Raw genomic sequence first — 255,622 nt, 5'->3', positions numbered from 1 at the left:
ACTGTAACAATATCCCCTTGTTACTGTGTCCTAGGAAACAGTGTGAGGTTTACTTATGCTTTTTTTCCCCAAACAAAGCTAGTCTGCTGACTTAATTATTTAACTTTTTACACCTAGTTACTTATTTGGTTTGGTTTATTTACTTATTCAATTTGTTTTGGGTTCTCCTGAACACTTCATTTTTCACACACACTGGATGTGAATTTGTTAGCTAGCAGGTTACTGTCCAAAACTGTGCTCGTCATGAGAAGACTCCAGGTAGCAGAAGTACTATTTCAATGAGTTGGTCAAATAGGGAGAGAATGGGTGGTCCATTGCTGTTATCTGTTAACATTTAAGTGACACAGCAGCTGATACTGTAGGAGAGTTCCCCATGGGTACATTGTGTAATTCTTAATTCCCAGCATGCAATGCAGTTTAAGCACAAATGAAAAAGCAGTAGCAGTGGATTATCATCTTAAAGGAGCTCAAAGGTGCTCACTGCACAAGGGCAGCAAAGAAGCAACACTGCATATATTTCAATCCAACACTTGCCAGTTGCTTGTGAGGATCAGGTAAAGATTTCCACAGCATGCGTCAAAATGTGCTCAAAAGTAAGTATAGCGCTTCAAAAATCTTAGTATGCCACTCTAACAGATTTTCCCAAAACAGAAGTGTGCAAGGTGAGCGCTATAGACCAAGTGCTGAGTAGTTTTTTAGAGCTACCTCTGCAAATGTAATGCCAAAAAACACAAAGGGCAATTTCACACTGAAGACTTACAGTAGAGACTGAAGACTTTACTGTAGAGATGTATCAGAGCAATATACACCATCAACTACACCATCCCCTTTGAATACTTATAATGTGATAGTACTAGTGATATAAAATATATTACATGTATAATGTGATAGTACCAGCAAAACAATAGCTTGAAATTCTACCCTGTTTTCCATTACATTTAACTGGATAGTGAGAATATTTTCATATAGAGCTTGTCGATTTGTAATCATCCTAAGTACAGACAGTGCAGATCGATGGGTATGTCATGTAATAACTAGGAAGCATGTATGTATGAAACCTTACTTCCTTACTGAAATGTCTGAGAGCTATGCCTCCAGTGGTGTTTTTTTTCTGTGGTGGGCATATTGACAGAAATCCAGCATACTGTTTTTGAAAGCTTGTACTTTCAGTCAAATGAAAGAATGATATTACTGTTATGTCTCTGTTTTCAATTTGCTTTGCAGCAGAACCTCTGAGTTCTGAACACCTGGGGAATGGAGACTGCTTGTGTTTCCCATAATCCTTTAACAGAGTTCTTCATCATGTATTATGCATAAACCTAAGTTGGTAACAAACTAACTATGCTGTGAAATATTTCATTGATTTCTTTAGTAACAAACACAAGTAAGACAATATATACTATATTCTATATATATTACCTGCACCATATATATTTATATATATATATACCTGCCTAATATGCTGTTGGTCCTCCGTCTGCCACCAAAAGAGCGCCAACCCGCCAAGGCATGTCTCAATTCAGTCTGAAGACATACTTATACATATTTATACCCTGTCAAATACTCTGTTCCTTATTGTACCCCTGTAAGGCATCGTTCAGCCCGTGGTGGCTTTGCATAAAACAATAAATACCATATATCAGTATATCTGTACGACTGTAAAAAGGCTTTTTTTTGTTGTTGTGCTGAGGATCAGAGCAGACAGAACGGTGGTGAGCAGTTTCTCTGCTGAGAGCTAGGATTGTTTAAAGCCAAGAACTACAGCCCAGCAGAACTGGCGGAGTATCTAATCTAAATAGATTCCAAATCAGCAGTCTGCACAGCAGGGAATAACTCCAGCATAACATATGTGAGCTGTGGGTTTATCCCATTTACTCTTTGCTTTTGAGTTTTGCAGACAGACAAGCAGATACACCGCCTTAGAAATCCCCATGAACAGATATGGAATGGGACCTGCTCCAAACGGTTCTACCATTATAAGCGCAACGTTGTCCATAATGCAATGTGATAATGTAGGCTTTCAATGACAGCTTTTCACAGGACCTAAAATTTTCATGTAAATGAGCAAGTAAGTGCTATGTTTTTTTGAGAAATTGTTGAGTAAGCTTGGCCCAGAGTCTAGAATCCAGTTTCCATGGTGTGAATCTGACATCGTACACAATATTAAACTGCGAGTGTATTTGTTTACAGTGACACCGGCATTCAGTATACCAAAGAAATAACCCTGCAACCCATTCTCATCTGTGGAAACCCGGGAGAAAGTGAATACCTTACAGGGTAGTTTCAAAAGAGATTCATAACCCCATGAATGGCTCCTGGAAAGATGAAAAAGTGCAGCAGTGATGATCTGAGACTTGTATATATTGTGTATACATCCATTAAGACAGCAAGCACACAAACCCCTTTGTGTTTCTTTAATAAACAGTCGGATATGTTTTTTCTGTATATTTTGGAACAGTGCTTCTTTTGTTGAGAATGTGTTTTGGCAATTTAGAACTTCTGTTATGCATGTTCCACTGCTGTATACAGTTCATAATTGTAACAAATCTTAAAATGTTTGACATGTTTGTCTGTTGTAAATTCGTGCTCATAATATTAGTCACTGTCACCTTTAATCAAGTATGTGTGGAACAAGTCAGTTAAATGAACATGTATTAAACTGCAATAATTGATTATATTTCTCTTGTCAATGTTTTTGATTGCATTAATGATGCAAAATGCATAAATGATACTGTCACAAAATGTATTAAATTTCCTTAAGATCTGACCAGCTATGAAATGCTGGTAGCAATCTCCATATTGATGCCCATGGTTTTGGAATGGGATGTCTAATAAGCTCATATACAGTAGGTGTGATGGTCCGGTGTCCACATACTTTTGGCCATATAGCGTATTTGGTTCAGGGAATGCACATAACAGGGATTGTTAAAAGCAGAATGAACTGTAGTGGAGATCACAAAGAGTAAAAAATTTAATTTGAAACTCAATTACATTTAAATTGTCTGTTAGTAAAACTGCAGTGGTATGGTCCTGAGTGAGAGTTGTAGTTAAATGATGCAGTGAGAGGAAAGCCGAGACTGTATTTTAATACCGTTGAAAATGGTGTCTGGCTGCAATACTTTATGCTTCCACCAGGGGCTGCTTGTACTCCTTACTCATAATATGGTTGTGTGACTGTATTGTCCCTTGCCTGTGAACAAATTATGTTCTCCACTGCCATTGTATGCTGGACTAACTCCTGAGTTTTCCTTACTTACTGTCATGAGTTAGTGATTGAATTGGTGAATTTGTATTACTTATCGGTGTCACTTGTCTTTTATATGCTGGTTTTGCTTTCTCTCAAGACACAGTTGTGTATTAAGAATATTCTCAATATAGTTTCATGGCAGCACAAAGTTGAAATCAAACAATGTACAACATTGCTGAATGGAATAAAGAGCTCTGCTATAACCTGATTCAAGAATTACAATTTTGGGCTGATTTTTTTCCCATTTTATTGAATATAGAAATTAATCAATTCATGGTAATTATCATTTATAACAATGTGTAACAGGGCATATGTGTCCTTAACACTGCTCACCACTAGCTGACTGTACATGTGTTTTTATTAACGGCTGTAGCTTTACAGACACAAAAAAATAAATAAATTAATACTGTGTAATAAATTAAATATTTAATAAATGAAATAAATACTGTGTACTAGCTTATATACAGACAATTCAAATAATTTTTCCTCAGGGTTAGTACTGGCATGTAGACAAGTCAGTATACAGAGCTGATAGTGTGTTTTTATATATTATACTTGTTTTCTCATCACATTTTTTAGTTTGCAATGGGACAGGTCACTCATGTTATTGATTTGCAAATACAGTAGCAAAACCATCAGCATAGATCCAATCTTGAGTGTTTTTGTTGGCATCGTTGCATCACAAAAGGATTAGAAAGGTGTATGGAAATCTGGCAGAATCAGACAAAAAGGCTAGCAAAAGTAGCTAGCTTGCCCATAGCAACACATCTTTTGTCATTCAACAGTACGTATAGCTCCTCTTGGATAGATAACTAGGTAGCTGTCAAGACATGTTTTATGATAAGTTCACTGCTTGTCAATGCTGTAGTGTACATTCGGATGGATAGTTCTGGATAGCTACCTGCTAACTATCTGTAATGTGACAGAATGTATAGGTAGAATTTCCTTTAAAAGCTGTACTTCCTGGCATCCACAGATCAACCCTTAGGTTGCAACTAAATGTGAACACATAGTGGAGACATATAAGTTTCAATAATACACATCACACTTTAATATGTACATGTTTTTACTATATATATATATATATATATATATATATATATATATATATATATATAAATATGTAGTGTGTGTGTGTGTGTACACCATATTTAATGCAAAACAAAAATAGTTTTATATAAACCCAATACTTCAATGTTTAAGTGACCTCTGTACCTTCAACAGTAAATTGCTGGCCCAGCATATAGTGTACTTAAATATGCAAGACCTCTGAAATGTCAGAGTAAGAACCGGTTACAGAGGCGAGGCCTGCCTCTGTCCTACGGCAGGGGTATTAGAGAAATGTCAGCGATGATGTGTGGGGTGAAGGTGACGTCTGCAATGGACGCAACACGTGTGAAAGACGACATATATTGGAGAGGCTGCTGCAGGTCTGGAGGCGTGTGGGATAGGATCAAAGCTGTGACGTTGTTCGGCAAACGACCACTTGGCTTTTGAGATGCCAGTGAAATCAAAGGGGCTTTTTAATGTAAAAAGCATGATGTGAGGACAATCCAATAGGTATTTGAAGGGGACTGGCGCTGTGAAATAGTCAGCACACTTCAAAACGCAGGACACCTTTTATGTTTTCAGCCACTTGGGGTTCCAGCGCCATCATGGAGTATTTCACAAAGGGAGAACGCATGACATCTGACACAAGACATCAGACTTATGGGGCAAGTACCGGCTTTGTGAACAGCCCAGTAAATGCTACGCTGTCTCCCCACTATGTCTATGCCATATAAAAGAAGAAAAACTAGTGTGCAGTCAAGGAGTTTTATGAATAATTTAACAAAACAATTTACATCAACATGAAACACATGCTGTACACAACTGCTCTTTGGACAGACTCCTGAGTTCTGGAACACCAGGAAATACATTTTTAGAAAACGTGGCTGGGTCCCAAAGAACACTCTGTCAAACTGCACAAAGATCATTTTCCCAGAACTTGTGATATTTATAGCGTTTCTTGCAGCCAGATGATCATGATGGGCCACACTGTGTCTTTCCCTCCTTATCCCCTTGCTGCCTTTTTTTTCTGGTTTGCACATCAGAAAAACAGAAACAGAAAGTACAACAACAACAAAGCACCCAAAAAAAAAAAAGAAAGTGCTGTCAAGGCAACCGTATTCAAAGGGTGTTTTTGAGAGGTAGCAGGCAATGAGGGAGAGGTAGGTCGAAGCAGAAGCTTCAGAGGGGCACAGTTTGGCTCAGGCCATGAGAAGTCTTGCATCTGTTTCCTCTGTCTGGCAGCATGCCCGCGACAAAGAGGGAAGCCAGGCAGGAAGGTTGGAGGGTGGGGGGTGAGTTTGCACAGCTGCAGGTGAAGGATTTGCACTGACGTTCCATGAAAGGAAAGGAGTGGGGGGGAGGCACAGTTGGACTCCTGTTCGCTTAGCTTCACAAAATAATATTTCCATGTATTTTTTTTCCCCTCTTCTGAGCTGATTTGTACTGTAATGACCCAATAACATTTCAGAGGCTATGCACTCCGAAGGTATGCATGTTCAGTGAAAAGCGGGCAGACCAATGATATTGCTGCTATCTGCCCATAGTAAGCGTGCATATGACTTTGACAGCCATTATCTTTACCTGGGGGGTTGATTCCTCGGGAGGAGGGCGCAATTTCAGCAAATGTGCAGCAGCTATATCCTCAGCTTTACATTCTTACCAGTCTGCCATTGCCATTGGGCCCGTTGTCAGCTGGAGCTCCATATACTACGCTGCACTGTATTTGTTCACTTGCAGACACATGAATGAGGAAGGACACTGCCCGTGTTTATTAGGAAATGAGCTCTCTTTCTCATTGGAGATGGCAGTGAGAGCTGTGCTACAGCAAGGCCTTGGTTATACTAATGCATGAGCTGTGTCCTCGGCCAGCTCCTTTTTTGCTGCCATTGACGACAGATGCAATGAATTAATTCATTCACGACAGCACCAGTGAATCTTTACTCTTGCAAATAGGGCGCATTACCTTGGGCCCTTCTGTGGCTCAATTCTAAGATGTAGGTTGCTGTAGCAGGTAAACTGTAGAGATTTCGCATATAAAACAGGCTGGGTTTTTTCGTGTTTTGTGTGTGCTATCATATCACTTGCATAGTTGTTCCTGCTGCAAATACAACCAGCAGTCAACTGCTATCCCTGGTCACACACATGCATCAGCACGTAAGCTGGACTTACAGCGATTGCTGCTCTTTGCTTCCAGCAGGACCAACAACTGTAGTTGTCATTCATGCTTGCAGTCAGACTGTGTACAAACCTGACCGTAGTACGCGAATAAAGGGGGTCTTGCAATTGTATTTAGTTGCTGTGTGGACACCAGAGCACCTGTAGTGACCATTAATCTTAAAACCAACTGGAGCAAGCATTTCACCTCTCCTTCACTACAAAGAGAAAGCTCCGCAGCAATGAGTGAAAGGGAGCACAACAGTCAGCTACGTGTCCCATGTCTGGATTAGTCAGGCTGGCCCTGCGGTCTTTTGATGAACCCCTAAAAAAAGAAAGAAAAATATGACCAAGAGATGTTTTATTTTTTATCATCATCTTTATTTCAATCCAATTCTTGGGTAATCAAGCAGGAAAGGTATAGGTGTACTTTTCTCAGTAATTCAGCTATCATACATGCTTGCCTTGTGGATAACATTGTGGATATAATTTCCTTTCACTTACTGAGCAATGGGAAATGATTGTCTGCAAAGTTTCATTTAAGAGAAATGACCATCATAAGGTCTGATGGGAACAGGACCCAGTCAGAGGGAAAAGGGAAAAAACATAATTTTACTTCATCCCTTTTCCATCTCTAAGCTGGAAGATTTTTTTAGTAGACCAAATGTACCAACCTACTTCAGAAACCAGAATAAAATCAATAAATGCAAGGCTGTTTACTGGTAACTCAGATGTTGTGTTATATCAAATAATTCATTACATCATGTGTTTTTCAAATGTTCTCATTAATCCTTATTGTGCCAACACTAAGCTGAGATCCTATTTATTTTCTTTCTGCCCCCAACATTAGAGTTCTCTTCAGATTTGTGCAGGTCAGTTGACTCTATAAATGAATAGTAACTGAAAAGAAAATCCTAAATATCAGAAGTAGAAGATTAGTCTTCCAATGGCAGCTAATCCTCCTTGGAGGAAATTGCAAAAATAAATAATTCGACCAGAAGATAAATAAGTAGGAAAACATTATAATTCATTCAGAAAGGAGAAGCAATGACAAAACCTCAAGTGGTTGCCTGGAAAAAAATACTGAGAAATGCATAGATTTTTAAAGTCATTTCTACAAAGAACTCAGAAATTCTTTTTTTGTCTTTTTTGATATTATCATGGCATGCTTTCAGCTTTGATGCTGTTAATGTATTTTCGGTGTCTGGATGGTTTCTGGTCTGATCCAGTCTCATAATTGCACTCTTCATTCTAGCTGCACCCAGGTATACTAGCTATGAATATGGATGTTGATGGATTGTCTGAAAATAAAAGAAAAAAGTATATTCTTTGAAGACACAACTGGGTTATTTTAATTAATCTGCTTCACAGGTATAAATATTCTCTATAATGAATGTTTTACAGTAAATGTTTTGAAATATCAAGCAACACAATTACCATCATGGTATACTGAGCCATCTGTCCCCTCCATTGCTATAGGTGTACTGGTATGGAGTGTACATTCCAGCCTGTTTGGTCCCTTGTGACAGTTTTTCAGTGATACAGATTGTTGATTCTTGTGTTTGAAATCTGCCATTTTTTCGTCATTTATCATGTTTCCATTAACCATGCAAACTTCATTTACTCAGTGTATGTCTGTTGTATTTTTATCTCTTTTTCTCAGTTATATAGTAACTTCAGTTTACAATATGCTGCATAAGCTTGTGTTTGTCCTACCCACTGGCTGACGTGGTCAAGTTGCATTCCCTTGGGAGGCATACTCCATAACGAGGGAATATCTGGCTACATCCCCTGAGGATGAACTCAGTGTTACCATTCATTTCATGCCAGGTTTGAATGTTAAGATTCAGGTGCTAAAGTGGTTACATTTTTCTATAATTATAGCTGTTTTAGTTTCTCTTTAATATATAATTATGGTTGAATCCTTTTGTACTGTTTATGGCCTTATTTTTGTTAATTGTACAGTACGCTTTCTCAATTTACCTGTTGTCTGAGGGCTCATGAATGAGCCAGGTTTTGGAAGGGAAATTTCTCTTTTACAGCTGGTGAGGTTCAGTTTGACGGGAGTCACAGCATAGAACAGATGTTGGCCTAGTGTCAGAAGTTTAAGAAATCCTCTTGATCACATGTTAAATGGTGCTGTGTTATTTTAATTTCTTTTTGTCTGGGTTTATTCAGTACTCATTTTCCTTCAACATTTCTTGTAACTACCCTTTTTCATCACTGTATCACAGAGCACAGCATCTTCAGAGATTTTTGTCTAATAAAACCCCTTGTTGTATGCTGAAGTCCCCCCTCTTCTTCTACATGTGTTCCCTACCATCTGCCTGTATCTGTGAAAAGTCCCTTAGCAGATACAATGAGCAGTGATATGGGGACAGACAGGAAACCAATCACACCGAATGGCAGCATTAAAAACAGTGAGCTATAAATTACATTTAAACAATGCTGATCTGTCAGCAAAGAGATATCCTGATGCAATACATCTGCATTCAAATGAATATTTTGCATGTCTGCACAGATTTCAGATGTTTCATGTGTCTGAATTCTACGAGTATCTTCAGTTTTAAGACATGTTAGCCACTTGCCAACACCCAGCTCTGCAAGTGAAACATACTGCACTTGTGTTATCTCTATAGTTATTTCTGCTATGAAAGTGGACTTCGAGTCAGCAAAAAGTTAAACAATGGTGGAATATATAAAAAAGAAACAAGTATTAGAGATATTAGTATTCTGATTGAGCTGTGAGTTGTGATATTGTGAGCAAATGCAGCTGCACTTGGAGGTCAAGTATTTTAATAGGTTCTGTCAAAACAGAATGTGATTTTTTCTCTTGGAAGAAATAACGGCTCTTGATGACCAGCTACACTGGTATAGACATAGAGGTGCCCTTCTCTGAGGAAAAAGGCAATAACAGCAGAATCTAGTTTTCATAATTACAGATTTAAAAGTAAATGTATTCATACAGAATATTTGGACTGAGCTGGAGGAAGGGGACTATTTTATGCCATGCCATCCCCAAGCATTTTCTGTGAGTAAACATCCTCAAGCTGCATTTTCATTTTAAGACAACATATTATTGAAAATTATCAACCTATCACATTGGTGACAGTCATTTAATCTTAACTGCAATGCGATGTAATTCTTAAGTTTCAGGCAGGTCTAGACTTGGTTACAGAATTCGCCCAAGGGTGAGTGTTACAAGTGGTTATGTTTGTGGTTCGGTTATCAGGGCAATTTAGTATTGGAGCAACCCAGATACAGTCTGTAAAAGTAAGCATTCGGGAGGTAATGCACAGAAGAGATGTACTTTGTCAGAGGATGTGACAAAGTGCATCCTTCTCTCTCTCTCCGTGTCACACACTCAAACACACACACACACACACACATATACGCACACACTGAAACCTTGAAGATCAGTAGACAAAATAAAATGAAAACATATAAAAGGATTCCCAAATAATTGCTGTAATATATAGAGTGTACACATAAATGGGTCGACGCCACTACCTTCTATTCACTCTCTAAAGTCATGGCCTTAATTATGGGTTGCAAAAATTATGCCTCCTGTGAATGACTCCTTTTGAACATACATCCACTCTTGACCTTTGTACATGAAATACCTATTGTTAATTTGTGCAATTACCATTAGACTTTGACAATTTGCATCCAGTCAGCTAATTAGCTACATAAATGTTTGCCCTGCTGCCACTACTTGAACAGAAGCCCTGGCTGACAGAAACAGTTGTGCCTTCTGCAGCACTGTTGCTAAGCCTGCTCAGACATTACTGAATACAAATTTAGTTGGTCTCTGTTGTGCTGTGCATTTTTTATCATTGCTACTAGTTACCCATGATAGTTAGAATCACTGGCTGCGTGTACAGGAGGATAAAAACAGATAAAACAGAACAGGCCACACATGTGAATTAGTGTGTTCTGTGTACATGCCAGCAGGAGTTCAGCCTCACAACATACCTCCTATTCCCCTGCAATGAAAGTAAAGGATAAATTAATCAAACATTATAACTGGTAGCTAACGTTATGAAACCAGTATTGGGACCTTAACCCCAAGACTGTATGGTGTATGTAAGAAAAGTCAAAATCAAAAACTTGCACTTCATTTTTCTGGAGAAAGGCACCCCAATGATGCTATCAGCTAAGTCCTGAACCACAGTGCTAAGCCAATCATGCTCTGCAACTGAGATAGTTTGGCTCAAACACATCTTCTGAATAAAACATTACCTCTGTATTACCTCGGGGTTGCAAACAAGGACAATTGCAGCAGCTGGAAAGTACTTTCTACTTAAGAAAAAACAGCAAGATATTACAATGTACTACTGTATTACTGAATGTTGGGGCATCTTGTATTTGCTCTTACAATTCTGTATCAATTGCAAGAGCTTTAAAACCCTAGAGGATGTCAAAGGGCTATGGAAATCATATAGAAAACTAGATTAAATATTTATTGTTTAAGGATAATATCTGATTTTACAGTGCTCTGGAATTATTTAGGCCACAGGCCAACATGGGAGTAAAGGGGGGCAGAACGACAGTATTCCTAAACGCCTTACTGTGGGCAGATATTCAGTTCTGCATTCATCATTTGCAGAGCTGCAGAAACCAAGATTGGCTACAGCTGGTTAGTTTTGGATGGGAAGCATTAAACACCATGCCATTAAGGAGCCATTAAAAATCTCATGGATTAAAAAAACCTTTCCCCTCTCTGCAATTTGATTGTTGGTTCTATCCCAAAGTTTTATTTGCAATGTCATGCTTGCCTCTCTACATTACCCGACGCGTGGTGAACTGGCAAAAAAACTGGCCTCATAGCACTGTTTGGTGCTACAAAACGATGGTGGATAAAGTGCGCTATCAGTGCTATGTGTATCATCTTAACTGTACCGCACCTTGGATCAAATGTGCCTTACAAACACATTCGGTTAATTCATTATTGTATTAACAGTTACTGAAAAGCTTCTCACCTATGCAGGTGTTGTTTATATGTAGAAGTCTATCATTCATCTAAATGTATGTGACACATTCGTCTGAGTGCTGTATGCCTGATGTTTTTGTATTTACAACAGTTGGGTAAAGTATTGTCACAATGAAGCCAGCTGTAGATGGGGAATCAGAATGCTGCTAATGCACTGTAAATGTAAGTTCTAGTAATGATTTACTGGTCAAAATGCATTGATAAAAACCAATTCATATGTGATTTTGGCACGGTTGCACTATCGTGTCTCGATTTAACCGACTCTATATTTTACATGGGATGCGCACTCAAGGCAAATTTGAATGTATAACCCATACAAGGCAGCAACCCCCCTGCCCTGGTGTTTGACCTGAAACCAACACCATTGTCCATGGATTAGCAGTGTCAAGTGAAATCAATGAAAAGACAGTAGCCCGAAGCACGTTCCAGGCATCCTGTCTGAAACATTGCTTTGCTACCGTGAGATCTGCTGAAACGCAACCTTTTTCTCCCTCTCTATCCCTGCTGAAAAAGAACACGACTTTGGCGAATGCGATAAAACTGTAACGCTAACGCTTCCTGTCACAAATGCTCTGCTGTGTTTCACACACTTCAAGCGCACCCCGATGAACCCCATCATCCACGACTCCCCACCCCTCCCACGCACGCACAACCTCTCTCCAGCATTCCCTCTTCCTTCCTACTCCAGAACACCCTCACATTTATCTAAACAAAGCTGATCCCCTGGCGTTAGATAGTGGTTTTAGACAGTAAAAGTACCAAAAAAAATAAAGAAATTAGAAAAATTAGAAAAAGTTGCACATAATAAGCCAATTTAAAATAGTAGATAGACAAAGATCATAAAAATGCAAAACAATTGAGCCATTTCCAATATACAGCAGAAAAATACCTTACAAACTTCATAACAACACTATTAAGCAATAGTTTACCACTGCTCCAAATAGGACCTGATTCCAGTATTTTGTGTGGAGGGTGGAAGACAAGTTACTTCAGGTGGTGCTAAAGGCTAAGAAAGCACTACTTGTTGTGTTCAACCACCAGTAGAACTGGTTTGCCAGGTTGCTTGCTCCCCTAGTTTCAATATTTGAAAAGCGCCTAGAGTGGTTCTCTGAATAACATAAAAACTGAACATGGTTGGAAAGACCGAGCATTTCATCAAGCACCATAATACACCATACACGTTGTGTGTGCCTGGAACATCCAACCCAGCACTTCCTGTGAGTTAAATCTCCACATACCCTGTGGCACAGAGAGCCTTGATTGACGTTAAACACTAATGGGATACATTATATATTGTTTTGTGTATTTTTTTTACTACCAAACAGCAGTATAACTGGCTTTTCCACGATATGGCAAGACACATCATTTTCTTACATTATACTTGGCATAATAGACTAAATTGTTGAAATGGATGCTTAAAACATCATGGCAGCAGTATCACAGAGAATCTATTACGGTCCATACACAAAAGCCAGAGAACTTCAGAACTTCTGGAAATTACAATCTCCAGAGTCTCTGGCCTCTTCTGCTGAGGGGTTTCCAGCACACCTTTAACAAAGCTCAGCCTCTCCTCATGTACATGGGGAACAATGTAGAAAAAAATGTTGTGACACCAGTCAGCCATGTTTGTTGTGAATTCCTTCACCGACCACCTGGATCGCTTCCACATCTAATTGCCTTTTACATTCAGCTACAGCTTATTACATGAGCAATTATGAGAGTACATTCCTCTTTAATAATAACAGAAGGGTGGTGAGGAGCAGCCCATGGCATGGGCAACAGACTGACAAAAATGTTCAGATCTTTTATTCATTTTTATCTTAACTATTGCAGACTGAGGAGAGGATAACATTCTATCATTGGGTCTGACAATAAATAAATAATTTAAAAATGGAGCAAACCAATTCTTTACCCCTCCCAGTGTAAACATATACAGTAGGTTCACATGTGCATGAAGATGAATCACACCATGCTCTATTTCAGATGATTCAAGAGGCACGAGATGTTTTTCTTACTAGCAATGAAAAGGGTGTATTTGTCAAAAGTTGTTCATTCTCTAAAGAAGTAATTGTCAAAATAAATAATTGTTTTGTTGTTTTGTTTTGTTGCTTTTCACATTAAATTCTTTTTTTTCCATTTTATTGTGAAATCATCGCACCCAGTCCTTGAAGAGTATACAGGAGAGAAAGAAGGTTTGAGACATTTGATGTAATGGAATTGTAACCTTCGTATGTTCAGCTTCTTTCTATCAGTTACTGGAGTTTTGTAGTTTCTTTTGAACCCTGTCTCAAATACCAATAGAAAAGAGAAGAAAGTCTCATCAGAGTCGTGTTCAAAGGCTGTGAAGTGGCTGTCTTTTTCAATCCAACCCAAATCTGAGAGTCTGAATTCCAGAGCTCTCTACAGTCTTAATAGCTAGTTACTACAGCAGCTGATGCATTCAGCTCAATAGACTCCACACCTGCTGCCGCAGATTACAAACAGCAGGGTGTTTCCTCTTCTGAGGAACTCGCTGAATTAAAAATCATTAGATGAAAAACACATTTTTTTAAAGCGCTGGATGGCTCTGCAGTCCCTCCTCACCTCAGACAAGGTGAAACATCAAAGCCCAACATGTAATCAAGGGAATATGCTTTGTAAAATCTTTCAACCCGGGGACATTTAATCCTACCTTTTATAAATGTTTTAAATCAGACAATGCTAATGGAGTATATGACTTTATTATTTGCTTTTTGATAAAAAAAAAACAAACATTGCACATCTCTTTTCAGTGCACAGTACAATACTCAGTATTGAGTGTTCAAAAACAGGCTATTATCTTTATATTTTTAACATTTCAATGGCATTACATTATACACTTTAATGTGTATATCTATTGTATCAAGCATAAAACAAACACCAATATGACAGTTTGTGTCTTAGGCTTTCACATTTGTCAATGAAGAAAATGTTTAACTTTCTCACATCCTCTACTTCTAGCCTGGAGCCAAACTATACATACAGCTGCATACCTTTAAAACATGCAACGTTTGAATTGCAGTTTGTTCTATCACTACAATTAAATGTAAAAAAAAACTCCCTACAATCTACTCGGCTGCTTGGCACCCTTTAAAATGCTGCACTACAACTCCCCCCAAAATAAATTCATTACTTCCTTGATTTCTTGCTAACTTGTAACATATAATTTAAAGTTTGATAAAAAAAAAAGTGCCAATGAGATATGAACATAACAAAAGGCATATTTCCAGAAATCTGTGTGGTATTTATTGTATTATTTATACAATGGCAGCTAAGGGACTAAGGGAGTATTTGTACTGTATATGAAAGAGGAAGGCCAGAGAGATTTAAAAGGACTATGTGGTGAAACTTATATATTTTCCTCAGAATTAAACCAGACAATAGTGGGAATAGATTACTGCTCTGCTACCTTTTATTGGTTCAAAAATATATAAAGCATAAAACACTTTTTGTACATAAGTATACAAGAGACTATGGTTTTTATATCTTTTAAAACCATTACGTCTTGATAAACAGCAATTATTAATTAAAATAATATATCAGTTTTCACATATATAAACAGTGAATGGAGTTCAAAAATAAAAACCTGAAAAAGAACCACCGACAGCGAGCCTTGTAGAAAACCAAACATATATTGCAGCTAAAACTCAAACACCCTTGAACTTATGAACTTGACAAGTTTCCAGTGGCTGCATTCTCTTTGGAAAATAAATTGACGTTGAGGATAAAGGGGTAGAAAGTTTTAAACATGTCTCATTCTTTCCTCTTTTTCTTTTGTTCTTGAATTTCCTACAGCTGCATCGTGTTAGGGGAAATCTGGGATGACTGATTGTGGCTTTATTTATGCCCTTCAAGATTAATGCAAAGGGGTCTGTTTTTCTGAGCGATCTGCTGAACTGCTGACGTTCCTGTAACTGAGCCAAGGGTCCAGCCACTCCCCATATAACATTGCTGGGTGACATTGTTAGTTCTGTATCTTGTCCTTATTATATAATGCCACCTATATAACACTGCAGGCTTCTTGATAGGCATACTTGATGCATATTTATCCTAACACAATTTAGCCAAGAACAGAAATGACACTGTGAAATGTACAAAAACTCCAAGACTATTATGCACAAAAGCAAAATGACATTTGGAGGTTTATGTGTCGCCATGGTGAGTTTTTAATCTGCTCGTGTTTTTTTTTTTTTTTGCTTGTTAATTGGTGAGTGGGAGTGTGTGTGAGGCTGAGTGCAGAATGTGGGAGAGTAATGAATGAGTTGCAAGGTTTATGAAAAGAATGATTGAACACAAATATTTTATTTTTCGCAATAAAATCAATCAAACAGTTTGTTGAACAACTTGAATTTGGTTTGAAGGTTTTAGTGAACAAAAATATAAATTGTGTGTGCGTGTGCATGCGCGTGTGCGTGTGTGTTTGGCCCCCAAACCTTTCAAACTGAGTCATATTCTTCAGTTTCTGATTTCTTTGGAAGAATATCAAGCAGGCATATTTTCTACTCCGGAATATTTAGATTGAAAATATGATCCTTTTCTTTCACACTGACACTATTGGTCAGCAAATTACATTCATACATAATTTAAATTTATTGCCTGGAATGCATTAACGGAGTATGAACATTAACCTGCTAGACTCAGACATCTGCTCATATGAAAAACACATTCGTGCATGTGTAGTTGCGGACATGCAATACAGAAAGGAATTATATCCTCGCAATCCCCCCCTTTTAGGACAATTGACTCTTCAGAGCGCGTGAAGCGTGAGAGCAGCTAAGCCTAAAATATCCAGAAGACTAACAGACTGTTTTTAGAGGTTACTGTCTGACTAAATACTTCACTGTGGATGTCAATTTGCACTGAAAATACTAACACAGTATCTGCAGCCCATCTCAAACAAAGCGCTTGGAAATTTCAACTGCTTCTTTGCCTATTACAACTGTGCAGCTCTGTGTGGGGGAGTTTAATACATTACACATTATTACATTAAAGAGTTTCATTAGAGTAATATTTTCATACCCCTCCTTGTTCACCTTATCTGTTGTTCCTCTAGATTCATCCAGCTTCAGCGAACAGATGTCTCAGATGGTTGCTCTTTCTAGAATGGGAGGTGTCATATTACTGTTATGTAATAAATATGGATGGCGAAGAGCCTCCATGTGTATCTGACCGCACAAGCAAGGTAGACATGATATACAGTATGCGTGGTGTGCATGATCTGAGATGAATAAACAGATTGTTATAGATACACTGGCTTGTATGCGATAGATGTAAGACTACAGGCAAATGCATTTTAGGTTTAATCTGTCTGTTTGCACCTACGACAGAAATGGTGCTCCTTGCCAAAAAGGGTAACATTTGTTTCTGGGGGACTATAACTAGCCAATAGCAGCACATGCATCACAGAGAGTACAGACATTGCTGTGTGCATACGTAAGTTTTTCAAGCCAAATCTTTATCAGTAGCAAGTTAGCATTCATAGCCATAATAATGGCAACTTTATAAAAATGGCTGCATGTATCACACGTTAAACAATGGTTTTGCATGTGTATTAAAGGTATGCTAACTAATTTCCAATGTCTTTGTTCACTGTTTTTCAATGAAGAAAAACACGTGACTCAAAATTTAAAAAGTCAAAAGTACCTGGCAGCCCATTCCAAGCACCATCATTTCATTTCATACAAGGCTGGTGTGCATCTTTTTGCAGGTCCTAGATCTTGTTAATCGGTACCACTAAATGTAGAACAAAACTGTGTCATACAGAATGAAAAAGCATTAAAAACTGTGCCATGATAATTGTAGTAATTATTCAATGGCAGCATCTGTGGCTATTGGAGAACACTGATTAGCCAGCTATAAAAGATGATGATAATGATGATGATGATAATGAAGATGATGACAATGATGAGGCCATGAATGCTTTGACATATTCCTTTGACCTTTTGAATCAAAATGTTCACTGTTCCATTTACTCAGGTATCAATGAGGAGTGCTCTTATGAACATGTTTATTTATATTTAGAGTTAAATTTCAACCCTCTAAGCATTGAAAAATATAGATTTCTGTGTGTCAGGGTCAGGTTAAATTGGGGTGGGGTGATAGTGAGAAACCATCAGACAAAGAAATATTGTAAGACATACTGAAATTTACAAATAGTTTCATATTTGCTTTAATCAAATATTGACCAGAAAAAATGTGAAGTATCCACTTCAAAAGAGAAAACATAGAGGTAAAAGGTTGTGGGTACTTATACTATAATAATTCTGAGCCGGTGCTTTATTTGGCATAACTGCAAAATCAGTAAACTGCAGCAGGGCCTCCTTCAACCTGATGGAAATTTCTGATCTTTTTGAAACCTTATTCCTTGTTTACTTTGTTAGCTGGAGTTTAAGTTAGGTTCATTCCTTTCCATGTAAGTGCACCAAAATAACCAGCCTGAAACTGTAGATGGTACTCAGGGAGGCTTAGTTTACACATTGCAAACCAATTTCCTTTTGAAAATCTCTGAGGAAAATACAGATGGAAAACGATCTATTGACACTTCTGTTTGAAAGCTACATGGTAAACAGTGGTGTGGTGCACCTCCTTTACTAACAATAAATACAGGTGTCAGAGTTGCTACAGGGAGAATATCTCTGTGCTCAGGTGCTGTGTGGAGTGCGGTGTCGGGGTGGGTCGGGGGACGGCCCCTGTGGAGAAGCTGTGCAGAGAAGCAGTGGAGGGCGTCGAGGCACAGTCACGCTGACCCGCCCGCGCTGTGCGAGGAGCGCACTTCCCGTGACTCACCGCGCGCTCGCAGGGCGTGCGGCGAGGGGAACGCCTCGGCTGTGTCAAGACTCAGCGTGCGCCGTCAGGTCAACGGGCCGGCCAGCCCCGGATGAGAGGAATCGTATGCTCACAGAGCTGGTTGCCGCTGATGAGTTGTGAATGGGTGTGAGTGTGTCAGACGACTCAATGCTGTACATACTGCCAAGCCGCGGCAAAGTGTCAACAGGAGAATTTGAACATGGAGGAAGCTCGAGAGAGAGAGAGACAGAGAGACCATGATGCAAAGTTGCAGGATGGGTGGGTCCAATTTACAGCTTGGGTGTAGTGGGTTTATGCCGCAATCTTAATGTTGGGGGACAAATATTCAAACAGTAAGAAACAAAAAAGATGCTTTATTTGTATTTCCTGAGAAAACCTGAGTCCAATCAGCCACTAAGACTGTTTCTTCCACATCTCTCGTTTCAGTCACTTGCATCTAAAGCCAACATAAAGTACTGTCGGAATCACTAACTGTACCAAACCTTTGGCTGTCCTCCCCCACATCCCGCCCCCCTGGCCACACCCTTTACGTACAGTAGTTGTGGAGCACCCAAGAACTGCATTAAAAATTTATCAGGGCAGAGAGGAGAGCATCATTTCTGTTTGGAAAGCAGCAGTAGATATTAAGAGAGCTGGGAGCAACAGAAAAAAGGCACAGAGACAAAAAAGCTTCCACTCAACATCCCACACAATCACATGCCAGGCTCTTTTTTCAGTTCCGCGCAATCAGATGACAAAACCTTCATTATTTCACTTCTTTTGCTTTCTACAGGGTGTCTAGACATTGTTTGCATCGAATGAATGCGTTGGCTCACCGAGCCACACACTCAGTCACCTCAGAAGCACTTCTGTTCCTTGCGAGCCTTCAACTCAGACCAATATAGAACAAAAAAAAGGTGAGAAAACATATCATCCAAAAAACTCACTCTTCCCCCCTGCACCCCCCCCCCACCCCTTTCTGCCTCTGTGTCCCAGCCTCATTGTCTGTGTGTCTCTTTCAATTCGGTTCACATCAGTTCAATTCCAATTTCCCTTTGAAAATACTTTTGCTCGTGTGAATTACACTTTGGCATTGGCAAAGCTTTAAAGCCACTCCCTCTCCCGCACGCCTTCCACCCTGCCTGGCCCGGCGGCCTCTTCTGGATATAATCTCTCCCTCGCTCCTGCCATCTCTCTGTCCCCGATTATTCCCTCTCCGCCCTCCCTGTCCCTCTCAGCCACTTGCGGGGACAGACTGCGTGGGGCTTCACAGGGCCCCGTCTCAGTCCGAAATAAACAAGCGAGCCACATAACGCCGTTCGCCAAAAAACATCCACCAAAACAGAGGAGCGTCTGTCTGGAGCAGAAGAAAAACAAGAAAATCACATTATTCCCATCAGCTGCCTGTCCCGACACAAGGAGGTTCTGAGCCCTCGTCCAACTCAATTACGTCTGGGTGCTGGGAGGGTCAGAGGAGAAGAGGAGGGGGGTGGAAGGGAGGTTCAGGACATGGCATGACCAGGTTCAGAGTGGGACACAAGGTCTCTGCAGAGACCTTTGATAATGCTGAAAGTGAACTACATGCACTCTGATCTTAACTGACGGTTCATGTGCTACCCAGTGTCCTGCCATCACAGTTTTCACATATGCTATATGTAAGTAAATATACATACATAATAAAAAAAACTATAGCGTCTATTTTAGGTATACAGAATATTTTCACTCAGAAATCTCTGGAAATACCCAAAATAAACAAAGTATTCATGCTTACATGTAATTTTGAAAGATTTTGAAGTATTTCAACCAAAGAGATTAGAGCTTGATGACCACCCAATATACTTCAGATCAGCAGGTGTGCAGATACTAACTCAAAGGGACAGGTGAACATATCCACCTTTTGAGGGGAAAACAGTTGAGCCAATCAAGAACTGATGTAACACAGTACTCCAATACATTTTGATCAAGACCATCAAACACTAATGTTCAACAAAGGTTTGTTGCATATATTAAGCCTTTCAATATTTTATGCAATAAGCAGTGAATCATTACTTACATTACGTTTCATTACAATTCAATTTAATTAGGACATTCCACATACCTGTACACTTCCAGAGTTATTTTGCCACCAAGGGAGGCTTGAGAGGTATAACAGTGGAACTGTCAAAATGCCACATTCTTGCACATGTGTGGTGGTTTAGAATGACTGGCTCCATCACTGCTGTTATTTCACCCACTGCAGTAGCTGTGGAAAGACCCCTTCATTCCCAATGGCTTTGTTTTTGTTTTCACACAAATGTAGTAGTGACTTGTTAGATCAGACAGCTCATTTATTAAGACATCTTGACTGTGGCTGTTTTGGATCATTAGTTCAATTCCCTTGTAATGCACACCAGGCTGATCTTTCTGGAAACTCTTGGTTTGCAAATGGATGTTGTAATTAATGATTAACAATAATTAATTAATGGTGTTGACTTGGTATCACCTAGGTTATTATTAATTTATTCATTTATTTGTTTGTTGGGAGTGGAATTGAAGAATGTCTTTTGCAAGAACAAACAAATTGAATGATCTGATAGCAGTAGCTTTCACTTAATGTGAAAAGTGATGTATTTTAGTAATATGTGATATTCTCTGCACCACAGTATGCCTGTAAACTGCAACACATCAAAACCCTAAAAACCTTAGTGCTGTACACACATAAAGACATTCACATTCTAGCTCTGACTGGAGTGGTTACTGTCTAGACTGCTGATTATATTGTAAAATGAAAAGCAAAGAGAGGTGGGGGTGGGGGAGAGAGGAGAGAAAGCAATTCAAATGTATCAAACATTTTAAGTTTCTCAAAATGGCCCAGTGCTACACTGAAATCAGTCATGGAAGCTTTTGTTAACATGACTCACCCAACATCTAATTTAGTAAAAATGAGTAATTATCCCTAAAGCAAGGTTCAAAGCCTCTGGTTGTCTTAGTCTGACTACAAAGACAGGGGGAAGAAGAGTTTTTCAGTCATTTATTTGGACAGTGTTTTCACTGCTTGGTGAGTGATGGTGGAGCAGCCAGGGCCAATGTTTCAGAGATGGGATTTGGGGGTCTTCACTTATTTTTAACATCGCACTCATCTTCTCTCCCCCATGTTTCTTCCCTTTGTTCCAATAATAATTTTTTTTTTCCACTGAACCTTTTTGTTTTTTTTTTTTTTCCTTTTTTTGCGCTTTTGCTGTATTTTTACTGTTTTTACATTCACGGCACAGAACCCAAGGACTATCCTCCGTTTATAAGGATTTCTCAGTTCTTTACGAGAGATTGGCCAAGTCAGTGATGATGGAGGAACATAGTATATTTGCAATGTTTAACTGCATATTCATTGCTTCCTTCATGCTATGTGCTTTTTCCCCCCTCTGTTCAATGCACTGCAAAGATGGAAGAGTAAATTATTTAATCAGTTGTGCACTTCTTCGGTTAGTCTCCTCATTGAGCACAGTCTGAAAAGGCACATCAGGTCAGTATGGAATTGACTGAGCCCATTATGAAAGCCAACAATACATTCACTTCATACCTCTTTTAAAAAGTATGCTGTCTTATTTATAGATGTGTGTGAGGCTTTAATCAGATCTGGATTAAGTAGTTTGATTTCGATAATGTTCAGACAATGTCAACTTGAAATGTCAGGACAGAAATGGATTGTGGCCTAATCTTTCCCCAAACACTGTCGCTTAAGCTTAAAGGGTATCTCTCTTATCAGACTTTTTGAAAAATGAATTTAAAATGGATGTTGTTTATTCAGAAAATCCATCCAGTATATTGTTTTCCAGAGCAACCAAAGGGAAGGGACAGTTTCAGAGATTGTGGGAATCCATAGTATAGATTACTGACATTATACTGATAGCAGAAGCAACATATTTATCTGTTTGACAATTCAGGAAGCCATGTCCTCTTAAAAATTCTACACTACATTATAAATTGCTTTCAATGCAGTCTGCACAGTGGGCGTATGGGAAGGTGAATTTAAGTGTAGCAAATCTGTAAATGAGCTACTGTATGGTTGAATTGCTTGGAAGTCTGCTGTAGTCTGAGTGGTAGGGAAACAGCTGTGATCAGAAAATTCTCAAAGAATTTGAGCCCTCAGTTTTGAGGCCATGTAGAGCGAGTCAAAAATTGCACTTTGACCGATCATTCTCTCCAACTGAATACCACCCCTGGAAGAAATTTAAGTGCTTGTATACCTACAGATTTTATGTTCCTCAGTGTGGGGTTCCCACTACTGCCCCCTGCTGGCATGTCAGGTGTCATGTCCTCTGAGTGGAGGCTGACGAGCCTACTGAGCTGTCAGCAGTTATCCAGAAGCTGGGGAACATTCCTGATTGTCTGGTTCAAAATCTCATGGTGAATTAGCATGTTGATTATGAAGCAATTAAGTGGAAAGAGTTGGTGCTGAGAGGGATTTGCATATTCATGAAATAAAGTGGCACAACCTCAGTCCTATCGAGGCTGGCGACTCTGGGGGGAAATAGAGCAGTTAAACCCGCGCTTCAAAAGTGAAGGATATTGCATTTCTTGGATTTCTGCAAATTTGTTTCTTTTTTTTTTGGAGGATCCAGTGGCAAAGAATTACACTGGGTTTGATTTTTAATTGGTTACAACGAGCACAGTCACAGTGAGTTCCTTACATCACTCTCAGGCTGCGCCTTCTGGAATAAAGACAAGTTCCAAATACAATTTAGCAGCAGCAACAGCACTAATAATAACATACAACAAGAGAACAAGAACAAGAGAACATGCAAGTTCACCTCAGGGCAGTCTTGGTTCCTTGGTTCTCTTGAGTTTTGAGTGTATGTGCTCATCCCAACAGGGGTTGGGGGTTCAGTTTACTTACTGTCAAATATTTTAAAATGCTGCCCAATGCTTCTCTGGGGTATTAGATGAAATGAACTGGAGGCAAGGAGTGTCCTGCAATATGCTGATAATGTACAACAAGCAGCTTTACACCACAGAATAGGGAAAAGGTACAAGCCTATGGCCCACCCTGGTAAAGGCAAGGCATATTTACTTTTTTTTTTTTTTTACTATATACACATGGCTATTCAGTCAATATCTCCAGTTCAGAGTCAACAGAATGTGACAATAATATAGTGTACGTGAGGCCTTTCAACGGTACCCGTGTTAAGCAGTCCATGCACAACTTCATATTTCAGTGTCACATTGCTGTATGGAAACTAGCCTCTGGTCAGGAGACTCCATCACTGATAGCAGTTACAGTAGTTCTACCGAGTAAGACAAAGGCTGAGGCTACATATCACTCCAGATGAGCTTAGAACAAGGTCTTGAAATGTTATGGCAGGAACCCCTTCACGAATCACAGACATTTCCTCATTTCAGCCTGGCCTGACGTGACACAAAGCGTCACAAAGGTCACATTGGTGTGCATCAGTGGCATGGCACAGAGATGAGAACAGGGCTGTCGACACACCATCAGATAAAATACGCCCAAGCAGCTCAAGCACTTCACCACAACAAAACAAAATAATCTGCCTATTTACATTATAACTGCAGTAAAGGCCACTGCAGAGCAGCACTGTGATACAAATAGCCCTAGAATTAATGTTAATGTGTCAAAATTAATACTTTGTATGCCATTTTATTCATAGTTTAATAAAAGTATTTTAGGGGATATGTACTTTTACATACTATTTTGCAATATACACTGCACATTACAGCACATGCATATAATTGTGTTCATGAAAGTGGTTGCAACCTGAGACATGTTTGGCCTATGTTTATGCACACCTTTATTTTGATATGTCATGCTTTAACCGCACTTACATTCTGTAAGTGTATGAAAATTGATGGGTGACAGCTTTCTCAGGTGACCTCACTGATCAGGAATTTCACATCGTCCCAGCATCAAACCTCCTTCAGCGTGCCTGGAACAGACGGAAGGACAAAGTGTGAGTTCACGTCAGTTCTTCACTGTCTGTTACACAAGCGGCTGCACCCTGAAGCAACGATAATAAAATCAGCTAAGTGCAAAAAAGTTCAATACCAAGCATTATGTTCAGTGTGCCAACTTCCACTGCAGACTCACGGTACGTTTATCTCATTCAGAGCCGCCTTTGCATTTTTTTTTTTTTTATAAAACAGCTGAATGCTGGTGCCTTTTTAACACCTTTAGGGAGCATTTTCCCGATAAAACTTTTTTTATGGAACAGCAATAATAACGAGAATGTCACAAAGGCCTAAAGCAGACACAGATTTACTGGCCTTCAGTGCCAGTAAATGCACAGCGACACATAACATATTTTTATAGGTTTTGCTGTTTCAGATGTTGTAACATGCACCCATTTCATGTTGATGTTAATGTTAGCATTGATGTCAATTCAATTCGTGCAATGATTTTTTTGGACAATCTTTTTCTAATTAGTCGACAAAAATAACTAATGTATTTGTAATGTATTGGTAATTTTAAGTTTAATCTGAATCATCTATATATACTGCATTACCTTTTTCTCTTACTTTGTATTTGTAGCACATGAGTCAAGAAGAGCTAAGATAATGAGGAGCTCCAGGTTATGGGCTATCATTTCTGTACATTTTGTTTAGCCCTACAGGTGTTTGCAGGAATTAGCGAACGTGCACAAAGACCGGGGGAATATTCATCTCTGCTGACAAAACCGTAGCCGTTTAGCCAGCAAAAAGGAGCCGGGGAGAAGACGGTTCATCCTGGGACTGCAGTGCTTTGCATTGTGCAAAGAGGGTTGCAGGGCGGATGGGGGGGATTTCACATTGGGGAGGGAAAGGCAGAGACAAACCCAAGGGGTAGAGACAGAGAGAGGAAGTTCTGTTGAGCTCAAGCTGTCACAGCAAAATCAGATTAAGATGATTACCCTTTCCCATTAAATTATCAAAACGCACAAGAAGATATAACTGGCAGCCTGGAATTATTATTCTTTGTTGTTGTGTTGCTAGGGATTAAAAAGTGTTTTATATGTGTGTGTGTGTGTGTGCGTGTGGGTATGGTATAAGTATGCCATTTCATTCTGTCTAAGGAGAGACTGTTTCCGTCACATGGCAAGCTCCTGCAGAATTTGTCTATCTTTTGTCAGGTCCAAGGTTATTTTTGTAGCCAAGCTGGAGGTGGTGCACACAGGATTTGGCCGATCTTGATGCACGTCACCGTGTCTGGCTTTTTGATCCGCGGCTTGTGAATTGAACCGAGGTGCCCACTGCACCCAGCTCCTCAGTTCCCCGGTTAAGGTGATTTACATCTACATCTATTCATTTAGCAGACGCTTTTATCCAAAGCGATGTACATAGATTATAGTTCTTTACAATGTTATCCATTTATACAGCTGGATATTTACTGAGGCAATTGTGGGTTAAATACTTCGCTCAAGGGTACAGCAGCAGCATCCCAGCGGGGATCAAACCGGCAACCTTTCGGTTACGAGTCTTGCTCCTTAACCACTATGCTACACTGCCGCCCACAGGTGATGCAGATACAAGCAACGCCAGACCACTTTATGGGGACTGGGCTTTAACTTGTGCTCTTTTTGAAATTAGTTTTGCATGAATTTCTCGGTTTGTCCTCTCCCTCAGGATCTGTCTGCATTTGCAGCTCTGAGACTGGCACCCCTCTGTTGTCTTGAAATAACCTACAGTATCTGTTGCTTGTTCAGCAGCAACCAATATAGCCTTAATCTGCAAACCAATGTAAATCATAAAGCAGAGGCAAGGTTAAGCAAAAGGTGTAAGGGCATTATGTTTAACTTAAATCTACAAAAATGTATAAAATCTATGCTTAACTAAAAAACAAAAACTACATCACCACATGGGTATATCAGCAGACTGTGTGGCCTCCCCGTTCCCCATCATTCTATACGATGAGACGATATTTGAAGCAAATACCATTGAAAGTGATCAAGAGTACGCTCCACATCACGTAAAATTTATTGCTGTTTATCACCTTCAGAGATGACGGGTCTAATTAGTTATTAATGAGAACAGTCAGTAACCATTCATTACTGAATCAGAATCAGAATCAGTAATTCTGAAAACATTCTGACCTGTCACTTATCTGTGTAAATAAAGACATCATTCCTCAAAAAAAAAAACATCTTAAGATAAGAGTGCGCAAAGGAAAGTGGATGCTATTCTCACTCATTGGGCTCAAAAGCACCCACCTGCTCTGAGGTATGCAGCAAAAAAGCCAGAGGGTGGGGGGGAGGGACAAAGGAAAAGACAGGCGGAGGGGAGACAAAAAAAAGGCAAAAAGTATGGCTTAGAACCGTCAAGAAGAAGAAAAAAAAATTGCTGATATTTTTTCTCGATCAAAGTCAGAAGAGAAGTCTCTGGGAGACTGGGATGAAGGGGGGGGGGAGAGGGGAGAGCGATGTGTTATTATTCTTGCAGGGTGTGCTAGACTGGCTCTGCAGTTTGGCGTCAAATCCAGACGTTACCTCATGCCTGCAGAGGAAGGCAATGGCACACCACTCCCGGTGCCCGGTCACGACGGTACCACTGCTGATCTCTGTCACACTTCCCTGTTTTACAACCATCTGCTCGCCTTGCCTTTTTTCCATTTACAATACACAAGATACAGGACAGATGTGATCTATGTTTGTTTTGTTTGCATGATTGCATTCATGTCTGTGAGCATTTAATTGCATTAAAAGAAAATAAATAGGCAGACAGAAGCAAAAGTATATATTTATAGATATATATTTCTATATCTACATAGGAAAATTGTATTTTTTATATATATCATAATACCCACAAGGGAACATTGACAAGTGCCATTACTGATGACATTAATATTCTATGTTCATTTTATCAAGGACAGACACTCGTATAATTTGTGTAGGGAAAAAAAAAGCGAGCAAAAGGAAATGCTAATTAAAGGAAGTCAGAGAGGATGGAGCAAGAGGAAGAAGAAATTGGGTCAGGATGAACGTTCATAGAAAGTTAGGGAATGGTGGGATGACTCATTGTCTGCTTCCACAGCTGTTACAGTCAGCATTACATCGCTTGGTTGCATGACAGATGCCTTATCTGATGCAACTTATATAGCTTACATTGGACACCTTACACGTTTGCATGGTGGGATATTTGTTGAAGTGATTCAGGTGAATTGCCCGGCAGAAGGGTACAACAGCAGTGTCACGCCAGAGATTCAAGCCTTCAACCAGCTGGCTGTGAGTCTAGCTTCTTGGCCGAGATGCCGCACCAAGCCATGCTGATCCAGTTTTTAACACACTGGTGCAGGTAGGCTGACTTAAGTGGTGTTTAAGCCTGTATTGAGACTGACACTATTGTGTCAGTTTTGTATCATTTTATACATGTGTTTTATAGCATATTTGTTTTTGCATCAAATAATATCAATAACAGTTATGCAAATATAATATGAAAAAGGCAGTAGTACAGCTTTTAAAAATATGTATTAAGATTAAAAATTTGATTTTCATATAGACATATATAAACATATGATATATAGATAAAGCATTCTGTGGGAAAAACTCTTATATTACATTTGAACATGGTGCTTAGCCCAAAGCTAAAGTCAACAAAACGTACTTCACATAATCAAATATCCTTGTAATAAGAGTCTGGAGACAGTTCACTTTCAACTGCACACAGGAGCCCCCTTTTTAAACATTTATTATTTTCATTTATTAATTGCCTTCAAAGACAGAATGTAACTCTACTGAAAATAATTACAGATTCAATAACATCATTTTAAAAAGCCATCTGTTGCACAGCTTCAAACCTTCATTTGTGGTGAAAGGCACAGCAGTTGATATCCTTCCTTTCAGAGGAGATCCCAGCATTTGACAGTTAGGTCATTTTCCACCACACAAATTCAGATATACCACAATGTGGATGGGGTTTCTGTCATATTTATATTACCACTAGATACACTATGACCTGATCTAGAACTGCTCTCTCAGAACACCTTATGATATGATCTAGCTTTGCCAAAGCGATGTAAAAAATTAGAAGAGACTTTAAAATTCACCAGCAATACTCTCCCACACTGTATTAGTAGGTTGTGTGGACACAGGGACTCTACCTTCAGTGCTAGTATGACACTACTGAGGACACTAAATCAAGGCCGAAAGTATTGTATACCTTATTCTCTCAATGTCACCCCGTCAGGTAGACTGCAGAATGAACTAAGACAGGTCTGATAAAATACAATTACAAGAACTTGTGTTACAATGTGAGGATATGCTCTTATTTCTTACCAGTCTGCAAGTTTCTTTGTCAATGATGCTAGGTATAGCTTTAGCTCTCTCCAAAATACCTGTACCACAAAGTCACAATATACGACAGACAGAACTGAAGACCTTGTAGAGTCAGTTTCTTTTTTACATTGACAACTGATGAAGTCAAACATATAGAACTACACATTTTCTAATAAAGTGCTATTGTTTGACTGTGTATGTCGCTACAGAGTTTAAACTTTTATCATATCTCTGGCCAGATGGCCAGGTTCAATTAGCGGCCTCATTATAAGAAGTGTATTTTAATATGTCTACGTACATGTTCTTCAGTGTACTTTCTAGCTTTGAATACATTATAAATCTTTTTAATACAAAGGGACGCATGTGAATGATATCTAATGTAGGTTTCAGGTTTTAAGAAGACTTTTATCTTCTGTCACAGCAAACCATTGGTTACAGCATCTATTTTTGTTAAACTGTAGCTTGTCGTCAATGGGACCCAAAAACTTTTTTTTTTTGTATTTACATTTATGGAGAAAATCGGAGGCAATGTGATTTGTAAAATTATACTCTGTGTACCCAAAATTGTGTCAGCCACTACATTTTTGTTACCATTTAAGTAAGCTTAATGTTAATCTGTCCGCTCAAATAAGGAACATGGTAAATCTCTGCAAATCCTCAATGAAATTGGATTGGTTCAATCATAAGACTCCACATCGTTATGTCTGTAATGGAGAGATTAGAGCGGAACGCACCTGGGCTTCCTACAGCATGTTTCAGCAATTAAAGCCGTGTGTAGAATGCACTGCTCTCTGCTCTAATGCACTCTCCATAGCATCGACTTACATGGCTTAGACCTTCCAGGTGCAGGGTGCAAAAGGGGAGAATGACTTAATTGCCGAGTGTTTGCGTATAACACTGCTGACAGTTTCGACATTGCTGGAGTTTAATTAAGTCAAACTAGATTTAGGCTAAGGGGCATTCAAGTCCAATAGATCTCGACTTCAACACACAGAGTACCAGTTTACCAGGTTTGTACTTCAACACAAAACAACTGCATCAGCTGCTTTCCAAAGGAAAAACCGTGACAGTGCAAATTTAACAACAAGCTCTGAGTCAATACAGTCAGCTCACAATGAATACAACAGATGTCTTTAAAAATGTTTCGGTAAGTGTGCTTTACAATCTGTATCAGCTAAAGGTAGAAAAACACCTATGATCAATTAGCATGAATGAAGCTTTTCCTACTAAACCCATTTTTGTAATCGAGAATTTATCCAGTTATAGTCACCTTCAAGCCTACGTCAAAGTATCTCTAATGGTTCTGCTTTTTTCTTCTTCCAAGGTTCTTGTATTAAACTTGTGAATCACTCAGTGACACAATGCTTGAACAGACAGCACTGATTACAAATGAGCATGAATGTACTTTAATGATCGGCCTGACTGAATATTTGTCTTTTTTTTATTCGATGATAAGGTGCCAAGGCTGGGCCCCACAGAGTTTCAGTGAGTAATATCGATCCTGTGTCTGGTGTTTTGTCACTTTTCAAAAATACTTGCATGAGCCAAAGACCTCCCACAACCAAGAAGTTACACACACACACACACACACACACACATACACTGCATAGCCCGAAGTCAGGGCTGACATCACTCACAAGATTAGCCATTATCCACTGCAGCTCTCCCACTCCGTGCCCAAACCCATTCTTTTCTGTGTGTCTGTCTCTCTCTGCTCCTCCCTCTCCCACAGTGCAATTTTAGTGAGTGCTCCACTTACATGCAAAGATAATTACAGATTTACCTTTATTCCAGTGTGGTAAACCATTTGCTTCTGGGAAGCTTGACTGGGATGTGTTTCACAATGATAACCTACCCTGCAAGTTTAATAGTGCAAATTACACCACACTTGGGAGGAGGCACAGTGTATGAGGTGTTTAAAATGTCTAGACATGGGACTATGTTCTGCTGTTTATAAACAAATATATCATCCTACATTTTAAAGATTATGTAAACCCCGCTATTTGACATTAGATGTTAACTGTGGGAAGTGGCCTTTGTCCAACAAATATGGAATTATGGTGAATTTACCAGATGCATAAAAGTCCTCAGTGAAAATGTAAGTGGACAAAAGATATGCCATTTTGAACAATGCAAACATGTTGAAAATATGCGGTGAAGCAGAGGACATCACAATCCAAGATACAGCAAAGGTACTGATGTTTTTATTTGACTCTCCCAATTGCAATTGTGGAGAGTCAAATAAAACTCTTTTTTAAATCCCTGAAGTGAACAGACATCAGTGGAGAGTTGGTGGTATGACCAGATAAAGAGATTTTGAGATGGAGCAGCAGAGTAAAGAAAATGGGTGAAAGAAATTGAACAGAGGCAGGGTACAGCTAAAAACGAGCATCTCCCTCATATACAAATCTTCCTCTGTCAAAATGAAATAAAGAGAGTAGAAATGCATTTCCATATTTATATATACACAGAATTTTTCTAGACAGAATTTGGAACAAGGCAAGTTTTAAACTCAACAAAAAAGAGCTTATTGTAATCTCTTAAAACTCCACCTCTGTCTGACCGCGATAGTGTTTTGCAATGTCTGACTCGAGGCACTTCATGATTACTGATATTTGTCTGGAAATAAAGTCAGGGAGCGAGACAGACAGAAAAACTAAGCACATCCATCTCCCTCTTCCTCCCTCTCACACTCCTTTTTAACCTTTTCTTTCTTTCTCACTAAGCCATGGAGGGATAACTGCTTGCATGCAGAATAATAAAATTTTGCAAGGTCACTCTTGGCAATAACTCTTTGAATATTTCATATGATTTACTGAAAAAATAAATGAATAAAATCAATCCCTAGACTTTAGAGGATAGTTTCTCTTTTAATTCAGTGTAAATGCATCTGTATACATTGGGTATTATGAGATCACAACCTATTTTTCAAAACAGAAAGTATAAAAGGTATGATCTCCCTGCTTAGTTCTGCAGCATTTTATTCAGGTTCAAGGCTTAACTAAGAGATCACGCAGAAAAAAAGATATACTACTTTGTAAATTGCTATTTCGAAGAGTTTAGCTGTAAGCTTTGACTGTTTGCAAAGTTGGTTTACTTAGGTATGAGTAAAGAACAGCTCACTACCTTGCTTCTTCCAATTATAGCAGAGTTTTTGCAATCATGCCAGCGCATTTATTTGTACTGACAAACCAAAAGGTGACTTTGATCAGTGCAAACCCAAGATTTCATCTGCTACCATCCACCGAAACACACAAATGTATTTTTCTTATGCCAAGGGGCTCGGATTTCACTGAGCATCATAACTGAGATACCCACCAGACACGAGCGCCACCAGAATTGCTTGTTGACACTTTTTTGTTTTTGCTGGTTTCCGGCCAGGAGCAGAGTTCATAGCCAGGTGTCTGAACCAACTGTCTCAGCCACTCAGGATCTTAGGAGAGCACTGCTCAGGGCTGAGAAAGAGTAAATCAACCTGCCCCTTTACCCTCAGACACCAAGTTGTTGTGATGGGGGAGTATGAGCCGAGAGCAAGGAAACAACTGCTCACCAGCATTGTACTTTTATTTTTAACAACGAGGAGAGCTTACTGTCTACGGAAATTTTGCATGCTTTTGTTTTAGTTTATTCTTTCTGTCTTTCTACTGTATTGATCTAATAAACTGATTCCAGCCAACATCGGTTATGACTCCTTATTATTCCACAGGAGCTCTGTCCTTTTCTATCTTAGTTCTCAGTTCTTTAATGCTGCTCCTTTGCAGCATTTTTCAAGCAATTCTATGAACTGAGACTACATCTGCAAGTTTCAGAAAGAATCTGTTTGGTAAGTTATATTTGTCGTGTGCTTGATGAAATGGCATTTTTGCGAGGACCTTGAAAAATGTATCAATTTAGAGATCCAAACTGATTTTTGATCAAGCAAATCTAAATCTAACAGCCGTAATAAAATGTAGTGGGCATTAGAATTCTGAGCTCCCGCAATGATAATTTCTGCTGAGAAGAGAGATGGCAACATGTGAAAATGCGTTTGGCTGCGTACTCAATTAGCATACTTACTATGTCTGGGATTTAGTTACACATGCAAAAACATATCATTTTATAACTCCTAAACATGTCTGATCCAGATGCACATTGTTTCAACAAAACTTTAAGTCATTACAACAGAACGCTTTATTTCCAAAACCCCCTCCTACTGCAATAAGAAGTGTTCAGCGTTTAAAGTTGTGGAATTCACAAAATAAGCACCTGAAGAGTAAAATGGGAATTTCCTCCAATCACGAAGAAAGCTTGCACCAAATACTATGAAAATATCTCATTATACAAAACTCAGCCCAGAGCTGAAAAATGCTTGGTCATGGTCTATGGAAGAAAATGAAAATATAAACTGTCCTTGTGCTGAAAGAAGTTTAAGGGAAGAAAAAAAATGCTTGTTCAAAATTTTTCAAACAAGAGCTAGAAAAAAAAAAAGATTAAACACTAAGCTAGCTTCAGGGTGAATATAATAAGAACACTTTACATTGCCTGTCTGATGCAGTGCCTATCCTCTCCAAATTAATTCTGCTTTAGCTCCCATTTAGGTCATTGTTGACATATGCACATTTGCTTCTGAGGGAAATTTGGTGGGTCTCTTGTCTTCAAACTCTGTGACATATGCGAACAACCACCATTTGCTTCAAAGACTTGGAAGGGTAATTTGCTTCAATGCAATGTGTGGGTTACACTTCAATTGCAGACTTGTTAAGCGCCCCCCCCGCCCCCAACTGTCTCCTGTGCAAAGAATTGGCTAATATTGTTTTATTTCAGCGTTACAATACATTTGTCTCCACCACTAACAAACATAAAATCTCTACAAAATCTACTTTGGCCTGGTGAGCATCACATTGAGCTGTGTGATCTACTGTGTCGTAAATTATCTAAATGATAGACAGATCACCACTCATTATAGTGATCAGTTTTTCCTTCCAACTGATTTACTCATTTCCTGTTCACCTTCTGGACCCGAGACAGAGTTCACAAAGTTTATGCCCTTTTCATCGAGGCATGAATGGTGTGTATGGAGGATACATTAAGGGCACTGGGCATGATTTTATATGTCAGATAATTCAAAGGTAAAACTCTAACCTCAAAGCTACCTCCTCAGAGTTTGATTGAAACTTGTACATATGGATAGATCCTCACATGCTGAGATGCTGGGTTCGTGATACAAACTGAATTGTCACAGAATCCTTTGAAAATTTACTGCTGCATGGCATCTCGAAAATCATTTTAAAGCTTGTTTATTAACTTCAGGGAAAGTAACTTTAACATCGAACTGGAATCAGTCAAAGCCTGGCCAGGTAAGTGGGGCTTTCTGACAGAATCATACAAAGAGGTGAGTGTGGAGCATGAGAGCTCATTCACTGCAGACCTCCCTATTCTTAGAGGAACAATGTGGAATGCACTGTAGAAAATCACAGTATTCTTCAGTCAGCGTTATTATCATGATTGAGCTCTATAGATAGATATTCCAAACCATTCAAGTTCATTGCTTCCAGGTTATTGCCCCTCACTAAAACTGAGAATTTACACAAACGCAAGCATCCACACAGCTGCATGAACAATTGACCTTTTCACAAAATGAAATTAAAGAGTTGACTGGATGAAAAGAGACTTTTTTCAGTTCTTTGTCAGATCATTTTTGGACCAAATTAAATGTATTTAAATGAATAAATAAATACAAATATTAAAAACAGTTGAAATACTTGAACTTGGTCATTTCACATACACTTTTAATGATATTAGGCAGGTAAATATTCCAGTGTTCCTTTTTAAATCTTAGTCGACCTGTATGTCATCACTCAGCTGTCAAATTATAGCTTTTTGTAGTTGTAGCTTGAGACACAATATTTGAGTCCAGTCTTGCAATTCTGCAGTTGTCCATTGGGGGGCAGCTGTCAATCTGTAAGAGTCTGGTAGAGATACTATACGGTCTCATTTTTCTGACTAAGGACTCTAAGAAACAAAATTTAATTGGTTCTTGTGCAAGCATTCCTGGCTTTTCATTGGCCTGCATTGTGATGAGGAGGGATTCAAAATCTATCTTTAGATATTGAATAATCTCCATGTACAGTATGTGGAGGGAGTGTACATCTTGGTTAAAGCCTTTGGGCCTTGAGACACCAGACCAATGCGGCCTGTCAAATTGGTCCCGACAGCAACTGTCAAAAGCAGGTGTGACCCACCACTTCTGAACAGAGGCTCATCGGGTCGCATTTTGGCCACTTTCAAAGTTTCAGATTATACAGTGTTGTTTGCAACTAAGCTGCATGAGAGCATGTCCATGAGATGACCCTCAGCGTTCATTAACTTTTCAAATTCAAAAGTGAGCTTTTAAAATGATATGCAAACATGACATAATTGTGGATGGTGCAACTTGATTTGACACAAATGCTAGACAAAATGAGCTTGCTTATTGTCTAAGGTCCCTGAGATACCGGTAACATGGGAAAGGATTAAACAGTGTATACAAATATGGAACTTTTAATGTGTATCTACTCTTCTGTGCTTTTAATGGTACCATACCCCCAGTATCTGTGTTCATTGGAATAGTCCCCTGTGATAAATTATTTAAATTAAATGGAAACTAAGTAAATAATGTCACCCTATCTCTGTCACCTACTGCCACCTAAGAGCTCCCTCTTAAAAATAAACATTTCCTTTATGAAAAATATCTACACAGGAAGGAGTAACCAGCATCACTTAAATATTTGCTGCAGCTGGTTGAGGCCAAGTTTCTGGCTTTAGCTGGTGGAGTTCTCTCTGTTTGTTTTACCCAGTACTGTATAATAATGCACGTTTAAAACACTGACCAGGAACTTCATCAAAGAGGTTCTCCTCATGCAAAATATGTTTTTACACATGTAGACATCAGTTAGTCAGTGGCAATATTGTCCTTACACAAGAGCCAGTCACCACTAATTAGAGCCAAACACCAAAGGTGCTGAAACCCTATGGATTTTGTTCTGATTTTTCTTTCTTCTGCCATAATTATGGCTATAAATCCCAGATGGTGTACCAAAAACTAACCAAAATTTGTAGGACAAGTAGAGGCTGATGCTAAGACCCCAGCCCAAGGGGGCTCAGACACTTGGTGGTACTATGACTGTACCTTGAAATTACAATTTTCAAAGATTTGTGAAAATTTGTGCTTGCGTTATTGCTTCAGAGGTACTTTTGCTCACAAGGAGTAATTCCACCACGCCTACACTGTTTGCAGTTTACATGGGACTTTGACTAATTTGTTCTTTGGATGTTTGTGACTAATTTGTTCTCTGCATCTTCCTCTTCAAAAGTTAGCCACAGATTTTTTTAATGTGTCAAAGACATTAGCAAGCATAAAACAATGGAATTGTGGAGTTATTGCATAATCTGCAAATTAGGTCTGAAATCATAACTGTCAGGCAGTTTGAGACACGTGCACTGTGCCACACATGGAAACATGTCTCCATATTTCATAGTGATATTTTTGGAATAGTTTTATACTTCTGGCATTCCATAGATTGGGAGTTTGAAAGTAAGGCCATAGTCTACAATAAAAATAAGTTATATGTCACATACTTCAAAGCGAATTAAAATACAGCTATGGTAATTGTAAAAATGCTGTACAGAAGATGACTTCCTGGTGAAGTACAGTGTTACTGGGAAGTTACGTAAACATGCTCCGTAATAATTTATTTCACATCTCCCTTTTCACACCCTTCGTCTGTGTCATACAGTGATTGTGATTTCAGAACAGTGCTTTGTCATGCTTAATATCAGATAAGGCACAGTGAGTCTAAATTGAAATAGTCTGATTTCAAGACTCTCCAATACACTTTTATTATTATTATTATTATTATTATTATTATTATTAAATTCTCTTCTCCCTTCTGTCTCATCACCTGTATCCAAGCTAGTATCTCAAATCGACCATTACCACTTCTCATTGACTATATTTGCAGACATACTGAGGACAGACAGACAGGCAAGCAGGCAGGCAGGAAGACAGATAGATAGATAGATAGATAGATAGATAGATAGATAGATAGATAGATAGATAGATAGATAGATAGATAGAGTATCATCACTTACTTTCAAACTAAGACTCGCGATTGAACGAACCCGAACAGGCAGCCTTTCTTTGTCGTTTTTAATCAAAAGCAGTACAGTCGGCTGGGAATTTCGCTGCGATTGGTCATCCCGTCTGTCACTCCTGGCAGCCCAAGTCTGGCGTTGACGTAATCCTGTCTGCCTGGAAGCCCCGCCCTACAGGATCTGAGCCGACTTGGACTTGAATGAGGCGAGCGCAGAAGCCCGTCAGACAGACGGATACAAAGTAGCACAAGCTGTCTGGTAATAAACATCGGGGATACTGGAGTACAGAGGGCAGGCAGCGGCCCGGGGTTGGGGGGGACGAAGGCAACTGAGACCCGTGATAGACCCCTGACTACCACCCGCAGAAGCGTACCGAAGGAGGAAAGAAAAAAAACATCGTTGCATATGTTTTATTATATTGCAGTCTCAGCGAGAAAAATACCAGGGAAGCTGGAGCGATCGTTGAGCCGTTTCCTCATAAATTTCCACATTTAAATGTTAAACTTCATGGGTCTAATGAACGGTACTTCGGCCATCCAGACCAATGTATCCTGTACATGTAACTGCAAACGCTCGACTTCATTCCAAAGTATGGAGATCAGTAAGTACTTTTTTTCCCTTTCTGTCGTAGCAAGGCTGGCTTTCTACCATAATTTTCCCTAGAAGCTAGCCAGCTAACTTGAGTGCGATTTCCAACTGCGCTTTTTATTTGCTTGCTCTCAAACTATCAAGTTAGTGGTTTTGTTGTTTGAGCTGAGCTAGTTAGTTAGTCAGTTTTGTTAAAATGACCGGTCGAATAACACTTTTCATTGTTGTTATTTAACAGTTTCCGAGTTAGTGTGTTTAGCCCGTTAGCGACTTTCATGTTATTTTTTTATTATCATTATTTATTGAAACATTTAAAGAAACATGTAACTGCTTGTCGATTGTCGTTTTGGTACGTAATGTGAAGTGTCGTCATGATAAAGATGACTCTTAGTAGGAGTTAGACGGCGTGTTAGATAGAAGATTAGGGTATCTCCATCCAAGTCAGCTTGAGATAGACTTCTAAGAAAGTAGGTGGCTAACGTTAGCTATTCAGTCCGAGAAGTAGGACGCCGAATGTACAACATTATTGCCTTACATGTAGTTTGCTACAAGTCACTATAGTTTGTAACTATCGTAGGTGGTTTCGGAAAGTTTCACGACGAACTCCAAACCCCGCAGAGTTTACTTTTTAATTTGATTTTGATTTCATAAAAATGAAAATGTTATAGTTACTTAAATTAATCTCATTGTTTATATTATGTTATTAACGCTCATCTTCCGAACATGTCTGTCGTTATTACATTTTTATGAACGTTAATCGTAGAGCTCATCGTATGTTTAAAATGGTACGAACCTTCAGACGCCAGCTTAAAAGTTAGTCACTGATTATTAACGCCACTAAATCCGTTTTTGTCTGGTTAGAAGCGATATTACTGGGTCAACCCTCTTGCCGTACATCATGCCAAGTAATTCATTATGGAGTCTGACAGTACAATCGTAAACAGTTTCTTTATGTGTTTTCTCACCGCTAACATTATGTATATAGTAGGGTATACACCTGTTTGCTCATTCACACAGATTGTTTGAAGATGGTGGCAATAAGACCTAGTTTAAAAAATGTTAAAACCTAGAATATTTTCACCACACAAATAACCATTGTAATGATCATTATTTCTTGACAATATTTGCATTGAATAAGTCAAAAATGAGGTGTTATGTTAAGTTACACTTTAGGAAAGAGCACTTGTCTGGTACTGTAACAGATTACATGTCAGTAAACTCAGGTGAATAGTTTTAGTGCTGAGAAGGAATTTATCTTGCTATTCTTATATTAGATCATACCTTTAACATACCTTTTGGTCAGTCATGGTGAACTAAAGACAGACAGGTTCTTCAATTATACAGTGGTGTTGAATTGATTAAATATAGTATAAAACCATTTGTTTTCCCAATGAAATGAAAGCATGCAGATGACAAGGAAAGACAGAGGAGCAAAAAATGGAATTATCTAGAAACTGTTTAGCGCGGATGTCTGCCTGCATGTGTGTTTAGTCTGCTGTAAGATTGCTGTTTTGGCAAGAAGAAGTGGAACAAATATATTATCTTTGGTGACTAACTTATTGTTCTGACAGCAGCCCCCTCTAGTCAAGAAAACTCATTTAGGACTAAAGAGGAATTTCCTTTATAGGGCAGCGCAATCTTTTTAATCTCAGCCTGCAAAAGCTGGTCTATGTTTTGTCTGTTGCTGGTGGGGATATAAAAAGATGCTCTCTTGGTTGATGAGAGAGATATCCCACAGGAGACGCTGACACTGAATATCTTGGAAAAAGATCTGGACATCTGAAATTCCACAAAGCGGCGGACTGTATGCTTCCCGCTTTTCCTGGCTCCCTGTGGGTGCAGTTTCCTCTATATTCAGAGCTTAAAACAGAATGCCCTTCAATGAAATAGTCAAATATTCTAGACAGAGGGCTTGAAAATGAACAGGGAGTATAGCGTTTAGGCTACTGTGGACGTGGTCTGCCCTAGAGTAGCCACGGCCTCTTTCTCACCTTTCATGAATGGTGCCCCCTCCGAACTCCCCCCCCCCCCCCCCTTTTTTATATCCTACCCCCTTTGTGGTACATTGTCCTCTGTGTGTGTGTGTGTGTGTGTGTGTGTGTGAGAGAGAGTGTGAGACAGAGTGTTGGTGGGTGGGTGGTGATGGTTGGGAGGTGGTTGAGTATGATTTCATTTAGGGCAATCGTATTTTTATATATAATAAGAGTGGTTTATTATGTCGGCCAGTGTGCATGTGCGTGTGTAGGATTAAAAATATTATGAAGGTCTGGTTTCTTCCCAGTTTAAAGAATGGCCTCTTCATGAAATGGGTTGCGACTTCCTTTCCTACGTTGCTGTCTGACACAGGTGTTCATTTGGGAACATTATGTCATTAGAAGCCTAATCTCTCTATCTCTCTCTCTCTCTCTCCCCCTCTCCCTCTCTCTCTCTCTGTGCTTTTATTTTTTTAAGATGATGAAATTTGTGACAGCCATGTTATCTGTCAGTGTGGGTGGTAATAGACAGCTTGCCTAATCTTTTGCTTTGATTTGCTGGTGTGTAGAGGAATATTGTAGAACCACAGATATTTTTTCCTTTTTTTAGGAACAATATTAAGAAACATGGTTGATGACACAAATGCTGTGTGGCTATGGTGAAGTCACTGCTTTTCCAGTGTGCTCTGTGGTGTAGCCAGTATGTCACTCTGTGCTGTTATGTACGTGTGGCGCTGCTGTTTCAGAATACACGTTAGGCGATTAAAACACTTAATATACGGCTGAATGTGTGTAATATTCTTGGAGTTAACATGAATGCTTCTCTGTCAGAAAATAAGTTTAGTGGTGTCTGAATGTGAGGATCATTTACAAAGCCTGACATATTTTGACAAATGAAAAATATGCTAAAATAATGACCTTAGCTCTTCTGGTCAGCTTGTTATCCAGAGAGTAGCGCAAGTCAACATTTCTTGCATTTCTTGATTCGATAGGAAAAAAAGGGAGCATGACAATTGGGAGAAAATGCGTGACAAATTCCTGTTTGAAATAATTTAATTCTGCAGCCGCTTTGATTTCTATTCTGTAAGGCTTTGAAGACAGTCAAAAATAAATCAGAGGCAGCTCTATGGTTACTGCGTGAGAAAGTATTTGCGATATTGCACTGCGACGCTCTTTGTTACAGAAAACAAGAAGGGGGCAAGTGTTCAAGTTCTCTCTCTCTCTCTCTCTCTCTCTCTCTCTCTCCCTCTCTCTCTCTATCTTGTTTTTATTATCACGTTCACTCAGACGTGGAGAACTCCTCTCTGCAGGAGTGTGAATTTGCAGACAGCTGTGTTTCAGTGAGGGGCTAGACCAGTGTGTGGCTGCACCGGCTCGACCTGGATTCTGCAGTAAATCTGCTCTCCTGTCCCTCGGTCTGGTCTGCTGTGGGAGCTGCAGTGTCTGTGCTCCCTGTTGTTGTGTGTGTGTGTGTGTGTGTGTGTGTGTGTGTGTGTGTGCGCGCTTGACAGAAATCTGTGGAATTTTGGTTAATGCACTGATGGTCAGACGCATTCCCGTCTTAAAGACACACGCTAGACGCGCACTGTGTGCACTGTAAATGATTGAGGCGGGGATACATAGCGGATTAATTTAACAACATGGCGGTCCAGTACTTATGAAGGTGTAAATGGTGGTGAATCTGTGGAGCAACATTGCGGAATTTAGTGTGGCAAGTGGAAGTGGGATCCAGTTTGAAGGTGTCCAGGGTTGGAATTGAGACAGACTTATATAGTCAGCGCAGTCTGCATTCAAAAATGCTTTTTATCATGTAATATAAGATTTTATATTAGATTAAATAGAGTTTAGGTGTTAGATTAAATATGCAGTGCCTGTCTGTGCGTGTGTGTGTTTGGGACTCTCTCAGAGTAATCTGGCTTCTCTGCTGAAGCAGACGGCCAGCTCGGGAGGCCATTGTTGTGTTTTATCAGGGGGGGAAAAAAAGACACAGGGAGTGCAGGCCTCGTGGCTGGCTGAGGCTCTTGATGAAAGTTCCTTTTTTCCTGCATGGCTCATTGGAGCGCAGGCGTTGTGGGGGGGGGGGGGGCTGTGACACAGACAGTGCACACCACAGCACACCTGGGTGCCAGGGCCTGGTGTCTGGCAGGAGAGATCCGCATCTGATTCAGTAACTGGGGGGGGGGGGGGGGGGAGGCAGCTACACACGCTGGCAAGTAGATCCAACCACAGACCACAAACCAGATGTGACCCAATACACTGTTCATCCTCTTTCTGTCTGTCTTGGCAGGTTTTTTTTTTTTTTTTTTTTTTTTTGAACTCTGTAGAACAATACACATTGAAGTGCTGGCACAAAAAAAAGCTTGGCATGGACTTTGTCATGTCTTTGACTTTGTTTTAGTTGGGGAGCAGAGGTGCCCTTTGCTTGGGTTTGTGCAGATCTGAACTTGAAACGACTCTCAATAAACACTCCACATGTGTTGGCTGGCAAGCTGAATTATTGTGGCAGCACACATGGGCTTTGACAACATATATACAATCAGGCAAGCAATTATCCTAAAGACATGTTTACAGTGAGATTGTATGCATTATTCTCACATATCCAAATATAGAATATATTTATATATTATACTGGCGGTGGTATCAAATTTGTCTATAGGGCTCAAGTGTTCACAGTAGGGCTCTCGTTTTTGACAGAAAAATACATATTTATACATGCACATATATAGTATTATATTCTACATTATTCTTCATTTTGTTCCCAGTGACACAGCACTGATGCAATGAAGGGGTTAGGGGAAGCATCTGGAAACAAAGCCTTTCGCTGTTACGCTCTTTTGGCTTTGGCAGTATTTGCCAGTGTATTTCAGTCCTGCATTATGTCTTGTACAGGAAGTATCTCCCCTGCGTTCCTCTGTGGGAGAGACCCCAGCCTGTGGCTCCCACACATGGCTTTAAATCCATCGCCCTCTTTTTTTTTTTTCCTCTGCCCTGGAAGGTATCGACTTGTGTTTATTGGAACAGCACTTCCTATTTACTTTTTAAGAACCCAAATGATTGGTTGCGTTATGGTCTAGGCTGGCACATGGCTGACTGAGGCAGTGACAGGCCAGACCACCCAGAGGAGCACAGCTCATGTTGACTACCCCCCCCCCCCCCCCCCACACACACCCACTCCCACACCACCCTCTCCAAAAAAAGACGGAAATCAAATGTGCTCCTAATTAAAGGGAGAGGTGGGGAGTACACCCCCGCGCTGGATGCACATCTGGGGGAGAGTTCACTCCTGCTACACCTGTTTGCCTCTCCACCCTCCAGTGTTCACTCTCCACTTTTGCCCCCCCCCCCCCCCCCCCCCCCGCATGACAGCACTGTTAGCCATGACCTCAACTTCAGCACCTTACAACTGTGGCACTTGTCACCCTTAAAACTGAGCCCACTGCATTAGATTCAGAGGTTGTTCCGCTCAACTCCTCAGTCCAGATTAGGGGAAAGATTAATGGTTGAGAATGAGACTGACTCAGAGGAGCTCACAAAAAGAGGGGGTGGGTGTGTGTGTGTGTGGGGGCGGGGGGAGGGGGGGTGAGAGATTGTTGGGCCATCTAATTTGAGAGTCTGGTGTTGAGAAATGGACCTTTTAATCACACGGGTTATTTCCATATCCAGACCATTACTAGGTAGGGCGAGCGCTGTGGCTCAGCCTACAGGAATGGAGCGGCGGGTTGTATTTGATCACGCTGTAAAACAGTTCCCCTCCCCAGACCTGAATGTACAGTAATTGCAGGGCGGCATTTTTTAGTCACCTTCCCCCTCTGTACAGTGCCGGCTGCCTCTCCCCTGCTGAGCGGAGCTCCGTCAAGCCATGACATCATCTGTACCAGTCACTGCGGAGTCATTGAGAAAACACAGGCGCCCTGTTTGAATCCTGCCTCCTGTCTGCTCTGACGCATCGGCTGCGCTCGGGCCATTTGCATTGGAAATGATCTGGAAGTCACAAGATCTGGCGAGCGACGCAGGAAGCGCACAGAGAAGGGGTTTTTGACCGCAGACCTCGTTCGCCGGAACGCCAGAACCGCGCTGCCTTATCTGCGTGTCCCGTCGCGAGCGTGCGGGTGCATGCCCGCGTGTGCTCGGGCTGAGGGCGGATTCGGAAGCGCCCTCTCGAATCGAAAGTGTGTCACGCTCTCTCTAGCGTTCAGCCCCCCCCCCCCAGTCTCCTGCCCCAGCCTCCACTGTCTTTCTCTCTCCTGGAGCCCCTCCACTCGCCTCCTGCTCCCTTTTGCCCCCCAGCCCTACGGGGATGTGCGCTAACATGTGTGTCCCTTTGTTGTCTGTCGCTGCCCAGAGTGCCAGACTGAGGATTTTTTTTTTTCTGGGTTATGAGATCTGGGGGAAATGTTTGTGAGTGTGGGAGCACGTCCAGCCAAACCCTCGCTGGCTTATAGACCTACAGTAACCCTGTGGAGTCATGTCCCTCTCTGACACTAAATTGATTTCTGCACATCAGCTAATGAAGTGGTGTGTGTGTATATGTGTGTATATGTGTGTGTGTGTGTGTGTGTGTGTGTGTGTGTGTGTGTGTGTGTGTGTGTGTGTGTGTGTGTGTGTGTGTGTTTTTAAGCTGAGTGGGTTGCTGTTCCTTTTTTCCCTATGATTTTCAGGTATAGTCTGCAGTGTTTCCTATAAGAATGTGGTGTCAGATGGAGATGTACAAAATCTTTATGAACGTTTTAATGTGGTGGAACAGTTTTTAAACTGACATGTAAATTGATGCTGGTGGAAGTCTGATAGAAACGTGGAATGCTGGCCGATTTGTTGTCATCTTGGCTCACGCTGCAGTGTGAGGGTGCTGGGTGGAGACAGGGCGGGGACAGGGTCAGCTGAGATAGCAACTTCAGGGCAGTTTGTGCCTGAGTTGGATTCAGCCTGCAGCGGTGGGTCTGTCTGCTGAGGCCCCCAGGGTATCAGACTGGCCGTAGTGGCTCACACCTTACCTGCTGTCTGGGCTTGGGGGGGGGGGGGGGGGGGTTAAAGTCTAAGGTCTAAGCTAAGGTCTGGCTCTCTCTCTCTCTCTCTGTGTCTCACTCACACACACACACACGCACAGAGCTCCGCCCCCTGAGTCTCCGTCTGGGAATTTTTATGACCAAAGTGCCGTGGTTCAGCGCTGTATCAGCCACGACACAGGTGCTCTCTCCCCTGCCGGTGTAGCCGGGCCGCACAAAGCCCCCACCCCATGACACCCCCACCTCCTGCACCGGCAGGTTATTGCGCTGTACCATCGGCAGTCTGATCGGCTACACCGCCCTTTTCCACCAGCTACCTCTCAGCTCCGTGGCTCTTCTCACCATGATTGCATATGCTCCACATGCGTGCACACATGGCCGCCACTCGTCCTGTGCATTCCTCTCCCTTAAAAAGAAAGAGAGGGAGGAAAATCGACCTGGCCAGAGCCACAAAAGATCCCGCAACCAGCCCCCCCTGCACAAGCGTCGCTTTAACATCCCCCCCCCCCCCCATTTTTTTTTTCCGTTTCTGTATTTATATATCAATACACAAACCACATCACAGGCCTCGCAGCAGACTTCCCCCAACCAAGGAATCCAGCCCTGTTTGCAGCACACAGCTGTTTCGCAGGACCCTGTGCAAGCCTGGCTTTTTTTAGCCCTCTCCGCACAGAACTCCAGAGAGGAGCCTGCCAGCCCGCTTGGAAGTGATTCAGAATATTAACAGACTGTTGCTCTGCTATGTCCTTACCCGAGAGGTAGGATTAATGCGGCAAAAGGTTCTGAAATAATATGTAATAAAAAAAAAAAGCCAGAGCGTCGGTCTCATCAAACGCGCTGGTCTCTTTTGTTTTGATCATTCGGGAAAGGGAGGTAAAGGGGACAAAATGGTCATGTTTTTGATGTTCAGTGCAGAGCAGATTACTGTGAGAGATGGCTAGCACCATATCTGGAAGTGTTTTGTGGCTTGCAGCAGGAAGGGGCCAAATAATCTACTTGTCTGAGAAGTTTACGCTTGTGCCTCAGTATGGTAAAATCTCGTCTCGGGCAACATGGGGAAGATTCTAAAATTTCCACAAGCACAAATGGCTGGCCCCGGTCCAGAGAACAGGGAGAAAAAGAAAAGGGAAAAAAAAAAAAGCGCCCTCACAAAGAGGGCCTTTGATCTCGTATCTGATGTCTGCAATCATTCCAAACAATACCTTTAGATTGCACATGTGTGTTTTGAAACCCGTTCAATTGTTCAGGAAGGCTACGGATGAAAATTGATATGGAGAAATATGCGGCAGAGAAAGGTGCGCATGTTTTATTAGCGCCCAGCTTCCTGCCGGCTCACCGCGGCCGCGAGAAGCTCGGGCTCAGCGGGGTTCGTCCTGTTCGGGAGCGGTGTAGGATTCAGACAGAGAGAGCGGGGTTCACAACTCTGTTCGGCTCTGTTTAACCTCTGAGACTGCACCCGAACGCCCTCCCTCTTCCTCCTTGAAGAACACAACAGCGGCAGGAAAGAAAGTGCCGGATTTTTACACCGCCGGAGCCAGCGCGCCCTCCTTTAACCCTGGGGCCAGACGGAACACACACTGTGAAGCCTTTCAGATCGAGCTTACCGGGCATGTTGAATGTCAGGCCAGACTGCCACAACATTATTTCACGTAATCAAAAAGGCTCTCAGACCGTGCGTGTGTGGGGGGGTGGGGGGGTGGAGTTAACGTTGGAGGCACTGCATGCAAAAATCAGGAAGGGCAGGGTGTGAGGAAGGATCTGGACGTGGTGGAACACAAGGTGAAGCTCAATGGAAGCCAACGCGGGCCAAGCGCTCAGCAGATGCTGACTCCACTGCGCAAATGGAAAATGTGAGCACGCCGGGTATGTTCCGCAGGGAGCTGTTGGATAAGGGGAGGGGGAAGTGTTCCTCAGAGGAAAGGGTCTCTCTCTGGTTGTCTGGCACCAGCTCTCACACTCATTAAGAGGAGGTTCTCCCTCTATAAATACATTTGATGCCCCACCACCCCCCCACCCCCACCTCCACCGCGGCAGACACTCACACACTAACCTTCTCCCGCCATCCGCTCTAAAAGTCACTCAGGATATCACATGGGGCTTCTCTATTTTTATATCCGTTTACAGGTCCCGTCTCTGTTTGTGATTTAATTATTAACCGTACTGGCACGGGGCCCCGCTCCTCTCTGAGATGCTGATCTGAGCAACTCTCTGAACGGGAGTCCTGCTGCAGACTCCTGCTCCAGCGGATGTAGATAACCACTTGGGTTGTTGTCTTTCAAGGATCTCGTCCTCCTGTTTCTCGAGTGAAACCCCACAGACTGTGCTGTATTACATTATTACATTACATTATTGGTGTTTATCGGAAGCTCTTATCCAGAGCAACTGACATCAATGGCAGGTTTTTACAACGTTATCCATTTATACAGCTGGATATTTACTGAGGCAATTGTGGGTTAAGTACCTTGCCCAAGGGTACAGCAGCAGTGCCCTTGTGTGGAATTGCGGCAACGTTTCGTTTGAGAGTCCTGCTCCTTAACCACTGTGCTGCTCTGCACCAACCCCGCCATGCTGCTTTATTTCGGCAGGATAGAATGTTCCAGACACCCACAGTCATTCAGATTAAGTGTTTATTATACACTGTTTTGGCCACTAAATTAGCAGCCAGGGACAAGCCAAGCTAACCAGGGTCTGGCCAGCACACTTGGCCGTTGCTGGTTAGCGATCGCCGTGCGGTAGAAGTGGTAACCCCACGTAGAAGTGAGAAGGGCTCGCTTGCACTCTTCTTCCTCTGTCTGTCCCTCTCCCTTTCCTCTGTCTCTCTGTGCCTCTGTCTGTCTCGCTTTCTCCCCGGTAGATCTTGTTAGAGCCATATGCTGTTTTCCCAGTGACTCTGGTGCTTGGCAAGCAGAGAGAAAGCTCCAAGGAGATCAGCTTTGTTGCTCTGCTATTCAGCGGTTTGAGCCCCTGGCATCAGAGTATGGATTTACAGTCAAAGTCAAGTTGAAGACAAACTTCAGGGTTAGGGGGTTGTTTATTGGGAGGTTCGTTTATTTATTTATATTTTATTTATTTTATTTTCTGAGCAATAGTGAACCACATTGTTATTTCAGTGCACATTACCTTTTCATTGCTTTGGAAAATGTGAATTTAGGCCTAGCTATACTGTAGCTGTTTCTTGGTGTTGCGGTTCAGTTTTGTACACTTTGACCAAACAATGTGTGTGGGACTTTTTTTTTTTTTTTCCACGTTTAAGGGCGTGGAAGTGCTGGGCAGCACTGTGGTTACGCCATTGCTGCCAGTCTTTGGTTCCACCCTGGTGAGCCTTGTGTCACGCCTGTGCCAGGGAGGTGGGGGAGGACATGGATGGTGATGGGCAGGGAGGGGGACATGGGAACTCACTAAATCTGACTCTTGGCACAGAAAGAATCCCACACCCCCCCCTCACCAAACAATGCACACAGACCCCCCCACTCCCATTAGTCATGCTAGTAGCTGCTCCCCATGTCTGAGTGTTCCTCTGTGGGAGGAGGGGGTCGGGAGGGAGCCTGCTGTCTGCTGTCTGCTGTCTCCTGCCCAGCCTCACTCTTGATCTCATATTGAACCATTCTGGAGCTGAATGGTGTGTGTGTTCACTTCTGGGAAAACCCAGAGGACAATGACCAGCACACATAAAAAAAAAAAAAAAACATTTCTTTCACATTCTTGTTTTAGCTTGCAGATGCTACTCTGAGTAATGGCTATGAAATAATGAAATATCTGTTCTGAGTGCAGGCTGCTGTCCTCCTGAACTTTTTGTACAGGAAGATCTGTTTACATTTTTTACTCAGTACAGTATAGCTTGCACTTGGGAACCCTGGGGGAAAGTTCAGATGTGGAAATGTAGGTGTAACATTTGGTTGTAAAATATTGAAGGTGACAGCATACAGATTTAAAGCATGTTGCCACAAATATGTGCAATGGCACAGCTGTTCAAATTTGATGTGTGATCTGTTGTAACACCTGTTATTTCTGCTCTTAATCAACCCGCACCTTTAATTAATTTTAAGTAGGAATAATTTAATTAATCAAATGGCAAAATGCCTGTGCTGTGTGGCAGACGAGCCTTTTCGCTTTTCTGCTGCTAACTAGGTCTCAGAAAAACGCTTTGTTCTGTAATTTGGACGAGAGACTGCTCGTTTCGCCAGCGACTTAAAGATCAATGTAAGGGGATGAACCCGTGTTCCAAGCGCAGAATATCGGGCGTGGAAAAGCCGAGATTAAGGCTGTCGCGCGCACAGTCTGTGAGGGGAAGGTCAGTGACACTGCAAAGCACACAGGAATCGCTGTGAGGGAGTGGACTGAGCTCTGGCACAGCAAAGGGAGAGACACAACTCTAGGTTTTCACCGTGCAAGGTAGAGTTCAAGAGCAAATACAACACTGACATTAGCTTACATTTTAGCCTGTGTCTGCATGGGCTCCGTTGGTGCTGTTCAGAGGCATATGAGACATTTTAGACACATTTTGATGTAATGAAAGGAAATATTGTTTGAAATCTGTTCCCTTTTAATCCTCCCCCCTTTTAAGAGGTTAGCGACCTAATGCTCTACTTTAATTAGTGTGCAAAAAAAAAACCCCAGCAAAAACAGCAATTACGTTTCCCTAATTATTTCTGCAGAATGCGGGCTGCTTATTTTGGTTGACAGTAAGTACAGCCCAAATGGAGTCTGTAGGTACCCAAGCACTCACGTTCAGATGTGGACGTTTAAAAGGACTCTCGGAGATGTTATTTCAGCCGAAATGAAAGAAGAAAACAAAAACAGCGAGTGGTCAGACGCACAAATAAGCCACATCAAGGCTGTTGCGCTTTTTTGCGCTGCCATTTTTGAGAGAGCGAGGATATGGCAGCTTTGGTATCAGGGTCACATCCCTTTTGATATTAAGAAAAAAAGAGAAGAGAGAAAATGAAAGCATGGATATACAGTACAATTTGTGGTGCATTTTGTGAGGTTTGTGCCAGAGCTGGATTGATTTAATATTTACATTCTCTTTGGTTTACTTGCATTTCTATCTTGGCCAAACACGCGTGCATAAACGCACACACACACATGCTCACACACACACACACACACAAACGTGTACACGCATGCGCGTGCACCCTAGCTCCACAACCGATCCGCGGTGCAAGGTGGAGGCTTGGCCAGAGAGTTCCTGTCTGGAGTTTCCGTCACCTGAGCTGCGAGCAGTCTGCGGACTGCACGTTGTGACCCGCACACCGGTGTCTCCTCTTCCCCCCTGCTCTCCCCTGCCCTTTGTTCTGCAGTCTAGACATGATGCAAAGAGGAGTACAGTAGCGCCTCACAGCCTCGCGCTCGCTGGCTGAGGAGCAGACCTCCTTAACCCTTCGTCTGCCGCTCCCGGAGTCACCATTTGAGGGAAGAGGGAGGGAGAGTGGGTGCATGCTGTGAATCTGCATACCAGATGAGGGGAAAGGGGGTGTGTGTGTGTGGGGGGGGGGGGGTTTCAGTTCATAATTTTAGCAGTTGTGCCCAACCAGCTGAGTCTGTTTTTAGTTACTGGTTATAGCTTTTTATTTTTGCATTTTATAATCAGATGATTAGATTAGTCTAACAAAAGGTAAGTGGGAAAGAAGCGTTTATCTTGTTGTTGCATAATTCACTGTGGACTTAGGATTAGTCTGCAATTTCCGATTTTCTGTATGTTCTGAATTGACTTAAGTTGTTATCGAGTTGGTTAAAAAAAATACATCTGCGCACGCTTTGTCAGTTTATTTAACTTGACGTTATTTTACTTTTTTGGTGTCATTTGCAGTGGGATAAAGCAGCCTGGCTCTGAGAGCCTGACTTCAGGCTGTGTAGGAACAGGGCTTTGACTGTCGCCGGGTAAAAGCCAGCTGGCCATTCACACAAGCCCTGTGCTCGAGTCACGTCTGCACTGTGATCATTGTCCTAAAAATTCAGATTTATGTAAATACAGTTTTGCATAAGAAACCACGCTTGCAGTGCATCTGCAAGGAGATGGGAGCCGGAGAGGGGGGGGGGGTTTCCTGGCAACCTGGTAGTGTCTGAACACCGAGGTCAGAGGGGAGAGGGCAGGGGTTAGAGGGAGGTGCTTGGCAGAAAGTGAAAAGTTCATTGTCACAAAGGCCGGAGGGGGACCGGGGTTGTAAGGAAGCCATTGTTGGGCTAAGACAACAGAGCTTTTTTTTTTTTTTTTTAAATCGACCCCTACCCCCCCCTCCTTTGGCAACACCAATCCAACCCTACCCAGCACCCAGTCTGACTGGTAATTGTTGTCTGTCTTTAAGTCAGACTGTCCTGTTTCCAAAAAACCAAATGGGCCGTCCTCTCCCCCCAACCCCCTTTCACCAGATTTTAATTAATGCTTTGTCTGCTTCTCACTCTCCCTCTTCACAAAATGCTTCAACGATTTTTGGTATCAGTATTGTTATTGTTATTATTATTTTTGATCCGTCTCATTTCCCCTCCGCGTTTCTGCGTGTGTGAAACTGAAAGGGATTTTCACTCTCTGGCTTGCGGCACGATGGACGGGGAGTTTTTATTGCTGCGTCATTTTCATTGTCTCATGTTTTGTCCTGCCCAGACTCCTCTGCCATGGAGAGAAGCCCCGCTCCAGTCGTGAGTAAGCGCTGACAGAGTTTAAAGAATGCTTCCCCCCCCCCCCCACCCTCCCCTTTACTGAGCCATAAAAGTTTAAACCCAGGAAGCAGCCCTCCGGTGGCGATGCGCTTCCTCCTGAAAGCGGTGACTCACGGCCGCCTGATCCGCTGCCGTCTGAAGTCCCGTCTGCGCCCCTGCCCCTGCCGGTGTGGGGGGGCTCCACGCCCCGTGCCGGCCCTCCCAGCTGGAGGACAGACGAGCCTCCCCAAAAACGGCCCCGAGAGCCTCCTGACTCATCCCCGCCTGCGTCTGGCGCTCCTGATTAGCTTGCTGTGCAATGCAGTAATGCTGTACGGTCGTTTGTGATGTGTGTGTTTTTCAGTGTGAGAATTCCTGATTTTTTTTCTCTTGGTTCACGTCTCCTAAAATGTGTGATCAAGGTCAGAAATTTAGGAGAGGGCAGCTAGAAGAGTCTCAAACCTCTTCCCCCCCCTCCCCTTTTGTGGTACAGACCGATACTTCAGTTGAACTCAAATAGACTATTATTGGATTGCCCAAGGGTAATGCCCCTGGCGTACTCAGTGACAAGGTGAAAATATTTACATCAGCCCTATCCCAGAGGATTTTGCTTAATAACCATGCATATTTTATGAAGCAGCCTTGCAGTTGCAGGTTGGCCATTGTCTAGATAAGTTTCCTTTTGTGTGGGTTTAATTAACTGTGATAATGAGGGTCCAAGTCAAGATATAAGACGTGAGGAAAGAGGTGCAGTGAATTTCTAAAGTCCATGGTCTGAAGGCAGTGCTTTATGTTTGAACTAGCTGACATCGGGTAGAATGATTTTTTTTTTTCCCCCATAAACATTACAGTACATCATTTTCATTTAGCAGATGATCTTATCCAGAGCAACTTACATAGGTTACAATTTATACATGTTATCCATTTATACAGCAGGAGGCAGCTCTGGGTTAAATACCTTGCCCAAGGGTAGAGCTGCCGTGCCCCAGCAGGGAATCGAGCCAGCAACCTTTGTTACAAGCCCTGCTCCTTGCCACTATGCTTCAATGCCACCCCCAAAAGTGAACCATAAACCAAATATGCGGTAAGCCTACTTTGCAGGACTTTAGTTCCTGCATATGGTGTATGCTTTGTGCTAGTGTGGACATAAACCTGAAACCTATAGCGAAGAGCGAAAATGCCACTTCACCGGTTTTAGATGTTTAGTCTTTACTGTCAAGATCTTGTACGAAATCCTCTCAGAGCAGAACTGGAAGTAGACCTTAAGTAAATATTTCAGTGTTTGTAATTTTAAGCCTCATAAGCATAGCCTGTGCTTCAAAGCTTTTTATATTTAGGGTTTCCACCACCTGCGTAAACCCTACAGCCAATCATCCCTTAGTCCCTGCCACAACATTTATGATATCTTCCAGCCTTGTTTGATTCTTGTAACTTAATGTTTAAAATGAGCAGATTATGTGAATCCTTCATGAGGCCTGTGTAGGAGAGTAATCAGTGCACCCAGAGTCATTGTGGGTATATATGTCCATGTGTGCCGAGTCTGGGGCTTCCCTCAGGACTGGGGTGGCTATTGTTGACCTTGTCTAGACTAGCTGTCGACTGGGGTACTTGCCAATGCAGGCAGAAAACAATATACAGCTCCGGTACTGAATATCAATGTGTAGGAGGAACCCACAAAGGAGAGGTCTCTGATTCTCCCAGGACGTGGAGACTGGAGTGTCTTGTCTGCCCCCACCCCCAAACCATCGAACTGTCATTCATTTGCATACACACCCTCAGACGTGCACTCACTTATTCATTTTGTCGATAATGAATGAATACATTTGTCAACAATGTGATTATTTTTTTAAATTGTGTTTTTAAAATATCCTTCAAAACACCAATGTTCCTTATATACACTTTTTAAAAAGGGGAGCTCCATTTTTATATTTTAACATGTTAACATGTTTTAACATGTTACAATCCAGGAAGATTCAGTGTTAATTTTAAACTCGTAATAATGTATGGTGGTTTTTAATGACAATACAATAAACAGGGCCAAAATTACTTAGTTTTTGAAAATGCCTATACATTTTGCATATACAAACATCTGACTGTAAGCTACCTTATTCATTCTGTTTCAAGATACTGTACCTATCTATGGTTAAAATCCCTTTATTGTGATTGCAGTTGTAGCTTGCAGACGTTCACATTCTAGACACAGGCTAGATGGCAAAACAGCGGATACACGTGTGTCTGATGTGTCTGTACTCTCTTCTTTTCTCATTTCATTACAGTGGTGATGGTTCTTTTTCAGGGTCATTGTCAATGTAGCCCCATTGGCAGTCTGTTTGGGCAAATGTTCAGATTGTTTTCACTGATTTTGACTTGTTTTGCTCTGGAATAAGTGACTGTTTTACAGCATATTAATTGACGGTTTCCCATCCATTTTATTGAAGCAGTTTATGTGCCAGCAGGTGACCTGTTTAGGAGTCCTGGGTGCTCAGAACTACAGAGCAGATGTTTTGATGGAAGCTGCTGACACTAAGCACGGCAGATGACTTCCTCGTCCATTTTGAAAAGGGCGCGATTCTATAATCCCAGAAAAATGGAGCTCAGACAGCAGAGTTTTACCTCTGCTGAATTCAGCTGGGCCGAACTGAGAGCCTGTCCGCAGCTGCACAATACATTGCATTACATTACTGGCATTTACTGTAGCAGATGCTTTTACCCCAGGCAGCTTACATAGGTTACATTTTTTTTTTCTTAACATTACCCAATTTATACAACTGGATATTTACTGAGACAATTCAGGGTGAAGTACCTTACCCCAGTGTACAGCAGCAGCAGCAGCGCCCCAGCTGGGAATCAAACTGGCAACCTTTTGGTTACGAGTCCTGCGCCTTACCACTACGCTACAGCTGCACACTGTCAAGTTGGAGCAGAGCCCCTCTCGGAAGGGCCTTGTGCCCGCTTTTCCCAGGGAGCAGGGAGAATGCTCTCCCCCTCCTACAGGAGGCAGGAAGCTTGGCCACACACCGGCTCCTCTACACCTGTGCTCACTCCACAGCGCCAGCGGCGGCGGGATCCTCTCTCCCGCCACTGCTCATTTCATCCCCTGCACCCAAAGCCATAATTAAATCCAAACACATGGTGCTTTTTCGCCATTGTTATTGTTGTTTCTTCGTCCTGGCAGATGTCTTCATCCGAAATGACTCACAAGATCTCCAAAATACATTACGCACAACAAGCTACCGCGGCCGAGGAACAACTAGTGATTACACCGGGGTCTGAGGTTTTTGCATTTCAAGGAAACAATGCAAACTTATTATTACTCAGTTTTATTTTATTACTATGTCTGTCCGAGTGGTTAATTGTGACTGACATCACAGGGCGTGTGCACGACAATATGCGGCATAAATGCATTTTGAAAATTTTCAATAGCTCTATGGCACAGTGACTGCTGTGTGCACTCTCTGGGTTTGGTGGGCTCTGATGTTGAGGCCCGGCTGTGAATTGTGTGGTTCCCAGACAGCCCGTCTGCCTGCCACATATGTAAAAATCTGGGTTATCCAGCCTGAGCAGATGAAATTTTCATTTGAATTTCTTGATATCGCTGAGCTGATGAGGGCCTCCCGGTCATGGCCCGTGTAGCAGGTTTCTGGCCACGGCTTCCTCCGAGGCTGATCGTCTGAAGCAGGGATAATCAGCTAAGGCCGTAGCCCCCCACCATAGGAGGTTCAGCTGGGGGTGCTTCACGGGGTTCGCACCTCAAGCAAATACGTGGTGCCGCTGATTCTTGCCGTACCCCTCAGAGTGCAGGAGCGCGAAGAATGAGGACTCTTGCAACGCTGTGTCAAAGTCCTGTTTTCATTGACATTGTGCCAGTTGTCTTAAAAGAACCGCAACGTTTTAGTGCCTTTACACTCAGGTGTACAGACACTCCTGCAGTTTGATGATCGACCTGTAGAGAGAGGTCTGTTGGGGAGAATTTCCAATTAGAATGTCTATCACTTGCGTTTTGTCTATTAAGACCATGCGCCTTTGTGCCCTTGCAGGTAAGGGTCTGGCATTGTCTGTTGTGCCGTACATAATTGGAAAGTAGATGCCTTTTTTTAAGGCATTCAGCATCATTCATCCATGTCGGCATTTATTGAGGCTTACTTTTTTGTATTGTTCCCTCCCAAGTCATAACCAAACCGGATTCCTGGCAGGGCCCTTGTAGTTTTTCAAGTTTGACTGTGGTCGGACTAGCAGACAATGTTATGTCTGGATGTTTGTTGAGTCTGTCTGAAACTGCGAGTGACAGGTATGGCAAGTTTTCAGCAATGGAAAACATTGACCCGGGCTGTTTATAATGAGGTGATCGTGCTGGCCAATGTCTGTTTCAACTCCAGGAGATTGTTTATACAACTCCGGGGTTGGTTTAAAGAGACTCAAACGCAGCAAGTTTGAAATCTCCCCCTTTTTAGACCAGAATCGTATTCTATTTCTTCTTGTTCGTTTAATCCTTGAAAATACTCATCTTTTTTTTTTTATTCCCGGATGTGTTGTACCTCTGAAGCCTTTGGTCTGAATACCTCTTTACTCTTTTTTTTTTCCCCTTCTATTGCATGGACAGAAAGTTTTAGGTCAGGGAAGCTGAACGATGCAGTGGCTGAACTCTGAAAGGCTTTGAAGTCCGTTGTTTACAAAAGAGGAGGGAGGATAATCTGAAATTCTTGCGCTGTGGGATTTGGTATTCCTTGTTTATCTACAGTGCAGAATTAAGAGGCTGCCGTTTATTTGTTTCCTGTCTGTGGGTCGCTCTTTTGAATCCCATAAGGCAGAGACGTTCGGCGGCTATGGGTAGGGACAGCGCCGTTGTGTGTGTGAGCTGGTGGGAATGCACTTATGTGTGTGTCTGTGATCGGTAATGAAGATAAGAATGAAGCCAAGCCACACCGTGGCCGAGAACAGGACCGACAGCGAGAGAGAGAGAGAGACGCGTCCAAAAAAAAAGTGAAAGCACGGTGCTATATCATGCTTTGCTTTTTTCCCCCCCATTCTGTTTTTTTTTTTTTTCTTATTCAAATGAAGGGGAGCGTGGTTTGTGCCCTTAGTGACAGCAGATAAATGAGGCGGGGAGCAAGAGCTTGGAGTGAGAGGCCAGGTCCCGCTGGCTAGAATAACAATGAGCGCTCGGCTCGCCTGGGCCACAGACAACCGGCTGATAACAAGGTTAGATTTTCATACATTTCAGACAGCCGGGTCCGCCGTTACCTGCCGGCAGCCCCCGTCGTGGGCAGAGGTGCTGCCGCGATAATTGTCTGCTGAGCTCTGAAGGATGACAGCGAGGAGGAAACTCAATTTAGAGTCCGACTGAAGCTAAGCGGCTAGACGGCCGGGGTGGGGCGGGGGTGTGACTGTGTGTGTGTGTGTGTGTGTATGGGGGGGGGGGTTGATTAGGAAGCTCCTTTTCAGGCAGGAGACTGTGAGACACTACAGGGCCTCTGCGCAGACATCTTCAAGTGTGTGTGTGTGTGTGTGTGTGTGTGTGTGTGTGTGTGTGTGTGCATAAACAAGACGTCCACGCATGAATAAAATTCCGGTTTTAATGATGGCGAGGGACCTGCTGTGGAGCCAGGCGGTACAAAGAGCGATGTTTTCATCATTAAAACATGTTCATGTACTGTACATAAACTGTATTTGTATTGTATGAATGGTCGATTAAGGCCGTCCCGGGTAGTCAGGCAGCTTCGATGCTCACAACTGCGTAGAATGGCGGGGTAGTTCTCCGCCTTCTCTTCAGATAGCCTGAACGGCTTCCGCGTGTGACGGCTTTCGGTGCCCCTGGTGTTAATTTCACATTGTGGTGTTTGAACTGAGCAGGGCGATTTAACTGTCACGATGACAGGGGAACGGGTCGAACCGCACGATCCCGCGTGTAGAGGAGGCTGCTTCCTCCCACGCAGGCCGACGGGCACGCCGCCGCTCTCCTGAGGCCTGGCGGGAAGCAGGCCTTGTCGTCCGAGCCGCACACCACAGCCTCCAGGCGGAAACGACAGCCAGGTGACCCCCGTTACCTGCCTCAGCCGGAGGGTCCCCCCCCCCTCCCCCCCTGCAGCTCTCTCAGCACTTGCTGCGTTATTGGCTCTGTGCTTCTGAGAGGGATTCCGAATGTGGCCCCCTTTGTTCTTTTTATTCTTTTGTTTGTTTCGCTAATTTGTTTTGCCTGGGCTCCCTGGTGTGTTCCGAGAGAAGGTGGCGATGTTGTTGTGGGTGAAGTTTTCTGAATTCAGCGAAACAGCCAGTTCTGTCTGGTCTGGGGGTCAGCAGGAGGAGGGGTGGGGGTGTGGGTGATGTCTATCACCCCCCCCCCCCCCCCCCCCCCCTGGGACAGCTTACAGACAAGAGAAATCAGACAGTGTCTCGTTTTGTGGCCCCCCCCCCCCCCCTCGGATGAACGGTGACAGGGAGTGGCAGAGGGCTGACACATATTTTATGGGTGACGGGGAGGCAGGGCAGGGAGGAGCTGGTGAAGACCCGAGGATTTAATTACCACTGGCACCTAGCCCTGGTTAAACAGTCTTAAATCCCCCCTAAAATTGTGCCGGACAAGCAGCCATTTCAAAGCTTGTCCGATTCATTCAGACTGTTGACTAGAGCAGCCCTAGTAACAGAGAGTGTGCTGGTACAGGCTGGGAGGCAGGGGGGTGCTATGTGGCAGGGCAGTCTGGGCCAGGCTGGGGTGTGGACTGTAGTTTACCCCTTGTTCAGACGGCAGAGACGGCTCTGGTTTCCCCTGTTTGTCTTTCCCTTTTACCTGTGTAATGTTAGAGAGGTTATTAATTTCTGTGTCCCTTGTGCCAGATAATTTATAATTAACCAAGAGCACTGCATCTCAGTGTGGTTGAATCTCCACTGCACTCTGTTGAGCACTGTTGTTTTTGCAATTAATGCCATTCTCAAGGTAGATGCCCTACATTTGATTTAATTGTCTGCCGTACAATTTAGCTCTTGTGGTTCAACCTGATGGGAACAGTACGGCCTCTCCCCAATCCTGAACTTCCCCATTAGCCTACTTGAATGAGGCTGTCTTGTCCCCGTCCCATGTCTGTCTGTCTGTCTGTCTGTCCGTGTCCGTGCCACACCACCACACTGATTAGTGTGTGTCTGCCGCCCCTGTCTGTCAGAGCAAACCACACACAGTCAGTGCAGCTCACCACATCACTCAACATGAAACATCTGGCTTGCTGTGTCTGTGTGTGTGTGTGTGTGTGTCTGCGTGTGCGTTTCTGTGTGTGTGCGTGTGCGTTTCTGTGTGTGTGTGTGTGTGTGTGTGTGTGTGTGTGTGTGACGAGCCAGGCAGAAACCTGCTGGTTGAGACAGCACAGCTGCAGCTTGCTGAGATAGAGGGAAGGTGTAGTTTCTCAACAGCAACAATTCCGGTTTTGTTTGTCTAAATTGCCCCCTTTCCTCTCAAGTGTATGACAAGCACATTTCCGCAGGGCCTCTACCCGACAGCTCCTCTGTCTGGCTTTGCTTACATTATCATATTCATTTGTTTCTACTCAAGGAGCAAAAAGATATCCCTCTTGTTTTGATTAGAAGAATTTAAATGAGGTTTGGCTGATTAAAGCACATTTCACATTATTTATGGTGTGTGTATATGTATGTATATAAATATATATAATTTATTTATGGTGTGTGTGTGTATATGTGTGTGTGTGTATTATATACTCACTCTCAGGCTCATCCAGACAAGCTCTGGGTGTATATCATGTGACTTTTTTAAATGAGAATTCCCTATGCAAGAGACGTGTGCAGTTGCACTCTGCGAGCAGTTGATGACGAATGTGTTCTCCAACTGAAAAGCAAGGCGTAAATATCTTGAACCCCATCCTGGAATTTGTCAGGCGCGGAGTTCCCACACTTGCTGTGCTCCTGTGACGGGGGTCTCCCGACTCCCTGGGTGAAAGAGCTTTGTGTCCCCCCCATCCCGCCCCCAAACTCGTCTCCCTGCGCCTTGCCCTCTGCTGCCCTCGCCCCGCTGCCTCACTGCGGCCCGAGCCCTGCCCTGTCTGCGCCGCGCCTCCCCTCTCTGCCATTGTCATGGAAATTCGCCAGCAAATTGTGTGAACCTCTAACCTCCCTCCCCCTGGAGCCCCCCCCTTATGAGTAGACAGTTTTACAGACTGATATATGCACCCCTCCACCCCCCCACCCTGCCACACCCCACCTCACCAGACCCGGTGAGCGAGCAGTGGCAGGAATACAGAGCGTCCCTCTAACCCCGCTAACCCGCCCCCCCTCCCCCCTTCCACCCCGCCACCCTCCCTCCCCCCCTGCCACCCTCCCTCCCCCCCTGCCTGTCTGCCTGCATGCTTAGAGCTGTCTGGCTCAGCGCTGACCGCGAATGCCCCGGACCGACAGAGAGGGTGAGGGTTTGGGGGGGGGGGGGGGTGCTGTTGACTTCCCTTTGACTGGAATCTCCGGTGACCTCTCACCTTCTCCATTCAGGACAGCGCCTCTCGACCAGCTGCATTGTCTGGGGGTGGGAACGGGGGTCTGGCCCAGTGCTCCCGGGGCCGGGGCGCGCACGCACACACACACACACACACACACACACACACGCCCCTCCTCGCAGCTTCCCTGCGTCTGTTCCCCCGTTCCGTGCCGCATCCCAGTGACTCAACTCCCCGTCAGCCGGGCCCCCTCGGCGGGGCTCGCGGAAACCAGCGGGCCGCTCGGCCGCCACCTCCCCCCCCCCTTTGTTATTTCGGGGTCCGCTCTGGCCGTCCGTCGCAACTAACGTTACCGTCTTTGTTCCTCTAATTTAGTCATGTGAGGTTTGTTTTGGTTAGGGCGGAAAGGGAGGGAAAAAAAAAACCATAAATGGCACCTCACATCTGTTTTTAAATCGGCCTCCCCTTTTATTGCTGTTTGTTTTCATCTGACGGCAGCGCGGGATTAAGCGGCTGTTTCCCTTTTTTCGGAGCGTCGTGCCACCCGTTGTCTGCTTTCCGACAATCTGTTCCTGGGGATTTTGTTTGGGGAGCTTTGCTGAAAGTTCATCACTGTCTCTTTTGAGTTCGGTCAGCGGGGAATTGTGCACGTCGACAGTTTCGGTCCGATCGCCGAAGAGATCCCACCTTTGATAAATCAGTCTTTTTTTTTTTCACTTCAACAGGGGTGAACGATTTTTTTTTGAGGTTTTTGTACAAGATAAGCCATTTCAAGAGCAGCGGGACAGCAAATAGATAGATGAATGAGTTTTGATCTGTGTTTCCTTCTTAAAACCCTGTTCCCTTTGAGATCCTGGTTAAAGCATTTTGGATAAGGCTAATAATGTTTATTAAATAAAAAGCTGAAGTTGATGAACCACTGTGGAGCTGTGCTGACCAGGCACATTATTTAATGTAATTTTGCACTTGATTTTTGAGGACAGGAGCCAATTCTACCCAAAACTAAATGTATTAAGGAATTAAGCAACTACTGTCACACTGTCCCTATGAACACAATAAATCATCGCTAGTTTGCCTTACAGGAATATCTCTTTTAACCTTTAAATGAATTTAACATTTGATTTCCCTGTACACATTGTCTCGAAAAAAGGTCAATGTTATTTGAAAATCGGGCACGTGAAGCGAACATGGTAGAAAGTGAAGGGTTTATTTTTCCGCCCCAAATGTCTCCTGGGTTTTACAGTATCACAGAACAGCCCTGAGGTGCTTTTCAATGCCATGTGCGTGTCAAACATAGTACTCTACATGTCCGTGTGCATCCGTAGGGGGCATACCCAGAGTTAGATGTACCCAGGCTGGCCGTCTTTGCACCTGATGCATGGAGCCGGCTTTCTCCGGCCGCAGGGGAGCCGAACGTTTGCTCTAAAAGCCCAGCCGGGGATCCGCGGGCCCAGCTGGAGAGACAGAGAGAGCCCTGGCGGAGTGGGAGCCAGTGGGCACGGGGCCCGGCGCGGTGGTCCCCCCCCCCCAGCCTGGCACGCACACGCAGCAGCGCCCGCCATCGCCAGCCCCGCCGGTCCGCCATCTGCGCGGCCCGTCTCTGATTGTGCGCGCGCCGAGGGGCCGAGGGGGCACAGCGCCAGGAAATAATAGCCGAAGTTCAGGGGGCTGTCGCGTTCCAGGGCCGCGGCCTTCTAGAGTCGCTGGCAACTGTGCCGCGTTCTGCCTGTAAAACGCTCCGCTCTGTGTCGGGAAGGTGATTCTTACTGAGCGCAGTACGTCCTGTGCGTGTGTGTGTGTGCGTGTATACGTGCGTGTGTGGATTTCAGCACAGTCGATAACACAGCGGCTGTTTGTTCCACTGTGTGCACACAGTTGTCAGGTTTACTCGGGAGTTTTCATGTCTTATTCTCAGCTGCCCTTCGCAAGGTGTGAGCAGGGGAAGCGGGGAAAGCGTTGCTCCCGTTCATTTCACGGCGAGCCCTGTGCTGTAACCTCACCGTGTTCCTTTTATGCAAAATTGACTTAATCAAACAAATCGGTCTAGACTGCAGGACTTGGGGGCCCGTCTGAGGTCTCTCTCCATTCCCCTTCTCTGCCTCTCATTCTTTCCGTCCCTGACCCATCTGTCTCTCCCTCTCCCTCTCCCTCTCCCTCTCTCTCTCTCTCTTACTGTGTGTCTCCTCCCTTTCTCCCTCTGGATAAAGAGGCCTGCTCACCCCACGCCCCCCCCCCCACTCCCCCCCGTGGCCCCCCATCTCTGTCAGCCCATTGTTCTGAGCGGTGGGGAGCAGTCAGCTGTGTGTGCCGTGCAGAGGAATGCAAGTCAGACTTGCACCGCAAACCTGTGGAGCTGCAGCGTCTCTCTCTCCTCTCTCCTCTCCTCTCTGTCTGACAAACCTTCCCCTTTAATGAGGAAACAATGCAGCCTTTTCCCGGGGAGCCATACCTCAGCTGTAGACAGATCCTCTGTAGTGGTGAGTTCGATGGTACTTGCCGGGTCGCCTCACGGGGAGAAAAAAGAACTGTTGATTTTTTGCTTATGGTGTCTGCGTTAGCCGAGTGCTGTTCGTTGAATGCCGGGCAACTTTTTCGGAGTGCGATTGTGCTGGTGTGTTGTTTGGGAAGGGGAAGGAAAAAAGCTCCTCCCAGAGGGCAAGTGGCTAAGCTGTAGTTTTTAGGCCTTGCGTCTGAGTTGGTTTATTCTGGGTTAGCTCCGGGCTAAAAGTTTCCTGCTGGCTTTTTATGTGAGACTGGACAACAGTCCCCTAGCTGTCTGTGAGACTGTAAAAACGGGTGCAGGCGGGGGGAGGGAAGGGGCAGGCTGCCCTGCCCTCTCCACAAACAAAGAAGTGCTTGGCTGCCTTTTTACACACTGTGGTCAGGGAATAGTTATGGGTAGATCAATGACCTGCTTTATGTCATACTCCCACACCCGAAAGCAAATAAAACCCCTCGCATTGTAATGATTGGTTTTGTCTGTAGAACTGTAATCGTAAAGCTTTTTCCGCACATTGTGGGCTCTATAGGTTTTTTTTTTTTTTTTTTTTAAGAATGAGAAATGTTACATTACATTATTGTCATTTAGCAGACACTTTTATCCAGAGCGACTTACATAGGTTACAGTTTTACATGTTACCCATTTATACAGCTGGATATTTACTGAGGCATTTGTAGGTTATGTACTTTGCCCAAGGGTACAGCAGCAGTGCCCCAGTGGGGAATCAAGCCATCAGCCTGTTGGTTACAAGCCCTGCTCCTGACCACTCTGCTACATACACTGACAACCAGTAGCGTCTGTGTTCCTAAGCATCTCTCCTGATCCTTGTGTCCACAGCCCAGCTGGAGTTTGTGCAGATCCTGGTGATCGTTGTGGTGATGATGGTGATGGTGGTGGTTATCACCTGCTTGCTGAACCACTACAGGCTGTCGGCCCGATCCTTCATCTCCAGACACAGCCAGGCCCGCAGACGGCACCTCCCACTGGCCTCTGTAAGTACTGCAGCAGGGTGGGGGAACTGCAGTGAAAAAAGCTGCTCTGAGTTTTGTTTTTCTACGTTAAACAGGTGTCTGCCTTCCTCATGGACATGCATGTTTTTATTGCCAAGGAATTGTTTGATTTCCATGGTTACTGTAATTGAGTTGCATTGTGGGAGGAATTGGCAGCGTCGCAGACAGGTATCCATGCGTGGTACGCCAAACTGAGAGACTCCCAGAAGCTCCGGGAGACTTGGACCGTCAGCCAGGCTGATAAAATGAGCAGCTGAAAAAGAAACTTCGGAAGTGATGACTCACGCGAAAAAGGGAGTCCGATTGCGTAAACGCGGAAATCGCGGACACTGCGCTGCGCTGTGTTCGGCCGGCGCCAGGTCCTGGCTGCGCAGCTCTCGCCAGGGAGTGATGAGTCAGTGGCGTGAGAGCGGCGTCAGACTGACCTCCAGACCCGGCGTCTGGGGTGCGTGACCTCAGGGGACGCGTGACTCCGGGGGAAGGGGGGGGGGGGGTATGCGGGGCGGGGTGCCGAGCTGTGAGGGGTGCACCTCGCTGTCCCACCGCTTCCATGCCCCTGTGCGCAGTGACTCCCAGGGGGCGGGGGCAGTCGAATCCGGGCTGCCACAGTGTGAAGGGCAGCAGGCGGATCGGCGAGGAGGGGGGGAGGTGACAGTTTTAAGCTTTGGAGCCCTGAGGGTGACACAGTGGGCAGGACAGTTTGTGGTGGGGACTGATGGGGGGGGGGGGGGGGGTTGGGCAGCGCCAGTCTGAATGTAGGCCTGTAGCTTCTGGAGACCTTCACGGTAGACAGCACATTGGTGGGGATGGATATGTGAAATGTGGGTCTTTGAAGAACAGGAGGGAAAATGCACTGTACAATTTGCCACAACCCTCTCAGCTTCTCCACAATACTGTTTGTTTCTTGATCTGTCTGCCGTTTCCCCCCCCTAGTCTCCTGTCTCAGATAGGCTAAGTTGGAAAAAAACATCCCTTACATTTGTCCACAGGCTCTTTGGAGCCGAGCAATCTGATTTCAGTAACTGTGCCAGATTCTCTGGAAGGCCTAACCAAAGAAAAGTGATGGCACAAGAGTAAGCAGAAAAGAACCACCTTATCCTCAGAGTTGACAATAATTAGAGGAAAGGGTGACATCTAGTGGTGATTTGTGTTGCATGACAGATATCCCTAGTTTCTGCCCACTGCTTACCTGTATCCCATCTCTGTCTGTGTCTCTCTCTGTCCTTATTTCCACCCGCAGGATGGGAGTCTGTGGGCCTCTGATGGACCTGGGCCCTCCAGTGGAATGAGTGAAGTGAGTTGCATTTTTGTAATCTTGTTAGTGCATCATCTCTTGACACAAAAACATTTTGTAAAGCTAAGACTAATCCTGCAGCTTCAGCAGTGTGTCTCTCCACCAGAGCACCTTTGCCTTATATAATGTATAATGGGTATTATTTTGTTTTGTTCATAAGTGGTGGTAGTTCTCAGCTGTCAGGGGTAATTGCTGAAATCAACATGCAGGCCTGTTGGCTTTTGGTGTTAACATATTGCAGCTGTGTGTGGCCATAGAGATATACCGTCACTCCCTTTGCAGAATTATCATTCATTATTCATTATTATTGTCTGCTTCACAGTAATTCTGTCAAAGCGCACATGCCATTATTGAAGTGCTTCAGTAAATACCTGCAGACTATACAAACTCATAAACGTCTGCCTGCGTTTCAGCTGAACTCCAGCAAAAGCAGTGACCCTGTTCTGAAATCACAGCGCTCCCCCTGTGTCAGGAATATAGAGATTATCAGGAACAGGAAGCCCTGCTGCTCATGTTCTGCAGTCCTGCAGGTTACACTGTGTCTCTGTCTGTATCTCTAGATCATCGTTGCGAAGGATATTGAGTGCAAGGCCGCTCGGGTTAAGAAGGCCAGACAGCTGATGATAACATATCTGATATCAGAGTGTCCTGTAAGTGGGAACAGCTGAGAACCAGGATTTCCTGAGTAACCCTACAGTCATGGGAGAGAGCAGTACATGTGGGGAGAGATACAGGAGCAGGGACACAGAGAGACCTGGTGAGCTCAGCTGTAAAAAGCCTCTGACAGGAAGCGCGTTATCTCCGTCTCCATTTCAGCAGCAAGTATACACCCCGCGGCCTCCCGAAAGAGTGCCCTCCTACCTGCAGAGGGAGCGCCTGGCCCGTTTCCAGCCCACCTACCCCTACCTGCCCCATGCCATCATCGACCTGCCGCCCACCATCTCGCTTTCGGACGGAGAGGAGCCTCCCCCTTACCAGGGGCCCTGCACCCTGCAGCTGAGGGACCCCGAGCAGCAGCTCGAGCTGAACCGCGAGTCGGTGCGGGCGCCGCCCAACCGCACGGTGTTCGACAGCCACCTGATCGACACCTCCCTCTGCCCGCCGAGCCTCAACTCCGGGGTGAGCGCCGCCGCAGCCACCACCGCCGCATCCTCCTACCCCGGCCAGCCCCGGGTGGAGGGGGCGCCCCCCACCTACAGCGAGGTCATCGGCCACTACTACCACCCCTCGCTGCCCCGGCACCAGACTTCCACGGCCGGCTCCGGCCCCTCCCCCCCTCCCCAGCTAATGCATGGGGTCCTACAGCAGCCCCCGCACATCAGCAGCCTGGAGAGCCGAAACGCCCGCAACAAGGAGAAGCAGCAGCCGCAGCAGGTTTGACCCCCGCCCCCCCCTCGCAACAGTGCCACTTCTCAGCACTTCGTTTGGAACTGTCAGGGCGGAGAGGGAGGGAGGGTCAGCACACAGCAGAATGACTGCACCTCCCGTCTGAAGCCCGGCCCCAACTTTGTATAAATATTTACTTGTTATTTGTCGTCTCAGTGCTCACAGCTTTTTTTTCTATACTGACAAATTCTAAAACAAACAAAAAAAGATTGAATTCCTTTTTTTTCACATTTAATTTTTGTATCCCTGTGCATTTGGGCTTCACCGCAAGCTCCATATTTCTACTCACTTGTCTCTTTAAACGCTTATCCTTGATTTGAAATGCTCGGAAAAAAAAAAACAAGTCTTTAGAACGAACACGTCTTCCTTTTGAAACGCAGATGAATTTTTCGGACCCCTTTGCTTTGTGTGCTGACGGTGCGCAGGCTTTTGGGGGGATGGAGGGGGAGCGGATACGCTGGTCCCCTCGCCTGGTCCCTTACGCCCATGCTGGCCTGTGTCACAGCCAGCCCGGTGTCACTCCACTGCGGTGCCGTGTGACGGACACCCCCACGTGCTCGATCCCGCAGCACCGGGGAGATGTTATTACATGGTAATAAGCAGGGACACTTGACAATATACGAGGGATAGCCGGCCTGGGTCGGTAAGGCCTAAGCTATGTGCGGAGCTCCGACCGCTGGAGCCAAGGGGTCCCCTAGCCAAACCCCTGCACTGTCTAGGCCAGGTGAAGTGGAGCCATTCCCACACGGTGGCTCGGTTACGTCTTTAAGTCGCGTTCAACTTTTTCGAGAAACATTTGCACAAATTTTTTGGAAAAAGACTGTTTGGAGAAAAAAAATCTGCAATATGTATCATAAGAGATGAGTGAGAGGGCAGGGGTATTTTTGTAAAAGAATGGATTATAAAGAGAAAAAAAGTGTCTGTTCTTGTTTTGTCTAACTAGAAAAAAAAGAGAAATGGCAGTTTGTTGGGGTGCCAACTCAAACGTGTTTAACATTGTTAAACGTACACATATGTATGTATATATGTGTATATATACATATATGTATACATATATACGAAAACTGAAAAAACAAACTTAAAAAGCACGATTTTAGAGTTATTTATATAAATGTTGGAAAAAAAAATTGCACTATTTTTTAATATAAAAAGATGGCAAGCCCAGGCTTGTGAACAGTTTTAAAAAAAGAAACCTCTATTGAAATGAGACTGGAGTCTGTGTGCATGTGTGATCCTGAGTGAGAGAGCCTTCAAATGATCAACTCCACATGAAGTCTTGTCTCTGCAGACAGTCCATAGGACACGGCCAGTGTCACACTGAAGAGCACCCCGCACGACAACCTGCCGCAGCGAGGGCCTCGCGTGGTTGAACTTTGACCTCCAGTTACCCCCCGCCATAACCATAAACCATTCGCATTTCTGAGATCTGATGTCCGCAGCTCAGCGGCTTCTTTTACTCCTGGCTAAGTGATAATATACCTAACCACCTAGCCGTAGGCAAAAATACCTCAGTTTACTGAATAGATGAGTAAGACTCATCAAGATCTATTACTCTAATCAGGCCTATATCCAGTGTCAACCTTAAACGTGAATTTACAGTGGACCCTTATGGTTGTTTTTAACATCCAGCTTAGTTAAACGGGACTTGGAAATGTGATTGTTAAGGAGTGGGAAACCCATATTGTCTTACATGGCACTGGGGAGGGTCTTATTCGTGCAGTTCTCTGTGGCGGAACCCAAAGTCTCGTCGGTGGAGGCTTTGCCGAGGCGACAGGCCGCGTCCGGATCGAACCGGCCTGCCCCGGGGGGGGTCGCAGGAGGAGCGAGAGCTTTGAGCTGAGCAGGTTCGCGTGCGGTGCAGGTGACCTCAACACTGGGCTGCAATGCCAGGCATCTCTTAGCACTTTAATGAAGACGGAGAGACACACAATCCCCCTCGGTCAGCCTTGGTCTCACTTTATAATTATGCAACTGCTTCCTCTGGGGTTAAAAACTGCAAGAGCCCGAGCTGGATTCACGGGGGTTCAGAGCGGATTCGGGGAGTTGGCCGAGACCTGTAGGCCGATGCCTCAACCCCCCCTGCTCTCCCCCCATTTTGTTTACAGCCACGTGAATCAAAAGTTTAGACTAATACTTGAATATACAATGTTTCTTAGCACACCAAGACAAACAGCCAAATGTCTGATGAGAGACCTGCTCACGTGCACAACCGCTGACAGCCTCTTGTGAAAAGCGCTTAACGCAGTTTGTGACCTCGAAGGGAAGCTTGGGTAGGTTTTTGCTGGTTCTGTCCAGTTTTGCTTCAGGGAAACCAGTGCTGACTGAATCTACACCGGTGGGGAGGAGCGTGACGGTCAGGAGGAGTACCCAGGGCCTGTCCATCAGCAACCACACCCGGCCACAAGGGTTGCACCACCAATCAAGATGTGTCATCTTTAAAAGCCTTATTTTTGTTTTGTTTTTTTTTCCCCCCACCAAGGTCAAAGAAATTATGTTTTCTACATATCTGTCATAAGAAACATTCTTACACTTCTAAAAGGCCACTTACGAACAGTTCTTAAGACCCTTAAGATTACCTTATTCTCTACCACTCATTATTTAGGCCTCAGCCTGCGCAGACAACTGCGACTCCAACAAGGTAAAGCACAGCACAGAGTCAAGGAAAAAGAGTTTGAGTTTTGATAAAGGTACCCGCTGGTACATAAGTCGCTTACTAGGGATCGAGATCCCAGAATCCCAGACACTTTGATTGGTGGCTAAAACCCTTTGCTGGAAAGAGAGACCCCTGCCGTCACCTCCCTCCCACCCCCGAAACGAACTCTCCCTGTTCCAGAGATGCCTGTGTGTCACCTGTAGGAGTCCTACACTGGCTTGCCCATGCCGCCATTTGCTTTCTGTCCCCTGGAAACGTACAGTATTTGTGTGCCTGTGGTGACAGACTGGGCCCCTTCTGTGCTGTCGCTCTGCCAGACAGCCCTGAGTAAGTGAGAGAGAGAGAGAGAGCGAGAGAGAGATAGACATTGTGTGGATGGCAGAGGTTTTTAGCGGAGAGCGTTGCAATATACCTACTATTTGCCTTTTGATAATGTAGTTATTGTTTAACTTAGAAAATGTAATGGTTGTTTTTGTTGTTCTCTTTTAAAAAAAAAAAGGTCATTTGTGCAAATCCATTAAACACACATATAGTTTGCTGTATAACTTACAAACAAAGCAAATGTATAACGAAACTGTTGTTTTTTTTGTTTGTAATATTGTCTTTTTTAACTGGTTACCTTGTAGCTGTCTCGAGCACCATTTTGTCCTGGTGTGTATATGGCTGTAGAGGCAGTGGGCCGCACTGTGTTGTGTGAGTGGAGACAGGACCACGCTTTTCTCTGCACTTATTTTCAGTGATAGAGTCAGAGGTCATGGGGCTTGTTGGAGGTGGTGGGGGGGGGGTCATGGATCAGTGTGATATCTCTGTTCCTTCCTGTCAGGGGACGTGTGGTCACCCCCCTCCCATCATGCCAACATCTCTCTGATAACATGTGCCTAGATCTTGTTCAGAATTCAGAAGACCAAGAGTAACATTGAGAGTCCAGGCCAGTTCGGGTTATGATGCTCGCAGAATTGTCTGTTTTCTGGGTGGTGGTCTGTTCATTGATGATGATGATGATGATGATGATGATGGTTGGTACGAGGCATCACCCTAGTAACCGCACTCCACTCTAGCTCACCCCAGCTGCAGTGTTTCTGAGCAGGCCGAGAGGCGAGGGGGGGGGGTGATACAGAGAGGGGAGTGGGGTTTGCGTGCATCTGCCATGAATTTCCACACCCCACTCCCTCCTGCTTCACTTCAGTCCTCAGTCGCCACATGCTCTGTTCTTGATGTGTGCCTTTAAGGATTCAGTGGTTAAGAGTTTTCTAATGCGTTTTTAGTGCAATTGCTCTGGATTCTGTTGCCTTTTCACTTGAAGAACCCCTTGTTAAATACAATACCAAAAAAAAAAAAAAATCATGATTGACTTCCGATTGATCGATTCCAGCTCAACTATGAACACGTTTATGGTTTATTTAAATTAACATGGGGGCGCTAAAAGCCAAATGGTCAAAGGGATGGAAAGACATTTCTCCTTATCCTGACGGTGGAAAAAAAAAAACACAAGTATTAACCTCAATCGTATGACCACTCTGTTAAAGGATTAGCGCAGACAAAAAAGGCGGATTGGTTAGGCTGTAGTGACATTACACTCATCAGACAATGTCTTGGCTCAGACCCACTATCCCTGCTGAAGTAGCTCCGGAAGGTTTCCATGTTAAAACAGGCATTTCCAAAGAAGGAATAATCCTAATCGACCCTTTGATGCTGTAAAGGGTCTGTATGACTTGAACATTTCTTTTTTCCTTTGTTTTTACTGTTTTTGGTTCCTGTTGCATTGTTTGCTTTGCCCTTTAAATCAGCATTGCTTGCTTCTTTTTTTGAGAATATACAAAAAAAAAAACTCAAAAATGATGATAAAACACTTTACGGTTGCAGTATAAGCATATTTATGAACTGTACAGAAACAGACTATCCTGGTGCTTATTTTGTTATGACGCTTTGTGTACTGATGAAGAGGTAACGTTATACTGTCCATATTAAACCAGTTATATTCTATAGCATGTTCCATGCCGAGATGTATTGCAGTAAATATATAGACGCCTACTATTGTCAACAATAATTGCTCACGTGTAACAACCTTGTTTATTTTAATTTATATTGGATCCTAAAAGTGTTACTGGGTTTGTATCTCTATTTGATAAAAGCAGGAGACGATGTCTATTACAGAACATGCTGTAAATCTGATACATTTCAATTAGCCTCCATATAAACAAATAAAATATTTTATAAAAAGAATAAATGTCTCGTGATGGTTTTGTTCCTGGTCGCTTTGATACTGTCCAGCCAGCCAGTGCTGCATGGTGAAATGAAAGTGTTGTGTTGTGATGGAAATGAGTGGTATGACTGTTGTAAGTGGTGACAACACATAGGTGCATCTCATTTCACTTTTTTCTAAATTTTTCTACATGCATTCCCAAGGAATATGGAGCGGAATTCAGTTGCTGTTATACTAAAGCAGAACAGAGCCTTAGGAGGCCTGAAACCATTGAATCATTGAATAAGATATTCTTTAAAGATTTATTGTCGAATAAGGGCACCTTGCTTGAAATACCGGTCCCTACATATGAAAATATCTGTTCCCTTATTGTGCCCTGTACTACCATCTCAAGCCAGGTTTGAGATGGGGTGTCTGCCCTATTCTGACTGGGGTTCCAGACCATAACAAACAAATGAAGGAGGTCCGATACGTCCTGCATTGACCCCCAATTCAGCTGACAAGGGCTGAGTGGGTATGGAGGAGATACAAATTTATAAACACTGAGGCGCAATGTGATTTATTTATCAGAGTAGCTAATTGCAGATGTTTATCCCTTTAATTCTAGAGCTTAACTGTAATAAGGTTTGTCTGAAAAGAAAACAAGACGATATGATGAAATGAGTCTTGTCAACTCCACTAAGTGAACGCTTTACTTTAATGGGCCAGAATTTCTTAATGCTACAGGGAATCTACTATTTTGGCTTGCAAATCAAAAATCATGCATCACAACCAGTTGCTTTGTCTTGATATTTGGTTTTTTTTTTTCTTGAAATTGTCTCCTTTGATAATAATGTGAAGTTTTACTAGATGCTATCAAATTACAAAAGCACTGAGAGCAAGCTTGTTGTAAAGCTCTAATAGGCAAGACCAAAAGGAGCTTTTATATCATATATCAGTTATGATAACATTTAGTCTGTCAAATCATTTTCATACACTGGCAATTTTATCATTTATAACTTATGGAACCATTACTGAAAGGTTATTGAAAGATTATTATTTGTATGGTAAATGTATTTGTTAAATCATGAGCTGACCTCTGTTGAGTGAGTATAGAAATTAAAAATTCTCATGTAATAAACAGGTTCTTTCCTTTTAAGTATGCATAACTACATACATTTATAGGTGGGTGGGGGGGGGGGATATTATATTTTAGTTTTTTGATTCAAGCCCCTTTACTACAAAGAATTTAAAAGTGTATGTACCTGAGCTGGTGCAATAACATTTTCATCCAACAGAGGTAGCTCTTATATCATTGGTCAATGTGTGTTGGCAAGGTACTACAGCGCTAAACTACGCTACACTAGACCAATCACACGTCCACTTAGGCTAACATAATAGAATAATAGAATACAATCCTTGTGAATAGAATAATTATTTGTAAAAATCTATGAGACATATGCATTACCTCAAGAAAGAGAGGAGATTGTGGAAAATTCTATGTCACACAAGTTTTTAAAATGGCAATTAAAGACTCATTCACGAGCAATCCTGTACCACAGTATCAGTCCAAAGCAGGAGGACAACTTCACTCCTGACCACCTTTCTGAAAAACTTCTATTCAGATTTTAAGCAGAGGCAATGAGTAATTATCTGTGCTTAACTTACCCCATGCCATGCATGTATGAAAACTACTGAGAAGAATTAGTGTAAGCTACATATCAGATCAGCCTACCAAAAATAACAACAATGAACTTTATTTTTTACTAAAACTCAGGCTGTTTAAAATCGCATTGGGACAGCCATTGGCTTATCTTAGTACATCCTCATTGTCATGGAGCCGCAAAATGAACAGTCTGTTAGCAGCACGTCCTGTTAGAGATATTCTGTGTACTTCCTGATTGGACACATGACTTTAGAATTAAAACAGCAAAAGGGCTGTGTATCCAGTTCCTGTTTTATCCTTATGAATAAAAATCTCTTCCAGCACCAGGAAATAACCAGCATGTGTTGCCAGTGGCCACTTTTGAGAGCGGATTGAGATGCTCGAGTAGTGAAAACTACACAGTAGTAAGAGTATAACACATTTAAATGTAAAATCTTCATTTTGCATTGCTGTTGCCATGGTCAATCAGATCTGCCATTAGCTGACTTAGAAGCAGACACACGGAGTAGTTATGGTACGGGGTGTATATGGCTGCTTGTACTAAGACAGTACCTGAGTTACAACAGAAACCTTCACACATGCAATAACTCTCAAATATATTTTTAACAATTTTTTTTTTGGCAAAAATATTGTATATCATCATCTAAAGTAAACTTTTGCTATGGGTTCTTTTGAAACCATAAATCTTTGCTGCATTCGTCACTGATGTTGTCTGAATGCCACAATACAAGATCACTTTTGAAAACAGACTGGAAGCCAGACTGCCGCATTAATGTCAAATCAGTACCCACAAATCATTACTGTGGTAACAGGAATCACACAGCAATGCCTAATTACATATAAGTTCATACAGAATGCACTAAGCTATGAATAATAATGTTATATATAATATTATTGTTACTGTAGTACACATTATTATTGTATTATAATAATATCATATGGAATGTTAAAAAATGTTCATCAAAAATGTTTACCTCACATGGAAAAAGGCACTAAGCTTTTGATATTCCTTTTTATACTTTCTGAAATTCAGCCAGAAATGCAATTATGGCTCCACTCCAAGAATCATAATGGCAAACACTGTTATGTGTGTGTTTCTGTTAAAGTTAGCCATTGACATGCAGAAAGGTAGTGTGTTTGCCCTGTACGGACGCATGGCTTTGGCGTGAAAGCACTATCACACCTTTAATTGGTGACCTTTTGCTGGGAACATGCTGATTAAAGGTGGGCTTGTCACTGGTTATGGCCTTTTGTTACTCATGAGTTGTGTAACAGGCTCTGAGTTTGTAGTTACAAACACTTTGTTCTCCAGCAGCTGAAAAACAAATGACAGATTCTACCTACTGTGCAGAATTGGACATAAGAGCCTTTTTTGAAGACACCCTGATATACAGCAAACAGGCCAGTGAAGCAGCAGTGCATTTTAGAATAGCAGGTGCTAAATTATATTTAGTAATGGTTAGGATTAACTACTTTTTTTGTTATGACCCAAACATAAAATTGCACATATCATAATGCAATAAAGTTTCTTTCTATGACTGACTCCTATTAATGTCTGAGTCTGTAGCTTATAGATTTACCTTTCAGGGAATCTGTTCTTATTAAATATAATATAAATTAAATATATTAATGCTTAGGAAAAGTCAGTACAATGGTATGTACGTAAGAGGCAAATTATTTTAGGCCCACATTGAATTGTTACATTATGCTCAATCCTTTTTGTAAACCACTAGATCTGACCACTCAGTAACTGAATAAACCTAGTGTAAATTAAGTCAGACTGGCAAATAATTTATTTAGTGCTGTCTAGAATGTAATACTGTATATGTTATAGTGTAGCACTCTACATTTTCTAGCTGGCTTATATTGATTTGTTACCAGTTATAGCGAGCTAAATATTTTACTGAAGGCCCGAAGTGGTAGCGGGTGAAGTTTAATCTTTGATTTGTTGTTATGTCTACAGTGCCTTTAATACTGTCCACCAGCTGTACAGGGAAGTATCACTACAGAAATGTCCCAGAGATTTTTGCATGACAGGTAATTTTCTCTTTACTCCACAGAGCAGAGTGAGCCGGTGTGTTATTTGGGGCACTGTCCTGGTCCACCCAGTAAGTAGGGTATTTGGAGTAAATGATTCCCAGTTCCACTTGGACATGCATTTTATGAATTAATCCCTCTCCTTATAAAGTATTCCCATATCTAAAACTGAAGTTGAAGGAAACCTACGGGTAATAAAATCACAACTCCTCTTGCAAAACACCATCCACTTTTTGCATGACATGGTCTATGTGTAATAAACCAATAAAGTCCTACTATTATGTAATGCCAGTGCAAAGAGCTCCCCATGTCATGCATGTGCCATTAATCATTAAAGTTACATCTGGGACTGTAGTATTTTTTTGTGACAGTAGTATTGTTTGTAACAATTTGCTGCTGCAATACATTTTTTTCTAATGTTAGGTGTTCAAGTTCATTTCCAGGCCTGCTTGCACATGAGCATTACTTAAAATAATTATGTAACAAAAAAGGGATATTGCATGACATCTGCACAGTGAAGAAGTACATTTCAAAATGGTGGTTTTATCACTTTTTATCGGTTTTAATTTTCCTCCTTGCTGCCTCCGTGAACAGTTGACAGTTTCATCTCTTTTCAGCGTGGCTTAATGTATTCTTTTATTAACCCTTCAGTATCTGTTCAGAGTGCAAGGAATACATATGGATTTCCCTGACAAAAATGACCTGCTGACCCTGCTGAATTGACTCTGGCAGCAAAGTAGCTTGTCCCGTTGCTCATTTTTGTGAGGAAATGGTCCCCCGAATTTTGCAGATGCTGACCAGTAGATGATGTACTGCATAATGAAGAACGACAGAATTGTCTTGGCGGTTCATGTTCACTCGTGGACATGACAAAAACAAATGGCTCATGGGGAATGAGGGGTGTGAGAGAGATCTGGAGATCTTCCTGTGCTGACGTTCCTGTGGAGAACCCGGTGTGCACTGACGTTAAAGCAAGGGTTACTGACCCCGCAGATTCAAATCACTGGCCCATTTACCCAGCATGTCCTAGTCCTCTTTGATAAGTGCTTGGCTTTGATGTAAGGCTGTTTTTTTTTGGCATTGAGCAACTCCATGGTGCGTAGACTGTCATTATCTCTATCTCCGTGAGCAAATATTACTTGGAATCTCGCCTGGCTTACATAAAGTGATTAGACACTTACAAGAGGAAATAGTGCTGACAGCGTTTAAATGAATGAAGTGGAATGTTGAAATGAATTTTTGCCACAGAGAATCTGGCAGGTTTGCAGCCAGAAGAGGAGCCTGAGGCCATATGGGGTTACAGCTTATACTTGCTAGGTGATTTCTGCAGCCGTGGCTTGGAACATAAAAGTTTCCTGATTTATGCAGAAGGGACACAGACACCGTAGCACACTCTGGTTTATGATCTGGAAGTGTGGAAATGCCCATGCATCAAGCTATTTGGGCACATTCAAAAATAATACAGGGATAAATGTACATTTTTATACTGTTCTTTTGATCTCCCAGTTCTGAGGCAGTATTGACTTTGAAACCATCTCACGCCTGTTCTGTTATAATCACATTGGATCCCTGTATGGGACCACACTCATCCTAATGTGAATTTGGGAAAGAGCATTTTGTTGCATAGTCACTCAATAATAGAATGCATAGCCAAAATCCCCCATAGAGACTTTTCAGGCTGTTTCTAAAACACTTCTTTTAAAAGGAGCTTTTAGTGAATTGTTTTTTATTTGGGTTCTAAGTAGATTATGATATTTCTTTTATTTTAGCTCTTAGCCCTTATGGTGTTTTTGGCTTTACCCCAGTCTGTGTTTATGCTTGTTCCTTTCTCTTTTCATCAGATGATTTTCATCACTAACATTTATGCCCTCTGTACTATGGAGAGCAAACCTTATAAAAATTGTCGATAATAATTGTGAGTAATTTCATAAAAAAAAAAGCCAAGTGAGCATTTCTTGTATGAAAGGTGCTATATAAATAAAATATTATTATTATTATTATTATTATTATTAATGTTGTAATATGTAACATTATGTAGTCATACTAGTCATACATACATTCTCAAAATTTGCAAATGTTCCTGCTCTGTGCCCCTCTGTTTTGTTCCGATAAGCAATTCTAAAGATATTCGAAGTTCATTTTTTCCCTCCTGCAAACCAATTTCATGAGTCTAAAATGTCTGAAACAGTAGAGAATTCATGCCTAGTTAACTAATTTGTACATAACTTAGCTAGAGTATTTGGAAGCTGTTTGCAGGTAGCTGACATTATGCAACTTTCCTTTATGCAAGGGCAGCAGTGTGGTGTAGTGGTAAGCAGTAAGACTTACAACTCAAAGGTTGCTGTTTCAATTCCCTGCTCAGACCATGCTGTTGTACCCTCAGGCAAGGTATTTAACCTGAATTGCCTCAGTAAATATCCAGCTCTACAAATGGATTACACGTTTAAAAAAAAAAAAAAAACTGAAATCTATGTAACTTCCTCTGGATAAATATGTCTGCTAAACAACTAAATGTAAATGTAATTCTCTAGTGCAAGTGGTTGTTGTGCTCAAAACATTTGGTAAGTGTAGCTCACTGGGTAGCTAAAAATGGACTAACTAATCTTTTTGTTAAAATTTGCCATGTTAGATACTTTTGAGCAGCACAATTATAAGGATGATCCTACTGATAAGTATGAGGTAGCCTTAGAGGTGCTTTAAGCAAATGTTCTCCAGCAAGGTAGCTACCAAGCTAGCTCTCTTAGATTATTGCTTATTTCCACCAGTGATGTTGACCTGTGAGCAGAACCTCAGCAGAAGTCTTTCTAATAAATAAACTGTGCTTCATTATATTATCATCAGGTACAGTTAAGAACAGCATGATGTCAGATGTTTGCTGCTTAATCTTTCCCATTGTGGTAAAGAACTAGAAAACAGTGCAACTGCAAGCGAACTGCAGCTAACACACGTGGCCACTTACTAGCAGCTACCAAGGTGGAAAAACAGGTTATTGTGCTAGGGTGCTTCCTGCTTCAGTTCCATAAACAGACCTATTCTCTGTTAAAGGTAGTGTAGCCATGCCCTCACCACACTGAGTACAAGGTAGACAAGGAGTGACACGCTTTCAATCACACCTCAGTCACAGCTAGATACATGTGAATATTTTTTTAGCTTTGTCATCATCCAGCCATAGTTGAGTGTGGCAGAAGGAAATGACTTACTCACATCAGCAAGCAGCTCGGTAGGTGTTTGGCATGAATATTTGCTGCCATGAGTTACAGTAATATCTCCAAGTTTCCTTTAAATCAAACACGCACTGTGCTCAACAAACATATGCAAATAAGGGGTAGCCAGGGCTGAATATCAATAACATGAAAAACAAATGTGACATTCTGCATATTATTCATTACATTTGCCGATTGTATACTAAACTAGTGGCTGTGCAAATGTAATGTTGCATTATTACGCACAATTGTTGAAGTATAGCTTGCTGTTACCACAAAAATTGTAAAACATGCTGACATCTGAGATTCTTCAGTCTAAGGAAAATATTGTCATTAAAACTACAAGATGCCGTGTGGCGCTGGACTTTGGCCTTTCTTAAAACTAACAGTCCTCCAAAACATTCTTTCACAATCTGTCTCTGAACGATTTTACAGTTACATGTTTGGTGTGAAGTCCAACATGAAACTGTGTTAGATAGGATGGCCAATCCACATCACTGTTTTTTTTCCATCAGGCAAGGGGCATAAAGAAACAAATATATTTTTCATAATAACAGAGGCTTTCATCCTTTATTTTGTGTTATTTCAACTTTCCCTTTTTGGGATTTCCAGCAGACAAAACTTCACAGGTGGACATGAAAAGGTGCCACTGAAGGAAAGAAGCTGCCATATTTTAAAAATATGCAAAGATCACCCTGAAGCAACTCGACACCTGAACAACCAGTTGCACTGCAACACCAAAATGCCTGTCATACATGCCAAACACAAATACTGGCAACATTTGGCTTGACAGAAAGGATGTGTTTAATCTGCCATTATATCCTGTTCTTATAGAATGATTTACCGTTACACACAACACCCTTCCAGCAGTCACATAACATAACAGTTGACTGCTGGTGAGTGCATATTTGTGGTGAGCATACACATGCACCATTACGGTTCACTTTGGACTTGATTCTGTTTATCATAACCAAAAAAGTGGCTTTTAGGAATATCTGCTTTTTATTTAAGCAGCTGTTAAGTGGCCTTGTCTTGGATTGCTCATCAGAAATCAGTTCTCAAGTGTTTTCCCCACTCTGCCGTCTACTACTGAAGAGAAAGGGTTAAGTATTGCTGAAATGTAGCTTGTCTGCATGGTGAGTCTGTGGTTTTTGGGATGTGGTCCCCTTAGGGTCTGTGATTGGCCTTGTGACTATTACTCTGCACTTTTTACGCCTGACTTTCATCCTCATTCCAGAGAGGAGTCACTTGAGCAACAGGTCTGGCAGAATCCGGCCTGGTTAAGTGAATCTGATATGGCTCTGTGTCATCTCATCTCAGTGTCAAGCAATTCATTATTGTACCTTTACCTGAGACTGGAATCCCTGGGCAAACCCACCATCTTTCACATGAGTTCAGCTTCATTGTCTCAGAAATAGACATTTCTCTCCCGTAACCCTGGCAACCTTAATAAAACTTTTAATAATTAAAAAATGTAACTTTGCCCTGTTTGGTATATCAGTATTTTTTATTTTACATTTAAATTCTTTTTTTTTTTCCTCTTTCTGCAACCCTGTTTTTGGAATCGTCAATTGTATGCTAGCCTTGTCTCATCATGACAACCTCTGCTCTCGCGAAGGAGCACAGAGACATGACAGATATAATCCTCCAACACTCTTATACACTATATTTTGCAAGATGCAGTGTGCTACAGGAGAGTGGGCATTCACTGGAGAATGGAGACTACTCTGCTTATGTCATCTGAGCAACTCGTAGGCAGAGGAAACTCGCAGGTTGACTGACAGCAGTGATACAAGGAGGCCCCGAATGACCTACCCACCGCTATTCCTGGCAGAATGAAGCCAATTTATTCTGCCAGTGGGATCCTGGCCATTGTCAACAAATGACACAGCTGGATTTGAACTCAGCCTGTGCGCAAATGGAAGCTTTGCCAACTGAGCCAGTTGGGATTCCCTATTTTACATTTTTAATCCCACAAAGATATCAATATTTTTTCACGTTTTGCTTAAGCGTCAAACCATTCTGCAACAGATTTGAATGTGTAATGATAAGGGTAGGTTGAGAGGTGAGGTCAAGGAATTGTGGACGTCATCGTTATAGTCACTCCTACCTGAGAAATGTTTGGATTGCAGAAATAAATACCAAGAACTCACGAATGTGTTAAAAATAATATTTAATAATGTTCCAGCCCTTTGTTCCTTTGGATTGAGAACAAATTAAAATATCAACAAAAACAAACAGTTGAAATATATAAAAATAAATTAAACATTATATAAAATACAATAGTAAGAAAGGCCCCACACATTTCCGCTGTGTGGTGCCTGAACAGTATCTTGAACATTCAGTCAGTTCATTCTCATTTGTTTGAAACCTCCACCCTTAACAGACACATGATATATGCTACAGAAAAGTGTGTAGAAATAAGTTATGTCGTTAAACATCCAGGCAGCGCCTTAGACTGCCTTTTCTCCCTCTCAAGCAATCAGTTGAGACCATTCCTAGACATACCATTGATGACATTTCATTATTTCTGTACATTCCAGATTTGTGAATGACAGGGTAAAGTTGCAGGGTGTGGACTTATCTGTTGGTAAATCAATTTAGATTTCATTTTAATTTGCATTGACTTCAGATGGTAATTCTATTTTCCTTCCTGTCAGCATTACTATCTTTCAAATACAACAGTAAAATATAATATTTTAAGTTCACAATTGGTGCAACTAGGCTATCTTTTTTTTTTTTCTGGCCTCTGGACAGCTGAGATCTTGGCTTCGGTGGTCTGCTCACAGCTGCTGTACCCTCTGCTGCAGCAGCTCCAGCTGCCTCTCCACCTCGACGGGCAGGTCATCGTTCACCTGCGTCTGGAAGTACGCCCGGATCTCCTGCACCTCCTGCTCCCAGAACTCCCTGGACAGCCCGAACAGCTCCTCCAGGTTCACCTGGTCCAGGCCCTTGAGATTGAGTGCTCCCCCGGCAGGCAGGTACCCCACCACGGAGGAGACGGCCTCGGCCTCCCCGTCCAGCCGGCGGAAGATCCACTCCAGCACGCGGATGTTCTCCCCAAAGCCAGGCCACAGGAACCCTCCGGACTGACTCTTGCGGAACCAGTTGACGTGGAAGATCTTCGGCAGCTTGGCACGGGGTCTCTGCTCCATGCTGAGCCAGTGCGCCAGGTAGCGGCCGAAATTGTAGCCGAAGAAGGGCCGCATGGCAAAGGGGTCGTGCATGATCACCTTGCCTAACGGGTGAGAGAGCAAAGAAAAACAATTGCTAATGTATAGAGCTACTTATCTAGAAAACTGCTAACAAAGCTCCTTGCAGGATAAAAGCAGTTTTATACATTTTCAGTGGCTTTGATTGATTCTGTTAAGTGAGGGGTGGCTAACATGTAGTTGTCAATAGATTCGCTTATGTCAGTGCAGTCAGTGCAGTCTGACTATTTTTGCCAGTAGCAGGTGATATCAGGAGGCTTAGCTCACCTTTGTGCTCTGCAGCAGCTGTGGCTTCTGACCTCATTGCGGCACCAACAAACACACCGTGCTGCCAGTTGAATGCTTCATACACCAGAGGCACACCTGTCACAGAGGAAGGGGGGGGGGGGGGGGGCGGGGAGGAGACTGTGTTAGGAAACCATTTCAGTCAATGCCCTATGCTCATTCACCAAGGCAGAACTTCATAGGGTGCAATGTGGCGGTGGTTAACTTCATCTGCTTCTGTCACTCACCTTGTGGCCTGCGGCCCCCGAAGATAATAGCCTCAATGGGGACACCCTCCGGTGACTCCCACTGGGGGTCAATGATGGGACACTGGCTGGCGGGGGTGCAGAAGCGGGAGTTGGGGTGCGCGCATGGCTCACCTGAGAAAATGCAGACACAGGAGGGCAGGTTAATACACACATTCTGAGTTACCAGTGGACAGTATCTTCAAGAACGTACTCTGGCTGAACAGTGTGAACTACAGTCAGCGATATCCTACCATCCTCAGGTGTCCAGGGCTTGTTCTTCCAGGAGGTTAAGGTCACCCCCTCGGGAAGTTTCTGGTCCATGCCCTCCCAGTACACACCGCCATCACTGGTCTCAGCCACGTTGGTGAAGATGGTGTTCTTGCAGATGGTGGCCATGGCGTTGGGGTTGGTCTTAGCAGAGGTTCCAGGGGCAACACCAAAGAATCCATTCTCTGGGTTGATGGCCCTCAGGTTGCCTGTGAGGCAGAAGGACAGATTTGGTACATGTGGTTTTGGTTGGAACAGTACCTGATGTTGTACATGAAGATCTCAGTGATGAATTATACCAAATTGAACCACAGAAACAGCCAGGAGAGCACTCACCTTCTTCGTCAAACTTCATCCAAGCGATGTCATCCCCAACACACTCAACCTTCCAGCCCGGCAAAGCTGGGCACAGCATGGCAAGGTTTGTTTTTCCACAGGCACTGGGGAAAGCAGCAGCAATGTACTTCTTCTGGCCCTCAGGGCTCGTGATGCCCAGGATCTGAACCAAAAAAAAAAAACAATCTGTCAGCCACAAGCTGTCACTGAGACCGAGCACGGCCTACATCATCCTGGTGATAGTCCCAGCCCTTTTCCTTGTAACTGCATTTGATATAATACAACTGTCTCCCTCCTACATGCTTACCAGCATGTGCTCAGCCAACCAGCCCTCCTCCTTTGCAATGCGAGAGGCAATTCGGAGTGCAAAACACTTCTTTCCCAGCAATGAGTTCCCTCCATAGCCACTGCCAAAAGACACGATCTGCCTGCGGTCAGGTATGTGGGCCACCAGCGTGAGCTCAGGGTTGCAGGGCCAGTTATTCACTAATGGCTCTGGGAGAGCAGGAAAAGACAAGTCAGACTTGCATCTTATGCAAAGGTAAGTAACATGAGATGATTTTGCTTTCAGTTTTCAACATTTCTAATGAATCATTCCCTAACCCCCTCATAGCCAAAACAATATTTAATTTACTTGATCGGATGTTTCATTAAAAAGCATTACTCCTAAATCAATGCACTGAAAAATTTGTATATTATAATATATTATTACTGTTGAATCACTGTAGGCAATTCCCCGTAGCTTTCCAGATTTTATACAGAGACTTCATGCTGGTACTCTAGTGCCAACTTACTTTTGAGCGGCAGGGGACAGCCCACTGAGTGCAGGCAGCGCACGAAGTCCCCGTTCCCCAGGGCTTCCAGGACAGCCTTGCCCATGCGCGTCATCACCCGCATGCTGGCCACCACGTAAGGGGAGTCCGTCAGCTCCACACCGATCTTGGACAGCGGGGAACCCACAGGGCCCATGCTGTAGGGGATCACATACATGGTGCGCCCTGGAGAGGAGAAACAAATAGAGTGGATCGCTTTATCGGTGTTATCGCGTGAGGATGGTTGTCGTGGTGATATTGCTGATATTTCTCTCTGTCAGTGTAACTGGGTATTTCTGGTTTCAGTGCCCTGCCCCCCCCCCAAGACCTTTCCTCGATTAAATTCCACTAAAGTGTACCCCAGTGTACCTTTCATGCAGCCCGGGAAGCGCTGGTTCATGGCCTTGTCAAACTCTTCCTGTGACATCCAGCGGCCCAGCTGGCTGACGCTGCTGCCGCGGGGGGAGGGAATGGTGTCCCTCTGATCCTGGGTCACAATCACTGTCTTGCTCTCCACCCGAGCCACATCACCCGGGTCTGTGCGTGCCAGCCAGCTGAGAAAAAAAAAATGGACAAGGACACCGCATCAGAACTCCTGCCTCCGTATCTCCGTCCTCCTACCCAGCCAACTACTGCATCAACTCAACCTGTAGATTCCTAAGGTATCTGGAATATAACGAGTGGTGTATGGGCCCGCATACCAGTTCTCGTATTTTGGCAGCCTCTTGATCATTCCTTGCTCCTCCAGCTGTGCCAGGATGGCGGAGTTCTCCTCCTCCGAGCCGTCGCAGATGTGCAGAGCATCAGGCTGACACAGGGACATGCTGCTCTCGATGAACTCCCGCAAGACCGGGCTAAGGGACGCCAGGTCCCCGTGCACCACATGGGGGCTGGCCTGGTTCTGGGAGGGCAGCTGGGGTGGCATGGCTCTGTCGGGTTGGGTGGGTTACTGAGCTGGAGAAATGACACACTGAGACTCGCAGGATTCTGGTCTGAAAGAGAAGGGGTGGAGGTTATTAGATTTTTAAAAGAAATTTTACACTAAACTGCATAATTTCAAAATAATAATAATAAGACTATTCTTATTCTTTGCTCAAAAAAGATAGAAAAACTTCAATATTAAAGTATAAACCCTGTGATAATATCACATTAATAAAACAACCAGCTGAGTTGTGTTAGATCCATTATTTCTGAAACTCAATAAATCCAGTGAATTAGAAATAATAAAATAGATGACCAAATTTAACTTTCATACTTAATAACAGACTGAATAAAAATGTATTTTATGCTAAATTTATGGAAACACACTACAAAGCATTAATACAATGTGTCAATGGCATTTAAATTAATCATATCACCTTTTTCCTTCTTTTCAGCTAGCTGAGCCTCATCAGCTTCATCAGCCTCTGTGCTTGGTTGCTGAGGTCCTTTGGTGGATGTTTTCTGAGGGTTTGCTGTTGAGTTGCACTTTGTAGAGAAAAGCTCTTCTTTTTATAGGCTGACAGCTTTGGGAGGAGGGGCCTAAGGCAGTTTGACTGGATTATAATTAGCATGAACTCAGCACCTACATACTCTTGAACCTCCAGGAAAACATACATGTACGCATGCATCAGTGAATCATTAAGCCTAGGGAACCACGTAGTTAGGTTAATCTATAAACTGAGCATCTTGTTCCTTTAAGAGGAAAAATAAGTGATAGAACACCAAAGGGTAGATGCGCAAAACTGTTACGCCGCGTTGTTCAAACAGGAGGCAAACTTTGACCGGCACTGCATATGATGCAAGAGTTTTTTGCTGGTGCATCATCGGGTGACGTCCTGTCCTCCGGGTGTTTGCCGTGATTGGTCTGATTCTCGGAGGCTCGTCACAGGTGTGTAAGGCGGTATCAGGAAGAACCCTTTTTGCCGTACACTCTCATTTTACACTCTGCTGATATCATGGAATGTACATTAATTACAAACAGTGTGCTCCTGTATATTACAATATATGCACCTTCATCATGCCAAAACGGCAAATGAGTTTGCAACACGTTTCTCTTATCAGTGAACGATACCCCCTGCTAGTAAACAGACCCGTTCCCTCAATACTATTTGCTCTCCTAACAACCAATGCAAAGCACTTCACACGATGCACATGACGACAACAGAACTCTGTAAAAGGGCAAGAATTACATAAAGCCTGTGGAGAAAATTATCATGAGGGTTTGACAGGGGACTTGTGTTACTGGTGATGGTAGTAGCTGGCTTTAGACTCAGATATTGCCAAGTGTAATGCAGAGTCCTGTTCATTTCAGTGTGTTTGTATAGAATTGATTATAGTTGACGCAATGATTGCATGTCTACAGAATTAATTACTTCTATGCCATGGTAACTCATTACAATATTTCATTTTATTGGAGGAATATCAAAAATAGGGTGTAATGTGGTGGTGATAGATTATCTTATTTCTTCTGTATTTGACAGTGAAGTTGTCCATCTAAGGCTGGCTTACATTATGAAATTATGCAGCTGGAATTTCAGTAGAGTTCAGAGAACAACATAAAAAAGATTTATACTTACAATAGAAAGTGAATTGGCTACACAGTGAGAATGCATCAGAGCATAACAATTTCACTTATATGTTTAATTATTTAAAGCTGCCAAGGAAGCCTGTTGGATGATTTCTAGTTGATCAGAACAACTATTAAGTGAAATGAATTCATGGATACATGTCCCCTAATTCCAAATATCCATTGATGAGGCATCATTTTTCAGAACTGAGACAGCAAACCATTATTATTATTTTCTGTGGTTGGGGTCACTGTACAACAGAGGTCATTTTGATGTGCCTGCAGCATATACCCATTTATTATCATTACAAAGTAGATGTTGGTGTGTGTGTGTGTGCATTTGCATAAAAAACAAGAAATATACAAATAACAATCATAGCACAGAGACCATCACCCAGATCATAGGAGACAAACAGGACTTAATCCTGTTTCATACTGGTCTAAAGCTTGCAGGCCTTTCCCTGTGCTAATGGGTTGGGCCCCAGATCTAGGTATCTCCAGCTGGGCAAGCCAGGTCTCTGGTGGACAAACTCCCCAGGGACAGCCTCTGGTTGCACAATGTAAATCAGAAAGTTTGCCTAGGTGTGTGTAGGTGTCTCGGTGTGTGTAGTACAACAATTCTGACAGTGTTTGAAGTCATCAGAATTCACTCTTTATTTTTCTTTCTTTCAGGTTCCCCATTAGCAAATAGGCGAGAAAGTTGCATAGACATTTTACTTATATCAAAGCTGAATTGCTTGCATTGATGATTATTATAAGTGATCAGTTCTGTGTAATTGGCTATGCTTAAATTGTTTCATAAGACAGGCAGATAGTCTAGTTTCATATTAACATCACTATTTCCAGTAGTCAGCAGTTAGGTGGAGCAAAGCAGGTCATGTTTCATTATTCAGTCATTATTTGTCTGGATTTATTTCTTCGTTTTTTCAGTTATTAACAAAATAACAAAACATTAACAATTGTTTCTGTTCTTCATGCTTCTGATATCGAAACAAATGTACTATTATTTTTTTTTATTTTTTGCTTTTTCCCCATTATGCAACCGTAATTTGGAATTACCAACTGTATACTAGGCTTGCCTCATGCCAACAACCTGTGCATTTGCCCAAGAGAGCTGAGGTGAGTGGAACGCAGTGGCTATTCTTCGCAGCAAGTTACCCAGCATGCCACACAGCAGTGGATGCTCACTGGAGGACAGGCTCTACTCCGTTGGTGCCATTTAAGCAACCGCAGGTACTTGGTGAAATACAGGGTGCTTTGGGGCAGTGAGGCAAGGGCACCCTGGCCAACCCAACTACTCACGCACCCTTATGCCTGGCAGTCCCTGGAAGTCAACAAGCTCTGCCGCTGTGGGCTCCTGTTAATCGTTGGCAGATAACACGGGTGACACTGAACCCAGGCCATAGTCCTCAGCATGCACTGAAGGCATGCACCTTAACTACTGAGCTATTCAGGAGCCCCCTGTTTATTTTTCCAGTAACTTATGAATTGGTTTTCCTCGTGATAATTTTATTAAATAGACTTGCTTTCAACTCTGTTCCTACAATCAAATTTTTTCATATTGATTAAGGCCAGCACAATATTCTACAAGCTTACACCTTTGTTAAAAATGAAACACACTGATACTTACTGACATACTGTAGTTATACCTTAAAAATGCTGAAATTAAAGTTCTATTGTTTGGTGATGTACAGGCAGTTTCAAAAGTAAAATTACATTTGATTAAATCACAGTGTAGGTTAACACTGAAATGATTCTGTTTTGCCAACTGATCTGTCTTAGACACCAGCTGCTTGCAATCAAAATAAAATTTATTGCAATTTACAGCAAAATTTTATCAATGAAGGAACTGGTACACTTTGTCTAACCAAATAATTAATTAAACTATATTGTAAGACTGCAGTTTTATATATGTAAGACTGTAGCATTAGTGATGTAGTAGTTTTTACACCTCCTACTTTCAATGTGAGATTGTTTGTTTCCCTAGCAAAAGGTTATAAGTTCCTTGTTTACTCCCTTTTGAGAATACATACTGTGTTGTATGTGTCTGCATAGAGGTCCTCAAAACAAGCTGTTCTTTCAAAAGCTATCTATACTCTTATCTCAAATTTATTACACTGTGTCCTGAGTTGAAATACAACTACTACAATATTTAACCTAAACAATTCTAAAGGAACTAACAGTAACCTGTACCCTGTATATATAAAATTATGTTTCTTTTGATCTTGATAAATTCTATGCCATTATTGCCTGAAGAGTGAATTTTTCTCACGCAGAAATTTGCAATGACAAGCAATACAGTTGAAACCCACACTTTGCAGAACGGTTTTTATTTTTAGTGTAAGAGAGGAAACATAAAATGGTTAAATGTAGTTTGTTTAATATTCCTTGATTCTGCTCTGCACAAACACAACATAAATTCGACAGGGTGTTATGTATCCATCTCAGTTTCTTTTGGTTTACCTTTAATACTACACTTTTCTCTATGATGTTACACTCACTCCCTTATTACAATTTTCCGAGCTGTTGGCCAATGAGTCCCTACATGCTCTGGAACAATCTGGCTGACTATTGACTGTATTGATTGATTGATTGACTGATTTATGGACTGAGCACTTTAGCCTGCAATTCATTGTACAAAAGGTGCCATACAAAGGAATACTGTTATTATTATAATTATTGTTATAATTATTATTATAATAATTAATATTAGTAGTAGTATTAGTAGTAGTATTCACTGTTGTACTGCCATTCGTTCATTTTCTGCAAACATTTTCTGATCCTGCCGCCGATTTTACATTTATTCATGCCTTCGGGTATAATGAATAGTGTTCACTGATGAGTGTCTTTGTATGTGGAAATCTACTCTAAAAGTAAGACGTCGTGCAAGAACTCATTCATAAAATCTTTAATCTTAAGTCACACGGAGTCCATAAACAACAGATAATATGAAGCTGAACTCAATGATACAATTCCAAGACTTACTGATCAATAACAACTGATAACATGCTGTTACGTGACTCTTAGACAGGATATCATTGGCAGACACCCGAAGGAAATCATTCGTGTATCTCAGTACAGTACCTCTTGAAATTTCATTATGTTTATGTGCTGAAGAATAAACTGCAAGAATAAAAAAGTTCAGGATATAATTACAAAATTATTTTAGACAAGCCAGGCATAATTTTGCAAAATTACAAGATGTGAAGCCAGTTTTTTTCCCTTACTGTTAGCTATCATGCGTATAAGGTTTTCTACTTATTATCTTTACTATAAGGAAAAGTAAGACTTACTCCAGGTAAAAAAAAAATTAAAAAATGGGGTCATGCAGATTTACCTAGATTTTTTTTTTGTTGATGAAAACATCTTTCCTTCAGAGCAATAACACATTTTGTGCCAGAGAGGTTAATGATGTACACGGTAGCATATGAACAAAGTTCACATGAATACCCCTTTAGTTTAAGGGTCTCTGCTCTTTTAGAAGGGTTACATAATTTGAAGATAGTATGAAAACTCTTCGGTTTTGTTGTACCATGAGGAGTGCTCTGTCATATTTTGTTATACCATTGAAGGTTACTCTCTGAGGTTGTAGACAGCTCCTGTACTGTACAGGTCTTGTTTCAGATGACACTTTTGGGGTCTTCTGTAAAAATGTAATGGTATACATTATGTTTCATATCCAGCTAACCCTATTTTTAATTCATGTCCATTTTTGTTGTTATTGTTGTGCCACTACTGACATGACACTTCAGCATTAGGACATTGAGTTGAAAATGCAGTGATCACTAACAATAGGTTTAGGTTAGTGTTTCATACCAACACCTTGATTTTGTATAAAATAATCTTTATCAGGGTTTTCATGTCATTTGAAGAAAATTGCTTATTTTATTCAAAAAACATAGAGTGACTATATGATTTTTATCTCTGTACCATTGAATGAACAACCTGATCTTTATCCTTCCGACTTAAGATGAACAAGAATTATGACTTGACTGCTGGATTAACGAATAGTTTCCGTACATCATCGTAGACATCGTGTATCTTATTATTCCTTTAAAACTTTGTTGTGCTTAACCTTTTTTGTGATTGGACAAGAAATTAAAAACTAAATACGGTATACTTATTAACGATACACAGAATCTAATTTCCAAGACTCAAGGTGGAGGTGCAAAAACCCCACACATATTTAAAAATTAGTTAAATGACAGTGTTCCAATTGGTCAAATGAAGGTTGTTGTTGATGAGATATATCGCTGAATAAGGTAAAAGAATGTGACGTGTTATTGACATATCAGTGAACAGGTGAAAAAACATATTGTGTAAAGTGGTTCGTCATTAATATGTCAGCTGCATTAAAAATTAACTATGCTTCGTGTTGATTACGCTGTTTACGAAACGTGGCTGGTTTGCAATGGAAGTGTTTTTGCAGTTATAAAATCTATCTGACTTGAACTTAGGGTGTTTGTGCAGCCGTAGTGTGTTAAAGTATCCCGCAAGATCAAAGAATGTGGCAGGCAGATGTCTGTCTGCTAACGATTCTTGGAATACAGGGGCATAGCATTATTGTCGCCTGGGACCATGCGGTGCAATATTTTCCCATCGCACGTGCACTGATAATATATTAGTAACTCAATGATATTCCAGAAAGTAATCTACCATTAAAACACAATTTACAAGAGGCTATAATGAAAGTGGGGAAAGAGACAGACAAACACAAGAGAATGGAGAGAATCTCTTTGAATTGCCTAGTTAACTACTTTTGTACAATGTACATCCAATGTCAGCGGAAATGTGTTTGTATTAGCCAGTTAACTGCAATCAAAAACGGTTCGGGATGAGCATGTCAACGCTGCAGCTACCTACCATTACTTCGAAATGCGTCTAGAAGTTTATTGTACTCCAGCACCACCCTGTGACTCAAGACCATTGAGCTAACTAGCTAAATACTTTATTATTAGATAGTTAGCTCGTTACCCAGCAAAAATCAGCACTAACTACCAACCACAATGACCCCATTCCAATGATTTCTAAATACGATCTTAGATGCAGGCTGAATGCTTTATCTCAACTAGTAACTTTAGTTTAAAGGACCCGCCACGCTAGTTGCACGACCTGTTTTGCAGAGCCACGGCTCCGCTGTTTTGAGGAATGCCTGTGTCACTTTAAATGTGTTCCGACGAGTTACAAGTAAGCCTGTGTTACTTCAATTACGTTCCGATGAGAACTACAGCAGAATCTTGCAAGTCGGGTGGCATGACAACAGCAGCAGACAGGAACATCGGCAGTTTCACAGGAGGATGCAATATTCGTCTTCTGTTTGACATAACGGCGATATGAGCGCCGACAATTCCTGCCCTGACGTGTCGGTTCCTCTGAGGAATCTCCTTAACTTTGTTCAGTGTATTCGGGACCGCGTAAAAGGTACGAATGTAAGAAGCAGGCCAGCTATGCAATGTCTCAACTGTAACAGCTACATGGCCATTTGACAAGATAGACCTAGCTGAGTTAGTTATGCTGGAGACTAGACGTTTTCTTTAATACGCCTCAAGTAACAATGAATTGGTTCTTTGTAAAATGCTTTCAGCTACATTTACCATTATTACATACTGATTATTTAGACAGCTTTAACGTTAGCTAGCTAAATACGAAGTTACATGCTGAGCAAGCTAGCGTTAGCTTGTAAGCTAACAACATGTGCGAACTTCCACGACAGGAAACACCTTCGCTGTGACTGTCTTACATGTTGCGATTCTACTCCGTCCTAGTTTATCGTGACACCAAGCATACTTTATCCAGGTAACGTTAATTAACCACCAATTGGTGAAACTACGCGTAGCTTGCTATACTCTCAACCGTTGTAGGCTTACACTGAAATGTAAGCTCCATAGCCTGTTCGCTAGTTCTGCTTAAAGGCGTAACGGTAAACAACACTGCGTGATGCAGATAGCACGTTTAACGGGGAGCGGCCCAGTGCAAAGACCGGGGAACTGACGTATGTCCACTGATACCAACCTGTGAACACAGTCTTTCGTAACTTGGCAAGGGTAACTAAACCTTAACAGTGTTGAACAAGGTAAACTAACGTCAGATCTATGTACAACACAGTTTTTACAGCTACAGCATATTAGCATATTAACAATATTTCATTTTATTCATTTATTAAACATTTTTGCTGCCTTTTTAGTATACAGGAACCTCTTTGTACCTTACACGAGGATCTCTTTTCAGGCAACATTTTTACAAGTGGTTTAAGAGAAATTGAAATTGTAATGTTGCTTTGTAAATTCCTCCATAATTCATACAAATTTTAGTTCCATGTCCAACGGCATTGCTGCAATAGAACCATTTCATGACTAAGGCTTCATATTGTGATTTAATCCCAGTTCTATGGAATGCATGTGAAAGAATTGTAATAAGGAACAATTTTTGTCTTACTTTTATGTTTTTAAATTTTTGTCTGATTGAATTTCCTTTTATTTTCAGATGGAGAGTCAAATGAGTCAAGTGGGGGCTTTAACCTGCAGAATTTCTGGGATACGCTGAGTTGAGTATTATTGCTTGTTCCATCTAGGTCATTGGCAGTAGTACGCTCAAATACTTCTTTCCCACTGAAGAGGGTATTTTATTTTTAAAATAGCTCTACTCTTCTAACCACTTTTATTTAACACAACATAATGCAACACGTCCACCATGCATTTCAGTTTTGAGGAGATGTGGTCCTTAACTGCAAGGCTGAACCACTGGAACTGCTAGTCACAATTTTGTATGATTGGTATGACTAAGCATTTCATGTGAAGTTCATATTGAGATGGCGGCGGGGGGACGACGACTAATGGCAACAGTAGGTGATGTTTCCACATGGTGCATAATTAGCAGAAATTCACACTTTCCACGTATAACCCAAGTCTGCTAACTTTTCTGTGTCTGAACACCATAGAAGCATATAGATTGTGAATAAACTGGGAAGTTCTGCAGCATTTGCATGATTGCAAAATGGCAAAGAAAGATGAGCATTTTCTCTCATTTTAGATCAAGCAGTCAAAGCAACTTCACAAGAAGCCACAAAACTCAGCCTTGCCTTCTCAAAGCCTCCCCTGCCTTCACCACAGGTAGATCTTTGTGTGTTTTATTTGAAATGTATATATATATATACAGACATAAAATATAAAGTTGAACCTCCCAGTGTCTGTAGTGCTGTAGCATCCATTATCAGGAAGTTCAAGGCAACCGGATATGTTGTTATCTTGTATGCAAGACTTTTTCAGCTCAGTGTGATGTAAGTAAAGTGCCTCAAGAGGTCAAACCCAGGATAATTTCTTTCCTGAAGAAAATCTGAAACGATTCTATTTGATTTAAAGACACAATTAAGAGTCCAAAATGTCATTAAAATATAGTTTAATGAAACTGCGATGCTTTTGTGTCATGGCTTCTGGTAGGCTTTTTGATTCCAAAATATATTTGTTCCTAACCTTTTGTCTACAGGATGGGGAGAGGTTTGCTGAATCTATTCAGAAGAGTGTTTTGGCGCTGTCCACAGTGTACTACTGGTTGCCCAAAAGCCAAGGTAGAATTTGAAGTGTTTAGACCATTTTCAGATTTAATGATCTAAAAGGAGTGCTGCTTGGGTATTGCAAGGTGGAATGCAAGTTGAGAACGTATTTTTGGAAGGTGTCCATTAAATGCTTCTGTGATGTGAAAAAAGTTCAAGACATTTTTTTCTGTTTTGCAATGTTGTTGTTTCCTTGAATAAACCGAATGGATTGCCTGTTTTAATTGTGCAGCTGAGAGAGCAGTAGGATTCCAGTAGGATTTACCGGTGTCCCCACTCTCTGTGTGGGTATCAGCTCAGCTGCTGTTCTGTTTCGAATGTGCCTGTTAAACACTGCAAATTCAAGGTGCCTCCATGCCTCTTAAGGCATCACTATGCGCAGGATGGTCCGGGACGCCACTGTCGAGGTGTTAGAGGGGATTGTGCAGCTGATAGACATCATCCTCAGCACTCCCCTTCAGAGGTAACACAGCCAGCGGCATTTTTCAGCTGCCGTTTTCACACCATCTTCAGCTGCCATTTTCACATACTGTTGGCATGAAACTTTGCAATTTCAGGGCACTTTTATCATGATTTCACTTCTGCATGCAAGTTCACTATGTCCTTTGATATCTCCCGCAATAGCCACTCTTGGTAAATAAATGAGCATTACATTTTTGCTATGATCCCTACTGGTGATGCCACCTGCTGGCTGGGCCTCTGTATTGTCCAGTCAGGGGAAAAACCCATTAGTGTTGGAGAACAGAGGAGAATATGGGGGGGATAAGTAAAATAAGATAAATGTTCATGGAACAGCCCTTACTTATCGTTACAAGTGAGCTTGAGTATTTAATTTTGTTTTCTTTTTGTATACTCACACCATTCTACACAATGGAAAAAATAACTGCCATTAGTTACAATTTATCTGCACAAGCAAAGAGTTGAAGGACAGAAATAGCCTTAGTGTTTTGAGCGTTTATTACATTTTGCTGCGCTTAAAATCAGTGGTTGATGATTAAACTAAGTTTAATTTCTTCAATTAACTGCTGTCTCTTTGTCCCTTCTGTTGTTTTTTAACTTTTATGGTAGAGATGCTTTAAATTATGGTATAGATATAGGTGCCATTTATGCTTGTGTTATGCTCATGGAAAGCTGAGTTTTGAGTGTTTCAATGTTGAATTAATCAGCTCCCTTCCCCGCAGTTTGTCTCAGGAACAGCTGACATCTACAGGGGGAGTGTGGTCAGCATGTGACCAGTTTGTTCACCTGCCCAAAGGTGAGTGTGCAAGGTCATCCCACTGAGTATGTGCACAGATTACATGTATCACAACCTTTGGCATGAGTAAACATGCTCAAAACCTCACTGTAAGACTGGCAATAAATACCTGAAAATGGGGTTGAAGGCTGTTAGAACTGTGGAAATGATTTTCAATATACTCGGGCATACTCAGGATCTGATGGTTTGCAGATTTTCATTGAATAGTTCATTTTTGATTGGTCAGCTTGCTGTCAAACAGATGTCTGATCACCTTGCTCTAAAATTTTAATTATTTTGAATCTTGAATCACTGGGATATGAAAATGACTATGACTTGCTGTACAGGACAATTGCCTTTTGGTAACAGTGGGGTACACTTAAATCATGTGTTCTTGATTGCACAGCTAGAACAGATTCAAATCAGAATTGATATTACAACTGCATTTCATGGGGTGTCATAGTGAAGCTAATTTTTATCCGGAAATTTGGGGTGAAAAGGGATGATTGACAAGTAAAAAGCATTCTACAACCACTAGGGGGCATTATGTTAACATGTAAAACAGATGATGAAGCTGGTGCAGTTTTCCTTCAAAATGGTGCCAACAGTAAAAAGGTAAACCAGCCAATGGGAAGTTGTCTAAATGAGCCAGATACAAAAATCAGGGGATGAACAATGATTTGAGTTGAATCAAATGACTTTACCGCAGAAACTGAAGGGTTTTTGTTCATATTCAATTCAAATATAATCTGCACTCTTGTTTATCACATATAGGTGTATTAAAATTTGCTGTTGAGTTGTATCCCAGTGAATTTTGTTTTGTTGTGAATTTTGTAAATTGTACAGTTTGTTTGATTGTCTTCAGGGGTCTTTTTCATGATGCTAGAAAACAAATGTTACAGCAGGGTACCAGTAAAGGAAAGTGAATAATCCCATCGAACGTCAACCCTATAATGCCACACCAGTTGTTAATGAAATCTGCTTTGTACAGATATTTGTGTTCCCCTGACGTACTTACACTGAGTAATTCTGCCAGCTATGAATCACATGGATCTGAATGATCCGTGTCATTTTACAGTTTTTGTACATGAAGAATTGTTTTGAGATTAAAGGTAAATCATTTATGGGTTGTGTGCAGCTGGAAAAAGCTATATAATTTCACCTGGAAGGGGTGGGTAATTTTGAGTCTTAGTTAAATCTCTTTGAAGTTCATTTGACCTTGAAGGATTACAGGATTACTAGAAAGTAAGTGAAGAAACTGATTTTAAAGTTAAAGACAAACCATTTTAAACATATTCTACTGTTACATATGTAGTGTTAGTGTGTTGAATTCTGGTTGTGGGAGCCTTAAATATAGTAAATTCCTGCTGTGATGTTCCCTAACAGATAATCAGGCAGCCGTGCTGGAATTGCTGGCGTCCTATAACGGGGTGGTGAAAGATGCCATTAGTGAGATGGAACAGGTACCCCTATCACACATCCCCATTTTCTGATGCCTTTTAACAACTCTGGTAACCCTTTGAGCAACTCCCTGCTGGAGAAGCTGATTCACATGGTTCTTAAAAAAGATATCATGGAGTAACTCTGTGCAATTAGTGATAATGGTTGGGTCCCTTGGCTTTTAAATAAATGGCAAAATAATGTTAATGTCACTCAAAAATGCACATCATGATAGTAGTCAGGCTCTTAGTGGCCATATTAATAGCTTTTCAAATATATGCTGACCTATGTGCCTGTTTCATTATCTTACGTCACCATGTTACAGTATTATATATACAGTCACCAACCATAGCAATAAAAACTGTATTTACCTCAAACATCATGAAGATCATTGGATAATTATTTTGTTGAATGTACACTGCCAGCAGCCCTAGCATTACTGTAGAGTAAAGGCCTGCATGAGGCTGTTAAGTCATGTGTTTAGTGTTACAGAGTAAGCAGTTACATAATGTGCACTGCTATAACTATGCTCTTAAACCCTAAATCCTGAGTCCAGACAGCCTCAGTTAAATAAACAGGGTACAAAAGATATAGTTTAGTGCTTTTGGTGCTTGTAAAATGTACCCAAAGCAAAAAAAACAAGCGATTTTTGGTGTGTGTAAAATGTATTGTCTGGATTTCTTTACGACCGCTTCTCGTAGTCCTGTAGCCCTCCTTTCAGCAGGCCTCGATACTGCTGCTGGACGAGGCAACACATAACTTCCATTAAAAATGCCATGTTTTATGGCTGTGTTCACCAGATGCTGGGCAGGTCCTATGAAACCCTTACCAGAGACCATGTTGTACAGCTGAATGATCCACACGTTTTTCAGTCATCTCAGTTTTGATAAACTTGTTGTAATGAGCTTGTTTGAAACAGACGTTAGCGTGGCCCTTCAGAATAGTGCATTGGACATGCCCGGTTTCTCACATTCCTTTTTTATTGCCACTGTACACTAGCACATTGGAACATTTGTCACAGCTAACATATGAACATTCCTTTCCATCACGTCTACAACAATTGAAAATGACTTCTAGATGTTGGACTTTCTTCCCTGTCTGACTGTGTAGTTGTCACGCCTTAATGGGACTTTCACTTGGCTAGTAATCTAGCCATGACATGGTTACTGTAAACCGGATGATGGACAAGTAGCTAAGTAATAGCACTTGGGGGTCTTTTGTTTACACAGCACTGATTGGCTGAAAGTTAAGCTCCAAGATGCATTATTTTAGCACAGCTGTGATCATTTACCAACTATAGGCTATTTTGGGAAGTAAGAGCAGTGTTTAGTTCATTGTAGCTTTATTACAACACAGGTCAATGTATTATTACTTGTAGAGTCCTGTGTATGTCTCACAGGTTTTTTTTATTGACTGCCCGCTCCCGACCACAACACACCAAAAGTGTCCCGCTCCCAAACCAATTCTTGTGGATGCTATGAGAATCCCACCCCTCTGCAGTCCTCTACAGTAGAGAGCTCTGTTACAAATAAGCCTTGAGCCGTAGTGCTCGTGATGTCTGTACTTTGCAGCTAAGCCACAGCAGTTTTAAAGATGTCATTAGCGTTAAGTTGTTTCAAGAATAATACTGATAGACCCCATTAAGGTTCTGCAGAAATGTTCGTTTCCTCACAAACCACTCCGTATGACATCCAGTCCCTGTGACAGATTGGAACCGTTTTAATCACCCAAGATGAGTCACCCGTGAGTTACCATGCTGAGCCGCTTTTTCTTTCCCCCGTTCCCTCTTGTTCTTCTTGCCCGTTCCAGGCTCAAGCGGAAAGCCACGATCCCTTCAGCGATGTGCTGGAAGAGGAGGACCTGGACTCCCGGGGGAATCAGGACACGTACTGGTCAGAGGCAGACCGGCAGCTCATGGCTCCGTGTCAGGGTCTAATGAAGGCCTCCGCAGCCTGCTTAAAAAAGCTGTCCGCCGCAATAAAAGCCAACGGGAAAGTGGATAGCCCAGAGCACATTGCGCAACTGGACGATCTTGCCGACATCACCAAGGAAATAAGCCCCAGGTTAGGAGGACTGGTTGGGTGGGTTAGTGACTCTGACAGTTTGGTACTGTTCTGTAGGAATGTTTTTAGACAGGGGATCTTTCAGCACCATTGTAGGTACTGAATCCATGCATGCAGCAATACTCTCACTGACACTTTTACATAAGTTTAGTAATAGGCCTTTCTATTTCTAATGCCACTGTAGATGTAAGGAGACTTGAAATACAGGCCTCTCTGCTCACAGCACTGTACTGCCATCAGATCACCAGTCCTTTTTATTTGCGTTGGACTGAGATCTCTCTATATATCCTTTCCTGAACAGTGCCTATTCACCCTCTGAAACCACCACTAAGAAGCTTCATCAAATGAACCATTTGATCCCAGTAACAGTAAACCACAACCTATCAGTATCCAACCTAAAATGTTCCTTACTATCAGATGGACTTACTGCATCTTTCTAAGCCTCTCAGTATGACTCATGGAAAGTGGAAACTGCTGGCAGTTAAGAGAGTATTTAAATATTTGAGTATTTGAGTTTCTACACAGAAACAGTGAGGTGAAATTTTTCTGGAATACAGTTTTCATGTTGAGTACCAATCGAAAGTTCAGGCACACCTACTCATAGAAGGGTTTTTCTTTACTCTTACTATTTTGCACATTTTAGAATTATAGTAAAGACATCAAAACTAAGAAATAACAAAAATGGAATTATGCAGTGACCGAAAAAGGTGTTAAAGAAATCAAAACAATCTTATATTTTAGAATCTTCAAAGTAGCCAAAAATATTTTTATTAATTTGTTTAATTTTTTTTTTTTTTTTGAAAAAGAAATTCACTCATAGGCCTCAATTTCAGTATTTGTATTTGTCTAAGGAAGAAATTTCAGGCATTTAAGCATAAGTCTGTAAACCTTTGACTAGTACTGTATGTGCTTGATTTCTTTCAAGGGTGACATCAACCTGTGTGGCAAATTCATTTTAATCATGCACCCAGCATGTCTCTGCATGTTAACAGATAAGACCTGTCATTCCAACACCTGCTCACACATTCTCCTGTCATTTTATAGGAGTGCCACTTTCTTTCAAGATATGCAGATTAATCATTTTACAGCATTATGACTTCCTGGTCTAAGAGGGATATGAGTGCAGTCATCAACAGCTTTTTTACCTCAGTATTACATGGCTAGTAAAATCCAGAGGCCCGGTTAAGGTGGCTGAACAGCAATACATTTATGAATTTAGCAATTCATATTAATTCATATCTGTTTTGTCTTACGGGTAGTATCATACGTACTAGTGGACTTTCAAGGAACCTGTTTTGTTTATTTGATATTAGTAGTGAAGTCACAAGCATCAAGATGAGGACAACCATGCTAAAATTTTTTTAATTGCATGAAGTGCCTGCAGCGAATCATTAATCACAGATGTGCTCTTGTTATTGTCATTACACAATAAAGAAATGTGTGTATGTGGCCATGTTTATGGCTGGAGTACTGTATATCAGTTTTTTTTTTTTTTTTTTCCATATACGCATATGCATTTTCATGTACTCACTCAGGTCCCAAGGAAGGTAATATAAACCTGGAGGAATGAGCGTGTGTGCACGCACAGGTCTTTGTGTATTCGTCCATGCGAATGCCTGATGAGCACTGTTTTGTGTGTCTCTGCCTCCCACAGTGTGGATGACCTGGCCCTAAGTCTCTACCCACCTATGGACTACTCAGGAGTGGAGCTGAATGTAAGCCTTCTGTTGATCATTACGCTCAGACCGCCCTCGGAAACAAACCTTTTAAAGTGCACAGCTGGCACAGTTGGCTTGCTGCTGAAAAACTGTATTGTGATAAAATGGTGACAAATTTTGTGCATGTTGTATCATGCCCAGTTTCAGCTGTCACACAACCGATCTGTTGAGAAATATTTAATGGGGTGCAGATCCAAAACTTCATGTGTCCAAAAGATCCAAAAGTTAATGTGCATGTCTGTTGGTGCACAGTAGCATGAGAATTTGGCATTCCCCCTTGTCGTTCCAGGCATGCAAACTGGCATCCATCCTGAAGAAAATCCTCGACATCACCAGGTAATTATGTTTCTGGCAGTTCTTTCATTCTTTTTAGGGCTGAGAAAGGCAGAGAAGTTCATGTTTTCATGATGCGGAAGGCATTTCGTTGGAATTTGGCAATTAGCCAGTACATAACTACAGTCCAGGTGAACAGGTGAGAGTGTTAGGGTGTTTTCACCCTTCTGTTTAATCAGATGTGAAAGGTTTTTTTTCTGCACACCTTGGGTGTGAATACATAAAACTGACTTAATTTGAGTCACAAGATGGTTTGAGGTTATTTTCAAATTAGCTGAAATATGGATCACAGTGGTGTGAACTGGTGCGCAAATATTTGCAAAAGCTGCCAATCAGTAGCACAAGCTGAGAGTGAGCTTCTAATGGAAAGCGTGCATCATTGGAGATGGATTTCATGAACCTTTCTGCTGAGTCTACGATGTAGCCTTCACAAAAGCAGTGTGTTCACTTTGCAGGAGTTAATCTCGTGTTACTCGTTCTCACCCAGTAACCCTTCCCATGAATGATTTTCTTTACTTACCTTTATGGTCGCTGATCCTATAAATCTAAAAAATGACCTATAAAGCTGTTAAATAATGTTTGAAAAACATAATATAAATGGACATCTTGCTTTGTGGCAATGATATTTTTATGTAGAAAATACCCATGCGTCTCTTTACATGAAATGTTGCAGTATGAAAAAATGTAATCCATTAATGGTGTCAGTGTGTTCAGCATATAACTAGTTAGCACTTCAGTCATAGAGGTACATACAGGTTTAAAAAGCATTTTTTCCTTTTCTTTTAGATTTCATTTTCTTTTAGATTTCTCAGATGGGCAGCTTACCTTATGGCATGACATTTGTATATTATTGTATTTATTTGTAGGCCCATGTGGCCAGTGATCAGTCGCTCATATTGCTTAGGTTCCACAAATTATGTTTGAAAAGAGAACCACATCATTACATTACATTAGATGCGTTTAGCAGGCACTCTTACCCAGAGCAACTTCCATCACAGTAGAACATAAGTGTTTCCATTCAGTTTAAAAGAGAAACAGTGTCAGACCAGGCTAACAACACTCTCAGACCAGTGAGTGTGAGCTTAAGAAACACTATTCAAGCCCTACTACAAGTTAACTTGTGCAGTCTGACAGCAGCCAAGTATACTATGATACAGCAGTCCCTAGAACTCAGAATCAAAATACATCATAATACTACACATAAAATAAACATCAACTGCTAGAGGTAGCAGGTGTTAGTGGGCGGGTATTGAAGTGGGACCGAGATGCAGTCTGAAGAGGTGGGTCTTCAGTCTATATCAGAAGAGGACCAGTGATTCTGCTGTCATAACCTCCATGGGGAGTTCATTCCACCACTGAGGGACCAATGCAGACAGGGATCATGTCTGAAAAGAGTGACCCCGTGGGGTCGGGACAGTCAGTTGCCCTGTAGATGCAGAGTGCAGCGATCTTGGGTCGTAGGTATGACAGGGCTGTTCCATTCACTGTCCTGTATGCCAGCACCAAGGTTTTGAACTTGATGTGAGCAATAACAGGAAGCCAATGAAGTGAGGTGAGAAGGGGAGTAGATTGACTACAGCAACATGCAAGTGATTCCCCATAAATGTTGTCGCTGTTATTGAATATCCCATAATGTTGTATCCAATTGAAGAGTAGCATGGATTGTCAGACCATGACCATGCATGGCCAGGCCATGTACCTCAAAATTGATGGTGTGAATTGAACCAAGAATTGAACTGAACCATCATGCAAAACCGTTTGCAAATGATTACTCAGATTCAGACTTGTAGTGTACTAGAGTGTACTAGATGTGAAAACCACCTCTGATGATTGCTACTCTAGAGCCTGCACATGTTATCTGTGGTTTAGTAGTGTGTAGTATTTTTTTTTTAATATGGCAGATTTTTGGGTCAGAGTGGCTGGTGTGTTGAATGTCTCACTAGAATAATGGCCTAATTTTCACATTCCTCTTTTCCCTGCCCCAACATTCAGGGCAAGTCACGTTTGTCTGGAGGGGGATCTGAACTGGGTACAGTTCCTGGATGGCGCAGTGGATCACAACCTGCAGAAAGTCAAAGCCCTGGCCCAGGGATCCAGCTAGGGGAGCAGGGCCTCCAGTTTGGCCCTGACTCTAATGGACAGGGGAAAGATGTGTGGAACCGTGTACCCTTACGGTTCACACTGTCCCCTTCTGTTTTTGAAAGCAAGGAGCCACAGCATGGAAGCCTGCAATTCCCACGTGTGAACAATATAAAAAAAGGTGTTTTCTGAACAACAAGCATCTGTTCTATTCAACAGTATTTCATTTTATGTTGAAATATTTTGGGTTAGACATTTAATGAAATATGAACTAGTCCGTGTAAATAAATAAACCAGTTTCAGCATGCTTTTCCTTGTGTGCCCTATGATGGAGTAAATAAGACACATTTCACTCTTCATTGGTAAAATGGATGCTTTTATTAATATTGTCTCATGTTTTGTGCATTGGTTATGTTTACAGTCAGGAAACCATCTCAGTGTGGACAGAAAGAATTTATAGTACCAACTGTTGCAGTAATAGTAAAGCAGTAGCTTTAGTTAAAGGGCTTCTCTTCAAGCCTTAAGCACAAGAAATGTATTCATTCACAGAGGATACACATTTGTGTAAAAGTTATACAAATTATAAAATGAGCAGGCATGGTAATGAATTGATGGTTTTTCTTTGCAGACTGTGTGTACATCTTGCTGATTCTTCTTGTAAGCAGCTAACTCAGACTGGAATGTGTTTAATGTGAACATCGCAGCTTGTCTTAATGTCTCGGAACAAGTCGCAGTCAAAATTGGCCACTAGCTTCTTGGGGCCAACTCTGTATGGCTTGAAAGGTGTCTGCACTCGAATCTGCCGCCCTGGTCCCAGAGATGCCAAACTAAAAGACAAACAAATTTACATGTAGTGGGAAAGGAAATGGAGGCTCGTGTTATAGTGACAGAGGGACACAAGAACATGGTTTATAGAACATGACCGAGTGAAAAGAGTTGGCATACATATTCAGCGGGTAGCCAAGGAATACAGCTGCTCAAAGGCAGTAAGAACCACTTTACTTTTTGGTCACACTTCACATCACTTAAGCTCACACTTTTCAATACAGAGGTACACAAGTTTCTGAAAACTACACACATGGTCACTGGGGAAGGTAACTTTGTGTTCATATTTTTATAGTAATAGCATAATATCAGTGAAGGTACAGCATTGTCAAGGTAATTATAATTTTTGACATTCAGATCTTATTGGTTAGATCAATCACTGCTTTTGTGTCGATAGTCCCACGGATAACTTACCTGGTTTCCACAGTGCGGCTCAATAAGCCACTGCCTGTGAGGCTAATGGAGCAGTCATTAAGAGCCACAGGTAAGGGGTTTTTAAAAACCACCTCTGCCACCATGTCACTGTACAGCGCAGGCAATCCAGTTGTCTGAATGAGAGGATGCACACAAGAACATTGTGAGCATTGATTTTAAATACTACGGTTGTAATTACTTCTGTCCAAAGCACAAGTGTGGCACTCGTTCTGCATGCATCAGAATTAGTTACACAGCTGCACCTGCATTTCAACTGTGAAATGTTATTTCAGTCCTCAAAAACAAGAAAATCGCATATCCAGCTGGAATATCCAGATGCTCTTTCTAAATATGAACAGTTTTTCTCCACACATACTTCTTGTCTGAGGGGTGTTATGCATGCTGCTACTGGACATATCTCCTCATTTGACTGTATACAAACATGACAGCAAAAGTCAAGTGCCACGCCCTGCACACGGACATTTTACTTGCACCAAATTCTGAAAGAATGTTGAATTGAAACGGCAGAGATGGAAACCATCCTTGCATGATTGCATCCTCCCATTTGCACGTATAGTCAGTGAAGAACGTGACGTGCGCTACTAGAAGGTGGTTAATGAGCTGGTCTGGTCACGTCTCTCCTGTCTGAATAACGGACGGCGCAGACGAGAGGAAACATGGCAGAAACAGAATATACTCACGGTGATCTTGAAGGGGGGACTTGCAGGCACAATATTTCTCTCCGCAAGGTACACTGCCTCACTGCTCTGCTTGTCTTTGCCAACAGCGGTGACTTTAATGCTGTGGTTCCCCAGCATGTGCTGACCATATTTTGAGAAGGGGATCTGGATGAGCGTCTTCAACTCTGCAGACATTTCAACCAAAGTGAACAAATAGATCATTTTGTACTTTAAGGCTGAGTTCACACCAGATGCAACATCGTGGCTGAAATGCTATGTTAATGTGAGCAAGCAGGAAAGGACACATTCAGTTCTACACTGTACCATTGTTTGGCTGCAGCTGTACTTCTCTCTCCTCATTCCAGATGTTAGAAGCCAGGACACCGGTGTAGTGCATGGCTTGGGCATTTATGTGAATCAGTAATTCGCATGGATCAGTGTGGTTGCTGCACACTATGAGGCTGAGGTCAATGTCCTTGCTGTTGATTGGCTTGCTGAGCTCCTCAATTTTCATTGAGATGATGGGAGGGTCTGGGGTTCTGCATTGTCCATATCGGATGATTTTGCTTCTGCTGACTGCTGTCTGGAATGCTCCCCTCTCCTTCTCTGTGCCTGTTTGAAAAACCGTGGGATTATTTGGTCACTTCATATTAAAGCAACATTACAACAAGGGGAGCTTGAGTCAGTTGCAGGCACTGAGGTTAACACTCACCTTCTGGATATTTGTAGTTTGCGGTGATGTCTGCTCTCCTATCACTGCCCACTGACTTCGTGCTTATGCCTCGACCTACAGACATAGTGTCAGAGGACATCTGCCTTTTGGAGCCATCGGCATACACCATCCAGGTGACTCGGTCGGCATTGACTTCAGCAAAGACGAAAGGCACATCATACTTGACGTCTGTGTGACCTTCCAGTATGGCCTTCACTGGAGCTGGGCCACAGCAGTAAACCCCTGCAGAAAAGAGACCAATCAATATGCCCAATAATATCGTACTGCATACAAAGAGAAAAGTATACACTTAAATTAAGTAGTACTATGGCTTCTACTGATCTCTGTATAATTTCTCCTGTTTTTCTAATTGCTTGCTTCATGCTACATACATTCTATATGGAACTGTGACAATTCCTTTGAAAAGAGCATTGTGTCAATCAATAAAACCTATTTCAGTGATCACTTGATTGGGTCTAAACTCTACAGAAATACACATAAATATTGTCCTTTCTTGATTTGGGGAAAAAAGCAGGGTGAAGAGCACCTTCACTCAGTTCTTGGGGTGTGGGGTCCAGCACCTGCCAGCCATCATAAATTGCATCTCTGGAAAGATCGGGGCGTTTCATCCAGGCCTCCACCCACACGTGGAAGTTCCTGGGAGGATACAGAGGTCAGAGCAGGGGTGCTGACTGTATAAATCCACTGAACAGAGTGATTACTCTGATCAAATGTGTAGGTGCTATAATCATAGAAATAAAACTTCCTGGGCTATGGCACTGCAGAAGAAGGATTGGCAACTATGATTAAGAACAAACAGAAACTACATTGTCCTGGTGCTTCATTTTCCAGGAGGTAAAGTTCATTCAGCCACAGACAGCAGCACTCACCATACACTGTCACGGCTCTCCCTGGGTCTCACACCATAGTCAGAGAAGAATTCATCAATTGTCAGACTACCATCAGTGTCATGGGCTGATTCAAAGTTGGTGACCACCCGACAAGGGATTCCCAAGCACCTCATTACTGTGGAAAAATGAAATTCAGACAGACAAGTGATTATTACTGTGATCATTTCTAATAATTTCAAGTGTTGTCCATTCTGTCACCCATTTATACAGCTCTATATTTACTGGAGCAATAGAAGAAAAGTGAATTAAAGCTAAAGGGTACAACTGAAGTGTCCTGCCAATGAGTCAAGTACACATCCCTCAGATTCAGAGTTACTGCTATTGCAATTATTCATCATCACAGAATGCATGCACAATGCATGTTATGTCTAGAATTGCTAAAATGACAGTCACCCGAGGCTTTCTGAATAGTATGACTGAGTAAAGCTGGGTCAATAAGTGAGCTGTGTCAGCTGTGAGATGGTAATGAATTGAGTCTGAGTTCTTGTTTAGACTGTACCTGTGCACATGACGGCAGCAAACACCCAACACTGGCCATACTTCACGGGGTAGCAGCCATATTTGAACCACCGGCGAAGAATCTCCACACTGCCGATCCATCGCGTTGGCGGCACGCCACCGATGTAGTCCTTTGCCTCGTTACCCCACTTTCCCATTAATACACCTTTGTCATCGTTGCAATTGATCTGATCGAGGAACAAAAAAGAAGAGCGTTATTTTTATTTGGACATTCACCGTAAGGACAAATTTGCAGCTAATAATGTTTTACACTATGTGTAACAACTTGGGTATTTGTAGCAAGATGTATCTGAACCAAACACTCCATCACAGTGGCCCTTTATAGCTAATAGAATGTACTTCTGATCTTTAAAAGCATGACTGTCTGGAAAGCAGTTGGTGTGGACAGGCTAGAGGGAAATGCCCTGGAAGAGGGTAGGCATCAGCTGTGCCAAATTTATAAACTATTTGCAAGACTGTTTGCAATTAGCAGAGTGTCTTCCATGTGATCAAAACCCCCAGCCCCTTAAATTTCTGACTTATTTCAGTGATATCCATTATTATGACAAGCTTAGAGTTAATGGTAATATTGTGTCATACATGAAACCTTCAAAAGGAAATATTTCTACAAGATAATAATGGAGTGCTTCCTGGGGCTGCTGGCCAAAGAAAGCAAAGTCCATCATCTCTTAGCAGCCCAAATATCTGGTAGTAACTCATACAGCTCCCCAGCATCAGAGAGATAACTCACAACTGCAGCTGGAACAAGACACATAGGAGGGGGTGAAGTGTGCCCCTTATAACAAACAGATCAATGATTGTGGTCACCTCTCATTATGAAAGGCTTCCTAAGAGGATCGCTAAGTATGCTGGATGCTGTCTTCCCCTGGACTTCACTGATGTGGCCCAATTCCAGTGAAGAGCCACACAGACAGTGCAAGGTATACACACATGAACTTTATTTGTAATGTTCATCAGAATGATTCCTTAACAGTTGCAACTCACCGTGGATCTCAGCCACAGGTCTGTCATCTCTTTGTTCACTATAGCACTTCATGACTGGGATCTGCTGTCGTATCTCTGTCTCATTTTCAATATTACGTTCGAATCACTAATCAACGGACAGGCTCCGCCCATGACACAACTCTCCCTATTTTTGCTCTTCGAATGCTAAAGGCATTTACTGACCACTTTGGGGTTTCATTTAAAAGGTTAAATTTGAATTCAAAAACCATTCAAAACACTGTCAAATTGTGCTCCACACTAATGTAATAGCTCCCATTGTTAAAGTAGTGATATAATCTCCCATATCATCATACATATCTCCTGTGAAGTTATTTTTATGTGAAATGGGCTCATAATTATTATTATTATGTGGCTTATTGCAAAATCAAACTGGATACATACCATGGCACTGACCACTCGGCTGACATACATGGGGTTGCAGCGTGCAGAGTAGTCCTCTTTTGCATCTCGTAAGCATTTGGGGTTGACATCCAGGAGTTTCAGACAAATGTCAACAATGTCATCCTCAAACTGGAAGAACAAGAATGAAATGGCAGTATAATCACAGATTGGATCACAGGGCATACACAGGCATTTAATGGCCTCCATTCAAACCTTTAGGGCTGTTACATTTGTAATTATTACAATTGATATGCACAAAATATCTTCCTTCACCCATCCATACTTAAATTGTTGTGATTGCTTCAGTGGCATAGTGATTTAACAAGGCAGAGTCTAATCATTTTTCTCTCCTTTATCCAACAACTCTTTGTCTCTCAACAGCTCAAAGGGACCATTTAAAGATGAGACGTAATCGTATTTTTAAAGTCCTCAGATTTCCACAATGTCATCTGTCCAATATGTGAGACTTCCTTTGTTCAATGTGGCTTTAAGGGGTTAAAATATTTACCTATGAATCTGTTTCACATTAAGAAAACAATGTCACAACAGGAGTTTGGGCTTTCCATGATTTGGGATGTCTAACACATTTATGATCACTGTACCTGTCCAAAGTTCCATGCCAAAGCGCTGATGCAGTTACTTGATCCTCTGTATACTAAGCCCTGCTCATTCATGATGTACTCCTCTCGCTCATTCTGCTGGGGGAGATACACCCAGTCCTCTGTACAAGAAAATATTTTTAAACCATATCAAGGTTTTAGTGATCTATAATGCCAAGTAGCATCACCACCACCACAACCCTCAAAACCCTCAAAATGATGGAGTGTTCTGTTCTGTTCACCAGTGCTGCAAAACCATTTATAAGAATTTACAGGTTATAGGGAAGAATTACTTATCCATGGTAAGGCAGTGTATATGTACTGTCACAAGTAAATATGAATAATAATTTAAAAAATTAAATATATACTCATATATATATACATAAGTACACACAGTGTTCTTTATTCAAAGAGAAGAATGTATATTAGTTCTAGTAACTTTACGAGGTTACTCAATAGAGCATGGCAAGGTAATTGTTTCGAGAAAGTCCTTTTCACCCATAGTGAGACGTCACACTCACCTGCACACCAAGGATTAAACAGCACAATAAACCTCCCAATGCTGTGGCCCTGAGTCCCACAAGGGTCAGTCTTCACAGACAGAGCATACTCTCCAATGCTGGCATCAGCTGGACTGGTGATGGCCAGGGTGATAGAGGTAGGGGTGGTCTCCTGGATCTTAGCATCCCACGACTTCTTTGAATTTGTTGAACGTTCCCCGGGGACTTTGAACACAGACTTGGTTCCAACAGCTTCAGAGGCCTGGGGTCCTGGATCATTACAGACCCAAGATTAGTTTTCTTGTTTTGATGCAAAAACAGACATCTATCATATAAACTTTCATACAATAAGCAATCCAAGAAAGATCTGTCCAGCCTTCTAGCCACTGTATGCACTGTATGAACTTGGTTTCAATCTGTACATAAATCTTATCATCCCAGAAATACACACATCTCCTCTCTATCCAGTTGGTTACCCTGTAGTACCCATTCTTAACCTCCTTGGTTCTTGTATGTATTAATGTCCCACCGCCAGCAAATATCCACTACATTAACTGTCCAGATGGCGAATAGATTATGGAATTTACATACCTGCAGAAGTTCTAACATATCTAGCAAATTGCTGTATATGTACAGTTGTCCAAGGTGATTTAAGGATACATAGAAAAAATACCTTCCTCTTCCCATCAGCCACCTGAATGGTCTCACTTTATCACGCTCTGAACATTGTCTACCTCTGTGTTCTCTTCACTGAACTTGATTCAGTGTCAGTATTTTTATTTTGACTAGCCTTACTCTAATATCAAATAAGCACAAAGAGAGATACTACACCTGTCTCAACAGTCAGCTCCAGCACATCATTTGTGGTGCTGAACCGGCGGCTGAAATGGAAAGTGAGCAGGAAGGACTGGCCCCTCCTGACAATCAGCCGATCTTCACGGATGTCATTGGTGCTGTGGGCTGTGTTGTTCTTCACACAGTGGAGCTCTACCTCTGTGACCACAGCTAGAACAAACAAGTCAGGACATCATCAAGAGACACACTGCCTGATGATTGACGGTACAAACGCTGACCATTCTTTCCAATACAAGAATGAAGAATTCCAAGAATACTGAATGTGTACATAATACAAAGATTGTTCAGTGGACAACTTTGCAAAGACAAATAAGATCATTTCAATCAGTGTGCTTGCTTGTGTGCTAAAACCTTATTCATGTTTTGTACAAAATCTCTGATGACAATAATAACAATAATTCCATAACAACATTCTGCAGCATCTCAACTAGTTTAAGCTCATTTTTCAACTAATTTCAAGGCATTTTTTATACATATATCATGTCTGGTTTTACCATTTTTAAGAGACACCACATTTTAAAATAATATTTGCTCAAGTTGGATGTAGTGCTGGTGCACTCACCTAAAGCCATAATGTGTAGTAGTTACGGTCTCACCGTCAGTCTTGTAGCAAACAGGGCACTGTGTGGTCTTGGTGAATGAGGGTGCTGGGTGGTGTACCCTTACATATAGTACCCAACCCTGCCCCTTTTAGGGTGGTTCATTTCAACATTTGACTTCCATGGAAAGTCAAACTGGTTTTAATTGAATTCCAAAAATGATTAATCTTAACCTTAATCTTAAACTTGATCTTAAAATCATTTTACCATGAAATCCATGTTGACAAGTTGGTGATGAAATGTTTGTCACTGAGGCATGATTGTTTGAACATGCAGTTGGAATCTTCTCCTGACCATCTGATGATCAATGGAATCCTGACGATCTGATTCCCTCAATCATACAGGGAGCTCCTGGACTACTGTTACACCTGCAGTTGAAAGCTACCACAAAATGCAATTTACACTTACACCGAATGAGAAAAGTAATGACCAGAACCATAATAAAACTGTGAGTTTAATGATATATTTCTAAATATGCACATGGATTTTAATTTATTTCCTGGCATCTACAAAATACAAATTCAAGCTTGATGGATTTCATATTTTAAGATGTTTTTTGTAGATGCTGTTTTGCCAAGGTTATCCATGTACAACGCTGCACAGTCATTAGATATCTCCATCCTGAAGGTGCAACACAGTAATGGAGTACCTGTGATATGTATTTTGGAATAGGTGGGTACACTTTGAACTTCAGTAGGAAGTAAACAGAAGTAAAACAGAACAAAACCAATGTAATGCCTTATGAAAGGTTATTTGAATAGAACTATAAGGTCCAGTACTTTGCAAGAGACTGAAGAATGCCTTGGAATTGGAGTTGGGAGGTGTCTATTTGTCTACCTTTCAGATATTAAATGCGAGTAGCAATTAGTTCACCTCCACCTTCAACATTTCACAAACCATTTTCATTAACTGCCAACCATGTGACAAAAATGCATCCGTTGTCATTTTCTATTAAAGGTTCACTGAAGACGAGCCAATATTTCCAACAAGATTACAAAAAGTCCTTTTATCTGTTGAGGAAGTATTTTTAAATATTGTATGTGATCATTACCCATGTGTTTTTCACAAAGGTGCAGTGTCAGTGTCATCTGTCTGCCAACAAACGCATGCCAACAAATGCAAATTCTGCAGAATGTATAATGTTCATCCTACAGATGTTTTTATTCAGTGTACTCACCTGTGTTGGAGCTCCAAAACGGATAGGCACCTGTTTCAGAGCCCCTTGTGGCCTTTTCCCCCACTCACGCCGGCTCACCCACACGGTCAAGTTCCCATGAAGTGGATTCAATTGTGAGAGACTGCAGAGACTTCATGATGCACGGCAGTGCCTTGGGGAGGAATGTGTTCGTTTACTCTTTTCCTGGAGCACAGAGTTCATCACATAGGCCACAGCGGTAACACCAAATATACTACAGAAGAAGTGTGCATGACCAAGCTCATTGTGCTGTTTGTTTGGCTGCTTCGGTGCTGAAATTAATGTCAAATGGGACATTCACATTGAATCCATTGAATCCACATTGAGATTTTGATGTCAAAAATGATACACACACTTGTCACTGCTTTGTCAGCTTCCACTTTGGAGAATCATTTTTCTTGCAAATTTTGTGAAACCTAAAACTTAAAATTATGTAGTGTAATAGCATACCAGAAGACAAACATGCGGTCTGTCACTTCAAGCATCCAATATCTTTTGCACTTCAGCTACCAGCAAATTGTATGCATCCTTCTCATCTCCATGTTATATAATGAATATACCAAAGAACATTACATCATCCCTTGCCAATCTATATAGGCTTGCAGTCACACTGGACAAAAAACATTTCTCTTGACTGCCCAGGAAACTAAGTCATACATCTTTGAAGGTGATGTTCAGCGTGGGTGAGGGGAGTTGCTCTTACACCACATCAACAAGCCGCTGTAATTTCTAGCCTGATTCCAATACCGCAGCTTGTCTTCAGGTCAGGGAACAAATTGCAATCAAAATCAATCACCAGCCGGGGCCTGGGGCTGGCCCTGTGTGGACTGAAGGTCACCTGCATTCGAACCAGCATCCCGGGGTCCAGAGACTTAAACCTGAGGAGAGGAACATAAGCAGACCGCTGGTGCAGCTATAAAAAGCACCTCGTATCATAATGCCGTTAGCATGCACATTGCAGTTGGAACACTCAGAATAAGATAATATTTGCCTTATGCTCTCCGCCCTAACAATCCTCCAGGACTTATTGGGCTGGGCCAGTAAATAGGTAAACACCTGGACTTGATTTTCACAGTGGATCCATTGTCACGATAATTACATTTTGGACTTTCTCATGCTTTAGATCCAGCAACTCCTTTATTGTAAATTCAACACACCTGTTAAACACACGTGGTTGACTTGGACTCACCTGGTTTCCACAGGGTTTCTCGATAAGCAACTACCAGTGAGGGTAATTGAGCAGTCCTTACGAGTCACAGGTAAGGGCCACATATGCTGCCATGTCACTGTACTGCATGGATAATCCAGCGAGAAGAGAAAGTGTACACAAGACAGCTGGACAGTGATTGTGAGAACCTGATGATCGATGGTTTCATCTGATAATGTCAAGTGCACAAGGATGGCCTTCTGCGTAAAAATCAAACTGAACATGTGGTTTTCCTAAAATGAGAGGCTTGTAACAACTAATAGTGTAATAACTCTAGATGGTGTAATTGTTTCTTTATAATGTAATCAATTTTGCTTTTATACTGCAGTACAAATTAATTTTTAATAAAGTCTGGATAAAATAATAACATTGTTGAACAAATAATGTAATAACAGTTATTACATTACCAGGTGAAAACTGTAACAACATATAAATAAAGTCATAGCTTCAATGAATAATGCAATAACTTATCAAAATCATACCTTGTCTCATTCATTTTCAATCTTCCCTGAGATGTTAAGGCATGACCCCACTGAATATGTTCACGGCTGACTTGAACACTTCCCTTTCCTTCCTCTTGCCTGTGTGAACAACTACAGCAGTTAGGAAGGTAATTTGTCCAATATAAAAGCAACATTACAAAAAGCGGATCCCGATGCCGTTTTAGTCCTCTAAGCTAGCACACTCAACTTATGGATAGTTGTAGTTTGCAGTAATGTCTGCTCTCCTACTACTGCTCACTGCCTTTGTGCTTATGTTTCTGAAATACAGAGCCATCTGGGGCCACCATCCGTTTCACAGGGTGGCAGCGTAGCACAGTGTTTAAGGAGCAAGACTCATAACTGAAAGTTCAGTCCAGTTCAATTCCTGGTTCAACGGGACACTGCTGCTGTAAGGTACTTAACTTGCCTTAACTTAATGCCTCAATGAATATCCAGCTGTATAATTGGATAACATTGGGAAAAAAAGAAACCAAAGTCAGTTGCTCTGGATAAGAGCGTCTGCTAAATGCCAGTAGGGTAATGCAAACATAACGACTCGGTCGGCATTGGCCTTAGTATAGATGAAAGGCGCATCACACTCGAGGTCTGTGTTGGCTTCCGGCACAGCCTTCACTGGTGCTGGGCGGCAGCGGGGAACCTCTGTGGAAGAGAGCATCCAGCACATCTCAGCTATCCTCTCAGGAAACATTCATAAAAGGTGATCACGGTCAATAATCTATTTGTAATAATCAATCGCAATCATGCATGTCATGGGCTAGTTCAAAGCTGGTGACCACACGCCGAGGGATTCTCAAGCAATCTCAGTACTTATGTAAAATAAAATTCAGACAGACAAGGAAGTAATATTATTCCAGTGTGCAGGGCAGTAAAAAGACCCTTGTGTTAGCATTGTGCAGTCAGGTTACATTACATTATTGTCATTTAGCAGATGCTCTTATCCAGAGGAACATACACAGTGCATCTAATGAAGTGGCACGAAAAGTTGCAAACAGAACACCATTAAACAGAGTGCTGAGATCACAAATGTGTGCCTAGATTGACATGTAAGGGCAAAACAACTCAAGCAAAGCCTTAAGGACTACACTATTCCGAATATAAAGCTAACGCATACCACACACATGCAAGCAAGCCTCCGCAAACCCAATTTCATGACACAATTACATACACTTCTACATACACGTTTGCACATACGAGGGATGACTATATGCGGAATTGTATACGTGGTTGAGGTACAGCAGTTCTACAGGGCCAGCAGTAAGTGTGTGCATGCAGTGTCTCACCAGACATTTACACATTTACATTTATTTATTTAGCAAATGATTTTATCCAAAGCGACTTACAAAAGTGCATACAGCAATACAGTACGGGGACAGGATGTGTACAGTTCCACAATGAGACAGTTCTCAGCTGAGAGCAAGGTCTGTTTGAGGACACAGTACTATCAGATTTGTACAATTACAGCCTATAGGGCAACTAATACGATACACCTTCAAACGGCAAGCTTCAACAACTTCAAACGGTGCAATGAGCGTCAGGGTAAAGGCGGCAACAAGAAACAATTTAAAAAGCACAAAAAAGCACAGCAATTTACGACAGCACTGATTGGGGGGGGGGGGGGGGGGGGGGGGGGGGGTCAGCAATTGTGTGCTGGGTCAGTCCAGGTAGAATCTGAAGAGGTGTATCTTCAGGCCCCGTCTGAAGGAATGGGGTGAAGGAGCTGTCCGTAGCGAGACGGGGAGTTCGTTCCACCACTGGGGAGCGATGTAGGTGAAACGCCGATGTCTGGCAGAACGAGCACCTCCTGCCTTGACCATGCAAGGAGCGAGGCATCCAGTTGGGCTGGTGTGTAGGGCTGGAGACATCTGAAACCATAGCAGAGTTTAGTGTTGTCACCATTACTGCACATGCGTTAGGATGCAATCATGTTCCAAGGAACTCATAAATTTAGCAAAAAAAAAAAAAAAACAACCTTAATAGATAAGGAGATTAATATTTTTAATTTGCAGCACTGTGCCCAAACCATGTCCTGTTACAGTGTTAATTAAAGCAGGCTGGTGTCTCCTGCACTCTAAATGCCACAAATGTGTCCATAAGGTAAGAAGAGCCAGTTGTGAGATGTGTGATGCAACCTCATTGCCCAATAATAGTTGGCTTTGCCCCTTCTCAGCCCAGAGCAACAGACTAGTCACACCTTATCCCTTTCGCATGTGTCTTATTTTATGCTATGTAGCGTGTGTGTTACGTTATATGGTCCATTATGTTTTCATTAGCGTTATTAAGCTTCTCAAAGTTTTCACCGCCACATTTGCTATATTTTGTAATGTGAAATCACTGTTTCCTCCAAGCAAATGTTGGCTAGATTTTTTCCAATTTAGTGTTCTAATCATACTGGTTTGACCGTACATGCGAAAGGGATAATCACACCGGTGTGACCATATGCGTGAAAGGGTCAAATCACTTACTGCTTGTTAAGCACTGATGAAATTCACTGGACATCTATGTTCAGTATGGGAAGTTGGATTTTGGCATAACTATCTAATCTGTGTTTTTTGACTGCTTGTTTGCCTGTCCCCACTGAGTGATGCTGGTCAGCAGCCTAGCTGCCAAGAAGGCCTTATAGGGATTTTTGTTTCTTTGTTCTGATGTGCTGCCAAATAAACACCCAGCAATTACCCTGGGGAGACCATGGTTCCTATGATTGTCTGTTAATCTTGTATACAGCACCCTTCCCTGGAGCATTCTTTCCATAGTAAACACATAAATTCTGAGGTCTTGTTGAGACTGTTCTTTGGCACATAACTGCAGCTAACATCCAGCACTGGTCATACTTCACAGGTCATACATACTTACCTTCGATCTGCTGGTGCAAAATCTCGACACTGCTGCTCCAGTGAGTTGGTGACATGCGACCAGTGTAGTTATTATGCAACCTGCCCATTAATACACCTCTGTTATCATTGGCATTGATCTGATTAAGGGAAGAAAACTGTTGTATTTCTAAGAATGTAAGGAAATAACAGAAACAGCAGGTAACTGGAGGGGTAGCTTTACTTGTTCACAAATCTGCACATCCTCTTTTCACATTCACATCCCCTGTCAAAGCGCCATCTACTGATTCAATGTAATATACTAATATCCCCTCTTTTTTAAAAGATTTTGCTTTTTGCTTACACACTGCAGTCGAAATAGGAAATGTAAACACAATTATGAACTGTTCATGTAGGTTTTCACTTGTTGCAGCACAGGGCAACAGGGTTCAGCAGAGCGCAGCTTTCAGGCATTTCTCATAGGCCACCTGTAGCCTGAAGTGAGACACTGCAAGACAGTTTATTTTCCTGTGTGGCTGCGCTTTCAGCAATGCTCAAAACTATGACGTCCCTCACTTTCTTCACTGGAGAAGTAGGTGCGCCTCTCCAAACTTTTGCAAAATGCACACTTGTATTGCACTGTCTGCATGTAACTGATTTAGCCGGGAACTTGGGGTTATTTGCTAAATAAGCTGAAGAACAGCAATGTTAGCACATCTCAGGAGCAGCTCCAGCGGGTTTGTTCTGCTTCGTTGAATGTCGAGGAAGGGTTTTGTTGTTGCTGTTTGGATTTGCATTTCTCCCCACCATGGAAAGTAATCCCTTGAATGGCCACGGCTTCAACACCATTGTTAGACATTGCTTTAGCTTCAGTAATTGTACTTTCAATCTGGGTAGCAGTGATGATTGCTTTCTGAAGTGTAAGTCTGGAATCTAAATGAGACATCGAGAACACAAGAAAGGTATGCAGCCACCTGGTGGCTAACTCATGAAGCCTCATTCCTGAAAAAAAAAAACATGAAAACTGACAGCTCTTTAAGTGCCCACACAGGTTTATTGTATTTCAAAAGGAAAGAAATGCTTTCATAGTTCTATATTGATTACATGTCACATAAATACACATTTGTACAAATAGCTCTGTTACTCAAAGTATTGATATTTATATGATGTCAATGTGTAACTAACTGTTTAAACAACGCTATCTTTTTTCAATACATTTTCATGTGACTTGGCCATTTTTTCCATGTTTAAAGAATGGGGTCATTCAAAGAGCACCACATAAAAAGAGAACAGCAACATGTGAGTCATTCTCCATAAATGTCCACTGTTATTGTATATCCTACAATGTTGTATCCAATTGAAAAGCAGCATGGATCATCAGATGAAAACATTAAGGATGTTTGTGTTTCCCCATGCACCTCAAAATTGATGGTGTGAATTGAACTGAACTGTCATGTGAGTCCATTTGCAAATGATTCAGACTTCGGCAAGCGTACCAGACATGAAAACAACCTCTGCTGTGTATTGGTTACAGTCAGGAAACTCGGTGTGGACGGAAAACGTTTGAAGTGCCAAATGTTGCAATGATGAAGAAGGAGTATCTTTAGGTAAAGGGCTTCTCTTTAAGCCTTAAGCACAAGATATGTACTCATTCACACAGGATACACATCTGTATAAAATAATACAAATTCAAAAATGACAAAATCAGTATCTGTGGTCATGAATTGACAGTTTTTGTTTGCAAACTGTGTTTACATCTACATCATAATTCTACGTGTAGGTAGCTAACTCAAACTGTAGATGCTATGAACAGGTTTAATGTCAACATTGCAGCTTGTTTTAATGTCCCGGAACAAGTCACAGTCAAAATCGGCCACTAGCTTCTTGGGGCCAGCTCTGTATGGCTTCAAAGGTATCTGCACTCGAACCCGCAATCCTGGTCCCAGAGACTTCACTCTAAGAAACAAAAAGGTACACGTGTAGCGGAGCAGCAAAAGGAAACATGTTATAGTGACAGAAGAGCACAAGAACATGGTGTATAGGACATGAACGAGTGAAAAGAGTTGACATATATTATGCAGTATGTATCAAAGGAATAAAGCTACTCAAAGGCAGTAATGCCCACATTAGTTTTGGGTCACACTTCACATCACTTAAGCTCACACTTTTTAATACAGAAGCACATAAGTTTTTGAAAACTACACACATGGTCGCCAGGGAAGATAACTGAATGCTTTGTTCATATTTTAGCACAATATCATTAGCAAAATATCAGTGAAGGTACAGCATTGTCAAGGCAATTATAATTTTTGACATTCAGATCTTATTGGTTAGATCAATCACAGCTTTTGTGTCGATAGTCCCACGGATAACTTACCTGGTTTCCACAGTGCGGCTCAATAAGCCACTGCCTGTGAGGCTAATGGAGCAGTCATTAAGAGCCACAGGTAAGGGGTTTTCAAAAACCACCTCTGCCACCATGTCACTGTACAGCGCAGGCAATCCAGTTGTCTGAATGAGAGGATGCACACAAGAACATTGTGAGCATCGATTACCAGATTTGTAATTACTTCTGTCCAAAGTGCATATGGCTGAATTAGTTATACAGGTGAACCTGCATTCTAAGAACATGCATAACATAATGATCTGGTTTAGTGACGTCTCTCCTGTCTGAATAATGGACGGCGCAGACAAGAGGAAACATGGCAGAAACAGAATATACTCACGGTGATCTTGAAGGGGGGACTTGCAGGCACAATATTTCTCTCCACAAGGTACACTGCCTCACTGCTCTGCTTGTCTTTGCCAACAGCGGTGACTTTGATGCTGTTGTTCCCCAGCATGTGCTGACCATATTTTGAGAAGGGAATCTGGATGAGCGTCTTCAACTCTGCAGACATTTCAACCAAAGTGAACAAATAGATCATTTTGTACTTTAAGGCTGAGTTCACACCAGATGCAACATCGTGGCTGAAATGCTATGTTAATGTGAGCAAGCAGGAAAGGACACATTCAGTTCTACACTGTACCATTGTTTGGCTGCAGCTGTACTTCTCTCTCCTCATTCCAGATGTTAGAAGCCAGGACACCGGTGTAGTGCATGGCTTGGGCATTTATTCGAATCAGTAATTCATGTGGAGCTGGGTGGTCGCTGTGCACTGTGAGGCTGAGGTCAATGTCCTTGCCGTGGATTGGCTTGCTACACTCTTCAATCTTAATTGAGACGTTGGGAAGGGCCGGGGTTTTGTCTGGTTTTTCGTCTTTGATCATTTTGCCTCTACTGACTGCTGTCTTGAACGCTCCCCTCTCCTTCTCTGTGCCTGTGTGAAAAACCGTGGGATTATTTGGTCACTTCGTATTAAAGCAACATTACAACAAGGGGAGCTTGAGTCAGTTGCAGTCCTCCAGGTGGCACTGAAGATTCACCTTCTGGATATTTGTAGTTTGCAGTGATGTTTGTCCTCTTATCACTGCCCACTGACTTCGTGCTTATGTTCTGACCTACAGACTCGGTGTCTGAGAAGATCTCCTTTTTGGAGCCATCGGCATACACCATCCAGGTGACTCGGTCGGCATTGACTTCAGCAAAGACGAAAGGCACATCATACTTGACGTCTGTGTGACCTTCCAGTATGGCCTTCACTGGAGCTGGGCCACAGCAGTGAACCCCTGCAGAAAAGAGACCAATCAATATGCCCAATAATATCGTACTGCATACAAAGAGAAAAGTATACACTTAAATTAAGTAGTACTATGGCTTCTACTGATCTCTGTATAATTTCTCCTATTTTTCTAATTGCTTGCTTCATGTTACATACATTCTATACAGAACTCTGTGACAATTCCTTTGAAAAGAGCATTGTGTCAATCAATAAAACCTATTTCAGTGATCACTTGATTGGGTCTAAACTCTACAGAAATACACATAAATATTGTCCTTTCTTGATTTGGGCAAAACGGAGGGTGAAGAGCACCTTCACTCAGTTCTTGGGGTGTGGGGTCCAGCACCTGCCAGCCATCATAAATTGCATCTCTGGAAAGATCGGGGCGTCTCATCCAGGCCTCCACCCACACGTGGAAATTCCTGGGAGGATACAGAGGTCAGAGCAGGGGTGCTGACTGTATAAATACACTGACCAGAGGCAGTGATTACTCTGATCAAATGTGTAGGTGCTATAACCATAGTAATAAAACTTCCTGGGCTATGGCACTGCAGAAGAAGGATTGGCAACTCCTATTAAGAACAAACAGAAACTACATTGTCCGCCTGGTGCTTCATTTTCCAGGAGGTACAGTTCATTCAGCCACAGACAGCAGCACTCACCATACACTGTCACGGCTCTCCCTGGGTCTCACACCATAGTCAGAGAAGAATTCATCAATTGTCAGACTACCATCAGTGTCATGGGCTGATTCAAAGTTGGTGACCACACGACAAGGGATTCCCAAGCACCTCATTACTGTGGAAAAATGAAATTCAGACAGACAAGTGGTTATTACTGTGATCATTTCTAATAATTTCAAGTGCTGTCCATTCTGTCACCCATTTATACAGCTCTATATTCACTGGAGCAATAGAAGAAAAGTGCATTAAAGCTAAAGGGTACAACTGAAGTGTCCTGCCAATGAGTCAAGTACACATCCCTCAGATTCAGAGTTACTGATATTGCAATTATTCATCATCACAGAATGCATGCACAATGCATGTTATGTCTAGAATTGCTAAAATGACAGTCACCCGAGGCTTTCCGAATAGTATGACTGAGTAAAGCTGGGTCAATAAGTGAGCTGTGTCAGCGGTGAGATGGTAATGAATTGAGTCTGAGTTCTTGTTTAGACTGTACCTGTGCACATGACGGCAGCAAACACCCAGCACTGGCCATACTTCACGGGGTAGCAGCCATATTTGATCCATTGGCGCAGGATCTCCACGCTGCCGTTCCAGTGTGTTGGCGGCACGCCACCGATGTAGTTATCATCCCACTTTCCAATTAATATACCTCTGTCATCATTGGAATTGATCTGATTAAGGGAGGAAGGTGAAGGTGAATTAGAATCATTACTCAAGCACCAAGGAACGCCTAACCATTTTCTAATGTATGAACTAACCACTCTGTCAAGCTTTTCTACTTTACAAATTGGCACCTCATAAACTGTCAATGGCCACATCAACCTAGGGAATAAGCCAAACTGCAGTATCCACAACTTCAACCTGTCGGGGAGCCTTGACTTCTCTATCCTTTCTAAGCCTTCAATAACATCTTTTCTAAGTTGCTGAACCTGTTCAGTGCCATCTAACTTCCTGTTACACCATCTACCTAAGGTCTTAACTGGCCTCTCCATTACAGATGGGATTTCTTCTTCATCCACATAAAACCTTTTCTTTATTAGATTCCCTTTAGCCAAATACTGACTTATTCATCTTAATCTTCAGTCTAGCTCACTTGGGATCATCATTCAATTTCTCCAATTACCTTCTTGTGAAAGTGCGGTCACCAAAGTCATATCATCCATATAAGCCCTAATTGGAGGGAGGCACAGCCTGCCCTGCTGTCTCTCTCTGCCTATAACCCACCGATGCTCTAATCACTATCCCCATTACCATTGTAAATGCTAATGCTAACTACATATTTCTAGTTTCTGCCATGCTGTTGTTAAGTCTACGGTACTAAATCACATTCTAAAATTCTGGAAAGATGCTTTCACTAAGTTTACTATCACTCCTGGAACTATAAAACAAGTCAAAAGCACTCCAAAAAAGACTATGAGGTAGTGAGCCAAATGTATTTGCCAGGCCCAAAAAACACTACATGCATTTCCCGTCTCTCCAGCTTGGCTGCCTGAATCTGGTGGCATATTACAGTAACATGTTCTACACAACCTGCAAAACTTGTGGTTCCTGCTTTCTAACCTGTTTCTTTCTAAACAACCTGCCAATCTCTGTGCCACTATACTAAAGAAAATCTTTTCCTTCTACATTTAGGAGACATATAGGCCTAAACTGACTGAACTCTGATGATCAGTGTAGTCTATTCCTTCCAGTCAGCTGCCTTTCCAAGCTGTCACATGGTCTTTCCCTAGTTGTCAGCTGCTCTATTCACAGCAGTCACCATCTGGGCTAGATATTAAATTAATATTTCAACACAGTGCCATAGTGCCATAAGTTCCATAAAAAACAGGACAAGCGCTCAACTAAGACAACTGAGCCCAATGCCAAGGTAGAATCTGACTACCTATACACCTTTGCCATAGAACAAAAAATTAACTTCCTATTCACTAAGGCCTGTGTCCCGGGAATGCAAACTCCAGGGAAAGCCATATTACTACTCACACTGACAATGCCACCTGAGAATCTACACTGCTTTTTCACAATTATACTATGAGAAAACAATTAGGTGTGTAGATAATAATAGGAAGAAGAAAGTTCTTTGTCATTTACTGCCTTAAATTATGTTAAACCAGGAAGATGTATGTGATAGATCTGTTTGAGGGCCATACAAGTAGGCCACACAATGACATAAACAGTGATTTGGTCAGGGGGGTGACCTTGAATTTAATAATAAAGTCAGGGAGTCTGCAAACTTGAGCCCTACACATACCATGGCACTGACCACTCGGCTGACATAGATGGGGTTGCAGCGTGCAGAGTAGTCCTCTTTTGCATCTCGTATGCATTTTGGGTTGACATCCAGGAGTTTCAGACAAATGTCAACAACGTCATCCTCAAACTGGAAGAACAAGAATGAAATGGCAGTATAATCACAGATTGGATCACAGCGCATGCACAGTCATTTAATGGTCTCCATTCAAACCTTTAAGGCTGTTATATTTGTAATTGTCACATTGTTATTGGGTTAAAATGTTTACCTATTAGTCTGTCACATGTCAGGAAAACAATGGTACAATGGCAGTTTGGGCTTTCGATGATTCAGGAGTTCTGACACATTCGTAATGAGTGTACCTGTCCAAAGTTCCATGCCAAAGAGGTGATGTAGCCATTTGATCCTCTGTATACGAGACCCTGCTCATTCATCACATACTCCTCTCGCTCATTCTGCTGGGGGAGATACACCCAATCCTCTGTACAAGAAAATATTTAAAATCATATCAAGGTTTTAATGATCCCTGCTGTCATATAGCATCACCACCACCACCACAACCCTCAAAAACTTATATTCTGGAGTGTTCTACTCTGTGGGTGTTTGTCTGCCTAGTCTGTCCACCAGTGCTACAAAACAACATTCATAAGAATTTATAAGATACTGTATATGCAAGCATTACTTTCATATCCTTATGGTAAGGCAGAGTAACATTGATTATATACTGTTCATATGTACATGAAGTAGTTAGTTAATAATGATATACAATGTTCTTCGTTCAAAGAGAAGAAAAAATGGAAAGTCCTTTTCACCCATAGTGAGACGTCACACTCACCTGCACACCAAGGATTAAACAGCACAATTAACCTCCCAATGCTGAGGACCTGAGTCCCATAGGGGTCAGTCTTCACAGACAGAGCATACTCTCCAATGCTGGCATCAGATGGACTGGTGATGGCCAGGGTGACAGAGGTAGGGGTGGTCTCCTGGATCTTAGCATCCCACGACTTCTTTGAATTTGTTGAACGTTCCCCGGGGACTTTGAACACAGACTTGGTTCCAACAGTTTCAGAGGCCTGGGGTCCTGGATCATTACAGACCCAAGATTAGTTTTCTTGTTTTGATGCAAAAACAGACATCTATCATATAAACTTTCATACAATAAGCAATCCAAGAAAGATCTGTCCAGCCTTCTAGCCACTGTATGCACTGTATGAACTTGGTTTCAATCTGTACATAAATCTTATCATCCCAGAAATACACACATCTCCTCTCTATCCAGTTGGTTACCCTGTAGTACCCATTCTTAACCTCCTTGGTTCTTATCTGTATTAATGTCCCACCCACTAGCTAATATCCACTACTTTGACTGTCCAAATGGAAGATAGATAATGTAAATTACACATCTGTAGCAGTTCAGAGTATTAACAATAACATCCCACATCAATCCATACTTGTAAAGTCAATGAAATGACTGCATTATTAAACACATTCACATTAGGAATACACAAATACATTTTGTACAATTTGTACAAGGTGATTTAAGGATACATAGTAAAATCATTCTATATCTTCCTCTTCTCATGAGCCAACTAAATGGTTTCACTTTGTCACACTCTGAACTATTGAAACTTGGTCATGCAGCACTAGTATTGTACTCTGTGTATGACTCTGGCTTGTGTTGTACTTTGCCTCACTTACAAGTCGCTTTGGATAAAAGCGTCTGCCAAATGAATAAATGTAAACGTAAATGAATGTTGCCTACGTCTCTCATAACTCCTATTAGTCCTATTAACTTCCTATTAGTATTTTATTTTGACGAGCCTTACTCCAATATCAATTAAGAACGAAGTGAGATACTACACCTGTCTCAACAGTCAGCTCCAGCACGTCATTTGTGGTGCTGAACCAACGGCTGAAATGGAACGTGAGCAGGAAGGACTGGCCCCTCCTGACAATCAGCCGATCTGTAGAGATGCCATCGGTGCTGTGGGCCGTGTTGTTCTTCACACAGTGGAGCTCTATCTTGGTGACCTCTAAAACAAACAAAGCCAGGACATCATCAAACAACCAAGAGACACACTGCCTGATGATTGATGGCGCACATGCTCATCACTCTTCACATTACACAGAGAATTCTGAGAACGCTGACAGTGTAAGTAACACAAAGATTGCCCAGTGGACAACATGCGAAGATGAACAAGATCCATTTCAATCAGCTTGCCTACTGTGTGTTAAAAATGTATCCATGCTTTGTACAAAACTTCTAATGACAATAATAGCAATAACTGCATTCTGCGTCTGAACTAGTTTCAATTTCATATATTTCGTATATTATTATTAAGTATTTCTAAGAAACCTCCACCCTTTAAAATAACATTTGTTCGTCTTGAAGCTAGATGCAGTGCTGGTTGACTCACCCAGAGCCATGCGTGTGCTAGCTACTGTCTCACTGTCAGTCCTCTTCCTTTGGTCCTGGTGAATGATTAAAGGTGCTGGGTGGTGTACCCTTACATATAGTATTCAACCCTGCCCCTTTTAGGGTGGATCATTTCAACAGTTAAACTGGTTTTAATTGCACCCAAAGAATGGTAATCTTAACATTTTCCTACGCAAACGGTTGATAAGCTGGCTATGCAATGCCTCTTTGTCACTGAGGCATAGTTGTTTCAACATGCCGGAGGAACTTTTCCTGGTTGTATGATCCCATCAATCATAGAGGGAGCTCCTGGACTACTGCTACACCTGCAGCTGAAAGCTACCAAAAAACACTGAATGAGAAAAGTAATGACCAGAACCATAATAAAATTGTGACTTTAATGACATATTTCTAAATACCGACATGGATTTTAATCTTTTTCTTGGTGTCTACACAATACAAATTCAAGCTTGATGGATTTCATATTCTAAGATGTTTTTTCTTTGATGCTGTTTTGCAAAGGTTAACCATGTAGAACTCTGCACACTCATTAGGTATCTCTGAGACGCTGGGTTCCCCACACCTCCAACCTGGAGGTGTAACAGACACACAGGGTACCAATGACATGAATATTGGGGGGGACCATAAGGTCCAGTGCTTCGCAAGACTGAAGAATACCTTGGCATTTGAGCTAGAGAGCTACGTTTCTCTTTGTCTTCCTTTCAGAATTAAATGCAAGAAGCAGTTAGTTCACGTTTACCTTCACCATTTCAGAAACTATTCTCATTACCTGCCAACTGTGTCAAAAAAGGCACACCTCCTGTTATCATTTTCTGTTAAAGTTTCTCTAAAAATGAGCCCATATTTCTAACAAGATTGCGTCAAGTCCTTGGGTGCAGCCTTCGGGAGGTATTATGAAATATCTCATGTGTTCGTTGCTCATACATTTTCCCCAAAAGTACAGGGAGGTGGCTATGATGTCAGCGTCTTCCCATCTGTGTGCCTTTTATTGTGTGTCATAAGAAACAGACCTATGCTGTGTGAAAGTCTGTGTGAGTAACCTCCGCCCTCTCCCAGTGTTTGCATTCACACAAATGTGTCTTGCCTGCATCAAATAGCTTCAGGCAAAACATTTAGAGAATTAAGAATGCTGATAGTACCAAAAATCAAACTCAATGCAAAAGACAAAAGACAATGGACTGGAAAAAAACAAGGATATTAATTACAGGGAATATGTCCAAGTTTTGAACTGCCAACCGAGTACTCAGTGTCACTGCCTGCTGAGCTCTTGTGGTTCACAGGTCTCATGCTTACATTCTTTCACCTAGCTGAAACTATGTAGGTAAAGAAGTACACAGAATTCGGATTCTATCTATCTACTGTGGCTTCTGTCTCCAGCAGAAGATGTGGATTTGAATAGATAAGTCAAACAAATGCAAATTCGGCACAATGTATAATGCTCTTCCTACATTTGTTTTTATTCAGTGTACTCACCTGTGTTGGAGCTCCAAAACGGATAGGCACCTGTTTCAGAGCCCCTTGTGGCCTTTTCCTCACTCATGCCGGCTCACCCACACGGTCAAGTTCCCATGAAGTGGATTCAATTGTGAGAGACTTCAGAGACTTCATGATACACAGCGATGTTTCGCTAATGAATGTCTTTGTTCGCTCTTTTTCTGGAGCCAGAGTTCATCATACAAGCCAAAATGTTCCAGCTGTCCTTTCGCAAGGAATAAGTGCTGCCCATCTGCCAAAACTAACTGATTTCCAGAGGCCAAGACAAAGTAAACAGGGTGAAGGGTTGTCTGCAGTTTATAAAGACAGACAGCACAGTGAACTGATTACCCTTGGTGGCTTTTCCTCTCCTTATTTGTTAAATCTTACAGTCAACCGTTTGCTATCATCTACCATGGTAATTTAAATTTAGCATTTATTCATTTGGCAGATGCTGTTAGCTAGAGAGTAATTAATTAGCCAGTGAACCTCCATAAAGGCTGTTACACATAAATACTGTGTCTACAAAACTCAGATGGCATTATGGTTATTTCTGTTGGAAACTCCAAAAAAGGGCTTAACTCTCAGCGCCGTACAGACATGGGTTATGCCCTGCTAACCCATAACTTTGTGAGTGATATAACTGTCATCCCACTTAGCCATTCTACGTTTTGTTTCTATAAAGAAGAACCAGTATCAATGGGCCAGTAACTCTGACTTGTATGCAGGGCAAAGCTAATGCAATCTTGCACAGATCTGCACCCCAAGATACTGATGAAAGTGATGAATTCTTCAGATACTTTCCATGTAGGAGAGCACAAACATCTCAACATCACAATTACAAGCATTATGTTTCTATTGCTCAAGACCTAATTTGAATGTCATTCCAAGTCTTTTGGTTTCACATTCTGTCTCACAACTTTAAAAAGAGTAATTATTATCAGAATGTTCCTTGGCATTTTAATTTGCTGCAGACTAGGTTAAACACCTGAAATGTACATAGATGTAGTACAAAACAATGCTATGATAAATCATTACATTTAAAAACTATAGTTTCTGAAGGTAGAGCCCCCCAAAGCTCTGAATGTATTTCATAAAAAAGAACAGTACATATACAAAACAAGCTCATTAGCTCAGCATCCATGCTGTGCAAAGGTCTTTTGGCTTCTGCTGATTCAATCGACAGCACACCAGCACACCAAAAAGTTTTTACGTAAGGGTTTGAAACAATTAGGTATGGGGAGCACCATAAGTAAGGAAAGAATCTGATTGATTGAGTAAATTGTTACTGCGTTATTTTCAATCTCAGTATGATTCTAACAGAATCAAAGAGCTGAAAGATGACCTCAGCTTTCACTGGAAGTGAGTGTTTTTCTCTAACAGCTTGCCCAATTAATATAGAGGGTACACCCAGCCATTTTGGGTAATAGCTGAACATTCCTCACATGCCTATGATATCTACACTAGACTACACTTCTAACTAAAGATGTGTTCTTTTGACCTGTTTACAAAAGATGAAGATAGAAACCTCTGCTCTAGCTGTTGCTGCTAGAATGTAAAGACATTTGTGACATAGCTTTATCCCATGGGCTCATGCTGTTGGTCACACGTACCTAATTTCATAGATATGCTTTGCATGTGAATTATTAAATAATAACAAAGGAATAAAAACTAAAAAATACTCTGACCCAGAGCAGGAAGCTTTACCTGGGTCACTCATTCCAGCTGAGAGCTCTGTAACGTCTCTACAGTGCATGAAGATTCTGACCATTTCTCACACAACCCAACTCTTTGGCCAGTCTTGTCCATGTTCTTTTGCCTATATTGGCACAACTTTGTCCATTGGTCAGATATGTCACAGTAAGTTTAATCACAATGTTTCATAAGGGAAGAGATAGCAGAGGTAAAGTAAAACTGAAAAAAAAAAACATTCTGTGACAGATAAAGCTATGGGACAAAGTGCAAATTACATTAATCAAAAATAAGACCTGGTATGAATTCTGTGGATGTTTTTCATTGACATCTCACCTTCTTATACAACCATGAACCTCCAGTTTTCACTGTAACCCACCCCGGCCCTCCCAGTTACTTATCAGCTATCACACAGATATAAATCTGCATCTCTAACAACCGGCAAGACAAGCATATCTAACATGGTTACATTATTTTTGAGAGAGATGAATTCTGAGAATTCTTCCTGAATAGGCCAACCATACTGCGTGTCCATGAGACTAAAGGTACATGCAGGCATCAGCACAGATATACAGTCTTAGGGAATCTGTGTATGCAAGTAATGCAGGTGTCTTTTATCATATATCAAATGCTGTACTTTCACTTTAACCTTTTTCAAAGTTAAAAAGGTTAAAAACTCTCTTTCACTAATTATTGGCCTACTTTGTTTTAAGGCTGAAAGAAAAAATGAGGTATGTGTAGCACAAATATGAAGAACTAGGATTATTCTCTGGGCAAGAGCTTAGCAAAAGGCAGAGATGGAAACAATACTTTCAGTGTATCTGCACAGGCTCAGATCACAATGTATTTTTCAGAGGAGAGACCCCTACATTACCGCTACAAGTTTTAAATGTTGATATTGAAATATCAACATATCATGATACAATCATGATATTTTAGGGAAAGAGTCTGCATTTTTTTCTTAACAATAAGATCACCTAAAATAGATCCACCTAAACTATGCATGGCCTGTGAACTTAGATATTCCATTTCACCATCTTATCATCATTAACCTTCAGACAGTGCCCAAAAACACACATTCAGACTTGAAATCAGACCAGAATTTTTATCAACACATATGCCTTGAACTGTAAATCTGATCTCTACATACTTAACCGATTTCCAATATAGTGGTATACGTTCTACATCATCCTTGGGCTCTACATTCAGTTCAATGTCATGTACATGCCTTGTTCTTAAGTATAACTGTAAGATGCAATTGTTTTACTCTGTTTCTATTTTTGCACTGTTTCAACACAATACTTATTTACTGTCAATCTGGCTGCTCTGCACACTAACTGTGTTATTGCTGCTCTGTAACTCCTGTAATATGTATGCCACATTTAATTCCATTTTAGCCTTGTACGTTGCTCTGGATACAAGGGTCAACCAAAAAATACATAATTTAACAGCTTCCAAAGAAATGTAAATCTAACTTTTGAATGTATGTAATTAATTAAAATAGTGAATAAATAATATGAGGAACATCTCAGCTTCCCTGATTTGAAATCCAATATCAGGATTTAAATAGATAGACGGTACGAAACTTACACATCATAAACAAATAAAATGATACGATATGTGAGAACACATTGAGAACACTGGAGCTATGCGTACATTTGTGAATGGTAAAATAATCACACACATGTAGCTGTAATTGTATACAGTTTTAAATTTGATCCAACATAATTATTCCACAAAATGTATTCAACACCATCATTTGTTCAAATTCAGCTCAAAGTAAAAAACATTCTGTTGAGTTGAAATAGGATCTGAAGAAAAATACACAATTCCTGTCTTACTCTTCTTGATCAGGTGTGATCCTGAACTTTTGGACAAGAGGATAAAAGGCATCCTCTCCTCACTGGATTGCATTACGAGGGAGAATCTGCAACTTTCTTTCTGCCGAATGAGCATGTGGTGATTTCCCTGGCTGCTATCTGTCTCTGTACAAAGCAGGTTTTGGAAATCCCCTGCTGCAGTGCTGAAATGCTCATCATGCAGGACCTCCTGGAGTTCTCTGACGCCTCTGTTCTGGGGTAGCCCGGGTGAGGCCCCCTGGACCCTCCCCTCCCCTGCAGGGCGGCCATGTACTGCTGTGCCAGAGGCCCGCGGTGCCAGGTCTTCAGGTGAGAGTCGAAGCGCTGATGGGCGAAGAGCTCGCACTCCTGCAGGTGGGGCTCGATCCTCACCCCTGCCGCCCGCTCCTGCCAGTCAAACAGGAAGAGCTGCCTGATGCTCTTCTTTTGCCCCAGCCACTTGGCCACGCTTATGGCTGTCATCCCCTCGTGGTCCTCCTGGTACAGCGGGGCTCCCTTGGCCAGCAGCTCCTCTATGCACTGGGTCCGGCTCTGGGCTGCGGCCGCATGCAAGGCCCCCCGCCCCAGAGGGGTCTGGGCCTTCACATCAGCCCCTGGGAGGTTAAGATCAGAATGAGAGACTTGATTTTGTCCACTGGGTTTAGAGTGTGAAAGAAATTATATGGTTAATGTTGTTTGTACCACTATATGACTATGGCCACATCTAGCATTTGGTATAAGCATTAAGTAAGTAAGCATTATGTGCTTAAATGACAAGCTATGCAGTGAGAGAAAAATGATGTACATACAGCGTACCATAAATAAGAACACTTCTATTTTCTTACATAATTACTAATGCAATTTATGAGCACTTGATATAAAGAAAGGCAAAGGAAAGACTGAGCATGTAATATATGGAATGATACATTACATTACATTCATACATTACATTAAATTACATCTTCTAGGGGACACTCTTATTCAGAGCAAATTACAGCCCAAGCAACAACAGTGTATCCATTCAATTAGAATGAGCAACAGTGTCAGGCCATGCTAACAACACTCCCAAACCATTGGGTGTGAGCATAACACTTTTCATGCCCTACCCACAAGGTAACTCGTACAACCTGACTACACAAGAGAAACCAAGTATACTACCATACATGTGGTACATGGTAGCTTGATACAGTAACGGTGACTGAGGAGTTCCTACTATATTTTTCACAATCTTTTATTCCCATATTTCCATGCGACGCGTCACTTGGGCGGAGAGGAAAGCATGGGCGGGTATACCGTTCTGTAACAGGAAGCGCACTGCGTGTGTGTGCCCCCGGTGAGCGCCTATGAAGAGGGCAGAGAAGAGCCGATGAGAGAACCGGGACGCTGCCAGGCTTATGCCCCCGCGGGTCTGAGAGGAACAACAGGCTGCCGGTTTGAACACCACACTCCGCAGCTTAAACGAACAGAAAAACGGTAATCGTAGGGGCAGCGGATGGTGTCAGAGCAGTTAGCGGGTTTGAACCGCACAGCTGTTGAAGCACATTGCTGAAGAGTGGAGACCCTAGTCTTTGATAATATATAATACAATAATACAATACATACACAGAATAATGTTATGTTCCCACGCATATAAAGGTTTTGCACTAAATACGTTCTTGTATGTAAAACAAGTCTGTGCATGTTGTCATTCCTAGATCGCTAACGAGAAAGACAATGATACTAACGACTCAAAAAAGAATATAGGTGGAGTTCTAGACATTCTTTTAACAGTAGCACTAATACTAGTAGCTCATGTAGTTCATTAGGTCATGCACATTGTTTTCGTAGTCATAGGCGTTGCAGTGACTGCCTACAATGCCAAATAGCTTCCGACAGCTCATAATCTGCTGTCTAAGGAGATCAGAGAGATCCAGCGAGCAGGTTATACAGATTAAATCCAAGTAACACTTTTTAGTGTACATTACTAGAAACAGCTTGTGATGTTAAGCAGTGTATGGATGTGCCACATATTTCTAGAAATATGAAGAATTAAGGTGTTTTGCTCTTAAGGTAAGATGCTATTAAATTTTGGAACTATTTACATTTTAGATTTTACAGTGACTTTTCCATTCTCTCCACCTAATTTGAACTAAACGATCAAATACATATATGTATACACATATACACTCCCTATAATACTTCAAACATAAATAGTCAGACAATAACAAATACTATAACAAATACTGGTATCACAGCAATAGCAGTAACATGCAGTACCAGTCAAACACCTGATTAAGATAATGGAAAACATGCACTTAAAGACATTTTCCAGCTAAAGACTCATGCTTAAATGCTTTAAATTAGTTTCTTAGACAAAATATAAACAGTGAAATAGATGCCTATGTATGAACTTCTTACAAGAAATATTTTAATTTTAAAAAATATTTTGGCTACTTTGAATTATCTAAAATAGTTAATAATCTAGAGTTTTCATTTTTGTAACACTTTTTTGGTTGCTGCATAATTCCGTTTGTGTTATTTCATAGTTCTGATGCCTTTACTATTATTCTAAAATGTGGAAAATAAAGGAAGAAGGGCGTATCCAAAATCTTGACTGTTACTGAATATTATGGTCAATTACAGCACATTTATCTCCATATCCTTACCATATGGATATCTCCTGTGACAGCAGCTTTTACCAGCTCTGACCAGCCATCATAGGGCCAGATCATCATGGTGATTGTAGTTCCAGGAACAATCTGATTATCTCGGAAAGTGGATTCGTCCATCAAAACACCTGGTGGCATGAAACAGTGTTATGTGATTTTTTTAAAAATCATGCAGATCATGAGGACGTATGAAGCAAATATGAATTTTTACTGTGTCAGTGACTAATTCATATACATACACTCAATAACCATATTGCACAAGTCTAATAATGCCTTTAATTCATAAATATGATTCTATATTTTTAATGTAGAAAACGCCTACATTTGGTAAGTCAAAGGTGCAATGATACATTTTGTTTTGAGTAAATTCATAGAAGTGTTTTCATCTTTATAATAATACCTTGGTCCAAGTAGCATAATCTCTGAAAATCAGATGGTATTCCTGCAATCAGTTCCAGGACACTCTTCAGTTCTCTGATCCTCATATTCGAACAACATGTCGGAACAACGAATACCTCTGCCGTGTCCCGCAACAAGATCCGAACACTGAAGTGAGTCTTGTTCGAGTACGAGTCATTGTGATTAACTTTCGATGCCTGAAACGACACCGTTTTAGCCGAGGTCATTACGCGAGCCTTTGTTTTCATCGAAGAAATCATTTCAATTATGTTAACAATCTGTGCTTAGTTCTAAAGAAATGTACGCGGCTAACAGACACGTGAAGAGCGCTGATTGTACGGGTTGTGTGTTTCGCAACTCCAGGGTAACCAAGGTAATCTTTTGTTTCCAAGTTTCGATGCGTGGCGCCTTACGGCTATTTCGATTAAGTAATTCAGATGCAGTCAACAGAACTTACACGATGATGACACGGTAAATGCAAACACCAAGTATACCAATCAAAATGATACTCCTTGAGCTAAAATTTCATACTTAAAACTAGCGCTAAATCTGTTGTACTTATACACAGGAGCAAAAACTTAAATAACAAAGCACACCTTTGTGTTATTGGATATTCTTGGGACTTAATGTATTTGAATAAATGTGTATAATATATCCAACCCTATGCAAAGCATTCAGCACATTGCATTGTCATGTCGGAAATGAATGTAGGCCTATCTAATCACATTAATCATGCTATTTATGAAGTGATCTTAAGGGTCGCCATTTGTAATAAATATTTAGATAGATAGATAAATAAATAACCATAAATCTCCATGTTCCAGTTAATCGAGGTAACATGCTAGCATTGTTTTCTTGAAACTAACTTTGGCTAACAATAATTTAAAAGTCTAATTCTCTTAATTACACCAAGTCTTCCCTAAAATAATAAAGAAAAACGACAACCAATCTCCATAAATTTGAAAGGTTTTAATGAAAAACGTTGTGCCCTACTGTTGATTTGGAAAACAGCTTTTTCAAACATAGTTACATTTGTGCATTTAGGGGGCGCGTTAAACAGACGAGCGTTCAAGGTGAGTGTTTCACCAAGCGCAGCGTGTAACTTAAATTAAAATAAATGGGCAAAATTCAATAGCTTGCCTGTATGTTCCTAACTCCAACCACTACTTTGCGATTTGAATAGAAGATGGCATTAATGACTGGCCTTAATTAACAAGTTTGGTAGCTTGTGTGAAAAAAGGTAAACCGTCCCTGTGAGTACAATTATTTTGCTACAAAATATTATAATGTATATTTCAGACATACAATGTAGGTTTCATGTTTCATATACATGCTGTAATGTATATTTCATTCGTACGCATATTATGAGGTGTCATAAACAGATGGAATAAGCTAAAATGTTGTTCAAACGTCATTTGATTTTTCACAGATGAAAAAAAAAAAGTGTACAAGCTTTCTGTGTGCCATTTGAAACTCCACCCCTTACACTGCATTAGGACACTGTGGCATTTAATGAATGCATGCTCGGCGCTTTCGGTGAACCGCCCACTCTGAGCACTCTGCTACATAACGCACCCCATACATCCCAAGTTACTAAACAAATCGGAAAGTCCTACAGTGCTTGTCTTTACACAGAGAATGGATTTTTAAATCCCAATTTATATTATTTTAATTACCGAATACTAAAAATAACAATACATAAACATCTTTAAAAAGAAACCATTGACAATTACAAAGGTTGTAAATGGCAAAGTTAGGATATAAAATCTTTAAACAAGGTACATAATTGAAAGAAAAAATAAATTTCATAAAATGTATGTATATATAAACAGTTCTACCACATTAAAAAATGAGACGGGCACAAATTGCACAGACAGAAGAGTTGAGTTGCCCCCTCAGTGCTGTGAACACCCCCACTGGAGGAGAGCATAAGGGAGGACAAACTTGAGACAAAAAAACCACTGTCATCAGCTTCATTTCTCTGGTCATTTCTACTGACAAACAATCTGCCTTTTTTTTTTACAAGGAAACAAAGTGGGGGGGGGGGGGAACAACACTTAAAGAGGAAAAAAAGTGACTTGGTGACAGCTCCCATAATTTGCACACTTGCATCTCCTCGGTTGATCTACTGACTGGCCTTGGTGCCTCTGGAAACCGCGGTGGCTTCAGCGGGCAGTACTCCTGCACTGCCATGCAGAGGTTCCGTTCAGAGGTAGAATGAACATCACTACCTCACACTCTGGACTCTCTGCCTTGTGGACCCGCTGTAAACCAGAAGGAGCCCCACCTCCCATGTTGGTTCCGCGCACACACAAACAAAGCAACAGTCTCCTTCGTTCATGGTCATTTCGCATCGGCCCCAGTCCAACGCAGACCAAAGGCGCTGGGAAATCGCTTGTTCCGGTCAGCAATGTGAGAGCAGTTGAGACTGGCTCCTGGTCTCTTGCTTTTACGACGATGAAGCTGCACTGATGCCCAACTGTGCTTTCTTTCTATTCCCTCTTTTGGGTCAGACTGCAGCACTTCACCATCAGCCCTTAGGTGATGACAGCACTACAAAAGGTCACATTCGCTACTCCTTGTAAACAAATTAATCCAGTTGAGACTCCCTGCACCAGCACAAAATATACCCATCCAGGTCGAGGTATTTTTTTTTTATCTAATCTGCACCAGTAAAGGGGATGGGCGTTGCAAAACTGGTGAATGTGGTGAGGGGAGCCACGGCTCATTCATTAGCTTTTAAAAAGTCTTTCTGATATGATTTCTAAAAACAGAGGGTGGGAAAGGCGTCTCTCAAGCAGTAGTGGTTATCGAGGCCTTATGAAGCCAAGGAGAGGCAGGCTGTGAGATGGGTCCAGATGAGCTTACAGGAACCTGAGGACTTTCTGGTGACATAGGGTGGCTACAGGGTCTGTGTGCTGGGACACAGACAAACAGTGTCAGCTGGAATATCACCTGGGATCAGTGCCATTTTCAGGCATGTTAGCATCTATTGTTCAGATCAGTCCCCCTGAGTTAGTGCATACCTCCAAGCCATTTTTTCTTCTCCTTTTTAAAGAAATTCAAGGGAGGGAAAAAAATCTAATATTTATATCAACTGTACAATAACCTTTGGAGAGCCAGCTTGTTGCATCATACAACAAGTCTGCATTTACAGAATCTGAGTCATAAGATACTACAGAAGTGTGGAGATGTGGTCTTCTTGTGTTCCTTACCCCATAAGATGTTCTGCCCTGTGAGTGACTCACGCAGTGAGTGACTCCTAACTCCTATTCTCTGTTCCCTGATCAGTTGAGTCCAAGAGGTGAGAAGATACAAATTTTGTGTGTGTGTGTGTGAGTGCACCTGTGTGTATGCGTGTATCTGTGTGTGCATGCATCACTGGATTGGTGCTGGTGATTGTTGCAGTACAGGGGCTGTTAGAGTTAGATTAAGGCTGCCGTGTCGATAACACATCTGGTGGGGTTCAAACTGGCAAAAAAGCGCACGTCCCGGTCTTTGTCAGCCTGCAGAGCCATGACTGTCTCCTCCAGCTCATCTGAGTAAGCACAGCCAGGGTCTTTGAAGTATGCTGTTGAGAGGCAGAATGACAATACCATGCAATGAGCGAGAGACATTTAATGTTCCACATTTGTACAATAAGGTAATGGTAAGGAACAGGTCTTGTAGCCGTAAGGTTGCTGGTTCAATTCCCTGCTGGGGCGCTACTGCTGTACCCTTGGGCATGGTACTTAACCCAGAATTGCCTCAGTAAATATCCAGCTGTATAAATGGATAGCGTAAGAGCTGCAACCTATAAACCTGTTAAGTTGCTCTGGATAAGAATGTCTGCTAAATGACAATAATGTAATGTAATGCATCTACAGGCATAAACTGAGACAGCCTTAAGTGTTGAAGGAGAGTCCTAACACCACACTCAAACAACAAAGAGTCTATTACTGGGGGAAAAAATGTTACTTTTCGATAAATATTTTTTTTTTTTTTTTTTTTACACTTAGCTGTGGCTTTTTCTTGTCTTTTACAAACCACCATAAACCGGACTGTTGTGAAACGAGGACTGCCAGTAATTGAGCTGAATCAATCCCAGTGACCCAGTGTTGCGAGCTCACATAGAGCTTATTAACAAGAAGGCCTTCAAGGGGTCACTACTGCTGAAGTAAAGCTGAACGGAAGCGTTTGGCAAAATTCACTTTACCTTTTTCCAATATGCTCTGCCGCAGTGCCTTGGCTACCAGCACACGCACGTTGGCGACAGGGTCAGAAGACAGGCTCAGCAGGCTGGGTAGCAAGTGCTGAGCAAACTGGTCCATGGGCATGCAGTCTTCTTCCACTATCGCCTGGAATGAGGTGGGGGAGGGAAGACCAAGACAAAGCACATATCTTTCATTTCCCTGTTCCTTTCTTCGCTGGAAGTATTTCAACGAAAAAATGGAGGTGGATGCAGGGAGGTTTTTCAACGACGAAGCGGTCCAAATTAGGAACGTTAAATGTGGCGGTAGTGCCAGTAAAATGAGGAGAGTAGTCATGGCTGAGGGCGTTGCATATACACTAGGGTCCAAAATTACTGGCACACCTGGGCATTTTGTGGTTAAGTGTGGATGTCTTTATGTAGCTATTAGTTTTATCACTCGAACCTAATTTATGGTGTGGCGAAAACAGTTACATGTTTTGGCAACTATTAACATTTTCAAAACATCTCTTTATGTGGTTGGGACACGATGGCCTGATGACTACCCTTATTTCCAACATTTTAATAATATGTATGACATTAATTCTGCCAAACAAACTGACAATTCCATGACATTAACTTAATTTTAAAAGGTACCTACATACTTATTGAGTGCAGACAAGTGAACAAAAATGACCATCACTTCAATTAGGCCTGACTGAACGTTGCCCTGCCCCCTAATTGAACACTCATACTGAAGCCTATATAAACCTAACAAGGTTGGAACATGGTCACAGAAGATGAAGCTGGAATTGACATTGACATAAATACAGCTTTCCCAATGTCTGATGGAATATGCAGCAAAAATATTGTGGGTTTTCAGAAAAAAAAAGTGAGTGTCCCAATAATTTTGGACCCCAGTGTATATACGGTTATGATTTCACAAACCTGGCAGATGAAAGCGAACGCCTGGCGCCCAACCCACTTGGGGCAGTGGCAAAATCGGACGATGAGCTCATTGATGAAGTTGAGGCCCAGATCCTGGGCTCCACTAGCGTACATCTTCTGCAGGATCTCCACCACCTGACAGGAAGGACACAAATCTCATTTCACATACCTTCATCTCAGCAATTCACACCGATTACACCTTTCATGAGACCACCTTCACGTATTCTCATGGAAGATAACTGTGGTTTTTGCCATTTTTGCTATGTCTTGTTGTTCATGCAGCCTTATCACATGCACTTATGTACCTTTGCTTTGCAAGTCGCTCATGATATGGCACCTATTGACACCGAACTGTGGCGTCAGCCCGTTTCCTAGCAATATCCCAAATTTGGCCTTTATCTTGCCCCCTTCTCAACTCCTCACGTCTTCATTTAAAAATTAGTTTTCAACTGACCTACCTGGCTACACAAAGGCAAAAAGAAAAAAACATGAATAGAATGCTGGAAAGTTAATGGCCCTTTGTAGCCACTACAACAAAGATGATGGACTTACCAATTTGTAGGAGATCCACCTGACCTCAGACACTTTGTCAGAACAGAGTGTAAGTGCTATCTGTCTGAGGTAGTCATACACGTCATAGTGGCTGTACAACTCTATGATCAGGATCAGCTGCCTGCAAACAGAAAGAATCAAAGTTGGAAAAGACGTAAGATAAGATAATCCTTTATCTGTCCCACAGCGGGGAAATCTGCAGTGTTAACAGCAACATAGGGCAACAGTAGAAAGAAGAATAAGAAATAATAACAATAAGTAATCAAACAAGAATAAATAGTAAATAGTAAAATAAATAAAAACAGACAGTGCACAGTTTAGCAGACATTAAACAATAGACATTAAACAGTAATATTGCATGAGTGAGTTGTAGACATTAAACAGTAATCTTGCACATGAGTAGTTATAGACATTAAACAGCAACATTTTGTACGTGTGTGGTCCACTGGGAGCAGTGTTGATTGTCAAGGACATCAAGGAATCGAGGAATCCATATATCGAAAAGTTGAAGATAAGTTCAAACAAAGAAGAACTTACTCTGCGAGCTCGTATCGAAACCTCCAGTTTCTGCTGTTGTCTGTCACCATGAACTCCTGCAGCTGGTAAAGGTACTCCCGCCGTTTATCTGCGTGAAGCAGCTGCAGCAAAGTGTCAGAACAGACCAGTGAATAGATACGAAGTGGTGAGAAGTACCATGTATGCATGACAAATTCTGCGCGTATGTGATTGGGCGGAGTTTAATGTCATAATGTACAAATTCTGCAAATTACATTAGATGATGAAATATAATTATATTTTTTTATGTTTTTTTGACATGGGGCTTTCTGATCCTTAAGAATATAGTAAGTTTAAATAGCTCCATCATCAGCTTCATCATCAGCTTGTGAAAAATAAGAATGATCAACTCTGTTAATCTAATTTCTTGACGCATACATAATATTCCGTGATTTGGGTTCAAGGACCTGTAATAGACAGCACTATGAATAGCATACACAAACCTAATTCTGCCTGCCCAAACGCAGGCCATTTCTCACCTTGAGGAAGTCGTAGAGGTGTTTGAGGACACCGATGCGCACCTCATCCAGGTCCTTCAAGAAGCCGTTGAAGATAGGAACCAAATCTGCCGCTGTGAGCTGGTCTCCTAGGATCACTGCCAGCTCGTGTATGGAAAACGCCAATGTCCTGCGTACTTTCCACTGAGGGCAAGAAGATTAAGAAGTCAGTTATTTTTATGCTACTTTTTCTGATTTCATACAACTAGGACTTGTTACACTCAAAAGGAGTCCTTCAGTGGTTCACTAAGGTTATATATTGTGGGTAGGTCATATATCTTTTATAAGTGGAGGGCACTTCTCTTGGAAAATACTGCTGTGAGAATCATCCTCATATAGTGATGATAAAAACACTGGGATAGAATCATTCCTACACAACTGATATTGTAAGAATGATGCAGTGTGCCAAATATTTCTAAAATCATTTACAATTTTAATATATCCCTTTTTCAACTGCGCATTTTTTGCCAATTATTAAAGCACCTAGCACATACAATATTTTGAGAATAATGTTATGCTGCTAAGTGCCTGCATGTGCTTAGCTGAGTGCTTGGATATCAGCCCACGTGGCATATAAAGGAAGAAGCTTCATACTAATCTATAAGGCTGCCCTCTATAGCCTTACAATGGAAATCAGTCATGGACTGCAGTCATGGAAAGACTAAAAATGAACAAGTCCAACTGTAGTTAAGTGCACTGGCATTGTAGCTCACACAACACCAGCAATTTTTATGGTGACACTAAAATCATTAATGTGAAACATATTCTTATTTTTAAGGACTGCAGAAAAAAATACTGTACATTCAATAAAGTTTTGTACCCTGTTTGAAGCATTTAGCTGAGGACATTTTAAATTAAATAAGAGAAAAAAGTTTAAAACATACATGTTAATTTGACCCATTCATTTGGAACTCTGCTTAGAAGAATCAACCATTTGTAGGAATCAAAGCGTCCTGTATGGACATGGTTATTTTAAGCAGGGAGTACTGCAATTCTTTATTTGGTCTGAGAATGTATTAAATAAATGTATCTGCAAGGTAATGCCGACCTGCACGTCAGTGGCGAGTGTCTCGTAGGTGTCTTTGAGACAATGCCAGTTCTGCCGGCCCAGCGTGAGAGCCACTCCAGGCAGGCTGAAGGCACAGTGCTTGGTGATTTCCGTGTCCACAGTTTGAGCTCGAGCTGGATCGGTCATTGACAAGTACTGATCGAGCAGCTGCTGGGGGATCACGTTCTAGGGGAAAGAAGATAACGTTTAGAAAATTTCTTCATTACCCCACCTCTCACTAGAGCCAAGTCAAACTAATCTGATCAGATTTAGAAGATATCATTACCATTCTTATCATCAGTATCATCATTCAACACAACATAAAAAGGTGGCACTTATTTCCTTTTAAAGCCATTTATAATCCTTTCTTTTTCAGCCAGGGGTGGCTAGGTCATAACAGGACATCATTGGATTTCAGAGTTTTCTTTTTAATAAAACTTCCTGTTACATTAAGATGTAATTTCACCACATTTCTATGGATTGATTTACTGACCTGGACCTTGGATTTCTCCTCCTCACATTGCTGGTTGGGGGCAGAGTCCTTCCCTTCTTCCACACTCTCAATTAACTCAGCAGATTCCTGTGAGAAAATTTTTATTTTATTTTACAACCTTCCCCTCTAAGGAAGCTCCTATGAATCTGTGCAAAGTTTGGCCAGTTATTGTGTTTACATAACTTTTTACACCCTTGGACCTGATCACAATATTCACAAGCACCTTGCAAACGTGCTCACCTCATGGCTTAGTTCAGACTCCTCAGGAGAAAGGGGAGAGCTGGGAGGTGACTGTGGAGATGCAGGGGGGTCCGCCTTTTCCAGAATATAGCTCTCCGCGGGATCAGGTTCGAAGGCCGGGCTCGCGGGCGGAGGCGAAGAATCGGGGGCTGGCACCACCGTGGCCCCGTTGCTGTCTGCTGCGGCCTCCTCCTGCTCCCCCTCCTCAGACTGATTCTCCAGCTGGGCTGCCTTCAGCGCAGCAGACAGCACCTGGACTTGAGCTGCAGACACATATACACACATTAAATACATACACTTTTACAATGCCTGAAAAAAGACAACTGGTGATGAAAACCTACTACCAATACATCAATATAACAAAGAGGGGAAAGCATCTTAACACTGAGTGAGGCCACTGAAGGACACCCAGGGGTGAGCTGCTATATAAATTACTCCAAAGAACCTAACCTTCAACCACTTAAAAAAGCACCATGAAATTTTACGTTACGTTCATTTAGCAGACACTCTTATCCAGAGCAACTTCCAGCACAAGAAGGAACAGTGAGTGTTCTGTTAAGAGCTAATCGTCTCCTCCTTACCTTGCACATCTGGGTCATCCAGGTGGGGCTGCAGGCAGTCTAGCACCTTCTGGATTTGGGAGCTGGTTGCAGGCCCTTGGGAACCCAGGCTGGGCACCTCCTGTTCTTCCTCCTCTCTCTGCAAAAGCTCCAGGTCCTGGGTGATGTCTGGCAGCGGAGGCCTCCAATAATGAAAGGAGTTGTATGTGTCTTCGCTTTTTTGGGGTCCTCCCTTCCCCCCCTGTGTGATCGCAGCACAGGTTTGCTCCTGTCCCGCACAGATCGCTCCTTTGTAGTCTGCAGGGTCAGGACCAGGTCCTTGAGAGCGCTCACTGCTTTCTGAAACTGAGTCTGGAACTGGAGCGGAGCTGTTGTCTGCCTCAGGGGGTGTTTGTGCTGGTGTCTCTCTCTGGCAGCTCCCCGCCTCAGTGCAGGTCTTGGCTAACTCACTGCCACCTGGTGGCTCACACCTTAATGAACAAGAGAAAACAGCAGATCTGAGAAAACTGTCCTCAACCTATGTTCATGGAAGGTTAAAAGAACTCAATTAAACAAAACACTTAGCCACTTAGCCACTATTAGCCATTAGACCAGCAGTTCATACTTTTCAGGGGGAGACTTGGCGATGTCTCGCAGGGTCCCATCCTCTCTGAAGTGCAGGCCCATGCTGGAGGGATTGGCGAAAGTGGAGATGAAGCGGCCCAGAGACTGAAAGGCAGCCTGTCGCACCTGGGGACAGGAGAGAGGTGGCAGAGGCTGTCAGCACATCCTCACCGATACAGCATGGCACAGGGACTATGATTCCACAGAAAACATAGGATGGTACAGATTTTCTCAAACCGTTTCTTTCAGACAAGAAAGGAGACTTATGTGAAAGCAGGGATGAGCAATAAGAACAAAGAAATGAATAAAGACCTTTTTTTCTGATCACAGTATAAGTCACAAGCTTTATGTGACATTACATAACTTGTGTTTGAGCAAATGTGTTTGTGTCTGTAAATTTGCATTTGGGTATTTTATGTAATGTTAAACAGTTTCTACAAGCCATTTTTCCTCAAACCTCCCTGAAGTGCAAAACGAAGAAGAAACCTTTGTAAAGTCCCAATGCGTTTTCTTTGAACCAATTTTCAGGTTCAATATAACATGCATATTAGTTTTCATGACTCCCAGAGCTGGTGCTAAACTGGCTTGTTTCGTGCAGTTGCGGCTGCTGGTGTCTCAGAGCTCAGCGGGCTTACCCAGCGGGACTGGTCACTGATAAGGCTGATGAAGAGGGGGGACAGCTTTGTCCGCCGCACCTCCGGGGACGTGGAGTTCGAGACAATCATAAAGCACTCAGCACAGGCCTTGCGAATCCCCCACAGACTGTCCGAGCACAGGTCGAAGAACTTCGTCATCTGGGAAAATTATATAAAATGAGCAAATGTTCCCTCATTCAAAAAACAGCTTTATCCAAGTGAATACTCAAATCGCGATTACAGCTGTTCACATTATCCTCACCAGTAGCTTCTCTGTGGCCTCCTGGCCCACGATGGAACAGAACTCCCCAAAATTGGCAGCACACACCTGGCAGAATATAACAGAAAACACATTACACAACAGTATCAGACCAGGCTAACAACACTACCAGACCAGTGAGTGTGAGCATAACAATAATCAAGCCCTACCACAAGTTAACTTGTACAACCTGACCAGACAGCCTAGAAAGTAAGCCAAGTACACACACTACAGTCACTAGATAACAGAATCCAAAACATGTTGCGATACTACACATGAAGTAAACAGCAAGTAATACAATTAATACAAGCAGCAGGTGTTAGGGGGTGGAGATTGAAGTGTGAGGGAAGTACTCATTAAGTGCTGTTTAGCACTGGAGGGGGCTTTACCTTTCGGACTTGGAAGAGCCTGGCATCGCTGCACAGCTCACAGAATCTCAGGAGCAGCAGGTTCTCCACAGTGTCCCTGCTCAGCATGGTCACCAGCTTACACATGATCTGGAAGTCAGACAACTCAGCATGAGTTCAAGGGGAGAAAAAAAGAAAACATATTTGCCAGACAAAGTTGTGCTTGTCTGGTTTGAGCGCAAGGGGTCGGTCCCTTAGTGGGACACAGCAGTTACCACAGCTCCAAGGCTCAGACAGACTGCTCCAACAACCCGGATTGAGAAACATGTTCTAAAGAGTAACAGTCACCATAAATAAAACTTTCCGTTCAATGAACATAAAAACACACTAGAAACACACAGTGACAAGGGCAAAGGCTTAATTCTGTTGTTTCTGCACTTGTTACTTGTTGTGGTTTTTCCATTTTGTATTAGTTACTAAACTTTTTCAGGTGTGAGATACCCCCATGCCTGATACGCACCCCCCCCCCCCCACACACACACACACACACACACACACACACACACACACACACACACACACACACATACACACAGCCCCTCCAGCTCTCACCGCTACTGCCTCTATCTTGTAGTCGTCGTCGCTGCTGGGCTCGGTCAGGTCCAGCAGCACAGGGCAGACTTTGCTCTCCATGTCACTCTTGGAGATGAGGCCTTGCTCCAGCAGCACCAGCAGGGCGGCCTGGCTGGTCTTCCGCACCTGCGAAACATAGCTGTGTCACTCGCAGTACCGGCAGACACCCAGCGGGCCCCGCCATACTCAGTTACTGAAGATTATGCATTCAGCTGATACAGAACAAATGTGCTTTTACACGCCTCTCTGACATAGAAAAAGACAAGACCTACTTCTCCCTGATGTATTACCTCCTCATTTTAACACTGGTACTCTGCTTATGTTCTAGCTGTTACATAGCTGAAATTATTATTCCAAAGTATTCTGGAGACACAGTAGCGGTTACACAACACCTGCATACCTGGTTGTTTGGGTCAGTAAGGTACCGTACAACAATGGGCACCAGGTATCGGGAGAAGGCTGCTGGGAAGTTGGGGCGGCTCTCGTGCAGAAACATGGCGATGTTGGGCACCTGCTCCATCAGTTCAGCACGGACTGTGGGCTCTGAAATCATACATCACACAGAGTGTGCACAGCAGTTCTGTATGGTGCAACCTTCACAAGCCTGCATGAACAAGGTCATACAGAAATGGAAACATTGTTTTAAGGTATCTTCGTGCCTGGAATGTAACCTTCACAGGAAAACTGTGCAAAGAAAACTTAAGTATAACCTTAAGTCATTAATTGCATGAATAAGCAATCAGCGGTCTTAGCATGAATGTAACTTCACTGTCTCTGTCTCCTCAGCTCTGCCCAGAGTTCCCCTGCTGAGAAGAGGCTGACATGCAGGGCCATGGCATGCTTCCTTTAGTGCCAAATAAAAGCAGAGGCCAGAGTGGTACCTCTGACCTTGCATGCTTGAGCCACCTGATCCCTGAATTTGGTGGTTGAGGGTCTATGCTGCAGCTCCATATACATTAGTGATTTCTATAACGTGTATGAAATAGCAGGTGTTCTTAATTATGATGCATTTTTCGGTCCACTGGTATAAATGGCTGCCAATTGTTTGGTTAAAACTGTTAATAGGTTATGTTAATTAACATAAGTTTATTACGTCATTTTCCAAATCTGTAACTTTAAGGAAGTCACCACTGTGCATCTGTCACCTGCCAATCACACTCAGTGGACAGGAACACAAAATCCTTCTATGCCAGGTCCCAGGAAAACTCTGAATGTTCAAAAGAACTAAACAGCAAACCAACTACAGGCCACCAAAATACTTACCACTGACTTTTAAAAATGCTTTGCAAACACACAGTAAAACATAATCATAGCCTGTTTGTAAATATATAGTTTGCAAAGATACATTTGGGTATCTGAATAAATGATGGAAAAATTCATTGTAACAGTCTGCATTCATGTATTTTTAAGTGTAGTGAAGCGAAGTGTAAAGAGACTGTTGTCACAGTTTCACACTACTGTGTATTGAATTTACAAAAAAAAACAACAATGTTCAATTGTTGCAGGGAGAAAATTATGCAAGGGATTTTGTGATTAACTCAGGAGATCAAGCACAGGATTTTCCCCTCATATTTTTTTCAACCTTAAATTTACATAAAATTTTTAAAATCTCTATCACTCTCTCTACTTTTTCTTTAGCTTCAGAATACACTGCATTTAACAACATACATACCACCATCCTCTGACATTCTGGCAACGGTTTCCATGACAGCGACAAAGTCGTTCTCGTTGTCGCTGAACTCTCGTAGCACGTCCAACAGCCCACGTGCCACAATCTGCCTAGAGAGGGACATAAGCAAGGTGTTGGTACCAGGACTAGCACAGACTTGCACCATCACAGCTTTGAGTTAACCAGTTGCTGATGTACTTTAATGGGACAATATGAACACTGGGTTGGTGGCCAGACCCGCTTTACTGTGGCTGTTTTACTTCTCACAAACAAAAACTTGGAACTCCACGTGCCCTTTCCGAAAACAGAAACAGAAACTTCAAAATACAAATGCACACAGAAGGGCAGGGCTGAGAGATTGCTGGTGCAACTTGCACATGCAAGACTCCGCACTGGAGGAAATGCTAACTGAGGTCTTTAGAGCGGAGCGCTATCTGGCAGCACTTTCAACTTTATTTGACATGAAGCAGAAACCACATCAACCACAGTCACTTCTAAACCTCCTGTCTTTGAGAAGAAAAAAAAGCTCGGGCTCATGAGCTCGGGCTCTCTAATGCACTGCCAAAACTGGCTGGGTCAAATACAGTCAACGCGGTGCCCTTGTACCAGAGCCCAACCTTTCTATTAAAAGTTGTTACCCGCTTAACACACTAAATAATTCCTGGCTGTGCTTCAACTGACGAATGCACCAGAAGGCATGTCAGGGTCATTTATAGTGGGGATTACTGTGAGTGGTGTGCAGCAGTCATTCTGCACCAAAGCCTTCAGATAATGCAGAACTAAAATGACTTTCTCACTGACGTCATACACCCCTTGCAATTAGGAGATGACCATGACATCTTGAATATTTCAAATACAAGCATGAAATGTGAGAGGGAAAATAGAACAGAAATTGCTTGTTTTAATTTTAAACTGGCTGTATATATAATGTAAAATGGGCTTTGTTTATTTTAAAGGGTTTTAAAGGGTTTCTGTACCGTCACACAACCTACAGTGAGGAGTGCCTACACCATTCTTCAGATTGTTGCAGAGGAAAACATGTAACAGCAAATAGATTTCAAATGGGAATTTCTAAACACCTTAAGGCAACATTCCATGAAAGAAGCTGCTTCTTGTTTTGTAATGTAATAACCTGCAATATCCCAACACTTCAGCTGTGAAAATCAAAATGTGACGGTCAGTGCTGTGCATACCTGGAAGGCACTTTAATTAACTGAGAAGAACATGAGAGCACAAAAAATGACTTCCTAACAGTGAAAGGCTGAAGAGCAGATGCGTCACAAGATACAAGAGTCATGATTCATATGCGTTTTCCCACATGGAACTACTGTAACTTTTCAAAAAAACAACCACACCGTAAAAGCAGCCTGGAGAACTCCTTGAAAGGCGTCAGTGTTCCTCTAATCATATGTGAAAAACACACTTAGTTAAGCGGTTACAAGAACATCATGACCAAAATGCTGCAAAATTGGGATTTTTGGTGCAGCCTAAAGTTGCTTTAAACATCTGGCTGTGACAGCCGTGAGGTGTTAATCAGGTCCTGTATGAAGCATGAACAACAATGGATCTTTTTCTTGCCATAAATACTACAATCACAGATTCACCACCTTCCTGCCAAGTTCTACCCTCTTCTAATACTACCATCTTCCAAGGATCCAGTGATGAGTGGTTGGAGATTGGCGCTAAAAGTTGAGTGCTGTACCATTACAATTCCAGTAAACTACAGAGCGAAATTGCTTGGTAAGCTCTAGAAGAGGCTCTTTTTGTGGCCCTTGTTAAAACAATCAGCATCACCAGCGAAACAAGACAGCAATTTTACCACATCAGCTAATGCTATCCCGTTTGCAATCCCATATGTGATTTTACAACACACCCATGGAATTTATTCTAAGTACTTCCTACCTGTTGAAGACATTCTCACTGAAGGCATATTTCTCAAGCCGTCCTAAGGGAGTGAGGTTGTCCTGCCCTGCATCAAGAAAGGCAGTGATCCGAATCCCGTCGCACTCTGAACCATAGTCATCAAACCCGACTGTGGAACAGAAGGAAATGGAGAACATCAAAGGTGTATTTTCTTTAAACAAGCAAGAACACACACTGTCACCATGAAATTCTCCAATGGTAGGTCATCTTAATTAATGTAGTCTGCAACACTTTGTCCTATAAGCTGGTCATGATGACAATGTATGCTAAACAAACAAATAACATTGATATTCCGCTTGAAATAATACATTGGCTAATTTGAGTTTCAGTCATACTTAAGGTTAACCATTAATGTATTCCACACTGTGAAGGACTACTCTTGGGGAAAAAAAAATAATTTTACCAACTATATAGAAGTTTGCATGAACCCTGACAACCCATTTCATCTTAAAACATGATGCACAGGAATATGAGATTTATGCAAGGAAGACCAGGAATTAATGAAGACATGTATGTTTGTCAGATTTACATTTATTCTATGCCTTGCACACACTGACAGTGACAAAAGAAACTTTTGTGTCTTCAAAATGTACTGTAAACTTAGAACTTAGAAACACTTAACACTTAGAAAGGCTAGCTCCCCCCCATCCCCCCATCCCCGTATGTATTACGAGGATGCTATAACCTTATATAAAGGGTCAGAATGTGGTACAACCAGTCTACAAAACAGCGTGGTCTGCACAGGTAATAATAGCCCGGCCTGCACCCTCAGTAAGTCAGAGGGCTGAGAGCAAAGGGTAGTACTGTTGACAACAGTACATTCCACGTGTGGCTACGAGAATTCAGCAAACACAGCACAAAAACACATAAAACACTCCTCCTTGAAAGAGCTCCAGGGTTATGGTAACCCTGTCATTTCAACTTCCTGTTGACATTACATTCCTGGTTGCAAATCTGTGTCTGTTACGCTGTGCATTATTCACTACTGGTCTTAAGAGCTTATTTCAACCCCAAGCTGTGCCTCAAATGGACTTTGCACCTTCTTGCAGCTGAAAACATACCATAATAACATGCAAATATGCTAAATGCAATGTTCTTCTGTTTTAATACTTAAATGCACCATAAAAATTCAGCCTTATACAATAAAATAGAGGCACTACACACAACACAACAAATGCGTGTGTGTGTGTGTGTGTGTATGTGAGAGAGAGAGTGTGTGTGTGTGTGTGTGTGTGTATAAAGCTGTCAGGGATGTTAAGACTACACTTTGTTTTACATATTGCTAGCTGTTTTATTGCTAGCTTTCACATTCCTTATACTGTAGTTCCTTTTAGAAAGACAACAAATCTGATTAGGCAATAGGTCACAGCTTGATGCAAGGCTCAAGTTATACTTTATCAGTCATCGCTTATGGGAACAATTTACTTCTTTGTCTATGATTTAGGTATAAACACATTGTACTCTATGCCTCCAAAATGACTAAAAAGCAACTAACTGAATTGCAATCTAAATTCAGTCCATTTAACACTAAATGACAGTGTTAGGAGGTGGAGCGGGTCAAAATACTTACAGTCATCCAAATCATCATGACCATCTTCAAAGTATAAAGACAGACCTGGAAAACAATGACAATGTGCATATACATTTACTAAAAAATACCTTATAGGATAATGTAGACTCGATAGTTATTACACACTTTCCCAACAATGTACACTCAATTTACTAGCAATGAGTAAATTCAAACAGACACAGCTAGAGTTCAGTTATTTATACCGGACATCCACTAATATGAACATTTGAATCAGGGTCAGATGAAAATTCATTTCCAATTAAACACAACTAAAGAATTTTCAGAGACCAACAGAATTTCACACATTTGGTAAAACTGTATTATTTAGTTAATATGACATGTCCTAATCCATGGCATATTATATAGTTTGTTTTTTACATATTACATCAATAACCACACATCACTACCTCGAAATCACTTTTACAACGTTTGGTTTACAAGCACAACTCTCTAACACCACAACACGCTTTCGTTCCAACATTATTACGTTCCACGCCAGAGAGCTCTACATTTGCCTTTATGCGCAGTCAACATTAATAAAATATTTTAATCTACACCTGTATTTGCTTCGGTTTCCATTTTACACAGGATTGCTGTTAGAGCGTGGAATGAAAACATCTCAATTTATGTCAGGCGTTTTACATACTAAACAAGGAAGCTGTTTGCCAAAGTTAGAACAAGAATACTACAGCATTAAATTGTATTTTACATCACATATTAGGGTTATTCTCTAGACATACGCTTTTGCAATTTATTTTTGAATGAGCTAAAACGAATAGCGGTGCATTTGCGCATGAAATTCCACAAATACTTTCATCTGGAAGAAAATATATCTTCTTACTGAACGAACTTAAATGCACTAGACGCCAAGTCTGATGCACGCACAGACATCACATTCAGTATAGGTGCCTAAAACCCGGGTGACAGGTCGTTTTTAAAAGCCGATGCACACCTGTTCACCTCGGCTAACAAGTTAGCCAGAGCAAATAAGATAATCGCCATTAACGTGAGAGCCCCGCAAGTTCAGGGGATTTTGGCCGGTCTATCGATACTGTAACCGATTAGTCAGACAGCTCGCTTAATGTCAATCACAACCATTTTCTGGTGGCTATCTAGCTACGAAAATATGTCTGTTCCCTACCAATAACTTGCTCGATGGATAAATTCTGTCAACAAAGAATCAGCTGGTCAAGCTATAGACGGATAGCTAAAAGCTAGAACCACAGCCAAATGTTAAAACTTCAGCACTGTCACAGTTTAATTTCTAGCCAGGTAATAATAGTTCAACAAGGTCAGACAGATTGCTAGTTAGTTGGCTACAACTAGCTGGCAAACCACATTATGCATTTCTGTGTGATTTAGTCTGGTCCTTATTTGACAACTCAAATCTAGCATGTAACTACCCAAATCAAAACAAAGACACGACAAGATAGCAAGCCAGTGAGCTATGATTAACTTAGCTAAATGATGAGATAAGTTTTGTGCTCGCACTGGGGTTTATTTTGGTTAACACTTGCAATTAGGTTTGATCAATTGCTGATCCAACTAGCTAGCTAGCCAGGTAACATACCAAACATGGAATTAACGGAGTTAGATGGAATGACTGGAGTTAGCCAGACAGCTAATCGTTTCTGATTGTTAGCTAACGTTAGCCTAGCTTACAGGCCTTTCTGATAAACAGACTGGGGTAGCTAACACACTTCACAGCGAGGATGTGAAAGCAATCAATTTTACTTAACTAGACAAACAGCCATCCAAAAGCAAACACATTGTAAATAAGAAGCTAACGTTATTGAATGCATCGTCGACAGCTAGCTGTGAGCTTAGTTGAGGTGTTACCCAGCTAACTAGCTTGCTAGCTAACGTCATCTAGCAACCTAACACAGTCAGGTCATTAGATTCATGATTAAACAACAGTCAAGTGCTAGAGGTTTATATTACAAAGTAGCAAAATGTAGACACAATAAAACATTTTAAACTTTCAAAATAAAGTTGGCAAGCTTATCTACATTAAATTTCCTCACGTACCTGCCATCTTGATTTGTAAACTGTCCAGTTACCGTGTGGACTGTCAGAGAAAGCTTGTTAGTTATCCAGCTACTTCCTGAAATTACTTCCTGAAATTAATTTTTTAAATTCTACTTATTTATCATCATTTGTATTTATATAAATATCATGAGACTTGCAGTACTGAAATATAACGATGTTAAGACGAAAAAATAGATACTTCTTAAACAAAAAATACCCTTCACCGTCACGTGATAGCTCCTACAGCAGTTCAAGATGGCGTCTACGATTACATTTTTAACCAGCTAACGTTAGCAAGCTGGGGAGATAGTCGCAATTGTCTTATTTAAAATAGGCTTTGGCAAGTCATAGCGAATCTAACAAAAGATAATACCAACAGTCACACCTTTTTCGTTTAATACCTTTTCACCCCTCGGTTTTCCAACGCAGTTAGCTCTAGTTAGCTTGCTAGCTAATTTGTTCAGCTACTTTGCCACCCAACTGGGAATTGTAGCTAGCTAGCTAGCTAAGTTGAGTAACGTTATTTTAATGTGGTTGGAATGTCCATAAAGTTTTTATTTTGGAGTTCGATATGGCGCTGAGAGAGTTAAAAGTTTGTCTGCTTGGGGTAAGGACCTAATCTCTTCTAACGTTTACAACGCTCAAAACAACTTCACGATGACTTGGCTAGCTAACGCAACAAGCTGCAACGTTTAAGCAGTTAAATTAGGTGGATGCCTAGCCTGTAATTTGCTAACGTTACAGTCTATGCATGCATCCTAGCTGGATGTTTTCCTGTTTCTCCTAAGTAGGCAACTAGATGTCTTTCTTGTTCAGCAAGCTTTCTGTTTATGGTTTAAAGTTAGAAACACAGGCGTCTGGCAGCTAACAGTGGTCCGAGTGCTTACAGGCTTGGTTTGCATGAATTCCTGCTGACAGCTGCATATCATATCCGCTTCACTAGCTAATTAGCGATGGTAGCTATTGTCAGATCAAGATAGGTAGTTATCGATTAGCTCAAATCAACTAGTGAGTGCATGATAGAGAACCGGGGTGGCCAGCCCGTTCCAGGGAAGGAGCCAGCATTGACCAGTGACACTTAGATTTAAAATATTGTGAACGGTTAAATGTTACCGTGTTCTATTTTTATTGTCAGTTCATGTATTTACTTGCATGCGACATCTTACATTGTATGCATGGAGAGCGCAATGAATATGTTTTGTTTTGTTATGCCAACAGCAATATAGTGTATGAAATGCGCCGTAGTATGTGTAGGCCAATGTCATTTACAGAATCTAGGGAGAAATTATTTGGCTATAAACATTAGATCAGGGGCAGTTTGTATTATCTTTAATAAAGGTTTGAAAATGCTCATTTACTGTTTTGTTTTAGGTCTGCATTTTTTGTGGGTGCTCAGTGATTTTTTTTCCTTTACATGTATAAATTGACCATTCTCAACTGTTTTGTCCTCATGAAATATAATGGTTGTTCATGCTACAGGATACTGGGGTTGGAAAGTCTAGCATTGTGTGGAGATTTGTGGAAGACAGCTTTGACCCCAACATTAATCCAACAATTGGGTAAGAGTTCAAATACATGATTGATTTTATAGCACACTCCCCAGTTACATTTTGTGGTTGCTTTTGTAGTGCAGGGCTACTCAGCTACTCTGGTACTGGAGGGCCAAAATCCAACAGGGGTTCTAGTTGCAAATCACAGGCACACAGCAGGGAAGGGCTCCTGGTTGTCCAAAGACTGATTGGTTGGATTTCATAGGAAGGTGTCTTGCCTGAATGACAATATGCAGACACTGGCCCTCCAGCACAAGGGCTGTGTAACTCTGAGTAACCCTGCTGTTTTACATGCATAGTCATTAATTTGTCCACAAGTCCCTTCTTGAAATAAGCATTCAAATTTAAACTTGTTAGTCATTTTTACTGTGTGCATGTTTTTTCCCTTAAAAAGAATTGGTCCACAACCAATCCAACATGAGAAATTTATATGGTATCAGTTAGGGTTTCATGTGAAAGTAAATTCAGTTTTGTGGTTCTAGGGCATCCTTCATGACAAAGACAGTACAATACCAGAATGAACTCCACAAATTCCTTATCTGGGACACAGCTGGACAAGAGAGGGTAAGTACATGGTTCCATGGTCATGCACTGTGTGTGCATACAGTGTTTTCTTTATGAGTGATTTCTTAAATAATTGCTGCTCTTTCCAAATAACTTTTAAATTCCCTTTGTTTGAAATAATTAGATGTTCATTTTCCTCAGTTCAGACTGGATTAGTGTTTTCACTAGTATTCTCACAGGCCAGATGGGGCCTAAAGGCTGATTTATGCTCTGCTTGTGTATATGGAAACCACAGTTCTTTTCTTAAAACATACAGGTGGTGGCTTTCTGCACTGCATGCTCAACATACATACTACAAGGTATCCGTGTGTAGTCTGTGCAGATAATTCATCCAGATCCACTAGGTGGCATGGGTACGGCATTCAGCCCAATGTTAAACCACAGTAGCTATTTAGTTAACTTATTGATTCTGTATGAACCAAAGAAAATTCATTTATTCAAGATGGAAGGGGCCTGCCTAAATAAAATATGTCATAGTTATATTTAAACACCTACATTTTAGATATAGTTCGACAGTTGTTTGGTTACTTTATCATTTCAATTGCTATCCAGACTTCAGTGTTATAATCACATTTTCTTCTCCAGCAACTTGTAAATAAAGCTGCCAAAATGTTCTTGTTCTGAAGATGGACAGTTCTCTCCAGCCAATTTACCACAGTTGTAACTACTACCAGTCAGTAGAACACAGAGCACTGTTCTTGGCATTCAGTTATAGTTTTTGCATTTTTCTATATGGACTGCTCTCTTGTGTTGCATGGCGACATCACCACATGCTTGCACTCATGCTTGCAAGAAGTATTAATCAGCTGTTAGTGAGACAAAGTAGATACAGTCATCTTTTAAAAATTTAAATTTTTAGCTGTTTGTTTTTTAAACTATAGTCAAGGATAGAGTTGAGAAGACTTATACTGGACTCTCAGCATTCACAGCAAATTCAACAGTGTCCTCAGTGTGTGCCACATATAAAGGGAATGGCTGAGTTTTCATAGTAGATTTTCAGTTCAGGTTACATCTGAAAAAGTCTGCCTTCCCTCCCCTTTGACAATACTGATTGTGGAACTATATGTAAGTCTTCTTTGATGTAAATTTTTTGGGTCTAAGAAATTCTTTTTCTGTTTAATGGATAAAACTGTAAATTAATGTAACGTGCTCTATATAAGAGTCTACTAAATGATGCTGATGTAATGCAGTAATGTAAATTCACTTCATGTAGATTCAATTCATAAATGAGCTTTGTTAAATGAGATACTGAATGTCACGGTGGTGTGCTTTCCTCATCTGAAAACTTTGTGTCAATAACAGTAAAGTTGTCAGCTGAGGAAAGTAAAGGGGCCTAACATTCATCATTTAATGCAGCCCATTTAAACATACAGCTGCTCAGGTCTGTTGCAAAATGCACCTGTCAAAACAGGTTCACATTCTGATTTCATCCGGCCTTTTAAAGGTGTAGTCAAGACTATAATTCATTAAATTGTTCAAATAAAATATAGTGTTTTGGAATGCAAGTATTAGTTTGTTTTAATCCTGTGCATTTTGTTGACATACTGACTATTCATTCCTACATTCCTACAGAAACTTGTAACTTTGAACTTTGGAACTATTTCTTGCATCTGTCAGAGAAGAGAAAAATATGGCTTCTGTTTTGATCTGTTGAGGCATTTTATGCTGACAAAGAAGGTATTAAATCCAAAGTACCCTGTTGGTAATAGTTTACTGTGAACAAATCATCATGCAGATGTGGCCCTCAGTTGAAGTGTGAGCAACCAAACATGAAGCTGATGCGATTGTAATAGATTAAGCTATAATGTGCCACAGAATGCTTTTACATCTTGTGTCAACATGCTAAGCTGGCTCAGTTGTTCAAAGTTCCAAGTTTCTGTAGGAATGTAGGAATGAATAGTTAGAGAGGGTTATGCTGATAAATGAGTAACCCTTAAACTGGTGTTACAAAAGCTACTTTATGTCATTGGTCAGCTGATTTTCTCCAAAAACACCCAGCCCAACAGTGCAGAGGTCAAGTTTTCTTAAATAAATAGGTAGTCACTTAATAAATAAGCAGGCACCACGCTTCACAGTGTGGTAAAATTCATGACAGAAAATGACTAATATGGAAATTGCATATAAAGACCTTATCGGCCTATAGGGTTTTTCCTGGGTTAAGAGGAGTTAGGTGGTGTATCCAGGGTGGGGGTGGCTGTTTGCAGGCTGGCATATATATGTTCATCATCCCAAGGACAGGTGTATATTTCTGCAAGGTGTCGTAATCTCCCAGCACCTCTCATTCACTGCCAGCTACCGGCACACATTGACAGGACCGGTCCTGATCATAGTGTTGTGTGGAGCCATCCACTTCATTGTAAACTGAGGTCAACAGTGGAGAATATGTGTTTTCTGAGCTCAGACAAATGCCCCTTGTTTGCCTAAGAGCACCATCTGTCAGTCCCCATTGGTACTACACATTTAGTATCCTATCCTCTCCTCTTCAGTGGTAATTTGGGTTGTTTGAAGTATTGCTAAAACAAGATCACTGTGCTACTACATATAGTAATTACAGTATGGTTGGCGTATTCAATATAAATGAATAAAGTGTTATAATTCATACCGAGTATTTTTGTATTGGTTTAATTCCAGGTATTTATAGTCTAGACAAATTTATTTTCCACATGAATATTACTTATATTTATTTGTGATACATATATTTAAATATAAATCGAGTCATCTCATACCTAGGTAGATATTTTCCTTGCTGCTCTCATAGAAGTGAAGATAAAATTAGCTCAAGATGAAGACATGATTATAGGCATCGGTAAATAGAGCAAAGACTCATTGGAAGTCCTTTTGAATCATTGTGGACAAAATGAGTCCATAAAGGGATTTGTTTCCTAAAAAGCAAGTGAGATCATAATAAAGATAACATCATAACCATGTGATGAGTTTTCAGTTTCTCCTGACCTCTATTTTAAGCACCCAGTAATGCCACTGCCCTGCATGTTCAACTGTTTTTTTTTTGTACTTTACAGCTTTAAAAGATTTTTGAATTTATATGTATCTGTAGGAAAATGGTTTAGTTGCTGTAGTGTAAAAATAAACTGCCCAATGGATCAGTTTTTGAAATGGATAGGCTATACCGTTTACAGTGCATTCACTGTAGCTCAGTATTGATATTATGCATAAATGCAGTTTTTTGTGTATGGGTAGGAATATGGGTTGTTGGGCTTGGGTTGTGGACAGTCTGATTTGGGGTCAGGGTTTAGGGTTTGGGAAAGGGTAGATTAGAATTGGTATGGGGTGGACAAATGAGTCTTGTCAACCCGAATTTATCAGTTGCCAGCGGCTTATTGAAAAAGAGAGAGCAACATAAAATTAAATTTGAGTAGCATCACTTCAGGGTTTAAGAATAGATCTTTCTTCATTTAGCGTGAAAGAATATTATACAGCTTTGTAGGTTTTATCATCATGTATTAATATTAAAGTGTTGTTTTTAAAGTCTTCCACATTTGTGTTGATTCCAGGGACAACTGAGAAACAAAAGAATAAGAAGCAAAAAACATCTTAAAGTGCTCTGCATGGGGTCTTTGTGTTCAGTCTTTCATATTGGGCCTCAATATTTCTTTATTCCCTGTTTCGTACTCATTTTTGCAATATGTGTTTATCTTAAGAGCAGTAAATATTGAAGTGCATATGCGTAGTATTGCTAGAAATGTAGCTTATAATAAAAAGCAGACTGTGTTCTGTGCTCCGTGCCATGTTTTTGTAACTGTAGGCCGAAACTGCCATTCTGCAGTTGCGGCAGAGTCATTGATTCTGACAGGGGGCGATAGTTAACTTACCGCACAGCGTGGTCTGTGCTCTTGCAAAAACATCTTCACTTTCATATCACAGCACCTCTTTCAAGATCCACTTTCCCTTGGCTGCCTTCGAATGGCTGATTATGGTCTGTGCTTTCCTGAAATCGGCTGTCTGTTTAGTCTGTGAGACACAAACAATGAGTGTGGCCATCATTCGTGAGACACAGCAGGCTGGGCTGCTGTATCTCTTCCCTTTTCTCTCTTACTTGTTTTCTTTCTCGTGCCCTTTCATTTCTGTATACTTTTTCTGCAGACTAGAGCTTTATATCCCTTTTCGTGGTTCTGTTTTATATTTGGACGTGGGTTTCGTACAGCAGAAGCCCATATTTATGTTTTCGGTGTAGTTACGTGTATAACACGTATGTATATACATCCTCCCAAGAGTGGACTGCATTTTAATAAGGTATTTGTGCGGTGCGGTCTGCTTATTTCTTTGAACTGTCAGGATCGGTTATGTATCAAGTAGCCAAAGCACAGGGAGAGTCTAGAGTCTGCGCGGAATATGATCTACTTAGGTGTTTGCCTGGAGCGTTACATGATGCGAAATCACAAATGCCTGGTAGCCAACACAAGCCGAGAGTCTTAAATAGACCGTCTTTAAAAAGCTTGATAAGCAGTGAATCGAGGCTTAAAGCACTGCAGTAAAAGAACAGAGAAAGTCTTCCCCGCTGCTGAAGGCGCAGGTGTCACAGACATTTTAGACTGCAGCAGTCGTCATGTGTCAGCATCACTGCAGCTTTTCGACATTTAAATTGCCATATCCACTTTCTGTGACCTGCAGGCTTTGACATCCCAGTCGATATCATGCAGTATCCCCTGATATCCGTGCCCTCTGGGTGAACAGCAGATAAAATAATGTTAGTCCTCAGCATTCTGCCCCGATTTCAGCTTGGTGAAGGGCCGTCGCATTAAAGGAAACTTAATGTGCCTTCATGTAAAATAAGAGCTGCAAATGAAACCCGAGCGGTGACAATTAAGCTTGCCCCTCGCCTGTGTCCCTCCATGCTGTCTGTCACTTTGCTTGCCAGTGCTTTCCCTGGTTGCTGTGTCAACCAAGCATTTCACAGCTCTTTTTGAGAATTTTTCTACCGCCTAATGCATTTTTTTCCCCCCACAATCTGCTGCGGTATAAGCTGATTGTTGCTTGTATTAACTCCCTAAAGTAACTGGGCCTTAAAGCTAGTGCAGTCAGATCAGGCAGCTGGGAGACATGGAGAGGGCAGAATTAAGCAGCTGTTTGATTATGTGGTTACCGCACCGTTTATCTGTGGGCCTGAGAGTACATCTCGCCCTTGCTGTTGACACCCTCACTGCCCCTTCCCCACTGCCTCATACAGAGAAGAAACAACTTTTAAGCGCATTCCAGGAATATCAGACAGTCTTTCATTGGATGCCAGTCTCATAATTCAGTAATTAATCTGCACACTTGCAGAAAAAAGGAGTGTTTTATAGCTGTTTGTGGCCAGATGTGTGTGGTGCTTGCTTTGTATGCTATGTGCACGCACACAGCTTGGGGAAAGGGGGACCACACAGGACTTGGTTCTGTATTGCGGCTCATGCCAGTTCGGCAGGCAGCTTCCCTTTGCTGCAGTCAGCCAAACCAGGCTTCTTGTAGCAGTCTCTGTGCCAGGGTGGACTGCAGTTTTGTGGAATGTGGACTTGACTGGAGACATTGTGCAAGCAAAAAAGTTTATTTGTCATTTGAACTGGGGCTTGCATTTACCTGTTTAGGCTTTCACAATGAGGGGAAAATGAAACTGGCAGGGTCTGCTAAGTGTCATTCGATGTGAAATCCAGCCCTTTTTCTTTTAGTCACGATCACTTAGAAGTGCTTGAAAATAATATGCTGCACCTGTCAAAGGCTTGGCGCAGGCAAAATGTTAGATAGCATCTGAAATTTCTCACATGTTATTAAAGAAAATGCCTGCGTAATGAAACGGTGTTAGTATAGTAACAATTTTCCCGTTGTGTATTTCATCACTATATGCAGTTGAGCGCACTATAATTACTAATATAATAACAACATTTTTCTACAGATACAGAGTGCACTGTATAACATTCAAATGCTCTTACTACAGTGTACTGTGCTTATAAGAAATGATGATATAAGAATGACCGGCTTGTGGTGATGAAACACTAGGGTAAAATCATTTCTATACTCATGTTTAAATACTCCACTTGTAAAAATCCAGTAATCTGCTTATTTGAATCATTTTGGGCTGACGTAGGTGTAAAATGATGCTTTATCAAGTTTAGTTGTGCATACATTAAAAAAAAAGTTTCTAATTTTTACATTCCTTATGTTTGATTTATTCCAGTTTATGAACTGGAATTATAAAACATTGATGAGATTCTGAATTTATTCCAGTTGCTGTGATTGCCATGTGCGACAGTTAGTTGGGCAGACTGTAAATGGATCTCTCTGTAGTTGTGTCATGATCTAGTGCATGACGAAAGTACCATGCAGTATCAAGCCGAGCAGTCATCTGTGCTGTGACACAGACTAGTTTCCATTGAAGAGGCCTCTAAAACCAGTGCAATGAAGTTGTAAGTTCAGAAATAAAGATCTGAAACAAGGGAAGAGAACAGCCTTCGTGTGTTTCTTGAAGAAATGCCAAGTATATTGTTGATGTTGCATGGTCGGTTTACTGGTCTGTATCTAATTGGAAGAGCAGTTTGAGACTTAAAAAGTTTAAATAAAATTCAGGGAACCCTTACATTTTCTGTTTAACTGAATCGGTCCAATTTAAACACGCTCACGGTTGAACACCAGTCACAAGACTTCAGTGGTGTAGTTAGTTGCTAATTGGTACATAACAGCGGAGGCCATCTCTTTTGTAACTTGTCATTGGACCCATGAGGTCGATGCTAGAGGTGCTGACAGTCTGGCAACTCGCACCAGTGAGAGACTTCAGGAACTCCTTCAGTTTAAAAAAATGTTTCAGTGAAATGTGCATTTGATTTGGAGTATTATTAATGCAGGCATTTGCTAATTGCTGTTATTTTCAAGCCAGGACTCTAAGGCTTTGGAAAATATTATACCAAAAAAACCATGCCAAAAGCTGGTGCACTTAAGAACTTTTTTTTTCTTTTTTTACAATGGGATGAACAATTATGCACAGCCTGTTTTTATTACTCTGGATTTTTTTTTGTTTTTTGACTTGCTGGTCTAAAACCAGATATATACTGTTCCATAAACATTATGGCTCTAACTGGTTTTGACACATTGTGCTCATCTTTCTCGTGATGGCTACCACATGTGACTGTTCCCCTGTAATGCCCACGATACGGAAAGCTAAACAAAAGCCACTTGGCAGGCACCCCTGAAACATGAAATCTTTTGTGGTTTTTGAAACGTTTCCGAGTTTCACGTCGTTAGGCTTTTGTTTTTGCCCCTTCGATTTTTTTTTTTTCTTTTTCTAAACTGAATCAGACACGGCCATTAAATGCGGTGATACGTGTTTGTTTTTCAAGGGATCAATAGTTGTGATGGCCTGGAGCTGTTTTCTCGCCCTTGAATTTCATCACCTTACTAGTAAGCAAACCAGGGCAAGACACTTGGTTATTCCCACTGTGAGTGTTTTTGGATTTCCACAGCTCAGATGCACAGTTCCACTCTTTTCCTCTGGTCCTTGGCGCTGACCTCAGTTTTAAAGCAAACAGTCATTTCAGCTATGACGCAAGGCCCTGCCGAGTCTCAGGGGCTTGATGGGATCCATTCTTATAATCTGCCCCATTATCTGAATTGGTTGCATTTTGTTAGCTCCTCTGTAGCACGTGTCTCTGTAAAACTAATGGCTGTGCTCTCTCTCTGTCTCTCTCTCTCCTCCTCCCTGCAGTTCCGGGCCTTGGCGCCAATGTACTACAGAGGCTCTGCGGCAGCCATTATCGTTTATGACATCACCAAAGAGGTGCCACTTCCTATTTGTTTCCTCTTCTCATGGCCTCATAGCACATTGTACTGCTTATTGTTTTTCATCATGAACTGTCCAGTTTGCCAGAGATTGGTAGGATTGCCCAACGGTCAGTGTGGATGGATCTGCTTTTCAGACGCCATTTAGAACACAATATTTTCGTAACTACTTGATTAAAAGTAAATGATTTTGCCTCTGTAGCATTAACATCTGAACCATAAAGCAGTGGAAAATAAATATAAAAAGCATTAACATGGAGTTCCCCTGTCTCTTTGGAATTGTGTGTTTGCCGAGCTCGCAATCAGGGCAATGTACAGCGCTTTCAGTGGAGTAGTGGAGCTTAAAGTGCTACAGAGGGTTGACCATGCCAGAGCTACCAACCATGTATTGATGACCCCCTCAGTTTACCACTGTTGATCCAAAAGGAGACCTCCTTGGTTCCCTGAGTCACATTATATCCTGCCTAGACTGATTGTTCTGATCCAGAAGAAGCTGTGTCTTTGGATGGAAGCTGGAAAGCTAGCAGACCCCAAATGTGTTGTAGATCATTGGCTTGCTAGTTTTAATTTATGAACAATTTAAGTCATTGCACTTTTTGCCTATTAACAGCAAAACTCTCATGCACATTGTTAGCTGGCTACCTAGCTATATCCTCTGTCATTCTTGGAAGAAGACTTGTTTCTCTGTAAATGTTTCACAGGAGTCGTTTCAGATGCTGAAGAACTGGGTGAAAGAACTACGACAACACGGGCCCCCCAACATAGTGGTGGCGATCGCGGGCAACAAATGTGACCTCAGTGATGCCAGGTACAGTCCTTCGTGCATCCGTTCCCTGCCGCCGCACGGTGTGTGTGTTCCCACCTCCACAGCATGTTAGCCCATCGTTAGCAGCAGTTAGCCCATTTGTCTCTCCCCGTCACGGCTGCACATCAGCCTAGCTGTTAAATGTCGTGACTGTCACATTTTCCCGTGTGGAAACAAAGAATGTAAAACCTAATTAGTGAAGTAAAGCATAGTCACATTGAGACATGGGGTAGTGTATGTACGTGACTTCCTGTCATTTTCTAGGCTGTCTAGTTTCAGATTAGCACAAATTAACTTGTAGGTTGAATTGTGTCATATGCAAATAATGAATGGTAGGGGACACCTTTTAAACGTAGCCTTGGCGTTTTAAATTCAAACTTGCAAAGTGAGTGTTAAATTCAAATGAAATTGAGATTCAGCACCTGGATTAAACATAACGTCCGCCAGCAGTCAAGCACTCTTCTCAACATAGGTTGTTAAATAGGGGTTTATGACTTATAAAATAAAACTCTGTTATGAAATGGTTTTCTGTGGTGTGGATCACAGAAAGCCAGCAAGAGAAGGCAGGAAATTGCAGGCTTTGTAATAGAAGGAGAAATAATTGCGGTCACCTCCTGGGGTGGTGACACTACATGTGCTATAGTATGTCTGCCCCAGTTCTGCAGAAAAGAATTTCCTCCATGTGAAAGGAACACTGGCTTATTTTGTAAAATCAAATTGTAGGCCAAAGTTAAGGTACAGCCTGTGACTGCATTCAAGTAAAGTGCAGCTTTTCATTTGGAACTGAAGGCACAGTAGACTGACAGTTTCACTGTTTGGAATGCAGACTGTCCCTGCTTTTACGACACAGTGCATTCCTGGAAACCTCGTCATAAACCCAAATGACAGGAATTGAATCTTGCTTTTCTATGGATGCTACATTATAAGAGGAAGTTGATTGCCAAAAAAGAAAATAAATATATGTATGAACCAGGGGCTCCAGGGTGGCTCAGTTGGGAAGGATCTTGTCTGGAGTGCTCTGTTCCACTGGGGTAGGCGTGAGGTTGTCCACGGGGTTTCTATATCTCTCTGCTCTCAGGCTTCTTGCAGGTACTTATGAGCCACTCAGATGGTGTCAGTGAGGCCACACCTATGCTCCAATGGCCTCTTACTTCACAGTAGTGTGCTGTGAGACTTGCAGTGTGAAAAATATCCATTGCCTGCATGCAGGTGTATCGAAGGATTACATTTGTCACTTCAGATCTCCTGTACAAGCACAGAGGCAGTGAGATGAGCCAAATGAATGATTGGTAATTCCAAAAAGTGTTGCATGAGAGGATGAAAACTTTATAGAAGAATGTACGTATTTGTCTGTGTGTAATATATAGAAAAGATACAGTAAATGTGGGCCCTAACAAAATGTTCATAAGACGTCAAAACATTTTGAATCTTTTTACATTTAAATACACACATGCATGAGGCACAGTGTAAATATTCGGTATTGTGAGACATACTGCGTGATATTTTGGGAATGATAGGCCACAGAGCAGGAAGATGCAAGTTACAGACTTTGGAGAGATGTGTGTTTAGCCAGATAGTGTGCACATTTGTATGAGAAAATAAATCTTTATCTCCCTGTGGCATGTTCACTGAATGAAAACAAGAAGTCACTCTGGATAAGAGTGTCTGCTAAATGCATGTAATGTAATGATGCTGAAATGCATTTATTTAGAAATAAGAAATATTTAGAAATATTTATTTAGAAGTAAGTGCATCAGTGAAATGATTCCTTTTACCGTACTGTAATTCACTACCATTGTCTTCATATGTATTTGGATGGAATGCCTTTTTAAGCTGTCCACTACAGTGGTAACTTCAGCTTATGACCATAAAGCTAAATGGGTCAATCACAAGGTCAGAGAACTAATGCCAACAAATGAATGAACTGATATGAATGAATGAACCAAGTTCGGTTAAAGTAGTTGAGAAATGCCTGTTAGACAAGCGTGTGCTGTGTAGAAGATGTCAAGCCGATGGAAGAGTGCCGCGGTGGGAGTCGTCTTTCGTCTCTGGTGCTCCCGTGGTGGTGAAACGGATCCGTTGGCGCTCCGCTGACTCCACCTGTGGCAAAGGCGCAATTTAATATTAGGCCCAGGTGTCCGGTTACCGAGACAGCTGGGCTGCTCTAATGGTACACACAATAGAGACACTCCAACACAGTCCGACACAACAGAAGGGACACAGTGTGAAACGGACATCAGGGTTCAGACTCCTTTACCATTCAGACAGGTCATCCGTCACAACAGGCTAAGAAAACCTATTAATCCAAGACTTGTAATACGCTCTAGGTGAAATTGCTGTATATATGTGTAATAACACTGCATTCCAATTCCGTCTACAGAGAGGTCTCGGAGAAGGACGCTAAGGACTATGCTGATTCCATCCACGCCATCTTTGTGGAAACCAGTGCCAAGAACGCAATTAATATTAACGAGATCTTTCTAGAGATAAGTAAGTACTGTTTAGACCAAGTACTGTCTGTACCAACATTTAGCAATATCTGTCACCCAAGCGTTCCATTGCTTGAAAACATTACAGAAGAGCATTTTCTGGTTTCAAGAGAAGAATACACTGAATACAAAGAAAAGGATACATTGAATTGATCCTCATGTAGAGTGGCCACAGTACAGCATTACTCTATGCTATGCTCTGGCTGTCCATCCATTGCATGAACATATCAGTTACCTTGCTAAATGGCTGCCTTGGCTGGCTTCTAGTTACAGGACTGCAAATGTTATGTCACCAAACCTCCTTCTGACATTGCAAGGTATATCTTTGCCATGATAAGTATACAGAAAGATGCCTCAACACATAGCTTTTGATGGTATATTTAAAAATGCTCTTTAGAGGATCAATCATGTTAAAAAGTGTTTTTTCCTCTCTTTCCTTATTCTATTTGTGGGTCCATTGAACCAGCTATGGTTGTCAGCATTACATGTTAACATCTGAGTTGGCTTGTTGTCTATGACTACAGTTTCTTGAGCTTCTTTGACTGTTTGCTAATTACACGTAATTAGTAACTCATAATTAATTACAAGTAATACATGAATTAAGCTACAGGAACAATCTGTTATCAAGTACCACTGCAATGTATTGTCATCATCAATGAGGCTGTTGTCTTAGAACTTGTTTTTGTGACATCAGGAGACTTGCTTCTCTGGTCTCATTCACAAGTTTTTTTTTTTCTTTCTTTCTTTTCACTCTCCCCTCTCCTCAGGCCAGAGGATCCCTGTGGTAGATTCTGGAGGAGGAGCAGCAGGGAAGGGCTTCAAACTGCGCCGACAGCCCTCTGAGACACGTCGCACGTGCTGCTGATGCTGCCGTATGCAGCCCCCACTCCCGCCCATACACCCTAAAACGAAAGATCTCTTGCTACTCTTCCACTGAGCACTACACTATATACATACATGCGTACAAAGAACAAGCGCCACACAGTGTACATTGTCTACGTCAGAAAATGCCACTGAGATTTCCGGCCACAACCGCATCACCTTAATGCAGGATATCCAATCAGCTTCCACCTCGACCTGGACCCCCCCCCCCCCCCCAAAGTCCTCCAAGACTCTCCACATGAAACGGTGCTACCCGTCTCAAGCTTTCCAAAACCACAGTTTACAATTGGCTTCCCAGGCTGTAAAGCCACACCCCCTCCCCATTTTTGTTTTATTGTGCTTGTAATAAGAATACAAACATTCAGATTTATTCCTATGCTGTTTCCATTCAGATCCCATAAACCCCACCCCGGATCCTGGCATCATAAGCCAGCATCTGGCTCTCCTAATGCCTCTTAACAGTGACTGTGGCCACCTCACTGTGTATTTGATTTTCCTTGATTAACTTGTCCCTCCACAGCGGAGGCTAATGATATCTAACCAAACTCACTCACCTTCTCAATACTGGGAGATGATGGGCAAGTCTTTGGGAATGGAGCCAGGTGAAAAACTTTCATACAGTTGCACGTCAATATCAGCCCAGCCTCCAGTGACTGACATTTCAGCTGAGCAGCATAGCCTTTGCATCCAGAGATGAACATTGTTGCAATTATCAAACACTTAAAGTTGGGAGTCTGCTTGACCTGTTAAGAGATTCTTATACTAATTATGCCTCATGATTATCAGGCATGGTCATTTGTTTTTTTGTGTGTGTTTTTTTTTTTTTTTTTTTTACTTTCAGTTAATATCATGTTTAGATCAGGTGTACCAGCCACCCTTCATTCTGCATCATTTTCCGGTGTCTGTGCCTTTGCTTTCCTCCGTTTAAACGTCTGTGAGCTCTGCACTTTAGAAGGAAACATCCTATTGAAATTGGATTGCACCATGGAGGTTTAAAGGTTGCTACAGAAGATGATGGACAGCGTCATTTGATCTGTTACCTCTGCTCCGAGAATTGCCGTTGGCACGGTGGATTCTGGAGTGCGTTTTCAGACTTTTACAGGGCCAGCTTGTAAGAGTGCTGACAAGACTGGCAGATACCATGTGTGTGACATGATCACTTTTCCAACCGGTTCAAACGGTTTCCTCGTTTTGACTTTAATAGTCAAGAAAGGGAGCCAGGCTCTGGAATTTGGTAAATGAATTACCCCAATGTGGTCGAGATTGCCGCCAGTCAGTTTTTCTTTTACAGTATCCATTGTGTCTGAATGTTTTTAAAATGGCATTTTAACTGTTTGTGTTAGTTGGCAGTATCTTTCCCCAGATCCCTTGCTGTTTTTTTATTACTTTTTTACAGAAGAGTTATTTTGTGAGGTTCTGCCAATTCTTTAATTGTCCCATAAACATTTTTCATCTTTCTTATTCTTTTACGGAATAAGTGTTGGCTTGCACATCCAACTAAAGTGAATTTTATTACCTGGCTTGGGATAAAAAGCAAAATATCTGGAAACGTAACATGTTTCAGGAAGAATAAGACTACACTTTCAAACCAAAGGTCTTTCTGAAAGAAAACAAAAGTTAAATGTTGAAATGGATCTACTGTTCTCTTGGATCAAGTGGCTTATTACCAGAATGTTTCCATACCATCTCTGCATTGGAGATGTCTTTTTTTTTGTTTTTTCTTGCCTCCTCATTCAAAACCTGTTTTTTTTCCATGATGTTAATGCAGGTAGTTAGAGCATTCAGATATGGAGAGATGCATATTCAAAGAAACGTGAATTTTTACCTCTAATTTTCTTCAGCTACATAGAAACTACATAGAACAAAGAAATTAATAAATTTAAAATTGCTTTTTTTCCCCTGACAGTTTTTACCTACCCCACTGCTACACTGTATTTGATAAGGGAATAGACCTATATAGTCTTAAATGGATTATTAAGGGACGAAAACTTGTTTATATGCACGTCAGTGAACATAATTGTTTTTTGTCAAGAAGTGACATTTGTTCATTTATGCTCTTCCCTGTGGTTGGCCAGGTTTATTCATGAAGGAAATGCCACTATTGTGACTTTTTATTGTTGTTTAGCAAAGGAATATCCCAACTTAGTTTAACTGTTTTGATCATTTATGGTACTTTTTTCTGTGAGCCGAACTCCTTTCACTTATGTCTCATGCAATGTTTTTTAATACCTCCTTTTTCCCATGAGTTTAATAGGTGCAAAAAATTTTTGCCCATCCTGTTTGTATGTAGTAGTACTTAAGACAGTTACCTTTTGATAAACTTTACAAACCACAGAAAGATTTAATACAGTCACAACATAATTCCGGAATGTGAAAAAGCTTAAGTCAATGACAGCTACATCTTGTGTTATTGTAGTCATTATTTTGATAGGTCAATTTTGCAAGTAAGCGTATGGAAACTAATTACTAATTTAGGGAAGGACCTTGATTTAAATTCAGAGGAAATTGCCTTGCAGGTGGCATTGTTTGTAGATCAACTCTTAAGATAATAGTTTGTAACTGATGTTTGGGTTAGATAATGAATATGAGGTCAGAAAAGAGCACGAAAGGAGGATGAATGCAAAACATAACCATGTCTAGCAGGATTTCACAACTGTTCTGTGTAGTAGTACAGGTGATGGTTTAAAGAAAAGTGTGCAATTGGCTGGACTTGATGCAAATTTTAATGTATGCAGAGCCATGTTTTCTTTGATATACCAGTTGTGATTTTAGTGATTTCTTTTTTTTGCAGCTGGTTGATCACCCCATAATACCTTATAAAGCAATTTAATTAAGATGTAAATTCTGTAGATTCCATTTGTCTACCACGCGTTGATTTCATGTAATGTCACCTGTGCTATTTTCTTTTCACTTTTTTTTTCATTTTTAAGTTGCAGATGAGTCTTTTTAAACTGTTGTCATAAATAAAACTGTATTGTGCAGGCTTAAAGTAAGTGCAGAAACATGGAGAAACATTTTTCAGGAACCCAGTGTAGCCATTTCAGTGCAATATTGGTATATTTGAGTTTTTCTATCTGGAGATGAGCATTACCAAAGTGTGACGTCAGTGGGCATTGGCTGCCATGCTGGCTATCAGTTATGCCTTCCTGTGCTAATTTAAATGAATCTCTACAGAAGTGAAGTGGAAGTGAAATTACTTAAACTCACTTGGTTTCACTTCAGATTGTGTAGATATTTTGTGAATAACTGGCTGTAATTTCAAATTATGTCCATGCCAGTTTTGGATAGGAAATATCGCGTAGTTGTAGAGGATAGGATACTATTTTTACTATCGTGCAAGGGAAAATGGAACTCTAAAGCTCTGGTACTTGCAATTGCACTTTTTAATACTCATTTCTCTTTATGTCGCGGTTCATTTGTATTGTCTTCTGTCTTGTATGTTTGTATGTCTGTCATTTGTCCTCATAGATGTTGTTAGACTAAGAGGGAGGACTACTTCTTGGGTGAGGAAGTCTTAACATCATTGTTTTACAGCCCTCCTCTCTCACTGGAACTTGAAATTCCACTGGTCAGAAAATTGGTTCAACCAATATCAGAAAACATTTTCCATCTCCTCTGCACTTTTTCTGCCACAGGAAGTGGATCTTGCTCTGTTAGAAGTTATTAATGATTAAATTTAACCTTTTTTTGTCTAGAAATGGGATTGCATGTGTTGACATTTTATACTGAATCTTTTTTTTTTCCTTAATGTAAAAGTCTTCTCTGTGCCAAGGTTAAAACTTTTTTTTACTATAACACATAGAACAGCACTCCCATCTTTGTTCATATTTACAGTCATAAAGTTAAATAGTAATGTGTCTTCAATGCATAACAGCTGTATAATATGTAATCGCTTATGTCAGGTGTGATACTGGACACCGTTAGTGCATGGAATGTGACACTTGCTTGTGATTATTTAGTGTCTTTGGAATGTTAGAAATTGCCAGTCTTTCATGAACAATGTTGCAGAAAATCAACAAGTCTTTATCTTGGGCTGGCCCTGAGAAAGTGTTGGAAAGTCCATTACTTATGTACTGTTACCATGTACATACCTTTAAAACAAGTCAAATTATATGAATGAATATGTATTATTCCTTTAGATGGAGTGCTATATTATTCTGTTATTTACTTTTTATTAGTTTGCATCGCAGAAGCACCACAGATATATAACACAGTAATTCCACCTTTAAACCTTTTGTCATATTCAGTTTTAATATTTTTTTCCCATTTCATAATGATTGTAAACAAACAAAAAAAAAACGCTTGAACAACTTTACTGTGTATTTCTGAATGTGCAAAAGGGAAATGTCAAGCTGTTTACTAATTAAAAACAAAACATTAATGAAGATCATGTCTGTTCAGAATTGTTGATTCTCCGCGTCTCCTTGGTTAAGTGGCAGATGCCTGTGTGCCTCTACTAGTGGGTTCAAAGGGATAAAGTGGCAGTGTCGTCAGTGACAGCTCGGTGTGCTCCAGTGAAAGCCAGCCCTCTATGGCTATATATATGTGTGACACTAAAAGCATGTGCATCTCTGACCCCGGCACACAGGGCTCAGTGCTACACTTTAAATAGAGCTGAGCAGGGCAGGACCTTCATCGCTCAGCCTCTCAACACTTGAAACACTGGAGATTCCGATCAGGTTTAGGGTCATGGCTTTGAGAAGCTGATTCTACCTTGATGAATGCAGGTGCAGTTTGACAGCACAAGCTTGGTACCTGCCTACAGAAAGGAAAAGGGAACTGTGGTATAATGTTAAATTGCATGAATGAAAATTATAAAAAATCAAAAGATACGTTAGATGTGAGATGAACTGGCATGTATGAATTACAGGGTGGCAGGATTATATTTGATAGGTATGCATAGTGCAGCTTAGGACAGCAGTGTAGTATAGTGGTAGGGCTTGTGACTGAAAGGTTGCTGTTTCGATTCCCTGCTGGGGCACTGCTGCTGTACTGTTGGGCAAGGTACAATTGCAATTGCAATTGCCCCAGTAAATATGCAGCTGTATAAATGGATAACATAGAAATTCTAGCCCACGTAAGTCACTCTGGAAAAGAGCATTTGCTAAATGACAATAATGTTGTGTAATTTTCCTGGGGCTTACATGTCTCATTTTTTAGAAATCACTAAATTAATTTTACGTCCTCGCTCCATGTAATTGTGATCATTTGAAAGTGGGTATGGATTAATGCAGGGGTGGCCAGCCTGTGGCCCTTCAGGGTATTATATGGCCCAAAAGGTGAGTGTAAGGGAAGAAAAACATCCATCACTAATTTGATCAGTACTATGACATTGTTATTTTCTCTTCCTGAAAAATACATGAAATGCAATTATGGTATAGACGAAAGGTGTCCTTGAGAAAGGAGTGTTCAGGTTATCACTGCCATCTCATCAGAGGCATGAAACCAGCAGAGCAACCTGCTCCATCATATTCTCTATTCATGGAATGAAGTATGACCAGTTCACTTACAAATGAGAATCCAATGGATGGGTAGTAAAACACTGGATTTAAAACTCCTTTGTTTAACCTGAGCTGTTGATACAACACTTCAGTAAGTGCGTATAACATACAGGCTATCACTGAAGGTACTCACCAAAGTTTCCTTATACTGTTGTATTATTATATTCCGTGAGCTATGTGAGCAGATTTATTGTGTACATGTATCAACATGAAATAATCCGCTTTCTCTCAAAGCTTTGGCGCAAGACATTCAAGTGAGGAGTCATTCAACCATCAATAAAAGTTGTCTACCATTATTTAAGTCTCTGTGTGTAATACTTTTTTTTTTTTTACCAATTCACCTATTCGGTATGTATAATAATACTTGACAGACCAACCAATTCAGGTTTCGTGGAAAAATATTTCCGCAAGCCACGTCCGACTTTATCCAACTCTCACGTACTTGTTTAGTTACCTTGAATTTGGCTATGGCGTCCCCCTGTGTTTTCATGAGCGGTAATAACACACCCTTGCTTGATGTATATTGAAATCGGGGATGGGGTTGGTGAGTTATAATGACGGCACACCTTGTGCCCCTATTCTTCGGTACCCTTCACTCTCGTAGCCACCAGCCCCGCCGCCGCAATTCTCCCCTCTCACCTCGCCCCTCGTTGAGTGGTTAATGCGGGGGACCGTGACGTCATTCGGAGCCTCTCTCTCGGCTCCTTCCTGCTGCATCATCACAGCCGCTAGTAGCTGGAGTCGCCTAGTGTTATTTTGCAGTGGACCGGGGAGACGGATAAATAATCATAGCTAATTGTCATACATAATAACCGTAACAGTCATACCAACATCAGCGTAGCCACAGCAGCGACCCAACGGATATCGCGTACGATTTAGAAATTACACTTGGAAACTGCTGGGGGACATGGCCAGGCAAGAACAGGTCCTACTGCTAGAGCCACAGCACGAACTGAAATTCCGAGGTAAGAAGGGAGGAGGGCCCTTCTGTCGGATCTCGGAAAGTCTCTCTGAGGCTTAGCTAGCATGCTAGCGACCAAAACGTTTACCGACAATCGGAGGGGAGGAGGGGGGGGGGGGGGGGGGGGGGGGTGAGGGGGGTTCAGGTGGCAGCCATTTTTCGGGATTGGAATGGGGGGGGGTGTTGTGTTAGCTAGGTAGCTAACTAAATGAATGAGGGAATTGTAGCGCAAGTTAGCGTGTCCTTCATTTTGACAGAAACGCAGTTGGGATCAGTGTTTCCACAGGGTCCGTCTATGACAGGGTATCTGTGGGTTCGCAGGCGAGCTAAGCAGCTAACCAGTGTAAAACTGGGCCCTGTTTATGTACATTGCCTTTAACTCTGGCTTTATTATTTGCATTAGCAAGCTAGCCATTTCTGTCAGCCCATTAGCCTATTAGATCAAGACCTAACGAGCACTCCTAATGTTAGCTGATGAAATAAATTATGAGCCTGTTTTTTTGGTCAACACCCTTCAAATAGTACCTAGCCTATTACTGCCAAGTCTGGTTTCATTTCTGAACTCGACTGCATACGGGCAGCTAGCTAGCTTGATCCGCTACGCAATTTTAACCTTGCTGCATTAACGTGAGCTGGCTGGCTAGTTCCGTAGATCTTGGATCCGTAGCGGCGCTATTGCAAAACACTGGCGGAGCTGGATGACTGGTTGCTGGTTAACTACCTATAGCGACCTAGCCGCATGCCATGGGCGATCTTGTCAGCAGGCGACAGGATGAACGTCTCGGTGAAAGATGTTGTTAACCAGCTAAATACGAACCGTCGTTAATAGCTAGCCATGTTAACTACCATCAGGCAACAAGCTGTTTTGGGGGCAGCGACAGACAGAATTGTTGATTGGGGAACAGGTGGAGGACAACCCTGCCAGAGCCCTAAACCCTGGTAGGCTAGCTAAGCAGGTAGAGCTACCTGTCTAACGTTAGCTATACTAGCTCTGAATCGTTACGATCCACACATTTCCCCCTTAGTTAGCTCTGCAACAATGAAATGCGCAAGATGATCAAAAAGGTTTTTGTTTGCTAGTTTGATCTGTCGTAATGGGTAATGTAAGGATACTGTAGCAAGTCTACAGGTTTACCTAGCTGTGAGCATGATCATGTTCACGGTAATGTCTGTCAAGCAGTGGGATCAAACCTAACTACCCGACGACCTGGTTATTAGCTAAGGTTACCTCATTCCCTTCAGTGGGGCTGCCAGCTTCCATAAAAAATACTGCCTAATTTGGATGGTTTCCATTTCACTATACAATATCATTCTGTTCCAGAGTCAGATATAATTTGCTGACAGTGTACGAGCCCTGGCAAATATGACACATTGGTAGAGCTGGAAAATAAAGCCCGGAATTGCACCTCCCAAGGGATGTGTTGTCTGGTTGTTGGCTTCACAGTTGTCCCGAGGAGTACCAGATATCGTCACCCACTGCAATTTCAGCCAGCAAACTCACTATAGCCTCATTCCCATAATCTGAACAAGCTCCATCTATAATTTACCTGGCCTCCCCACAACCTGCAATTCATTCAATTTATGAATACCCGGGTGTGACTGAGGCCTGCTGACTCGAAGTAACTTAGCCCTGCGCTCAGTCTGGCTAAACCATGTCTGGCAAAGTGGGCCTGTTCTTCTGCAGTGTCACAGCCAAAAATGGTTTCAGCTAATTTATTTCTAAGTTAAAGTCTACATCTGTGTTATAACATACCAATTAGTCTTCTAACATGGTATTTCCACGTTTTTATTTCAGTCCAAAAAGGCAAAGAAATATCTGGGCCTTTCGGCTAAGTAATTGCAAATTGGTGGCATGGTGCTATCAGTTTAGAGCAAAATTTGTGCGAGATAAAATTTAGATTATTATTCTTCTCATTGCAGGACATGATAATTTTAATGTTTAAAAATGACGCATTTGAGCATTTATGGCTACAGTGCTTTACTTTGTAGCAAGGCCAAATCCTGGAAATGTGGAACTCTGCATTGTATTATAACATTCTTGTAGTCTCTTTGAAGTACTAATTATTGAACATTTGAATTCATTATGGTTTATATTTGTTTTAGTTTAGCTTTGTTCATCATATTGATGAAACAAAAACGTAAAGACACAGACCACATTATCCTAAGTATTTAAAAAATAGTTTGGCCCCAATGCAAACAAAGCTTAGGTGTATTCAGACATATATACAGGGAGAGACTATATGAAATTCAAACCACTTCAAACCATTTAAGCATGCAAAATTATAATGCAGTCCAGTTTTACCAGTTTTTAGTAGGGCATTACAGAGATAGCCAGTAGGCTGGCTACCACAGTCCTTATCCACTTCCACACAGTGTCTTTAATAATGCAGTGCCTGTTAGGATTTTGCAAAAACTGCTACCTCGGAATACGGGCTGCTCCATTGGAGATTCTTGTGGAGTACACTTTTAAATATCCCATCTCAAGCATTCCTGGTTCAGAGCATCCCTTAAGATGGCCACTGCCCAACCTCCACCCTTCAGAGTGTGTTTTCGCGGATGTCATTTTGCCATTTTGGAACGCAGCCCGAGTCGCTTTAAGGATGAGACATTAACAGTTGCCGGAGCTGATATGTGGAAGCCCTCAAGCGTTCAGCCAGGCGGTGCAGTCTGAGATTCCTTTTCACCGTGCGCCTCGGTTTTTTGGCCGAAGGCACAAAGGGGTGTCTGTTGCCTTGGTCACTGCAAGGTGAAACTATCTGGAAAATTTAGTGCTTTTGGATGTTTCCTGGTAGCTTTCATCAGTGTACAGCTTAGAATGCGCTGATCTTATCCCTCCAGTCTCAGACTCCCCCTCTTTACTCGGTTTCCTATATTTCAGCTGGGTAGCTTGGCTGATTTGTATCTGTCAGGAGCTTAGTTCACCTTGTTAGATGTGTTATTATACTGCACTGTTTGCGCCCAGCTAACCTCCACCAGAATGCTCCAGGCTGATTTGTAAACCCAGCTGAGAGCGTTTTTATTGGCTGCTGTTGCCCCAGAGTCAGGTACTTTAATATTTTGATTCTCTTTAAACTGGTTTTACAGTGCACAAAATGTAGGGGGTTTTTTTTGAGGGCTGGTCCTTTCATTGTCGCTTTCATGCAAAAGAATAAATCCTGTCCCTTTTGCGTAATCTCAAAGCATGCGGTTGTTATTCGAATACAGAAGCAGAGCCGTTGTGCAGGTGAGCAGTGGCAGAGCAACTTGAAATACTTGTTTTTTTTTATTTCATTTTTCATTTATGGCCTTGATTTATATGTCTTTGTAGTACTAAGAATGTTATGCTCTTCTTTTGTTAGAGCCTCTGCCTTATTATATATGCAGGAAATACACATACTGTACATGCTTCTGGTATGTCGAGTGGCTGAGCCGTGAAAGCCAATCCTGGACAAAATGTCTTGCAATAAAAAGCCTCGTGCGTTTGGCGGCGTTTCTTGGTCAGGCGTTTGAGAGTGTCCTTCGTGAGAGCTCCAGACGCTGAGAGGCCTGCACGTCTGCGGGCTTTTCAAGGACAGCGTTTATCGAACATATTTGCAGACAATTAAACATAATTAAGCAGAAATTGCCGGTAGTCGGTGTAACCTGCGATTCCAGGCGCTCCAAGTCATTTTAAAGAAATTAAGTTAAGCTGTTAAAATATACAAAAAAAAGGTTTGATGAAGGAGGTGAAGGTGTGGGGTGTCACCACACACCTTCATCTGCCTTCTTTCACGGAAACTTTCTCTGTCCCTGAGCTGTCTTCCCGGTCTGTCTTCAGAGACCCATGGGAACTTCTCCATCATCAAGGAAACTTACCTGATTGGGCACCGCTCCAAGGCTGTACCCACATAGCATTTTTAAACAGATGCTAATACCATGTTCTTTCCTGGCTTGTTTGTTTGTTTTATGTAAAAAGAAAAGGTTAGATTTTTTTTTGTTCCTATTCATACAGGACGTCCAGACCTGGTCCTGAAGATGCTGCAGGGGATATGCAATAATTAAGAACGGCGGGCTCCTTGCCAAAAAAATATGCTGCCGCTTTTAAGTTATGTCGTCTCTTGTTGTGCCAGGGCTGCAGTATCGATTGATACGCTGCTACCGAGGAGCTTAATGGAATTGATGGACAGAGAAAGCTCAGAGATATGGCCTGCAGGAAACATGCTTTCTAATTAGCTGTGCCCTAATTCCATCAGCTGCTCCATTTATTAAAGCAGGGAGATGCCCTTTTACTTGAGTATTCTTTATTTTCTTCCTATTGAAGCTGTTTTTTTGTAAGTAAGCAAGCAGACATTCTGTTTTTTCTGTTTATAACATGGCAATATCTGTTAGGGGGGAATAAGGGAACCAAAGCTGTCTGGATTTTATGAAAGGAGGCCACTTTCATATTGCATTAATAATGCATCAGCAAAATGTCAGGCTTTGGTCTCTCACAGACTGCATTCATGTGATAGTTAATTTACCAATACTCAGTTTACCAGTTTCGCGTCTTAGACGCCTTTCCCTGAGGCTGTCATGCCAGGTGTTTGAAGGTGTGTAACAGGTGTATAAAGCTCTAGAAATGGCTTTGGTGTTATATGTCAGCGGTCTTTAATTATTTAATTGGTCTCACAGAATCAATTGAAATGCTGCAGACATGGATGACGCTGTCGCTCAAGGGGCAGCATGTGACTGGTGAAGTCACCGTACATGGATGTGACCCAAGAGAGGCTCTGTGCCTTTTTGTGTGTGCTGCATGACATCTATAAGGTGGCTCTTGGGCCGTGAGCCGCCAGATTTATACTGTAGGACAGAATATCTTATATTTCATTTTGACTGTTTGACTCTATCAGTAGTCTACATGCATATTTAAAAATTTCAAAGGGAAAAACAGAAAAAAAGGAATGTTCTAAATAGATTATACCCTGGCATTGTGGCATGGTGGTAAGGTGCAGGGCTTCTAACCAAAAGGTTGCTAGTTCGATTCCCCGTTGGGGCACTTTTGCTGTACCCTTTGGGCAAGGTACTTAATCCACATTTGCCTCAGTAAATATCCAGCTGTGTAAATGGATAACATGTAAAAATTATAGCATATGTAAGCCACTCTGGATAAGAGCATCTGCTAAATGACAATAAAGTAATTTAACCCAGAAATGTATTTCGCCCATGTAAATTGTGCATGTCGTGTGGTTGTTTATAAATAGGACCATATTGAGAGAGTCCAGAGTGCGGTCACCCCTGCCCCGAGGGGCTGTGAAATGCGTAGCAGGTCTTGAAAGGAGGCTTCAGTCTGAGATCTTGATACACTTAGACAAATGCGTTGATGGCAACGAGACAAAGCAAGTTGTAGCCTGTTGCATGCTACAGCTGACGCTTTAGCTTGTGGTCAGAAAGAGGGAAACACATACACGAAGAACACTGTTGCTCTACAGTGTTAGAGAGGGTACCGTGAAAGAATGTAGCCTAGTTATTGCATGAGGCTAATTGGAAGAATTCTTTATACAGCAGAAATCTCCCCGCTCACTGTCCTGAACTCCCAGCATTGTTTTGTTAGTGGCAGAAGCCACACTTTGACCATTGTGGTCTTTGTCAGGTCATGAGAATTTGGCATGTGTGGGGAAGAAGATGTGTTGCACCAGGGCTGAACATGACAGTCTGCCTTTTAAAATATATCATTTGAAGGTATTTCAAGTGGCAAATGTTGGTTTTGGGATGACAAATAGCATAAAACTGCTTGCATTTGCCAGTTTTTTTTTTTTTTTTTCATCATTTACATCCTGGCATTAATTGCTTTACATGCATAGTTTCATGAGCCAATGCGTTCCTATGCTCAGTGGTCACACTAGCCTTAAAAAGACAACAAAACAGTCCATGATTAGGCTACCACCTGAGATGCACCCCCTGTTCAAAACCGCTGTTATTAAGTGAAAGTGCAGCCCCTTAGTTTGGTTATGCAGGTACCTGACAACCTGGGTCAAATTGCAATAAAAATGCCGGTGACTCGGCTCTGGTGTTGTTAATTTACAGTACAGCCAAGAGGCAGTGGAAGACGGGACTATGCAGCACTTTGTATTTTGGTGAAACCAGTGTGGCCTTGATAAAAAATCAGAATCCACTGTAATGGAAAAGGTTATAGCTCAACTGTGTTGCTTCCTTAGCAAGCAATATTTTAAAATGAATACATAAAGGGTAATATTAAATAGAAGGCTATTATCAGAAATCTAAGTGCACCATTTAAATAAGGCTTATTTATTTCTTAATTATTCTCAATACATCTTGATAATATGATATTAGAATGCAGACAAATACACTGGGCATATATGAAGTTATTTTGCCTCTGCTCCATGTAGAATTACATTTAATATGAGTACAGCAATTGGTATTTTCAGAATTACTATACTGTAACAAATAGTTCATCGACCTCATATAACCTAAAATATTCCCAGCTAGCAAGTTGTTTACACAGGTGCAAAGCACTAATATGGACCATGATACAGTGTTAAGTTCAGTTCCAGTGAGAGTTGGTGTTTTTGGTGAAATGTATGATTAGCACTAGCAGGATTTTCCCTGGGTTTTTGAGAATGCCTAGACGATGAAGCAGCAGTGAAGCATGAGTAGGTTATTACAGATTTGTGAAATGTAAAACAAATGTGAAAGTTCATGATCATGACACAAGGGATTTAGTGTTCTGCTTATGACTAAAATCATTTGTGTGTCTAGCACATGACTCTGCCTAATGTGACCACTGCATATTGTAATTGGTGGAGTTAAATATGGAAAATGACTATGTCTGTCCAATAAAAGGTCTTATTATGATTTTCTTTACCATCCGTTGAATCTCAATGTGTTCCGTTGACAAGAACTGACAAGGAAATTAAGCCTGTGTCCTCAAGGCAGTGGTTTTTTCAGATGTCTTGACCAGGACCGGTCAACATGTGACAATATACGAGCAATGACTGCCACTCTCTTGCCTGATGGCTGAAGTTAGGTAGGGCCTGGCTCAGTTAGTACTTTCCTGAGAGATCTCCCTGGAACACCAGGTTGTTGCAGGAACCTGTGTTGATGGGCCAGGAGGGGAAAGTCTTCTCTCTGCGCTGAGTAGGAAACGGATGTTCCTGTGCAATAATAGGGAGACTGTGCTGTAGGAGGTGGGATGAGATGTTAATCTGAGGTCCTGACTCACTGTGATCATTAGAAATCCTGTTCCACTCATAACAAAGAGTAGGAGGTTCCCTGATACCCAATCAGTCTGCCTATCTAATTATCCCTCTTTGTAATTGGCCAAATATCTCCCTCTCTCTCCACCTCAACTGATGTGTGGTGAGTATTTTGGTGCACCACGGCCTCCATGCTCCACCAAGATAGGTGGTACACATTCGTGGTGGTCGAAGCAAGTTTACTGCAGATTGCTTTGAGGTTCTTGAAAGGCACTATATAAATGCAGTCAGATTTTGCTGCCATTAAAAATTTGTGATGTGATCACACACAGGGGCAGTATGTGACATCTGTCCTCTTACCTGCGCCAGTTTCCTCAGGTCATCCCTTTCAGACCCCCGCAGGGTTGAGCACCTTGTCCGTATACCCCATGCGCAATGAGTTTTCATCTCCATAGAAGTCATACAAGGTGAGTTAGAAGTACAGTGTAGGCATTCCCAATCATGGCAGCTCGTGCTTCTCCCCCATTAATTTCTATTACATTTGGAAATAGTTGCATTGCCTTAGAATAGCACAACCTTGTTCGTTAACTTTTCCAGCGCATCAGAAAGGTGCTTGGGCCGAAGCAGCCCACTGTTGTGTTAGGTGCTTTGTGCTTTTTTTTACTACTGCAGCACCTGAGCCAAATTTTATTTCTTGGCATTACACTGGAGCACAGTGGTTCTCTGGGCAACATGTTGTCATTATGCAATTAGTGTAGCCTAAAGGGTAACAATTAGCTATTGTTGCCCCTTCTAAGACTCACTTCTTCCTTTCATGTGTGGCGAGATGGCGGTGCGGCTCAAAATGGATCTGGTTTTCATGGGCTTTTTGTTGTGTCGCTCCAGTAACACACAAGTTAATGTAATTAGCTAATCGTTTTCACACCAGTTTGCATCAGCTCCATGCGGGAGTCTTAATGCAGGGTGGTAATTTTATAGGCCCTCCAGCCCCCTTTTAACATTTTTTTTTTCTTTCCATTGTTTTGGAAGTGTTCACTTTTCTTGTTTTCCCGAAACGCTGGGATAAAGCCTCCCTCTGCTCTCCTTCCGTAGGTCCGTTCACAGATGTAGTCACCACCACCCTGAAGCTCGCCAACCCGACAGACCGCAATGTGTGCTTTAAAGTGAAGACGACCGCCCCCCGCCGGTACTGCGTCCGGCCAAACAGCGGCGTGATCGACGCGGGGACCTCAATCAATGTGTCCGGTATGTCTGCCTGCCTGGTCCAGGGTTAATGCGGTCCCTTTCCTGTGCGAAGTGATGTCACGCATGTTCCTGCCTGTGACGAGGAAAGAACAGATAGTGGTGGCTGTTGCCATATTGTCATTAATCACAGGAATTGGGTAAGCCCTTTAGTGTAATAGTGCTCAGTTTAGAAACTTTCTAAATCCAGGCGGCCATTCTGCGTTACATAATAATCTTGGCTCCTTATTATCAAGGTTTCTGAATAATCTAATCCAGTGCTGCTCTGTTTACTAGAAAGAATTGACTTGTACTTTGTGTGCACAATAAGATGACCTAATACCTCATTTAAGATGTCAACATCTTTTCGACACGGCTTGGTTGATAGCAGGTCTGATTTGTCATGGCGTATTGACATTCGCCTAATTCAGTGCAGACTCGGTTTACCACGATCATCCCTGGTTTTTCTGTTAGAGAAAACAAGATCACTCTTTTCAGTGCTGAATAACACTTGAATTCTTAAATTCTCCAATTGGGGGGAGGGGGGGGGAGTAAATCAGCAGGTGCCTTCCTCTTGCCTGTCAGATGACGGTAAAAAAAAAAAAAAACATAACAATAAGCCGTCGCTGAACGCCGTGTCAGAGGGCCGGAAATCTCCGGCCACCGCTGTGCCAGGGCCGTGGCTCTGCTGAAGGCCAGCGGCGAGCGCCGTCAGCCCTGCCTCCGCAGCTGTGTCCCTGAGCCCCAGGCCTGATCTTCCAGGGAGACAGGCTGGGGGATTATGTTCCCTGGCTCAGCTATGAGCGCTATTCGCCCGCGCGGGACTCGTCTTACATCTCTCGGATTTGATGTCAGACTGCGCCCCGCTCCAGGGACTCAACTGGAGGCGACAAACAGTCGTCCCGGCGCTCAGCTGCGCATTTCCTGCCTAGCTGCGGAGCAGCCCTAATGTAGGCGCGGTGGAGCCACACAGATCAAATACGGGGATTTTCGAGTTTTGAATTTCAAACGGTGGCTTTGTTACGGTGCGCTTGCATATTAACGGCGTTACTTTGTAATGCACGGTGCTCTCAGAAGCTGCGCGGCTTTCAGAGGTTAAAGCGTAGAAATTGTGAAACTCCAGGCGTTTTTGAAATGCCATCTTTTTTGCAGTATGGAGAAATGTGGGCCCGTGTTTGCTGAGGTGAGTCACACTGTTGTAAATGGCAATGGAGAGGTTCAGGAATTTGGTGATCATATACACAGTCCATCCAGAGAATACTCAGTGGATGACATCATTGTATCCTGCCACCCCTCCTCCCCAGCAGGTGACTGGCCTTTGAGTTACTCTGGAAATGTCTGTCACAGATTCTCTTACCAGGGTTCAAGTTAACTTCTGTTAAATTCTTTATTTCTGTAATCCCTGAGGGCATTGATGGAATGATACAAAAGCAAGTAATTGCCATCATCTCAAAATAAATGCATTACTTTAAATCTAAATCTCACAAAATTTAAGTAATTTAGGGCATGCCAAGACAGTTCAGGTAGGGATCAGCTGTGGTAACACTGATTACGACCTTGCTTAGGCTACAACTGTTGTGCTGGCTATGTTGACTCCTTTAAAACAGAAATGAGCTGCACTGTTTTGATTTATCTGTTTATAAGATGGCGGTAATGAAAGTTAACTGAAATTTGCAATATAAAGAAACAAATTGCCCAAAGTGTGTTTCGAGGTCTCCTCATTTTTCAGTGGTAAGTAGTGCTTAAATATGGCTGTTGCCTGAAAAAAGAGACTGTCAGTTCCATCGTCTCTTGGAATTTAAAGTTTTGCTTTGATCCAAGAAACCAATCAGTTTCTCATAAGTCTCAATTCAGGGTTAAGATGATTGTAATTAAAAACAGAAGGATTTTGCAACAGACGGTGCACATCTTCTGTTCATCAGCAAGCACAGTTTTGGCACAGTGAACCGGCAACAAAGACGTTAGTAAGCAGGTCTTTGTTAAAGCCTAGGTATAACACATTGCAATACATTCTTACAATACGTCGTTTTTGTTTAATTTTTTTGTCCATTAGCATATATATTGCACATGAAACATAAGTCCTTGTACCTCAGTAAACCCACTGCGGGCTTTAACGCTGTCAGAGAAAGGGAGTATTATTTTTTTGGAATGCCCTCTTTCATCTATAGTGTTTTTGTAGCTGCGCTACCCCAGGTATATGTCTCCCTCTGCCCGCCCTGCCTTGTCTCATGTCTGAAACTGCCAGCAGCTGTTGAGGAGCTTCTAGGGTCAGGATCTATAATTAATGCTGTAGTTTACTGCTGTCTCTTGGGAGCCAATTAATTACAACGAGGAAACTGCTCTTTGATTCCTCTCCATTTTTAAATTGCAACATTTAACCCACAGCCAGTAAGGGAAGGGCAGTTCACATCTAATTTTGTACATCTTGCGCTGAACTTCAGTTAGCCTCTGTGGCTTTTATGGTATTTTTGTGAGATTTAATTGCACGATGAAAGAAGACCAGATGCATTTATTCAATATGTGTGGAAATTATTAAAGACTGGGCGAAGTGTCCCAGTTCACACATCTTATTTGTATAAATCAAGTCAGAAACTTGTTCGATGTTGCTGTGTACCCAAAATTGCTTTTTGGGTTTTTAGCTCATTTTAGGGGGGAGTCCCGTTGGACCTATGGTGGGTAGCGATGAAAATTGGGACTGACTGCACAGGACATTCTTAATCTGTTTCAGACGCCTGTTTTCAGTTTGCAGTATTGGACTTGCTTGATTACTGTAATGGCATGCAAAACCGTGGTGAGGTTTTTTTTATACAGCAGAGTATTGGCACGTGCCATATGTGAGAGAAATGTAGTAGCCACATCTGAAAGTGCGCACCCTTGCTTCGAAATTAAGAGGTCATTCGTTTTTAATGAAAGTTAGCAGCAGGTTTCTGAAGTCACGCACACATCTCTCCATTGATGTTGAATATGCCTTTGAATTTGAATGTTCTTTTTTTTTCCAAAGGGGAAAAAAACTGAACCAAGCTTTACCCATTTCCATCTCACCAGACTAATCAAGTGCCAGACATGAGAAAGTAGTCAATGTAAATCATTGTAACAGCTTTAAAATACCCCTTGGTCATTGGAATGACATCAAATAATACCAGTTGGCTCTGTGGTGGTAGGTTTTAGAATATTTTTGCTAACACCTGTTTTATGTTTGAGCCCAGTAACGTTACAATGAAAAACAACATTTGGAAGCCTTAAGAAAAATTGCCCACACGGGAGTTGGGCAGATCCAACAATTTGGAGCTGTCATGGTTACATACATGTGGAATAAGTCAGGGCCATGCCTTTCTGCATAGCCATTCATTTTGAAACCAACAACTTTAAAACCAATACTTAAAAAATCTTGCCACTATCTTTATTATTTAAATGGGTAGTTGCAGTCCCATCAGTTGATCAGACACACTTATCCAGTGGGTACATACTTCAGACAGAACGCTATGACTTCTTTCTTTGGGCATGTTTATGCTTATGCACTTTTCGTTCTGTTTTCAAAGATTTGATTGTCCCCAAACACTTCTCTAAATAGGTTATGCGGGGAACAGAAACATCCAGTGCGCTCACTTGAAGAAAAACATATGTTTATGCAGATCAGCTATGCTTTGTGCACTGGTGGCATCATGAAGAAACATGTAGCAGCCAGCTAGCTGCTTTTCACCACAAACAACTGCTGTGTGGAGGTTAGCACTCAAAACAGTGGATCTGTGGACAGCAGTTGTTTTGGTTATTGATTCTGAACACTTTACTGCTAACGTACCACTGTAGTTTCTCTTTAAGGCAACATGTCTTTGCTCTTGTAAAAGAGCCGTATATTGCCAATAAATTGTCTTAATGGCAGGTAAAAATGAAGTTCATCAAATAAACTTAAGTTGTCCCAACTAAATGAAGGTGTGTTAAACAATCCAAACTTTTATGGTGAACTGTGTATTCTTTTGACAGTGGTAGTAGATTAATGTTAATATAGCATATATGTATGTTATTATGAGCACTGTAGATAGGGTTTATAGGCTACAGTGTCGCCAAATGTGGTTATTTTTGCGAACGGTTCATTGAGATTACTAGTTAGTTTGTTTTGTTATCGTACCACATGTGCTAACATAGAGGCAAAACAGCTAAGATACATGAGGTATTGTATCAGGTGGAAGCAATTTAATGTAGAATTTATTTAGGTACTATGGTCTCATGTAGTACTATACTACGATTTACCAGGACAGTGGAAAGTTTTTGTTGTTAGAAGAATTTTTGTTGGTGTGTTTGTAATACTGCATTGCTGTGTAAAATCCACTAACATGAGACAAGAGGACATATGAGAACAGCCCATCTAAGCCTACAATAAATTTCAAGCTCAAAAACTTGCTCAAAGGGACAACAATGATACTATCGCATGACCAGTAGGACATGAGCTATGATGTCAATCACTGTTTGACAAACCACAGTCACTGGCTACAAGATCTGGCTTCCTGTGCTCCCTAAAGCTGAGATAAGTCATTTTATTGTGATACAGCATCATCGGATTGATCTATAATGGTTTCATGTTGTTTTTTCAGATTGCTCTTTTCCCCCAAGATAACTGGGTGTTTTTGAGTGAAACCTGGCCTTTGTATGGCAGGCATATGCAGACGTCTTCCTGACTTTCCGGAACACAGTAGACATTGATTCCAGTGAAGACTAAACATATCAAACACGTTGAGCTGCTAAGCCACTAGCTGATTTGGTGCACTGTAAGTATAGTGTGTATTGTAAACCTATTAATTTTTGGATTATTAGTCCTACTCAGATTAAGCCAAAAATGCACATCCAAGCTTTGTTGTCACACAGCTCATAAATATCAGTAAGTTTCAGTATCCTATGAAAGGGAAAGACTCTGCCTCCAAGTGGCTCAGTTGCCAACGTGTCTTGCTCCAAGTGCAGGCTGAGTTGTACATCTCAGACCCAGCTTCAAGTCTGAGCCGTGCCATTTGCTGACACTGGCAGCAATTTCAGAATATTACCATCAACCCAACTCTTAAATGCTATGATCATCATCAAAGTACCTGGCATTATCCAGTAACACCTACCATCACCATCTGTACCGAACACAGCAACCTTCATATTGGTCGCGATAGTCATAAGGTTGGAAAAGCGTGAGCTGTGTTCTGTTCTACATGATTAGTTTTAGGAGCATGTCCACAGGCTTTTGTAGGGAGTACTCCAGACAGTCCGAGCAGCGCCGACAGCGCTCTCACTGCAGTGCCACGAGAAGCATTTGTGATGTCTGTTCTGCTTGTCTAATGTGCAGTCTTCCACTGCAGAGACTGTGCCAGTAAGTCACTGAACCACTAAAGGATTCCTTTCACGCACCAGACGAGCTATGGCTGTTTTCAGCCTATTTGCTGCAAAACGGGCATTCAGACAATTAACCCGTTGGGCCCAAGCACCCTTGTAATGGTACTGTACCCTAAGCATTTTGAAAATGATTATACTGAAGTGTGTCTGCTGACACTGTGGCATTTTGTTTGTATCATGTTATTTTTCTCTATTTAAAGAAAGCAGGGTCACACTGCATCCCGTAAGAAAGTGTAATTTCACTATAATAACATGTATGTACTGTGTAACTGACACCGACCAAGTACAAACCATTTTAAGAGTAAGGCCAGAGCAGTGGGGTAGGTGCTGGGGGTCACTAAATACATAAACCTCACACTTCCTTCTAATGTTGACTATGAAGCAATATGCACAACAGTGTATGTAACCTGAAAAATTGCTCTATTCACAGAAGGGCTACATAACATAGAATTGGACTCTAAAGTGCTATGACACTGAAATGACAGATAAACTCCAAACTTAGCCTTGACACAACGTTTAAGGTGACATCCTACACTTATAACATCATATCATTGTACTTATACTGTTCTTTCTAAATAAAGTTTTATTTCATTATGCTTTCTTCATTATATTTACAAAGATTCATAGATTCATTTTGCAGGGGCTCTTATCCAGCGTAATTTAAGAGGAAAATTATCTGAGATCGGAGCAGCGCTGAGGTCATGATGAAGTGATCCTTCTTGATGACTGACTTTTAAAATTTCTTAGAAGATGAATGTGGTTTAGGTGAAGTGCCCTCAGTTTTGGCCCTGCCTTATGTGTCATTGCTTCCCTTGATCCTTCTTCAGGGTGGGTGTCATTTTTCCTATAGAAGCGGTTTGCTCATGTGTTATGACATTTCCGGCAGTGCTGTTGATTCACCATGGGGAGCACTTTTGGGTCACTCGCTGATTTTTTTGCTGTCTGTTGACTGGGCTGGTTTGATATTACATTGAGCTCTTCCAAATCTGTGATCTTGAGTTTCACCTCATCAAGCCAGAGGGGAGAGAACCGCATTGACTGGGGCTGCGTTTGGTTATCCTTGGTTGAGTTGTGAAGGGTATCCATATGAGAAACTCATCTAAGCCGTGTAGTAATGACTTCTTGATGGAGCACTTTAAGATTTGGCCGTCCTTTCTTCTTTTTACTTGTGCAGCAGAAATGGCTTCCTCCACATTCATTAGGCCTCAGAGTATTTCAGAATGTTGCATTATCTGCTCACATGGCAGTAAGCAAGGTCACTGTAGTCTTCCTGATACGGGAAGGTTCTGGACATTGATTCAATGAGAACATGAAGGTCAGGTCACATGAAGCCAAAGACAAAGCATTCTACAAGTGCTGTGTTGTGGACAACTAACCATAAAGCTTTGGTTTCTTCCTTGTCTTGCAGTTATGCTACAGCCTTTCGACTATGATCCCAATGAGAAGAGCAAACACAAGTTCATGGTGCAGTCCCTGCTGGCTCCCCCTGAGATGACTGACATGGAGGGAGTGGTGGGTGCCCTCTTCTGCTCTCTTCTGCCCCCTTCTTTCCCAACAGCTGTCAATCATTTGCTTCTGTCACGGGACTGTCACTGCAGACAGTCGGAGTCGACAGTCAGGGCGAAGGGCTTGCAGCTGCATAGCCAGCAGCTGCCGCACGCCGTTTATGACATCACGACATTCTTTTCTTTTTTTGTCACTGTTCTGCACGGGGTCGCTTTTTTTTATTGTCTCTCTCTTGGTCTGTCTGTGTACATCGCTTTAATTAATCTCTTGTGCTCTGTCTCCTCTTCATCCAAGTTAGTTACTGGTAGATTTATGGATCCCAAGAGCTCTTGGCATGAAGATGATATTGAGACATTAAATGATGGAAGGAAAGAAGTCAGAGCTTTATTCTGGAACCTCGCTGATGGCCGCTGAAATGCATGTTTGTACAAGTCTCTGATTATGCCAAAAAAAGTTGTAAAAACATATGAAAGGAAGGAGTGAAGAAGAAAAAAGGGAGGGGAAAAGAAAAAACAGAAAACAAAAATCACCGCTAATCTGCTGTCCGGTGTGGTTTCCCCTGCCATAGTTGAGAAGGCTTAGCTGCGGTCTCCAACGCCATTGTTTCAAGATGTTTCTCATTACGGGCTTGCTGATATGACAGTTGTGTGGAGCGGGGATGCTTTTCCCAGCAATCCTTCAGGCACAGCTGCACGAGGCTATCTCTTCTGTTCTGTAATCCCCGTCTCTCTGTTCTCTCCTGTCGCCCTCCCCCTGTAGTGGAAAGAGGCGAAGCCCGAGGAGCTGATGGACTCGAAGCTTAGGTGCGTCTTCGAGCTGCCGGCGGAGAATGAGAAAACGGTAAGCCCCACCCCCTTTTTTCTCTCGCGTGCTGGGAGACTGCGCCGTTATTAAACACCGCTGGAGAGCTCTCGTCGGCCTGTCACCAGGACGGTGTGTTATAAACCTCGGCCCGTGCCAAGCCCAGCCGGCCTTATCTGGGACCCCGTTCAGTTTTCTCACGCAGTTTATTATTGTTCTTATTATTTTCAAACCACACACAGCTGTTGAGACATCATCTCTCCGGGGTGACCAAATGACTTTCATAAACAAAACAAGAGAAAACGGCTGTTGTTGTAGTTGATTAATTACGGACATGTAAATCTCTGAAATCTTTCTTGGAGAGTCATTCCGCATATCTTCAGTAAAATAGAAACCAGCTTGCATCTTTGGAGTTCCTCAGCTGTTTGTTTGAAAAGCACACTGAGTTCTGCCTCCTTGGAGACAGTAATAGGTGGGTGGGGGTTGCTGCCTGCTGCTCAGAGCCAGAGTTGTTAATCTCCTGGATGCTGCGTTCCTACAGCACGACATGGACACCAACAAAGTCCTGTCCTCCAGCCTACTAAAGTCCGAGTCCTCGACGCTGTCCATGAAGTCCATGGGCTCCCCTCTGGACGACGGGGAGGTGAAGAAGATTATGGAGGAGTGTAAAAGGTTGCAGATGGAGGTTCAGCGACTACGAGAAGAAAACAGACAGATCAGGGTGAGCTGAACTGGCTTGGGTTTTGCGGAATACGATGAGTCAAGATAAACAAAATCGAGCCAAGATAAATAACGTGCCCATCCCTCAGGCAAGCTTTAAAGAGGGTATAAAAAAAACCCAGACCCACCCACTGTTAGCAGGCGAAACATTTTAGATGTGTTGCCTGCTGAGTTGTCTGGGGGGGGGGGGGGGGGGTTGCTGATGACACCCTAGAGAGAACATGTCGTAAGCAGCAGGGGAAAGAGTAAAGTATGGCATGCTTAAAGAGGGTACGAATGCCACACGGGGTGGGGGGGGACCGCATGGGAGTGTGTCGCCTGCCACGCTGAACAAGGGCCGCTCCCACCCTCTCCCACAGGAAGAAGATGGCCTCCGGATGAGGAAGAACACGGCGATGTCGTCCCAGCACTCCTCCCCCTCCTCCACTTCAGGGGTCGTGATGAAGGAGGAGGGCCCCAGCACCCGAATGCTAGCCCTCGTCGTGCTCTTCTTCGTCATCGGCGTCATCATCGGAAAGCTGGTCTTGTAGAAAACAGAACAACAGCATGCTTTTTTCTGTGGATGAAACAAAAACATGGGTGTGGAATTTTGATCAGAATGCCATATCACAGAGGTAGTTTTGAAACATTAAATTATGTAAAATACAAACAAGAAAATCCATTATATAATGAAAAAAAGGGGAAAAAAAAGTCAAAGGTCTTGCTTCTTAATTATTACATAGTCATTCTGGCCCACGTCCCCTACTTGAACACATGGGCAATAAACTTATGTTAAAAAAAATGAAAGTAATCAATCGAACACAGTCATTGTGAGGCTTTTCTGACAGCGGAGGTTTAACGTGACTGATTCTAACATTCAAATGGAATCGCTTGAATGTTGCTTTAATCTGTTTGTTTGTTTTTTAAGGCAAGGAGGCCAGAGGCGGAGTGTCTCTGTAAGGATTGATTGTGACTTTTCGGGGAGGGGGTGTGATGGTATGTTCTTACCACTCTTTTGCAGCTAATGTCCTTGGAGAACAAAAGATTAATCATCGGTAATTCATTCAGAAGCAGGTTGGGGTAGGGCGATAGGGGCAGTGTGTCTCACCACCAAAACTGACTCTTCCAATCAGAGGCTTTGTATAGCTCGGGTCCTCTGTAAATGTAAGTAACTGTCTAAAATGCTGCGGTGTGTTACTTTTTTTTTCGTGAGTTTGTTTTTCCACCACAAACATTCTTGTATGAGATGGCAATCAATGCTTGAATGCTTAAGCAGTGAGATTTTAATTTCTCATCTGCTTTTGCTGTTGTGACGTTTAATTTCTGTGCTTCCCCTTTTAGGATCTCACAGGTCAAGGTGCATTGTTGCGATAATTATGCATTTTTTTATTTGATCTTTTGTTTTTAGGACTTTGCGTACAAGAATTTAGAGTATGGCTTTGAATATCACAGCTACCTGAGCTCCACAATGAGTAAAACCGTTTCAGCAAACTAACACTTACCAGAAATATGCCTCTTGCCTTGTGACCTACATTTGCAAGTTATTCTATGGCAGGAAGAAAAGGAAAATGTTCTTATGATACAATGTTGCATGCAAAAAAAAAAAATTTTTTTGAGGGGGTGGGGAGGTTTATCTCAGCAACACGTGCAACACTGCTGTTTAAGAAGACAGGACTGTGAGGAATCTGTCTGGAGTGCAGCTTTGTGACTTTGGATATATTCGTCAGAAGTAATTTTTATTACAGTTTATCTTAGACATGCAGCAAGCTTCCCTTGTTTGTTTTTTTCAGGAAAGGAATACCAGTGGTTTGCCTCCTGTACCCATAGTTTTATGATAAAAGATTAAAATGTATCAGGGGAGCAAAAAAGGATCGTAATGTATGCCGTCCATTTTGCTACATTTTGAGAGCCGAGTCACCTCCAGCTCTGCTCATGGTTTTAATTCACAGTTAGCTTCGTTTGTCAATTAGTGCCGCAATGTCAGTCAGATATATTTGTTTTGAACTGATTCATCAGTGTAACAAATAATGTTTTTTTTCTTTTAAATTAATCGTTTAATCCTCTGTGTGAATCAGGATTTCCTGCTATAATATCCTGCCCTGTTAAATTACCCTAGTTTTTTTCTGTGTTTGTCTCATGAGCAAAACCATCAAAAACACTTCCAGACAGGGACCATTTTGTTACTAGGTTTAGGTTGTTTCTTGTTTCACTTTGGGTTTTTTTTTTTTGTTTTGTTGTTGTTGTCATAGTTTCTTTCTTTATTTTTTACTAATACGGATATCAGAAATACCATACACAGAAATGATTTAATCTCACTGTTGCATATTATTTAAAGATCGCAAATTGGGGGGTTTTGGGGAGGGGGGAGGTTTAAAAAAAAAAAAAAAAAAAAAGATTGAAAAACACAACCTGTCTACTCATGATGAATGGAGGATGACTTGCTGCTGAAAGCGAGGGCATTGTGGGCCTGTCCTGTAGCCACTAAATAGACCTGCACTGGAGCTTCAGACCGTCACCATGGTGTAACCACAGCAGTCGGGCAACTGTTTTGTATGTATATAAATAAATAACAGTCTATCTAAGAAATGAATATTCCTAGTTAAAGTAGTCTATGGTGTAAAAGCCAACCTTGTTGGACTATGTAGCATCTTAATAAATTAAATAAATAAAGCCCCAAATTTACCTCTACTGTGAAGTTATTTTTTCATTGCATTGTTTTTTTTATTTATTAGGTTTTTTTTTCTTCTTTTTTCCTCCCACAATTCAGAGGTCATTCCTCATTCAGAGGGTCAAAACTGAAATGATATGCTGTTGTGTTGCTCACAAGAAAGTGCTGCATGCTGAAATCTGCTATCAAAAATAAACCAGATGGTGAAGCATTGAAAAGAGAAAAGAGACCAAAATAATGGTAGCTAGCAAAATGAAGTCACATGACTTTTATTTTTCAACAGTAGTGCTGTTGAGCCTCTTATTCTCTTTTCATAGTACATGGAGTCAGCACCCTGCAGTGAAAAACCTAAAGAAAAGAAACCAGATCAGCTAGCTTCAAACCATTACTTGTACAGTACTTGTTGTGGTGAAAAAGGATCTTTTTGGCTCTTGGTGGGATCTTGTGTTTCTGGTCCAGTGGTGTTCTGCATTAATGTGCACCTTTGGTTATGAGTGGAAAGGTGCTTTAGGGTACTGCTAGGGCAGGTGTCACCATATTTGCAATGGATATGATCCTCTGTCTCACCCTTCCAGCTGTTCTCTGTGAGGGAAAATGCCCACTTGCTTTAAGTGGTAAGAGCAGAACTGATGAAATTGTAGTGACAGCACAAGCAGTACTGGTAAGTCTTCCCCCCAAAACATTGCACTGACACTATGAAAACTAAATCGGCCCCTGTTTTAGGGTGTTTTTCACCTCTATCCAAGGCAATGGTTTCCCTCACCAGTTTTTTTTTTTTTCTTTTTTTTCTTTTTCTTGGATGTATTTTCCTTCCCTCAGTTTCAATGAATCTGGTCCTCGTTGAGGTCTATGCAATAAAATGGATGCCTGGTTATGTTTCTGAGTTGGAAAGTGTTCAGAGTGAGAGAAAGTATGCCTTCATCCATATGTGAGTATCTTCAAATACACTGCAGTACTTTTCCCACTTAGGGAATTGTACCACTCCATTTACGCTTTTCAATCTGTAAACTTGAAAGGACACGTACATTATTAGATAATCTTGTAATTGCTTTAGCGATTGTGATTCTTCAAAGCCAAATTAATCCCACGTATAGCGGATGTAAATCGCAGGTTTCTGGTCTGGTGCATTTCACATTTTTAGATTTTTGTGCTTGGCTTGACCCACACATAAAACCGTCTAATTCACTCTCTTCAAGAGGAGCATGTTATCGACTAGTGGCAAAACTTTCACCAGTCATTTAGGCGTTACCTCATTGTACCAGATAAAAGAGCAACCTGGTAAATGTGTGGTGCATTATTGACAAGGCTGAGGCTGGGGGAGATTGTGTCACCCTGCCTAAAGGAAAAAGAAGCTGTATCAGTGACAGCTTGTGTGTGTGACCAGGGAGAGCTCATTAACCTGGGCCACTGCTCTGCTGAGGAGACCAACTACTCTGATTTCAGTCTTAGCAGCCTAAGGTGGGCTGGGACTTTGCTACTCTTTAGGGCATCTTCTGCTGCCTTTAACTAACCTAGTTCCAGTGGCACCACAGAGATATCTTTCTTTTTTTTTGTTACAGGGAATGGACCAGGTTGTTTGTTTGCCAATTATTCGTCCAAGTGATCCCTTTCCACAATTTCCACATTGTAACTCCTCTGCAGGTACCTCTGAGGGCATCTTCTTACACTTTGATTATGGGTGTTACCCCAAGAACAAAACAAATTCATTCAAGATCCTACAAAGTTCCAATCCAACCAAGGAACACAGAAACTTGGAACCAGCATAGAAATGTGTCTTCTGTTTTGATTTTTTTTTTCTGGAGGCATCTACAGGATGCCTGACACAATTGAAATGGAGCTACGGAAATTCTTCACAAGCCTTGAAGAAAGGGATCAGGGGAAGGCTTGAGACCTCTTGTTTTATTTGGAATTTGGAAATCTATTGTTCGTGTCTATTGTGTCCCTTTTTGAATTTTTTACTCTATTTCCTGTGCTGGGCACATTTGTATGAGCAGTTTTGGGGGTGTTGCACTGTGTTCAAACACTATTGACACATTTATCCGTTTCCAAATGTAACAATTACATTTGTGGTCACAGCTAGCCTTAGAGTAGTGCTTAAAGTGACTGATCTGTAAGCTTTTCATAAATAAATGTTAGTACTTTAACAGTCAAGAGCAACCTGGGACCACATGTGCAGATCATGGGGAAAAAGCAAGAACTGTGACATCATTTAAATGGTCTCATTTAAAACAAACTTCAAATTTACTTATCAGAGTAACTCACCTCATTGCTCTCCCCTCAGAGGACTCACCTTTTTAGACTGAACCTGTGTTCTGTAACCATATGTTTAGACTGAGACTTTGAGACTGTACCACTGACTTGTGATTATTGTGTTATCAGCATCAGCACGGAAATAATAATAGTAAGCAACTATATATGAATGGTTATGGTTACTCTGTAACCATAGTTACACAGTTAAACACAGACTCAGACAGAAGCCACATCTCTTTATACATGTCTTTGTCTATCATTTTTAAAGGAATAATTTCCAAGAATGCATATTGTCTATCCTCTGCTAAGTGCTAAAAATGCAACAACATCAAACGAGCCCATGTACCACACAAAGTAGGTTCCTTCTGAAATTATCATCACCTTTCCAAAGTCACAAAAATACGCATCCTGAGTGGGGCATGACGGTTGTCTGTCACATAGTTTTCATTTCATCTACTACCTTCTTGCCTCCATAATGCTTTGCTACAGTCTTTCTTAGCTGTGGTTCCAGCTTCCAAGCTACACAATGACTTTCAGCTCCTACTTCCTCCTCCTTTTGGCTTTTTGGAGGGTTTTTTAATGAATGTGCGGACCAAGTTACTGGGTGAAAGATGTGTGGTTGTGGGGTAGCTCGCTTTGTTGGGGGAGTTGAGAATGGCCACAGTACTTTTCCTGTGCATTTTTCCAGGCGGGTACACCATCCCATTGAAAAGAGGACCCCATTTTTGGCAGCGTTTGGTGTAGGAAAACACACCCAATACAAGAGCTCTGTGGGTGAACGCTGAGTTTCAAAAAAAAAATCATTTTTGAAAGGAAAGGAGTTTGCATTTTTTCAACAGCTATGCATTATCCACGCCAGAAAAATAACGTAGAGCTGATGTTATTTTTATGGGGCAGCTGTAGCTCATATTCACACAGAAATAATGGGATTTTCTTTACAGAGTTTGAAATTAGAGAAAGCATATGTAAGTTGTGAAAAAAGTTAACGCAATACTGACGTAAATTTTTTTTAAGTGCAGTGTCCCTCTGCCAGACTGCAATAAAGGCAGTCAATGTCACTAATAGGCAGTGCATACTGAATCTGGTCAGCTCATGCATGGAGAAAGTTCATGTCAGACGATCTGCAGGAGGGTCTGAGACGTTCCCTCTCTCCTGTGGCTCTTGGTGCATCCCTGTGCAAGAGCAAAGCCGAATTGTTTCCTTACCATGGACTTAAGATGACAAACCCACCAAGATATTTGAGGTTTGGAAGCTCTGTTTGGAGAAAGGAAACTTTTTTGCCATGTTTTGTTTTCTTTTCACTTTTTTTGCACAGAGAATTTTCTTCTCTAAGTCATTTGAGATATATGGGTGTCTCCAGGGGTTCCGTTTCCCAAATCCATGCGTACACATAGTCTGCGCTTGAATTTCCTGCACCACGCTGGCTTGAGCTCTTCTCTTCAGTTTCGGACAGCGTCTGAAGCAAAGACCATGTAATCGCATCACGAGTGTGTAAGTGCTACAGCATCAGCAGAAATGCAGCATTGCAAATATAACCAGGCTGGACTGCTCATCAACACATTCAAGACGTTCTCTCGAATTATTGCGTAGCGATGCTCAGGCCAAACGCAATTAACATTTCTGCTTTCCGTCCATATAATCGCTCACACTTTCCCATTCCCCATGGTAACCTTACTCTCACCACAGAGAGACTTGATGGGTGTAGTAGCCTCCAGCCTTGGACTGGACACAGAGACACATGTACTGGAACTGTTAGACAGTCGGTTTTAGTGTTTTCCTTAATGTGAGCATTGAAAACTCTTTTTTTTTTTAATGGAAGCCTTTAACAGGCCACCGGCTTGATTGCAAACAGGTTGCGCTGTAATTCGCTTGCCTGCCGCTTGGCTTTTATTGCATGCACAGAAACCGCAAACAGACTATGAAAAACCGTCTCTCCCTTCTTCTTCCCCCCACCGCCCAGCCTTTCTTGTACACAACAGGGGTGTATCCATCTGTTGCTGTTGGCCCAGCGGTAGGACATAGATTTAGAAGGTTTTAACCCTCATTTAATGATAGATCCAGCACATTAGTGTTCTGATAAACGCCAGTCATTCCAGGGGCTTTTTTGTCGTCCCCCCCCCCTTCTTTTTTGTGATTCTCCAAATCTAAGGCTTCAGTACACTTGCTGAAACCAAAGAGATTACCTCATGGCGCTTGCAGCCACCATCACCATCTTGACAGGAGTTAATGGGAACAGTATGTTGCCTTTGGAAGTGACTCACGCCTCTGTTTCTCCTCTCCCTCCTCATCGGTGATTCCAGCTACCATCTTTTCATTACCTCAACTGAAAAAACCCAAGCTTTCTGGTTTTATTACCCCGTTTTTATAAAAATAATACAAATGGTCAAATGAAACAAAATCTTAATCACCGTAATAACAATAATAATATGAGAAGCTGCAGCAAGGAGCAGTCACACTAATCCAAGCCAGGCAGTCTCATTCTTTGTGAGTACGCTCTGGCGGAGTCAGGCACAAAGTTAAATACATATAAATATGAAAGATATGGACACCAAAACCAAACTCCTGCAAGCCAGCTCCTCTAAACCATAGCTGAATGAGTACAGACCCAGGTGAACTTGAATAAATGATGCCTTCATTTACAGTGAATATGCAAACATATATAAATATGTATCAGAAAAATAGCAAATTCATGCAACTAGCTGCATTCAAGAGCACCAAGGTTCAATAATAGAGGTTCATTTCTTTCTTTTTGAATGTATACTGTATGTATCTTATCAGGCACTAAATTTCATGTCTGGTTCTTTGTGGAAAATCTAAACCTATCCTGTGAGGAAATAAAACTCAACAAGACCCTTCAGATGGGCATGTCAACCATACACTTCACAGACCTCAGCCATTCATACATCATGCCTTAAACTCTAAGCATCCTCCAATCAAGCTGCTGTGAGTCATGAGTTACTTTCATATGCAACTGTGTAAATATCCAATCTTCCCTCAAGAGATTTTAAAGGCATGAATCAAGCCTTTGTTGAAGTTCACATAAATTATTTTTAAGTTCATGTGTGGATGTCTTTTTTATGTTTCTATAGAGTACAGGATGTTCAAACTTGTATGAATATGCAATACAGTTTCCACCTATTGAAATCACATTAATACTACAACATATTTCATCAAAACAGGTTTTGTCTGAGTTGATTTGAAAAACTTTAATAAATCTTATATTAGAAAATCATCATTGGTAAAATTACAAAGGAAAGACAGAAAAGCACCAATAACAAAGAATAGCATGAACATTGTCTTCAACATGTACATTACATTTTTATAGATACAAACATAGATAATGGGTTACTCATTACAACACAGTCATCCCTTATTACAATACGAAAATTATTTTAATCATGAAAAATAAATATGGTTTGTATATACTTTCTCTACAAAGTGAGACTGAACTGCGGTGAGCTTCAAAGGCATTTGTGACATTTACAAGGGGACAAAAAAACATTCCAACTGTCTGATCTGTATGTTAATTTAGTGGCAAACCTCACCCAGACTAAGGTTGGGTGATGGCGGGGTGAGCTGCAGAAAAACTTCTGACGATGTGCATGTTTTGAAGAGCAGAGATGTTTATGAGATGTCAATGTTCTTCCTTGGCTGTGAGCTCTTGTTCAGTTCGATGGGCAGGGTCATGCTTGCGGACACTTTGTACTCGATCTGTCAGGAGGCACAACAGGGGAGAAAACACTGTCTTCCTCCACCAGAACCAGAACGTAATGAGCGAGTAATGATGGGTGGAGCGTAATGAGTCTGCAACGCCGAAGTAACCCTGCATCTCATGGACGCTTTTCAGTCCACTCCTTGTCCACTGTGAAAGCGCATCCCTGACCATGTTCCGCTTGCTTTTGTTTTAAGGTCGGTTTTTCAAAAGTTCAGATCTTCAGAAACGTCCATTGCTCATGCTCAATGTTATTTTCTGCTTCATTTTACACTGTGTCTCTGTATAGCTTGAAAGGCAAGTACATTTGTGATCGGTATGAAAAACAGAAAAGCCCCATTGTTCTGAATATGTCCTACACCAATGGGCATCTCATATAAAATAAATGGTTAAAGTAAAAAAATACATATATAGAGAAAGAGGTGTAGTAAATTGTACACATTATAAATATTGTTTTTACAAATTATGTTTTAGGCACTTTTTTAAAACAAAATATGATGGTGAATTTTTTTCTCTTTCTAAAGTCATTAATAAAATAATTCCCATTAGCGTGACATTAATTTCCAACCCTAGCTCAATTCTTTTCATTTGCAGTTTTAGTCGATAACTTAAAGGCATTCATTAAATGCCTAAAGTTATATTGGCACAGTATCTCTTCTCTAATCTCAGAAACACTAAAAAAGAATCAGTTCATTAATGGGAACTAGGTACCAGGGAATAGAAACAGAATTTCTTTCTTACTAGTTTATTTCAAACAGAACCTCTATGTTTTATCTGTTTCCTTGGGTTCCAGGCACTTGGTTAAGTTCTTGGACAGTTAGACCTAGATTAAATAACATTTTTTGAAATTGCTTTTTATCAAACCACACGTACTGTTTTTAATGTGTAGCACAGTTAAACTGAACAAAACTGTGGAATATACATTAAATACAGCAAAACATTCACACAGCTTGCAATGGACAACAATCCATTCCATTGCAACTTTTTGCAAGTCATTTTATTGACACAGCACAATCACTGATTTAGCCAACAAATGCTAAGTAGCCAGTTAACAGCCAAGGCAGCAATATAGCTGCTAGCGAAAAGTAAATGGTATCCAGTTAACCCTGTATCAATCGTACCCTTTATAAATGTGGGTAATTTGGATGTGACATTTATTTGAACATTTAAAATAGTCTTCACCAATAAAAGGTCTCCATTTCAATAGCTCTTTTAACATTGACATCTGATTTGCTCATTGGGTACTTTACTCTCCATTGCTATCAACTCCAGGGCTTCAGATCTGCATATGTCATAGCAGGTCTATGATAGATGTTCGTTTTAGATGCACCAAGTGGAGAGAAAGGCAGGTGAGAGCGGTTGTAGAAAGATGGGTTGCTTGTAGCAGCTTGCTAGGGGACCTAAATGGCTTTAGCACAAAAAAGCTGCTACCGTGGTTCAAGGGATGATGCCTGTCTGATTGTCCATTGATACTGGCCGTGTGCCAGTGAAAGGTTATTCACTGTTCACTCTATAGATGTGAAAATTCCTCTTAGCTAAGAAAACTTAATTAATCTATAAATAAAAATTTCTTTCTTTTTTGCTGGAACATTGAAAATTAATTTAATTCTGCATTTGGTTCTGTTAAAAAGAAGTCTTGTTTCCAGTTATCCTTTATGTTTCCCAAACTGGTTCTATTCCCTGTTGGGTACCACACTGTATGTGCAAGAGCAATTCCACATTGTCTCTGAAAAAAAAAAAAAAAAAACATACTAGTCCTTTCTTTAAAAATACCTGAACAATCAACATAGGTGCAACTGTGATGAAGCCAGATTACCTAATGAGGACATAATCAGATCTAACCAAACCATAACTGAAGGTGCAGCAGCTGTTCCTGTGCTGGTAAAGAGACAGCAAGCAGCAATGGGGCCAACTGCCCTCAAGCAGTCTTTGTGTCAGTGTGTTGCCAAGATGTACCAGCTACCAAGTACGGGGACCAAGGCCAAGCTAAGCTGCCACCGTAGGCTGGTAGCCCCACTGGCAGGTAGCGGAGAGGGGGCACTTTGTTGGCTGTACTCATAGGGTGGAAAGCTGTCGAGACTGCACCGGATAAGCGGGGCCTGGTAGGAGGTGGGCCTCTTCTGGGGCCGGTCTGGGCTGGAGCCATCGGTGGGTCTCTCCCCGATGAACAGCAGAGGGCGCTGTCTGTAATCCAGCTCGGTCTTGAAGAGCTCGTACTCCTTGTGCGGTAGTTTGATTCCCAGCGCCGTGCACCCGCTGGTGGGGGTGACGTCCTGCTCCGCGCCCACCTCCCAGGCCCCCGCCTGCCCGCAGCTGCCCTCCTGAGAGCCGTTCAGCAGCCTGGCCGTCGCCCTGTCGTGCACCGTCACCATGGCCTGCGTCACCTTGAAGACAAACTCCGTGCCCCCCCGCACTTTCGGAGAGGGCCCCCCCCAGGCGTAGTGGCCCAGGGCCCTCACGGTGAAGGTGGGCTGGCGGCAGGCAGGGTCGGAGTAGTGCTGGTAGACGCCCTCCCAGGAGCGCTGAGCCTCGTGGAAGGTGAAGTGACGGGTGAGGAAGAGCACAGCGGGCCGGGCCTCGCACTCCTGGCTCACCCAGCGCCCCCCGAGGGTCAGTGGCAGGGAGGGGGTGGGTGGGAGCACTGGGGGGTGCTGTTCCGAGGAGCGGTACACCCGCCCACACACCGGGCAGGGGTGGATGTGGTGCTGAGAGAGAGAGGGAGAGAGAGAGAGAGAGAGGGAGAGGGGGAGAGTCCCAGAGACAGAGAAGGACATGAGCGATAAGACTGGCCACTCAGTTTCACAGTAATCTAACCTCTGTGAGCCAGCTGCAAAATGTAAGATGGAAAACTGATCACTTGATCCCACGCCGTGTACAAAATCTGTATGCGTTTTGGACTGCTGCCATCTGTGTGTGGGTGTGCGTGAGCATGTATATCCATGTGCTGAAATAGAATGAATGCCCACTAGCAGATGCAAGATATGCCCAAGGCCCTGATGGAAACATTGTTGAAGGGATCTTGTTCTATTTTGTAATCTATGCTTTAGTTCTTCTTTCTGTCGGAGAGGTTCTTCAGAGTTTTAATATGCTGTGGAAACTTTGTGACTCCAAGAAAGTACAGGGTGTCCTTGCAAAATTGAAATGTTCTGAAAAATGAATAGTCCTAGTCCTATCACTAAACCAAATAAATTACAGAGCCTGTTTCAGAGACAAAATGTGAAAGAAAAATAATCTAAGTTATGCAGTTTGTTATATGTACTCACATTTTGTTCATCGCTCTGGTTAAAAACGTCTGCTAAGTGATAAAATGTGAATGTAAATGTAAGCATCAGTCCAGGATGCCGGTATAAGTTGTGCTGATTAATAAACTCAATGCTTGGGTGCAGTTATGTTACAGCATGCTAGGAAAGGAGTCACAAAATCAATAGTACCATAACACTTGATATGCTGATAGCTGTTATACTGCTTGATTACTGTTGTGTAAAGGAATAATGTGGGTGTATGTGGCCTGTGGAAGGAGTGTCATTACATTAAATTATGTTAAGTTAATTAAGTTAACATGTGCTACCTGATTAGACAAACGAAGCCAAGAATACTACCATACATCAGTCTCTAGATCACAGAATCCAAAACACATGTTGATACCACAGGTAAACCTACATTATATTATTGTCATTTAGCACTCTTATCCAGAGCAACTTATATAGTTTACAATTCTTACACATAATCCTTTTATACAGCTGGACATTTACTGATGCGATTCTGGGATAAATACCTTACACAAGGGTACAGCAGCAGCAGGGAATCAAACCAGCAACCTTTTGGCCACAAGCCCTGTGCCTTACCGCTATGCTACACTGCCATCCAAAATAAACAGCAAATACTGCAAGTAGCAGGTGTTAGGGGGTGGAGTGTCACAGCTGACCGGCTCACCATGGCATTCTGCAGCGGGCGCTGGTATCCGGTGGGGCGGTAGTGGGTGCGTTGGCTCCAGTCGGTGTGGACGTCGCCCAGGAAGAGCTCCTGCACCAGCCGGCCGTGAACGTGGTGCTGAGTCTCCACTCTCAGCAGGCTTAACTCCATCATGGAGAAGCCCAGCGGTCCCAGGCAGTCCCGGCCTGCCTTGGAGCTGTAGAGCTCGTACAGGCGGCCAGGCACCCAGCGGGGCGGGGCCGGGCCCAGGCAGGCCGGGGGCAGGCGGGCGGCCAGCCGGTGCATGGCGGCGGGGGTGTGGAAGACCACGCCCACCTTGTGCAGGTGGTGCTCAGTCTCCGTACCTCCCCGCGTGATCCAGGAGGCCTGGCGCAGACGCAGCTTGCCCCGGATCAGCAGGGAGTAGGCCGGATCCCGGCAGCCGCTGTCCGCGTAGTAGAACTGCAGGGCCTTGAAGAGACGGCTCGGGTAGAAGGTGTAAGAGCGGGTGAGGAACTCGGGGCCAGGACGAACCTCACACCTGAGGAAGGGGACAGGGGAGAGCCAAAATCACTTCATCTGCTTGGAATGCGTCCTACAATATCCACATTTGTTTTGTTCCGTTATCTGATTTCAGCGCTGCCTTTCACACAAATGATGCTCAGTAGTGTCCTGTTTGCGCAGCTTTCCCTCCGACTTTGTGAGATGCACTTTGTACTCACATCTTGTAAGTCGCCCTGGATAACAGCACCTGCTAAATGACGGTAATGTAATGTCCTGTAATGTAGTTTATTTGCATAGCTTTTATCCTTGGTGACATTGCTTACATGAATACCTATTACCCATTTTTAAAGCTGAGGTCATTCAATTTATTGAGGTAGTTTAGGTGAAGGACTTTGCTTAAGGCTGCTACAGCAGTGGCCCATTTGGGAACTGAAACCTTAAAGTTACAAGCCAAGTTCCTTAACCTCTACGCCATGCTCCTGCCATATTGACTGCATGGATATCTCTAATGATTTACACCTTGTCAGATGTAATATGTGGAATACAAGGCTAAGTAGAAACATCAGTCTGTTGCTCCTTTTGGAGACCAGATTTGAATCCCCACATGAAGAGTGCTTGCCTGGTTGAGACCCAGTTTCCCTCCAGCCTCGGTGGGATGAGGGCTGTGATTTTGGCCCCATCCTGTAGGTGGCGCAGCTGAGACTGACACGGTGGCTCCCACACCAGTTTGGCTGTACTGTTGACAGGCGATGTAAAGGGTGCTGTTGGTACTTCCCATAGTTTGCTTCCTGACACCAGCACAGCTGTAAACATTGGAAACACAAGACGGTCATCTAGAGTATGCACCTGATTGCAAGCATGCATAATATTGATACAGAAGAAGGAATGGATCACTCCTGTAGATCAACCAGCCTGTGTGCTATAACACAGTCTATTAATGAGCAGCTGATTCACACAATGCTAACTGAGGGTCCAATTCAATAAGCGATCCTATGTAAATAATCAAAATTTGAGGCAGGATGATATCTAGATTCCCTGTTAATCACCACTGGATGGTGTCGTTGGACCATCTGTCCATCTCTCACAGTTCAAGTCATACAAATCCAGCTAGGCCAGAGCTTCTAACATTTCACTTGCAGCTGTAATCTATTTCAGTTCTAATATTCCAATATTGCTCCTTGATGATGTATCAGACCAAAATGCACAGAGAATCTCAAACTCCCATGTACACATGTGGATGATTTAGCCAAGATGTCGAATGCTCTCAGAACCTCTTGAGATCTGTTTTCTGGTCAGCATTATTTTCTGTTTGCCATTTTGGAATGCACTAAACATTTTGTCTGCCTGAATCACAGTTCTAAATTCCATCACCTTGCAGCGGCCCTCAAATTAACAGTAGAGGGAGGGAGTACAATAAATGCAGTCATTGACTCTATTCTCTACCTTTCAACTCTCAAATGTCTCAAAGAGTGCTGAGTATGCATAATTGTCATTGTCCAAAAGACAATTTGCAAAATTACAGTTAGCAAAGAAGGAAACACTAAGGGAAAATTAAGGACTTAACTTATGCCCAGAGATTTCTGAGGCATGCACTGTCGATATCGTTTTCATATTTTTGTTATGCAACACGGTCTCTTGTAATACAGAACAACATTGCATCTAGCTTATGGTTCCTTCCTTTTAGGACAAGCTGCCCCCTGGAAACATTTCCTCTCACCACTTCCTTTCGCAGACACACATCTATGTTTACACTGTATGTCAAACAGATTATTTATTTAAATCCGACCGATGAAAACGGGTGTGTACGCAGTGACCCTATTCATTAGTGGTCAAATATTCAGTTAAAATAAAGTTCTTGGGAGGACAGACATTTGGCGTGTTGAGAAGGGGAAAGACTGCATGCAGAATGAAAGATGGAGTTTCAGAGGCAAAATTAGGGGGAGACTGTTGGAGGACACTGGAGACAGGAACAATAGAGGAAGGAAACAATGAAATTACTCTGGAGCATTATCTTTGAGATGTACTGAACTATAGGGGAAACTTTGAAAACCAGACAATTCCTTGGATGTTTCAATAATTGTCTACAAAGTGATCAAACAGCAAAGATTCAATAAATAAAAGACAATGGAAATATATCAAAAGTACAAAACATTGGCAAACACTTCCAGTCTTACAGTAAAAACAACAACAATATAAAAGTTCTGGTTGACAGAAAGCAGTTTGCAAGTTCAAATTTCAGTAATTTTCCATGTAATGAGATGTGATGGGGCTATTACTGCCATATATAGATCCAAATCAGAGTTGGCCTCCTCTACAGAGAGGAAAGTCCATAGGTTTGGCTTGTTACTTCAATCAGCGGCCAGCTATAATTCCATTTATTTATTTATTTAACTTGATGGATCTTTGCATGTAATCTATTATTTTGATGTTGTGTTGTAAAGGGAAAAAAGACCAAATATAAGTTTCATTCCTGAAGCAGGCCCATAGGATCCTTGCAAATCTATTTTCATTTATCAGATCTATGCTCTCTACCACAGAATGTAACAGAATTAGTTTTCTTCTCAGATCTGTGTTGAACAGAACTTGGAATGAAGGAGAATTTTAGTTTATTTCATTTTTTCAAAAAGACAGACAGCACTACATTATTCCACCTTTCTGTTATTCCCTGCTGAGAAATCTGAATTATCTGATTGATATCATTAATGTTCAGTCAATGAGATCTTCCCTTTTATGCAAGTCCATGTATTAAGAGTCTCTCCCTTTATTGATTCTAAAAGATAAGTGTGTATGAAGACTGTGTGACTTCATGTGTGTGTGCGTGTGTGTGTGTGAGCGCGCAATCCGGTGCATTTTGGACAAGGCCCTGAGCACGCTCTGACAACAGGGAGGAAGAGCGCGGGACGGAGGGGGAACGAGGCGACCCAGCCCGGCTCGATTTTGATTGAACCCAAATGCTGAGGAAGCGAAGAGGCTGTGGTCCAGAGGGATGGCCTGTTTGTAACGAGCAGGATGGCTCCAGTTTCAGTTCCCTCAGCCAAACGTCAAACAACGAGGCGATGAGTCCCCACAGACTTGTTCTCTCTCCCTCCACCCCCCCCCCAACCCCCCTGCCCCCTCCTCACCCCCCCCACCCACACCTCCCCTTCACCCACCCCTGCGTGGTTCCTCTCTTTGGGATTGTAAAGACTCGTCATGGTTTGAGGACAGCTTTACAGACGTTCCTGGCCGGGTGCAGCAGACACGTCCTCTCTTTGTGCAAGTGCTGTTCTGGCCCGGCTGAAGCCCCATTGGGAAGCTGAGTCCGAACCCCAGCCCCATTTTTCGTTTTTTTTTTTTTTTTTGTGGAAGTGTTTTGCATGAGATCCTTTGTTGACGCTTCGGGTCCAATTACAGTCGGTCCCGGTTTCTGACAGAGGAACGGGTCTGCTCTGTGATCTTGAGTGACACTTTATTGCTGCTTGTTTAATTTAGAAAACTCTGTGTTTGTGCGAGTGAGCCAGCTTTGCTTCCCCCCTTTAAAATGCTCTGAGCTGATAATTAGACCGCTTCTTTTAGGGCGCGTATCAATCCGAGCCCGGCGCTGTTCGTTTCTCAGATCTTTAAATTATATCCATATGGTGATCGAGCGCTGATGCTCAATCGGATATATCTCCCAGGTTAATTGCAGTATAGAGGATCTGCCTGATCTGCCTATCAGTTCATCCTTTAACCTAAAAACACACACAATGTTTTATTGAGTAAAAATAGAAAATATGTGTGCAGTTTTCTTCCTAAATAAGACTATGCTTTCCTCATGTCTCTACTTTTATGGGTTTGTTGCACAGTCACCCTGAACTGCCTTGCTCAAATGCTAATCAAGTTCAATACATTTGCATGACTCTTTTTTTTCTCTCTCAAGTGGCCACTCTGTTGGTCTGTTTTATGCAAACATCGGCAAATGTTAAAAAACAAGTGCCAGTCAGCTACCAGCACTTCAATGAGTCAACAAGGTTGGTATCATGTACAGTAATAAAGTATTATAAAAATATCATTTAGGATTTAATAGGAGCTAGATTTCCCTTAGATTTTTTTACAAAGGTTGTCTTTCAGTCCCCCGCACTCCTTGGATCATGTCCCTGTGGGGCTAAATGGAAAAGATTACATGTGTGCTTTAACATATGGTTTCATTTACCGAAAAAGAGAGAGAGAGAGAAAAAAAAGGAAAGGCTTGTCACAAAATTAAAATTACTAAGCAATTGGGGTTTCCAATTAGGCAGGTTCTTTTTTTAATTAAAACAGGGACAATAACAGCTGCAGCCATCCGCAGTCTTACCAAGATGTTTTTTGTCAATGCATAACCGCACATATGATGGGATTTACAAATGGGTTCTTTGCTGGTGTGTCACTGTTTCTTTGCATGAAGATAGATTTATCACTCAGAACAAACTTGCCACATTTGAAAGTGGCAGGCCCATATCCAATGAATTAAAAAAAAAAATACTATAATAACATTTTAAATAAAATGTTTTAGCAGCCCCACATTTTAATCTCCTTTCATATGGTCTGGCAGATGAAAAAGGGAAGCATTTTTTTTGTTTGGTACAATCTGGAATATAATCAGTTTTGATGATGATGATCAAGAAGCACATACTGTAATTTTAAATATCAAATGTATTTGGATTGCTGGAACTGACAAAAGCACAAATTGGTCTTTAGAGGGTCTTTGGACTCTCTGCTGTCCACCCATTATGTGTCTGGTTTCCTATGTTTACATAATGAATAATTATGGTTTCTTGGGGAAAAGAATAAAATCCTTTTGATAACCTGTGGAGAGTGCTATGATGCATCAACAGACCTGTTGCAAGGATTCCTATCACCCTTTAATTTTGATTTGTGAAGTAAACAGCACTACCACCAGAGGGCACTACAGCAGTACATGTGTGGTCCGCATCAATCTGACTGCTCTTGCCAGGACAAGACCGTTTGATTTGAGGCCAAAGTAATCTACCTGTCTGGATGTCCCATCATAAGACATTTCCACACACTGGAGACTTTGATTTATAGAAGGCATGTAATTTATGGAAGACCTCCAGGCTCCCACTTGTTTGTTTGTTTTTGGGATGAAAGTTTGGCAGCTGTGCCTCTCTCTGATGTCTTATCCTTTGGGATATCTAAAAATAAGTCTCCCCGTACCTGTCTATTTAGAGCCATACTGCTCATATACTACACAGGCGGGGCCAGTTTTGATGTTATCTCACACTATATTTCACATCAACCATTACGTTGTGAGGTCAAACATGGGTGAAGGTACATCTGACGCCCTCACACTTGTCCACACCCCACCAGTTTTGCTGTCCTCCAGAAGTCTATCCTTTGCCCAAACCACCAGAGCCCTCTCGCACATTAATACAGTGCTGTGAGACGAAACCAGCCACATCAGTGGGTTCCTCCCTTACGCACTTTGCAATGCATTTGCGCAGTTGTGTGCAGTCTCCCACCACTCCCCTTGATTACTGCTCCCGGGATGAAAAAGGCAGGTCTATGGCCCATTTATTTTGGATGGATTTCAGATTCTTCTTTTCCTTTTTTCATCTTTGCTGATGAAGTGCAGTCGGTCTGGTGAGGGGGAGGTGGGGGGGAGGAGGCCAAGCCTCTTTATGTGGTGTAATGAAGCCGCAGTGCTGATTACTGGGGTTGGGGGGTTGGGGGAGGTGGGGTAATGGTGGCTCTCAGGTTGAAGGGCCCGTGAGCGGCACATATGAGGCCCGTCCCTGCTGACTACGCCGGTGGCTCACTGACCCATGCACGGGCCGCCAGGTGCCATTTCAGCAACCCCACGGAATTCTGATCCAGAGCAGGGATAAGGGGCCGGGCCCCGCCACCAGCCTGCGGGGAATTACCCCGGAGCATGTTCATTACATCTAACTCCCCCTGGAGTCCTCTCCGCTGTTTCAAAGCAAGCCCAAGTACCACAAGCTCAGACAGTCCTACAATAGTGGCAGACATACTGGTATAAATGTGAAGTATCTTCTACTACAATACCCACTATTTGTTTGTTTTTCTTGTGACTCTGTGGTAACTGTGGTACTTATCCCAGGGGGTGTGGTGAAGTGATGTGACGTTCTCGGTTTTAATGCTTTGCTATGAATGTCGGTGGGCTCTGCCTTTCATTCCTGCAATATGTGATCATGTGACGTCCTGCCCATCTAACTCCCAACCTCAGACATTGCATTTTCTCTTTCATCTCACTGACACCCTCAGAAGATGCAGCAGAAATAAAATTTAAAAAAAAAAGGAATGGCCCTTGGACCTGGGTGGGCGTTGCTGATTTTTGTTCTTTGAACCAATCCTCCCATCCTTAGAGCACCATAGTGATGTATTACAATGCAGTGTTGTCTTTTCATCAAAGTTAAACCTGCCTAATCCAGTGGCCTGTTTATTTAAGACAGAGGGATAAAGAGGACTCCTTCCAATCTGCCATGTCAATTCTCTGGTTGTTACACTCTGCATCACACAGATCTGGGCGTGCTTATCAATCTCCACGGAGATAATAGTGACACATGTACGAACATCAAAGTCTTAAGCGACTTCATACCACTGCAGTGGACAAAGGAAAAAAGAGAACTCTGCCTTCATAGCTTACAGCTGATGTTCTGTTAACTATTGGACAAATGTTAATGTCACACTGTTTGGAATCAGGCAGTGTCTTGAAAATGAACACCTTTGTAGATGTAATTTAGACTCTCATATGCTTTGTGGAAATAGAGGAGTATTCACATTTTTTATTCTATTCTAGCTTTGGAAAGGATGTACCCATGAGTCTAAGTGCTATGGGGTAAAGGACCTGAGCGCAGTGCATTAAAGAGCCTTGTTTCTTCAAAGTAAAGAGTCTCAGTGTACAATAAGGAGTCTCAGCACTATGCAGTAAGGATTCTCAGGCTTATAATATAAGAAATCTGTGCAGAAAAGAGTCTCAGTCTTGTGCCATCCTGTCTAGTCCAGTCCTCAGATCTGTGCAATAAAGAGTCAGAATCCTATAAAATAAATAGTCAGCACCGCCAGCAAGGTGTCCCTGTGCAAGGTAGTTAGGAGTCTCGGTGCTGCGCAGTACAGATTGGATGCTAATTTTCCATCCCTCCAATTCAAAACCAATAGTATAGGCAAGGCTTAATAATTCATATTCCCTTCTACAGAGCAAGCACTAGTGAAGCTCAGTGGACAGGCATTCATTAGAGTGATACACACAGCAATAAAATTGGAATAAGGTTTATGATGACAGATCAACAGACAGTTTTGCTTTTATTGGGTCCCAGTAATAACAGAGAGTCCTAACAGCAGCTTCCCATGGGTATTTCATACGTCTGTTGACTCAGGAAAAGAGAGCACAGAGAAGAGCAGTTGATGGTCTATTAGATTTCGATACTGCACAGTCCGCAGGTCTCTACCTCGGAAAGAAATTTCTGTTCAGCTCCGAGCAGCCCCCGCTGAAGACAGATGTGCCCTGCCTCTCCTTCGCCTGCCAGTATCTGTATGCCAGCTACATTTGGCCCATTCGCACCAATACTGTGTGGCTTCATATCTTTTGCCAAACCTCAAAGAGACTCCCCTGCTGGATTCAACAAACATTGGGGTGAGAGCAGAGCAGGGAGAGGTGAGGCCAAGCGGGAAGAGAATCCAGCATCCAAAGGGTAGACTGGACTTCTTTTTTAACTGAATACAGTGCATAAATGCAATGCGGTCAGTAAAACATTACATCTCCTGGATGGTTTGATGTAGTCATAATTTTACTTAAGTGAGTTTTTCTAATGAGGCATATTACTTGAATGGTTGAAAGTGTTTAGTGTCTGAAGAAAATTTGCAGAGCATGTTGGAGGGTTGGTTTTATGACCCATAGAGCCGCCTACCTGTTTTATGGCATTTATTACACTTTAAAATTTAATACACAAAGCGAGAGAGGACAGACGGGCCAAAAAAAGGACACTGTAAGCCCAAGGTTGCAGGTAACTGCTCAAAGAGAGCTGGAACAGCTAGCAGCATGAAGCAAGTGGCCAGGGAAGGTTCCCCCAAACGCTCCTGCCCGTCTTACTCGACTGGAGCTGCAGAAAGGCAAAAAAGCCGCAAATACCATTCCACTGGCCTGAATAGCGGAGTGTATTATGGCCATTACAGCTGGGCAGATGCCTCCCGCTGGCTCTCGTCGTCATCTTAACTGGCACTGACGGGGAAAATGCCTGGCTCCCGATGCCGGCGGCGAGAAACAAGCGTTATCTGAAGCCGGGGTCAGTAATGGTAGCGTCCTGTTATTCCAGCCATTACTATAATCAGGACATTAGTTCCAGGGCCATGCCTTGGTGCACCGAAAAGGACCCTTTTCAAAGCGTCCCGCTCCAGAGCAAAATTTGCCCCCCTGCCCTTTTTAAGAAAAAAAAATTGAGCAAACTGATTTTTCAAAAATTCAGTAATTTTAGGAGAAAGGTTCCCCAGAGGTCTAACTTTCTGCTAACTTCAGTATTTCTGGACTATTGGGAACTGCACTTTTAAATGACTGTTGATAAATGTCAAAAACTCTAAATTATCTATTGGAGAAATACTGCATTTTCAGTATTTGATATTTAATCAAAGTTAGAGAGTATGAGTGAGAATAAACTGAGAGTTTCAAGATTAGGCAGGTGCTAGTAATTGCAGGTTGGTTATTATGCTATTAGAATTTTAAATATCTGATTGAAGTTGAAACTAAATCTCTCACATCTGAACTCAAGTCAAATGTGGTGTAGTGTGATGTTTATAATCTTCACAGTTTATCTCAGAAATAGTGGGTTGTTGTATGATGCTTTTTTGTTTTCCCTCTTGTTTCAGGTCAATATTTTTTAAGTATGAATAATCAGCAGGGCCCTCAGTTGGCCTCAGAACCGTTTCATGTTTGGCAATCAAATGCTAGCTTATCACCTTCAGATACACCATTTCAGTATCGGGTCAGAGTCAGACACTCATTTGGATTCACAATGGTTAAATGGTATGTGTTTGATGCCTTTTTGGCATGTAACGTGGTTTCTGGACTGAACTACAATTCCCAACATGCCAATGTGCCAGTCAAAATCATGTGCAGTACTGCGATTCCTGCCAGCGTTCAGCTCACTGAAGGCAGATCAATGATTTTGTTGAAAAATGAGCCTGTCAATTCCAAAATAAATGAATAAATAAATGAAACAGAGAAACCACAGCCAAAATCAGGCTCCGTGCCCGCTCTGCTCTGTGTGTCTGGGCCAGCATGATACTGCCAGCGTACATCAAACTCTCCAGTGCACAAGTATATCCCTGTTCCTTTTTCCCTGAATATCATAAAAATCCACAGCATGTTAGGAAAAACTCTCGCCACTCAGTTACCTATTTTTACAACAGAATAATTTTGTATTATAAAGGTTGCACCTCTGCGCTAGAGAAATGAGGCACAGTGAATTTGTTCCTAAAGCAGCCACATCCTCTTTTTCCAAGGGTATATTGAAGGATCATAAATGTAAGTGTGAGTACAGCACCTCCTGCCCAGAATTCAACTGCTACATTATTCATTTGCAAATTCCACTTCTCTTGGAGAGGGTTAATAATTGATTGACTCTGATTCACTGGGGCTTCACATCTGCCCCAATATCTGCATTCCAAGTGCAGATATTGGGTTGTAATCTGAACACTGTGGGGTATGTGTAAAAAGGCTTTCAATTCCTTCTAGCTGAGGCTAAGGCTTTGCAAGACCACAAAAAACACAAGATCTCAAAAGTGAAGAACCTCCCAACTCCTCTCAGGAAATTTGTTTTCAAGTGCTATAGAGCTCACCATGCAATCACGGTAAAAAGTAAACTACAGACAACAGTGCAAGTGCTTTTCTTCTTGCAATTAGCATAATTGGGTCTTATCTGTAGTCCAGTGCTGAAGCATCGCTTCTTTCGGATTAGCTAACAATGGCCTCAACTTGTTTGGAATCTTTAAATCTGTGCAGCGTTGATCGGCAGACTGGGGGTCAGACAATCTTTTACACATTAACAAACATTGCAGACAGTGCTGCCAGTTCCATTCACTGTTAATACATGAAATTTTATATAAATTTATAGGTATATACGTAAATATATAGTGTATATAATATATAGTATTTATTTGTCTACCATAGTAGCAAGGGAGTTTTGTTTACTGAATTATTGTTGACATTTGAATACGCTTGTATTTGACGTTTGAATACGCTTTGTATACACTTGTATTCCCCTCTTGAAGAAGCATATTCTTCAATACTTAATGTGAAAAAAGAGAGATAAAAGGAAAGAGATCGGTGTGTTTTACAGTTCTGAACTGTTAAAGCTCCCAATTAAATAAGTGTTGATAGCTCTACATAAACTAACGGTTTAATAAAAATGGAGAGATTAAAAACACAGGGAAAATCTCTACACTATGACACGGAAAGTAGAGCGCAGTTTAACAGAGATGCACATGTTTGTCATCAGTCATTCTGGTACAGTTCGGAACGCAGCCATTCGGGGGGAAATTTTTCAGCTAATCCCCTGGCTAATAAGAAAGAAAATAGAACTAATTCCACATAACTAAGTATATAGTGCTTTAATACAAAGCACATTGTGATGGAGGGAAGGAACACCGAGAAAAGTTGATTACAGCAGAGGAGTCTGAAAGGCTTTGCCGCTAGACCCCTAAGAACATTTTCATCACTGAGCATTTTATTTTGCATGAGAACTGTTAAACCTGCTGCTGTAAGAACACACATAGCAGCAAGGATTGTGGCATACAGCGTGTAGATCCAGACAGAGCTTGTAAGGACAGACAGAGCTCGGCATGGAGCGAGATCAGCGACTGCACTCACCTTCCCAGAACCACAACACCCACAGCCCCGCCAGCAGGTGAGGGAAAGCGCTCCTCGGCATGATCACACACCCCCTCCAAAAAACGATAACGATCTTCCTCAGTAGCCCAGAACGGATGACCACCTCAACAAGTGTCTCCCACCAGGGACACTGCCATGTTCCAAAAAAAAAAAAAAAAGAAGTTGATAATCCGGATTCTGTGCAGCAGGGGGTTTCCTTTGCAGTTTTTTTTTTTGGTGCTTTTTCTTTAATGTCCTTTGATTCCACAGATTTTTCTCTTTGGTGAAAAATTTGGTGCCTTCAGCAAGTTTTATCTGACTCAAAAATACTCATTCCCCAGCCTTGTGTATTCACTTTCTCCAGTATGAGAGGTGTACTGGAGGAAGAGCGTGTGTCTTGCTTTCCTGAGTTGTGGTTGGGCTGGCTTTGCTTGTGTGTTCTATGCTCCTGCCTGGCTGTTGGTTTAAAGAGTGAGAGGAGAGGAGGGAGAGAGAGAGAGAGAGAGAGAGAGAGAGAGAGAGAGAGAGAGAGAGAGAGAGAGAGAGAGAGAGAGAGAGAGAGAGAGGGGGACAGAGAGAGTGAGAGAGAGAGGGAGAGGAGGAGGGGACTTTAAACTTCCCAGACTTAACCCTCTGGGGAATTTGCAGAGCAAGGTGCAAGAGGGCAAAATCAAAGAGAGAGAGAGCAGAGAGAGCAGCTTCCGCTGAGGGACTGCACCTCGATACAAAAAAACAAAAACACTGAACTCATTGAAACTCACTCCTCGTTCGAGTCACTCCACCGAGGGATGTGGGAGTGAAGGGCTGCAGCAGCTGAACCGTAGTGCGCCGCAGCCTACAAAAGACACACTTAGGAAACGGATGAAAACATTCCTCTCAGACCTTTTTTAACAAGCTCCACAAATACCTCTGCTCAAACGGAGGTGGCTAAGAACAGAGGGGTCCTCAGAACCTGAAGTGTCAGCATGCAGATCTGGCCTGACCGCTCACCCTCCCGCCACCGGATGGCGCTCTGATCTCAGGCTGCCATTCCCTGTGGAGAGGCCGATATGAGCTCTAGTGGAGCCTGAAGTGCTTTGATCCACTCCGGCCCCCCAATGGAATTTTGAGCTACCCTGTGTCATCTGAACCCTATAATCCTACGTCTCGCTTTGCTTTCAACTGCCCCCCCAATTCCCCCCTGCCCAATCCCCCACCCCCTTCATGCGCACACACATACATAGAGAAAACCCCTCCAACCACTCCCACTTGAGGGTTGGAAATTCGCCTTCCTCCCATACTAATACCAAGCCTTCTAGTTCCCCACTGAGGCATTTTTTTTTACAGTGTATAGGATACTATACTGTGGGCTTAATACATAAGAACTCTCACAATAGCATAACATTTCAAATGGTGCTTTGTTTCTTTTTATTTCACAAGGAAAATACATGAAGGTCCTGCAGCACCACGGAATGGGATAAAGTCGTGACAAACAAAATGAAACGGCTCACTTTAGCGTCCAACACCGGAGTTCGGATTCAGGGCAAGGTCGCGGGACGGCTTTCCATAGACGTGCCATTATCAGCTTAAGCATCAGTCATCCATCCACCTTCAGCTCAACTCATAGAACTAAGATCACCCCCACAGCGTGAGCAGGGAATCTGGAAGGGTCTTGCAAAATGTGCTGACAGTGCCCCCACAGGGGCCGATTTGTCTCTGCAGTTTTGCGCCCTCCTGTCGGACTCCTCACTCCCACCTTCTCCTCCTGGCCGCGGTTCTCCTTTCCCCGCTTCCAGTCAGATTGCACCAGGCACCTGGACTGACTTCAAATCGCACACACTCACGCACAGAAACACATACTCTGTAATCAAATCCTTTACCTCACATTCGACCCCACACCCGCCCACCCTTGGCATCCCCCTACACCTCTGCTGCGCTGATTCAGATCAGATTCGATTAAACCTGGGGTGTAAAGATTCGATGCATTTTTTTTGCCCATGTTTGCCGTGTTTAATCTTTCACCTGTTTTGGGCATCAGATGGGAGCAAGGTTCGCGTGTGTTGTTGTTTGTGTTTCTGCTATGTTCTTTAAAGCTGAAAAAAAAGGGCTCCGCAACGGTTCCAAGCCAGTGGAGTCTGAGATGTGGCGGGATTCCAAGCTGTGGGAGATCCGAGCAGAGCCAGCCTTGCAGTGTGCTGTGGGGGGGGGCTGGATTGGAACAAAGGAACGTGCCCTCAGCTCTGATAAGAGCGGTCCTCTAATCATCACACATTCACATCCCCGCTCACTATCTGGCAGCTGCGTAACTCAAAACACACTCTCGTCAGAGAAACACAGAGGCTCCTGAAACTTTCCCAGCATGCACTCTGTTTCACCACCTTTCCTTTCATCTTCACCAGTAACCGATAGGTGGATCGCTGTGTTGTATTGATGAACTGGAGTATTTCAACTGGCTGGCGTTCAGACAGCCTCATTTGTGATGAAAATATCAGGTTGTTAACTCCTTTTTTTACTTTCTCTTTCCAAAGGTGAAAAATTTTCCCTCAGACATCTGCTACAGCACTTGGGTATTTATTTCAGTTAGAGGCTTTTAAATAATGCCTCTCAAAGCCTTTTTCCAAGTCCAGGTGAAACACACAGCCGAACTCGGTCTATCGTATTTAAAGAATAAGGAATGCCCTGTTTATAAACGCAAGGGCGGAGATGCCCAAGTGAACACAAACAGAAATTTCTGATCTGATTTTAACATCCCGGCCCACTGTAAGACATGAATAGCCCACCATCTCGAGGGCTTCCTGAGAAATCACTTCTTGCGCTTCTCCCTCTCTGTCTGTCTGGTAAACACAGAGACCACCCGTGCAGCCGCATGGGTGAAACATGCCTTTCGCACAATGTGCTTTTTCAGGCTGTTGACAAATGGGCGTGCGATTCTCACTGCCAGGCGTGCTGCTGCTGCTGCTGCTGCAGTCCCACCAGCCCCACAGCCCCCTGCGCACCACAGCTGCTACTCCAGAGGCTGGCATGTGGGGCAGCTGCAACTTCACCCCGACCCCCCCCCCCCCCGGACAGGAAAACGACCGGCTTCATTTCACACATTCCTCCGTCACCCGCCGTCCCGACGATCTGGAAGTGACACTTAGACATGTTGCTAACTAGATTCTTCCCCTCCAACCCCACCCCCCACCCCCCCACTTTGCCCCCCAGGCCTCCTGCGAGGCCTGCTGTTTTGCCCAGTGCAATGATCCTGACTGGTCTACTATGGTATTCCTCAAAACTCGTTTACTGTCTTCCAGAATGCAACAGATTAGTAAAACTAAAAAGAGTGAAGCAAGACTAAGTCCCTTAGCCAGCCATGGCAAAGTATTGTGTAAGTCAATGTCCCACACGAAAATGAAATATATATGGTAATATTCTGACAAATATGTTGTTAAACCCAGGAACATATATGCATATATGCACATATATTTAAAATATGTTAATGAAAATCAAAAATATACTGCAATATACCAAAATGGCAATAATTCATATATTTTCAATATATTTAGCTAAAAAATATTCTCTTAAATATATTCTCAATGGGATAATAACTGGCCTATGGCATTGTATAGCTGTGAGCAGTATGTCAGTGTACTGTATGTCAAAAAAGTGTAACTTGGGGTTACATTCAAGTTCTTCGTATTGACACTAATGCTCATTTGTGGCTTATTAGTATAAATTTTATATGCAGATGATTTTTGTTTTAAAAAAAACCCCCAAACCCCATAATCGTCCCTTAACTTTTATATCTACTTCTTATTTCTCAGATTTTTTCTAATTGAACCACAGGGAAAGTGTTAAACTGGGTGTACAAAACTCATGCTGAGTCAATGGCATTTTCAAGGGTGATCTTTAGATCAACCAACTGTATCAAGGGCACAGTAATTAGTGCTCATTTATTTTGTTTAGAACTTTAGAAAACCAAGACAACCTGAACAAAACCTGAAAATAGAAAAATGTATTTACAAATGAGGACAACTTGCTTTTCACTTCAAAACATATTAAAACATCACTATGTCCTAACCTTACAATGACATATTCATGTTTGTACTCATACTCATTGAATATCCTTGATGTCTTTGTGGGATCAGAGTGTGGGATCTGTAGAAAAATCTGTTCGCTGTAATGAACTCTGGCTAGTTGTGAACTAAGCTTGCATCATCGACCATGGGGGTGGGGGGGTCTGGTTTCCGTGTTCACAGGATGCTGTTCATAACGCTCAACAGCGCATGTAAGTACCTGACACATGTGAAAACATGCCAGATTTTCATTTTTGACCATAGTTTTTCTTTCAGCAAACAGCTAAAGATACATAATCAAAACAGCATTGCTGGAGTGGCATACTGCTTATTGTTGAAGCCTTCATATGGATCATTAGTTACTAGTCATTAGTTACTTACGTCCCGATACTGGCATCTAATTCACCTATACTCTTGCATGTTTCTAAAGTATTGTGTAACATGTTGACACACGTGACATGTGAATGAGGCACATGAGGATATGTTGTGCCACAAAAGCCGTAATTCAAAAGAGCTCTGAGGTGGGCTCAAGCACTAATCCATAATGTATGCTGATGGGTGGTGAATAAAAGCTGTTGATGTCTGCTGTCTTCTACCCAACTTGCAAGCCCTGGGTGAGCATGAGTTGAGCAATCATTCTTCTCAGAGCATTTCTTTAGAGTGTCTCCAGCTTGTATCTACTCTGTCTGGATAATAGATAACAAACAACAAACCACATTTTCTCTGGAATGTTTGTCTCTACAGATAATTAGATGTGCCAGATTACTGATGTAGCCAAGGTTAAAGAACACCTTCCCAGTTCCCAGCTCTATGTCATGAAGTTATTGCAGTGAGAGAAATGCGCATGTGTATTTCCTCATAGTTTGGTATTTTTCACTTCAGACCTCATACTAAGACTATAGTAGCATTCCTTTTGAATGTTCTGTATTATCTTGACATATCTAAAGACTATTTCTACAAAAGAAAAGAGCAAAAGCATTCACTCTATTCACTCCAAAATACTTCTACAGTAATTGAATTCAGTTACTGACATACCATGTTTAGATTAGGACACTGCATCTGCCCAGACAGATTCAATCATGCACATCTGCAAGGGACAACTGTCAGAGACCCTGAAGCTTAATTATCTGCCCTCACTAAGTGTCTTCAGATGTGCTAATTACAGAGCCATTCCACTGATCTGTGTTCAGCCTCAAGCCCTGCCTTCTTCATAGAGAACCAGCCTCCTTCAGACACAAACGCATAGGTTCTACCATTGTGGGACACGTGGCCCAGTTCCACCCTCATGCCACTGTGAAGGGGGGGGTGGGGGGGTCCCATCTATGTAATGTCTGTTATTGACATAGCTGCCATTGCTGCTACCTCTGCCATTTTTTTTTGCAATTGGCAGAGGATCCCTTGCGCCATGAAACTTGAACCTGAAGAATCTGCCACTAGAGAGAGAGAGAGAGGCCCCTTGCACCACATTGCTGTCATTTGCACCAATATTGAGTGCAACTTTATAAGGCCGCTTACATATTATTTTACTGAGGCCTTGAAATGCAGGAGGGGTTCTCCAAAGGCTGCAAATTCTAGCCTGACACGCAAAAGTTAAAGCATGCTAAATTCTGCTGCCAGCAATTTCTGCTGTTCAGATCTTACCAATTAATTCATAAATACATCTGAGTACATCAAAAATGTCTGGAGATAAAAAATTACCAGCCTTTGATACACTTAACATGGGGTAGTGCTGTATTTGTGTCAGCTTTTAGCTGTGTGAACATGCCTTTGTTATTTTTCCAAAAGCCTGCTTTAAGGCTGGGGCAGAATGACAACCAAAGAAAAAAGGTCTCATGACTTCCATGGTTTTGTTCCTGTCAGGGGGTCCTCCAAAGGCCTCGTGCTTTTAATTGCTGAAATTAAAGAGACAGGAGAGCAGGGAGTGGATCTCACACAGAGATTAGACAGCTGGGGGACCATATGTAACAACCCTTTAGCTGTGGTGTAGCTTCTAAGGGAGGCTGTTTTTCGATGTCTAGATACTCTCCACCAAGGGCGTTCATGTTTATCTGAGGCTGAGCAGGATTGCTCTTGCTCTCCCTGACACTGAGAGAGAAACAGGCTTTATAACAAAAGGACCTAATCTCTGGATCCCAGAACTGAAATGATTAGGGTCATTGTGTGTGTACACCACAGCACGCAACCACGTCGTGTTCCTAACACCTTTGGATTGTAGATGGTTTTGTATGATTCAGATCATCATTGCCTCCATGTTGTTCCAAGTACAGCTAGCAATTCTGGCTGAGTTACCGGTGGTGACAGAAGGGGGAAAACATGGCAGAGAGAAGGGGAGAGACGATCAGGCAGAGATAAGCAAAGGGGGAGAGAGAGAGAGAGAGACAGGTGAGGCAGACACTTATTGAGTGCAGACAGCAGAGCGGCAATTTAAAGCTCAGAGTCTCTTTCATTTCATACCTGTGGACAGGTGCTTGGCAAGGCCTCGGCTGTGTGTGTGGAAGGAGGTGGGGGGGGGGGGGGGGGGCAGACATTCAGAGAGGATCAAAGAAGGTCACGCTATGCCTTCTCCCCCTCCCTCGCTCTCTTCCACCACTGACCTGGAACCGATAGATTTTCAATTCTGCTCTCACTCCTGGGGAGTGAAAGGGGGGTGGGGGGGGGTGGGGTGTCAGGTTACCCGAAGGCTGGGCATCCAGGCAGTGTCATAAAAGACCAGGATTCTGAAAATCTCATGGAAAGGTTCCCGTGATTAATCTCCATTCCTACAGCCACCATGCAGTGCCCGTATAAAACCAAAATCACCTGCTGAAAAACAATGCTCTGGAATTCCATAATTTTTCATGGCCTTTTACGGTCAATTTAATTTGATTGAGAAGGGTTTTAACGGTGATTAGATTTTAATGTGCCTTTCGGTGCTTTTCAGGCATAGGTTGCTGTTGTTGAGTTATTTTTAATAATAATCTGTAATACCCTCACTGAAATGGTTACTGAAGAAATGTCCTTCTTCTTTCTGAATGATTTCCCTTCAAAATTCCATTAAAAGCTTTGAAATGCAGCTATTTATTCATCACGATATCCCAGTTCCTTCATTACCAATTTGCACATTCACCAATTCCTCAGTGATCAGAGCTATCAATTAGACTCCACTCCTCAGAGAAACGTCATAGCATTGTCAGTTCCCACTGCAAAGCAGATCATTCAAGGGCAAAATGCAGCATACAAGGAGTAAGATCTGTCGAGAGTAAGATCAGTCATATTCTGATTACTCTGCTCAGATCAAGAGCAACGAGTCACCGTGTTTATCCGGCAGTTTCTCCATCCTTTTGATGATAGTTTGCCATGTAGGATGCTGGTTGTTTATTTAATCATCCTTTTTATGCTATTATGCTATTCTAATTTATCCTATTTTCAGCCATTATGCTCTTCACTCATTCTCCCCTTTTGTCTCTTACCTTAGCTTTATTTAACTGAGTCCATTCCTTCCTCTATGTCTGTCTGTTTCTCCCTGACTCATAAACTTTCTTTACCTTTACGCATTTCTGTCCTTTCGTAGGCATCTGGTTTCATGGGTTTATGATACTCAATTTATTTAACTGTCACTGCTTAGCCACGGGCTACATCTGTATCCTCTCTATCCCTCTCTCCCGGCTGTATATCGACCTTGATGGCTATATGACTTTCCATGATGTACTGTTATAACACCCAGTTATAGTGTGGTAAACCCTGCAATATTATTTACAACTGCATTTTACCTCAGAGACCGCACAGCAATAATACAGGAGGGCAAGAGTATGTAGGAATTAAGTTACAGATTCAGAATTTAGTGATCCAACAAAAGAATGGGTTCCCTTGTTGATTTGTCGTATTCGTTCAGCACTGATTGCCCCTTTGGGAAAGGAGGGGTAAGAATAGGAATGGCGAAGACGAGCAGCTAAAGAGTTTTCCTGTTGGCTCCCGTGTATCCTCTCGAGTGGTGACTGAGTAGCCAATGGGGGAAATGAGGATTAATTACCCATTTCACTGTACACTTCATTTATTCATATATATATATATATATATATATATATATATATATATATTCCACACAGAAATTTGGTCGTATTGACTGCCTTTCTGGAGAGGGGAGTCATAAAAGGTCATGGACAGCGGTGTATATATTCAGACCTGAACTCTGGGCTTAACTTGGTTTCAAAGCATTTTTCAAATTTTTTTTTTCTCACTACTGTATATTTACAATATTTCTTTGCACCAAAAATGATCCCGCCCTGTCCCCTTCCCCCTGTCCCTCTCACGCCGTGTTTTTCGGTCTGTTCTCCTGTCGTCTGCCTGCAGGAGATAGACCGTGAGAACCCTCTCCCTCCCGCTCATAATGAGATCAAAAGCACAGACTGTAGGCCTCTTCGGGGGGACAGAGAGCAGGATTAGTCGACTGCCTTGGATAACACGCAGGTGGCTGATCCGGGGGGCTTAGAGACCAGAGTGTCCCCATATTCAGGGCCCACTGCTGTTTGTAGCCGGGTTTCCCTGGAGTTCTATCAAGATGGGGGTCAAGTTACGGTTAGTGCATAGCGCAGGTTCGGGCTTGGGATATACAGTATATCTAAATTTATGGGAAAGGCGTACAGCAACAAATATTCATGCGGATCAGTTTGGGGTCAGTGCAGATGTTGGCTGCATTGACCCCAAATTGGTTTTAATGCAAAAGAAAGTCTGAACTTGCAATGGGGTTAAGTGTCATTGTTCCTGGTGGGGTTTAGATCAATTACAGGGATTACGATTGGTTCTACAGGGTGCTTTTAAATTGATGAGATAACTGCAGTCAGTCATATATTGTAGCTTCAGTGAATTTTGTAACAATGATGGATTTTTTTTTGTATTTCTGTTATTACTGGCCATTACATTAGATTACGTCATTTAGCAGATGCTCTTACCCACAATGACTTCCAAATAAGTGCATCACAATGCTAAGAGTAGTAATCCAGGAAACCAGAAAGCAGAATAGCAAAACTAAACTTCCCCTTCCAGAGCAATTGCAGGAAACTGTAATACGGGCTTGATGGTAAATTTCACAGTGAAGTATTCCAATTTAAAAAGTCATAAAACACCGCCTGGTGAATTCAGTCTTGCCATAGCTGAGAGGGAGAGAGAGCTGACATTTCTTTATGAGGCTTCCAAAGACTTTACTATCATGTTAACCGTTTTTTTGTTTTTTTGTTTTTTTGGTGGGGAACGGCAGAGCTGAGAAATGGGAGAGGGAGTAGCCAGGGGTGGCTGTACTGTATTTACCGTCGCTTTGTAAACGGCCGGGGTGATGGGCGCATCCATCATGCGGGAGAGCGCAGTGGGGTTTGGGGGAAAGGAACATTCGTTATGCTGACATCCCACATCCCCCAGAGACGAACCCTGGGGCTCGGGACATCACAGCTCCACTCCCTCCCCTCCGGCCTCTGCCCTGGGTTTCCAGCGAACCCCCGGCTTCACAAATCACCGCATAACCCAGGTTAACTGGTGCAGCCTCACCGAAGGAGAGAGCCACTAGCAGAGAAGAGTGTCAGTGATGGGGAACATCAAAGCCGCACCGAGTGAAATGGAGGAAAATGAGTAGGATTTAGGCGAAAGAAAAAGGAGGGAGGGTGGAGTTGCTGGGGAGTAGGATGAGAAGGAGGAGGGAGATGAGGAGGGAAGGCTTCAAGAGCGGAGGATCTGCAGCTGATTAGTTCTCTCCTTTTACTAGTTTCTCTCAGGTTTTCTTTAGTCATGGTGGAGGCCACCATGAGACACTAGGAATCATTAGGCATGTTGACCTTGTCTAATTTGCTCTGCATGTAAGGCTGTTAACTCATCAATCACCCCTCTCTATTCTTCCCTCCCCTCTTAAGTTCACATAGGCAAATGCATGGGCGTAGAGGCACTATTTCAAAAAGATATTGTCTAAAATACACAAACTCATTTCTACCATCTGCACATTCCCATGTTCTCTCATGGACAGATAGACTGAGAGACAGATAGACATGACTTTCTCATTCACTCTCATCTGCGTGTGGGTAAGATCCTAAGACTCCTTTGCAGCAGAAATTAAAGGATAGTATCCAGAGCTGACTTATCTATCTGTCCACACAGTGGTGTGCTTTGGCTTAAATTTAAAGCTGTAAAGTTGTTTCAGTGTGGAAAGTGGCGATCAGATTTAAGAACACCACTCCCCTGAAAGTACATGATAAGCAAACAGCCAGAGAGGTTTTGCTATAGCTCCACCATCACAAAGTGTAATTAACTAAGTACTTCTTCCTAATTTAAATATGAGCAGGGCAGTGCTGTGCACAGAATGACACTGGGTTGCACAAAGCCATTAACAAATAGATACAGGGATCCTTCACACTGTACTCATATCCTGAAATGTGACTCTCAGGTCCTATCTCCATAACTCATGTGATGCATCTACCCACAAATCTGAAGTCTTCCCATTCTCCATCTAAGTTGCCATTATAATTACCTAAGAACATTTATATTTACATATATTCATTTTGCAGACGCTTTCATCCAGAGCGACTTGAAAGTTAGGCAGAGTACAACACAAGCAGAGGGCCACATAAGGAGTTTGACTATGAATGGCAGAAGGAATTGAAATCTGTTACACTGCAATGCCAGTGCTGTGATCAGACATGTTCTACAAGCCTGTAAGATATAACAACTGCATCACTGCTGAACATTAAATCATTTTACCCACTTTCCCAACCATTCTGTGGCCAGATCATCAACTTTTACAGCATTGTTCATGACTTTAATATGTTAATTTTCTCACAACTGTCAAATGTTAGCTGTTGTCCAATTGTGAAGTAGTGTACGGCCTACCACTTACATCATTTTTTATGTCTTTACCCTTTTGCAGCCCTGTTTTGGAAAGGCCAGTTGCCTGCATTTAAAGTGAATGCCTTGCTGAGTGAGCCACCTGGCACTCCAGCAATACACACCCAACACTTATGTCATTTTAGAGTAGCATTCCTCAGTAATAAGCTTGTAAATTCAAACATATCATGAGTCTGATCCACTGTGCCCAGTACGTTTCCCTGTGATCTCTTTGAACCGTCATATGGTTAAATTAAAACAGTAAGAACACAAAGGGGTGACCAGGATGTAAATCACAAATCAAATAAATCCTGCTGTTTCACACATCACTGCAGATGAATCAAGACACGTTGCAAAACATGTGTCGAACTTGGCACCGGAATTCACATTTCTCACTAAGCTGCTTCTCTTACAAACAGCATGACCCCAACACACACACACACACACACACACACACATACACAAACACACACACACACACACACCATCTCAAGCATGCACACATTACAGTAATCTTAGAAGACAAGGTATCCTAGAAGTTATCCAGAAACTAACAGCTCCCTCAGAGAGATAAGTTTCATGTGTTTCAGAGAGCCTTCAGCTTTGGGCAGTTTGTTGACAAAGTCCTGTGTGAATATCTGCAGCTTGTGATCCTTTGTTCTCTGGCATTGATGGATGGTCAACAACAGAGCAGTCATACACACCATTTATTTATCACCTCCATCTCCGAAACAGAGCGCTGCACCATAAAGACCTCGCCAGCACGAAAAAATTGGATGCTTGCCCTGACTCAAATACTCTCTCACTCTCTCTCTGTCTGTCTATGCCTCCTAATTCCTTCTTTCTCACTCACACACTTTCTCTCTCTCTCTCTTTCCTACTCCTTTTAATCTGAAAACATTCTCTATCTATCAATTTACTTCCTTTATTTTCAGTCTCTGTATCCCCCCCTAACTCTGGCTCTTAGCTCATGCTTTTAACGTGGAGATGCAGAGAGAGAATATATGAAAATACAAGCACTCGGTGCTCCAGTGTTTCCAGTCCTTATGTTCTGCACTTCAATAGTCCCTTTAGAGTCAAGCCAGTCCGTGACACCTTGTTAGTCAGGCTACAGCTGCTGCCTGTCAGTGGCATCTGGGCCAATAATAGCCCTGCCAGGTAGCTCAGCTATGTGGAATTTCACATTGCCTCCTGTGCATGTGTGACGTGACCTCAGGGATCCTGGGGTAACGTGGCATCGTGGGTTACAGTGCACATGTGGACCTGGTCTGTTTCACAGAGATAACCCCTGCGTTTTCTGTTAGCGGCATTCTACGGTCACGGATAAGATACGTCCAAAATGAGTCGTGACTGGTGATAGTGCTTTGGTTTGGCTTTCAGGATGTTTTCTTATCCAAAGCGATACAGAAATGATAGATAGCATTGCTATTGTTTTTGCATTGTTTAGCGTGGGTTAAACACAGACTAGCAAAGGCTGCAACATTTACGGCATTTAAACTGTGTCATTGAACGGTCACACAGAGCTCCTTATCCAGGCAACTCACTGCATATAAAACATATGTATGTTTGTACGCTAGTAAAATTGTGATACATAACTTGTAAAATAATCCAGAAGAAATAACAGAATACCCAAGGCATTTGTAAAATAGATCATCATTCAGAAATACAATATGACATCTATTTAATCTTCCTCATGTAGGACTCACCCAGATAGAATGCCTGAATTTTAGTTTCAGGGGCCTTAACCACCACAGACCGGCACATTATGTGCATTGCCTGTGGAGTATGCTATGTGGTATATTGCCCGTTTCCAAATACGCCAGAAGGTAAATAACACTGCGGTGACTAAGAAGTGAAGCTTGCTCCTCCCTCTTTTGGGACCACATTGGCAGTGTCCTGGATTCAGGGTACGGTGATATATGACCATGATGGAAGGAATGCCTGACCACCATGTGTTGAGTGTGTAATGTGCTCATACGCTGTCGGTCTCGGTAACAGGTGCGGAACGGGATACTCTTCTGTGGGTGGCCCCTTGTTAGCTGATGCCCTACCTTTCAACTCCAGCGCTCCCCTAGCTCTACAACCCCATGCAGGCAGCATGTTCAGTTGATTTATTGTTATTGTATATTTATATTTACTAACAGATGCCATCCTTCTGTCCATAAATTCATCAGTCGAGGGGCTATGAGGTCGCTATTTTTGTCCAAACATACATGACTGACCGACACAATTTGACCTGGCTGGTATGTTGCAGCGATTGACCAGACACCTTACCCAACCTTGTAACAAAATTTCAGTCAGCCTGGTGGATCTATTTCAAGGAGGCAAGGCGAATGTATACAGGCATACAATTTAGAGATTAAATTATACCCATATTCAAATTTACATCTCCCTAGTGACCACCTTGTTAATGGATACTATTGCTTCTTGTGGTTAATGTTAAAATGCTGGGTATTAATTAGCTACTATTAGTAGCTAATTAGTAGCTACTGAGTGAAATGAATCTGAATTATATGCGATGCATTTGCCTTCAGTGTTCTTTTTCTAAACAGAGGAAAATGTGAGCATTTTTGTTATTTCTCCAATCCCTTACATTTTTGTCAGAAGATAATTGTAATGCTAACTTTTTTTAATGAAGCTGAATTTCTCAGATTTACAAAACACAACTTTCCAATGACATCTTCAGCTGAGCTACAATTTGATATGCCCCTGCATGATAAAATGAACCTTCGTTCTGACTTTGTGTTCTCTCTAAACACTCAGTCACCCAAATACCTGTGAAAAAATGTATGTTGGCGAGACAAGTCTGCCCTCAGCTTTCCACAGGCACTTCCAATCAGCAACCCACGCAAATGAAAAGCAGAACACCAGAACAGAGGATCAGATGAAAATTGCTGACAGAAACATACGGTGATTAATTAGTCTATGCACTCAGCGTTTGAACACTGCCATTATATTTTCCATTCCTGCTTGTCACAACATAGCAGACACCTCTAAGGACATTCTAACTTTGACAATTTAAAGGGTACTGTTCACATTTATCTAAGAAATGATCAGCGCTTGACCTTGCCATTGTCATTGAACACACATATTTAACTAGGCTTGAGGCTACTTTTGAGTTGGTGAGAAAAGAAATTAAGCCCAAGGGAGTGTGTGACTGAGCATAGCAAGTACATACAAAGCAGATACACTAGTACTCCCAGGAAGCACAGAGCAGTGTTTGGAATTCCCGTACAATGTTTTCCCCTTGGTAGAATTTATGTAGCTGTGGATGCATTTGACTGCTGCTGATAATTGATGGAAACAATGGCCTCAAATGACGGGTGACTCTTGTGCAAAAAACGGCAGGCACATTCACAGGAAGTACATTGTCTTCATTTTTGAAGGGTTTCAGTGGGGAGGGAGCGGCAGTGGCCCCGTGAAGCCCCTGTGACCCGCCCACCCTTGCCTCAGCACCAATACCCAGAAAGCCAACAGATATAGCAAATGGACTATATCACATTTCACAGCACATTGGAAGCATTTGTTTTTACTACTCACACTGCACGCATGGCGGAGAACTCTGAAAGAAGCTAACACCAGGGGTGCCCTGAGTGGAGGAAACCATCACTGACCAACCGCGTCTGTAATAATCGTTCAAACGCTATCATCTGTGTCGAATCCACGAAGGGTTAATATTAAAGGTTTGCTTTTTCTGAGATGTTTCGGGGGTTCTAAAATGACCCCCTGTTTCCACGGCGCTGAGGGGGAATCCTCGTCAAATCAAATCCAAGTTTCTGCAATGCATTAAAAATCAAACTGCAACACTAAATTCCTCAAGGCGTTCGCGAACCCCCACCTCTGTCTGTCGAGCCCCGCATATGATGAATGGGGCAATTGAGGATGATGGATGCCACTGCTGGGCTTCAAGTGGAGCTGGGGGTCAGAGAGAGGCCTGAAAAGTGAATTTATCACAAAGTCATGAAAATCAACATGCTAAGGAAGGAGAGAATGGGGCAGAGAGGGAGGGGGTAAGAGAGAGATGGTAGGAGGAACATAAGAGGGAAAAGGAGGGGTTGAATGCTTTAGAGGAAAAAAAAAGAAAGAAGGGCAAGACTAGGGTAAGGTCTAGTTTTCAGAGGTGTAATTTAGTGGTGAGCATGAGTGTGTGTGATATATTTAATGTAGGATGGGTCCTGAAGAGAGTCTGGCAGTGTGGCAGTCTTTGAGTCTAGAGTTCAGTAGGAATGTTGAGAAGGAATAGGAAGGAAGGAATTTTACGCTTTAAGCGGTCACTCAGGATCTTTTATAACAACTGGCCAATGAGCAGAAATATCACAGATACCAAAGTTTATTGAAACCGGGCATGAGGGTGTGGACTTGTCATGCACTGATATCAAAATGTTGATGTTGACAAGTCAGGGCTTACTTGTGTTGTATGTTTGGCAGTATAACGCACCGAAGGATGCAAGAGCCACAGGCTGTGGCAAGGCTTTTACAAGCCAAACTAACAGCCGAAATGGAAAACCTTTGAGGTTTTCTCGGAAAAACAATAGTCGAAATCAAAGCGTTCAGTCAAGACATTTGGCACCCTGTTACAATGGAAGCTTAATAGCAATTTAACACCACAGACACTTGTTCATCCAAAGACAAGCATTTTTTTTCCCTTTGTCCCGAGGAGGCTCCTTTGGCTGCAAACAGTGTTTGTCATGGGAAGGAGCAAAGACAATGAGATGTGAGAGGTCAGATATCTTTCTTCATTTAGTGTGTGCCATTACAAGGAATGACTCCTTGGGCGGCGCCTGTCCATCTTCAAGCCCTTCATGAGTCACCACTGTCCCTGCAGACTTCAGTGGTGGTGTATAGTAGTATTGGGGAGGTGTGAACATGCTTCTTCTGATGGCGGATGCGGGTGAGGCGGGGAAAGAGCAATACTTTTTGGGGAGGGAGGCTTGGATTACAGGCCTGCAGTGAAACACAAGCCCTGTTACTCTCGGCCACATCTGTTCTGGCCTGCTACGGTCCAGATGGGAGGGATTGATGTCAGATTCAAGGGCCACCTCCATCCTCTCTGACCTCTTTCCACCTTCTCTCTTCCCTGTACCTTACCCTCCTTCTCCCTCATTCTCACTTTTCTCTCCATTTTTCTCCATTCCTTTCCTCTCTATGTCACCCTGTCAGCCTCCACCTGCACCATCACCTATGGATGCTAATGGCAGATCTGCACGACTACACAGCACATCTTAGCATTAGAGTTTTTATCAGGTATGCAATGGCCTGAACCAAGCTCAACAACAGCTAAATACAATAGATTACATTAACACAAACAGAAAATTCAGGAAAGTGACTGAGACATGCTGTGACAAATTTAATGATAAATAGGGAACTGACTAGCACACAGTGGATCAACGGCCACAACCACAGATGTAATGCAGTTTTTTATACAGTTGTACCACAGTTTTAACTTAGTTTAAACAGTTTGTTTAAATTGGTGTAATTTTAAATCAAATTAAATTCTATGATGCACACACCTTCTGCAATTGCCATTTCATAAGAGGCATCACGAAACTACCATACCTGCACTTTACACTGTTTAGATCATAAGTGACTGCATTTCCGATGAATTTGTCACTATCGTGTCATAGCAGCGCAGTGCAAACAAACTGTAACCGACACGTTGAGCATAACGACAAAGATATGCAGCTGTGCGCCAGACCCTCCCCTCTATCCAACGCTGATGCGGAGGAGAGCGGGGGCTGACTCAGAGTATTTACTGTTTTCACAGATGGAGCTCTGACAGTGTCAGGATAAAGGAGATAAATGACTTTACACTGGAGCGGAGCAGACGGGAAAAACAACAGCGACTCAAGCAGACGTGCACACACAAGCATACACAAGTGAGCTCAAAGGTACGGCATCGATCGCCCCAGCCACAGACTCGAGCTCATTCAAACAGAAACAAGCTACCCCACAAGATGCACCGTGGATAGGTTAGATTTAGAGTGCAGATGAGGTACGCACAAGCAGAGAAAGGTTGTAGAACAGATGTTAACTCTGGTCTGTTAGCGTGACGCATCAAAGAGAAAGCAATTTATCATTCCACCCCAGATCATATATTTTCCTTACAATACTGTCATACTACACAATAGCATACTGGCTCACAAAGGGAATGAACCTCAAGATTGATTCAATGTGTGTTTCAGTACATGGGCTACGATGTCATCGTGGGGAATCCCCAGTAGGCTGTGAATGATTTAAAAAAATGTAATTGAATTTAGTATGACAGTACCAACAAGCTAAAAGTGGTCACAAAGGGTCATATATGGAAAAGCACATGGGTACTTAATTCTGACAAACAAATTCCAAGTGAACAAAGTGTTTTGAATGTTACATATTGCTTTAGGCTATGGTCTCTAACAGTGTTGAATATTGAAGTAATGATTACATTGATACCCTCTTCACTCATTTACTGAATGGAGTCTGAAAGACAGATCAATGTAGTTTGTATGTGTGTGTGTGTGTGTGTGTGTGTGTGTGTGTGTGTGTGTGTGTGTGTGTGTGTGGACTTGTAAACATTCTGAATAAATTAACTCTTATACCCAGAGGAACTACCATATCATACAATTTAACATAACATGTATATGAATTACCAGGTGCAACATACATTTAACATGTTCCCTTTCTATATGCAAGTCACAAAAATGCTCTTCTGATAAAGTCTGGTGTCTTATTTTAGCAACTGACAATCAAACTGATAAATGCTCTTGAATTTTAAACTTAAAATTCTATATTTAGTAGAACTGGCTTTTGGTTAACCTCTCTTTTGATCCATGTGTCAGGCCTGCGAGCATGTCTTGATTTCAGTTGTGCTGCAAACTGAAATAGAGCTTGGGAAATGTGAGTGGGTGGATGGGTGTTTCCATTGTTAAATCGATGCACAGTTGATGTTTCAAAGTACAGGAGGCACAAGTGTTTGGCCAGCAGCTCTTCCATGCAATGCTGTCAGTACATTCTTATTTAAGTTTGGTGTTTTGATGTCACTAGACGTGCATAAGGCTTGCAGAGCAAGACAGGCCTGATATACAGCTTTATCAGTGAGGCTTGTTTTTCAATGTGCTAACATCGTTAATGACAGCAGCAGAAAATGAGCGGCAGTAATGACATCCACAGTGAGGTGCCTCATGAGAAAGGGCAGACGTCCCATAAAGATTAAGTGACAGGCTAATAATTTTTCAAGATAACTGTGTGATTCAGCAAAGAAGTCTGACAATGGAGCCATTATGTGTCTGTATGCATGTATGTTGTCGTTCTGGAAAATGTCGTTAATCTAGAAATTAGACTGATTAGCTGTCCCATCAATCAGATAGCAGGAGTACCATTGAGCATAATTTGTTTTATACAAACACAGTTTCCAGTGCTAAGCAGTGGCAGGGTAATCATAGAATATCCACTTCCTGTTTAAACAATAGATGCTGATATTTAATGAAACAGCACACTAAAAGTTGTCAGTGTGGAGTAGTGGTTTGGGAGTTTGACTTACAACCAGAAGACCTGGAATCCATGGGGTGATTTACAGGTGGTCTATTTTGGTTTTAAAAGTAGGTCTTCAGTATTTGTTCAAAAAAACTGACTGGCCGTCAGTGAAAGGTAATATGATGGCCTTACCCACGCTAAGCTTAGCTTCAACAGACTAATAGTAATGTATTGAATGATCTACTGCCACACTGTGGTCAAAAATGATACTTATTTACATCAAGCCGTTTTAATAATTTCATGGCTTCACTGGCACCTTCATGACTCAGATAAGAAAGAATCTTGCCCTGCTTTTCATTGCAACAACTTTTTTCATTACAACACATCAAAAATTCTGTATAATAAAAATAATAATAAAAATGGAAACAATTGCTTAACATGCAATAACTTGTTTATTGCATAATATGTAATAAAGGACTCATGACAGAACTCACTCCATTATTAGGACAACTTGTTCCTGCTGGAATCCAAAAAATTTATATGAGTCTGGTGCTTCAGATGGAGTCACAAAATAATGTTAGAAATGTGTGTGTGTGTGTGTGTGTGTGTGTGTGTGTGTGTGTGTGTGCGTGCGTGTGTGTATTTAAATCTTAAATATTTTTTGTAAAGAGATGCCAAAGAAGCATAATCTTGATTATGATATTCTATAAATAATGACAAAAATAAGATGTTTTGCATTATTTCACATTGCTTTTGCTTGATTTCTACCTTCTGCTGTTTATATCATGAATTCAACACACAGTGCAGTTCTGGAAGGCAGTGTAAATGTCCTCTGCAATAAACATTGATGGCTAAGTTTTTAATTGAAAATTCACAATGGTTGTCAATCGATCTGTCCTTATGTAAATTTGATTCTAAACATGTGCATTTACATGTAGCTCCAATTTTACAAAGGTTCAAAACTTCAGCTTTATTGATCATATAGATATGCAAGGTTGAAAGATTAGAAATTGCCTTACAATTGTGCACACATATGTATGGTTAAAGGCATAGCATAAAACAACTCCTGAACGTCATATCTGAATTCATAAATTATATTTATGTTTACATGTATTCATTTGGCGGACACATTTATCCAAAGTGACTTACAAGTGAGGCAGAGTACAACACAAGCAAAAAGCCATATAAGGAGTCATAGAAGAAGTAATAAATAAATAAGAAATTTAGTTTAGGGAAATTACCTCTTAAGACTTTGAATATATATCATCTGTGGGAAAGTTGTAGCAGACAAGGGTAAAAATAAGGTTTCTGGCACCAATATAGAGCTAGTTCTGTCTGGGAAATGCCATACCAAATAAAATAAAAACGTCTGCTTGACAAAATATGGCCAATACAGTATGTCAGAATGAATTACTTAGGAGCAATAGGTCATTTGTGACAAAACCATGTATTCATGTGATCACAATAAGTGGAAACAAGGAAAGACTTTTTAAAATGTTTATGGCTTTCAGAAAATTGCAGACATCTGGATCATGGCACATGTTAAGATGTTCATGATCAAGACACAAGTCAAGATGTTCAAGCTGCTATGTCTGTTTGGTGGGCATCTGAAATTAATTATACAAATCATTTGTTTTTTCTACCAAAATATTTGTAATCCTTGATACTCAAGCAGGATTCCACCTTGAAGTATATGTGTAGTAATCCTCGAAGCCACTAGGTGTGATGTGTTAATATGAGGCCTGGCCTTTTACGTTACCTTACGTTACATTACATTACAGGCATTTAGCAGATGCTCTTATCCAGTGAGATTTGAATAGGGTACAAGTTTTACGTTATCCATTTTTACAACTGAATATCTACTGGATATCCACCTTTCAGTGATGTGGTAACATCGCTTCATTGTATAGTGGGAGAGCAAGATTTAGTTTCCAGCTCCAGAAGTTAAATTCATCACCTTCCTCAGAAATCCCCCAGTCACCGTACTGGTGTTATTAACGGGATGTGCCCAGATGAGTTATGGTAGGAGCATAGGAATGTGTTCAGTTAAAGGGGGAACAATGTCGTGATCAAAAAGACTTTTTTTTTCTAACTAAACAATTTGTATTCCTTGAGAATAGAACAGAGAAATTATCACTCTACTTGGGGGTCTGTGTGTAGCAATCATGATTACCCCCCATGTCATAAAGGGTGAGGTTGCTGGTGTGAGCTTGAAGCAAGGTATTTCAGCTTCAGTGTGAGGTTTGGCTGTTCACACCAGAGATGTGGTAACATCCTAATGTCGAGGAGTGGGAGACTAGTATTAGGTTCCTAGCTTTATCTTTTGAGCTTGTCACTTTCTTCAGAATTTCCCCATCACCACCATATGCACCAAATTAACATTGTAGAATTTGATATTTGCGTTTCACCATTATATTAGCTGTATCTATCTTGACTTATCCACCCTCCATGTCTGAAACACCAGCTTGTTTGAAAAATCAGCAGTCTCTTCCCTCATCCATTAAGTACAGATGCATGTTGCCACCCACGGGAGCATCAGTCTGTAGACAAAGCGACATCTGCTGCAAAATAAGACTTATAAAAGCTTGCTGAACTGAAAGATGCCAGAATACTGCTTTACCATACATGGAACTTTTACCAAAACATGTTTTTGGCCATCCCTTTCAATATCTACTGAAATAATATTCTAACATACAGAACTGTATATCTGATCCACTGTATTATATTCCTATAAAGACTGGTAAATGTTTCTTTTTGAATTGATCCTTTTACCCTGTTGTTCAAGCGTTATTCAACCTGTCGACTGCTTCAAAAAAGAAAAAACTAGGAGTGGATCAATAAACAATTAGACTTGATACACTAAATGGACACCCTAGTTTATCTCCAATGACACCAAATATTCAGTTAGATAACAGAGTTGTAGCAGATATAACTATAGGCCTACTGAATCTTTGACTGTCATTTATTCCAAGTCTAATTGCGGCGGTCCGCTTGAATCTAGTATCTAGTCCGAGCCGATGTAAAAGTGTACAGCTGTGCCAAAGTTTATTAAGAGAGGACTGGGATTTCTGTATTTTGGACTCTCTGAGCCACCGTAGGTACTTCTTTCTCATATCCTGTGGACGTACGTCCGCCCTGCAAAGAGAGAGGAAGTGGACTGGCGGAGTTCTCTATTTACCTTTTCTCCGTCGCGGAGGCCGTAACATGACCCTCTCAATGATCAAAATCTAGATAGAAAAGACAAACGGCATCGAATTGTATTTAATACTTTATTTATGAATGTATTTATAGAGATACATACAACCCATTCTTCCTGCAACCGTGAAGGATTGGGGATCGGATCGTTTCGTGCGGTACTGTCACAGCTGTGGGCGAGTCTGCCCTGCGTCGCTAGCTAGCTAGCGAACTAGCTAGCAGGCTAGCTGCAGCAGCTGCTGCTGGTTAAAGCGCCGTTATTTGATAGTTGTAAATACCCTCTTGTGTGAGGTAGTCATGGCAACTAGGCGCCTGACCGATGCCTTCTTATTAATGCGGAACAATGCAATCCAAAACCGGCAGATATTGGCTGAGCAAGTGAGTACATACGACCCCCGTCGTGCTCTGAGTACACGTAGCAATGCTGCGGTGAGTCTAACGTTAATCGTCTGGATTGCTTTGACATTTGTGGTGTGTGGTGTGTGCGTGTTTTGAGCTAGCTAGATAATTCATAATTTAACTAGCTAGCGATTTCCTGTACCTATCTTGTAAGACCGAGTTTTGGTTGTGTAATATTTGCACCTGTTTTCCGCGTGTCGTGTCGTGTGTGGTAACTAGCTAACTTAGCTAGTCAAGGGAATTGTTAGCTAGCTATCTAATGCCTTGTTTCGGTTCTCCCGCATGCCACCTTAACGACGCTTGCCTTTGTGTTCACACTGTCTTTACTTGAAGAAGCTAGCTAGCTAACTAATTCCAAAATATGTCTTGACTGTGTCTGTAGCTAGACTAACTGCTAAAAGGAACTTAATTGTTTTGACTGTAGCTAGCTGTCTTAACTATCTAGCAATATATTGAAGGATGTTCGAAATGGCTCTAGTTTGGTGATCTGTCATTTAAGAATCAGAAGTCTGAACTGTCATACCAGTTCAATTTGATTCACTCAGCGACCCTTGTTAGTATAACTAAACGGGTGATCTTGCTCAGATTAAAACAGAAACACGGAGTTAGTTTACTAGCTGGCTAGTGTTTTGGACGTAATACTTGGTATGTTAACATAAGTGCTGTCGTTCAGCAGTAGCCAGCTATCACTCCCTTAAAGCATTAGTTATTTAACCATAGTCCTTTAAAGTCACCAGTTTGCTTCGCTGAAGTGGTACTTGTCTGTGAGTGTCCGCTTAAGGGTGCAGAAGTGCTGGACTCTGGCATTTAAACAACGTACCTTTGTATTTAGAGAGGACATAATTCTTTCAAATTCCCAAATGCATATGGTGCATTATCGTGTTTCGCGTAAATTTGTAATGGAATGTAAATTATTTTATGCTTAATTGTCCATCTAACATGGAGTGCTAATCACTGCATTGCATGTCGTTTGCATGTTTGTGCATGCACTTTTATTGTGCTGTGCCTGCTTGCCTTTAGTGTTTGTTGAGTGTTTCCGGGAATTTTATCCTCCAAAGTACTGATGCAACTCGGCAATACTGTACTTTCACCTAGCCACACACTTATAGCTTTTTTAGGAACTATCCAGTCATTTAACACACATGTCAGTGTCTGTTTTGATGCATATTAGCAGTAGTGTGTAATCTTTGTTTCATGAATTTAGATGATATTGTTAACCAGGTTCAGAAATGTAATACTATATCATATTTGGCCCAGTTACTGAATTGTTTTATTTGATGTTGTTTTTATACCTGACCTGAAATACTATTGTTAGCTTGTGGCTGTCAAGATAGCATACATTCCCTGTCTATAATATTTAAATTTGTTGTGAATTTGCAGAGAAACAAACACAAACAATATGAATGTTAAATACCACAAAGCAGTAAAAAAATGTGTTATCTCCTGAAATTGGTTCTTCTCATAACACGCCATATAAGATAATAAAACACAGGCATTTTGGCAGTTTTGGCACAACTACTGATTGAATAGGCCTCAGCAGGTTGGTAATATTACAGTAGAATAATATCTTTCAGCTTATATGTAACCTATACATATGGGTAGGATATGGACAGCTTTTTTTGCTGCAGGCCTTCTCTCCCTTCCTTGTCACCCTCATGCCGCCTCTCCCTGCCTTTGAAGGTGTTTTGTCTTTAACAGAAGCAAACGGCTGGAAGAATGTTGTTTTGTCTTGGACACCACTCCCTGTATGATCCCCTGAGCTGATCTGTGAATTGCGCCTATTTTTTTCATGTTGGTGTGGGGGTTGGAGGGGTCTGTATTTAAAAGTTGTTATTCTTAAAAGTAGGAAACGCAAAAACCAGACCTGAAAGAACAAACAGCGTTTTTATGGAGTGGCTACAGTATTGGTGCTCCTTATTTTGTGCCTCTTCGTGTGCAGTACAGCGGTGGAATGTTGTGCCCAATGCTTTTGGCAATAAAGTATTTCGCATAGAAATGAAGACACATTCTCTCCCTCCTTACTTGGGTTTGTTCAGCCAGTGCTTTTGAGTCTCGAGGTGATGTGGAAAATGGAAGTGGATTTTCCATTCAGGTCAAAGAGCAGATCCATCTATTTAACAATCATTAACAATCATTAACTTCATAACCTGAAACGTCTCTCCTTGATTCTACCCTTCCTTCAAGTTTTGCTGTGTTGCATTGCCTTGTCTTGGTCTCCTTGTGTCTTTCTCACTGCATACTTATGCTTGCTGTTTGCATAAAAAAAAACAACTGCATGCGAGTGGTATAGGTATTCAGCATTTTGCTAGAGTTGGTTAGTGGTGTGATTAGAGGGAAAAGTTATTTTAGTGTTTAATTCACTTTCCATTTCATGGTAGCTCTGTTCATTGTATCAGCTCCAAATTGTACAGATTATGCTGTGCTAGTATAATTAAATCTAGCAAATCCCCTATATGTGGCTGTTAAAGATAATCTAATTAGGATTTGCCTTATGGGCATGAGTATGAATGCTTTAACATAGCCAATATTATCTTGCATATTGAAGTAAAGTTTAATGTCATTTCTAAGTTGGCTGGATAAAGTACAAGGGAAAGCGTTTGGATAGATGCTCCAAACATACCAAGATGTCGCTCCTGACAGTGATTGATGCATTTGATGTATGCCTAACCGGATATTTTCATTAGGTAAACCTTCACAGGGACAAGCCCTGAGCTGCACTTGTGAGAGACTGAGTTTCTTGAAACAGCCATGAAATAGAAACTGAATTGCAAAAGTACATTTTTATCTTTTGGGAATTGACTTAGGAGTGCAGGGTTTATGAGATTAGTTGGTGTGTGGTGTGCAGCGCTGTTTAGAGATGACCTGCGAGTGTGTGTGTGTGTGTGTGTGTGTGTGTGTGTGTGTGCGCGGATGTGTGGAGTGTGTGTCTGTATAGCTGATCACTGCAGGGCTCATCTGCTCTCACTCCTGTCCCTCTTGCTTCTCTTTTTTTCTCCTCACTGGACGGGACTGTGCGGGGATCTACCAATCAAATTAGGAGCTGGATGAGGTACAGTCTGATTATTTTTCCAGTGATGCCCCTGTGGCTGCAGGGTAGTGGACAGAGTTCTCTGTAGCCCCTTAACATTCAGCAGATTAAATCCTTCCTAATCAAATTAAGTCCACCTTGGGGAGTTTCGAGGCTAAATGGAAGAAAAGGTTAATAGACAGAGAAATACCAGAGACAATCTGTTTCCTCTGGAATTTGTCTGCATATATTACTATTTTTATTTTTTATATATTTCATACATTTCCATGTGTCATATGTACATTACTAAACCTGTTCTGCCTTACTTCCAATACCCGAGGACCACAGTAGAAATAAGACTCGTCACTTAATCACTTATTATTCTTGATGTATTTTTAGTAGTGGCCCTCCCTTGTGGTAATACTGTATTTTTAAACTCATCAAATCAAGTAGATGTCATCAGTATTGAGGTGGAGCGGGCTTCATATGCTGCAGTTGTGTTTTGTTCCGATCAGAATTCAGATCAGTATATTTAAAAATGGACTCACCTTTGCTGCTTATTTCAACAGAGAATCATACCTGTGTGGGGCTTTGTGATGTGATGTCACATTAAGGTATATTACATTAACAAATGCCACCCCCTACACACTCCCTGTCTCCTACCCTCTATTTTTCCACCCCCCCCGTCCTGCAGCTGGCCGATGACCGCATGGCACTGGTGTCCGGGATCAGTCTGGACCCAGAAGCTGCTATTGGAGTCACCAAACGACTGCCTCCCAAATGGGTAGATGGGGTGGATGAGGTAAGGGCTGTGGGAAAACAGCAAGACTGTGGGAAGGGTTGGGGGTCTGGGTGGATTTTATACTGTTATATGCATGCTTTACAAAGCATTTGTATGTTGTACTCTCTTTAGGGCAGGTTTTCAACCCAGCACTCAGTTCATTTGTTGAAATTCAGCTGTAATCAAGAATCTGCCTTGCACATGAGAGATCTGTCTAGCCTTTCATATTCTTAAAGGCTATTTTGTAAAACATAATAATCCAATTATTTTGTTTTGCATTTTTATATCATATGGCATGTGATAGTGATTATGATGTTGCTAGGGTTTACCAATACAAGTTAGAACGTAAGATGCAGTGACCTACAGTATTAATTTGATTCAGTTTGTCTATGATGCTGAAACAGTGGCTGTTCTCAGCATAACATATGTCCTCCCGTGCCCCATGGCCTAATCGCACGCTGTACATTCATGCAGATTCAGTATGACATCACACGGATCCGGCAGAAGATGAAGGAGCTGGCCAGCCTGCATGACAAGCACATGAACCGACCCACACTGGACGACAGCAGCGAGGAGGAGCACGCCATCGAGATCACCACACAGGAGATCACACAGGTAAAGGGGACAGACCAGACCCACACAGAGCAATGCGACAGATGGGCCAGATCAAGGAAATTCACAGATCAGCACTGACCAGACAGCAACAAAAATAGTGTAACAAAAAATACAGAAGAAAATTGCCAACTTCTCACGCTCTACTGCTCAGTCAGTAGAGCGTGAGACTCTTAATGTCAGGATTGTGGGTTCGAGCACCACGTTGGATGCTATTTTTAGGGTGGCAGTGTAACGTAATGGTAAGGAGGAGGGCTTGTAACTGAATGGCTGCTGGTTCGATTCCCCGCTGGGCCACTACTGCTGTACTCTTGGGCAAGGTACCTAACCCAGAATTTCCTCATTAAATATCCAGGTGCATAAATGGATAACATGTAAAAACTGTAACCTATGCAAGTCGTTCTGGATAAGAGTGTCTGCTAAATCACAGTAATGCAATGTAATTTTATGTAATTTTGACCTCCAGTGTGGTGTCTCCCTGCCCGCAGATGTTCCATCGATGCCAGCGTGCGGTGACGGGGCTGCAGTCACGCTGTGGGCACTGCACAGAGCAGGAGGACCGGCTGCTGAGGAACGTGGTGTCCTCCCTGGCCCACAGCCTGCAGGACCTGTCCACTAACTTCCGCCACACGCAGTCCAGCTACCTGAAACGTGAGAAGCCTGAGGCCGCAGACTGACACAGTTTTGCACACTTCCTCAGATTACCCCAAGCATCTTTTTTTCACCGTCTTTTTTTCTCCCATTTTTATCATGTTCTGTTAAGTTCTGTTTCCTTGTCTTCCTCTTGTTCAGGGGCTCCCACTTCCTCCTCCTGGCTTTATCTCAACATTTCACCCAGCCATTTATAAATGCAGTGCTCTTGTGACCTTTTGCAGGTATGAAGAATCGAGAGGAAAGGTCCAAACACTTTTTTGACACGTCTGGGCCTCTTATGGAAGAGGATGAAGACATAGCACTGTATGACCGGGTGAGTGGATACTGCTATGTGACACATACTGGACTTGTATTATCTACTGGCACAACAGGCTACAGTTCAATGCAGCCCATAGGATAATTACACAAATAAAGACACACTTTCATAACCAAGTCCCACTTTGAAATGTTCTCTACTTAGATTTTCACTGGCTACTTTTTCCTCAAAATTTAGTTAGGTATGGTTTTAAAACATGAAGCTTTATGTTGATGTAAAGGATTGCTAATGTAAACATGCATATACATACCAAAAGCCAAATAACAAGCCAAAAGTAAAAAATCTATGTGAAAATTATGTCAGCTATATGATGCGCACATTTTGTTTGTATCGTGCATACGTAAGTAAATAAAGCACGGGCAGCTGCAAGTTAGGAGATTATCATATAGAAACCACATCTTATAATAAGATTGTTAATATACAAGATTTATATGCAAGCTTTTGGGGATCTGAACAGTCCTCTTGACAAGAGATTTGCTAATTTTCAGTAGAGTCTGAGGTCTTCTTTTCAGAAGTGGTTTTGGTTTAAAATGGCATGACCTCCTCCTCTGTGTCTCTCCCCCCAAAGGGCTTCACAGATGACCAGCTGGTCCTGGTAGAGCAAAACACGGTTATGGTGGAGGAGCGGGAGCGGGAGATTCGGCAGATTGTTCAGTCCATCTCCGACCTCAATGAGATCTTCCGAGACCTGGCTGGCATGGTGGTGGAGCAGGTCTGTCTTTGTGCCATAAGATGTATAGGTGTGTCTATGAAGATGCTGTTCTTGCAATTACAACAAAACATCTTCAGTGTCAACTAGGATGTCATTATTCTAACATTAGCTTATTTGAACTGATTGTATTAGTTGAAATCATTTAAAACAACAAGAATACAATAAGAGTAATACTGATAACTGTTGTCCTGATTTTCTGCCAATTCATTTATTTTGTTAACTGCTAACAGGTTTGCTGTGGGTAGTTTAATAAATGGGGTAATATGTTTAAAGTTTAGTTGAGATGCTTTCTGAGTACCTTATCTGCCATCCACGTGTTTTGAGTTCAATCTTCAGACGATTCATAACAGACCTCAAAGTGATGTGCTCTGACTTTGCAATTATTACTCATCAGTATGGAGTTTGATTGGATCTGAATGAGATCCTTGAGAGCCAGATAATCTTTTGTCTCATTGAGTGATTGCATCAGCACTCTGTGTTACCACCCCCTGGTCTTCACCATATGCCATTAGAAGAATATGCTTATTAATGAACCCCCCCATGTGGATGACTGTTTACATACATGCAACTGTTAGATGGATTTTGCTTTGTTGAATGCAGATTTTATTCAAAGCTGGAGGTGGTTGATATGATACTCGTTCTGTTAAGACAGCTGTTTTTGGTCACAGTCAGTATCAAGCTTGGGACAATGAGGATTCCTTTTCTCGTCCGCTTACAGGGCACAGTACTAGACAGAATTGACTTCAATGTGGAGCAAGCTTGTGTGAAAACAGAAGACGGTTTAAAACAGTTACAAAAGGTAAGGACCAATCGCCCAACATCATGGCGGGTTTGGTAGTAACCTTTTCTTTTGCTTTATTTTGGTGGAGTTGTTTCAGATAAACTGTGGCGGTGGGGTGGATATTGAAAGGATGCATATGTTACCCCCATTGAAATGAGACACCACAAAAAGGAGCCAACCTTCAGCACTGTTTTCAGAGCTCACAGGCCCCTACATAATTTAATATTTCCTTAGATGCATGTTTGTATTTATCAGAACTGGGAACTAAAGGCTGAAACAGTGATACGAATTTACCGTAGAAAAATCCTTACGAAAGCTTTTTATTCAAAATCAATTCAAATCTGATTACAACCCGTGGAACTGTATGAAACTTACTATTTCAGAAGATGGTAGCTGCTTGTCTTCTAAAGCAGTCTAATCCCGTGAACCAAGACAACTCTTCTATCAGTGTTGTAATTTCTGTTTTTTTTTTTCTTTCTAGGCAGAACAGTATCAGAAGAAGAACCGCAAGATGCTGGTCATTTTAATTTTGTTTGTCATTGTTGTCATTCTTATAATTGTTCTATTTGGAGTGAAGCTGACGTAATCCAGCCCTGGTCTCTCGACGTGTGCGTTTAATGTATGTGTTTGTGTGTGGGTGTGTGGGTGTGTGTGTTTGCGTATGAGGGCTCTCCAAGTACTCCCGGTCAAAGCTGCCTTTGTTGAATGTACATTAAATCAAACCAAACCTACCTAACAAAAATCAAATCGCCCCGTCCTGCTGGCACCATTCATTTTGCGGGCTCCAGGTGTGTGTTTGTGTGTATATAATGCATGATCCCAGAGAGGGGGTATATCGAAGAAGTGGTGCTGCTTATCACTGCATTGAGGCAGTCAGGACGCACACAAACTGCTCGCCCACATTTCCGCAACCTGACCCTGTTCCCTGAGACGTCTTTCAGTGTCATGATCTGTCTAACTAAAGGCACTCCATGTGTTTCCCCCTGGAGGACACTAGATAATGTGATACAGTGATACCTTCTCCATTGCCCTCCCGAGGACCAACCTGTCTGTATATAGCATGACTGTGACCAAGGCGCTACCTGCCACATTTGTTGACCTGCTGAAGCTGATCTGGCCGTGAATTTCCTTGAAGCTTCCATTCCCCAAGTCTGTTACTGAAAGAAGAGACCTGGGCACTGCACTGAATGGAAGCCTGAGCGAGAGGGACACCGTCCGCATTGTCAGAGCTTTCATACGCCATCACCTGTGGGCTCTCACCTCTGAAGATTGCTGTGTTTTTTTCCCTTTACTCTGCCAGGGTCTCAATCGCCAAGCTGGACTGTTCAGTCAGTCTCATGGGTGAAGAGGCTCTTCATCTGTAGAGTTAAGAGTGGTTATAAATGATCTTTTGTTTGTTGACTTTTTCATTTTCATTGAAAAAACATGTTAAAGACACCTACGTGTCATTTATCATGAAAGTGAGACCTGCAAGTATGGATGGACAGCCATTGTCAGCTTACTCTTGCCCTTCTAACTCTTCTTGGCCAGTGTTATGCCTTCTCCACACCCACCTTTGTACAAGTATAACGGCTTCCTGCTTTCACCTTAATCCTTTTTTTCCTGGCATGTATTTACGGAAAGACCGAGGAGTTTGGTTTCATCTATGTCAAACTACTTTACTCTGTATTATATGAAATATGACACTATTTATTTGAAATTTAAAATCAAGCTGCAACCGTGCAAAAGATTTAAAGGTAAACAGATATGGAGTAACTTAAGCATATGACCTGAAGTGCACAAAAGAAATGGTCACTTTTGACCACAGCACAGAGACCCAACCCATAATACTATTCAAAATGTCAAACCTGGAATTATGCACGCTCCAACTTAGTTTTATCTGCTGTCTCCTCTGTGTGACAAGTAATTTTCTATTTATTTGGAAGAAAAATTATGTGAAACATTTCACTTTAATTCCAGTGTAGATGTCTTATGTTTGTTACTTCTTTTCTGCAACTGATCGGAAGAAATCATGGGTGAAATTAACTTCCATATTCAATACAGAATCCAGTTTCGGTTGTGCACAGTACAGTGTAAAATCTTTGGTCTTGGTGTTGTAACGTTCTGTGTGAACATACTGCTGACGTCCTAATGGTACTGTATATTAGCTGAAGTTTTATAAGGATTGTGGATGTAAGCAGATTTTTAAAAAAAAATAAATATGGAAGAAGATGTTTGCTGGTCATCTTTCTTTGAAAAAAGGATGTTTGCATAAGTTTCAGTGTATTTGTTACCTTCTTTTTGAATGGAAAATACAAGGCTTACATAGAAACATGTCAATTATGGTGAAGCAGCTGGAACCTAATAAATGCACTTTCACAGTTATGACATGGGTTGGCTGGTATCTGCAAATGGCACTCTACCTCTTACTGGCTTGTAGTCATAACAAAGGCAATAGGAGCTCAATGGGGGAGAAGTTCTGCTGTTAACCTCTCACGTTGTTTTATGTTGTGTTCCAGTGGGGAAATGTTTACTATGTCATAACCAACAAAACCTACACCAACTGGCATTGCATCAGAGACCATACGATCTGCACTGGGGCTGAAGTAGAAATGATGAATTAAGATATCATACGACTGAGCCGATTTTTCATCATCATGTGTCTATAAATAAGATGATAGATGATTATAATAGTGTTTTTCCACACACCCCCAAAAAAAGTTACAGAAACACACAAATAAAATCACAGAAAATAGATACATGAAAAGATAAAAGAAAAATGAGGCATCATATACAACTAAGTACAATGCTCTCATAGACAAATGTATAGGCAAATAATTGTTCAAAATGCCAAGATTCAATTCAGACCTTTTAAGGTCAGGTGCTAATGTTGCAGAGTGAACACAGCCAGTTGCAACAGTTGTTAAATCATTCTGGCAAAGGAAGGACCAAGAGCTGCGAAGCTGGTCTTCACAACGGCTCTGCGGGTTTGGGTCAAAGGGAGAAGTGAAGAAGTGATAGACCTCAGTTTTGTTAAAAAAAAAACAAAAAAAAAAAAACCTCTGTGGCATGGTCTATGCCAACAGTGGAAAAACTTGAGAAACTAGTATCAGGTGACCAAAGATGGCGTAGTTTGACAGATTTAGGACAGTGGGCTGGAGGGGAGAGACCCGGGTTATTGATACCAATTTCATTCTGATAGAAACACCGAAATACATGCTCAGAAGAAGAGCCGGAGGAAGCTACTGTTACATAAACATACTGTGTTTTATGCTTTCTCCTTTTATGCAACCCTGCTTCGGATTTTGGTATCAATTTTCGGATGACTATCACGCAATTAATGACATACATTTTCATTAAGGCCCATGATGACTTTCGGTTCACTTGTAACAACATAAAGCATCCATAAAACAATTAATTATAATGCTAGATACGTTTACGGTAGAGAGTGAGATAATTCAAGATTACATACAAACAACAAAAATTGGCTCCAAGTTATGAAAAGTTTTTTTCGCAGTTGGTCATGAATTTCACTGACTCTGTCAGTTTATAAACAAACACACATCATGCAGACTAAAAGTAAATAACCATAAGCGTTTACCATAAAATTACACAGATGGCGCTAAACCACCAATTACCAGACCCGGAGATTAAATCCTGACCAGAAAATACTGAGAATGAAAAAGTCCTCCTGACCGTCTGCACTTAAATGAGATTGCTATTATTTACTCCGTAAATTCCCATATACATTCTTCCTGTCTTAGAATTGAAATACATGTTCATAAAAGTCGTATGATCGGTGAATCAGAGACCATATTGTGCTGACTCGGTCATCCGAATCACTGTCGGTGTAAAAACTAGGTTATCGTCTAGTTGACAAAGCAAATACCCGATGTGGCTAATACGTCCTTGTTAATATCATGTTCTAATATTTTACAGAGCATGTAGAACGTTACCTTTTTAATCCTACTTCTGTCATAAAGTTTGCAGTTTCCCAATATTGGCCTCAGATCATATCTTAACCAGAACACATATTCGCATTTTGGCAACCTGTGAATAGGCCTGAACCAATCATTTTCAGGCAGACTTAAATGTGGGCCTACACATCAATGGATAGGGTATGCGATAAGTCACTGTTGAGATTTACTCACTTTAAATTTCAAAAAGGTGATTAGGCGACGGTCTTACTCAAGAATGCTGTCAATTTTAACACCCACTCCCACTACTACTTCCACTGACAGCAATTATTTTATTCATATAACACTTCTCCCACGCTCAATACACAAGATAATGGAGCACGAAGGGTAAGAAATAACAAGAAAAATCAACAAAAACATTAGCACACCAAAGGAACGTAACTATTCATTGGCCTCGTTCCGTTTACACTAGTGTCTCCCTTTTTATATACCTCACTGAGTGAAGCCCAGCGAGGACCTGCTCTGGTCTTTAGTCTGAGTGGACAGACGGTGGACGCAGATCGATGAGGTTGATACATCCTCGTAATTATGATAATCAAAAATGTCTGCCCCCACATTGCGACTTTTTAAAATGATACCAGTGAGCAAGTCAGCTACATGTGTAAGGAGTAGGAGTAAAGAGAGTAATTCGTATAGCTAATTCTTTTGAGAACATCATGCTAACTAACAGCATTTTAGGTTAAATATATGATAGCTATATACTGATAAATATTGTTGTGCTTGTTAAAAGGAAAGCATTGTCATATCGATTGTCCGTGTATCGGTCTTGAATGGTCCTGTTTTCATTGGAAGGAGTATTTAAATGTTTACCCTACTGCTAAATATGGTGAACTCATAACTTCTCCAAATTCAAAAACAGTACGGAATCTAAAAGTGTGTTCAGTATTTTTTATTTAACAGGCCTGGCAAGAACATTGCAAGTGCCTAATGGCACCGTCCTCACAAACATGGCCGATGGTTATCTGACTCTTTGAAAACATGCGCCGTTAAGCGCTCGCGAGAGAGGCGGAATCACCGGGCCTGGGAGAGAGACTCGACGCGAGGTCAAAGTGCTCCGGTCTGTCGTCTTTCGGTGCAAAGATGGCGAATGTGGTGCTTGAGTTCAAGACATCTGCTGGAGACTCGGAGCCACAGAACCGCCCGATTCTTATCGTTGGCCAGCTGAGCAACCTTCAGCAAGTCACTTGGGCGCAAGTGAAGGGGAAATTGCAGCCAGTCATCAGCAAAGAGGTAGTCGATCTTAAGTTAAAAATGATAATAATTGAAAGGAGGTGAAAGTAGAGTTTACCCTACGCTTCAACTGCACTGCTTGTTAGCCGGAGTAGGTAGCCATCGTTTTATCTAGCGAGTTAGCTGGCAAAGCGGTGTGAATGCAAAATCAGAACGATTCGATTGACTACGGTTGGGTTCGATACCCTTGACATATCTCACCAGCTAGCGGACATAAGCGATGACGTTAGGTATAGCCGTTGTGGACTGCCTGGACATTGCACGGTGCTTTGGCGATAGGCATACATTAACTAATTCGCTAGCAAGTACCTACTGTGTGTTTGGCAAATGCTAAGTAGAGGTCAGTCTTCGTTTGATACTTTATAGATTAATTTTCAGCAATTAGCTGGGCTAGGTCACTTGCTGGTTAACCTAACCGTAAACACGAGTTCGGATTTTTAGCCCGCCTTAATCGTTTCTGGATACTGAAGTTTTTGTATTATGGTGGATAGGGAGTAAACACTCGCTTGTATGCGCAATAACCTTGCTATTAAAGAAGTCATTACCACCAGTCTCGTGCTGAGAGTTATAGCTAGCTCGCATGCAATGGTATGATCACTATTCAGCCAGTCATATCTAGCCTTTGCATGTCATCCAGCACTGTCAGATTTTCTGTGAAGTGCCGAGTCAGGTAAATCATGCGACGCTGGAATGCCCAGGAGTATCTGGCTGTGGCACATAAGTTTTGCAGGGCAAAAACTATTTTGGTAAACATTTTGGTTCATTGTGCAACGGTCATGTTCCTGTGTGCTTCTGAAGTAACATAGCTGTGCATTTTCACTGTGGTGTAATCTACACCACTCGGAGCCTTGAAAGAGTTACAGTAGCGTGCCTCTTTTTTCCAGCACAAGTTGGCACAGCTGAAATTGAGATGGGTTAATGGAGTTGTGGGAGACTGTCTTCTCTTTTCTGCTTATCATCATTTCAGTGGCATACTTTTTGCTAAGCAGCCTCCTGTCTACGTGAATCAGACTGTGGCAAAACATTAACAAGGAAAATCTGCTGATGCAGTGGTAGACTTTTGTAGCTCGGTTAAGAACAAAATGCAGCTGATCCTATTTGTTGCCCTTTGCACCTTGACTTAAATGTAGGCAAGGAAACGTTTCCACCTAGGCCCTAAAAGGCATTTTCACACAGCTTCGTTATTTGTATATTTGTGCTCTTACAGGAATTGTGTACGTTATTTCTTTGCGTTATACGTTATATATGTCACTGTGGCAAGTGAATCATTGGACATATTTGATTTTTTTCTTCCCCACCTGTTTTCATGCGTGCTTTTGTTTCAGACCTGGCAGGCGGCTCTCAGCGCCCTCAACCCAAACCCCACCGACAGTTGTCCCCTCTACCTGAGTCATGCCACGGTCGCAGCCCTGCCCTCCCGGGTCAGCCGGCACAACAGCCCCTCCTCCGCCCACTTCCTGACTCGTCTGGTCCGCACCTGCCTGCCAGGCGGGACGAGTCGCTGCATCCTGGTTAGTCTCTGCAGATCTCCACTTCCCCTCCGAGCTCCACCCCCTTCCTGTTGGATCACACTTTGTTCTTTCCTCTCTTCCATGTGAATGTGTGATTACATATCACACATTCACAGAGAGCATAGTGGTAAGGAGCAGGACTCGTAGCCAAAAAGGTTACTGGTTTGATTCCCGATGGGGAACTGCTGTGCACCTTTTGGCAATGTACTTATCCCATAGTTGCCGCAGTAAGTGTCCAGCTGTATAAATGGATAACATGTAAAAATTGAAACCTGTGTAAGTCACTCTGGATGCTAAAACCCAATAATGTAATGTAATTCACACATAGAATGCTGTGAAGCCTTACACACAGTAGAATTTTCTTTAGCCTGTTTGTACAGGATTAAGTTTGTTTTTAAATGTCATATTCAAATTTATGTATGTTAAACCAAAAAAACGTCTGGATTTCTCTGATGCGCTGCTCTTACACTCAGAGGGGCATGGTGCACAGCACTGAGAGCTGTATGTCTGTCTGTGTGTGTGTGTAGATGGTGTGCGAGCAGTCAGAAATGTTTGCCTCAGGCTGTGCCATCGCCAGGGCCTTCCCTCTTTTCTCCCGCCGGTCCGTTGCCTCCCGCAGGACAGATAAGAAATTGGTAACGGTGGAATTCATCACAGTGGGCCAGGACAACGGACCCCTGGACCACACAACCTTGGAGGTACTGTCCACTGCATCCCCCGTCTCTGAGTAATTTGCCTGCTCTTTGTTTCAGCGTTTGTTGTGTTAAGTAGTCACATTATTGATCTGCTTCTTCTGCATTGCTTGTGGTAATACAGATATCTGTCTATTTATGAACTGTGCCTTAATGATAAATTTTGGTTGCATCATCAGGAAACAAAGGAATGCCTCTCACTATAAGTAACTGATTATGACCGCAGTGACATGAAATGTGGGGCAAACAATAATTACAGTAATGAGACACTAATTGAACTCCATATAGTTTGCGCAGAAATCAGTCCCTGTTGTCGAACATTCCATAGGCGGGGCATCTCATAGGGGATACAGGAAGTGCACAAGAAAGAAGAAAGTGCACAGCTTTTTTTGATGTTGGGGCTCAGATGTTTATCTAAAATGTCCATAGTTGTCACTGAAAACAGGCCCTAGGCTCCTCATGGAGAGAGAACATAACACTGTTTGCAAATACAAAGGAGCAACAAAAAAAAAAAATCAGTTGGCTGCCTAGCTGGCTTACTGTCTGGTGGATATTTGGACTTTATTCCCATTGAGCTGCCAAAAGTTGAACTAACTTCAAAGATGACATTGTAACATTGTGTTTTGTTTTTTGTTGTACATGTAAGCAATATCTTTGGAATTGATGCAGTGAGCTGAATTAGCTTGATGACTGCCAATAATATAGATGCCTTTTATTTTATTGCAGAAGAATTGCCATTTGCCATTAACGAACATTAGATTATTTGACTCTAAACAATGCACTGTGCAGTGATCCTCGGCCATGTTAGTTTACTATAGCGTTTAATCTGTTCATTGGGTGACTAACCTGAGTCTTTTTTTTTTTGACTGTAGAATATTTTCTCAGGCAGCTAGAAAGTAAGCCCAGTGTTCACAAATAAAATAACATATTTTTTTAAAAGCAGTGTTTTGTGCCAAAGGCAGCCACGGCTAAAATAAGAAATACCAGTGTCTGATTGATGTCTGTGGCTGTTGCGTGTCTGGTCCCCTCCAGTGCCTGTCCAATGCAGCAGATGGGGTGAGACTGGCAGCACGGATTGTGGACACGCCCTGCAACGAGATGAACACCGACCACTTCCTGGAGGTGAGTTAGACCTTCAGCAAGTTGCCGAGGGGTTGAAACATTTCTGGGAGTTTTTAAGCAAATGTTCAGAAACCTGCAACGGTATGGGGAAATGCAGTCTTCCAAAGGACGTGTGTGATCTTGAAACTATCTGAATGTGCCTGTTTGTAGGAAATCAAGGCCGTGGGGATGGAGCTAGGCATCACTCCCACTATCATTCGTGGAGAGGAGCTCAAACAGAGGGGCTTTGGAGGTACTCCTGACCTTCTCTTCCTGTTGGTGTAACCATGTTAGTCTCTGAAAACTGCAATCGTGATGCCTTATTTAGTCACGTGAATCAACTGGAATAGCCACTTCCCCCATTCTAAAGCAAAAGCTGCCCTGCTTTGGCACTTTCATAAGTCTAAAAGTCATCTTATGTGCTGGGGGGGGGGCTGTGTGTGGCGTTTGTGTCAGGGCATGTGACTGTGTGTAAGAGCACGTGTGCGAGTCTGCATCAGCGGGCATAGTGTGTCAGTGCATGTATAGGTAAAAATTATTAAAAATTGTCTAGATTTTTAGTCCTTGCATTGCCTTTTGAAATGTAACATAATGGATGGTGTTTTGAAACCTTGCAGACTCATAACCCGTTATATTTTTCATTATTTTTTTAAAGAAGACTGTTGTTGATGGCTGGGTTATGTGTCTCCTCAGGGATCTATGGGGTGGGGAAGGCTGCTGAACACCCTCCTGCTCTGGCTGTACTCAGTCACACACCAGAGGGGGCCACTCAGACCATCGCGTGGGTGGGCAAGGGCATTGTGTACGACACAGGTGGCCTCAGCATCAAAGGCAAGGTAAGTCACTGCCGTGCCCAGGCGGAACAAAGGCAGCGGCCAGTCTACTAGCAGGAGAGTGCTTAAGATCACTAAACCCTCTCCTGCATGCACTGATGAAACATGCTCGGGGGGGGGGATCAGTGTAGTGTAGTTGACCTCTTTTTGGGTGAAAGCCATGTCCAAAAGTGGAAATTTTTATGTAATTTTGTGTTTTGTGGTTAATTGATTACCCATCAGTACAGAGTTGTGTACACAGTACCATTCTTTTTGCAAACCCTGGCAACTTACAATACATAAGGCCTTAAGTATCGTGCATACATTTGTACACTGCACAAGAGCGTTAATCCAAGGGCAGGAAGAAGTTAAATCAAGGTGTTCCTGTGTGCATTAGTGGTTGTTTTCAGAGGTGTGATTGGTGATGGCCTTGTTTCTGCCCACTCAGACCACCATGCCAGGGATGAAGAGAGACTGTGGAGGGGCTGCAGCCATTCTTGGAGCTTTCAGAGCTGCTGTCAAACAGGTGAGATCTGCCACTGTGCGTCCCTATAAGCTCTTCCAGAACTTTCTTAATGAGAGAGATAAGTTCAGTAAACAAACTGAATGATCTGCGCCTGTTTTTTTTTCAGGGCTTCAAGGATAACCTCCATGCCATCTTCTGCCTGGCTGAGAATGCTGTGGGACCCACTGCCACAAGGCCTGATGACATCCACACCCTCTATTCTGGAAAGTGAGTGTCTCCAATGTGGCATTGAAATACATGGTATAAGTGAACCTGTGGCTAAATGACCAGGCCTGGAAGGCAATTACCAGAGGCTGAACATCTAAGCAAGCACTATGTTATGTGCATGTATGGTGATGACTAGCTCAGCTGCTGGTGGCAGTGACATTAGCTAACTATGTCATCTTCTCCTGCTGGGGCAGTGTTCCCAAGTTATACATACTCTAGATGTGACCAGCACAGATGGACAGCAATTTAGCCAAAAGTAACTGCTACATATTTGAACCAAAGAGCTAGCTATTGCTGGAGGGGGAAAGTGAAAATGCTGAATTCACCTGTATTCGAAAATGACAAATGACTCAACTGTGTAGGTGATGTTTTTGGTCATCGGTGGCACATCAAACACTTGAATATATGGCCCCACTAATCCAACCGCCTGTCTTATTTTTGTATAGCCACCTGTCAAACTCCAGTAAAAAGCATGTGTGTGTGTGTGTATGGCATGTGCATGTGCGTAGTGCTTGCTGAGGACTGCTTTGTCATTTAGGTTCTGCAAATCACCTTCCAGACCTGGTCTTTTTAGCCATATTACAACACAACTGGGAATCTGGTCAGGGTAGGGCCACGTAAACAAGCATAACAGGAAGTGGGAAAATGTCAGCGTGTGCAATTGTGAAAACAATGCAAAAAGTGATGATTGATCAGAATTGCTGGCAACGTGAAGCTGTGATTAAGGCTCTGGGTGTGGGCGTTACAACAGTTTTCAGGTTGGCTCGTTGTCTGCTTTGGTGTGAAGCTAGAAGAATGTATAATGGGCTTTATGTTACGGCTAGGTTTTGCACAAACATGCGTAGCAGGTGCAGTTTGTGGTTTGGAGTGTCTCAGGTACAGAACCTTCCGGTAGTTCGAGTTGGCATAACTATAACCGCAACTGAGTGAATAACTTCACTGTTATTGAGCACCGCGTTGCAGGAGTTGCCTGCACTGTCGTTGTCAAGCATTGTCAGAGCAGTACACTTATCTAGTTTTTTGGGGGCTAGCTAAATGGAAACAAATATGCTCCGGTCGCTATTCGAAAAGTATACTTGTCCCATCCCCTGACAGCCCATCCAGTTGTCACAAAACTAGTTTATGGACTCAGAAATGTTTTGTATCTCGAGCTTTCTTGCTGAAATGTTGCTGGCTTCCTCTTTAAGGACGGTGGAAATCAATAACACTGATGCAGAGGGCAGGCTGGTGCTGTCAGATGGAGTGGTCTATGCAAGCAAGGATCTGGCTGCAGACATTATTCTGGACATGGCCACCCTGACAGGAGCTCAGGTACGTGCAGGGTCCCCGAGAGTGACACTGCTGGGGCTATTGAACCACAGACCATCAGACAATATCGCTAATCATGTTAGACCAGGTGCAAATATTAATTTTAACAACCAGTATATCCTCTTAAGAGCCCTCAGGTCACGTGTCAGTATACCATTTATTAGACTAAATATATGCACAGAGTACAGGGTTAGCCCAGTATCCTTGATCTGGATATATGTTTGTATCTGCAGAAGAGCATGACAATAATATTACCATAATAATGACATAGATGGATGGGCTGTGAAATTGGTGTCTCGCAAGTCACCAGTGAGGATTGTTAATGCAAATGATGCATGCCTAAAATTATCTGGAGGAGCATATCAGACTGCCCTTCTCCTGTACACCGTGGCTGTGATTGCGATTGCACTGTAAGGGGAGTTTTTCTGAGCAGAGCTTGAACAGCCACATGTTTTCACCGTGCTCTCAGGGGATCTCCACAGGGAAGTACCACGCTGCTGTGATGACCAACAGCGAGCAGTGGGAGGCGGCATGCGTGCGCGCCGGGCGCAACAGCGGCGACCTGGCTCACCCCTTGGTCTACTGCCCCGAGCTGCACTTCAGCGAGTTCACCTCCGCCGTGGCAGACATGAAGAACTCTGTGGCCGTAAGTGTCCGGGCCTCGTCCATCTGAAGCACCTTCCTGTCCACGTACGCGCTTTCCTGTACAACGTTGTGCTTGAATTGAACACCACATTGGAATAGGTGCAATCAATCACATTCATTTTTGGTCCAGATTTAAATATTGGGGTAGTCCCTGATTTTGACACATTATGAGGCAAGTCATTCCATAATTTCAGGGCTGTGCTGAAAAAAGCCCTGCTGCCTGTTGTACCTTTTGAATCTTGGAGATGAGCAGGAAGCCAGCTGCTTGAGACTCTTAGAGTCTAGCAGGAACATGTGGAGTAATGAGCTTGCTCAATTAAAAGGATGTAGCCCATTTAGTGCTTTAGTGCAAAGAGCAAAACTTTGAAGCCTGTTCAGTATGTCATGGGAAGCCAATGAAGAGAGGCTAGGACATTATATAACATGTTGTTGTATAATTTGAGTTTTGTGTTAGTTGATATCCTTGTAGTAGCATTTGGATTAATCGGAGTAGTAAAAATACAGTCTGGGCTGTCAGACAGGGTTTCAGGAAACAAGAGCATGTACGAGTTCATTCATTGTCCTTTAAATAAGAACTCCATACCTCAAAATGTAAAAATGTCAGATGATGATCATGTGTCAGTTGAAACTGCCCCAGGCCAGCAAGAGATCAGGTTTCCATTAAGATTCTTATCTGAACGAGAATAGAGGTCTTCCTGTTTGAGGTACATCGAACTTGATATGCAAATGATTTTATGGTATTTATTGTATTAGTCATATGAATATTCCTCTACGTTACCTGTATTTTTTCAATTGTGCCATGGCTAATACACTGTATTTACACACTACTTGTAAGAGGCTTCCTGTACTGTTTGTTTGCTTGGCACAAAATGGACAAATTCAGACCTTTTTTTATTTTAGGAGCTGTTTCTATTACTTTATGCAAGGTTTACAAAGAAGTGGAAGCGGTTAAATGAATCCGTGACCTAAGGCATGAGCCAGACCTTATCATTACATCATCACAGTGCTTTATGACAAATCACTCCTGTCACATACCCATCTTTTCCCTGTAGTAACGTAAAATGTTCTGTTATGCTTAGTTTAGCCTCTTCTGTAACATTAGTCAGGGATAAGGCCTTGGTGGAGTAATCGTATACTCTATATATCTATTTACTTTACTATCAACCAGGACCGCGAGAACGCTCAGAGCTCCTGTGCTGGCCTTTTTATCGGCTCACACCTAGGGTTTGACTGGCCTGGGGTCTGGGTGCATGTGGACATTGCTTCCCCTGTCCACGCTGTGAGTATTGCCACCTGAAAAAACCTACTGCACGCACACTCTGAACCGGATAAATGCACATATATTAGCTGTACAATGAACTGCTTCTGCCCACTTGCCCTTATACTGATAGGTCTTCTGTGGCAGATATGCACCACATAACCTTAGATAGCATCACAATGGAATGTTACAGACTGTTGTGCCTGTAACACGCAACCAATTTGTAAATGGTAAAAATGACTTTATTGCTGTGATGAATTTACTAGACCAGACTTCACGGTTTACATAAATAAGACTTCTATGATCTTAGTGTGAATTCATTTTCCTCTAATATACCTCTCATGCAACTTCAGTTCCTCTTGTGTGGGCATCTCTGTCTTGTTATTAATGTGCAGATTATTATATAATCCCGTTTTAGGACCCATTAATGCTGGGGCAGTGCTTCCCTTGTACTCAGTTCTGGTTTTGTTGGATGACATAGGTAATCAACCGGAAGTGAGCTTGCTGCCTGTCTTGTTGCCCCCTCTGCAGGGAGAGCGTGCCACCGGGTTTGGCGTGGCCCTACTGCTAGCCTTGTTTGGCCAGGCCTCTGAGGACCCCATGCTCAACATGGTGTCCCCCTTGGGTGCTGCCGATTCCTCGCCTGGAGATCAGCAGATGGAACGTGACTGCAAGAGGAGGAGATTGGTGTAGCCCCCCCCCCCACCCTCTCCGACCTTCACCACTACTTCCACCAAACACCTTCCTGCAGTCCTCCACTGTGTGCTAGCGGGCACTGATCTCTCGTAAACAAAAGCATTTCCATGTCTAGATTCCAATCTTCAAAGAGAAGCCGATTAGCTCAATCAATTTACCAAACTCCTGACATGAATAGATGTTTTTCTTTTGCAGTCTTTTACTAATGTCTTTGTATGATATTTTGTTTGTCATCATCGCTGTGCTGAAAATGTCCTGTGTGGGCAGGTGGGCGGGATTGACCGATGTTAAAGGATCTAACAGCATGCTGTACACCTGTGAAGGGATTTGCCCCCTTTAGGACAGGGATAGAAAAATATGTCTTTGTCTTTTATCACTTCAAGTCTTCAAAAACGTATCATAAATGTTTTGTTAATGCTTAAAACTACAAGATGTCTCAAGGTTAGACAGAGAATGAAACACTGATTGAAATGTAATCCCATCTATGCAAAGGGATACTGGAAGGCTGCGAACTAAAGTAAGCTTTCATGTTTTACTCTCATCTTAAATATCTCTTGCCATGACATAACAGTTCAGAGAAATTTGGCTTTGTTCAGATGATCTTGTAAACATTTCTTTTTGGTTAAAAATATACTCTGATGCCAAATTCTGGAGAGGTGGAAAATGACTTATGATGATCGATAAAGCTGGACCTTGGTAATAAAGATGTAAGAAAATTGTCTGTCTTGTTTTATTTACTCACAGCATATATTAACTCTTCATTGAACATAGGCCTTGTGGCATTTTTACCTCTGTAGAAATATCCACTGAAACGTTTTTTAGAACTTCTCATCGGGTGGCAAGTGTTGCCACTATAATGGTATACATAGTTGTCTGTGTACCTACACATATATAAAAAAAAATTACAAAATTAAATATACTTGGCACAAAACCTGAATGGAGTGTTTTGTTTGTGTGTGTGTGTGTGTG

General features: G+C 42.0%; 11 protein-coding genes across 14 annotated transcripts; 6 read left to right on the top strand and 5 right to left on the bottom strand.

Moving 5' to 3' along the window:
• The first annotated feature begins 36,793 nt into the window (after positions 1-36,793).
• On the top strand, positions 36,794-66,381 carry pmepa1 (prostate transmembrane protein, androgen induced 1). 2 transcript variants are annotated; one of them, XM_036531358.1, is made up of 4 exons: positions 36,794-37,199; positions 62,562-62,716; positions 63,975-64,028; positions 64,848-66,381. In XM_036531358.1, exons 1-4 carry the CDS (start codon positions 37,094-37,096, stop codon positions 65,406-65,408), a joined length of 876 nt encoding a protein of 291 aa, XP_036387251.1. In that variant the 5' UTR covers positions 36,794-37,093; the 3' UTR covers positions 65,409-66,381. The 2 variants fall into 2 exon arrangements, with proteins under 2 accessions (XP_036387251.1, XP_036387250.1); XM_036531357.1 differs by having other exon boundaries at positions 64,845-66,381.
• Positions 66,382-79,541: 13,160 nt separating this feature from the next.
• pck1 (phosphoenolpyruvate carboxykinase 1 (soluble)) lies at positions 79,542-83,745 on the bottom strand. The gene is made up of 10 exons (XM_036531337.1): positions 83,653-83,745; positions 82,996-83,286; positions 82,664-82,848; positions 82,277-82,480; positions 81,790-81,977; positions 81,483-81,645; positions 81,131-81,355; positions 80,880-81,011; positions 80,635-80,730; positions 79,542-80,393 (listed from the first exon to the last, which is right to left on the bottom strand). The coding sequence occupies exons 2-10, from the start codon at positions 83,217-83,219 to the stop codon at positions 79,939-79,941; spliced, it is 1,872 nt and encodes a 623-aa protein (XP_036387230.1). The 5' UTR covers positions 83,220-83,286; positions 83,653-83,745; the 3' UTR covers positions 79,542-79,938.
• Positions 83,746-90,077: 6,332 nt separating this feature from the next.
• ccndbp1 (cyclin D-type binding-protein 1) lies at positions 90,078-101,862 on the top strand. The gene is made up of 11 exons (XM_036530920.1): positions 90,078-90,263; positions 91,326-91,385; positions 91,872-91,951; positions 92,325-92,406; positions 92,758-92,854; positions 93,573-93,646; positions 95,012-95,088; positions 96,875-97,128; positions 98,783-98,843; positions 99,136-99,182; positions 101,172-101,862. Exons 1-11 carry the CDS (start codon positions 90,176-90,178, stop codon positions 101,278-101,280), a joined length of 1,029 nt encoding a protein of 342 aa, XP_036386813.1. The 5' UTR covers positions 90,078-90,175; the 3' UTR covers positions 101,281-101,862.
• Positions 101,863-101,928: 66 nt separating this feature from the next.
• Positions 101,929-115,068, bottom strand: LOC118779608 (protein-glutamine gamma-glutamyltransferase 2-like). Its single transcript, XM_036531782.1, has 15 exons — positions 115,014-115,068; positions 112,691-112,802; positions 111,201-111,331; positions 108,636-108,809; positions 107,826-108,074; positions 107,308-107,426; positions 106,706-106,834; positions 105,300-105,486; positions 104,780-104,915; positions 104,437-104,546; positions 103,890-104,132; positions 103,502-103,789; positions 103,199-103,362; positions 102,498-102,631; positions 101,929-102,085 (listed from the first exon to the last, which is right to left on the bottom strand). Exons 1-15 carry the CDS (start codon positions 115,066-115,068, stop codon positions 101,929-101,931), a joined length of 2,388 nt encoding a protein of 795 aa, XP_036387675.1.
• A 1,134-nt stretch (positions 115,069-116,202) lies between these two features.
• LOC118779058 (protein-glutamine gamma-glutamyltransferase 2-like) lies at positions 116,203-124,039 on the bottom strand. The gene is made up of 13 exons (XM_036530918.1): positions 123,990-124,039; positions 123,435-123,605; positions 122,405-122,653; positions 121,932-122,050; positions 121,570-121,698; positions 119,815-119,992; positions 119,295-119,430; positions 118,945-119,054; positions 118,397-118,639; positions 118,000-118,290; positions 117,697-117,860; positions 117,348-117,481; positions 116,203-116,926 (listed from the first exon to the last, which is right to left on the bottom strand). Exons 1-13 carry the CDS (start codon positions 123,997-123,999, stop codon positions 116,755-116,757), a joined length of 2,106 nt encoding a protein of 701 aa, XP_036386811.1. The 5' UTR covers positions 124,000-124,039; the 3' UTR covers positions 116,203-116,754.
• A 9,860-nt stretch (positions 124,040-133,899) lies between these two features.
• ppp4r1l (protein phosphatase 4, regulatory subunit 1-like) lies at positions 133,900-150,847 on the bottom strand. Its single transcript, XM_036532135.1, has 20 exons — positions 150,788-150,847; positions 148,760-148,804; positions 147,169-147,298; positions 145,270-145,376; positions 143,998-144,140; positions 143,577-143,723; positions 143,007-143,114; positions 142,621-142,686; positions 142,359-142,517; positions 141,725-141,849; positions 141,142-141,590; positions 140,561-140,823; positions 140,321-140,407; positions 139,828-140,013; positions 138,762-138,923; positions 138,265-138,365; positions 137,728-137,848; positions 137,176-137,310; positions 136,255-136,396; positions 133,900-135,630 (listed from the first exon to the last, which is right to left on the bottom strand). The coding sequence occupies exons 1-20, from the start codon at positions 150,792-150,794 to the stop codon at positions 135,485-135,487; spliced, it is 2,829 nt and encodes a 942-aa protein (XP_036388028.1). The 5' UTR covers positions 150,795-150,847; the 3' UTR covers positions 133,900-135,484.
• Positions 150,848-151,036: 189 nt separating this feature from the next.
• rab22a (RAB22A, member RAS oncogene family) lies at positions 151,037-165,050 on the top strand. The gene is made up of 7 exons (XM_036531420.1): positions 151,037-151,394; positions 152,267-152,346; positions 152,820-152,901; positions 160,589-160,660; positions 161,364-161,470; positions 163,848-163,957; positions 164,724-165,050. The coding sequence occupies exons 1-7, from the start codon at positions 151,359-151,361 to the stop codon at positions 164,819-164,821; spliced, it is 585 nt and encodes a 194-aa protein (XP_036387313.1). The 5' UTR covers positions 151,037-151,358; the 3' UTR covers positions 164,822-165,050.
• A 5,991-nt stretch (positions 165,051-171,041) lies between these two features.
• Positions 171,042-190,715, top strand: vapb (VAMP (vesicle-associated membrane protein)-associated protein B and C). Its single transcript, XM_036532160.1, has 6 exons — positions 171,042-171,304; positions 179,544-179,696; positions 186,448-186,551; positions 187,305-187,385; positions 187,888-188,067; positions 188,426-190,715. The coding sequence occupies exons 1-6, from the start codon at positions 171,247-171,249 to the stop codon at positions 188,594-188,596; spliced, it is 747 nt and encodes a 248-aa protein (XP_036388053.1). The 5' UTR covers positions 171,042-171,246; the 3' UTR covers positions 188,597-190,715.
• Positions 190,716-198,559: 7,844 nt separating this feature from the next.
• On the bottom strand, positions 198,560-212,396 carry apcdd1l (adenomatosis polyposis coli down-regulated 1-like). Its single transcript, XM_036531744.1, has 4 exons — positions 211,929-212,396; positions 201,711-201,894; positions 200,609-201,128; positions 198,560-199,380 (listed from the first exon to the last, which is right to left on the bottom strand). The coding sequence occupies exons 1-4, from the start codon at positions 211,987-211,989 to the stop codon at positions 198,610-198,612; spliced, it is 1,536 nt and encodes a 511-aa protein (XP_036387637.1). The 5' UTR covers positions 211,990-212,396; the 3' UTR covers positions 198,560-198,609.
• A 21,016-nt stretch (positions 212,397-233,412) lies between these two features.
• Positions 233,413-242,920, top strand: stx16 (syntaxin 16). 3 transcript variants are annotated; one of them, XM_036532057.1, is made up of 9 exons: positions 233,413-233,827; positions 236,886-236,897; positions 237,550-237,657; positions 238,111-238,251; positions 238,737-238,899; positions 239,124-239,215; positions 239,787-239,930; positions 240,649-240,729; positions 241,193-242,920. In XM_036532057.1, exons 1-9 carry the CDS (start codon positions 233,747-233,749, stop codon positions 241,295-241,297), a joined length of 927 nt encoding a protein of 308 aa, XP_036387950.1. In that variant the 5' UTR covers positions 233,413-233,746; the 3' UTR covers positions 241,298-242,920. The 3 variants fall into 3 exon arrangements, with proteins under 3 accessions (XP_036387950.1, XP_036387949.1, XP_036387951.1); XM_036532056.1 differs by having other exon boundaries at positions 233,413-233,878; XM_036532058.1 differs by lacking the exon at positions 236,886-236,897.
• A 2,797-nt stretch (positions 242,921-245,717) lies between these two features.
• npepl1 (aminopeptidase like 1) lies at positions 245,718-254,655 on the top strand. Its single transcript, XM_036531664.1, has 12 exons — positions 245,718-245,897; positions 247,223-247,408; positions 247,936-248,106; positions 249,133-249,222; positions 249,373-249,454; positions 249,895-250,037; positions 250,462-250,539; positions 250,646-250,746; positions 251,934-252,057; positions 252,524-252,700; positions 253,868-253,978; positions 254,489-254,655. The coding sequence occupies exons 1-12, from the start codon at positions 245,748-245,750 to the stop codon at positions 254,648-254,650; spliced, it is 1,575 nt and encodes a 524-aa protein (XP_036387557.1). The 5' UTR covers positions 245,718-245,747; the 3' UTR covers positions 254,651-254,655.
• Positions 254,656-255,622: the final 967 nt, after the last annotated feature.

This window comes from Megalops cyprinoides, chromosome 6 (genome assembly GCF_013368585.1).
Source record: "Megalops cyprinoides isolate fMegCyp1 chromosome 6, fMegCyp1.pri, whole genome shotgun sequence".
Classification (NCBI taxonomy): Eukaryota; Metazoa; Chordata; class Actinopteri; order Elopiformes; family Megalopidae; genus Megalops; species Megalops cyprinoides.
The sequence above is the reverse complement of the archived record's forward strand: the minus strand, read 5'-3'. Positions and strand labels throughout refer to the sequence as shown.

Coding starts and splice junctions, on each gene's coding strand:
- pmepa1 (XM_036531357.1), top strand. CDS start 37,094: ATGTTAAACTTCATGGGTCTAATGAACGGTACTTCGGCCATCCAGACC. Junction 62,717..63,974: donor GGCACCTCCCACTGGCCTCT/GTAAGTACTGCA, acceptor TTCCACCCGCAG/GATGGGAGTCTGTGGGCCTC. Junction 64,029..64,844: donor CCTCCAGTGGAATGAGTGAA/GTGAGTTGCATT, acceptor TCTCCATTTCAG/CAGCAAGTATACACCCCGCG.
- pck1 (XM_036531337.1), bottom strand. CDS start 83,219: ATGCCACCCCAGCTGCCCTCCCAGAACCAGGCCAGCCCCCATGTGGTG. Junction 81,978..82,276: donor CTGTCCCCTGCCGCTCAAAA/GTAAGTTGGCAC, acceptor CTGCTCTCCCAG/AGCCATTAGTGAATAACTGG. Junction 81,646..81,789: donor GGTTGGCTGAGCACATGCTG/GTAAGCATGTAG, acceptor TTTTTGGTTCAG/ATCCTGGGCATCACGAGCCC.
- ccndbp1 (XM_036530920.1), top strand. CDS start 90,176: ATGAGCGCCGACAATTCCTGCCCTGACGTGTCGGTTCCTCTGAGGAAT. Junction 91,386..91,871: donor GAATTTCTGGGATACGCTGA/GTTGAGTATTAT, acceptor CTCTCATTTTAG/ATCAAGCAGTCAAAGCAACT. Junction 92,407..92,757: donor CTGGTTGCCCAAAAGCCAAG/GTAGAATTTGAA, acceptor ATGCCTCTTAAG/GCATCACTATGCGCAGGATG.
- LOC118779608 (XM_036531782.1), bottom strand. CDS start 115,068: ATGTCACCAACTCACTGGAGCAGCAGTGTCGAGATTTTGCACCAGCAG. Junction 108,810..111,200: donor TGACCTGAAGACAAGCTGCG/GTATTGGAATCA, acceptor TGTTTGTTCTAG/CTGTGGTCACAGAGGTAGAG. Junction 108,075..108,635: donor GGAGCTGACTGTTGAGACAG/GTGTAGTATCTC, acceptor GTAATGATCCAG/GACCCCAGGCCTCTGAAGCT.
- LOC118779058 (XM_036530918.1), bottom strand. Junction 118,291..118,396: donor AAACTACAAATATCCAGAAG/GTGAATCTTCAG, acceptor TTTTTCACACAG/GCACAGAGAAGGAGAGGGGA. Junction 116,927..117,347: donor AGCCGCACTGTGGAAACCAG/GTAAGTTATCCG, acceptor TTTGTTTCTTAG/AGTGAAGTCTCTGGGACCAG.
- ppp4r1l (XM_036532135.1), bottom strand. Junction 140,014..140,320: donor AGGAGAAATCCAAGGTCCAG/GTCAGTAAATCA, acceptor TCTTTCCCCTAG/AACGTGATCCCCCAGCAGCT. Junction 137,849..138,264: donor TTTCGATACGAGCTCGCAGA/GTAAGTTCTTCT, acceptor TTCTGTTTGCAG/GCAGCTGATCCTGATCATAG.
- rab22a (XM_036531420.1), top strand. CDS start 151,359: ATGGCGCTGAGAGAGTTAAAAGTTTGTCTGCTTGGG. Junction 152,347..152,819: donor AACATTAATCCAACAATTGG/GTAAGAGTTCAA, acceptor TTGTGGTTCTAG/GGCATCCTTCATGACAAAGA. Junction 163,958..164,723: donor CGAGATCTTTCTAGAGATAA/GTAAGTACTGTT, acceptor CCCTCTCCTCAG/GCCAGAGGATCCCTGTGGTA.
- vapb (XM_036532160.1), top strand. CDS start 171,247: ATGGCCAGGCAAGAACAGGTCCTACTGCTAGAGCCACAGCACGAACTG. Junction 179,697..186,447: donor GACCTCAATCAATGTGTCCG/GTATGTCTGCCT, acceptor CTTGTCTTGCAG/TTATGCTACAGCCTTTCGAC. Junction 187,386..187,887: donor CGGCGGAGAATGAGAAAACG/GTAAGCCCCACC, acceptor GCGTTCCTACAG/CACGACATGGACACCAACAA.
- apcdd1l (XM_036531744.1), bottom strand. CDS start 211,989: ATGCCGAGGAGCGCTTTCCCTCACCTGCTGGCGGGGCTGTGGGTGTTG. Junction 201,895..211,928: donor GGTGTTGTGGTTCTGGGAAG/GTGAGTGCAGTC, acceptor CAATGTTTACAG/CTGTGCTGGTGTCAGGAAGC. Junction 199,381..200,608: donor GCCCGCTGCAGAATGCCATG/GTGAGCCGGTCA, acceptor TCTCTCTCTCAG/CACCACATCCACCCCTGCCC.
- stx16 (XM_036532056.1), top strand. CDS start 233,747: ATGGCAACTAGGCGCCTGACCGATGCCTTCTTATTAATGCGGAACAAT. Junction 238,900..239,123: donor GCAGTCCAGCTACCTGAAAC/GTGAGAAGCCTG, acceptor GACCTTTTGCAG/GTATGAAGAATCGAGAGGAA. Junction 239,931..240,648: donor CTGGCATGGTGGTGGAGCAG/GTCTGTCTTTGT, acceptor GTCCGCTTACAG/GGCACAGTACTAGACAGAAT.
- npepl1 (XM_036531664.1), top strand. CDS start 245,748: ATGGCGAATGTGGTGCTTGAGTTCAAGACATCTGCTGGAGACTCGGAG. Junction 249,223..249,372: donor ACACCGACCACTTCCTGGAG/GTGAGTTAGACC, acceptor GCCTGTTTGTAG/GAAATCAAGGCCGTGGGGAT. Junction 253,979..254,488: donor TTGCTTCCCCTGTCCACGCT/GTGAGTATTGCC, acceptor CCCCCTCTGCAG/GGAGAGCGTGCCACCGGGTT.